This window comes from Hemicordylus capensis, chromosome 2, assembly GCF_027244095.1.
Source record: "Hemicordylus capensis ecotype Gifberg chromosome 2, rHemCap1.1.pri, whole genome shotgun sequence".
NCBI lineage: Eukaryota > Metazoa > Chordata > Lepidosauria > Squamata > Cordylidae > Hemicordylus > Hemicordylus capensis.
Genome location: NC_069658.1, coordinates 51,384,426 through 51,606,307, shown reverse-complemented (window position 1 = coordinate 51,606,307; position 221,882 = coordinate 51,384,426). Strand labels below are relative to the sequence as shown.

Below are 221,882 nucleotides of genomic sequence, written 5' to 3'. Positions count from 1 at the left end.
TCACTTACATCCTTGTATTAGTGCTGATTGATTTTGCCATCAAGTCAGTGTCGACTCTTAGCGACCTCATATATCCCCTATTAATGTACACAGATTTGGATTCCAGTTTCCCTTTCTAAAATAATCACATTTGTACAATTGTACCCACACACATTTAAATAGTGGATAGTGTGCCCCCCAAAAACAATGTGTGTCAAAACAAAGGACACATTGGATCTCCCACCTCTCATTGGCTAGCAGGGATGAAAAGTAAATCAAAGAAGAGTGTTCCATTAAATTATAAATCATGCCAAGAAAGTGATTAGAGCAATCTTCTTGAATTTAGTTAGCAATACTCAGAACTGACAGAAGTGCTTCTTCGCATAATGTGTAGTATTGACTGCAACAGGTGATGGCCACAGCTTTATATTGTTGGAGGAGAGGATAGACCTATCATGGCCAGTTATGTTAACAGCTAAATATAACTTCAGTTTCAGACTGTGTACCTCTGAATGCTAGCTACTGCAGCAGACAATGGGAAGGGCTGTTACCTTTCTGTCAGTAGTGACTTTCCTGGAAAAATCTGACCATTGATGAAAACAAGAATTGATCCTTGGCCTGATCCAGAAAGATCTTAATTTCCATAACCAATATCCCTTTAATGCAACATAGTTTTCATAGTAGTAGAGTGACACACATGGCTATGCACAAGCATTTCCACAAATCCATAGATGGATAGATTAGCACTGAGGTAGCTAGGGTGTGCAGGTACTTAAACATGTGCATCAGAACCCCATTATTAACTACTCAATCTTCCGAGGCTAGCAAAGGCAGAACTTTGAATGCTATCCAAATTCTACATGTGCTATCTGGCTCATGCTAAATAAGTATATAACTAGCCGACCTGCACAGAGCATCTGTGCGCTCTTGGGGGCTGGCTTTCCCCCCTCCCCCATTCTCTCTTGCCCTCCCCCACTCTCTCCTGCCTTCCCTCCTCCCCACACTGAGTTTGACCTCTGCTGCCACAAGCCTTACCGGGAGGCGGGCAGCCGAAAAGGGCCCCGCTGCCGCTGCTCCTCCTCCCGGGCAGCAAACAGGGAAGTTTCGCCGCCCGGTTCCCTCCCGCCCCGGCCTCCCATGGGCAAGCTGGGCCCACCACTGCCTGGCCTCCGTGGGCGGGGTGGGCTCGCCGCCTGGGAGGCCCACTGCTGGGCCAAGTACTGGCTCTGCGGCCCACCGCTTGCCTCCGCAGTACACTCCCACCATCTTCTGCCCCAGTCCACGCTCTCCCCAAGCCTTCTGCCCCAGCTTGCTCCCTCCCCCGTTCCCCCCTCATTTTCTCTCTCTCATTCGTGCTCCCCCTCCCGCTTTTTAGCCTGCTTGTGTTTTCGTTGCCACCTCCTCCTTCCTCCAGTCCCTAGTGTCGGGCGGCTAAGTGTTCAGCGGCTCCTTCCTGCATGGCCCTCCCTCTAGCGAGCGTCTTCTGAAGCAGCCAGCCATTTCTGTGTCTCTGCCCAACCAGGCTCTGCACTTTCTCTCCCCACAGCTTCCCCCCTCCCTTCTGCCCCAGTCCGTTCAGTTCTCTCTGCTTGCCCGCTTTCCTTTCCTCCCTAAGCGGCCACTTCCGTACACGGCCAACTGCTGCCCAGCCAATCCGCTGGGTTGCTGGGACGCATCCCCACAGAGGCATGTCTACAAGAATTAATATAATAGATCATTTCACAGCACAATAGTGTGCCTGTTATATTCTTGTCTATTTTAAAGCTATTAAATCATCAACAGGTTATATACTCCTTTTCAATCATATTCAGCTATGTCCAATAGCCTACATCATGAATTTTGCCTGCATCATGGTCTTGCTTGATTGATCACAAGATTTGATTGCTTGCTGTACATTTAAACAAACACTGGTGGAACTAATTGTACTTTACTCTTTTTGTATTCTTAACATTCTTTGAACTTCTCAAAATAGAGTTGAGTTCACTCTGCCTCCTTCACAATTTACAAATATGATCTATAGAACTCCATTGTTTTGGATAAGCAGGGCACAGAAGAATCACTTGGCTCAATTTCAGTGTGTTTTGTTCTTCCTCACTAGTTAAACTGCAACCACAAGAGCCAGACGAGTAGTTCAACAAGGACCTTTAACTCACAATACTCAAGCTATGGCTCTATAAAAAGAGTCCTAGAACTTATTCTTTAACTGTCATTTGTAGTGTCCCCCTCTGCCCCTCAAGTTACACTATACCCTGCCCTCCTTTCGAGAACAAGAAGAAAATATAGGAGAACTCAAGTGGTATACAGGCATAATCAATCAAGCTCTAGTCAAGATAATGTAGCTTAAATTTTTCATTCATATTAGAAATTTTAATTGCAGTTTTACACAGTAACGTATAGAGAATTTTATTTTCTAGTCATTGAAGAACGATTTCAAGTACTTCAGCTGCAATTATACACGACTGCAAGGCTTAAGTTAACTAACTGTGCTGACCAAAGGACTAAGATCTCCAAACAGTGCCATACTGTCAGCAGCAGCAGCAGCAAACCTTTTAGAACTCTCGAGTACCCATTCCAAACTACACAGTATTCATGCAAGATTTTATTGTAAAAATAATTTATGCTTAACTTTACAGCTGACCTTTACAAAGTGGAAAGCAAGTACAGAGAACTGGGCTTTTAAAGCAGTTATTTGAATTTTGTTAAAATTTACCATATAGGTTTCCCAGTCTACCTGCATATTTGAGAACTGGTACAGTTATACAAGCCATTTACTGAGCAAACATTTTAACAATGAAAACTGCAGTCAAGCTAATGCTACCATTACTAAATAGACATGCAAAGGGAATTAAGAACTTAGAATCCAATTTTATGGGAACAGACTATAGTAATTCAATTAAAGCCAAGTCAGCTGCAACTGCACTATACTAACCAGACGCTCTAAATAAATGCATACTGGACAAGTGAGCAAGTAGAAGATAAACATTAAACCTTTTAATGGCTGGCTACTTTTACAAATATGTCTTTTTTTAGGCCCTATATTTTGAGTTGCACTGCAGCATTATTAGGTCCTTTGTGTAGCCACAGATTATTTTGCTCCTGTCTGAAGAGATTTCTTCTCATTAGCTGCTTTCTGCTTTTGTTGCATAATTTCAGAGTCTCTGTAAAGGAAAAGAAGGAAGTGAGTAGCCACTACGTTTTCCCGTTTCTGTATACTTAGTAGACCAGTAAAGAAATCCATTTTAAAAAATGCTAATCTTCCACCTTCAAACTACTTCTCAATAAATGGGAAAAGTCAATTTTAAATTAGTTTCCCAATTATCCAATACAGTTTATAATTAGCCACCACATTTCAGAGTTATACTTTGAGGAAAGTCATGTACAACTCAATTTAACTTGCTTTTAGACAAATACTGTATTCTAAAGTGACATATCAAAAATTAAGCCGATCTCAGTCTTACAACGATGAAACACAAAGGGAGTAGAGGGAAAGAGTTGAAGAGAGATCCAGTGGACCATGTCAGAACAAAGGTAACTTGTTAATATGAGTTTATTTGAAGATGAAGTCAGGCTCAGTGTTCTCTCCAATTTTTTCTCATTTGTGTGCGGAATGAGTTTTGTTCTGGGCAGCAGTATCAAGGCAGTGCACGCGCAAATAAATTCAGAATGGGGCATTCCCAATTCAACCTGAGTGGGATCTAAAATGAACTGAGCTGACATAAAAAAACCTTGTGAGCGTGCACACATGCACACGCCTTAGAGGGAACACTGGTCAGGCTGGCCTTTGCTTGCTTGTGTTCTTGCTTGGATAGAGGTTGTACAACTACCTAGTGACTCTTACTCCTCTAGCTAATGATAAGAGAGTAGATGATGTTGCTATGGTGTTCTTTCTAGGAGAGATGGGCATAAGTTCCCACAGCCCTTGTTTTCCTGGCCAGTGGCAGAGGTCAGGATACTCTTCACTTGTGCAGTCTGAGGGGAGCTGGCAGCTAGAGCAGAATTCTTTCTTGGGGGAAGGGAGAGAGAAAAACCTCAGTTCAACTGACCCTGTTCCAATAGCTGGGTCAGGCTCATCTGCTGGGGTAGAACTGCTTCAACTACCCATTGGCAAAGGTCACAGTGCATTCCTTTCTTATGCATGCACCAGATACCAGAGACACAAATTGCTGGCAAATTTACCTCTGTTTTCTCTGAGAAGCAGACAAAGTATCCTCTTTTCTCTTCCCCTTGCTCTGTTCTTGAGATTTCTTCATGTTTTTCTGGCGGGCAAGTTCACGCTGGTTCCCACCTAGAAGTATGAGTTTTAGGAGTAAGGTTTTAGACTCCCCCTTACCAGCAACTACTGTTACCTGTAAGCAAAACCAAGTTCTCCCATCCACATGTTGCACAACAGCAACCCCAGCTACCAGCACTTCCTTCCTCCACTTCACTTAGCTGCATCAAGACAACACGAGCATTCCTAGGGGGAAAAAGGCACTCTGCTTTGTGATACTGCTCTCTCTGGTATCCCATTTCCTTCCCTAGATGCCCAAGCATAACTGATGTGGGCTAGAGTAGCCATCAACCCACTGAAATGACCCTGAGCAACACTGGTACTGTACCATCATTTCCTAGGAGAATATATCCAGATGCTACAGCCTACATTTCTTTCAACAATGAACTTGCAACCTTTTGCTCACAGCAACTACCCTTCCTTCCGAACTTCCTTGAGTATCTTTCTATACCCTCCTGCCTGTCACAACGCATACTAAATTTTTGTTACCCAGTAAGATTTGTACTTCCAACTGAAGTTCACTTCAGAACTTCAGTCTCTATTATATAGTCACCCTATCATACTGAAACCCTTCTACAGATCTCCAAAATGATGCCATTTGAACGTATTTAGGTGTATACAGGCTATTTTACCCGTACATCTCCAACCACATACAAGCCAAGTGTGAGTGCAAACTATGCTTGAGACATACACTTGCTAGTGAGAACGGACTGTCAGCAGTTGCTCCCTGTTAAGTATGTACTTGGTGACAAGTTTAAGAACTCAATATTTTTCTTGATAAAGTACTTCTTGATGTTAAATTCTAGCTCCACATTCCCCTGTAAGGTTCAAAACCATAACAATTCAAATAAGCAGAAAGCAACAGACTCAGCTTAATTAAAGTGTTCTGTCAAGTCGATTTTGACTCCTGGCAGCCACAGAGCCCTGTGGTTTTCTTTTGGTAGAATACAGGAGAGGTTTACCATTGCCTCTTCCCACACAGTATGAGATGATGCCTGTCAGCATCTTCCCTACATTGCTGCTGCCCGATATAGGTGTTTTCCATAGTCTGGGAAACAGACCAGCAGGGATTCAAACTGGCAACCTTCTGCTTGTTAGTTAAGCATTTCCCTGCTGAGATATATTGAGAAGGCACAGATCCATTCCCTGTAGTATCTAAGGAGAGCTGAGAAAGACCCCTGTCAAGCACAACAGAACCACTGCCAGTTCATGTGGGCAATAACTTAGATGGACCAATCCATATAAAAGGCAGGTTCATATGATCCCCTTTATTTTCCTACCAGTGGAGCCCAACTCACAAATTCCTGCTCAGCCACAAAGCTTGCTGGGTGACCTTGGGCAAGCCACTATCTCTCAGCCTAACCTACTACACAAGAGTAGTTGCGATGATGGGGCAGGGGGAAGACAAGAACCTTGCACATGATCCAGTGCTCTTTCAAGGAAAGATAATTTCACCATCCTCACATGTTTCTCATTACAAAAACTTGATTCCTAGAAGAAGAAAAAACTAGGCATCAGGAGAGATTCATTCAACAAGTATTATACCCACTAATCTCAAGCCAAGATGCACATACAGGTCTGCAGAATGTCAGTCAAGTAGAGCACATATTGAGAAGTCACAGATCTGATCTCCAGGGAGGGCTGAGAAAGACCTCAAGAAAGGAGGTGCCCAGGGCAGAACTTAACATCAGCTCCCACAAAGACCAGAACTGACCTGTGTGGACTGTTGGAGCAATCCCCCCCAAAATTCCTAAGAGTACCGAAAGACCTCTGTGCCCTCAAGGGAAGGGCAAGAAGAGAGGCAACCAGGCAGAGTTCTTGTCCTCAGCTCCTGAAAAGACCAACAGCTCAAGAAAACTTTTTATTAATCTTATGTAATTTCCTTTTTTAAATATTGTAAACCACTTTGGGGGCCTTTGTCAAAGCAGAAAGGCAGTATAAAGATGCAATGAATAAAGTATTTAATGGTCAACTCCCACCCAAAGACAGATGGCTTAAGAGTTCTAAAGCTATCTGAGTTGCCAGAAGTGTCACTAAGGACACAGCTTCACATACACCCTATTCAGACCACCTCTGCAAAATAAGGAACTGGGAACCAGGAATCAAATGGCTTAATGATACCAAGAAGTAGGCCACAATAAATTTAGTAAAACTTCTAAGTAAACCTGAATGTATCCAATTCCATTAAAACAACTTGCAAATCTTGAAACTCATTAACAATGCAACCTGAAAGACTACTGAATTAATTAGCAACTGGTTTCAGCTTAAGTTGCCAACTAACAGAATTCCAAAGCCAACTCTAACTTTGCATTAGACTCAAAGAAATATTGCAGTCTAAACACTACACTCTTTTTTCACTCAAGAAACTATTTAGACACATTCAGCATTCACCGATCACGAACAGCATTTCACATTCTGGCAAACGGTTTTTGACAGTACATTTGGCAAAGTGTCACTGAGCTTCACCCGAGTCAAAAACGGAGGGCATAAGGACAACAGGGCAGCCCGCACTTCATACAACGAACGAGCTGGTTTCTTTCCTTAGTCTGTGTAACAAGCAAAAACAATGGCGGGTAAGGGACTCCGAAGTATCGACTGCTCTCTCTTGAACCAGGCTTTTTATACAGTTCTCTCTCCGAGGAACATCTGCCTAACACCTTCCAGAGGAGTGGCCGAGCGCAGCAGTTCGTGGCCGCAAGAGCAGCAGAGTCCTGTGACACCTCAGAGTCAACCACGTTTATTACAGCACAATTTACAAACGCCTACCCGCCAATACACTGTTTCGTCTTTAAGACGCCACAGGAATCTTTGTTGTTTTCCCTAACTGGAGACCAAGCCCTTCGCAAGCCAGACGAGCGGCCACACTACACGGTGCCCACTCTTGTCTTAAGAAGGACTCCTCAAAAGGCCGGCTTCTACGCCCCCAACAGGCGCCCACCGGAGGCGGCAGCGCACACAAGGAGCGGCGCCTCCTTCTGGCCTGCAGCCACCGCAAGGCCCGATTTGCTCTAGGCTGCTGCGGCGGCCGCCAGTCTCTCTAATAAGGGCTCAACACGCAAGCGGAGACCGCTACCTTACGGGCAGAGGAAGGGTGGACTACTCATGCTGAATACTTACGGGCCATGGCAAAACAATAACCCCAGCGACCACAACCTCTACACGCGCGTCACCTATAACTTTCCCACCAACCGCTCCGACTACCAGAACCTTCTGCGCGCCCCACCCGGCGCAGTGATCATTATGTAAGGGGCCCCTTTCTGACGTCACAACACACGTCTCCGTCTTTCCCTTCCTAGCCACGCCTTTCGTGGTGTGCTTGGATGTAAGTGCGCACGCTCAGCTCATCGCTGGTTCGTTTCTTTTGTTTCGATAGGATTTAAAACACCGCTACTCTGTATGCGTTTATCTGGGGGGTAAATCCCGCTGTATCTAAAAGCACTTACTCCCAGATAAGTGTATCTTTTAGGACTGCAGCCTAAGAGGCAATCCTGGATACACTTATCTTGATAAGCACACACCGGGTTGGGTTGACCAGCTGTAGTCCTATGCACGCTTTCGTGATGGAACTGACTTATTGGGACTTCCGAGTGTTCCGTCCGTGTACAGACGCATAAAATTAGGCCGCAATTCGCGTACCCTCCCCCCATTTAATGTGGTGTGATTTACGGACAATGCATAATGCACGTTTACTCAGAAGGCAACCCCATTAGACTCAATGGGGCCCCAAGCAAGTTTGCGTAGGGATGAAGTCCTGGCAAGCAACCTTGGAAGTAAAGCCCACTGTGTTCAATGGAGTTTATCTCCAGGTAAGCGTGCACAGGAATGCAGCCGTTCAGAGCGGTTAACCTGGAAGTAAAGTCCGCGGTGTTCAATGGGACTTACCTCCAGGTATGCACTGGGCTTTGTTCCCCCACCCAACTGAAATCAATAGATGTTCCGGAGTGTTGTGGTTTTAGGATTTCAAAGTGAGGGAGGTGGGGTGAAGCAGACCCTGCTTCCTGAGGGATAAGAACTGTACAAAGAAACACACGCCTGCAATGGCTAAAAATGAGGCGCTATCGAAGCGGCCCCCTCTCCTCCTCCACGATAATAGCCTACCGCGCGAGCTCAGCTGTCAGAGCGCTCGCGGTTGCGCATTCCTGAGAAGCGGGCCGAGAGACCTCCTGCGAAGGCCGAGCCTAACGCCGCGCTGTTTTGTCGCAGAGTGATGACGGAGCCTCGCGCGCCGCCCTAAGCGCAGGTGACAGGACCCGAGAAGCCGAGAGAAAGGGTGGGGGGCGCGCCGGGCCGGTGACATGAGGCGGCCTCGCTGGCCGGACGAAAAAGGGGACGGTGGGCTTTAGCGAGCGGGCTGGTGCCTTTCCACTCACAGGGCCGCCGCCATGTTCCGTCGTGCTAGATTTAGTGTGAAGCCGAACGTGAGACCGACCGCGGCGGGGAGAGGCAGCAACTCCACCACTCCCACCACTATTACTACCACTATCCCCTCCTCAGTCAGCCCGGCGGCAACCGCGACCCCAGATCTAGAAGTCCAGCATAGCTCGGATCCCTCTCCTTGCTCCTCTGTGATTGTGGGGAGCTCAAGCCCCCAGCCGGGAGCTGCCGCTGGAGACCCTCACCAGAGTCACGGTGGAGGTAACAAGAGGTGAGCTGCACCTTTGGCGCTACTTGTCTTTTTATTCTTCTTTTCCTTCCTCCCCACGAAATCTTCCGAGCCTTTAGGAGACGAGCCAGGGCTGCAAACTCAAGTAAAGTCGGTTTCGACTCCTGGCGACCACAGATCCCTGTTGTTGTCTTCGTTGAAATACAGGAGAGATTTCCCATTGCCATCTGCTGCGCAGTATGAGATGATGCCATTCTGCACCTTTACTGTCTCGCTGCTGCCTGATATAGGTTCGAACCGTCAACCTCTGGCTTGCTAATCAAGTCATTTTCCCGCTGCACCACTGGTTTAAATGCTGAGTAGACCAGCAATATATATGCATGTGTGAATCAGCCCTGTGGGATTTGCTTTTTTGCTTCTGACCCTGATAATTGTTAACAGATTATAATTATTCTCCCATTTTACTAATATGACTGAATTTTGTTGAAATTTAAACCTGACTCTATGTCTTAGTCATATTAAGAAATATTTGGCATTAAAAGGTTTGTGCAAATGGTGTGCTATCTTATTAGCTTTGTGGGTTTGGGGAGAATAATTTACAATTAAAAAAAATTGGATTGGATTAGGACTGGGTGACCTGAGTTTGAATCTCCATTCAATCATGAAACTCACTGGGTGACTCTGGGCCAGTCATGTATCTCTCAGCCTAACCTACCTTAAGGGTTCTTGTGAAGATAAAAATAAGCATGTACACTGTTGTTGTTGTTGTTATTATTAAAACATTCTGAGCTCCTCTGAGGAAGAGCGGGATATTAATAATAATAATAATAATAAAAATTCATGTGCATGATGGAATAGTGTGGTATATGGAAAGGGTTAATTGAGATTTGGGAGAGTTTGTACAGCAGCACTATGGTGGTGATGGGGAGGTGTTGTGCTGCAGAGGTCTAATGCAGTTGTAATCTGGCATCTGAAAGGTTTAATATTTCAACCAGACAATGAATAATGCCAAGATAAGTTTCCTTTACCTCATAAATTTGTGCTGTGTTGTTTTGTCCTATGATCTTATAAGCATTTACATCACTGTTACATCAGCTGTGCACTGAGATCAGCTGGAGAGCCATGCATTGTGAAGAATTTATAGAATATTTTTAATAGTCAGATGCATCTTAGGATATGTTCAAAGAATCACAAATGGAACACTTGCCAATGCATATTCACTAAATTAATCATCTTTGCTGTTTGAAAATATCTGACATTTGTGAGTTTGTATTCTCGTTATATATTGACAGACTAGAAAATGCCTGTACCTGCAACTTAAAACCTCCACAACTGGGAATTGTTCCACTACTTACCATATATTTGAGAATCAATAGTACTGCATGTGTAAGATGCATTTGTATCTAGTCCCGTGTTGCTCCTGGATATCCAGATGGCAGTGGTGGTCGGGAGCCCTTTTTATCAGCTTTGACTGAGAAATTGGACTTGTTCTTGGTAATTCATAATCTAGTGCAGGAGTTCCCAACCATTTAAAAATAAATGTACCCATTCTGTCGTAAACCTTCAGCCCAGGTACCCCACAGAGATTTTTAGAGAAATTTTGTGTGTATGCACAAATTTAAATGTTACACTTATGAGACAGTTTACTCCCGTCACAGGTTTACAACCAGACTAAGTTTCTCATGAGTGCTCCCATTGAAATAAACTTTTTGAAATTACTTCCATTTGAAGTAAACTTATCCCATTAATTTCTGGGGGTGGATAACTAGCCCTATCCACCCCCATCACAGTACCTCCAGTGACTGTTGATGGTGTCTTTGGTGTCTATGTTTCTTTTTAGATTGTGAGCCCTTTGGGGACAGGGATCCATCTTATTTATTTGTTATTTCTCTGTGTAAACCACCCTGAGCCATTTTTGGAAGGACGGTATAGAAATTGACTACCCCCTGGGAGCCCTTCAAGTACCTCTTGTTGGGAATCCCTGATCTAATGCATCCAAGTTAACTGTAATGCTCTCCTGTGAGTCCAGAAACTTCAGTTGGTTCAAAATTCAGCCACTAGGGTCTTAACTGAGTCTTAGAGATTCTTCTTATTCCAATCCTACATTTTTGATTGGATTACCCATTCAATTCCCCCCCCCCCACAATTCAAAGTGTTAGTGTTAATGGACTAAATCTAGTTTATCTTAAGGAAAATCCTTCTCCAATATGAACTTGACCATGCCTTAAGATTGATTTCAGATGTCTGCTCTGTGTCTCATCATCATGGAAGATATGGCAAGTAGTCAAAAGAGATGGGATAGAGAGGGTTAAGATGTGGAACACCTTCTGCTATGCCATTTCTCTTTTAGTGTTCTGTGGGAACTGAAGACCCACATGTTTCATCAGGCCTTTGAGTTTTGATAGTTGCTGTGTTTCATCTTATGACTGACTTACTGAATCTTTTGAATCTGTCATTGTTTTATATATGTTTTAATTGTGGCTTCTTGTGTTGGCTGGGTGGCTGTCTATGTTTTAAGATGGGGATTTTTAAACCAGGTTGTTAACACACTGATATCCTACTTTTCAAATCAGTTAAAATAAGTAAATAAAAATGTTCGTTTTAGTGGAACCATTGAGTGTACTGAAACTTTTAAGCAGTGCTTGTCAAGTAGCAGTTGCAAAATAATATTTGTTTTTGTTAAAGAGTGGTTGACAGTATTTGAGTCGCTCCAACTGAAGAGTTGTTTTTTAAGAAGCCTGTTTGGTGCTTATTTGGTACTTAAATCAGAATTAAGAAGAAAGTATTGGACTGTGGTAGATATTTGTTGATATTTATCAAAATAAAGCCTCCTTTGTATGGAACATAAAAAGTTTTAAAAAAGCATTCAGATGCATTTTGTATTTGAGTACATAGCTGTAGCAGCCATGTGCAAATATATGAATTACATGCAAATTCAGGGAAAGTGCATCCGTATGCACTTGTTTGGAAAGTGTGCCTAGCTCCCTAGCAAATCATATTATATGTACAAAACTAGAATGGTTTTCTCTTGAATTGTATAAAGTGACTGTCCAAGATTCAGATTATTGTTTTTAGAAAGGGGAGGGGAAATATAAATAAAATATTAAGTTTGCATGAGAAACAAAGGCATTTAGAATGGGTATTTTCTTTTAGGGAGTTATAGAAGAAAACCTAATGATTGGGCTTATGAAGTCTAAAATGATGAGATCTGCAAAACTAGATTATGCATCTATAGTTGAATGGTGTTGTGCTTTTCAACCTTGAGAAAAATATCTCTAAATTCTTCCTAATGTCACTCTAACATCCCATTCTTGTGCATCTTTTCAGAAGTCCACTGAATTGGTATTTTATGTGAGTGTACATAGGAGTGCATCTGTCCTATACATGTTCAGTACATAGGGACCATTATGCTCATTGAGGCTCACTCTTAAGTAAGTGTGCTTAGGATTGTAGCCTCAGGCTACATCTCAGGCATATTTACAAGGAAGTAATCCTCATTGAACTCAGTGAGTTTTTCTTCTGGATCAGTATGCATAGGATCAGATTATAAGAATAATAACCATTAAACCATTAAACCATTTCATGCATAGGCTTATTAAATAAGTCTATTTTGCTTTGTAGAGCCTGAACTCTTTTGCAGGTTGCATCACTGGGTCATAGTGATGTTTGTTTTTGTTAATGATATTGTATTTTTTAATATGAGAGTTGATTATGATTGCCGAATGCTAAAAGTAAAAGCGGTACTTAGGCAGCAGTTGGAGATAAGCCATCATTGAATCAGGTTTAAAGCACAGACATATTGATGGGATTAATGTTTGATATTGAAACAGAATGCATATTTAAAGAAATGAAAACTCTTAATTTCATATACTTGACATTGGGGGATACTATATGTTCCATTTAAAAAAAACAATCAAATTCATCTGTCTCTTTCAATAATTTAATGACAGCTTTGTTTCTCTTTGAATTTTCCAGAGATGATAATATCCATGATGCAAGTGGTGATAAAGATGGTAGTAAGCATGCAGAGACTGTTCTGCAGAGAAGAAAACGAATATCCACTATGCCTAATCTTGCTAAACCAAGATTTGCACTTTCATCTACTCCACGTGTTGTCAGTTTGGTAACAAAAGGTTCACAAAAACAAGTGCCTCATGCCCCTACTTGTAGTGGCTCTCCGCTTCAGAAGGAGTCTTCATCACCTGAAAAAATTAATATTGAAAGTTCTCCAAAGTCGCCCATATTGCCTGAAAAGAAAACACCTGTGCCCCAAGTACCACAGTTCTCTCCATTTAAAAAATCTGTCAGTAAAGAGTCAAATGCATGCATAACTGCTCATAGAAGTGAGGAAGCCTTGCAGAAGAACACGTCCTCTCCCCTCAAAGAGAGACCTACCCAGGAAAGACTGATGCAAGATGAAACGTCACAGTCAAAATCTGCTCCAGAAAAAGAGAAAAGGATATGTTCTGATCGTGAGAAAATAATCAAAGCTCAGAAGCTAAGGAAGATGCTCAAGGAAGAATTGAAGAAAGAGAAGGTATAGTAACAGTGGCCACCATCCAGACCAAGGGCAGGCAAACTTGGCCCTACAGCTGTTGTCAAACTACAACTCCCATCATTCCCAGCCACAATTTGTCTGTTGTAGTTCAGCAACAGCTGGAGTGCCGGGTTTGCCCACCCCTGATCCAGAATAATGCTGTGCTCACAACTCCAGGGAATATTTTCAAGATGTACAGAGGGCTCAAGATGAAAAGGAAGGTTGGTGAAAATCCAGCCCCCTGCCTCTCATTGCATGTGTGCAATATTAGTCTGGATGTTGACCTGTTTTTATGATATTGTTTTGAGAAAGAGGGTAAAGAAATAAAAATAGAATATGACCAGTGTAGCCTTTCTTAATGTGACACCATATAAAATTTACTTCTCTAAAGTCTTTCATTTTTAAGGTGTCTCTTTTGGTAGCATTATAAACTATAGTTAAAATACAACTCCTGAATTTCAACGGAGCTGTGGGTTAAAAACAAATTCCCTGGGTATTCGAATTGAGGTTTGGTTGGGGAGGGATGGAGTATGTGGGCTCTGCAGGCTTTGGGTTGTGTTCACAACTGAACAAATCATGGTTTGTTTAGTCATCTGAACAAGATTATTAAAGAGGACTATGTTCGATGGGACTTACTTCCAGGAAAGTATATGGAGGAAGGCTTTCACCCTATACATACTTATTTAGCAGGTTTAATTGAACTCAGTGGGCTTGCTTCTGAATATACACAGGCTTGCAGTGTTAGGGTTTTTGTACACGCTAGCAGAAATGATAGCTACAAATGTGAAAGAGAGAATGATTCAGTGGTGGAACTGATATTTTTTTTAAAAGAGACTCCAGTCTTGTCCATGGTATGTGAGAAAGTATTGAAATTAGACATGCCAGAATAACATCTGGCCCCAATCTTAGCACATTTCAGCATAAATTTAGGAGATTTATAGCCTGCCTCTCCTTAAAAGTAATATGGTTTAAAGTAAGATGAATTTAATATAAATGTGGTTCCTGAGGAGAGGCAAAAGAAGAGAGGCCTATGTCAGGAAGCATATATCATTGGTTTCTGGAGACCAGAGGTGCACCTAGGTAGTTTTCGAGTCTGGACCTAAAGGCCTTTGGAGCCGCCCCCCCCCCCCAGCAAATTAAGCTGCAAGATAAGCATCCTTTTTTAACATGTAGGTTCTTGAGGCCACAAACCACATCAACCAGGACAAACTAAAGAGGATTTGGGGGCCTCCAGGGGGTGTGGAATCCCTGGACTTTGACCCTGAAGTCCAGGGGTAAGAGCATCTCTGCTGGAGACTGCCAGTGGCCTGAGTCAAGTCTGGGATGGGTTTTCTTGGTTGTTTGTTTTTGCAACTTTTGTTTCATATTAACCTGTAAACCAAATTTGAAACTGGGGTCAGATTGTAGTTTATTTTGCAACTTTGGGTAGAATAATCCAGAATTGGTTGGTTTGGATATCATGAACAATCCTGGCTTCTTGCTAACCACAATCAGAAGCAGATTTTTTCCAAGGCTCCTGAAGCAGGGGAGCACACTCTCAAGGCAAAGAGACTGCATGCAAAACCAAGGTCTAATCCTGTTTCCTTATGGTGTCTGAACCAGCCCATTAGGTTAATACTGGCTTTTCTATATGAAAGATAGGACCATGGGGAAAAATCATCAGATTTTTAAAGTCTGATATGGTATATTAAGTGTCTGTGCATTGTTTGTGTGTGGTTTTGGGGAATATTTGCTTGATCCAGGCACTAAGCTCTAGAACATTTCATCCTAAATTGCAGTAGGATCATCCATTGAATTCACCTGTGTAATCTTTTATATCTCTACTTTTTATGCCTTCAATATGAACTCTGAAATATGCTCTATTTTCATATACTATATTTATCATTATCAAGCAAACAGCATGTAAATTTACTTACTATCTTATTGACAAACACTATTCTTTTCAGTAACTACCAGCCCTTTTTGGAAGTTCTGAGTACTTGCTTGTAAATCAACTTGCTCAGGCCCAGGACTGGGTTGCATGTATCATTGACTTCAGTAAATAAAACTGACTGCTGCTCCCAAGCAAGTGCATATAGGATTGCAACCCTGATCTCCAAGATCTTTCTTATTGTTCTTCCAAGAGTAGGGACGGGAAGACACCAAGAGAGCCAAATATAATCCATTAATTTCAAATTACCCTGCTTGACTCTAAGGATATACAATTCTGTAGTGCAAAAGGCTATATGACATTCATTTTTATCATGCCACTAGACAGTATAAAAACTTGATTTAGTTGCAACTCAATTATTATAGCAACTAAACAGTACACACACACACACTCCCCCATTCAAAATTTTATATATATATATCAAAATTTTTGAATGGGGGAGTGTTTGTGTGTATACACTCACACTCACTCTACAGTGGGAAACTTGATTACTACCTTTAGCAATCTGATTAATAATTTTCATTATCATAATTCTTTATTAATGCTAAAGGGATAACAAACCAATTTACAGATATTTATTTTTGTGTCTAGCAACAACGGAAAAATAAATGCCCAGTAATTGAAAAACAAACTCCAGAAGATCGTTCAAAAATGATTATGAGAGACTTCATATACTATCTGCCAGAAAACAATCCTATGAAGTAAGTATATATATTCTTTTGGATTATACAGAATCCAAAACAATTCTCCCTTTTGGATTATAAAAATTGTGAGCAGCATCCAGAATAGTACTTCTGTGAACAGAAGAATATTCTACTTGTTCAAGGGAAGAGAAGTCCTCCTTCCCTGTGCAACCCCCTGCACTCTCCAAAGTATGTCCCTGAGGGTCCTTCAGCTCGAAGCTAGAATGTAGATATTTCTCATTCTGAGGTCAGGATATCATTATTACACCAGCATGGGAGTGCCTGTGTATTATTGGTGGAGAGGTAGAATAGCATTCTGTCATGTATTTTCACCTGACCCTCCCCACCTCCTCACACCCAACCTTGTGTGGCTTCTCAAAGCTTTCTGTTTACGCTGTTTATGCTAGAAGGGTCAATGTTACACTCAGAATTGTCTGCTCAACAACTGTGCCAGTTTTTAAAAATCAAATCTGAGGAGAAATGGCTGTTATGAGTAGTAAAGGTTGAATAGCAGACTTGAAAGCTTGACCATAGTTAGGTATTTTTTTTCTCCTATCTTTATAATGGGATTTTTTAGCCTTGACTAGGGAAGCACAGGCTGACTCAATTGCTTTGGGAAAGATCTCTTTAGATGCTCTGTTTTCTGTACAACATGCTGTCATGGGTTAGTTGAAATATGTTTTGAATTTCTACCAATTAAGAACAGAGGGGCCCATAATGTCAAATTTGCACATGCCTAGTAGTCTCGGAATGTTTGTGAGGGGGAAGGGAGGGAGTGGGCACAAAGGGGAGGGGGCGTAAACAGCTTCTGCCCTGGTTGCCCTGGGAACTGTTGAGAAAGGGGAGTTTAGTTGCAGCTGGTACACCCATAATCATACTGTAAATCAAAGGGTTTTTATTTTTTTGAATACCTAAGGTATTCCTGCTAGAACCCCCCCCCTCCCCCAGGGGGTAAAAAAACAATTTTGTGGTTCTTCATCTGCTTTTTAGGGATGTGCATGAAATGGATTTTGTGTTTTGTTTTGAGCTCGAAACAAAACGCAGATGGCTAAAACATTTTGTTGAAACAGCAGCTGAACTGACTGTTTTGATGGAATCAAACTCAAAAAGTTTCAAGTGTTTTGGCCGTAGGGAACAATGGGGAAACTCGAAACACCCCTTTGTCCCCCATGGGTAGCTCCTGGTGACACTAAAGTGGGCTGGGTGGTAGGGCATGATGGGTGCTACTTACCACCTAACCCACAAAAGAATTAAGCAAGTGGTCAATTTTTAACCATTTTTTAACCTTTCCCCCCAAACTCCAGTAGGATCCTATGGGGGTTTGGGGGAAAGGTTAGAAATTTTGGTGTCACTAGAAGCTACCCATGGGGAACACTGGGGTGTTTCGAGTTTCCCCATTGTTCTCTGTGGCTGGAACAAGCTTCATCAGAGTACCCACAAGTTCTGCTTTGCAATTTGCAGTGCATTTTGCAACCCTGCCTTGAAAAAACACTGCAGAAGCACACAGTAAAAGGGAATCTGTTCCTCTCAACACCACATTTCAAACAGTTCAAAAATGGCCAAAAAAGAATCACTGACCCAGAATCCACTGCCAGCCGCAGTGCCTTTGCTGCAGTAATATCATTGGCACAAGTTGTTCTATCACACACAATTATGACTCCTTACATTCCTAGCATTACAACAGCTGCCACAGCAGGACCCTTAGCAGCAAGCACTGCCACTCAAGATGGTGTCCGCACATGTGCAGATGCCATTTACGTGCTGATGCCACCCATGGGCTGCTGGGAACAGGGAACTTCCTGTTCCCAAGCAAGAAGCAGCTGGGTGGTGTGGCTTTTCGAAACAGACAGCACGGCTACTTAATAGGAACAACGCTGCTCTGGGGCAACAGAGGGGCATGTAAGACCTGCCTTCCTCCTGTTAAAGTGAACACTTTCTCCCCCTGCCCTGATGTAATGTTTCGTGCACATCCCTACCACATTTTGACTGAGTACAACTTGCAGTGCAGATTGCAGAGTAGTTAGTGAAGCACACGTTAGTCTCCAGGCTAGACATGGAGCTCCTCACAGCAACTACCAAGAAATATAATTTTTACACACATAGGCAAACAGCTGCCACTGTCCATTTCTTGCCACAACACTGGACCGGGTCTCACGATCAGTGAGACCCGGTTTAGGGCGCTGAGCGGGAAGAGCAGGCTAAGCCTACTCTCCCTGCTCATGAGCGGGCAGGGAGCCCTGGGCGGCCAGATCGGCCACCCACAGGATGGCTGGCGAGCTCGGGGGCTGCACATACTGGGGAGACCCCCGAGCCGGGAGGCTGCTTTTAAGCCTCCCAGCCGGGGGTCTACTCGTGAGTAGCCACGGTGCAGAGCTGCACCACGGCTACTCACAAACAGATAGTCTGGGTTTGCGGAGCGCTCGCTCCGCAAACCCGGGCTAAGGGGCGAGCTAGCCGCTCCAGAACCACCGGGCTCGGCTGCGAGCCCGGTGGTTCTTACGATCACAAAAATTGGGCTAGGATTTTCCTAGCCTGATTTTTGTGATCGTGAGAATAGCCCCACTATCTTGCAACAAACCAAACCACCACTCAAGGAAGGCAGGCACTCAAGTCCTGCTTTTATCGATGTGAGATCCAGCAAAACTCAGATAGTTTTAGCAGCTGTAGCTCGGCATATTATACTTGGTGCTGAGAAAAGAAAACCACAAAATCAAACCTTCCTTCCTCCTCTCCTGATGAGAGGCACACTATAAGGTCTCTCTCTGCCCCCCAGTCCCTTTGAATACATTTTGAAATGCCCTCCTTTTGGGCTCCCTTCTTCCTCCAGCAAATGGGGGCACAGTTACCCATGACATTACTTGATTTGTATAATAAGCCAACCAAGCAGCAAGGAAATCGGAAGCCAGTGCCAGAAAAAATGATCAGCAAGGGCCTCCAAGGCCTACAAAATGGCACTTTGAAACGTTATGGGTTTTTTTTTTTTTGTTCCATGCTCGAAACAGGTCCTTTATTTAAAGGGCATTTTGTTTTGAGCTCAAAACACTTGAAACGGTCCATATTTATTTATTTATTTGTTTGTTTGTTTGTTTATTTATTTATTTATTTATTTATTTGATTTATATACCACCTTTCCAAAATGGCTCAGAGCGGTTCACACCATGGTAACAATTAAAACAAATTAACAATTAAAATCAAACTATTAAAACACAATAAAACCAATAAAACAGCTAAAAGCCCTGAAAATCAGGGCAACAATTTAAAACAGTTAATCATTTAAAACCCTGGAAGGCCAGGTCAAATAGGTAGGTTTTAAGGGCTCTCCTGAAGGACAGCAATGATCTCAAATTACGATTTTCTTCTGGGAGTGCATTCCACAGCCCAGGAGCAGCTGCAGAAAAGGCCCGCCTCTGCGTTGCCACCAGATGAACCGGTGGCAACTGGAGACGGACCTCCTCAGATTATCTTAACGTGCGGTGGGGATCATGTAAAAACTATTATCTCTTAGATAACTCGGACCTAAGCCGTTCAGGGCTTTAAAGGTAATAACCAGCACTTTGTATTTTGCCCGGAGACATATTGGCAGCCAGTGTAGCTGTTTCAAATCAGGCATCATATGGTCTCTCTGGGTTGCCCCAGAGACCAACCTGGCTGCCACATTCTGAACTAACTGACGTTTCTGGACTACGTACAAAGGCAGCCCTACGTGGAGCGCATTGCAGTAGTTGAGCCAGGAGGTTACCAGCTGATGCACCACTGTTTTGAGGTCATCCTCTCCAAGGAATGGGCGCAGCTGTCGAATCAGCTGAAGCTGATAGAAAGCACTCCTGGCCATGGCCTCCACCTGAGATACCAGGGTGAGGCCTGGGTCCAGGAATACTCCCAAGCTGCACACCTGCTCCTTTTGGGGAATGTAACCCCATCCAGCACAGGGAGATCTAACTCATCCCTCAGATTCTGAGCCCCTACAATGAGCACTCCGTCTTGCTTGGATTCAGCTTCAATTTGTTTTCCCTCATCCAGACCATTACTGCCTGTAGGCCAGGCATTTAGAGAATGAGTACCATTTCCTGAAGATGAAAAGGAGAAGTAGATTTGGGTGTCATCAGCATACTGATAACACCCAGCACCAAATAATCTGATGACCTCACCCAGCGGTTTCATGTAGATATTAAAAAGTATTGGTGACAGAATGGAGCCCTGGGGGACTCCATATAGCAGCTCCTGTTTTGAGGAGCAACTGTCACCAAGCTCCACCATCTGGAATTTACCCAAGAGATAGGAGCGGAGCCACTGCAGAGCAGTTCCCCCATCCCCAACTCCCCCAGGTGATCCAGAAGGATACCATGGTCAATGGTATCGAACGCCACTGAGAGATCCAGAAGAACCAGCAGAGTTACACTCCCTCTGTTGATTCCCCAGTAAAGGTCATCCATCAGGCCGACCAAGGCTGTCTCAGCCCCATAGCCAGCCCTAAAGCCAGTTTGAAATGGATCTAGATAATCAGTTTCCTCCAAGACCGCCTGGAGATGGTCGGCCACCACCCTCTCAATCACCTTGCCCAACCAAGGAAGATTGGAGATTGGCTTGTAACTGTCCATCACTAAGGGATCCAGAGAAGGCTTCTTTAGGAGTGGTCTAATCAATGCCTCCTTCAAACAAGGGGGCGCCCTACCCTCCCTCAGTGATGTGTTTATGATATTAACTAGGTCATCTCCAACAATCTCCCTGCTAGATAGAAGCAGCCAAGTCGGGCAAGGATCCAGAGAACAGGTGGTAGGCCTCACCGCCCCAAGCAGCTTGTCCACATCCTCAGGAGTCACAGATTGAAACTGATCCAATCTAATACTGCAAGAGGGATTGCTGGACACCTCTTCCATAGATCCTGCAAAAACAGTGGAGTCCAAGTCGGCCCGTATACAGGAGATCTTGTTTGCAAAAAACCCATTAAAGGCATCACAGCAGAACGACCCCGGGGACTGATTTGAAGGAGCAGAAATCAAACTCCTCACAAGCCGGGATAGCTCCGCTGAGCATGAACCTGCAGCAGCAATGCGCGCAGACCAAAAGCTCTTTTTTCCTGCACGCATCGTGACCGCATAACGCTTCAAATGGGTCGCATGCTGTATCCTGTCAGATTTGAACTGAGTGCTTTAGTCGCCTACCCAACTGCGTCAGCCCCCACAACTCCTCCTCAGTATACCAAGGGGCCATTTTTGAAGCAGGTCAGAAGGGATGCTTAGGAGCAATCATGTCTACTGCCCTGATGAGTTCCCTGTTCCAAGTTCCCACCAGGGCATCGACAGAATCACTGGCTGCACCAACGTCAAAATCCTCCAAGGCCTTTTGAAATCCTACTGGGTCCAGCAGCCTTTTCGGATGAACCATCCTAATAGGTCCACCACCCCTGCAGGGGTGGTGGATTGCGGCTGTGAGACCAACCTTAACCAGGTAGTGGTCCGTCCATGACAATGGGGAAATGACAGGATCCACCACCCACGGAACACCCCCCTGATCCGAACAAAAGACCAAATCAAATGTGTGGCCAGCAACATGAGTTGGTTCAGAAACTAATTGGGATAGGCCCATAGTTGTCATGGCCACTATGAACTCCTGACCAGACAAGCCAGTCCCAAAGTGGATATTGAAGTCCCCCAGCACTAAAAGTCTAGGAGACTCCAAAACCAACTCTGCAACCAGCTCCTACAGCTCAGTTAGGGAGTCAGTTGAGCAGCGGGGTGGATGGTACGTCAGTACACCAACAGAATCCCCAGTCTATCCCTAGTTCCCAGCCACAGAAATATGCATTCAATATAAGACAACTGTCTCGCAGGGGCCCTGGTAAGGGAAATGGTATTCTTATGGACCACAGCCACTCCACCCCACCGCCCACCCACATCCTCTAGCCTACTCTATGAAAGAATAACCTGGTGGGAGAAGCTGAGCCCACACAGGACCACTCGCCTCCCCCAACCAGGTCTTGGTTATACATGCCAGGTCAGCTCCTTCATCCACGATCAAATCGTGGACAATTTCGGTCTTATTCTGAACTGACCTGGCATTACAGAGGAGCAAGGCCAGACTCTGTGGGTCATTGGGGCTGCTCCCCGAGGCCTGAGAGTTGATAGAGCAGTTGGAAGTAGAAACAGTTACTACATTACTAATTTCCCTTCCCCTGTAATGGCCAGCTGCTCTGATAGCACCAATTCTTCTATTCCCCACCACAACAGTAATAGCTGCCCAGAATTGCTGGGCGCACACCCAGCACCATCCCCCTCAAGGGAGCCCAAACACATATCTGCAAAAGGCCAGGCCCAATCCAACCCCCCAGCCCTCGGTCCCACTTACAAAGGCCCAGCCCCAAAGGCTGGCCCGCTTTGGTGGCCGGCTTCAGTGGCCGCCTACAGGTGGCCCGATGGCTATGCCTTTGGCGAGCCTCCCTGCTTTTAATCCAACAAGTCCTGAAAGCCACACCTCTCACATGTAGCTCCCAGAACAAGCAGCAGGTGGCTCTCCTCAACAGTCTGGGGGCTGGCAACCAGCCAGCTAGAACTTGGCAGCAGACAAGCAGGTTGCTCCCCATCTGGGCTGGAGGCTCCACAGGAGGCAAAGGGACCAGTTGGTAAGCCCCTGAAGGCAGGTGGAATAGCCTTGCAGCTCGTCGTTCCTGCAGGCAGATGGAATAGCCTTACAGTTCCTTGTCATCTTCCCTCCACCTCACCAAATTGAAGTGAAATGTTGCAAAGTCGAAACATGTTGCACATCCCTACTGCTTTTATGGTTTGGAAGTGTTTTCGTAATGTTCAGCTTCATGACTTTGGCTTAAGATAGTTAGCAGGCTTCTGTCCTGCAAATTACTACTATATCTACTGAATAGTATTGGTAAAAGTGCATTAGGGATGTGCACGGTCTGGACCGGTCCGGCACCGAGGGGGGGTCTCCCTTCAGGGGCGGGGGGGGTAGAACTTACCCCTCCCGCCGCTTTCCCCCCTCCGGCACTGAATTTTTTTTTGGACCCTATGGGTCCTGAACCAGTCCAGAGGCCATGTTGGAGGCCTCCAGACTGGTTCCGAGCCGGACTGGACCGAACCGGTCCGGCAGTCCGGCACCGAAGAGGGGTGTCCCTTTAAGGGTGTGGGGGGGTAGAACTTACCCCTCCCGCCGCTCTTCCCCCTCCGGCGCTGTCGTATTTAGTGAAGATTTTGGGGCGGCAGCGTTCTTCGCTGCCACCCCTGCCCCCGTCGTCGCCTGCAAGTCCTTCTAAGTGTTGCACGCGTGTGCGCGCCACCTACGTCACACGTAGCATGTGTGTGACGTAGGCGGCAGGCGTGCTTGCGCCACTGCGCACGCATGTGTGCAGCACTTAGAAGGACTTGCAGGCGACGACGGGGGCAGGGGTGGCAGCGAAGAACGCTGCCGCCCCAAAATCTTCACTAAATACGACAGCACCGGAGGGGGAAGAGTGGCGGGAGGGGTAAGTTCTACCCCCCCGCCCTTAAAGGGACACACACATCCCCGGTGCCGGTCCGGAACAGTCCGGACCGTGCACATGCATAAAGTGCATGCTTGTAAGTCTTCTACCCAAAATGGCTTCAGTGTTGCACAGCAGAGGATAAGTATGCTCAAGTACTTATTTTTATTTTTATTTCTAGCTGGTATAAATTTCCATTACATTACTATCATACTACAGTACTGTTTATTGTACTAGTGCAGTGTAATCTGTACTCTAGTAATATTTCCTCCAAGCTTTTACTATTTCTGCTGTTTTTGTCTTTATGACTTTTGGTGCTGCTAGAATATTTTATCCACTGCTATTTATGTATCTATTTTTGTAATTTTGTGTTCTGTTTAATTATTGAATTGGTTTTGTTATCTTTTATATGTAGTGAGCCACCTTGGACATTTTCTAAAAGGGAAATGTGGTTGATTATTATTATTGTTAATAATAATAAAAACATTTATAACCTGCTCCTTCAGTACACTGCTGCTCAGGGTGGCTCACAACGTTACTAAAATAGATACAATATAAAGTAAAAAAATTAATAAAAGTTAAACAAGTTAAAAGTTAAACAAGTTAAACAAGCTAAAATTGCATTTAAAATTACAAATTTTAAAAGTTTCAAATTAAGAGTTATTAGTAAAAAGCTATGAACTTAGAACTAAAAAGCTAAAAAACCCCAACATCCTACCAGATATAAGCAACAAATAAAACATTAAAAAGCCTCTCTAAAAAGATGTCTTTAATTGTTTTTTTTAAAAAACACTGAGGTAGTGAGCATGGTGAAGCTCTTCTGGCAAGGCATTCTAAAGTTGAGGGGCCACAACCAAAAAAGCCAAGTCTCTAGTCTGCACCAATTAGATATCTGTTAGTGGCGGGACCATGAACAGGGCCTGAGAGGCAGCGGCAGGCCCAGCCCAGCCGTGGAGGCAAGGCCCAGGAGTGGGGGGGGGGGGGAGAGAAAGTGGCGGGGGCAGAAGTGGTGGTGGGGAGGAGAGGTGGCTGGGCCTGGAAGTGGAGACTGGGGCAGAAGGTGGTGGGAGGGAGAAGTAACCACTGGCCCCAAAGAGCGCACAGATGCTCTGTGCGGGGTCAGCTAGTATAAATAGTTATACAAAAGAAAGGTTTGTACAGTACAAGCTTTGATAAATTTTCTTAGGAGCTAGGAGCCAGCCAAATATTTAGGAGCCAGACAGTGGTCACTTGATAAAATTGCCACTGTATACAATTGGACACTGTAGAGGGGGAAGTTAAATGAGCTTGTCTTTATCCCTTTTACAAGTAACATAGAACAGAAACAGGGCTGCCTGTGACAAATAAAGATATTATTTAATAACTCTGCCTCTGAATTTCATAGGTGCCATGGTTAAATGTTTAGGTGCCATGGCTGCCTGGTGCCTGGTATTTGTTAATCCCTGCTTTAGTGGCAATATATTTAGGAACACACAGACCCAGTATGGTGGCATTTTAGAGATGGGACAGTATTTCACTTTTTAAACTTGTGAAAAGTTGAGATTTCTAGTTGAATTTGTATGGTTGTCCATAATTGTTTTAGTATTCCTGGATCTCTGTAGGGATCCATGGTCCCTCACAACTAGGTCTTCTGCACCTGGCAGGAGGAGGTCCATGGAAGAATCTATAACTCCGTTTAGGCGCTCTCCAGCCATTTAAGTCGTAGTGATTTTGGAGCCTACAAAGCCGGCTGTAGAACGCCTCCCTCTTCAGTTTTGGGCGGTATAAAAATGTTTAAATAAATAAATAAATAAAAATATCCGAATCCATTATAAACCATGACCACTTATACAATTAAAATTAAAATATCTTTTAAACTCCTTCTTTATATCCTGAAGTATAAACTTCAGCTCAACAGTAATTGTTGTAAATCGTAACAAAAATGCTAAGATCGTACAAGCAGATAATCAGAAAATAAAATCAGAAAACATTACCAATATTAAAATTTATCCAGGCTTTTGCTAATGCCTTAAAAATTGTTACTCATCTCAATGTTTGTTAATCCTTGTTAAAGAAAAAACAATATTTCTTCTGGAAAACTGATCAATTAGTACAATTTTTTATAAGGTGAGCAAGGTGTTTGTGACTCATCAGCTATGAATCATTTGGTTTTAAATTGGCTCAGTTCTACTGAAGTCAGTGTGAATAAACAGTTTTTAGTATTAATATTTTCAGTTAAAGATCCCATGTTGTTAGGGTTTTAAACTGCACAAACTGCAATCTCTTTGCTACCAAACATAGATACAGGTGGACCCTGTTATACGCAGGGGTTCTGTTCCTGCAGATGTCCATGGGTAATGAAACCGTGGATAACAAGGCATTGGGGCAGTGGGAATCGGGGGGTTAGGTTCCTGCATGGGGAAAAAGTCTCAAAAACGGCAAAAACAATGGAAAGAAAGTGCCGTATCATGTTCCACGGGTCTCCATCTGTTCAACAGTGCCCCCCCAAACTGTCAGTTTGGCCATTTTTCTGTGAAAAATTGGAGGCAGGGGAGAATCCTTCCCTCCCCCCAACAGAAGAGCCGCAAAATGGCTCCTTTAAACAAAATTGTGGCCAGAAATGACCTTGGAGGTCATTTCCATCCACATAGGATACATGGGTATTACCCCTTTCTGTACCCTCATATGCTGAGGTAAAGTGCCTATTTATGAACCGCAGGTACACAGAAACGCGGATGTAGGTACCACGTTTAGCAAGTTATACCTGTAATTTTGTTATGAAGTTTTATTTTTTAATAAATGATCAATTAAAGCTATGCTTTTTAATACTTTAATAGGACTTCACTGGTGGAAGAAAAGAAAATGGAAAAGACTTCTACAGTGACTCAAGCAAAAGAGTAATTTTCCTCTCTTCTGGGAATAGAATTGGTTATGTAACACATGAGAGATTCATAGAATTATAATCCTTGTAACATTTATTTTATTTAATAAGTGATTCTTAAGGTAATGCATTGTAGTTAATTGTCTGTAAGGCAATTCTGCTAGGGCTGGTACAATGTTAGTCAGGAGTTAACCTTAGTTAAGGGGCCAGGAACAAGCTATGTAATTGAAGCTTCCTTCCCCAAGCCTCTTCCCTCTTGCACACATATTTTCCCTTTCCACTTTGCCTTCTCTGCACTAAACCACGGTATGGCATTATTTCTGTGCTAACGTGAACCGTGGTTAACCCTAACCTTTAGTTAGTTTAACTCCTAACCAGTGGTCTTTCTAATTTTTTTCATCTCTGTGCCAAATGAGTTTTGTTCTGGGTGGCAGTATCAAGGCACTGTGTGCGCACATGCATTCAAAGTGGGGCCTTCCTAATTCAACCTGAGTGGGATCTAAAATTAACTGAGTGGACATCAGAAAACTTGTGAGTGCGTGCATGTGCACATGCCTTAGAGGAAACAGTGCTCCTAACTCAACTTTTGGTTCTTGTTTGAAAATGCGAACCTAGGAAAGTACCAGGGGAAGTGTTTATCCATGACTAATCTGGCTGTACACTACCTTGGGATGGATGTGTTAAGTGGTTTATAAATGTGATGAATGAAAGAATAACTAACATCAGCGCAGACTTGCTATCATGCCATGGTTAATGGTGGTGAGAGGAATTTGCATGTAAAAGGATTGAGAGAGGGAGAACCCAATCTAATGCCTGACTCTTAGCCATATTTAACAGCTGGCTAATGTTGAACACAAATATATGAAGCTGCTTTATTGTGAATTGGACCGTTGGCCCATCTAGTTCAGTATACTGTCTATACAAACTATCTGGAGCTTTCCAGGGTTCCAACAGGGTCTCATTTCCATTCTTCTTAAGTTGCATTTATACTACCTTGCATTCCCCTTAAAAAGAACATGTGACTCATTTCATTGTACATATGGCAGTTTCGTGTGTATGTGTGTGTGTGTGTATGCACCCACAGACACACATGAACATATCTGTGCCACTTTGGAAGTAACTTAAATCAAAAGTACAATGGACATAAGGAAGAATCACAGTTTGAAAAGAGGACATGGAGTAAGCTTTCAGCTATTTATACCTCTTTATAAAGTATTATCTTCCAAAATCTCAGACCTGAAGAAAAAACAATTGCTGACCATGAAGATGAAAACGAGGATGCTGAGGAAGAAGAGGGAGAGGAGGAAGATGGCCCTCTTCTAGTTCCTAGAGTGAAAGTGGCAGAGGATGGTTCAATTATTCTGGATGAAGAAAGGTTAGATTTCAGTAATTGATATTTGCTTAAGAAAGAGGATAAACATTTACACAATTGCTAAGCCTTCTTTTTCCTCAAAATGGTGTTAATGGTGACTGGATTGTCAGCATGGAAAGATGATGCAAGGGCAGACTAGACTTGGCTGAAAATGTTTTAAATTATGCATTATAAATCTCTGCTGATAATGTAGAGCTTTCCATTGCTATAATCTTAATAAGGGAAGCAGTTGGTGCTCTTTGTCAACAGACAATTGGTGTAATTGATATATTGCTTCTTGTTGCATTTCTTTGTATTCTAAAACCTTCTGATTTCACACTTAGTTTAACTGTAGAAGTTTTAAGGACAAAAGGACAGTGTGTGGTGGAAGAAAATGATCCCATATTTGAACGTGGTTCCACAACAACTTACTCAAGTTTCAGAAAAAGCTATTATACCAAACCATGGTCTGAAAAAGGTAGGTGTCGTTTAGTACTGCGAGTACAGAGGTTCATCATGAAGGAACGAGGCCTAAACCTCTTCTTTTTTTAAATAAGATTTTATGTTGTAAATTGCCTTGTTATTCACTGTATTGAGAATGCTGTGCAGGGGCCAAAGGTTTGTGGCTCCTGCTCTACAGTTGTCCCTCCCCCCATCTCTCCTTCACTCTGCAACCTGCTATGCCTCCCAAAAACATGTTCCTGAGTGTCCCGCAGCTCTCAGGGACTCATTTTGGAGAGGCACAATGAGCTTCAGAGGGAAGGGGAGATTTGGCTAACAATAAATGCACTTCGACAGGCTTCAGCAGTGGCATTAAAACTCAGCCGATCCCATTATCATTCTCCTAGTTGTCAGAGTAGGATTAGGATAATACTTCTCTCAGCTCAGTTCTGTGATTCTGGAGTGGACTGCCTAAATGTACATGACCTAAAAGAAGCCTTTTTATCTAATTCTGAAATAAAATAGCCATCAGCCTGTGTCACTGTGTGATTCTCAATAAGATTTTCCTCTGAAAAATAGAAGTATGATTGATTGAATTGTAAAGCTGTGCAGCTCTTATTAACATACAGTACAACATAAGCAATATCAATGTGAAGTACAATACAATCTCTTTTTAAGTAGTATAAACCAGGGTAATGCTTTGGTATTCAGCTTAATGTTTACTGTATATCTGTTGATGAGGTTAAAATTAACATATTAAGAATTCTGATTGCTTTAAAAATGGTTAATTTTTTTTCCTTGCAGAAACGGACATGTTTTTCTTAGCTATAAGTATGGTAGGAACTGACTTTTCAATGATTAGTCAACTTTTCCCTCACAGAGCGAGAACAGAGATTAAGGTAAATATTTTTAAATTATAAAACCAACAGATTTTGTTTTGTCTTGTTTTATGCTGTTCTGTTAGATATTAGCACAGATAATTTGAAACAATGTACAATGTAGGGCTTGTGCTGATAAACTTCAGGCCATCAGGTGAAATTTGTAAAGAACCCTTTCTTTATAGGTTCTTACAAATCTCAATTTAATTGAGATTAACCTGCAAATTTAATTCCAGTTTGTATTAAGTCTGGCCCCCCAGTCTGACCAGGCCACATTAGATAAGGATGTCACTTCTAAATGATAGATGAGGGACTTGCTAAGATATATTTACTTCATTTTTCACCACGTAACCTTGCTTGGTCCTTGCCAGACCTGTGAAAAAATCCTGCCTCTGCTGCCCAAGAAGTTTCTACAGGGGAACCAGAACACATGGCCTTCTTTTTTCTCTTATTTCCAACAGCAGTTTCCTCTTTAAGAGTTGTGTTGTAACTCCCAACAAAAGGGCTAGGGATGTGCAAAGAACCATTCGGAGCTCTATTCAGGGAGTGCTGAACTGGTTCCGGCAACCAGCATTCAAACCAGTTTGGAGGGAGTGGGGGTATCGCTTTAAGGGGCAGGTAAGGTGCTGCCTACCTGCCAGCCCCCGACCCACCGCTCCCTCTGCTGGCACTCCTCCTAAAAGCAGGCACGCGGGGCTGCAGCGTACCTCCTTGCAGCCAGGGTCAGCGTCACCACATGAATAGCCAATGCGCGTGCGTCAGCCATTTGTGTGACGCCCTCCCAGGAGTACACGAAACCGAATGGGAGTAGTATTGAAGCAGACTTCCCCAGCCAGGCTTAGAAAAGCACACTATTTTAATCAGAAAATAGCTTGATCTATTTCAAGCCCAGTTCAGACCCTCTTATATTCCTGATGGGGTTCAGTCCCTCCCCCAGTCCCACTATGAACTTTCAAACCCCTTCCCACGTGCTTGCTGATGAAGAAGTGGTGCAATACAGGAAGGGAGTGAGGTCAGCTGTTGATGTAAAGCAGGTGGCAGGAGTGCTGTGAAATGTAGTTTTCTCACCCAGTAGCAATGGCAAAACTACACTCCTGCACTATACTTGGCACTCCTGAGTATGCTGCATCTTTGTTTTTCCTACAAGATAAAATGTCCCCCCCCCCCCATAAGCTTGGTCTAAAAAATATTTTGTTCTGGATAGAAGTTGGTAATTTGTATCAATGTCAAGTAAGAAATATGATTGTAACTAAGGCTTTATGTGGAACTGTAAAGGAAAAGTATGTTTTAATGCAATATTATTTGCTTAAAGAAGATGATTAACATGGCACAATCTTCTATTTTCAGAATAAATTTAAACGTGAAGAAAAGTCCAATGGATGGAGAATAGATAAAGCATTTAGTAAGGATTGCTACATTCTAAACATTTTCTGTTTAGAGAAGTAGTTTGTGTTATTTATTAAAAAATAGCGCCTCTTCAGAAATGTTTCTCTCAAAATATGTATACAGGTGGCCCTGTTATATGCGGTTTTGGGAAATATAGATTATACATGGGATGTGGTTTCGCATATCCGCGGTTTTTGGTGCACAGTTTTGTCCTTATATGGTCAGGCTCTTTCTGCATGTGCTCGTGGGTTGTAGGAGGAGTTTGGAGGAGGATTGAGGAGTGCTTTGGTTGGTGTTTGATGAATTTTTTGTGCTCCGAAAAGCCATTTTTGAAAGCATTTGGCTGTCTTGGGTAGCTTTTGGTATCCTTGGGGAGCCTTTAGGAGCTATTGCTGGAGAGCTTTTGGAGGCTTTTGGAGCTGTTTCTGTGGAGTCTTTGCAAGCCTGTGGGAACCTTTGGGAGCTGTGCTTCAGCCATTCTCATGGAGCTTCTTGGAGGAGCTTTTTGCAGCATTGTACAGCCCTGGTAAGATGCTGATTATCACTTTAATAATTTTAATTTTAATTTTAATGAAGTTTTATTTTTAATTTAAATATTCAAATTTAAAAAATTAGTTTTAATATTGATAATTATAGTATTGACTGTAGTTAGTTTAAATTGCAATTAAAAATTCAATTGACTTTAAGTATCACTTCAAAAATACTTTTACTTCACTTTTAAATACTGTATCTATTAAAATTTGATTTCAAGTACTACAGTGGCGCAGCGGGGATGCAACCTGCCTAGAGAGCAGGAGGCTGTTGGTTTGAATCCCTGCTGGTGTGTTTTCCAGCATATGGGAAACTCCTATATCGGGCAGCAGCAATATAGGAAGGTGCTGAAAGGCATCATCTCATACTGTGCGGGAGAAGGCAGTGGTAAACCTGTATTCCATCAAGAAAACCACAGGGCTCTGTGGTTGCCAGGAGTTGACACCGACTCAATGGCACAACCTTTCCTTTCCAAATACAGTGCTGTACAGTACTGTATCCATTAAGATTTGTTTTAAATATCTATTAAAATTGGTTTTAATTATCAATTACTGTACTGTGCTTTATTAGTTTTGTGGGGGGAGGGTTGTCTTGCAGAATTACTGTACTGTACAGCATTGTACCATTCCCCCCTTCCTCCACAGCCCAAATGAACAAGTGCACAGTGGAGAGCTCTTCTGAGCAGAGTGGCAAAAAGTCTTGCAAAGTGTTGCCCTTGAGTGAAAAGGTGAAGCTGCTGGACGTGTTGGCTCATGGGGACAGTGTGGCATCCATTGCACACCATTACGGCATCAATGAGTTGACAGTCTGCTCCATCAGGAAAGGCGAAGCCAGTATCCATGCGAGTGTGGTGTCTGGCATGTCTCAGAGTCTTAAGATGGTGTTCCATCCATATGATGCCCACATGGAATGGATGGAAAAGGCCCTCGGTTTGTGGATAGAGAACCAAGCCTGAGGAATGTACCACTGAGTGGACCAGTCATTTGTGAAAAAGCGCTGTGGCTCTATGGGCGGTTTGCGGCAGAAGGGAGTCAAGTGGCAGGAACATTTGAACATGTTGAGCATGGTTTCCATGTGAGCAAGGGCTGGTTTGAAGATTCAGGCACCACTGCAGCCTCCACAATGTCAAGCTGGCAGGGGAAATAGCATTGGTGGACCATGAGGTGGCACAAAGATTTCCATCAGAGTTCCTGCTGTTGATTGAGTCCGAAGGGTACAGGTCCGAGCAGGTCTTCAGTGCTGATGAGACAGGCCTGTTCTGGAAGCTGATGCCATCCCATTTCCTTCATGAGCAAAGAAGAAAGAACTGCTCTGGGTTTCAAGGCAGCCAAGGACCACCTCACTCTGCTGGTATGCAGCAGTGCTGCAAGGGACTGCGTGGTCAAGCCCATACTCTTGTACCAAGTACAGAAGCCTTGTGCCCTGAAAGGGAAGAATAAAAACCAGCTTCCTGTCTTTGGGAGAGCCAACAGGAGAGCATGGGTGACTACAGTGCTTTTCTCTGCTTGAGAAAAACTATTTGCATGGGGTGCAGAGAAAGAATCTGGCCTTCAGAGTCCATCTGGTGCTTGACAATGCCCCAGCCACCCTGAGACCCTACAGTTCACACACCTGAACCTGCAGATCGCCTTCTTGCTGCCCAATGCCACCTCCTTGATTCAACCAGTGGAAAATGGGAGACCACATGTGAGCACTGTAAGATACTCCCCTTAGGGGATGGAACCACTCTGGGAAGAGCAGAAGGTTCCAAGTCCCGCCCCCGCCCCCCGCCCCGGTTTCTCCAAGATAGGGCTGAGAGAGATTCCTGCCTGCAACCTTGGAGAAGCTGCTGCCAGTCTGTGTAGGCAATACTAAGCTAGATAGACCAATGGTCTGACACAGTATATGGCAGCTTCCTATGTTCCTATGACCAAGGTCTGATCGTGACTTTCAAGTCATACTAACTCGCTACACCTCCAGAAGGATACCAGATCTCATGGAAGTTGACTTCTCTCTGTCAGTGATTGTTGGAGGAGCTAAAGTATTGTGGACTACACTGAGAACATCACGACATCCCTTGCAGAGATCAAATCCCAAACATGGAACACAGTGTGGAAGAAGTTGTGGCCTGGGGCAGTTACCTCTTAATCTGTGCAGCTGTTCCCCCGTAGCGATGAAGTGGAGTGGATCACAAACCTTGTGCATACTGATGGTGGAGAAGACCTGCAAGACATTGAGCCACATGAGTTGGAGGAACTCCTCAATCCCATTAGGAGGAGTGGACAGAGGAAGAACTGGAGGACACCATCCAGGCAGCTCCTGAGAGTGAGGAAGAAGAGGAGAAAGAGGAAGAGATGCTCCCCAAGCCCTTCACCACAAAGGGGCTGGCTGAGATTCTGCAGCTAGGGACTGCCTTGACTGACACAATCTTTTAACTTGATCCCCTGATGGAACACAGCATCAAGTTCAAAAGGCAGCTGGAGGCTGCTTTGCAACTATGTAAGGACCCCTATCAGACTCTGCAAAGCAAGGGACCATCACCAGCTACTTTGAAAAGGTAGCTGCACCCACCACCACAGCTGTGGAGTCATCATCAGAAAGCGACACCTCCACTTTCCACGGCTTTGAGGAGGAATAGGATAATGACAATGACAATGCTGGCAGCAGGTCTGCCTCTGCAGGGCCTGCTTCTGGTACCTGATCTGTGCTCCAAGCAGAAGTCTGGAGATGGAGTGCTGCAAACCCCTGCTAACTTGGCAAAGAGGCACCTTTTAATGTGGTGATTCTCTTTCTTTAGCAGGTGGAGAGTAACTGGCCCTATCCACCCCCAGCATAGTACCTCCAGTGACTGTTGCTGGTGTCTATCTTATGTTTCTTTTTAGCTTGTGAGCCCTTTGGGGACAGGGTTCCATCTTATTTGTTTGTTATTTCTCTGTGTAAACTGCCCTGAGCCGTTTTGGGAAGGGTGGTATAGAAATCGAATGAATGAATGAATGAAACTCCAGCAAGGGAGTGAAGAAACTCCCCTGTGTGTGTTTACTTGAACTGGATTTAATTGTGTGCTGCCTCTTTGGCCAACCTACCAACCAGTCAAGCAAGTGGTTGATGCTGCTAAGATAAGTTGGACTTCAACTGTAGGGTGGGGAAACTTCATGATTACACATTACTGGAGGAGATGAGGGCCCCTGATGGAGCACCTGGAAAGTGGGAGAGCTGAGGTGGCCAGCTTACAGTGCTGTGCTCCGTCCTGCTTTCCCCCTGTCTTTTCATTGATTTTGGGGTCATTTTCTGGGGCTCTGGAACCTAACCCCCTAATTCCCATTGACTCAAGGCTTCATTATTTGTGGTTTCATTATCCGCAGTTGTAGGCTGGAATGGAACCCCCGTGAATAATATGGGCCACCTGTATATTGTTTCAATCCCAGCATTTCTTGAATGGACAGGTCAACTCGTAAACACTATTGGTCCTTGTTTGTCTGGCCTAAGTAACGTTTAGACAACTTCATGGAATTTTATTTATTTATTTATTTATTTATTTATTTATTTGATACTGCCTGACTCCAAAGGTCCCAGGCTGTATTTCTATTGTCTTGAATTTACTGGTAAGTAATATGCAGTTCAAGCTTATGCTTGTCTATTCAAAAGTAAATCTCACTAGGTTAAAATGTACTCCCAGGTGAGTCAGTTTAGGATTGCAGCCTTTTATATTTGTAAGACTGTAATCCTGAATACACTTGGGAGGAAGCTCTGTTGAAATTGATCAAGGTGGGTTGATTTAAATCATCAGGAGAAAAAGCTGATTTAAATAAATGATTTAAAACAAATTTCCCATCAATACTTCACATATTTCTTTAAAAATTGTGCAAATCTGATAATTAAAACATTTTAATTTACAATTCAGTAGAGCATTTACATCATCCAGGAGAGTATAACTTGTGTAATTTTTTAGATGACTTGATTTTTACTATTTTAGAAAATAGTCTGCTTAGAAACGGACTAAAATTCCAGAATTTTCTGAAAGCAAGAGCTGGTAGTTATTGGGCAGACAAGGACCATTTTCATGACATGAAACTGAAATGAATGCCCATGTTTGATTGGTAGATAACTCAGTGTGTGTGAGACAGTTGTTAATTCATTTTTAGGAGACTGTAAGTAGTGGTGTAGCAAGTTTGTGAGGAGATTTAATTTTAACCATGTTTTTAAAATGAGAATTTGAAATCTCACAAGTGTTTTAGACAAGGGCCTACTGTGTCAAAAAGAACCTACTAATGTTCATGATACAAAATATTTGGTAGTCTTTAAGATATGATTAGTCTATTTGTGTGTGACATAAATTATCTCATTATTCCTCCTTTGGACAGAAGAAAAAAGGCCATTCGACTTTGTTTTCTTCACAAAACTCCTAGAAAAGGTCCTGGAAAATGAGAGGAGGAAAAAGGAAAATGATGCCAAATGTCAACATCCGAAAGAAAAAATATCCAAAGAGAAAAAAGCACCCAAGCCTCATAAAAAACGAACAGGTATTTAATATTTAAACGTGTTATGATGCAATAAATAGAGCTCCTTTGTTATGAATTTTTTCCACCTGTGGAGATTCCCCTTTTGCATTCTTCTTGCAATTCTATTGAATACACTGCTTTTGTATGGTTTATTCTGCTACTCTGGAATGCCGTTGCAAGAAGGTGGGTCTAAGAGGGTTGGGTTGGGAAAAGGTAAGTTTTTCCAGGCATCTGACATGGTAATTATAGAATTGCTGGTTTTAGAATACCTCTTAGGGTTTTTTTAAAAAAATTTAATTGCTTTATTTTTTATCATTATTATTAATTAATTAAGATACCGCCTGACTCCAAAGTTTCTAGGTGGTTCACAAAAAAAAAGTTCATTTAAAAATAAACATTAAAAATATATATAAAATATAAAAGTTCAAATTGGATCAACATTCAAATTGTGTATAGCTAAATAAATTAAGAGGAATAACACAACAAAAACTACATATCTGGATCGTGATCCGTTGAATCAATGAGAAAGGGTTTTGCACCTGCGTGGAAGCCTCTCGGTGTGGAGTACCACAGCTCCTTTTTGGTGCTTGCACCCTACCCCACCCCACATGACCATGTGGCTATTTAAGGCGGAAGGGAGGAAGCACCAGCACTTCAGTTCCTTTGCGACAGACATAGTTCCTCTGTCTCTACAGCTCCTTTTTACTGGGTCCTTAATTCATTATGAGTTCTTAAAAGAAAAAGAAAAAATGATTCATCGCTTATTTGAACTTTGGACTGCTAATCAGCGATGATGTGTCTATTCCCTACTGCTAAGATGAAAGATCAGATGGATTTAAGGCTTGATGGTGCTCTTTCCAGGACAACGGCGATGAACCACCCCAAATGCTCAGATAAGAAAATGGAAAAAAAGAATTTCAAGCACTTTTCTAGTTGTAACTCAAAGTTACCTTCACAAGATGGGCATGACTTGTGTTTGCTGTGCCTGGGGGAGGCACATGTTATCTCCACTTGAAAAGTTTGCCAATCATTCTCAAAGCGGACCCGATGTTAACAGGGAACTTTGTCTGAGGGCTGCACTCTACGATGACGTGTTAAGTCCCTCTGGCCCATCTACGGAGGGGGCTCTGTCGTCAAAGGAAATGGATTCGAGGGCTGAGGGGTACACCAGTCTAAATCCTTGACATTGGTATTTAAGTCTCACAAAACACTGGAGCAACATGGAGACAAAATGGCGGACCCATCAGAGCTTACAAAAAAGAAGAAAAAATCCTTGACATCGAAAGCTACCCCATCCCCTACTTGGGTGCAAGAGGCAGTTTTTGTGTCGGTGTCAAGGCAACCAGTCAAATAGCTCAGAAGCAAGCATCCATGGCGCTGGCATCGATATTGAAAATTCTGACAACAAGTGCTGTGCTGTAATGACCTGCCTTGGCCCGACTGCCCAGCAGCTGCGAAAACCACTCTTAGAGAGGGGAAGAGAGAGCCGACAGACAGGGATGGAGAGTCAGACATAGCCAGAAGTCAACACCGGAGGACGGATGGATGGAGAGTCACAAACGTTGCCAGAAGTCTACATGGGAATTCCACAGGATCAGGGGTAAACACAGAATGGGGTCAAACAGTAACAAACAGGTCCAGATGTCTTGGTCAAGGTTGCTCACGGTAGGGCTGGTCACCACAGACGTTGTTTCCAGCACAGACCTAGCTTTCAGGCAGCTCTAAATAGGCAGTGTTCCGAGCTCCCTGCCCATCACTGCAGCTGGACCTTGTCAGGGAGATGCGACCGGGCCAGAGCTTGGACACCTGTTCCTTCTGGCCAGCCTCTCTGACCTATGGCATTCCTCCCTCTGAGCCTGTACTCTGGCCAAGCGTCGCTGTTGGGGATCTGGGGCAGGCACCTCGACTTCAGTGGCCTTGGAGGCTTCATCAGGAGGAGGGAGGGAAGAAGGTAGAGGGACCGGTAAGCCTGTCAGCTCTGGCTCTTTTGAGTCGGGTTAGTTTCAGCCTGCTTCCCCTGCTCTGGGTCTTCATCAGAGGAATCCTCCTCCACGACCCCCATGGGAGTCATCACACGTGCCTTCCTCCTCGTCCATATTGAAGGAGCTTATCATGTACTCGATGTTGACAACACCATCAACACCGAAGCCTCTACCTCCGTCGGTATCAAAGCTGGCTCCAGCATCAAGAATGCTTTCCTTGTCTCCGGTATCAACTCCTATAACAACAAAATATTTATATACTGCTTTTCAACAAATGTTTCCAGAGTGGTTTATGGAGAGAAATACCCCAACAACGTAGTGTTGAATGGGACGGCCTGCAACATCTATCAGGCCCATTTAACACCATCAGCCAACAACAACATCAGATTGGCAAGCCATGCCCAGGCATGGCACCACATAACATCGGATCAGTGGGTGTTGAAGATAGTCTCTTCAGGCTACACCATAGAGTTCAAGGCTCGTTCAACTTTTTGAAGGTTGCGCTTTACGAGGGCTGCTCCTGCCCTGCTGAAGGAGTTGCAAGAACTGCTGGACAAACAGGCTATCGTCCCGGTGCAGTGGGCAGAGAGGTGGGAGGGGTTCTACTCCTGCTATTTTCAAATCCCGAAAAGGAACGGAGGATTGAGGCCGATAATGGATCTCAGATATCTGAACGAATTTGTTCGTGTGAAAAAGTATTTAATGACGACATTGCAAGACATCTTGCTGCTTTTACCCCCTGCTAACTGGGCAAAGAGGCACCTTTTACCGTGGTGATTCTCTTTATTTAGCAGGGGGAGAGTAACTGGCCCTATCCAGCCCCAGCACAGTACTTTCAGTGACTGTTGCTGGTGTCTATCATGTTTCTTTTTAGAATGTGAGCCTTTTGGGGACAGGGTTCCATCTTATTTGTTTGTTATTTCTCTTGTAAACCACCCAGAGTCATTTTTGGAAGGGCGGTATAGAAATCGAATTATCATCATCATCATCATCATCATCATCATCATCATCATCATTTTACATCAGAAGTGGTGGCTTGCAACATTAGACCTATGGGATGCCTGTCAGAAGTATCTGAGATTCACAGTGGAGACTGCAATATCAGTATCAATTTCTACCGTTTGTCCTTTGCACTGCCCCCCGAGTATTCACAAAGTGCATGGTAATGGCACACCTGTGGACCAAGGGGATGGCAATTTACCCTTAACTGGACGATTGGCTTCTAGCGCCAATGGACAGAGAAGAGTTAAATTCTCAAATAGAATACTTATTGCATCTTCTCCAGACCTCGGAATAGAGTTCAACTGGAAAAAGTTGCTTTTCAGCCCACTGAAGACGATCTCATACATAGGGGCTGTCCTGGATATGCAGAAAGGCAGAGCATACTTATCTCAGGACTGATTCCAGGCCATAACATAACTTGTATGTCAGTTCCAGTCCGCTTCATTGCGGCATGTGAAACAGGTCCAATGCCTTCTAGGCCTGATGGCATCCTGCAAAACAACAGTTCAGCACGCACACACAAACGCACACCTAAAAATGCAAAAACAGCAGTTATGGTTCTTATCCAGCTTCCACCTGAACGTGGATTCCCAAGAAAACAAGTAACTGGTCCCACATCAGATCATTCAGTCCTTGACCTGGTTGGCATGAGAGGAGAACCTTTTGTGGGGAGTCCCTTTTCAACAACAATTCCCCGTGGTGTGGGTGATGACTGGCACCTCCATGTTGGGATGGGGGGGGGGGGAGGTCACTGCAATGGTAAGGTAGTCCAGGGGCTGTGGAGTCGCTGTCAGCGACAACTCCACATAAACATCCTAGAGCTCTTGGCAGTACTTCAGGCCATAAAGGCATTGCTACCTATGCTCAGAGACAAATACAAATAGATACAAATAGACAAGATATAAATAAGACAACATGATTGCCTATATAAAGAGGTAAGGGGGGACGGCGTCCAGGTCGCTGTGTGCATTGAGTGTACAGATTTGGCACTGGTGCATCATGCACAGCATCACCCCTGTAGCAATACACATAAAAGGGATAGAGAATATTCTGGTGGATGATCTCAGTCGCACATTCACAAGGGAAGATCAACACGAGTGGGAGCTGAGCGACAAGTACTGTACTTGCTTTCAGTATTCAGAGTATGGGGATACCCCAATATAGACCTTTTTGCGACAGTTTTCAATGCCAAGTGCATGAAGTTCTGTCTATGCTCAGAGGCAAATTGCAGTGACCTCCCCCCCATCCCAACATGGAGGTGCCAGTCATCACCCACACCATGGGGGATTGTTGTTGAAAAGGGACTCCCCACAAAAGGTTCTCCTCTCATGCCAACCAGGTCAAGGACTGAATGATCTGATGTGAGGGCAGGTCATGACCCACAGTCATAAGGGGATGTGTTCCAAATGGATTGGTCTCAACATCTGTTATACATTTATCCTCCTCTGCCGTTGGTACGAAGGGTGGTGGCCTGTCTACTAGCCAGCCAGGCAAGGGGCATTGTCATTACACCGTGGTGGCCTCACTAACCATAGTTTCCACACCTACTCAGACTGTCCTGTCGCAGGTACAGACGATTACCTCTATGCCAGGATCTTCTGTCCCGAGATAATGGATGAGTAGGGCACCCAGAAGTACCCACTCTAAAATTAGCAGCTTGGAGGATAGCGTTCTGAACAAGATTATGTTAAATCAAAGGAATCCTTCCACTAGAAGAAACTACTCAAGTAAGTGGAAGCACGTCAGTTGCTACGCTGCCTCTCAAGGCTTTCACTGTCTAAGGCTATGGTGCACGAGGTCTTGCTGTATCTGATCTCATTAAAAACGTCAGTGCTGTCTAATGTGTCCATTAAAGTTCACTTAGTGGCTATCTTGGCTATGCACCTGAGTTGGGATGGAAAGATGGTATTTTTTCACCCCTGCTGCAAGAGCTTTCTAAAGGATATCTCAAACCTATATCCACCGATAAAACAACCAGTAGAACCATGGAGTGTTTCTTTGGTTCTTGCTGCTTTGACAGAATCTCCCTTTAAGCGGGTGGATATAGCTGACATAAAACTTGTCTCATTAAAAACAGCCTTATTAGTAGCTCTTACAAATGCCCGCAGAGTGAGTGAGCTGACCGTGTTGAGAATGGATGTGCCTTAAACATGCTTTTATCTGGATAAGGACTTACTACGCCTTGTCCTTTTCTTCCTTCTTAAAGTTGTGACAGAATTTCACATAAATCAGGATATAATTCTACCAACCTTCTTCAGCTCTCTCAGTATAGCACTCGAGATGGCCTTGAGTTCCTTGATTGTCAAAAGGGCTCTTCTGTTCTTCCTGTCGAGGACAAAATCAGTTAGAAAAAAGAAGTTGTTTGTTTCCTATAAAGGCAGTACTCAAGGCCAAGCACTGTCTAGACAGAGATTGTACCACTGACTAGTGGAACTCATCCTCCTGACTTACAAACTTCAAAAGGTTCGGTTGCCAAAATCCATCAAGGCACACTCTACCAGGGCATATAGTGCCTCGGTGGCCCAATTGTTGCGCATTTCGTTCAAGGACATCTGTAGAGCTGCAACATGGTCCTCGGAACTGCCCTTCGTAAAGCATTACACCATTGACTTGCACTCTGCAGTGGAGGCGAATTCTGGGAGAGGTGTCCTTAAAAGGGTGTTACAGTAATTGCTGCTACTGCGCCCTCCTCCTAAAGGAGCTAACTAAACACCCATTCTAATGGATTCAGTGGATCACGATCCAAATAACCAGGTTGCTCACATGTAACTGATGATCTGGTAGTGATCTGTTGATATCTGTTAGATCCTCCTGAACCTCCCCTCTGCAGTAGTGTGCAAGTATTCAACTGGAACCCACCTGCTCTGATCGCCTGTCTTGGCGGTCTTCAAGGACCTGAAGTGCTGGTGCTTCCTCCCACCTTAAATAGCCATGTGGTAATGTGGGGTGGGGTGCAAGCGCCAAAAAAGGAGCTGTGGTACTCAACACTGAGAGGTTTCTGCTCAGGCACAGAACCCATTCTAATGGATATCAATGGATCACTACCAGATCATCAGTTACAGGTGAGCAACCTGTCTTTTCTTGTTTTAATAGCTTTAGGTCTTGTGGTGTTATGCTTCTTTTTATTGATGTTTTTAATAGTACTTTTCAAAATTTATTTACAACTTTGAGGATTTTGTGATTGAAAAGTGTTATATAAATTTATTACATTTCACATAATAATCCAGATTGGGGTAGAATAAGTGGTACACAACCAATGTCTGGGATATTTTATGGGGGGCAAGAGTAGGCCAGGTAGCATACTCTGACATGTTTTATATGGTGCAAGTAGAATCCTATCATGTTTGGGGGTGATGGTGAAGGTTAGCTTTTTGGTTCTTTAGCTTGTTTATTGAGAACTGTCTAGTAGTAGGTATATTTACACTGTATACTTTGATAGCTAAAACTGTGAATGGACAACCAAATCGTGGTCAGGATGATCACCAGAATGTCAGAATTTCTGATGAAGAAATGGAAGTGGATTCTGGGACAGCTGAAAAGGAGAATGAAGAGTCTCTTAGCATCTTGGAACAGTCAGAGGGGCAAACAGTTACTGAGTCAGTCATGACGAAAAAGAGAAGGAAAAGGAAAAAACGGGATTCTGAACTAGAGGCAGAGAATTCTTCTGAAGAGAGAAATATTCCTGCAGACATGTCTGAGGGGCAAAGAACAAGAAAGGAAAGTAAGAACTGAAATTGTTGCTGCTATTTCATTGAAAACATGTGCTGATTTTGCTAATTTATCTCCAGGAGCTGAATACTGCAAAAACAGTAATGCATACAACTCAAGAAGCTGGTGATAGCTACTCCACTGTAGGTTACTTAATTCATCTCAATGACAAGTGTATAGAATAAATAGGTTTGGTCTTGTATGCTGGACTAGAAATTTATATAAGAACGTATATATCAAGTGGCTTGATTAGTAATTAGATATAACACATGCTGCCATTCCAGAGAATCAGAGTACCTTGCAATTAGACAACATTGTCTTGGTTTGAAGGTTGCTTATAAAACATATGGGTTATACTGAATTGCTGTACACACGAAGTTATTCTATTTACTTATTTTGTAACTTAATTTTAATTCCATTAACTCCATTTTTTTTTTGCAATGGTTGTCATAATTATGGCAGTTTAATTAAAACAGGTTCACCATAAGAAAAAGAAGATGTAGCTTTCCATGATCTGTTTTAAATACCCAAATATTGGCATTAATGTGACTTGGAGGGGGAAACTTCCACAGTTTTTCATATTAATTTAACTTTAACTTGCAGCACTCTAAAGCAAAACAAAATAAATGCTGAGGAGGGGCCAACGTCCAGATTTACATTGCTTGTGCTGAATACATGTTTTTCTTATGCTGTGGGGAAGGGGTGATTTTCATCAACCCTTCCCTCTGCAACTGTGTGCCTCCTGAAAATGCTCAACAGTACTTTCAGGAAGCAAAGAGAGCTGCAGAGGGGTGTGGGTGGGTGATAAATGAAAACTGCTTATCATTGTGTGTGCAAAAAACATTATTTGTTCCTTACAATGTTAGTCTGGATATCGCCACTGTCTCTTAAGCTTTTTTTTTTTTTTTTTAAACCCAGTTCTTAAAGCTGTGTGTCATTCAGAAATACTGAGCATTTTGGAAAATTAGGCTATGTCTTTTAGCAGTGTAAGTGTGACTTGATGAGTTAATGACTTAGAGGGATTTAAAATGCTTAATAATCTGTTGTTAGGGGAAAATACATCATCCGGCGTGGAGATCAGTGGTGTTGATGAAGAGGATTTGGCAGTTCTTGATGGAGAATCACCTGATGAAACTCTTCCTCCAATTGAGGAAGAGCCACAGTGCTTCATACAATTGAATGAAGGTGCCAAGGGAGATGCTAGTCAAACTTCATCAAGGTAACGCTATAAATGGTCTTAAATTAATATGTGTTAGGAATGTGACTGAACCTCGGTTCATGCAGTGGTTTGAAAATGAACTGATTTTATGGTTTGGCAAACCGGTCCATTCCGGTTCGGCCCAAGCACAAACTGGTTCAGAGGTTCAAGAGCAGAACCGGGATGTATGTATGTGTGTGTGTGTGTGTGTGTGTGTGTGAAGCAGCACCTTTAAACTTGAATACAGCAGGTCCTTACCTATGTGACCACCGCTCCATGTAGCTTCCTGCTGCTGTGGCACTCCCCTCAGCAATGCTCAGTGGCATTTCAGCTCCGGTGTATAATGGCCTCTGTGCATGATCAGCATGCACCACCAAGCTGACCATGTAAATGGCTTCCATGCATGCACGGAGGCCATGTGCCTGCTGGTTCTGTGCCGCAGCAACTCACGGACTGTTGGGGAAAGCGCCGCCACAGCAGGACGTTGCATGGAGCAGTAGTCATGCAGGTAAGGACCTGCTGTACTCGCTTTTAAACTGCTGCTCACTGCCCCCGCTCTGGTGCTGCTCTTGAATAGCTGAACCAGTTTGAGGTTGGCCGAACCACGAACCAATTTGTTTCTGAACTGCTGCACAAACCGAAGTTCGTGCACATCCCTAATAATTATTCATATAATCCTACAAAACAAACCTCACAATTTTCTTTGCATGATTCTTCTGCAAGCCCCTCATGTTGCCGTATGCCTTTGAAGACCCACAAGGTGGTTACATCTCCCCATATCATTACTGGCTTCCAGGGTGAGACTTGCCTCAGGGTTACCCAATCAACACCAGTTTCCATCTATAAAATGGAAATCGTGACCTAGTCTTCCACAATCATTGTGAGGACACACATGACAAGATTATAAAGCACTGTACTTCAACAATGCTGTGCAAATGCCGAGTGACGGTGTCTGACATCCTGACTAAAGAAGTGCTTACACTTCTAGTGGAGGTGTGGAGGAGTGATCGAAGCTCTCGTGCAACTCGCCCTGATCCCTTGCGTGATCAAAAAGACAAGAGTCAAAAAGACAAGACTCTTTCAAGGACTCTCAGAAGGGCTCTGCAGGAGAAGAATCATGTTGCAGAACCCTTTCAGAGCACAGGGAGCTCTCTGGAATTGAAAGGCTCTTGTACAACTGCTCTCATGCAGGGGTACAGGGCTCCTGTCACACCCCTGCAACCCCTAGAAGTGCAAGTGCTTCATAAGTCAGGATGTCAGCCAGTGTTCTGAGTTTGAGTATGAGATGCCTAGGTCCAAATTCTCATACTCACAAGCTCATTGGACAGCTTTAGGCAAGTCTCTGCCCTGATTTAAAGGGCTGTGTGAAGGAGGGTGTGAGATCCTGTAATCTTCCATGAACTGGTCAAGTAGGGTAGAAAAATAATCCAATAATGTTTTCTTTACATTCTACTATTTTCAGTATGCAAGAGAGTGCATTCATAGAAGCGGAGTCTGGTGAATTAGATGATTCAGAAACTGGTTCTGAGCATTATCTTGAGCAGCCTTTTCCAAGCACAGCTATAGCAGGATTTGACGAGAGTAGCACCAAAAAGGTAAACATATTCATCCACATGTGTAGCCCCCATGCAAACTTGGGTGGTCCTGTGTCTATCAGTGTGGAAGCAAAACTGGGCCACCCAAACATTGTTTGGGTTTCTGTATCTCCAGAATACTGTATTCCCTAGGTACCTAAGTATATTCCTTTTCAAAACTAAAAGGGGAAAAAAATAACCCTTTCCCCCATTTGCTGACAAGGGATCTGTGGTTGGTGCTTTCCAGGACTGACATAAAGCTATAGGCAGCCGAGCCATAGAACAGTATTCACCTTTTAACCAATGTTTCTTGGTGTATACGTGTTTAGCTGTCTTTTTATTGCTTGTTGTGTTTGTGTTTATGCGTTTATGTACTTTGTTTTTGGAGGCACTCTGAGTTTTAATAAAGAGCAGGATTAAATAGATACAATATTGACTACTTTGGTTTCCTTGCAGAACGAAGTAGCTGAATTGGATAAAAATAGCAGTATACCAGCAATAAGTAATGATGATGAAACAAGGTGAGTGGAATGGTTCTACTTATTTATTTATCTATCATATTTTTATACCTCCTGATATGTAAATCTCTAGGCGGTATATAAAATTTAAATATTAAAAAATCAGATTAAAATACATGAAAAAATAAAAACAATAGTATAAAACAAATTAAAATTGTTAAAATTAATTCTAATTAAAGGCTTGTGAGAACAGGAGAGTCTTAAGGGTCTTCCTGAAAACAAACAGAGAAGGAGGTGCTCTTATTTCAGCAGGGAGCATATTCCAAAGCCCTGGGGCAGCCACAGAGAAAGCCCGGACTACATACAAAGGCAGCCCCATGTAGAGCACATTACAGTTGTCAAGCCTGGAGGTTACCAGCATATGTACCACTGTTTTAAGGTCATTCACCTTTAGAAATGGATGTAGCGGATGAATCAGCTGAAGCTGATAAAAAGCGCTCCTGGCCACCGCCTCAACCTGAGAAACCAGGGAGAGCTTTGGGTCCAGGAGCACTCCCAGGCTACCTACCTGATCTTTCAGGGGGAATGTAACCCCATCCGGAACAAGCAGATCTAAACCATCTACCGGGTCCCGACCCCCCACAGTCAGTACCTCTGTCTTATTTGGATTCAACTTCAGTTTGTTATCCCTCATCCAGCCCATTACAAGCAGGCATTTAAAGAAGATATGCCATTTTTTGATGAGGTTGACATGGAGAAGTAGATCTGGGTGTCATCAGCATATTGATAACACCCTGCACAAAACCACCTGATGATCTCTCCCAGTGGATGATTCATGTAGATGTTAAAAAGCATTGGAGACAGTATGGAGCCTTGTGGAATTCCATACTTCAGTTCTCGCTTTGCAGAGCAACAGTCTCCAAGCAACACCATCTGGAATCTACCAGAAAGGTAGGAGCGGAACCACTGTAAAACAGTGCCACCCAATTCCACCTCCCACAGGAGGTCCAGAAGGATACCATGGTTGATGGTATCGAAAGCCGCAGAGAGATCCAAAAAGATCAGCAGAGTCACACTCCCTCTGTCGATAGCCAGTTGGAGATCATCCATCAGGCCTTCCAAGGCAGTCTCAACCCCAAGGCAGTCTTAACTGGCCCACGTGAAAGCCATTTTGAAATGGGTCTAGATAATCTGCATCATTCAAAACTGCTTGGATCTGAGAGGCCACCATCTGCTCAATCACCTTGCCCAACCATGGAAGGTTAGAAACAGGTCTGTAATTAGCTAGCTAACTACGAGGGATCAAGTGCAGCTTTCTTCAGAAGTGGTCTAATCATTAGTACCAAATGAAATATTTTGGCCTAGGGATGTGCACGAATAGATTTGACGGGGAGCGGTACCTTTAAGCATGAGTAAATCAGGGCCTTACCTGCTTCTTTGCCACGCTGCTGCTTTTCTGGGTGTGTTGCTGTGCTTCACAGAAGTCTGCGTGGGGCTGCCCCCAGCAGCCAGCAAGCAGCTGCTGCATTGCAGCGGCCATGAGCATGGTCAGCAACACCATGTGGCAGAGGAGCAGGTAAGGACCTGCTTTTATTCATGCTTGAAGGTACTACCAAAACATTCGTGCACATCCCTATTTAGGCCAGGACCTCAAAAAGCTAGAACTAATTATGTAGTTCAAGAGGGCCTTCAGACTCGGTTTGTTCAAGTTTCCCTACTAATGTGCTGCATGGTAAATTCTGGAGAGCTTCAAAAGCAATTCATGATATGGAATGGGGTCAGCAATTCAAAGAAAAACTGTCAAAACACTGCTGTGCTAGTGCAAGTCTCTTGTTTTGAACCTCTTGCATGAGAGCTTACATGAGAGTTCATTCAGTGCTTTTATGGGCTTTGTAGCCATTCTCATGCTTCTGCTTGTGCAGGAGGTTGTGCAAAGCCATATAACATACGGAACTGAGTGAGATCTCTGATTACTTCTAGCGTAGTATTGTGCACTCTGATTGGCAAAGACTCCTGGAAGTCCAGGCAGAGGTCTTTTCCCTGTCCTGCAACTTAATTTGTTTAACTGGAGATGCTGGTGACTGAACCTAGGAGCATCTGCCTGCATAGCATGTTCTCTGCCACTGAACTATGGTTTCAGCTGTAGTCTTGCACAAGCAAAATAATGTCTTTGGATTAAGTTCACTTTTCTGGCACAACCCTTTAGAGCAGGGCTGCACAAATTCAACTCTCTTGCAGATGTTGTTGTAATTATTATTATTTATTCGATTTCTGTACTGCCTTTCCAAAAATGACTCAGGGCAGTTTAGACAGAGAAATAATAAATAAAATGGATCCCTCTCCCCAAAGGGCTCACAATCTGAAAAGAAACACAAGCTAGACACCAGCAACAGTCACTGGAGGTACTGTGCTGGGGGTGGATAGGGCCAGTTACTCTCCCCCTGCTAAATAAAGATGTTGGACTACAACTCCCATCATCCCTGACTTTTGGCCACTGTGTTTAGGAAGGATGGGAGTTTTACTCTAAAAACAGCAGAAGGTCCAAATTTGTGCGGCCCTGCTTTAGAGGTATTCTAATCCTGCACAAGTGGCCCTTGCATGAGTACAAGATGCTTTTCCACATGTGAAAGTGCACTTTCGGATCAAGCTTATTGTTCAGAGGAACCTTTGTAGAATTTATGAAAGTTTATGTAGGTTGTATCTTAATGCTTACCACAGATGTTCTGTGCATTAGAATAGGCACTGAAATAGGTAGGAAAAAAAGTTTAGACTGAGGTTTATTATATGAGATGGTTTATTTTTGAAGTATTTGTTGATTATGAAGACTAGATAATTTTATTCTTACTTTATTTTAGTTCAACAAGAGCATCAAAAAAAAGTGAGCCTCCAGTTAATGACACATCAGGAGTCAGGATAATCCCTTCAGAGTCTCTGGAAGGTACACCCAAGGTATGGGGCTAAACATTTAAAAGTAAATAAAATGTCTCTTGCATTCTCAGAATGTCTCTGTTCCCTTCTACCTGTGGTACTGTGATGAAATGGGGGTTATTCTAGGCTTTCGTGGGATCTACTCTTAGGTCACAGGTACTTACACTGATTACATAGATCAACTTTGTCATTCATTTCAAGAAATTTTTCGCACTGTTACAATTTTTGTTTCATTCAATTAGAATACTGTGGAAGATAAAGTAGCTAAAACAACTGGCCCTACCATAGAAGATATGGCAGAAAGAACAAACAATGATGTGGGGAAGGAATCCCAGTAAGTATATAGAAAACAGTGTGGCACTTCACCACTCATTATGTTCATCACATAAGGAGATCTCCAAATTAGATACTGTAGGAATTACTTAGTAACAAAACATCTTACACTGGTTTGTTTTTACATGGATAGTAAGAGATGGAAGAAGTGGTGATTGTGATTTCTTTAGATGAAAGTCTTACATTGAATCAAACTCATCCTTTTTGTGCAGAATATATAGTCGTAAACTTCAACCATGCAAGGGATTCAGGGGTAAGGAACTATTCCAGGGAATGAAGATGGAAGCTATATATTTTTTTAAAGATATTTTGCCATTGCCATTTAGATTCACATAATTCAAATCATATAGAAAGTTACAGAATTCCCTGTTTTTAAAAAAGTTTATTGTATTAGCCAATCTCTTACTATTTTAAGTCAATTACTAATAGAAATTGTATTGTATTGTGGTTGAGAGGTATTTTTTGCCTAAATAAGGCTGCAGCTTTAAAAATATGAGAGTAATTTTTTTCTTTCTTTCGTGCAGAGAAACTCAAAATGTTCTTGTAGAAAAAACAGAAATGAGAGGCCGCTGGCAGAAATTGAAACCTAATATAGTGAAAGTGTTCAGCAGAAAAGAAGAACCTGGCCGAGGCAAATTGGAGTGCAGAACTGTTTGCCCAGAGCCTGATGGAACAGTGGGAAAGGTATTCAATATGCTGTACTTAAATATTTTTTTATCTGGAGATTAGGAAAATCTCACTCTCCACATTCCTTTTGTTTGATTGAGCTCCATATAGATTTCATTAATTGTTCACAGTGTGCTGTGAGTGCATCTGTCTATGCTCAGAATAAGTTAAACAGAAATTAAGCAAATTCACATATGGTGTGCATAATTCTTCCACCAAGATGTAAGTATTCAAAGAGTTTTCAAACTTTTAGCATGGTTCAGTAAAGATTCTAGACAAAGGTTAATGGTGGAAGAAAATGGGACACAGGCTTCCTCATTTAGGAATATGTGGTAATAGGCATAGCTGGATTAAGAGGTGGGCCCAGGGGCCCATGCACCCAGGCCCCTATTTCAGAGGGCCCTCGCCTCCTACCCAACCCCGATACTGTCTCCCAGCTTTGCTCAATCTGCTTCACTCACTGGTGCTGCTTTCAGATTCCCTGAGATCCCTGGAGGAGGCTGGGTATTTGCACGCAGATCAGAGCTAGTGATGTGCACGATCCTGTTTGGAGGCCCTTTTATGGGCCTCTGAACAGGTTCAAAATACTGGCAGTTAGACCGGTTCAAAGTCGTGGGGTGGGGGGGATACCTTTAAGGACTGGAGAGGGTGTACTCACACACACACCCCCGCTACTCCCCCACCACTGGTGCTGCAGTTTAAAAGAGTCCGGCGGGGTGGTATCATTCCTCCCTGTTGTCTCTTTGGACCGGAAGTACCTGATGTGAGTGCAATGTATGCCCATGCCCTGGTGTACTTCTGGTCTGAGGGGGCAACAGGGAGGCAGGGAGATACATTGCTGCCCCACTGGCCTCTTTTAAACTGCAGCATCAGCGGGGCAAACACAGCGGGGGTGTTTGAGTGCATCCTCCCCAGTCCTTAAAAGTATCCCCCCCCCGCCTCCGAACTGCCCCTAGCCGGTGCACATCCTGTGCACATTGGAGCTTGAGTTCTGCTTCCTCACGTGCTCTGCTCCCAGTACTACTCCAACATCAACATGCAATTCTCTGTCCTGTTATATCAACTAACCTGCAAGCCGCTTTCCTGTCTGTTCTTTCCTCCTGCCTGTCCCCTCCCTCAAGCCTTGGCTCCTTCATAGGCTGTTTTATGAACTTTCTTTCTGCTGCTGCCCCAGGATTGAGGACATTTCCCCTTGTTGACTAACCATGGCTGGCCCCCACAGGCACGTCCAGGCGCTTCCGGTCCAAGGAGGCACCGGGGCAGCAAGGAGGTATGCTGCCTCCCCGCCGGACCATTTTAAAAGACAGCACTGGTGGGAGAAATGAGCACCCTCCTCTGTCCTTAAAAATATCCCCACCACCACCTTCAAACCAGCAGGCGCCGGTTCTGTGCACACCACTACAGCCCAGCTTTTTCACTGAAGGTTTTTCCTTTTTCACTGGATCATGAGCATCCTCTTCATGTCTACTTGGAAGAAAGCCCCACTGTATTAAATGGGACTTACTCCAAGGTAAGTGCATACAGGATTCTAGTCTCAATTAACAAGATGCTGAAATGAACAAAATTAAACTCAGAGATCCTGGACCTCCAGAAATGCTACAGCTAAAATAGGGGTCTGAATTTCTTTTTTCTTCGGCAGTCTGTACAACATGCAGTTGTTTTCAGTCTGAAGAATAACAGATACCCAGCCTTTTTCATATTTACCACTTATGAATACATACTACAAAAGACATACACACACACGATCTTACTTGCTGGCTATGTGGATATGAGCCCTCCCTATCTTCCCTGGCCCCCCCCCTCAGACCTTGATCTGGCCCTGGCAGTAGGAGCTATTGCTAGTAGCTGTGCATGAGAGATAGGAAGAAAGAGTGCACTGCAGTGTTTCTTCCTCTATCCCCATCTTTGGCTTCCAGCTTTCACCAGCCACTGTATATACACTTCCAAACTGTATAGTACTGTTGTCAGAGTAATAGAAGCTGATATTTGAAGAATACTAGTTAAATTCCTTAACAGATTGTGGACTTGTATGGTGAACCTGTACACATGTAGAAATGCACCTGTATTTTGCTTTGACTGAAATGCACCTTTATTTTCTTCATTATGTTTTATGATTAATGTATTATGTTTAATCAATATAAGTTTTTCATTGGTTAAAGCTTTGCATTCAGTCTTGTGTCCTGTGACTGCAAGTTTTAGTGGCTGAGAGAGATTTTGCTGGAAAGGCGCAGCCATTCACTTTACTTTTGTGCTTAATTTTCAGAATAATGAACTGGATGACACACACATGGTCACCACAGCAGAGACTGTAGAGAAAGATTTCCTGCATTTACATACTAAAACTCTGTAAGTATGATGGAATTATGGAGGTGGCTCGCTGAAAATAGAAAAAGCTATTCAGCTAGAGATTTGTATTTGGCTTTATCTGGTTCGAGATCCGTCGATGCCCATAAGAATGGGGTTCTGCGCCTGCGCAGAAGCTGAGCAGTAGCCATGCCTGAGCTAGTCGAAGCGCCCAAGCCACGCCCCCACACTGCAGCGTGCTATTTAAGGCGTGGCTGAGGCGCGAAGTCCCTCAGTTCTTTTCCGACCGCCTTTGCGTTTGGACCTCCAGTCTGCTGCCTTTGTAGTCGGAAAGTTCCTCTTCTTGTTAGTTCATCCGTATATTTTACTGTTTTACTGGAATTTAACTCGGACTGGTTGACGTGTTTTCGCTGGGTTTTTGATTCGGAATGACTGACAATATTTTTCTGGCCCTTGACTTGGACTGGCTTCGACGACTTCTGGCGTTTTGATCAAGGATTGGACTTGGGATATGTTATGGCTGCCGAGAAAAAGTCTTTCAAATGGTGTGAGGGCTGTCGAGCAAAGTTGCCTTCAAAAGACCTTCACAGCCTGTGTTTGTTGTGCCTCAGAGAGGAGCATAATGTCTCCACGTGTAAAATACGTCTGTCTTTTTCAAAGCAGACTCGAAAGAATCGGGCACTCCGCCTCCGTGCGGCAATCTATGATGAAGTGCTTAGTCCTTTGACGCCAGGCACTCCTCGTTCTTTGACTTCGGCTACTCCTTCAAAGGTGACACCGAAATCGGCATTGATACCTCCTTCACACTCGAGCAAGCTTAAGTCTTCACATCATGATTCGGCGAAGTCGGGCTCGACATCTGCAAAGCGTCCCGCTAAGGAACGGTCTTCATCTTTGACATTGACTATACCTTCGATGTCGAAGCCTTCTGGATCGACATTGGAATCGAGGTTGGCGTCTTCTTCCGCCTCTTCCCCTACCATTTCATGCCATTATGGTGAATTTGGAAAATCGACCAAGCGTCGAGGCTCTGACCGCATCCCGTTGCCTGTCGAGAAGCGTCGAAGGCTCCAGGACCGTCCTTGGGATTGTACCCCTTTGCCTTCCTCAACGCAGCCTTCGTTACCTAATCTTCTGACTGAACCACCAACGTCTACACCTTCGACATCGACCGGTCCTTCAGTGCTGACGGCTGCGGCGGTCATCCTACAGCAGTCGACTCTGACGGTGGTCGATACTGAGCCAACTCTGATAGATGTTCATTCTACACCGGTGCCGACCTCGATGTCGACATCGATGCCATTGGCTAGCTTGCTTTCTCCAGCCCCGACTCCACTGGGATCTTCAGCTTCTCCTTCGATGCCACAGGCTGTGGCTAGATTACCTTCGGCCCTACACACGCCGGTCCTCTCCGCGTTGACACAGGTGATTCCTCGGTACCGAGCCCCGATACCGAGCTTCGAGATCATCGACGTTGATGCTGAGGAAAACCTTCCAGCGGCTACACGTTCTCTTCTTTCCTTGTTGGACTCTTCATCTAGTGCACACTCGGCATCGACTTTCAAGGGCTTCCTTCCTGGTGATATCGACCCTGCTCCACGTGTCTTATCTCCTACAGCTACAACAACTGCAACTGCTCCTTTGTCGGCTGACCATCTGCAGTCTTCCACTTCATGGCATACTTGTGGATTCAGCCATACCACACTGGGTACGTCCTCCCCGGGTGCTCCTTATGCTTGCGAGAGCAACAGGCTCTGGAGGCCCGTGTCTCCCACACAGGATGTGCAGACCACCAAGTTTTCTGTTGCTGTGGCCACCCAAACCTCCCAATTGGTCGTCCTCCAATGAGCTTCACAGACAACTGCAGTGTCTTTTTGTTCAGTGTCGACACAGACTGTCCCTGTACCGTCTCCACTGGTTACTACTGGAATGCAAATGACCGCTGTCCTGTCAGAAGAGGACAGGCCACCGCTGGACTCGCCATCAGAGCACTATGGCTCGTCTGATTTAGAATCTGACCCAGATGATGAAAGCACAATTGTGGAACCACCCACAGACATTGCACTGATTACCTATGTTTCTCCTAATGACGAGCTAAAGGCTTACCACAGACAAATAAGATCAATGGCTGAGGCTTTGGGTCTGGATCTTCGCTCCCAACTCGCCACTATCAACGACCCAGTGTATAACTTCATGCTGAAATCACAATCTACTGCCCCAGTGGCTCTGCCAATGTTGCCCGTCATCACCAGGGCTGCCAATTGTGCCTGGGAGGTCCTGCACACTTCCACCCCAACTTCAAAGAAACCAGAGAGCCTTTATAGGGTTCAGGATAAAGATAATGAATATCTTCTGAAGCATCCAGCTCCTAATTCCTTGGTCATTGACTGTGCCACATCGTCAAAGTCGGGCAAGCGGTACAGTGTTTCTCCCGACAAGGAGGGCAGGAAATTGGACCTACTTGGACGAAAGGTCTACTCAACTTCGTGTCTTTCCATAAAGGTGGCTAATTATGTGGCCTGCACTGCTAAGTATGGTCATGGCCTGTGGGAACTTCTTGAGAAAGACCTGGACTCTTTAGCCTTTGAGGACTTTAAGACCAAGTTTCGCCAAACCCTTGACAATTCAGATGACCTGACGCGCAGATAACTCAGTATTGCGAAACACCTGGCGGAAAGTGAATCCCACGCAATGACAGCTGCGGTTACTTTGAGGAGGCATGCCTGGTTAAGGTCTACAGGCTTGCAGCAAGACATGCGGGATAAGATAGAAGGGCTCCCCTTTGACAGCACCGGCCTCTTTAGCGAAACAACTGACACGACCATGGAACAACTGAAAAAGTCGAAATTTACAGCTAAGACTTTTACTGCACACCCGTCTACTTCAACTACTGCCCCGAGATTCCACTCTAACTACAATAAGTTCCGCCCGTCTTACCGGAATCAAGATCGACGGGACTTCTGGAGAGACTATTCTACTTATCAGCGCTGGCCTTACCACCAGAAGGCGAAGGCCAATCAATCCCAGCGTCCTAAGTCACAAGACGCGCAGAAGCGTCTTTGAGAATCCAAACTGCCGATCGACACCTCTCAACTCCCCTTTCCCGCCTGTGGGGGTTTCAGCATGTGCCTCAGCGGTTCGTTCCATCCAAACGTTCCATCTGACCATCAGGCTGGCAAGCCATGCCCCCACATGGCACCGTATAACAGCAGATCGCTGGGTCCTGAAGATTATAACTGCTGGCTATGCGATCGAATTCAGCTCTATGCCGTGGTTCTTGGGGGTGAGACTCACTCCTCCTTCGGACGCATTGCAACAAGAGGTGGGGGAACTATTGGAGAAGGGGGCTATTGCCCTGGTGTCATGGGCAGACAGGCGGGATGGGTTCTACTCCCGTTACTTTCAAATTCCCAAACGGGACGGGGGCATTCACCCGTTACGGATCTCCGCTGCCTGAACAAGTTCATCAGCGTCAAGAAATTCCGTATGATGGCATTGCAACAGATTCTTCCACTGCTCCAGGGAGAGAAGTGGCTTGCAACACTGGACCTCAGGGACGCCTATTTTCATATCAATATAAGGCCTTGTCATCGCAAGTATTTACGTTTCACCGTCGGACACCAAGTGTTTCAATATACTGCATTGCCCTTCGGACTGTCCACCGCCCCGAGGGTTTTTACAAAATGTATGGTGGTGGTGATTGCTCATCTACGGACCAAGGGGGTTTCAGTCTATCCTTATTTAGACACCTGGCTCCTGGCCACACAAGACAAAAGCGAGTTACATCCGCACATCCGCTATGTAGTGGACCTGCTAAGGGACCTGGGTGTCGAAAAAATTGGAAAAAATCACATCTGAACTCAGTGCCCATAACCTCATATATGGGGGCGACTCTGGATACCGTACAACAGAGAGAGTTCCTACCAGAGGACAGGTTTTCCTGCATCAGGGACCTTGTGCTTCTCTTCCAACAGCAACCCCAACAACAAGCTTGCAAGATGCAATGCCTTCTGAGCCTGATGGCATCTTGCAACACGGTGATTCACTTTGCGCGTCTAAAAATGCGAAAGCTCCAGCTCTGGTTCCTGTTGGTGTTTCATCCCATTCGGGACAGCCAGTTGAAGCCTTTACGGCTTCCACCTCAGGTGCTTCAGTCGCTCATCTGGTGGACACAGCGCAGGAACCTACTCAGTGGAGTTCCCTTCCAGGCCCCATCACCAGTAGTCTGGATGGCTACAGATGCCTCCCTACAAGGCTGGGGAGCTTATTGCAACAACCACAAAGTCCAGGGGAGATGGTCGCTCCGTCGAGCACAATTGCACATCAGTTTCCTCGAGCTCCTAGCTGTCTTCCAGGCACTGCAAGCCTTCCTACCTATCCTTCAGGGCAAGGTTGTCCAGATCCATCTCGATAAGATGATGGCGCAGGCTTATATCAATCACCAAGGAGGGAGTCTCCCGCAGTCTGTGCGCCCTCAGTGTGCAGTTGTGGCACTGGTGCATTCAGCATCGGATTTATCCAATAGCTGTTCATATCAAGGGCTTAGACAACACCTTGGTGGACGACCTCAGCCGGGTCTTCCTGCAAGACCGCCAACACGAGTGGGAACTCCAGACGGAGGCTTTGACTCCCTTCTTCGACCTATGGATGAGACCCACAGTGGACCTCTTCGCTTGCTCCAAGAATGCGAAATGCAGCCGCTTCTGCTCGAGGGCGGGTCACGACCCCCAATCCCTTGGGGATGCTTTTCAACTAGATTGGTCCCTGGAGACTCCTTACATGTTTCCTCCTCTTCCGTTAATATCCAGAGTTGTAGCTCGCCTACTGGCCAATCCAACCAACTGCATCCTAGTGACTCCTTGGTGGCTAAGGCAGTCTTGGTTTCCACGGCTACGCAGACTGGCAAAGAACTGCTACAAACACCTTCCTCATTGGCGAGATCTACTCACTCAGGACGAGGGTCACATTCTACACCCAGACGTCCAAACCCTCCGCCTGACCGTGTGGCGGATCGTCTGTTAAATCATATTCTGCTCAATCAACGGAAGGAATCTACACGCCTGAATTATCAAAGCAAATGGTATCGATTTAAGGCCTACGCCCGCACTAAAGGGTTCCTTCCTAAACATGCTTCAATCTGTGAAGTTCTGCAGTACCTTACCACTCTGAAGACAAAAGGTCTGGCTAATGTGTTCTTAAAAGTCCATCTGGCCGCCTTGTCCTCTTACCATCCAGATTGGGATGGGAGTACGTTGTTTTCACACCCTTTGAGCAAAGCCTTCCTGAAAGGCCTTTCACGAGTTTACCCTTCAATCAAATCTCCAGTGCATCCATGGAGCTTATCATTAGTCTTGTCATCATTAACCCAGGCTCCCTTTGAGCCCATGGCCACCGCTTAACTGAAGCTGGTGTCTTGGAAAATGGCCTTCTTAATAGCCATTACTACTGCCAGACGTATGAGTGAACTCACAGCCCTCAGGGTTGACTCCCATTATACGATCTTTTACCCAGACAACCGAAAGTTGTCTCCAATTTCCACCTAAATCAGGAAATCATCTTACCAACTTTCTTCAGGAATCCTACTTCTGCACTTGAGCAGTCGTTACATGCCATGGATGTATGCCGTGCCCTCCTATACTACATGGACCGCACAAAGGCGTTCAGACTGTCTATCCGACTTTTCATATCCTATAAGGGGCCAACTAAAGGATCCCCGCTCTCAAGGCAAAGAATGTCAAAATGGTTGGTGGAACTCATTCTGCTTGCTTATCATCTGCAAGGTAAACCACCTCCAGAAGCTATTAAGGCCCACTCCACCAGGGCTCATGCTTCTTCTTCTGCACGCCTTTCTGGGGTCTCCTTTGAGGACATCTGTAAAGCTGCTACCTGGTCCTCAGAATCCCCCTTTGTAAAGCACTACGCCATAGACGTATGCTCAGCTGCGGAGGCTACTTTTGGGAGAAGTGTTTTGAAACAGGTGTTGCATTAGCCACTACTGCTCCCTCCTCCTAGTGGAGCTTGCTAAACACCCATTCTTATGGGCATCGACGGATCTCGAACCAGATAAACAGGTTGCTCACCTGTAACTGATGATCTGGTAGAGATCCGTCAATATCCATAAGACCCTCCCGTCCTCCCCTTTCCAGTAGTGCTGCTTCTATGTGCGTTCAGGTGTGCAGCCTCCTTCTGTTCACTTGGGCTCTCGTTTACTTCATGGATGAATTTACCTGACAGATGATCGTCCTCCACGGCGGTCGTCCAAGAACTGAAGGACTTCGTGCCTCAGCCACGCCTTAAATAGCACGCTGCAGAGTGGGGGCGTGGCTTGGGTGCTTCGACTAGCTCAGGCATGGCTACCGCTCGGCTCCTGAGCAGGCGCAGAACCCCATTCTGATGGATATCGACGGATCTCTACCAGATCATCAGTTACAGGTGAGCAACCTGTTTTTTCAGGTCAGGAAAGTTGATTTCCCTATTGTTACAAAACACTTTCCAAATTGACAATAACCATTTGGGTTTAAATGCAGAATCTTTGGAGTATTGATCTCCCACCCCCCCACCCCCCAATTGCCTTGAGAGTACATATAATGTTTTCTTGTATGATTTTTCTTTCAGGGCTTGTGAGAAATCTACTTTACAAGAAAATAGCAAGCAGACCATCCTAAAACCTGCATTGTTAGCAAGGGGGCGAATGCAGAGGATAAAGCCAAATTTAGGAAAGGTAGTTAGAAGGCAAGGGGAATCACCAAGAAATACTGAGGCAGAAGGAGAAAAAGCAACTGAAGTAACCAGTGTGCCAGAGAAGACTGTGATGCAACATGAATGCAGTAGCAGTAAACTCCTTATTAAGGAAACCGCTGTGAGTATAATACATTTTAATACCTTCTTGTTGCCTTTAACACATTGGATGAATTAAGTAAGCTCCAGCCCATGAAGGTTGGACTTGAGTCTAGTCTCTCAGGTGCTAGAACACTCATTTTCTTATTATGGATATAAAGTTAACATCTGAATATTCAATGCTTTTGCAATTGCTTGTTAGTGTTCAGATAATAAATGGCAATGAAGGCTCATGGATCTGGAGGACAGGTAGACCATTTTTTACAGTGATAGTCAAAGGGATTTCAATCTCCTTTATTCATTTGTGTCCTTCTACTATGGGAGTGAAATATTGCCAGATTTGGGGCAACACACATACAAACATTTGTTTTTGTATGTAGCCTAGATTTCAAAGCATTCAAGACTACAACGTTTATTGCATAAAGTTTAAGTAGTTGAGCTAAAAATTATCACCACCTTTTTACTGTATATCTGTATCCCTATGTTTATGTTCACAGTCTTCTACTTAAGAAACAACATATGTATATGTTTGGCCTGATAACTTAAAATTGGTTGCTTATTTCTAGACAGGATACCAAATAATCCAAACTGCACCTTTTGTTTACCAACAGTCATGGTAAAATATGGCTGAAAACTTTTGAATTACAATGAATTCATGTTTGGAAGAAGTCTGTGTAACCTGCAAGTTTGTGGGCTTATTCTACCTGTTTCAATAAGCCATTTTGGATTCTCTGTATCTAGTAATGAAGAAGGCCAGAGTTAGTTTGTAGGTATTGTTTCAAAGTATCTTTGGATCTGGATCGTGATCCATTGCATTAATAATGAATGGGTTCTGCACCTGCGCAGGAACCTTGCGGGTAGATTGACTAGCTCCTCGTGATGTCCACTCTGCCCTGCACGTGCTTTGTGCTTCTGTTGAAATCAGCAGTTGGGGGAGCCATTTTCCTAGTTTCTATTTGACCTCCAAAGCGTCAACACCTCATTTCTGGCTTCTTGGTTCATCTAGATTCAAGAGAGAGAAAGATAAGCAATTCATATTATCTATCTATCTATCTATCTAACATATTTTTATAGCGCACCAAACTTACGTCTCTGGGTGGTTTACAACAAAATTAAAACATTAGTTAAAAACAAAAACGAGAAATTTAAAATATGACAATTTAAATTTTTTTTAAACAATATTCTAAAACATTATTAAAAACAATCAAAACAGTATCAGTTAAAAGCCTGGGTGAACAAGTGCGCCTTTAAAGACTTTTTAAAAATTGTCAGAGATGGGGAGGCTCTTATTTCACTAGGGAGCGCATTCCAAAACCCTGGGGCAGCAACGGAGAAGGCCCGTCCCTGAGTAGTCAACAGACGGACCGGTGAAAAATGCAGACGGACCTCTCCTGATGATCTCAGTGGGCGGTGGGGTTCATAACGAAGAAGACGTTCTCTTAAAAACCCAGGGCCCAAGCTGCTTAGGGCTTTATAGGTTAGAATTAACACCTTGTATTTTACCCGGAAACATATCGGCAGCCAGTGTAACTCCTTCAATACAGGAGTAATATGGTCTCTCCTAGATGTCCCAGAGACCAGCCTGGCTGTTGCATTTTGAACCAACTGTAGTTTCCGGACTACATACAAGGGCAGTCCTACATAGAGCGCATTACAGTAATCCAGTCTGGAGGTTACCAGCAGATGTACCACTGTTTTGAGGTCATCTATCTCAAGAAACAGGCACAGCTGGCGTATCAGCCGAAGCTGATAGAAGGCACCTCTGGCCACCGCCTCAGCCCGGGACACCAGGGAGAGACTTGGATCCAGAAGTACCCCCAGACTGCGTACCTGTTCCTTCTGGGGAAGTGTGACCCCATCTAGAACAGGCAGATCAAAATCGTCTCCCAAGTTTCGACCCTGCACAAGAGTACCTCCGTCTTATCTGGATTCAGTCTCAGTTTTTTATCCCTCATCCAGCTCATTACCGCCTCCAGACAGGCATTTAGGGAGGTTATGCCCCCTCCTGATGATGCTGACAAGGAGAAATAGATTTGAGTGTCATCAGCATACTGATAACACACTGCACCAAATCTCCTGATGATCTCTCCCAACGGTTTCATGTAGATGTTAAACAACATTGGAGACAATGCGGAGCCCTGAGGGACACCATACAAAAGTTCAGATTTTGAAGAACAGCAGTCTCCAAGGGACACCATCTGGAACCTGCCCGAGAGGTAGGAGCGGAACCACCGCAGACCAGTGCCTCCCACTCCCAGCCCCCTCAGACGCTCCGGAAGGATACTATGGTCGACAGTATTGAAAGCCGCCGAGAGGTCCAAAAGGAGCAACAGAGTCACACTTCTTCTGTCAATTCCCAGTTGGAGATCATCCATCAGGCTGACCAAGGCAGTTTCCACACCATATCCAGCCCAGAAGTCGGTTTGAAATGGGTCTAGATAATCAGTTTCTTCCAAGACTGTCTGGAGCTTGGAGGCGACCACCCTCTCAATTACCTTGCCCAGCCACGGAAGGTTGGAGACAGGCCTGTAGTTACTCAGCTCTGTGGGATCCAAAGTAGGCTTCTTCAGAAGCGGTCTAATAATTGCCTCACTAAGACTAGGAGGCATCCTACCTTCCCTCAGAGACGCATTTTTAATCTCTACCATGCCTTCTACAACAACCCCCCTGCCAGATAATATAAGCCATGTCAGACAAGGGTCAAGAGAACAGGTGGTAGGCCGCACCGTTCCAATCAGCTTGTCCACATCCTCGGGAGTCACAAACTGGAACTGATCCAAACTAACCACATAAGAGGAGTCGCTGGACATCTCCACATCAGACACTGAAGTAATTGTGGAGACAGAATCTAAGTCGGCCAGAATATGAGAGATTTCCCCCACAAAGAATTCATTAAATACCATATTTTTCGGACGCACCGGACCATAAGACGCACCGGACCATAAGACGCACCGGACCATAAGACGCACCGGACCATAAGACGCACCCAGTCTTATGGTCCGAATGCTGTCCCCCCTGCCTGATTAGGGGCCAAATCGGCCCAAGCTAACTGCCGCCGCGGCCACTGCCTGCCCGCCCGGATTAGGGGCCAAATCGGCCCAAGCTACGGTAACTGCCGCCACGGCTGCCCCCGCCGCCGACCGCCCTCCCAGCTGCCCAGTCCTAACCTTCTAAGCCCAATCAGGGACCTATACCGGTAGCTGGAGAAGGAGAGAGGAGCTCGCAAACAGAGCTCCTCTCTCTCCAAAGCCTCGGCCCAAACTGGCGCTTTGGCCGCAAAGGACGCCTGGGAATTTCCAGGCGTCCTTTGCGGCCAAAGCGCCAGTTCGGGCCGAGGCTTTGGAGAGAGAGGAGCTCTTCTTGCGAGCTCCTCTCTCCTTCTCCAGTTACCGGTATGGGTCTCTGATCGGGCTTAGAAGGTTAGGACTGGGCAGCTGGGAGGGAGGGCGGGCGGGCGGTTGGCGGCGGGGGCGGCCACGGTGGCAGTTACCGTAGCTTGGGCCGATTCGGCCCCTAATCCGGGCGGGCGGTGACGGGGGCGGCCGCGGCGGCAGTTAGCTTGGGCCGATTTGGCCCCTAATCGGGGGGGGCGGCGGCAGGGGACAGCATTCGGACCATAAGACGCACCCTCATTTCCCCCCCACTTTTTTGGGGGGGGAGTGCGTCTTATGGTCCGAAAAATACGGTACATCACAGTGAGTAAGCAATGGTTCCAGGTTCCGATTCAAGAGAGGAGGGGCACATACTAATCCTCTCACAACCCTGAACAACAACGCCAGACGTGAACTTGCGGATGCAATACGGGCAGAAAAGTAGCTTCTTTGCTGCACTTATTGCCAGAGCATAGATCTTCAAATGAACTCTATGTTGCAATCTGTCGGATTCAAGACGAGGCTTTCTCCACCTGCACTCCAGTCGTCTACCTTGCCGCTTCAGCCCCCTTAGTTCTTCTGTATACCAAAGGGCCAATTTTGAAGCTGGCCAGAGAGGACGCTTAGGAGTGATCATGTCTACTGCCCCAGTGAGTTTGCTGTTCCAGTTCTCCACCAGGGCATCAACAGGATTGCTGGCTGAGCCAACACTAAATCCCTCCATGGCTTCTTGAAATCCTATTGGATCCAATAACCTTCTCGGGTGGACCATCCTAATAGGTCCCTCACCCCTGCGAAGGTGGGGTGTGACTGTGAGTCTAACCTTAACCAGATGGTGGCTCATCCATGACAATGGGGAAATCACAGGAGTCCCCACCCACAGAACACCACCCTGATCAGAGTGAAAGACCAAATCAAGCGTGTGACCTGCAATGTGTGTCAGTCCCAAGACCCCTTGAGATAGGCCCATAGTCGTCATGGCTGCTATGAACTCCTGAGCCACCCCGGACAAATTGGTCCCAAAATGAACATTGAAGTCCCCCAGCACCACAAGCCTAGGGGACTCCAACACCAAACCCGAGACCAAGTCCGTCAGCTCAGTTAGGGACTCTGTTGAGCAGCATGGTGATCGGTCCACCAACAGAAGTTCAATATTAAACTTGGATTGTTTTTTGACAATTCTAATGTTTAATGGATTACATGGATTTGGATTTTATGTGTCCTGGAGTCGCAGGGCTGTAGCCTCAGGGCACACCTTTAAGGTGATGGAGACTAAGAAAACATTCAAGCATTATGTGAACTGTCGGGCTAAGTTACCATCAACAGACTACGATGATTCATGCCTCCTGTGCTTAAGACAGCAGCACAATCTGACAGCATGCAAAATATGCCGTTCTTTCTCCAAGCAAACTTTGAGAATCGGGCACTGCATCTGCGTCCAGCGTTGTATGACAAGGCACTTCATCCACCGACTCTGAGGCCAAATTACACTTCAACATTGGGGAGTGGATTGATGCTGGGCTCAGCATCGAACATGCAGGGTTCTGCTGATTTGCAGTCTAAAACCGCTGCAAAACACACAGAGCCGTTATTCAAAAGACCAAAAGAGGTCTCGATACTGTCTCATCAACATAAAGACAAAAAAGGAAACACTCCTCGAATGAAAAGGATTCTCTGCCACGGAAGAAGCATCGGAGCAAGTTGAAATCGAAGGACAAGCATGCCTTCTCCAACTACACTACAGAGCTATAGCCCGCCTTCAACATCAGCAGCTGTTCTGGCAACATCAACAGGACAGCCGTCGACATCGGAAATTCTGCCTCCAGCATCGACCATGATATTGGCTACGGCGTTCATGGAGCAGGGCACCCTTTTCACAGGCTCAATGTTGACATCGATGTTGACATCAGCTGTGCCTTCATGTCGTAAATCTGTTGGCTCAGCTCACCTGACAGGATTTACAACCCCTTCAGCTCTACTTCTGTGAGTTAAAAAGAAAGTCTGGAAATAAGAGTAGCAGCGAAGCTGCACGAATGAAATCGAAAAATACTCACAAAGAAAAATAGTAGCAAACAAAATAAAGACCCCTTGAACTAAACTAGGTACGCCCCCCTCTACGATAAATGAGTAATAACTAAGAAAACAGAGCAGGGAATGAACAGAACAAGGATGGCTGGAACACGAAAGGTTTGAAGAATGCTAAGTATGAACACGGTCTACGGTAAGCGAAAGTTGGTAACAGCAATCGGTGCCAATAACCGTCTGCTTAATATAGGGCTCAAGATAACCAGCAGCCAATCAGGCTTTCCTGACTCAGCACTTCTATTTCTTCTCCTGTGATATCTTGCACCTGCATGTCTCCCACTGAGCCTTTCTCTCAAGACTCCTTAACACTGGTGAAATTCCAGCTTCCTCCTGATCAGCCTCTACAGCACTCATGTCTGCCAGCTGTTGAAATTCCTCTGTATGCTGCCGTTCCAGCCCAGGTCCAGAGTCTGTTTCCCCAGCCAAATCCCGCTGCTTTTCCTCTGAGCCTGTACTCCCAACCGAGTCCTCCCGTTCCCCCTCTGACTCTTCTGACTCAGAAGTCTGAGCCATGACACTTCAGTACCAACCACGATGCCAGCAGGTTTACTGCACTCAGCATTTGCCACAGTGCAACCCAGAAGAGTGCTTCGACTGTCTCCAGCACAAACACAGGTGCAATCCCCTTCAACACCGACACAACAACAGCATCATGTGTGGAGAGGAGACTCCATAGACTTTACTTTGGACCATGATCATGATGCTGCATCTCTGGATCCAAATACAGCAAATATGTTACTGGCTTCAACAAACAGTACCCCTTCAGGGTCAACTTTTCAGGGCTTTTTGAGCAGTGGTCTCGATATCATACAAGATGTTGAAGAGGTACAAAGGCCTACCATGCCTTAAGAGAGATAGCAGAGGCTTTGGAATGGGCATGAAGCTACCAGAGACGGATCTAAACTATCCTGTTTATAATATGATGGCACTGGCTAAGACCTCTCATCTGGTCGCCCTTCCTATGCCGTCGATGATCGTTAAGGCATCTCAGTCAGCTTGGGAGGTGCTACAGACCTCAACACTGATATCCAAGCATTTGGAGGGATTATATAGGATCCAAGAGGAAGAAAATGCAATACTTACTTTGTCATCCTGTCCCGAATTCGATGTTGATTGACTGTGCTTCTTCATCAAAGGCTGGACACTGCCATACAACGCCTTTGATAAAGAAGGGAGGAAGCTGGATGTTTTGGAAAGAAAGATTTATACAACTTCAAGTTTGGCTGTCCGAATTACCAATTATGCAGCCTGCATGGCTCGATATAATCATTTTCTATGGGACACTTTACTTCAGGATTTTACTTTGCAAATGCCAGAGAAGTTTCAAGATAGATTTCCAGAAATTTATGAGAAAACAACTGTTGTCACTAGGCAACAGATTCATGCGTTCAAGCACCTAGCAGAAACAAAGTTGCGAGCCATGGTGACTGCAGTGACTTTACGTCGCTGTGCATGGCTGAGGACTACATCCGTAGAACAGGATATGCGTGAAAGTGTAGAGAACCTGGTGTTTGATGGGAAAGGCTTCTTTAGTGAGAGCACAGATTCCACAATGGAATTGTTAAAGAAGTCGACGTTGACTGCCAAAACATTTATGGCGTCCACATCAACTACAGCGACATCTTCCCGCTACCATCCTTATGGCTAGCGTGGTGTAGTGGTTAGAGTGCTGGACTAGGACTGGGCAAACCCGAGTTCAAATCCCCATTCAGCCATGATACTTGCTGGGTGATTCTGGGCCAGTCACTTCTCTCTCAGCCTAATCGACTTCACAGGGTTGTTGTGAGGAGAAACTTAAGTATGTAGTACACCGCTCTGGGCTCCTTGGAGGAGGAGCAGGATATAAAATGTAAAATAATAATAATAATGGTTGCCAGCAACCCACGTACAGACAGCAGGATAGATGGGATTTCCACCTTTAGTACTGACCATACAAAAAAAATAAAAGATTTGGACAACGAAACAAAGGCCAAAACAACAGGCTTCCCAAGGACAATAATAAACAGCCTCTTTGATCTGCTTGACTGTCCACCACATGAACAGATAACTGCCAAAGCACAGAATGCCTGCTTTGTGTTTGCCAACAATTCCATCAAGTTGGTAAGCCATGCCCAAGCATGGCACCACATAACACTGGATCAATGGCTACTTCGAATTATTGGGACTGGTTACACTATAGAGTTCAAAGCTTTGCCTCCATTCTCAGGACTAAAGTACACCAGAGCAACTCCTACGTTGTTGGAAGACATGCAGGTGCTTCTGGAGAAGCAGGCAATCACCCCGGTAACAGAGAGACTGACCAGATTTTACTCCCTTTACTTTCAAATACCAAAGAGGGGTAGGGGAATTCGAGCAATCATTCGAGCAAGAATTCGAGGGGTAAGTAAACCCTCCCGCCGCTCTTAAAGGTACCCCCCACCCCCGGACCGAACCACCCAGCTCCGGACCGGTCCGGACTGGTCCAGAGGCTTTTTTAATGGCCTCCGGACCAGTCTGGGCCCATCCCTAACCGCAAATACCTAAGATTTACAGTGGGAAATGCAGTGTTCCAATATACTGTCCTTCCCTTTTGGATTATCAACAGCCCAGCGTATGTTCACAAAAGTCATGGCTGCAGTAGTTGCATACTTACGGATGGAAGCCATTGTGGTTTACCTGTGATTTACCTAAAAGAAAGCTTACCCTCACAGTTCCACTATATGTTGCAGCTGTTGCAAGATCTCAGCATCAATGTCAATTGGAAGAAGTCAAATCTGGAACCACAGAAACACATAAGTTATATTGGAGCGATTCTGGATGTGCAATTAAAAAGGGCATTCTTACCAATAGAATGCTGTCAGCAGATCAGGGACCTGATACATTGTTTCACCCAGGACAGGACAGTCTGTGGAAAGCATTCAGTGGTTAATGGGGCTGATGGCATCTTGCAATACCATGGTGCATTACACGCGTCTGCATATAAGGCCTCTGCAGAAGTGGTACCTCAGGAACTTCCGCCCCAATGTCAACAGGCAGAAAATGTTGCTGACACTCCCACAGATGATACTACACTCTCTACGCTGGTAGACAGTGGAGACCAATCTGTTGGAAGGAGTTCCATTCAAGCCTTTAACCCGCCCCCCCACACACACACAGTGAGTAATGACAGATGCTTCCCTGCTGGCATGAGGGCCCTATTGTTCCGAGCATCAGATGCAAGGTCGGTGGACAATACAACAGACTCAGCATCACATAAACTGCTTGGAACTGATGGCTGTGTTTATGGCACTGAAAGCGTTCAAGCCACTGCTCAGGAACAGAGTGGTGCAGTTCCAGTTGGACAACATGGAAGCCATTGTGTATCTAAACTGACAGGGTGGAACAGCGTCCCATTCCCTCTGTGCCTTGAGTATACAGATTTGGGAATGGTGCATCTGCCATGGAGTGTATCCTCTAGCCATACACATAAGAGGTGTGGACAATATATTGGTGGATGACCTCAATCGCTCGAAACAACTCAACCAACACCACAAATGGGAGATCAACAGCATCTGTCTGCTGTGGGTTTTCGACCTGTGGGGACAACCAGTTGTGGACTTGTTTGCGACTGCTGCCAACAAATAGTGTCAGAAATACTGCTCACGTGCAGGGATTGGTAGAAAATCCCTAGGAGATGCACTTCAACATCCATGGGAAAAAGGCCTCCTGTATCTGTTTCCGCCACAGCCATTAATCAATCGTGTGTTAGCACAGATCATGAGGGACAACTCTACCTGCATACTGGTGATGCCGTGGTGGCCATGGCAGCCATGGTTTGCACCACTTTTCAAACTCTCGAGGAAGAATTTCCGCAGATTTCCTCTTTGGCCAGGCCTTCTACTATGGGACGGCAGAAAGGTGCAGCACCCAGATGTAAAGACTCTGTGGATGACAACGTGGAGAATCGGATTCTAAGGAAATCTTTACTAAATAATCGAAGGCTGTCAATGAGAAAGAATTATAGATGTAAATGGAAGAGATTTGTAATCTACGCATGTAAGCATGGTTATCGTCCTAGGAAGGCCATTCTGATGGCCACCCCTGCTAACTTGGCAAAGAGGCACCTTTTAATGTGGTGATTTTCTTTATTTAGCAGGGGGAGAGTAACTGGCCCTATCAACCCCCAGCATAGTACTTCCAGTGACTGTTGCTGGTGTCTGTCATATGTATCTTTTTAGATTATGTGCCCTTTGGGGACAGGGATCCATCTTATTTATTTATTATTTCTCTGTGTAAACCGCCCTGAGCCATTTTTGGAAGGGCGGTATAGGAATCGAATGAATGAATGATGCAGGTATTACTGTATATGACCTAAAGCTTAGTGGTTTGGCAAATGTGTCTTTAAAAGTGCATCTAACTGCAATATCATCAAAGCATAAAGGGTGGGATGGATCAACAGTATTCTCCCATCCAGACTGCAAGAGATTTTTGAAGAGAGTGAACAATTTATATCCTCCAATAAGGAAACCAATGGAACAATGGAATTTGTCCTTGGTTTTGTCATCCTTAACTGAAGCCCCTTTTGAGCCAATGAGGGAGGCATCTCTCAAATTGGTCAGTTTAAAAACAGTATTCCTTATTGCCATTATTACTGCCAGGCAAGTGAGTGAGTTGATAGCATTGCGTATAGACATCCCATATACTCAGTTCTATCCACATAAGGTGGTTATAAGACTGGATCCAAGCCTCTGTCCTAAGATAGTGACAGTTTCATTTAAATCAAGAAATTACTCTACCTACCTTCCTTCAAAAACCAGAAACATCATTAGAAAGGATGCTGCACTCTTTGGATGTTCGTCGTTCTCTGTGAAACTGCTTGGAAAAAACAAGCGTGAATAGGAAAACAAAGGAACTTTTTGTAGCTTACAACAGAAGAGGCAAGGACCAGCCAATATCTAACCAGAGACAGGTTGCTGGAGTTGATTGTGCAAACATACAAGCAGCAGGGTGTGGAAACCGCCCCCACCCTATGTACTATAAGAGCACATGCAATGAGAGCATATGCTGCCTCAGCAGCACATCTGTCAGGGATTAAGTTGGCAGATATTTGTGCGGCTGCGACATGGTCTTCGCAGCAGCCATTTGTAGAACATTATGCCATTGATCTGCGAATGGCAGAGCATGCTGGTTTGGGGAGGAGTGTACTTAAAAGGGTGTTGCCATAGACTTCTGGGTCTACTGTGCCCTCCACCTTGTTTAGAAGCTGGCTAATCAGCCATTCCTTATGAATGCAATGGATCACGATTCAGAAAAGCAGGTTGCTCACCTGTAACTGATGGCCTGGTAGTGATCCACTGTATTCCCTCCCAAACCTCCCCGCTACAGTAATATAATAAAAACTAAAAAACTTACCAGGAAGATCGTCAGGAAATGGCGGTCTGCAAGATGCTGGGGAAATGGCGCTCCCAACTGCCGATTTCAACGGAAGCACAGAGCACGTGCAGGGCAGAGTGGGCATCACGAGGAGCTAGTCAATCTACCTGCGAGGTCCCTGCACAGGTGCAGAACCCATGCCTTATGAATACAATATATCACTACCAGATCATCAGTTACAGGTGAGCAACCTGTTTATTTTATTTGTATGAACCTTAATCTTAATGTGTATTAAAAACATTAAAGAATTTTGTGCCCTGTCCTGGGTAACACTAGCCTAATGTGTTCAAATTGTATCCTTTAGAAACTCTAACACCTTGGAGTTTTCAGAGAAATTTAATCTTGTTTCCTAGGAGGCAACCAGTTATGAAGCTGATATGTCACACCCTGAGGTATTAGAAAACAAAGCTGTTGCTTGTGCTGTGGAAGTCGATTCAGTGCACACAAGCCAACCTCCTGTAATGAAGCCATTAGAATGTGAGAGTTGTGAACTTAAAAATACATCTCTGTCAAGTGACTGTGTGGAAGGTGTGACGGATCTTGCAGTTGGGTAAGGTTCCCCCCCCCCCGCCCCCCCATAAAGAAAAAGAAGTGCCAAACCCACTACTTAACAGGGAAACTATGCATTATGATATATGTATTATCAATGTAGTCTATAATGTGTGAGCACTTCATCCATCATGGCTATTTGTTTATCATGTCTAATAACCTGAGCATCAAAAATGGGTTTTCTCTTGCTACATCTGGACCTGACTGTTTTTGTGGATTGTTATTATTTTGTGGATTATTATGGAAGAGGAAAGATTCAAGTTCTGAAGATGCATTCTAAACATAACACCCTTTCCCTGCAACAAGGGAAACATATAAAGCTGTCTTTTACTGACTCAGAGCATTGACCCAACTGGCTTAATACTCTCTATTCTGACTGGCAGCAGTTCTCCAAGGTTTCAGGCACAAATCTTTTCCCATTGTGCTACCTGAGAGGGGTAGGGGATGCGAGATCGAGAGAAAGGAACTGAAGAATGACTCTGTGCTCCATCACTATGTTATGGTCATTCCCTAAATTATTTATTATCACACAACAAGCCCCTGTTTGGTGTATGAAACCTGTATCATCTCTTTGACAATGCTTTGGTAATTTTCTTCTGTTCTAACCCAATGAAAAGAATGGTTAGAGTTCATGGAATTGTTAGGGGAAAGGGAAATCTCGGTTGGTTGTCTGCACAATAATAACTGGAATTCTGACTGTCTTTAGTCAGTTTTAGTTTTCTATATACAAATGTATATAGAAGCTAGATTAACCTTTTTGTATGGCTGCTTCAATATCTCTTTGTTACCTCTTTGTCTTTTCTTGTTCATGCTTCACATATACTACTTTCTACTGGCTGTAATTTTAGTTTTGAAAAATTAGCATTTATTCACTTGGGCTGTTATACTGGGCAGTAGTATTTTTCAGAAATAAGAATATGTTAAAATCTCAAGAAAACCTTGCATTCCTTCTGGCTATATAGTAATCATTTAAATTTTGTTGATTTTTCTTGGTTTGTTTAAAGGGTCTCTGGTCTTCAGCAAAAACAAAAAGAAATCACTCTGGAAACAGAACATGCTTGTAAGAGTTACCTTCTGAGTCTAGAGGAGAATGTAGGAAAAGCAGCTGAAAGAAAGGAACCACTAGGAGCAGAAACAAAGATGCTTGAAGACAAACATGAAACTGAGAACATGGAAAAGAGTTCTGTAACTAGTGAACACAGCAAATGTTCTGATCCAAATGTATGACTTAATTTTAAAACTTGTTCCTTGTTGGTAAATGATGTTAGTAGTAATGGTTTGCTTGTGAAGGTAAATGCATCCATAGAATGTGCATATGAGATTACTCTCGTATGTAAATTTTGTAATACACTTAATACTCGGATGTGAAGAAGGTCCTCTTAAGTGCTACACTGGCAGTCAATTCCCCCCCCCACACCCCATGCAATTAATTCAATGAACTCAGTGGTGTATCTTGTTCATTGGTTTGTTTGAAACAACTGCTTCTGGTATTGTACAGCAAATTGTTTTTGAAACTCTGATATCAAGGTTTCTGTGTGTAGGAAGTCACGCTAGGCATTGTCAAATCCTTGAACATGCCTAAGGAAGCTCTGTACTGTGTTTGCAAAGATATACACCACTTTTTAAAAAACCACTAGCATGTTGTTGGGAAAAGCTTGCAGTATATTTCAGTAACTGTTCACAGAACTAAAGCGTCAGATTCTTGAAAGTACCGGGAGCAGTAGCTCAGTGGATTGAATGCCATCTTCTTCCCCGTACATGTTACATTAGTTCAGTGTTTCAGAGTGGGAAAATATTCACTAATGTGGTAAAAGAGAATGAGATACTAGTAGCTCTTGTTTATTTTTTATTTTAAAAGGCTTGGCCCACATACACAGCTACTCTAGCTTAAGAGAGTTAATTCAAGCAACTCTGTGTCGCTACAATCCCTTAAGCCTGCTGAAAAGGTGTTGCAGGGGAGTCGAAAGATCTTTGGCAATGATGTGGGCTCTGTCATGGGTAGTCTGCAGGGGGATGGGAAGTGCCTGGAACCAGACAGAAGACGTCTTCCACTAGTGGAGCTCTGCCCTGTTTCTGAGCTCTTCCTCCTCCTCCTGCAGCTACCTATGATGCAGTCTGTGTCATTGCCGAGGATCCCTCAACCTTTACCAGTGCCCTTTAGCAGGGTTTGCAGGGCTGCAGCAAGCCCTAAGAGTTGCTTGCACCAACTACCTATTTCTAGCATCACTGTGAATGTGAGCCAGTGTCTTCTGTTTGGTTTATCTGCACTCTTCCCCACCACCGCCCCTGTGTAATTTAACTGCATGCATTTTGCACTAGGTATTAAACATTCTAATATATTCTAGGAAACAGCAACATGTGGAATCTTGCCATCCTCACATTTGTTAGAGCAATGCCCTGAAGATGTTCAAGATGTTGTTGCAACAGGAAAAAATCCGGCAACCCTTACGGGCTTAGCAAGTGGTGAAACAAATGAAGTTTCACTGCCCTCAGATATTCAAGAAAAGACTTCTCTTGGGTAAGGATTTGTTGGCTGTTAAGAACTGTATTGAACAGAAAGGCAATGTTTTCCTTTACAGGTCCAATATGGCAAGTAGTTGAAAACTACATTTTCACACAAGTATTTGAAAAAATTTATTAGTTTGAAATCAGTTAATGCCCGTTGGAGTAAACAGAGTTTGTTTGTTTTTTAAAATGGGATCCAAATAAATACTAACATCCAAAATTAACCAATGCCAATATTAGTTGATTTCCCCCCTCCCCCAGCTAACAGCCTCCCCGCCATTGCTGTATCAATTGCTCTTCCTGAGGGTCCGCTTACCAATAGGAGCAGCTCTTCATGGGGAGCAAGGGGCAGCATTTGCAGGGAGTTGCCAAAAGGCCATTGTGACTGGGGTGTGATGGGAGCTGTAGTCCACCAACATCTGGGGACTCAAGTTGAGAATCCCTGCTGTATGTAGTTCTTTGGAACCAAGCCATAGTTCAGTGGGAAATCAATTCATTCCTAAGTACTGAAAATGGAAGAAAGATAATACTACATAATCTAGTTTAGGAACGAAAGAAAAGAAATTTAAAATATAATTTTCTGTTAATAGATACCAATATATTTTTAACAAATTAGCTTCTACTTTTCTAAATAGAAACCCCTGCTAACTTGGCAAAGAGGCACCTTTTAACGTGGTGATTCTCTTTATTTAGCAGGGGGAGAGTAACTGGCCCTATTCGCCCCCTGCATAGTACCTCCAGTGTCTATCTTATGTTTCTTTTTAGATTGTGAGCCCTGTGGGGACAGGGATCCATCTTATTTATTTGTTATTTCTCTGTGTAAACCACCCTGAACCATTTTTGGAAGGGCAGTATAGAAAAAGATAAAAATCGAATGAATGAATGAATGAATAAATAAACAAATAAATATTTTTCTTTTCTTTTTGTTTTAAGGATAATTAATAAATGTATAGATTTACTTTGTCATTGCAGCCCACATATATCCAAAATATAGAAATCATTTAATTGTTGCATATGCTGTTTTTGGCTTCTCTAGTAGACAGAGCTCACAAGAAGAAAGCAACCAGAGTGGTATTCAACCAACACTACTGCTTAGAGGAAGATTCCAGAGACCCAAACCTAATATAGGTCGGGCAATTGGAAAGAAAGAAATACAACCCGTGGAAACAAATAAATCAACAGCAGCAATAGTTGGAACTGAGAAGTCAGAACTTCAGAAATCTACCAGAATTTATTCTACAAAAGTAAGTTTAAGAAAATACCTATATATATTTATATTTTTAGTAGGTAAGGAACAAAGCTGTCTTGAATTCAGAACATATGGGTGGGGTGGGAATAATATCTGAACATCCTGTGTCCTTATATAGGCATTTTATGCATATAGTATACAGCAGTTTCTAGTTATAATAGCATTAATCTCCTGCTCCAGGGCAATCTCTTAATCTAGAGAATTCTCCATAGTTGAGTAGCTCCTTCTGCTGATAGCTAGAAATAAGGATAAAATGCACTTTAATACATACTGTTTGATTTTGTTTAACTTGATTGCTTATTGATGGATGCCAGAAGTCTCTCTTTTCTAAGACCTCCATTTGTTTTTGAGAAAAAGCAAGAGATTCTAAGATGGTGGTTATACATCTTTCAGAGCTATGCAAGAAAAACTTTGTAGCTTATTTTGCTTATATAAATGAAATAGATCCAAAGGTGCCCTTCCATCCATCTTTCACCTTGTGTTAGTGAATTGCATGAAAAAGTGCAACTATGCCCAAAGATGATGATCTGTTTGTGCAACCTCTTACTCAAGCAAAGCATGATAACTATTGTAGAATTTACCTATTATAGGCACTGCACGAACTCTTGCACAGGTATTTGTGGAACAGTGTTAGTGGCTATGCTTCTGGAGAGGCACCCATCAAACCTATATGTGTACACATTGGTAACTTCACATTCTCTGCTGATGAGACCCCATTGTGGGTTTTCTCCTCCCATATGCCCCAGAGGCAGGATTTATTCAAATCAGGAGAGCCTTTAAGAACTGGTGGAAGAGGAACTCCCACTCAGTTCTTTTGTCCTGCCTTTGCTCCTTAGAGCCACTTTGCTATAGTTTTAGCTGTCTTCTTTGGCCTACTCACTTTTTAAAAATCCCTTCACTCTGCTATTCCTCTTCCTTTTGCAGATATCTTTCTTCTTTCCTGGGACTCTTTCTGATCCCCTTTCACTTTCTCTCCTTTGTTCTGCTAAAGAAAAAAAAAGACTGTACTGCTTTTTGATCTTTATTTTCTCCATATCCTTTCGCCCTGCCTTTCTTACACCCTCACAAAAAGGCTTCAGGGCAGATGAAGAACATTTTAGTCCTTCAGCACTAGCAGAAACAAAAAGCTTTCCTCCCAAGCTTTCAGCTTCAAAGGTCTCAAGGATATCTTCGACCACTAGAGGGAGCTCATCGAACTCATCAAGCACTCTAATGCTGATCCTGAAGAAGGATCTTCTGGTTCTGTGGATTGCAGCCATGTGGGTCACCAACACAGATGCCGTCAAGCCAAGGAGAAAAGTGCGAACACGGATTGGGGGCTAAAAAGGCAGAAAAGAACCTGCAGCAGTGCCAGGCTGCCCCCCTCAGTTCTGGCTCAGGGCCATCCCTGTGGAATGCATCAGAGGCTCCTATTCATCCCCTGCCACCACAGGGCCCCATTCAACTGCATCCTCTGTGGCTGCCAGTCCCAGCACAGCCTCTGCTTTCATCTCCACTCAGTGGACCTGTGGCCACCGATCAACTGCTTCAGGGCTGTTTTCTCTCCCACTGCAGCTGGTGAGATCTGAGCCTTGATAGATTTTCTGGCCAATCTTCCTGTCACCCCATTTGCCCCCTTCTAGCAGAAGAGCCAGTACTTTTAAACTGGCAAAACTGGTTGCAGGGGGCCCTTCAACAAGCCATCAGGGAGGGTCAGAAAACATAAAAATAGGGAGCATCAACACAGCCACTCTTCCTCTACTTCTCCTCAATTCCCCAAACAACTGAGGGACATGGATAAAAGAAAGCATAAGACTAAAAACCCTTCTCCTCCTCCTCCAGAAACTCTTCAACGAGCCCCACATTCCTGGGAAAAGTCTGGAAGGGAATCTCCTGACCCTGATTGCCATCCTTATCCTCAGGATTCCCTGGGTTCTCCCAGTCACCAAGATGGGGAGGATGTGCAACCATCATCTTCCTTACCATCTCTCACAGGCTACTCCATTCCTGAAGATTTCCTCCAACTCCTGGTCAAGGCTATATCTACCTTTGGGCTTAGGGCACCTTCCCCTGCTGGGTCTGAGCCTGCTCCAAAGGGTTCCTCTGTGCTACACAGCTGTAAGCCTACTCAGACCAAGGTTCCCTTTCCTGCATTAAATGTGTTCAAGCAAGAATGGCAAGCTTCATCTGCCAGCAAATGTACTATTAATCTGGCAAATAAACTTTACAACTTCCCTTCTGATGTTGTGGAACTGCTTAAGGTACCAGTTACAGATGCTGCAATTGCCGCTCTCCTAAGTTGAGCCATATTACCTAAGGATGGGGACACTACTTTAAAAGAACCTAAGGATAAAAGGGCTGAAGCTTCTCTACTCAAGGGCTCATGAAACATCTACTCTGGCTTTTAGGGCAGACTCGGCAGCATCCATCATTTCCAGAGCCTCTGTCCTTTTGGACTGATAAATAATTCTCCATCCAAATCCTTCTCCTGCCATTTGAACTTTTATGTACTGCCCTTCTTTGACGCATCTCCTTCAAGCTTGCCTTCTTGAACACCATCACTTCAGCTAGAAAGATTTCTGAGTTCCAAGTATTATCTGTCAAGGACTCTGTACACCTCATCCCAGACTCTACTTTCATACTTAAGGTTAACTTCACTTTCCATAGACCTAGGATATTTTTCTGCCTTCCTTCTGTCTGCATCCATCTTGCCCTAAAGAAAAACAATGGCACAGACTCGATTTAAGCAGGACCCTGCACATTAAGCAGGACCCTGGGCTCCTTGGAGGAAAAGCGGGATATAAATTCATCATCATCATCATCATCATCTCTCCCATCAACAGTATGGTGAGACATAACTTTAATAAATCTATACCAGATCGGTCGTCGCCTGGGTCAACAAGGACCGCAACAGGTGCTGGAGTCCCTGGACATCTAGTGGCAAGTGGGCTACAGGACTCAGGATCTTCAGCTGAGCAACCAGGGCTGGAGACTGCAAAGTTACTGGAAGAAATGTCGCTTAACTGGAAAAAATATACGAAAAATGCCAAGAAGGAAATAATATCTGCTATTACAAGTCTAGTCCAACTAGAAGAGGTTATTTAAAAAGAATGCACCAAATTTGGAAAGAGAAGCATCCAGATACAGAAATAACAGAACAAAGGCTAGCAGACCAGAGAAGATTCATAATAAGAAATCAAGTATTCACAGGAGTTGAGCTGGAAGAACTGCAAAGAGCAACACAGGCTCAAGATATGGAAGAAGAATTACCACCAACTGAAGAAGTTGCTCAGGTGCAGGTGGAGGAGGTGTTGGAAATTGAGGATGCCACTGTTGCTGAACTGTTTCAAAATCAAAATCAGGCAACCTCCCCTTTGCCTTCACCTCAAAAACCCGAATGCCGTTTAACAGAAAAGCACCAAGAACTAAAGGAAAAAATAACTGAGCACATGAACCAAACAACTACCAGGGTTCGACTTCCAGCTCTAAAAACAGTTGCCAAAAAACAACTTGCTCAGGCATTAAAAGATGTCAATGCTACACTTGCAGAAATAACAACCAATAATTTGCAAGAAACAAACCAACTAATGTACAGTGCAGCAACAATAACAACACAAGAGCTCAGATATAAGATCAGTGGACCTGTAAAAAGAAAGCAGTACATCACCTAAATGGAAGATTAGATTAGAAAATAAAATCGCCAAGTTTAGATCAGGTGCTAGTAAATTGAAAGGTATGAAAGACAAGAAGCTGAAGAATGAAAACACCAAACAGTATCTGATCCAAAAATACCACCTTGATTCAAGGAAAATTAGAGAAGTCCTGGAAATAATAAAGCAGCAAATAACAGCAGTGTCAAAGAAGATTAGCAGATACGAAGCCAGAATTACACAACACAGGCAGAATCTCCAATTCCAGTTGAATCAGAGACGTTTCTACCAAAGCATAGAAGGAGAAACTGCAAGAAACCTAGAAACACCAAATAAAGAAGAAACAGTGCAATTCTGGGGGAAATTATGGGACAATCCAATAGATTATAATAAAAAAGCAGGCTGGGTGAAAGAGGTCGAAAAATGTAACCAACAAATGCAAGATCTAATAATAACACCAGAATTAATAAGTGAAAGAGCAAAGGAAATTAAAAATTGGACGGCACCAGGCGGCGATGAACTGCATGGCTTTTGGCTTAAACACCTAACAAGCCTTCATAAACAACTATCAAAACAGTTCAATCACATTTTGCAAGGAGGGGATATTGAACAATGGCTAACAACTGGGAAAACTCATCTCATAATGAAAGACCCAGCAAAAGGTGCGGTTGCAAGTAATTATAGACCGATAACCTGCCTGCCAACCATGTTCAAATTATTAACTGGAATAATAGCAGATGAAGTAAAACACAACTTATTAATTAATAAGCAGCTTCCAGTTGAAAAGAAAGGAAATTGCCCGAACACCAGAGGCACAAAAGACCAGCTGCTGATTGACAAAATGATTTTAGAAAACTGCAAGAGAAGAAAAACCAATCTAAGTGTTGCATGGATTGACTACAAGAAAGCCTTCGACTCATTGCCTCACACATGGATACTAAAATGTTTAGAAACAACTAGTGTCAGCAGAAACATTCAGATATTTATTTAAAAAGCAATGAGCATGTGGAGTACACAGTTAACAATCAATGGCGAGACACTTGGACAGGTTAGCATTAGAAGAGGCATTTTCCAAGGGGACTCACTATCCCCTCTGTTGTTTGTAATCAGCATGTCTCCACTTTCACAAATACTAAACCAAACAGGCCTCAGATACCAAACATCTAAAACATCAAGTCAAATCAACCATCTGCTGTACATGGACGATCTGAAGTTGTATGGAAAGTCCCAGTCAGAAATCGAATCACTGCTAAACACTGTCTGTCTATTCAGTAGCGATATAGCAATGGAGTTTGGACTAGACAAGTGTGCTGCATTAATAATGAACAGAGGGAAAATAACAAGAACAGAAGGAATAGAACTGCCCAATGGAAGCAACATCAAGAACCTGGAAGAGAAAGAACATTACAAATACTTGGGCATTCTCCAGGCTGATAACATCGCACACACTGAAGTTAAAAGAAAAATTGGAAGTGAATACATCAGGAGAGTTAGAAAAATCCTCAAGTCCAAACTCAATGGCGGGAACACCATACAAGCCACAAACACCTGGGCTATACCTGTTATCAGATACACTGCAGGAATAATAGACTGGACCCAGGCAGAGCTAGAGACGCTAGATCGTAAGACCAGGAAAATAATGACCATCAATCATGCTCTGCACCCCTGCAGTGATGTTGATAGGCTGTACCTCCCTCGCAGCTCAGGTGGAAGAGGAATGCTGCAAGTCCATCAAACAGTAGAGGAGGAGAAAAGAGGCCTTGAAGAATATATCAAGGACAGTGAAGAAGATGCACTTCAAATGGTCAATAACGCGAAACTATTCAACACCAATGAAAGAAAGCAGGCCTACAAGAAAGAACAAGTCAAGAATCGAGCAGAAAAATGGAAAAAGAAGCCACTGCATGGTCAATATTTGCACAATATAAGTGGAAAATCAAATATCACCAAGACCTGGCAATGGCTTAAGAATGGCAACTTGAAGAAAGAAACAGAGGGTTTAATACTGGCTGCACAAGAACAGGCACTAAGAATAAATGCAATAAGAGCAAAAGTAGAAAAATCAACAACAAACATCAAGCGCCGCCTTTGTAAAGAAGCAGATGAAACAGTGGACCACCTAATCAGCACTTGTAAAAAGATCACACAGACTGACTACAAACAAAGGCATGACAAGGTAGCAGGGATGATACACTGGAACATCTGCAAAAAATACAAGCTACCTGTAGCCAAAAATTGGTGGGACCATACATTTGAAAAAGTTGTAGAAAATGAAGATGCAAAAATATCATGGGACTTCCGACTACAAACAAACATCTGCCACACAATACACCAGATATAACTGTAGTCGAAAAGAAAGAAAAACAAGTCAAAATAATCAACATAGCAATACCAGGATATAGCAGAATAGAAGAAAAGGAAATAGAAAAAATCCCAAAATACAAAGATCTACAAATTGAAATTGAAAGGCTGTGGCAGAAAAAGACCAAAATAATCCCAGTAGTAATTGGTGCCCTAGGTGCAAATCCAAAAGACCTTGAAGAGCACCTCAACACCATAGGGGCCACAGAAATCACCATCAGCCAATTACAAAAAGCAACTTTACCAGGAACAGCCTATATTCTGCCATGTTATCTATAATAATAACAGCAACAACATTGATAATAAAATTCAGCCATCCCAGGTCCTTGGGAAGGACTTGATGTTTGGATAAAACAAAACAGTCAATAACACCTGTCTGACTGTGTAAACAAGAAATAATAATTATTATTTTTAATCTATATCCAAGCAATGGTACCCTGCAGACTCTTTGTCTCTTTCCTGTCTGCCGTGATGGGCCACAAAGCCTTCGCTTCTACCGTTGCTAGTTATCTTTCTAGCTTATAAGCTTCAACATCTAGGTCCTCCAGCATGTTACCACCCATTCCACCAGGGCAGCATCCATCTTAGCAGCTTTTTCCACCAATGCATCACTGCAAGAAATCTATAGAGCAACCATGTGGAACACCCCTCCACATTTACGAGGTACTACAAGTTGGACACTTAAGCCTTGGCCCAAGCTGCATTTGGCCATCAAGTCCTTTAGCAGGTACTTATCCCTGCATTAGATACATCCTTTCCTGTCTGCCATATATCCCACAATGGGTGCTCTCCTACACCAGCAGAGAATGCATCATTGGTACTTACCGTGAAGGCGGCTGCTTGTTGTAATGAAGGGCACCAATGCATGCCAAATTGGCAGCTGGATTTTATGGGCACACGGACCTGCTCTATGACTTTAACACTACTTGATTGGTTTTTTCCTGCTTCTCTAACTAACTTATCCTTCTTTTCATATTGTGAATGACTTCTTCTGCTATTGACTTGTCAAAAGAATTGAGTGGGGGTTCCTTCTCCACCAGCTCTTAAGGGCTCTCTTAATTTGAATAAATCTTGCCTCTGGAGCATGTAGGAGGAGAAAACCTACAATGGGTATCCTCCATTACCCCAGCACGAAGAAACCTTCATGGTAGGTACCAGTGTTCTAGTCTAGTGTATTTGTTTACAGGCTGATTCTTCTTTGACTACTTCATATAAATTAAGCCATGTGATGCATGGCTATTGGGTCTAAAACCTCCCTAAGAAAAGTGCAAAATAAGTACCATACATATAATGGAATTTCATCTAAAAATTTGTTTCTTCTTTACATCCCTGCCCTATAAAGATCCCCCCCTGTGTTTTTACACATAATCTGTATTAAAATTAATGTTATTGTTAAACTTGTGCAACGCCCAGAGCCTTTGGAGGGGGCAGTCTAGAAATGTAATAAATAAATATATAAACCCTTAGATTTACATTTGATATTGCTTAATATCCCCAGCCTCAATTAAACTGTGATGGTAAAATCTTATCTGCTGAAGCTCAGGAGAGCAGACTGGTAGACTGTGAGAAGTTGATCCAGGAAGACTCTCAAGTGCCCAGTACTTCTCAGACTATTTCAGATCAGTGTGTCAGGTATGTTCTCAAACATCTTCTTCTTAGTTTAGCAACTTTAAAAAAAAAACTTTGGTGTGCAAAACTAAATAAATCGTACAGGTGGCCTTCATTTTTCGCGGGGGCTCGATTCTCCCCTATAGGCATGAATATGGAAACCACAAATAACGATAACTTACCCTATGGGAATCCAGGGGTTAGATTCCTACACAAAAAAGGGATTAAAAAACAGCGGAGGGGTGTGGGGAGGCAGAAATAATAAGAAAAAGTACTGTAGTTTGCTCTCCAGCAATGCCTACCCCCTGCCAATTCCTCTGATTTTCTGTGAAAAACCACAGGAATTTTTTTAAAAAGAGCCACAAAAATGGCTCTGCATTGTAAAATGATGGCTAGAAATAACATTGGAAGTCATTTCCGGCCATTCAAAACTGCAATGCTAAAATAGGCAAATTTTAGCTTACTTTTATACTGTGGGTAAAAAGGGCCACCTGTATGTTCAAATAAATATTGATTTTAAGTTATACATAATAAGATGATGGTTTTAGAAATTCACCATATTAAGTATATAGTATTTCTACCGTAGAATTAGGTACATGCAAAAGTTGGTTGTGTATTGTTTTGTCTGTCTTTCTCATGCTTTGTCTTTCATGAAGAACTTCAGGGAGCAATAAAGAAAAGTAGGAAGTGATGAGGAAGAGGACCGATCTTCCCATCATCAGTACTAATTAATATGGGCCTGAGAGTTTGTGTAAACATCTAAACCCCCTTATGGAGATTGCCAAAAAGTGCTTCTATATGGTGGTGTACCATGTGGCAGGCATAATATTTGAAAGCCCCTTACCCTTTGGTCTACCCAGTCATTCAGCAGTGCTACACATGAATGGTGGTAATTTGACTGCTGTGTTTGTCAAGGGGCTTTCAAATGTCTGCTGTACTGGAAGGCTGCTATGCGGAAGCATTTGTTGTCGTGGCTTCCACAGGAGACTCTAATGTTCAAATTGGTCGAACTTTGATAAATCGAAGCTGAGCCTGGCTTTGAAATAAACAGGAAAGGAATGTTCTGCAATCCCACATGATGGTAAGAATATGATATTGCCAGGAAAAAGAGGAAGAGGGACTGCTCATTAACCCACAAAAAGTTCAGGTTTTGTTGAGATTTGAAATCTTTCTGAAGCAGCAGCAGAGGGTAGTTTTCCCTAGTTACTTCCACTGCTGGAGCAAAGGAACATGGGAAGCTGCCCTATACCAAGTCAGACCATTGGCCCATCTAGCTCAGTATTGTCTACACAGACTGGCAGCAGCTTCTGCAAGGTTACAGGCAGGAATCTCTCTCAGTCCTATCTTGAGATTCAGGGAATGAACTTGAGACCTTCTGCATGCAAAGCAGATGCTCTGCCTAAGGGGAATATCTCATAGCAGACAGTGCTCGCATGTAGTCATCCATCCAAATGTAAACCAGGGTTGACCCGGCTAAGCAAAGGGGACAATTCATGCTCACTACTGAAGACTAGCTCTCTTCCCTCCACCTCTAGCCAGTAGGAAAAGGCTTGCTAATAAGACTGATTTGCCTTGTTTTGTCTATCTGTAGTTAATTTTCAAATGCCAACTGCCAGGAAGATCTGTTTTGCTATAGGCAGATGTACAACTGTAGATAACCCATTAACTAGAGTCCTTTTAAAGGGGAAATGGGCATCTCTTCAGTAACTCTTTTTGTTCTTTTGCTATAGAGAAAAGTCTGCTTTCCAAGAGGATAAACCAAATACTATCAAGCCAGCTCAGCTTGTGAGAGGGAGATTTCAGAGAGCCAAACCCAACCTTGGAAGGATAAATGGCAAAAAGAAAGTGCCTGTGGCAGAAAATGTTGGGGTTCCAGTTGAGAGAGAGAGAGGAAAGTCAGTGACAGAGGGGATCAGGATAAGTGATCTGAACCTGCCTTCACAGGTTAGCCACCTATTCAGTTTTTCTTTTGTGCTTATTCATGCTGTATTGATAAAAAAACGTGTTTTCTGAACTGGGCCAGGAGCTGCGTTGGAGATGCCTGTTTTTGGTTCAGTGGTGTATGGGCTACATTGGGAAGGGGATCCACAGAAGTCCTGGTGCATGTGTGAAAGCTTCACTTGCATCCCATTGGATCCCACTCTAAAATAGACACACACTTAAGATGTATGGAGCTTGTTTTGTGTCATGTGCTTCATAAATCTTCTGACTTCCAAGGTGCTTGACTTTAAAATGCCGTGCGGGGGGGGGGGTGGTCCTTTGGACAAGCCTAGTGACAGAATTTTCCTGTGGCTTAGTTTTTCTTGACCATTAAAAAAAATGCACAGTATAGTTTCCAGAAATAAACAAGAAACTGTCCCACATCCTGTTAAAAAGAAATTCCTTTTATAATTTTCTACCTTCTGAATTTTTGCTAAGACTTGAGACTTTTTCCTGCATAAGTTGAATCTTTTGTATATTAAAAACAAATAATTGTGTTATGAAGCAACAACAAACTGTCTTATAGAACCTTCGAGTCTAATATTTATTAATTAAAGTATTCACTTATGTAGGCCAGAAACTTTGTGTCATAGAAAAAACATTTTTCCTTTATACTTCGAATCTAAGGCCAAACTTCCATTATCATTGTAGTCAGATTTTAATGTATATATGCACAGGAGTCAAATTTTTAAAAATCTTAAATGTTGTGTCAAACATTTCAAGACTTTACAGGAAAGTTCTTCTTCATGTTAACTTTTGGATCATAATCAGGTTAAAAACTTTACAGCTATGTTCTATTAAATAAATGGACACATATGTATGTTCTTAATATCAAGGATGAAGTCAATGTCCAAACATCCCTGTGTAATCTGGAGGAAAAAAACAAATCAGAATCCAGTGAAGCCATATTGCCAGAAAGTTGTATTGAACAGAATAAACAGTCTTCCCCTGAGAAGTTGCAGAGATGTGAACTTCTGAAAGACCAAGAGGAAACTTGTGTTTCTAAGGATGTTGAAGGAAAGCATCTGGATATTCCTGAAAGGTAAAACCATTTCCAACTAATGAAGTGCTATGTTGAGATGCTAGTGTCCTCTTTATTGTCTGTACATGAAGGATAAATATAATTCTTATTGGCTTATCATCATTTGCTGAAAATAACTATGCCTGAAAAAGATAGACTTTCTGCTTCTCTTTCTCAGATTTCCTATGTTTAGTGGGTAAGCACTAAAATAGTTCGGATTGGTTCTTACTTTTTATGGCAGAGATATTGATATAAAGCAGGCAACCAAAGGACAATTTGCAGACAGTCTTTTTAGGAGAATGTGAAAACAGATAGGATCTCAGTATTTTATTGTCTTTTTTTTCTGGGTTAGTGATATTGCTGCCCCTCAAGAAATAAGTCAAACAAGGCATACAAAGACCTCTCAGCTTGTATGGGGTCATCTTCAGAAGCCAAAACCAGACCTAACCAAAGCAGCTAAAAAGAAAGAATCCTCTTCAGAGGGAGAAGTCAGTATGGAAGACAAGATTGAAGGAGATGCAGAAGGTGATTTATCCCTTCGTAGCAGCACATCTGGAAAAATATCCATAGTAAGTATTTTTTGATTATTCTAAATCTGTTGATTAATGGTTTTGTCATGTTCGATTTGCAGAAACATGCTTGCAATATTGAATTACTCTCTCTCAAACCATCTGCAGCATGCATGTGAGCCACATAAAAGTTGTACTGAAATAATTCATAAAGATAATGGCTTCCAGTGGAATCCTAGCATTAGCAGAAGTCACACAAGGAGTGTGTGTGATTGATTCTGCCAACTTCCTACTGCCACTGTGGTTTCCCATGCTATATTGAATACCATTTCGAGGTTCCCCTGTGCAGTGACAAGGAGGGGCTATGAAAGCCTATTCTTGAGTGCTACACCATTTTGGTCCTCAGAGATTTGGTCCTTAACTGAAGGCTTTATTGAGCATAAGAAGATATGCTTGTCATTTGACAGCAAATTTCCACCACTACTTCTTTGTTGTTCTCCTTAGGAGAAGTTTTTTGTTTTATCAAAGCATTAAATTCATTGGCTGAGATCCTGATGAACGAACTACCAGTGCTATGGGAGAAGAATTCCAAACTAATGCTGCATTGGTGCTTGTAGGGGCAGTGGGGGGCAACGGGCAAATTTTGAGAACCTCCCTTTCCGCTGGAAGCACCCAGTGTCACCCAAAAATTGTCCCTGAGAGCTGCACAACTCTCAGGGACATATTTTTGAGTGGTGCAGAGCAAAGAGAAGGTTGTCAACATTCACCTCCTCTGCTGCTGCATGAGCTGTGGAAGTGATTTAGTTGAGCTCTTCAGAAGTACTGGGTCTTTGTTAGTTTGGATGTCAGCCACTTGTGTCTTTGTGGACCTTGTGATATTCAGAGTACAGTTCTTCTGACATAATATACAGAACTGCATGACAATCTCCTTTATTCCCTACTGAAGCTCTCTAAACCCATTAAAAAAGCCATAAATGAGAATCGGAGGGCCTTGTGCAGTTGCATGTGTTGTGGTGTGGCAGCTCTGGATATTCTGCCTCCTCCAGCACCACATCCCACAATACTGCTGAAGGTCCTCTGATTCTCAGCAATGTCTCTTGGGCAGTTTAGGGACCTTCAGTAGGTAGAAGCGGGTGAGGAAGATGTCTTGTTCTAGTACTGTACTCTGAATGCTAGCCTGTATGTGTCTTGATTTTTTCAAGCATCTCTTATTACTATAGTTGGGCATAAGCATCAACTAGCATAACCTGACTCTATTTCTATAGTAGTTATAAACGGAAAATAAAACAATGTATTGCATTCAATTTGTTTGGCCTGAATTGTTAAAGAAGCTGGTCTTCTGGGTTTTTTTTGTTCCCGTTTTTAAAAGCTGGGTAGGAGAGCTTAAATTGTAAGCTTAAAAGGACACTGGAAAATTAAACATAAATTTAACTTGACAAACATTGTACTATGTCTTCAGCATGATTCTGGAAAATTGGTGGAAGCTGCATCATCTTCCAAATGTTCAGCAGAAAGAAAATGTGCAGACATCATTGAAGTAGTGCCTGCAAAAAGAAACAAGCACACTGGAAAATGTGAATCTTCAGAACAGTCTTCAAGGGGTGAAAGTCAAAGCAAGAAAGAAATCATGAAACCTATTTCTATTCGGGCGAGGGCATCAGAAATACTGAAAAGGTAAAATTACAACACTTTTATTGGTAACTTTTTTAAATGCAGGCCCAAAACTTGTTTTGTAGTTTGGGGGGAATTGTCCCTTGTCTGGTATCTCTTCTCTGCTGCTGACATCCAAAGGCGTCTCATTGAGTGGGTTATGCTTCTCCATGTGACTCTCTAAGTCAGGACTATGCAAATTAGTTAGTCTCTAAGAGGTGGAGGAGCATGGCCCCACCCAATTCTTTTAGTCCTTCATGGCTCCAAGGCAATTCTTCTCTAGCTCTTATTTCTCTGACCAAACTTCCTTTCTCTTTCAGGTTCCTTCCTTTTGTTCTGGATTCCTCCTTCCTCACTTTACTGGGTCTTTTCTATCTATCTATCTATCTATCTATCTATCTATCTATCTATCTATCTATATCTATATATATATGTATATATTCATACAAAATATCATTCTGGACTTTCAGTTTGTTCCCCCACCAATTGCTGGGCTCCTTTGCCCCCCTTTTTCTTTCCCCTCCATTGCATGGAACACACCAGGTGCGTGCTCCCCATCAGATCAGAAAGGGGAAGTTCCAACAGGGCCTGCTGAAGGCCCTTCAGGCAGGCAGCAAGCCGCTCTGAGGACACAAAGCCTAGCCTGCTGATCGGCATGGAGCACACCCTGCTGAACAGCTGATGGGCGGTGCTCCAGAGATTCCGCCCGCTCAGTCGGGTGTTTTTACTGCCGCCGAAGGGGATTGCTTGGAGAGGAGCGTGCGGCCCACTGAACAGCTGCTGGGCAGTGCTTCAGAGCTTCCACCTGCTCAATCGGGCGTTTTTGTCGGGGCGGGGGGGAACCAGGCCCTGAACCCATTCAGCCAGACTGCCAGCTCCCTGGGCCAAGTGCCCTTGTTTAATCCAGTGCCGCTGCTCTCGTCCGCTCCCCGGAGCCTTGCAAAGTACGTGGCTGCTGAACCTGGACCCCATGAATGCAGATGACCTCCACTCAGGCTTGCTGGGTGCAGCCCCTGAGAAATTCAAGGCCACTTCCCACTAATTGGTGGCAACTGGGAGTGTAGGATCGGGCCGGGGGCAGCGAAGACTTCTTCCACCAGGACTGTGGTGACCAGGAGCATTGCAGCTGGAGCAGACACACAATTGGTGACCTTGGGCCATGTTGGGTCTTCTGATTCTTCTGCCCCGCCATACCCCAGGGCCCTTAGGGGATCTAGCTTGTCCTAGCCCGTTCCACTGCTGCAATCCCTCAACCAAATGCCCTCTGATATGTCACCTACCTGGTGCTCATGGTTCGAGGATCTGTTGGCACATTCTTTTGAGCACTATGATCAATTAAGATATAAAAAGCAAAAAAGGTCTAGAAAGGAACAATCACCTTCCTCAAGCGCTTCATCTTTTGTCTCTGAGACTCCAGTCCCTAAGAAGGCAAATAAAAAGCACAAGCACATTAAAAAGGCAAAAATGGAGAGGTCTAAGCAGAGGGGAAAGAGTACCCATTCCTCTGAAATCTCAGACCATGATTCACCAGACCCCAGGGGGCCCACAGCCAGAGCTCCTGTGGGACCTCCAGGCAGGAATCCTCAACATCCCCCAAACAAAACCCCACCAGCACCTGTCCCAGTTATTCCTTTGGATGAAGAACCAGTTCAAAGGGGAGACACTCCAGAGGACCCTGGACCAACCAGACAAAGCACAGGGGAAATGGTCAGATGGACAGGAGCCAGAAACTCTGAAGCCCCCCTGAGACTTTTTCAGTCATTAGACTTTGCTCCGCTGATGTCCAAGACTATTCATACATTGACCCAACCTCTAACGCTCAGGAATCCCAGCCTCTGAGTAAAAATGCTATGGTTTTTCCTGGGCCTAAATCAAACAGTATGATGTTCCCAATCCCTAAGCACTTCATAGAATCTGCTAAAGGGGAAATTGATCTTTTCTACATCTAATAGAAAGGCAGTAGCAATAGCCAATAGACCCTGAAGACAGGCGCATGGAAGGGGCCATGAAAAGGTCACATGACTCTGCCACCTTAGCAATGATAGCCTCAGCAGCCACCTCCATGACAGCCAGAGTGTCTCTCATATGGCTGGATGATCTCATCCAGGACCCCGTCTCAGACCCGGCACGATTGAAGCAAACCTTGTTAAAATTACACAAGGCACAGCCTTTATCTCTGACTCCACCCTCGACACCATGAGATTTGCATCAAGAACAGGAGCTGCTTCAGTACTGGGCTGCCGGAACCTGTGGTTGAAATATTGGCACATGGACGCTACCTCTAAGACCAATCTGGCCACAGTACCTTTTGATGGGGGAAAACTTTTTGGGGATGCAGCCTTAAAGGACATCCTAGTGGAGTCAAAAGATAAGAAGATGCCCTCCTCATTGCATAAACATGACTGCCTGCAGGGGAGGCATTTTTTCCAACCCTTTCGCCCTTTTGGTCCTCCTTTACTGGCAGGGAGAGGGGCTTCAGGTCCCAATATCCCTTCTGGGGCAGATCCAGACCTTCCAGGCAGGGGTTTGGGAACAGGGTGAGCTTCGCTGCCCAGGTCAAGCAGGCAAAACAGCAATCCTGACTTGGGAAGGTCCTGCACCATCTGGACTTCCTATCCTCCATAAACCTGAAGGAGGCTTATTTGCATGTACCTATGCACCAAAACATTCACACTCTGCTGCACTTTCTGTATGCAAAAATGCACTATCCATACAGGACACTATTTTTTGACCTCTCCTCAGCTCCTTGTGTATTCACAAAAGTCTTGACACCAGTCATAGCACATCTCTGACTCCTAGGGGGTCAGGATTTTTACTTTTCTGAATGATTTGTTGGTTCAATCTCCATCTCTACAGTCTGCCCAGGGGGACCTCAACACCACGCTACAGGTCCTCCAGGCCCACGGGTTCCTGGTCAATAGGGACAAAAGCCGGTTATACCCCTCGCACCAACTGCTACACCTGGGTGTCATGATAGACATGGTAAGGAATAAGCTCCTCTTCCCACCTGAGTGCAGAGCCACCCTGGAGACAGAAGTCCATCAGGCCCTAGTACAGAAGTCCATGATGTTGCTCTCCCACTCCAGGATTCTGGAACTGATGGTGGCAAACCTGGAATCGGTTCTGTGGCCCTTGGAGTGGTTCCTGCTACCCTATCACCTGGAGATTGCCATAAAATCCACCAAACGGGTGAGCCTTCCACCCCAAGTGCTACAATCTCTAAGATGGTGGACTACACCTCCACACCTCTACATGAGAAAGGAGTTCCTGGACCCTCCATGTGTCATCATCACCATGGATGCAAGCAAGCACGGGTGGGGCGCCCACTGCCTTCATGAATCTGCTCAAGGAAAGTGGTTGGCTACTGAAAAACAGCACAGCATCAACTGGCTGGAGCTCCAAGTGATCCTGTTAGCACTTCTGCATTCTAACACATAGTACAATACCAAGACATGCTGATCCGTACGAACAATGCCACGGTGAAAGCACATGTAAACCGCCAGGGGGGAACCAGGTTGAAATCTCTGCAGGTGGAAGCGGTTCTCATGTTCCAGTGGGCCGAACAACATGGCTTCCATAACAGCCCACCACGTGCAAGGCAATCTGAACACGATGGTGGAATGGCTCAGCAGGAAGGAAATTCTCCTTGGAGAATGGAGACTGAACCCGGAGACTTTTAGGTTGCTATTGAACCACTTTGGCCAGCTGTCCGTGGATCTGCTTGTGACTCTAGCCAACACTCAGGTACCATGATTCTTCACCATATTTCCCTGCCCGCAAGCGGAAGTGGTGGATGCTCTGTTGGCTCCATGGCCAGCGGATCTGCTGAACGCCTTCCCACCAACTCGGCCCTTCACCTGGTTTCTGTGACTGGTGAAATGCCTCAGGGCCCAGGTCATACTATTAGCACCATTCTGGCCTTGAGGACCCTGGTTTTCAGAACTCTGGAACCTGGCAGCAGCAGAACACGTGATACTTCCGGTCACGGCGGACCTACATCGGCAGGGTCCAGTGCACCATCCAGATCCAGGCTGGTAACAGCTAGCCACTTGGAGACTGAACAGCACATCCTGAAACAGCATGGCTACTCCCCAAAAGTTCTTGACATGATGCTGTTTCCAGATGCCCCTCCACAAACAGGATCTATCAGTACACTTGGAGGGTGTTCCTCTGATGGTCTGCAAGACATGGAGTTCCTAAGGAGGCAGCTACCATGAAGAATCTACTATAATTTCTTAAAGATTGTCTGGACCAGGGTGTCTCTGCAAACACATTGAAATGACAGGCCACCGCCCTGATGGAACTCATTTCAGGGGGATCAAAATGTTCTAAGCTGAGATACCTGCACTTGAGGCGCTTCCTCAGGGGAGGCAACCCTGATATCCCTCCCCACAGTGGTGCACCGTTTCCCTACATCAGACTTGCATATGGTGCTGAAGGCTCTCCAGAGTCCCTCCTTTGAGCTCATCCAATCTATCCCCTTACGTTTACTGACCTCAAAGCTGGCTTTTTTAATAGCCATCACATCAGCGTGTAGGGTGTCTGAACTCCGGTAGTGATGTGCATGGACCGGTCCGGAGGCCATTCTACAGGCCTCTGGACTGGTCCAGACATGGGCGGTTTGGGGTTCGGGCAGACTGGGGAGGGGGTTCCTTTAAGGGCAGGGGGAGGGTATACTTACCCCTCCCCCCACTTTCCTCCCTCCTGCGCACATATTTTAGTCAACAATTGGGGTAGCAGGCAACTCCCTGCCACCCCTTCCCCCGCTCGGCTGCAAACGGCTTCAGTAAGCCTTTTGCGCATGCGCGTCATGTCTCCACAATGTGCGCGTGGACACACGCACGCACGCACAAAAGGCTTCCTGAAGCCTTTTGCAGCCAAGTGGGGGAAGGGGCAGCAGGGAGGTATCCTGCCGCCCCAATTATTAACTAAAATACATGTGCAGGATGGGGGAAAGTGGCGAGAGGGGTAAGTACACCCTCCCCCCGCCCTTAAAGGAACTCCCACCCCAGTGCCGGACTGCAGCTCCACGATTCCGTGCACACTTCTAAGCTCCAGACCCTTTCATTTCACAAGAACCTTTTGTATTTTTTCTGAAAATTGCATGAGGCTCATCCCTGACCCCTTTTTTTTTCATCCCAAGGTGGCCTCACCATTTCATATGTCCCAACACGTAGTCTTGCCATCTTTTTATCCAAAGCTGGTGCATCCAGTGAAAAAGGCTTGGTACAAGCTGGATGTCCATAGGTGCTTAAAGACATATATAAAACACACAAAGCACATCTGCACTGAGTCATTCTTCATTTCGTTGTTACCTCGAAACATTGGTCAGGCCATTACGTCCTCCATTATAGCTCGGTGGCTATAATAGCCCTGGCATATGGAACGCAGAACCTTATGACCCCCACTAAAGTGTTTGCCCATTGTACCAAGGTGGCTGCCATCTTGGCTGCATTTTCTACGAACGCTCTGGTCCCAGACATTTGCAGGATGGCTACCTGGAACGTCCCCTCGACCTTCACCAGGCACTACAAATTGGATACCTTCGCCTCTGCTCAAGCAGCATTTGGGTGGTGGGTACTCCAACAGGTCCTTTCTTCGGAGTAGGTGGGGGTGCTCCCTCCCTAGTTGAGCTGAGGGCTGTGGTATATCCCCACTCAATGAGACGCCCTGGGAAGTCAGCAGCAGAGAATGGAGCATTGGTTCACTTAATGTGAAAGCTTCTTCTCTGCTGCTGCATCCAAGGGCGTCTTGACCCGCCCTTCAGCACCCATGCTTACTCCGCATGGATCCTCAGGGAGTATTTCTAAATTGTCTGCCTAGATATCAAAGATCCTGCGGTTGTCCCCCCCACACCTTTTTTAACTGAACCCCATCAGATATATTACTGTTTTCCAGAATCCTGTTAGTTTACTATTTGGGGGGGATTTTTTTGCAACCATTGAGTGTTTTTTCTTATCTTTAATAATTGTTTTTTCTCCTTCAAAGTACTCTTGGCTTTCTTGGCCTAAAAGAACTGAGTGGGGCCATGCACCTCCACCTCTTAAAGACTCTAACTAATTTGCATAGTTCTGCCTTAGAGAGCCATGTGGAGAAGCATAACCCACTCAATGAGACACCCTTGGATGCAGCAGCAAGAAGAAGCCTTCACAGTAAGTGAACCAATGTTCTGTTCTCTAATGCAGAAAATATACTCCCTAACTACTAGTTCCTTACTTTTTTTCCTTTATAAAATAATATGATTTTTTCAAGATATTTTCTTTTATACTTAGAAAACTACCAGAAAGAACCCTGAAACAGAAAAAAACCATCTGTGAGTCGAGGACAGATTTTTCCGCTTCTGGGTGTGGAACTGATCATGGTGAAAAAGGGAGACGCCTCCGAAAAGCTAAACCAAATGTCAGCAGAGGCAGAAGCTTGAAACCAGCACTTGCCAAGAAACCCAGAAAAGAATATGGAAGTTCAAAAGTTAACCTGGTGACTCTTAGGGCCTCTTCTCAGGAAGAAGAAGAAGAAGATGATGATGCTGATGACTTTCTGCTGGATGATGAAGTTGAATGCTTTTCACCAGAGGAAGTAAACAAAGCTCCAGTATTTGTTCCTAAAGGGCTTCGTTCTCCAAATCCAGTTCCTGTTCAGATTGAGGAGACTATGGAAGAGGTATGCCAAAAATACCAATGAAAAGATTGTGATAGATATAGGCATATGATATCGGATATAGGCATATGACATTTGTGCATGCATTTTGATTGGCCATAGTTATAGTTAAAAGCTGTTCAGCGTTTACAAGCTGGGCAATTTAATTTCAAGTATGAAATTAAAGTATGGAAAGTGCAATTTACAAATTATTCCTTCATGAGAGAGTCAGTCCAGGTTGTTTGCCATGAATCAAATTCAATTTAAAGTTCACCATAACCTGGAGTGGATTCTTCCCCCATGTACTATGTTGTTGGCAACTTGATGACTTGGTCATGAGGTTTCTTCTCTGACAATCCACTTGATGTTACCTGACCACTCCCATTCAATTAGGCATTGCTAATTTGAACTGCATTTGTGAAGCCCAAATATTCATACTGAAGGTAAAGGGCATATTTCAGATTAGATTTTGCAAGCCTTTGTGTCTTGGAAGGAAGCCTTGCTGAACTTTTTCACAAATGTGTTTAGGACTGAGTTGTGTGTTGAAAATGGTAAAAATTTGGTCCTTTTGAATTCATTGGAAAATATATGTGGCATCCCTTTATTTTAAGTGTGCAGAAACTAGATCTGGACCGTGATCCGGTAACATCCATAAAAATGGGTTCTGCGCCTGTGTGGAACAGATTGGTTAGAATTTGTTAGCTCCTCACAGCACTGACCAACTGCCCTCTGCACGTACTTCGCATGTACTCATATCGCCGGTTCGGCGGCTCATAGTTCAGTTTCTTTCTTACCGCCAATGCATTCGGTTCTTCTTGGCTCCTCAGAAAGTGTTTTTTGCTAAATTTATTGGTTTTGACTTGGATTGTGACTGGAATTGTTTTTGGACTGCCTTTTTTGAAACCTTAGTATTACTTCTTGTGTATGACTCTGACTGGATAAGATTATTCTTCGTTAAACAACGGTATCTCGGCGGTGTGATAGGAAGTGTATGACTATGGATTGGTAAAGCTAGCGATTCTTGGAATATCCTTTGTGAGCCCAATGCCTACAGAAAAGACCACTAAGAGGTGCACACACTGTAGGGGGAAGATCCCCTCAATTGACAGCCACAACTATGTTTGAGGGGGAAACGCATGCTCTGTCTGCAGCTTGTTCTTGAAACAAACTTTGAAAAATAGGGCTCCACATTTACGGGTGGCTTTGTTAGAAGAGGCACTGACACTGAAAGGTGCTTCCAGATCTCCTGAGGCGCTGGCTGCAATTGTGAAATCAACATCTGGGACTATAATGCAAACGCAGTCTAAATCCCTGATGCCAGCACCTTGTACATCAAAGGGCTCTCCCTTTAAGGAGCCGTGAGTCCCAGAAGAGTGTTAGTCTTGCCATTGGAAGGATAGGAAATGGAGGCGAGGGGACAGATCGAACTCTCCTCCCCCTAAAAAGCATAAAGAAAAGAGTGAGCAAAGGGAGAGGCATTTATCGGCACCCAGCAATGCAACCCCTTCTCTGTCTGGTTTACAATGCCTAGCGCATCCATCATTATCAAAGTCAATGCTGGAAAGGGGAAGGACAGTATCAACATCTGCACCTTGGTGTCAAACAGCTTCTTTGTCACCGGCACCTACCCCACGCCAATTCCCGTCCACACCAAGAACCCCAGTGTCTAAGCCTATGTTGGGATGGAGAGACCATTTGCCTGTGGTGTTTGATGCCAACGAGAACATTCCTTTGGCATTGACGTTTTGAGGCCTCTTGATCCAAGGTCTTGACGTTGAGGAGGAGCTGAAGATGCCTTCTGTGACCCCTTTTCAATCCAGGGTTTCATTGACACTTATTGCCTTTGGGAGGATGGTGTGACATGTCTACAAACTTTACCCCTGTACTCCCCAATGACTACGCAGAGTTTTTAAAATGGAAGGCATATAAGATGCGTATGGAACTAGTCCAGAGTGCTACACAAATGATTCCTCCAAGGGTTGTGGAGCAGCATACGAAACAAACTGCTACTCAAATAACATCCCTGAGGGTATTGAATCAGGATGCTGAAGTTCAGGTTACTGCTCCTGTTATGACACAAATTATAAGACCAATCCATGGGAATCAGGATTCTGGTGTACAAGCAACCTTGCCACTGTTGGTACCCAAACTGGTGAAGCAAGTGACTATGTCTACACAGATGTGTTTATGAAAGGAAGGAAGGAAGGAATGTAAGGTAGAAGGTGTGTACGGGGAGAACTCGGGTGTCAGTTCAAACATCAGCGCAAATCACTACAGGCTCAGGAACTGGTAAGGGTGCTGGTTCTGGCTCCCGTTCATTTTCTTCAAATAAGCCTGGTGCACGTTCTGCTGAACTGGCATCCTCAGAAGATGACTATGAATCTGACTCTTCAGAATCAGAATCGACTGGCCACAATTCGGACCCAAGGGAAGATGTCCAAACGGAGCTGTCAATTTCTCCTACAGAGGAAATGAAGTCTTATCTCCAAATTGTGGAGATGGTGGATGTGCTTGGTTTGGCTTGGAAATGGAATGTTAGTGATCTAGATGATCCTGTATATAATTTTATGAAGTAAGCAAATGTGGCTCAACTTGTATACTTACCTATGCTCCCAGTCATAACAAAGGCTGCTAAGACGGCTTAGCAGGTGCTACACACATCAACACCAACTTCCAAGAGATTGGGGACCCTGTGCAGAATACAGGAAGAGGAGAATGGTTACTTGCTTAAACATTCTAACCCAAACTCCTGAGTGATTGATTGCACATCCACCTCTAAGGAGTTGTGGCATCATACCACTAGGGCAGATAAAGAAGGGAGAGAGCTAGATGTGTTGGGGCATAAGGCATATACAACTGCACGCCTAGGTATTAAGATCGCCAACTATATGGCATATTTATCCAAGTACACACATTCTTTATGGGATTATCTCCTCCAAGAGAAAGATAGTGTTACATCAGAGGAGTTCCAAAAGAAGTTTACTGGCATATTTGCAAAAACGACTTCAGCAATGAGACAGCAGCTAAGTAATGCTAAGCACTTAGCAAAAACAGAGTCTCTCTCACTAGTGAAGGCAATTCTGCTGAGGAGACATGCGTGGCTACACTCTACCAACCTACAACAAGACATGAAAGACAAGATAGATGCCCTGCCTTTTGATGGCAAGGGTCTGCTCTGTGACGACACTGATACTACTATGGATAAATGGAAAAAATCTAAATACATGGTGAGGACCTTCATGTCCTCAACATCATCTTTTGTGATTTCCAGATACCAACCGTATAGTTGGAGACAAAGTAACTACTGCCACAACAACAGGAAGGAATTCCGCAAAACTTTCCAGAAGTATAATTAAAAAGCCATACTACCAAAAGAATAAGAACAACCAGGGAGCTCGTGGTAAGACTCCCCAGCAGCCAAAACAACATCTTTGATTGTTTAGTGAGCTCATGTATGCAACAGCCAATGGGAGAGACAACACCCTCTTCCCTTACAGCAGTGATGACACCAACACCTGTTTTGTCTCCAATAATAATATCAAACATCAGTGCCCAGCAGTGTCTCCACCTCCTCCATCAACGTTGTCGTTGCTGGAGTGTACATCACACCCACATAGGCTGGCAGTGTTTTGAACTCTATGGCATAACCGTTCAGGACTATCTGGAGTACTCACCGGTCTGATGTTATGACCTGCATTGATGTTGGATATTTGTATGGCTGCGGCATGGGCATTGGAAGAGACATTTGTGAAGCATGTTGTGGTGGACCTCCGCTCAGCAGCAACAGCTAATTTGGGGAGGGGTGTACTCAAGCGAGTTTTGCAGTAGCTGCCTGCTCTCACCTCCAAGAGTAGTGAAGCTCGTGAGTCACCCATTTTTATGGATGTTACTGGATCACGACTCATATAAACAGGTTGTTTACCTGTAAGAGGTGATCTGGTAGAGATCCGCTAACATGTATAAAACCCTTCCATCCGTCTCCGCCAGGGATGTGCATGGAACCGGCTGGCCCAGTTAGGTTCGAGTCTGGACCGGACTCAAACTCGACCAGGCCAGTTCGGTCCGGCACACAGCCCCCCCCACCCCACCCCGGTTTGGTTCAGTCTGGGGGAGGGTTCGCGGATCATTTTAGTTAAAAGTAATAATTTTTTTAACCTTATTCCCCCACAGGCGAGTTCTTGGAGGCGGCGGCGGGGGCGCTCTGCAGAGGTTCCCCCTTCCCCTGCTGGCTCTCTCCATTGCTCCCTTTGGCTGGTTCGGCAGGTTCTTCAACCATTTGGGCGCTCTTTGGCCGGTTTTCAGCCTTCACCCGGCGACACGGAAGCCATTTTGGAGGCCAAGTGCACAGTGCACATCTGCATGGCCCGGGGGAGGGGGAACCGGGGGAGGAGGAACCTTCGCGGACCCCCACGTCACCTCCAGGAACTCCCCCAAGAAGGAATAAGGTTATTTTAAAAAAAAAAAAAAAACACCAAACAAAACCTAAAATGGTCCGCAAACCCCCCAACATTCGGGGGTGTTCGGTTCGGGGTCAGACCGAACATGGGGTGGTTCGGTTTGACCCCGGACTGTCGAACCTGTTTGCACACCCCTAGTCCCCGCAGCAGATACTGTAAGCAAAATGATCCATGTCCACACATTTAAAGGAAAGGCTGCATTGGAACAGTCATCAGGAAACTGAACTATGAGATGCCAAACTGCCAGTATGAGCAGGTGCAACACTCGTGCAGTGGGCAGTTGGTCAGTGCCACAAGGAGCTAATGAATTCTACCCGAAGTGTTCTGCACAGGTGCAAAACCCATTTTTATGAATGTTACCGAATCAATACCAGATCACAGGTAAGCAAACTGTTTTTTAAACTCACATGAGGAATCTCTTTTGATTCGCATAGGCATGTTTGGGTGTGCTTTTCTTGGAACTTCTAAACTGAAATAATTGTGGTGTTCTTTCCTCTCAACAGCTTGAGATATATGAGAATGTTGCAGATGAGCCATGTGTTGCTCCTGCTGAATATCTGTGCCATGAACTGAATATCGCTGCAGAGCCGGTAATACAGGGAGATAAAGAATTGTACCCTCCACAAGTAGTAAGATTGTTTGTTTCTTTGTACTGTGGAAGTTTATTTTCCCTAGCAATGGTTGTGAGGGGCTTGGGACAGTTAGAATGAAGTGCTGAACATTAGAAGTGCTGAAGAGTGAAAACTTTGTAGCAATTTTACCTCAGCATTGCCTGCCACCCAATTTCTCTTAGCTGCATCACCTCCCTTCCCATCCAATTTTGCAGCTGCTGCTGTCACTTAACTTACCACTGGTGATCAGTGGATTAATAAATTCAAGGCGACTCCAACATCATTTTTGCTCTCTGTGCATTCACATCTATGGGATCTGTGCTTGTGCATAACTTGTGTAGAACCTGGGTGTGGTGGGGGCTGCATCACAATGCATAATTAATCTATGGAATTCTCTGCAACGGGCTGTGGTGATGGCCTGTCGGCGGCTACCAGTCTGACTGTAGGCCATCTCCAGCCTCAGAGGCAAGTTTCGTCTAAATACCAATTGCAGGGGAGCAACTGCAAGAGAGAGGGCATGCCCTCACCTCTTGCCTGTGGGCTTCTCAGAGGCATCTGGTGGGCCACTGTGTGAAACAGGACACTGGGCTGTAGGCCTTTGGCCTGATCTACCAGGGCTGTTCTTATGTACTTATCGCACTTAGCCCTTCCCAGGCTCGCCTGATATCTTTGTGTTGGGTGTTGCACTGCACTGGTATAGGGACCTACTTGTGTAGGCCCAATCTATGCAACTATTGATCCTGAATTTTTTCAAGTATCCGATTAGAATATTTAATCTTGCTGATTGACATACTATGCAAGAGTATGTCAGCCTAGTAACATTGGGTTTGCACAGTTTGTGGAAGTTGGACAAATGTAGAATTTGCATAGATTGCATTACACAAGAGTAAGCCCAGTTTGCACAAATCTTGTATTAGTGCCAGTTGTGCAAACATAATCTTTCTGGGCTGACATACTCTTGTGCAGTATATCAGCCACTATGTTTTAGAAGTCACCATAGGCATTCCTAAAATAATGGAAAGGCAGGATGTAAGTGTTCATAATAAATACATACGTTACCATTTCTGGAGTTGCTGTAAACTTCAGTGATAACATGCACTTTAAATTTTAATTTGTGCTTTCCAGGATTTTATCTGAAAAATGTCTTTTTCTTTGCATGCTTTGTTAGAACTAGAATTTAGCACATGCATGTGTGTATGTACTCACGTGCGCGCGCACACACACACACACACACACACACACGCACACACACATTTATATCCCGCTTCAACAACTTTCAGTAAAGAGCCTTGAACGCAAACTTGTTTACAATTCTGAGAAGAATTATTTCATTGAATTTATGGTATGAATAGATTCCTTTTCCATTGATATATATTTGTCTCTAGTAAATGACACAAAACGGATCTTTGGAGTTAATAGAATTTCTGATTCTGAGCGAGACAGATTTCTTCTGTTTCATCTCTGTACAAACTCCCCTGTTTGCTTAAATACCTTAGGCTACCATCTTACTTCTTGCCATTTATGAAGACATGTTAATTGTCACTAGCAGTGTTAAATGAAAAACCTACTCTGTAAAATTTAATTTAATTGAAAATTAAATTAAGGAATGCATAGTTATAGCAGATTACGGCCTTTGTCTCAGAGCAAGCTCATTTGAGGGAAAGAAATGCTGAATCATCCCTGTGGAGCTGCCTGGCTAGGCTTCTCCTAAAATTCTTCTGTATTGTCAAAATGCTGCCGCCGCCACCCCTCTTATCAACAGAGCTTGAACCTCTCTGGGCTTGGGGTGGAATCCCAGGGAATACTCTCTTTATTTTGTTATTGGATAAGTACAACTATCTTCCATGTGCAAGCCTACATGGGAGAAAACTGATAGTGGCTGAACATTTGAGGACATGTATGCACCAGAGAACTCTCCACTTCATCCTCTTCCTTTTTCCTGTGTTAAAAACCAACTTCAAGAGGCTTATAAAAATAAAAGATTTTTAAAAACCAGTTCTATTTAATTACTACAGACTGTGTCCGTCTGAGGAGTTCTCAGCTTTTATATACAGTTAGAAATACTTAGTAAGCTACAAAAATAGGTTGTCTTTAATGTTTATAGAGTCTTTTGCAACGCCCTAGGTAGGATGGGTGTAGGCTAGTGTTTCTTATTTTAATTACGTTACAGGTAAATAAAAACAGAACAGTATCAGGAATATGCAAACGCACACACACCAAAAAAATATAAATTCTAACGCAAACTCTTACTAAACAATTTTCTCCTTCCCTAAACTTCCAAAGCCACTAGTCTTGGCTTCCTTCTTCCTTGAACTCATGAAACTCCAGTTGAGAATCAAGCCCCTGCAGTTCTATCTTCCAAAAACTGCAGTCCTCCTCCTGCAGCCAACCTCCATGGCCACATGTCCTCCTATGCCTTGGTTCTTCCAACAAAGACCCTTTTCTTCCTAGCAACAGCTCTCTAGGTCCCACCCACCTTGTGTGCTGATTGGCTGAGCCCTGGAGTTCACCAGCTTGTCAGTCAAGACAGGGTTCACTTCCCATTAACAATCTAGAGGGAGGGGAGTCTGATCACTACAATAGTAGCTGAATTTTATTTCTCTTTTTCCCTGCAAGGTTATTATAAAAGAAAAGCCAGATGAGAAAACAGGTAAATGTTTAAATCTACTGAGGTGAAGCTGAATAATTCAATATATTGGTGTGGTCTGCCAAGTTAAATTTGTGGATTGCATAAATTGCCTTTGTCTTTGTTTTCTAAAAAAATCTAGTTTCTAAGAGGAGACCCTTGACTCTCTCAGTCACTAAAAGAAAGAATCACAATTTTTATTCACCACTTAGAAAGCACACTGGCTTCCATCCACAGCCTCACTGGTAAACGTCAGAGTTAGCACACACAATTTCTTCTTCCTAGCCTCCTGCCTGAAGCTGCTGTTGAGGGATCCTCAGCAATGGTATGAGCTGAGGCATAGGTGGCTGCATGTGAGAGGAACATAGGAAGCTGCATTATAGAGTCAGGATTGTCTATGCTGACTGGCAGTGGCTTTCCAAGGTTTCAGGCAAGAGTCTTTCCCAGCCCTACTGGTAGATTTCGGGGATTGAACCTGGGACTTTGTGCATGCAAAGCAGATGCTCAACCACTGAGCTACAGACCCCTGGAAACTGTGTGGAGACTTCTTTTGCTAGCAGAAGCTCCAGTGGTAGCAGGTATTTTCATGTGTTTACTGTTTCCCCCTGCAGCCATCCATGCTGTCTCTGAGGATCCTTCAACCCTTGGCAGTGGCTTTTTGGGTGGTTCTGGGGGCTGCAGGTAGGAGGTTGAGAGGAAGAAAATTGCATGCACTAACCCTGACTTCCACTAGTGCTGCTGCAGATTCTAGCCTTCAAAATTAGTGAATGAGATTCTGAATTGTGGAAATGTTAAAAATGGCTTCTAGTATTAAGGATGTCCCATAAACAAATGATTTCTCTCCCCACCCCCCCATCAAAATTAGAAAAGCAATTTTGTCACATGTATTAGCTCTCATTGGGGAAATAAAATGTGGTGGGTTTTGTAAGCCTATATATGTAATTGTTTTTTCAGAGATTAATGATGGAAGTACTGAAGCAGCCATGACATTACTTGCTATGAGAGATCCAGTGCTCCAGTTAAGCATCATCACCCAAGGTATGATCAATATTATACCTTGTAAACTGCCTAAAGATTTTGATATTAGGCATTATATAAATTCAATCGATCAATCAATAAACCCATAGGGCCTCATAACTCAGTTTTACTGATAACAAATATTTCAAAACATCAAAATGAGCGTTGTATCTTAAGTTGACTGTAGTGTAAGCAGAAGTAGTTCTGCTTGTGCAACGGGAAGGGGCAGTTTTCACCCATCTCCCCTTTCCTCTAAAAATGTTAACGTCAGAGCAGAATGGTATGGAGTAGGCTGGGGGCCACAGCAAGAACAAAGTTTTGGAGGAAACTTTATCTGGCTTTTGGATGGGCTATTAAGGAAGTTTTGGTCGGCCTGCTGAATGATCTTTATCAAAGAATCGATAAGAGGGAACATAGGAAGCTGCCTTATACTGAGTCAGACCATTGGTCCATCTAGCTCAGTATTGTCTGCACAGACTGGCAGCGGTTTCTCCAGGGTTGCAGGCAGGAGTCTCTCTCATCCCTAATTTGGAAATGGCAGGGACTATCCCTAACTTGAAACCTCCTGCATGCGGGTCTCTACCCAGGAGTGTGACCCTGTTGGTTCTTTTGGTTCTCTGTGTGGCTTTCACTATTATTGACCATGGTATTGTTTTAGATCATTTAGGGGATTTGGGGCAAAACTGATTTGCAGGGGTTCCATTTCTTTCTCTCAGGGAGATTTCAGATGAGTTCGCATGGAGGCAGTTGCTTTGTGGAATGGGAACTATTTTCTGATGTCTCTCAGAGCTCCAATCTGTCTTGAATACTTTAACATTTGCATGAAAAAACTGGGTGAGATAATCAACAAATTTGGAGCAGGGTGTTATCAATGTGTTTCTTCAATGCAACAACAACAACAGGAAATGTTATAGCCCCCCCCCATGCCTGTCTACAGGTGATAATGGGCTGGATGAGAGATAATAATTTGAAGCTGAATCCAAACAAGATGGAGGTGCTCATTGTAAGGGATTATTATTCAAAGGACATGATAGAACTTCCTGTTCTGGATGGGGTTGCATTCCCTCAGAAGGAACAGGTACATGGCTTGGGAGTGCTTCTGGACCCAGGACTCACTCTGCTTGAGGCTATGGCCAGGAGTGCTTTTTATCAACTTTGGTTGATACGAGAGCTGCATCTGTTCCTTGAAGAGAATGATCTCAAAACTGTAGTGTGCTTGCTGGTAACCTCTAGGCTTGACTACTGCAATGCGCTCCCCATAGGGCTGCCTTTGTTTGTAGTTCAGAAACTGCAAGTTAGTTCAAACTGAGGCAGCCAGACTGGGCTCAGGGGTTTGCTCGAGAAACTATATTATAACAGTTGCCATTTGTACTGGCAACTGTTGCATTGGTTGCTGATCTGTTTCCAGGCAAAATACAAACCGTTGGTGATTACTTTGAAAGTCCTAAATGTCTTAGGACTGGGTTACCTGGGAGAGCTCCTCCTTCAGCACGATCCCTATTGCATATTAAGGTCATTTAGAGAGATGTTTCTCTGGCTGCCACCAGTTCATCTGCTGCCAATTCGGGGTTGGGCCATCTCTTCAGCCACTCCTGGGCTGTGGAATATGCTCCCTATAGATATCCGAGGCCTTTTAAGTTGTTTTAACTCTTTGTTTTAATTGGTTATTTATTTTGTGTTTGCTTGTTTTTATTGACATGAACCGCCTAGAGCCATTTGGGTTGGGTAGTATAGAAATCAAATAAATAAGAGAGGGGAAGTGCCCCTTCCCCTTCTGCAAGCAGAACAACTTCTGCTCACACTAGGATAAACCCATTGCACTATGCAAATCTAACATGCTGCCCTTCTCCATATCATGTCCCCTCCTCTTTTGCCTACTATGTTAGTTTTGGCAACCAAACTGACTGAGAAGAAAGTAGGTATGTTTAAAACTGAAAAGAAAAATATCTCTAAGGCTAGAGCAGAGACTAATCAGCAAGCCTTGATTAGTTTCAAAACCTTCAATAAAGGAAGGACCATATCAGACCATAACTGTCAAGTGTATCTTGTTTCCTGTACACCATTTTTTATTTCACTGATTTCAGCTAACTGTGACAATCACTCATGAACTGATGATGTACTTTGAAATTTCCGTGCAATTGGTATTAGTCACTTGGCAACTAGAGCAACTTCTGCAAAGAATCCAGATTTCTGTAGGGATGTGCATGAACCAAGGTTTGTGCATAGGTTTGAGGCCGCTGGCGGGGGGGTGGGGGATGGGGAATGGGAACGGCAAGCAGGATCTTTTAAAAAAAGGAGAGCAGGACCGTACCTGCCTTCCTCCGCCCCATGTAACTTCCTGCTGTGTGCGCAGCGCCAGCACACACATGGTGTCCGCGCATGTGCAGACACCATGTGTGTGCCGGTGCCACATGCGGATTCTTTGGGGAAGCGCCGTCACAGCAGGAAGCTGCATGGGGCGGTGGAGAGCAGGTAAGGACAACCTCTTCCTTTTCCAAGATCCTGTTTGCCGCTCACCACCCCTGAAGAGATGTGCACCTCTGTTCGTGCATATCCCCAGTAAGCAGGATAAAACGGACAGATTTGCTCAAACTGCAACATTTGGGCTTCTTATCTCAGGAGTATTTTTCATGCAGATCATGTAATTAGTGAAATCTAGACATGCAAAGATGTATTTCTCTAGAATTTCAAACTGCATCCTTCAGAATATTGGTTTAGTTGAAATTGCACTATTTTTAATGACCTTATTTTAAATAGCCATATAAATGCAAGTTATGTTTTTTCCAACTTTTTCAGAAAATGAAAAAACTCAGAAATTTCCCACTCAAGATGTGCAGAATATTGCTGGTTTCTCAAATGAGCATAATGAAAAGCAAAGTGTAGTCCATAGCAATGTGCCACTTTCTGCCCCTTCTAAAAATCAATTCATTTCTTCAAGCAATATGAGCAAAGGTGCTACAGAAGATCATGGTATTGAGCGATTCAGTTTGGAGGATTGCTTGCAGGAAATGACTAACTTGTCACTTCCTGAGCCTTCAAAAAATGAACTGGTTTCTTCACACACTATGAATAAAGCTGCTCCAGAGGATCAGAGTACATCGTGTTTGGAAGAATGCTCACAGGAAGCAACTAGAGTCAACAGGTTTGTAATGCTATAAAAAATAAAAACCTTGCTTTGTTAATGTTGGTAAGATATACCACTGTTATTCCTTAAGCTACAAGCATTTTCACCTTGATACAATTGTTTATAACTAGCTTTCCCCAGCCCCAACTTCATCCTCATTTCCCCCTTTCCCCCCCCTTCAGTCTTCCTACCTGAGGAAGTTCTCAGATTTATAACACAATTGCTGCCTGAAAACTGTCTTAAGTAAAAAACTGATTGACCTGGAACCTGTTTTCACTTAGGCAGGGTTGCACATAAGTGGTACTCAGGTCACGAGTACCAAAAATTTGTAAAAGACTACCCTGGATGTTTGAAAAAGGCTCAAACAAGTACCATCTGGGGCCTCACTAGCCTGCCCCCTCCTCCTGCCAGCCATCCTCCTTGGCTGCGGCTTCTGCTGCTTGCCAGCAGCTCTCAGGGCCTCTCAGTAGTGGAAAAGGCCCTGTTGTTGTCTGCAGACAGGAATGGGGCCCTTCCCCTTCTGAGCAGCTGGAGAGCCATTGGGAATGGACAGCTGCTCCGCTTCTGAGAAGCCCAGATTGCTGCTGGCAAGCAACAGTAAGAGAAGCAGGAGTATTGAAGGCACTAGGAGCCGTGGCGAGGGTGCCAGGAGCTGCCCATGGTGAGTTAAGGGCCACACCAACAAAGTGTCAGTGGAGGAGGAGCTAGCAAGACATCTGTTATCTGAATGCCAAACCATTTCTGCTGGTATTCACTTAAAAACTATGTGAAATCCTGCCTATAGGAAATGTTATAAATGGGGGTTTGCTTCCTGAACCAAGGCTGGATACCCTGTTTTTTTTCTGCTGCTGACAAAGTTGGTGGTGTCAGTCACAGACATGCCAACACATTGCAGAGACGCTGATGGTGGAGAATCGGCCACCCAGTCCCTTCCTCTCTCTCTTGCTCTTCCGTGGAAGGGAGGGAGGCAATTTGGTAGTTTCCTCCTCCTGGGCAGCAGTTACTGTACTCCCCTGTAACATGTGCAGAGTTCAGAATGGCCTGAACATCCAAACTCTGCCTAGCACGTGGTAATCCTGTGTGTTAACTGTACGTGATAAAGATAAACCTACTATAAAATGCTCTTATTGATAGTTTGAATCCCTATCAAAGGAATTCCTATGCCATTTCCAGTTGTTTGCATGCCATATTGGGGGCCAAGGTTTTTACTGTTTGCCTGGTAAATGTTGAAATCAAGGGTTGAAGACATTAAGGGTACTTAATAGTGTTTGTTTGTTTTTGTCTGTAGTTACTCTACTTCATCCAAAGGAAATAATACATCCAGTCTAAGAAAATACCAATTTCCTAAGCCAAAACCAAATCTTAGCAGAGGTCTGGGGCTAAATTGCAGTGTTCCTCAAAAATCACTTAGTCCAGGTTCAGATGTGGAGCAAATGAATGAAATCCAGAATGGTAAGTTCTAGTCCTAAATGGCTGTGTTTCAGAGAAAGTGTGCAACTAAATCCGTATGTGCCATTAGTCTATTATGTCTCCATCCTCTTTTCTCTCTTTTTATCTCTTACAAAACCCCATGGAAAAAATGAAACTTGGTGGGGAAGAAATATGTAGTCACTTTTTGCCGAATCTTTGACAATCAAAAGTCGTCTTAAATGGAGATTCCTGTAATTAGGAATCTCCTAATTTGGTGACCTAAGCAGCTTCATCTTTCCTATTACCCTGTTCAATACACCCTGTTTTCCTTTTCATCCTCAATACCAGGTTGTGCCAGGATACTATAATATCTTAAAATCCAAGTGCTAAAATACAACTTCTCAAGTTAAATGTAAATGTTTGTGATTTGCATGGTCCCAGTTCACAGTCTGGGTTTTTGTATGCTTTTATTTAAGTTCATATTAAGTACATATTGCCTGGTTGAGACATAACACAGAGCCAGGATTGAAACCTGACTTGGTGTAATGTCTTTTAGCTTGGGTATGTATGCTCCCTGATCCCCTTCATGGATGAAAGGGAGGAAGGATTCTTCTTCCAATCCTGGCTTAGAAGAAGGGGTACAGTTTCATGCCGGTTTATTTCAAAATGCGATCTAGAGTAAGCCAGGATCATCTGCCTCGAATGTAATGAGGGGTCTCAGCTTGATCTAAGTCAGAATCAGAAGTAGAATCCTTCCTCCCTTCATATGCCCAAGGCTCAGGGATAGTGTGAAGCCAGGATTCAATTTAGGTCTGTGTTGCACCTGAACTGGACTAGTTGTACCAGCCATTGGCCAGACATAATGGCATCCCATGCTTTCCCACTAGAAGAAAGAGATTTGGACAAGGGATGTGCACAAGCCGTTTATGCAAGCGCTGGTGGGATGGAGAGTGATTCCTTTAAGAAGAGGTAAGCTGATCCTTACCTGCTTCGCTGCTGCCCTGCCGCTTTTCTGGGTACAGTGCTCACCCTAGCAATGGCTGTATGGGGCTGCGGCACCGTTCCCTGCAGTCTGTGCATGCAGCATCGACTCTGCACACACATGGCATTCGTGCATGTGGATGTGCGGACACCATGTGCGTGCTGACCCCACACACGCAGGCTGCAGGGAACAGTGCCACAGTCCCGCACAACCTTTGAGGTGAGCACTGCGCCCGGAAAAGTGGCAGGGCAGCAGCGGAGCAGGTAAGGACCAGCTTACCTGCTCCTTAGGGGAACCACTCTCCGTCCCACTGAACTGGTTTGGCTGTTGCTGCCTGAGCCGGTTCAGCACTTCCCAAAGGAGGCACTGAAGCAGCTTTTGCACCTTCCTAACTTGGACTGCTAATGGCGTGTGTGCTGCTTACCCTTCCTCTTTTGTACATGAGAAGAAGAAATTGATGGCTTTTGGTTTGAACTAAACCACAGTTCTGTGTTATATATGAACTTGGGAGTATGGTTTAGTTCAGATCATAGTAAGATAAAAACCAGAATGTGAAACTGAAGATTGATTCTGGTTTGTTTTACCTAATCATAGTTTCAACAACAAAAAAGCCCCACAGTTACCTGGGTTTGTGTGTATTGGGTGCCACATGTAATATGTACCACTTTAATCTGTTATTATATTGATTTCGGTGGTAAACCACTTCAGGGCTTTTTTTTTAAAGGAAAAAGCAGCCAAAATAATAATAGCTGTGGTTTAATTTAAACAGATAACAAAAGCTTTTATTCTCCACCTCTCACATGCAGAAGTAGAGAGACTGGAGAAACATATGAGCCTGTGGCTCTCTCTGGCTCATTCTAATAGCAAGGAACCATGTTTTCACATGCACTAAATCCATTCATTTCTGAATCCTTGCAGTCTCCCAAGGATTGCAATGTGTCCCTCCACTGAGCAGTAGCAGACAGGCAACTGTCCTTCCAAAGCTGAGTCTCACAATATTTCATGAAGAAGAGAATAATTATGAGCACTTGTAGCTAATAAACTCCACAACCTTCCAAGTAAAGTAATGATTGAACAAGATCAGTTGGGGATTCCGTGAAATATCCTGTCAGTGTGTTAATTTCACACAAATAGTAAACATATTTTACAAGTTATACTGAGTGGCATTTAACTTCTAAAATAGCAGAAGAGAAAGCATCAAAAAATGTTACAGAAGGGCAGAAAGTACCACTGGAGCAGAATCTCCGATTGGACAAGCTAGCTGAGAGCAGCTCTGCTGACAACCATGATTTACAGCCTGGAAGCGCCAGCCAGGCCATGCAGAAAAACAACCCTGAAAGGTATAAACGCTACTTCTGTTTTACATGTTAATACATTACTATCTTTGTTAGGTGCTTTGAGCGGATGTGTTTGAAATATGTGTTTTGTAAAGCAGGGGCATATGCATGATGTATGGAGCTCTGCGTTTACTTGGCTTGGGACATAACTTTGGTTCCACAATTCTAGATAGTGATTAAAACATAGCATCCTACTTTTATATGCATTCATATTTACTTTTTAATCCTCTTCATTTTTCCAAGGGACTTTAATCACTTTGACAGAGTATGATCGTAAACCTAGAACTGGTTCATGCTGTGTAGTATAAAGACATTTTACAATGTTTACCTGATTGATGAAGTTAACCTGTGTTACTTTTTCATAAGAGAGAACCTGGTAACAGAGACTTGGAAATCCAAATTGGAATTAACAGCTCAAAAACCTTCTCCAGAAGTGGAAACCTATCCTCCTGAACTGCAAGGTGACACCACCACACACATTAATGTCCAGCTTCCTGAAAACATTTCTGTTGAACATGATTTGCGTACAATTGAAGTAATGCAGGTAAGAAATCTTGTTTGCCATTTATGTGCCTGAAATATCTTCTTCATCGGAGAAAATAAAAGTGGGGATCTTCTTTGCGGGGGCAGGGGGAAGTGTGTGGACTATTTAGGTTTTTGGTTTTTTAAAAGTCCATATAGTGGACTTTAAAAATTTAAAAATTGCTCATTAAATTGTGTGTGGCTGCACAAACATGGACATTGGACGTAGGAGACAAGGGAGCAGTCCTGCCCCCGCTGAATTAGGAACACAGGAAACTGCCATATACTGAGTCAGACCATTGGTCTATCTAGCTCAGTATTGTCTTCACAGACTGGCAGCGGCTTCTCCAAGGTTGCAGGCAGGAATCTCTCTCAGCCCTATCTTGGAGAAGCCAGGGAGGGAACTTGAAACCTTCTGCTCATCCCAGAGCAGCTTCATCCCCTGAGGGGAATATCTTGCAGTGCTCACACATCAAGTCTCCCATTCATATGCAACCAGGGCAGACCCTGCTTAGCTATGGGGACAAGTCATGCTTGCTACCACAAGACCAGCTCTCTTCTCCTTCAGCCAGTCATTATTTAATTGAATGCAGCTTACTACCCAGGTAATGGGTATAGGATTGAAGCCTTTGCCCCCATCCTTGGAAAAAGTCCTGCAGACACCCATGTGCACAAACTGGACATCCACGCTTGTATGCATCATGCAAGATGATATCTCCTTCACCCTGTTCTTCCCATTCTTTTTTCAACAAAGGAGTCTGCATATTCATTTGTGCTGTCTGCACTTCTAATTTGCCTGTAATGTTACTATGAACTTGGGGGACTTCTTTTAGCTGTGTTTTTAGTTTAGAAGATTGTTTAAAGGCATGTCAGACTGTACTTCTAATAAGCTAATGGCCAGCAGAAAAGTTACTGTAATGGTGGTGGGGTGGAGGGACCCATAGGAAAAATGTCATGTGTGAGCTGTCTTAAGCTCTGTGGTTTTGCATAAATAGAACAATAATGGAACTGAAGGATTGAATGTTCTTTGAATTGTTGAGCAATCTGTTCTGTGAGTCATCCTTGGCAAAGATTGTGCTATAGGCCAAAGTTATTTGTTTTTTAGACTATGTAAAGTAAATTATAGACAAAGCTAATGGCTAATGTTACATCAGGGTTATAAAGTTTTATAACTCTGGGTTATAAAACTTTTGGTAGTATTCTGTTCCATTTTTGCTTTCACTTTTAGCAGTATTTCTGGGGCAAAACTAGGGAGAACAGGGATTTTATATGCACTTAGAGTATGGGTAAAAGTGGGCAGTTTGTTAAAAGTAATTATCAAGATTTTTTTCAGTGTTCTGTAATCTCATTTATATTTTTGGACTGTTAGTGCCATTTGTCATGTTTGATATTTTCATTGAAATATTTTTATTACTAGACGGAAGAAAGCAAGCATTCCAGTATTTCAGCAACCACAGAAATAACTGCAGGTACATTTTATGCCATTTTATGATTAAAAGTTTGCTGCTGTAGGTTACCAGCTTTTGCAGAAACACATCTTAATTCTTTATCTGTAAGCTGTGTAAAACACAAATGCAATATGGAGCCATTCAAAACCCCTCTCCTTAAATCAACCCCCAGTCATTAAAGTGTCAGGCTGTGTGGGCTATTGGTCAATGTTTAAATGTCAGTTTTAAAATTCTGTGGTGAGGATTGACGAGTTTTAACATTCAAAGTCGTTTTAGGGCTACTTAACCAGTAGATGCATTGTAGGAGAGTAGGATCACAGTACTCACTGTGAGCACCTGTCTTGTTATGCTGGATTGCTGTACTTGGGCATCTTGTTTGCCTAGTGTCTGCTAGGGGTGTGCAATTTGATTCATCCTCGAATTGATTCAGGTTGAATTGGGGGTGATTCTCAAATTCAACCCTGATTTGAATCTTCCTCAAAATAGAGGGCCCAATTTGGGGTCAAGCAGAATCGCCCCCAATTCTGCCCAAATAGATTTGGTGATTTTAATGCCATTTTGAGGCCCATTTTGCTGGACCATTTAGAGGCCCCTTTTTGGTTTGTTAGACCAGTCCTTCGAGGCAGGCTGATGCGCCAAGTCCAGAGTGAAGGGCTGCTTTACCTGCTGATCCCAGTTGGTAGACCAGCTCTCCTGGGGGAAAGCACCATTTTGATGCCTGTTTTTTTTCTGGAAAAAGGGGCCTTAAAATAGCAGTTAAATCTCTTGAATCTGTTCAAGTGATTTGAGGTTGATATATCAAGGCAGCCGGCCATTTGACTCTTGAAGAATCAATTTGAGGTTTTTGTGATTTGATTTGAACTTGAATCAAATAGCAAAAATTGATTCATGCACACCCCTAGTGTATGCATCTTAAAATTCCAGCCAATTTAAGCCCACATTGGATGGTTATTTCCATATTTATGGGATATGATTTCTTTGGGTGTATATGTGCTTGGTTTTTCACACCCACCCTAACCCTAACCCATGTTTGTGTCCCTAGGAGCTACCCATGTGGAACAATGGAGTGTTTCCAGTTTCCCCATGGTTCCCTTTGGCCAAAACATTTGAAATGTTTCACGTTTGTTTTGTTGAGACAACCAGGGTTGACCATTGTTTCAACAAAATATTTCAGCCGTTTGCATTTTTTGTTTTGAGCTTGAAACAAAATGCAAAATCTGTTTCGTGCACAACCCTACTTAACTGTTCTTGCAAAGTATGAAAATATTACAGATAACATCACTTACAGTTAGCACCACCAGCTTTCCTAATTCAAAACACTGAACCTGAAATGCAAGAGCAGCAAAATTCTAGCTGACAAGTGCAATAAAAATATTTGGTTAAGATTTTTATTTCTCTCTCTCCATCTAAATCCAAGGCAGATAATTGCATTCCCAATATAGGTGTCACTTCTTCAAAACAAAGAACTATCAGTAATGGGAAACTTCTAATCCTTATAGCTAAATAAAGCCATGATACAAAAGCTTAGAGAATGTATTCCTAGGGCTCCCTCCACCTTAAAATATCAAACACTCCAATATTTTGTTGTAAATCCCACTTTTATCCCAACCCCTAAAAGGAATACTACTCCTCTCTATGCCCACAATGTTTTATAAATTCTGGGAGGCTCGTGCAGTTCTTAAAGCTCCCAAAGCTGCTGTTTTGGATTTTTTTAAGTTTTCGTTTTCATTTAATCTACAAACGTATGCATATTTAGGGAATATTCCAAGTATGTGGAAACCTCATATTTTTGGGTGGGAGATGTTCCATTGCCAAATGGATAGGCACAACCTAAATTTGTTGTTCTATATAGGTGAATGATAGGATGATGCTAAAGACAGGATTGTGTTCATTTTTTTAGCTGTGCAAGGAACAACCCTACGTTATCCCTTGATAAAGTGAATCCCTTGATTCACTTGAATCCCTTTCTGCTTATGAAAACAAGATACAATGTTGTGTAGTTGGCTTTGGAATAATGGTCTACAAAATTATCTAAACTTTCATATTAATATTTTATTGTCTTTCCCACCCCACTTTGTGTATCTTAGTAGTGAGTGGTGGTATCAAAGAATATTTAAAGGCAGAGGAGCCAACATTCATTTTAACGTTGGTGGAAATCCCAGCTGATGCAGGGGATTGCAGTGCTGTATCCACTTCGCTACAAAGTACTTCTCAGGAATTGCTCCCAGCATCACTGTTTTTAATGCCAGATAATACAGAATCAGTGGAACTGACAAGAGAGGATAGGTAAATATTCTCTTTCAACATGTTGATTTTTATCCTTAAGATCTTTGAGTCAGACTTCTTTAGACTGGAGTTAGATGGATTGCATTTCTCGCCCTCTATCCTAAAATTTCTATCTGGGATGGGAGTGGGTTGGTTTGCAAGCTCTCTTCTGTGCTCCTTTTGTACATGGAAGTTAACAAAATAGTTAACTTGTTCGAACATGAGATGCTCCTGACCCTAAGAGAAAAACATGGAATCTGCTCTGTTCATATTGTTCCGTTGGTGTTGGGAAGCAGGGGAGTGCACCCAGTATAGTCCTGGGAACCAATTGAAGGGAGAAGAGGAACTGCCTGCCTTGGTGAAGAACAAAATAAGCTCCCTATGAACTCAATATATAATTGTTTACCACTTAGTAAATATGAGTCATCTTTTCAAGATTCTCAGTCATATATTGCTACTAGGACATTCCTGTTGATTTCAGTGGCGTTTTTTCTAAGTACAGATAGTAAGCACTAAAACATTTAAACCTGCTTAAAGTGTTGCTGTTAATGTGATTTTTAATTTTGTATCAGTAATATCTTTGTGGTGATCTGGCATCCTTCACAACGTGAGGTTTTTACCTGCACAATAGACCCCGCTGAAGGATTTCAGGCTCATCAAAGCACTCCGAAGCTTTGCCTTTCATGTGCATAGTGTGCTTGGTATCTTGGGCGGCAGAGTGCTTTTTTGCTCAGTTCCTTCTTGACTGCCGTTGAGTGCACTTCCCTTGGGATTTGCTCCTCGGTCATGCTTGGTTCCTGAAAGACAAACGTTAAGCAGTTTGCTCTATTGGTTTTTCTGACTTTGGATTGGTTTCTTTGCCTCACAAATTGGACTAGTTTGCTTCTTTTCATTCTAATGGACACTAAAAAAAACTTCTAAGAAGTGTTCCTCCTGCCGGAGAACCCTTTCCTCCTCTGACAAACATGACTTCTGTCTGCTTTGTCTTGTGGAGGATCATATTGTATGCACCTGCAAAATGTGCCTATCCTTTTCTAAACAAACTAAAAGGAGCAGGGAATTGCATTTAAGGGCTGTCTTATATGAACAGGCACTACACTCTCCAACCCCCAAATCTCCACTACCGTTGATGTCATCAACATTGGCATTCTTGAAGCTGGACTCGATTCCAAAATCATCCCCAATGGATACTGCTTAGAGTGCTTTTTGGGATGTCTGAAGGATAGCCATTGTAGGCACCACAAAAAGCGCAAGCATTGAGAGGACAATTCCTCGTCCCATTCTAAACAATGAAAGACTTCGTCTACATTGATTTGGGCACCGCCAGCCTCGACCTCAGAAACCTCTCATAGGTCAACCCCCTGGCAGCAAATATCCATCAACCATCTGCCTCGACATCGATTCGTCCATCATTTTGATATTGACTCATCCACCATCCTTGATGTCTTCTCAGCCACTGTCCTCGACTTCAACACCAATAATCCCAAACAGAGTTCGGACACCTTCCCCATCCATGGTTTAGGTTGTCCGCTCTCACTCATCCTCTTCCTCACCAGAGATGATCCCCCTTTGATGATCCTCCTTTATCATACCGACCTCCACGCTGGTGTTCTAGATATCGGTCCCCATGCCGTCCCTACCACCTACTTCTTCCATGGTCCATGCCTCATCGATCTCTATTCTGATACTGGTTCCAACTGAGCCTGCATCGCCTAAAAACCCACTAGAACTTTCATCTATCTCCATATTGCCTTTCTTCGGCTCCCATTTTCCATTGATGCTGTCGGAAGAAGACTTCCCTCTTCTTCAAGACATTGATTCTATCCTTGGCACCTTGATAATGACACCTCCTGGATTTAAAGGTTTTTCCTTACATGGTCTCGATGTCGATGACATGGATGTGTCCAGCATTCTACATATTCCCAAGACACACTCAGCCTCACCAGTCTAAACTACACTTGCATGCTCTCCATCTTATTTCCCTCCTTGGAAAGAAACACACAATTTCTCACTCCCTTTATACTCCCCTTACAGGAGGAAGATGGATTATTGGTGCTCACCAGGTGCTCTTGATCCAGGGTACATCAGGATGATGTGAAGGTTTAAAGATCCATTCTACCTGCCACTCCCTTATGACTATGAGGAATTTAGAATGTGGAAGTTTAAAAGAATGAAATCCACCATTAAATTCTCAAAATCAAATGTCTCCAGCAAACAAGGACTCTTTTAAACGTCCTTCGGGGCCCCCAACTGTGATGCAGCCCTCTGTGGAACAGCCCACTGAAGGCCGAAGACAGCCTTTGGTTCCCTCTCCTTCTCTGACTCTCTCAAGGACTACATTGTCATCTCCAGTGTCCCAACCTTCTGTCCCAGAATGGGGGCAAATTCCTTCACCACAGCCTTCAGACCTTGAACATGACTGCTTGGAAGCTGAACCTTTAGATGACATTCTGCTGCATGAGAGGAAGGCTTCCACTTTTATTCATTCATTCATTCATTCATTCATTCAATTTCTATACCGCCCTTCCAAAACTGGCTCAGGGCAGTTTACACAGAGAAATAATAAATAAGATGGATCCCTGTCCCCAAAGGGCTCACAATCTCACTAGACGTAACTACTGTTATAAATGGAAAAGATTTGCAAATTATGCTAAATCCAAAGGATTCAAACCTAGGAATGCCTCTGTACATCAGATCCTTCTGTATCCTACCTCCCTGAAACAGCCAGGCCTTTCTCATTCATCTATTAAGCTCCATATGACAGCTCTTGATGCAGTACATACAAACTGGGACTCAAAAACTCTGTTCTCCCACCCTAAAAGATTTCTTAAGGGAGTGAGTATTCTCTTCCTGCCAATCAGGAAGCTGGTTGAATCTTGGAGTCTCTCCCTGGTGCTCTCAACCCTAACAGAAGACCCATTTGAACTGCTGTCCTCAGCATCTGTTAAACAGCTCATTCTGAAGATAGCCTTTTTGATTGCTATTACTACCAATAGGATAGTCAGCGAACTTACTGCCTCAAGAATAGATGTCCCCTTCACTATCTTCTTTCCCAATAAGCTGGTTATGAGAACGAACCCTGCTTTCTTAATTAAAGTAGTATCTGACTTCCACATTAACCAAGCTATTATCCTTCCAGCCTTCTTTGTGAATCCAGTTTCACCCCTAGAATGCACTCTCCATTCCTTGGATACCTGCATAGCACTCCTCTTCTACAAGGACTTTAGAAAGTCTCTTTGTTACTGTCAAAGGTGATAACAGGGGCCAACCTATATCTAAACAAAAATTTTCTGACTGGGTGGTCCAACTTATTTTTACTTGTTATGAGAATCAGGGGATTAAATCTCCTACTACGATTAAAGCTCATTTTACCAGAGCTAAGGCCACCTCGGCAGTTCACCTGTCCGGTATTAATTTCTCTGACCTTCAAAAAGCCACTATTTGGTCTGCTGACTTACCCTTTGTACAACAATACACCTTAGACATCCGTTCTGCAGCTGAGGCTAGTTTTTGGCAGGCTGTACTAAAGAATGTTCTCTAACTGAACATCCTCTGGCCCATCTCCTTATAGAAGGAGCTCGCTAATCACCCATGTCATGAAGGATACTGGATCAACACAAAGATAAACAGGTTGCTTATAAGAACATAAAAACAGCCCTGCTGGATCAGGCCCAAGGCCTATCTAGTCCAACATCCTGTTTCGCACAGAGGCCCACCAGATGCCTCTGGAAGCCACAGGCAGGAGTTGAGGGCATGCCCTCTCTCCTGCTGTTACTCCCCTGCAACTGGTACTCAGAGGCATCCTGACTCTGAGGCTGGAGGTGGCCTTTAGCCCTCCAACTAGTAGCCATTGATAGACCTCTCCTCCATGAAGTTATCCAAACCCCTCTTAAAGCCATCCAGGTTGTTGGCTGTCACCACATCTCATTGCAGAGAATGTAGTGGCACTTATATGTAGTGTATGATCTTTTGGTGATCCAGTATCATTCACAACACCCACCCAACCTCCTTATCTAATGGATGTACCTACTTACTGCACTTGCCTGCTTCCTATTTGATGGACTCCAGTCAAGAAAGTGCTCTGCTGACAAAGATACTGAGCGTGCTCTACTGCCAAAGATATGCATGCAAAGCAGGGAGCTTCAGAGCACTTTGAGGAGCTTGAAATCCTTCCACAGGGACTATTGCGCAGGCACAAAGCTCACATTGTGAATGATACCAGATCAAAAGATCATAAGTTACAGGTAAGCAAACTGTTTTTCACAATTTAACATAACTAACATTATATAACCCTAGATCCACAACAGCTATTGTGGAAGAAAATGCTGCTTCTATGAATACTGCTTCACAAACAGGAGGATTGCAGGCAACCCCACCGGAACATTTGGCAGATCCAGGTTCAGTCTCTTGGAAGAACAAGAAAAGGAAGGATTTTGAAGGAAGTAGCAATCCTCTCAAAAAGAGAAAAGCACATTCTGCAGAGCAAAGCCTGAAAAGCTCAAATAAGGTCAGAGATTATTGCAACAAATCACAAAATTGAGAAAATTGAGAGCTTTGGGGAACATTTGTCTGCAGTGGAGTAAAGATAAACTGAAGAAAAAAATTATAGGCAGCAACTGACATATTCCACATGACACATAGGTGAATTCAGAATGAACCTGTATACAGTAAGTAGCTGCTACTGAAATGGCATGCTTTCAGGGAAGTTCTGTTTTAACAGTTCCTTAATGCAGGGGTTCCCAATCTTTGGTCCTCAGATGATATTGTTGGACTACACAAAGGCCTTTGGACTTAGTGAAGATGATGTGAGTTATACACCAACAACATCTGGGGAACCAAGGGTGGAAATCCCTTCCATAATGTTTACTGTGTGGCACTGCAGACCACATAAATGTATATTTATTAGGGCTGTGTAACTGTGATATGCCCTTGGTTGGGAATTATTGGAATGAGTTCAGACACAGCAGCAGGGAGACCTGACAGGCATTGCCTCTGACAGAGTTCCCTACTGCTGTGTCTGAAATCATTCGAGTTCTGATATTAACCTGGGTCCAACAGCAAATGACCAGCAGGCCACCTCTCAGCTGAGAGGCAGCTCACTGCCATTAACTGGAGTCTGACAGGAATGTTGAGAAATGCAAGATTTCTGATCTATTACAACCTGGCAATTTTGGAATGCCATGTCAGCTCCCCTGACAATTTCTCTGTTGGATCAGATCCGACTAATTTTAGGCTGCACAGGCCTAGTATATACTATACATATATATAGTAAGGAACTGATACCAAAGAGCAAAAAAATAAAATTAAGTAGTACTATGCTCATTTGGGAATTCTGAAAACAGCCTGTATAAAATCTCATTATGAAGATGAGATTTTACTTCTGTTTCTATCTGTCTGTCTGTCTGTCTATCAATCATATGTTAGGTAGATATAAGTAAATCTTTACTTGTTCTGGCCATAAATCATTAAAAATTAGATACTTAGATACTTCAAAACAAAAACAAAACACCATACAGGGCAAATTCGTTCCTTTGGCTGCATTTTCACAATCACAAGGATCCTGGTTAAAAATGTAATCTGAATCAGTGAGCCCCATGGAGCTGATTGTGAGAATGCAGAATTTCAAGACTATCCTGGTCAATCCCCTCCAGTCAACCAGCATTTAACCAGGATAGATAACTACGATTGACAGCTCTTGTTAAATATAGACACCCTTCAGTCTGTTTGCAGCTTTTGCTTTAGCTGACTTATAGGAGATACTAATAAATAAAAATCCAAATCTGTATATACGCAATCTTCTGATCAATGGTGCAGGGGAAGCGGCAAGAGGTATCTTTAAAAGCAATTATTGGTGATACTGCCTGCACCTGGAAGATGTGTGGAGCAGCGGAGCCATACCCAGCATCCCACATAGTGGAGGCCCCACCCATGGCACTCACCTCACTTGGCCTCTGTGCATGTGCAATAGCCAGGTGAGTTATGTAGGTGGGGCCACATGGGATGCTGGGTGGAGGCACTGCTGCTCCCCACATATTCCAGGTATCGCTGGAAGATGGCGGTATCGCTGGTAATAGATACCTCCCCGCCACACACACCAGCTGCCACTGCTTCTGATACCATGTATTAGGATAAGAAACGCTGAATTGAATTTGTTTTGCAAGCAATGTTTAAAATATTATTTTAATTAAATTTTTATATTTTTAATTAAATATTATTAGGTCCTATCTTGGCCCCTAAATAAGATGTGTATCTCTCATTCAGCATTCTGCTTTCTACTTGATAAGGTGGTAGGGCTTGGACTGTTTCAGCATCCTCATCCTTTGTGTGTGTGTTTTTAACTCATAATTGTATTGGGGTATCTGGACACAAGTAGTACAAGTTACTAATTCAGACTTACATCCAGGAATGGAACCCTGTAATGGAATTTTGTCACAAATTCTAGGGTAAAGTTGACGGATCATTAGAAAGTTTAAGCCTCTTCCTTCTCTTTCATATGCTGAAGCTTAAGATAAATAATTGAATGTATGAAGCTGCCTTATATCGAGTTAAACTATGGATCCATCTGGTTAAGTATTGTCTATACCAACTGGCAGAAGCTCTCCAGGATTTCAGACAGGCGCCTTGTCCAGCCTCACCTGGGGATGCCAGAGGTTGACCTTGAGACCTTTTGCATGCAGAGCACGATATATTTCAAAAAAGGAGTATGTATAATGGTTTTCATCTTTTCTTTAATGTAGGAGACCTCTCTTAAATTAAGATGTATACCAAGGAAAACTGCTGGTAAGTGAACCTTATATTTGTTTTCTGTGTACAAAAATATAGCACATGTGAAATTTAATACTATCATGGGTCCAAACAGTGGCTGGGGTTTATTAAAGGAGTTTGTAGTAATCCTGTGGAATAATGTTTGACTTTCCCCTCCCCCCTTTGAACAGCAGCCCTCCACAGCCCCTACACCACAAATTTCTTTTGAAACTTCCCTCAGCTTCAAAATCATTTTGCCATGTATCATTTGTGGTGGGATGAGAGGAAGGGCTGCTGTTTGAGAAACAAAAAGCCAGAGCCTCTTTAAACTAATAGCTCTTGGATCCTGAGCGTGGATTGTTGCCAATGTGTGTCTGTGATAAGATGTTTCTGTGGGAAAGAGAGTCAAATGACTTGTTTTGTGTAGAATAAATTGAATTCAGTTGCAGAAGTACCACATCTTTCACTTCTGCTTATTAATTATGCTTTCTTTTCTTTTCTTTTCTTTTCAAGAAAAAAGGTCAGATAAATTGAACACTTTAGAGAAGAAAAACTCATCTGCCTCTAGCTCAGTACATGAAACTACAGAGCTACAAGTGGAGGAAAGAGAACTGCCTCAATCTTCACTGAATTTAGGTTCTGTGCTGCTTGATGAAGCAGCCAGTACAGATGAGCACATGTCAAGAACACTCCATGTAAGGAAAGCAGAAACCAGCAAAGGACAAAGAAGCTTTGTTAAGACTTGTACATTGGTACAGTCTGAACAAGTTGGGAGCAGAATTCCTCCAAAAATGCCATTATCCAGGTACCTAGCTCTCCCTTTCCTTCCCATTCTTTTATTTATCACTGAAGTGATCAGAGTCTCTGATATATGGCAGCTATTCTAAGAATGTAAGGAGGACCCTACTGGATCATTCCAAAAGGTCCATCTAGTCCAACATCTAGGCACATCCCTACTCTTTATCAAAGTGTTTCCTATGGAAAACCAGTTCAGTGACACTGTAGACATTGCTTTCATTACACTGTAGATGTATTTAGCTCATAGTACTTAAGTGCCAGTTACTGGAATATTTTGGAAGATTGCATGTGTTCTTTGTGAAGAGTACCTGTACATACTTACTTTTTCAGGATATATCTCTGTAGATATTCTGAAATATCTTCCAAATATCTTCCAAACCCTATAGCACATGTGCATGAATGTGCTAATTTTTGTGTGGATCCCCCACATGACTTTAGTATTCTGTCATAAATGTGGTTAACCTGTTAGCAGGAGCATCTGTGTATTCAGCAATAGGCCTCATTTCTGTGCTTCTAGGTTAGAGGTACTGTGCTAAGCTGGTGGGATAGAAAGCTGCTGTGCCAAACCTCTGAAAAGAGTAGCACTTCAGCTCTTCTGTCTTGCTTCTTTGGGATTTGGTTTTGAATTGAAGAGTAGGGCTGGGTAATAATTTGCTGAGCCATTTGTGTTTACAGAATATACGTATATTGACTGATTTTTGGAGGTATGCAGGACTAGATAAAAGAGCATTTGCTCATTCATCTTACTTCATTAACCTCTTGCCCTACCCTCACTTCTTTTTCTTTTTTTGCTGGAATGTACTTCAAGAGAGAAAGTGTTGTGCTCTCATGATAGTAAATCCAGTGCAAACAACAGAAGAAGCTTAACAGTATTCACTTGAACATAGTATCAGATAATTATACAAACGTAGGGGCTTTAGATGGCCTGGGCCCCTATTCTGTAGCATACATGGCAAAATAGTTGTTCCAGCCCAGTGGAAAATCATTGTGAAGTTTTTAATCACACAAAAATTACAGTCAGTTTCAAAAGGTCCTGATGTTGCTGTGAGGATTATTTTAAACTTAATACAATTTCTTGAAACCTGTGTGTATTTTAATTGTCTTGAACAGACCCACTCAGAGATCTCTCAGATTTTCACCCTTAATTTGCAAAACAAATAGTACTGATGAAGAAGGAACTAATAAAGCAAATAAACAGATTCTTCAGAAACCCCACCCAACAGTCTCCAAAAGCACTGCTGAATGCCCAACTTTGTCTCCACGAGATAGGGAAGAGACTCAAGGAAACGGTTCCTATCTGTCAACCATCTCATTACCTTCCAATTCAAGCTCATCTACTGCGGTATGTATTATCTCTAAAAGGTACATGGCTATCTTTAAAAGACACAAAGTGCTGAACTTGCAGTACTGAGGCTTTGTTGAGTGCTTCATAAATGAATGCATTCTCCTCCTATTTTGTATTGCATATGAAAAGATGCTTTAGTAAATATTAAGCTGTATTTTTGTGGGCTCTCACTTGCTAGAGGTCTTAAAGCAGAGGCTGGACAGCCATCTGGGAATGCTGTAGCTGTGGATTCCCTGCACTGATTAGGAGATTCAGCTAGATGGCCTACAAGCCTCTCCTCCAACAAATGATTCTTTATCTATAGTTAGATATGAAGTGTTTTACTCCATGATTAATAGAACATAAGATTGCAAGATCTTCTCCACACAGACCCTTATACTGAATCTCTGACCAAATTTTGTTTAACTTATTTATCAAAAGTTGACAGTGATTGGCTCGCCACAGTCCTCTTGGATGTCTTTTTTTCTTGGCTCTACCAGAGTTACTAACTGACTAAATTTTAGCTGTGGTATTCAAGATTAAAGTGTATCATTGGATATCTAAGGATGGGGGGAATCAAACCTCATCATCCTCAATATGAAACATTGCCCTACAACAGTGCCCAAAACTTACCCAAAGAGAGAAAATTGATTGTTTTTATTGATTAAAACATGCTACTAAGTTGTCTAAGAAATTCTGATCTGGATCGTGATCCATTGCACTCATAAGAATAAGAGTACAGTACCATTTGGGCAGAATTGACTAGCTCCTTGAAGTGCATAGCCCTGCCCCCTGCACATGGTGCACTAGGGCTAGCATTTTCTCCTCCGTTCCATTGTGTCGGTACCTCGAACAGTGAGCTCCTCGGACCGGAACAGTTTTCTGTGAAAAAGTACAGAATTAGATTAGTTTTTAATGTGTTATGACTTGGAGTGGAGCAGACTATTCTTATTCTTAGTACTTTGAATTAAGTCTAAACAAACGGACAGTTTATTCAGTTATGACCTCGGATTGGACTTGTAACAGACTTTACTTCACACTATTTGAGTATTTCCCCTTATTTCTTTATCGCGCCATGGATTTAAAAAAACACCTTTAAGCGCTGTGTCTGCTGTAACACTAAACTCCTTCAGCAGATGACCACAATTTGTGTCTACTTTGGGGGAGGAATGCAACACCTCCACCTGTAAAATTTGCTTAACCTTTTCTCATCAAACAAGAAAGAGTAGAGCCCTATAGCTGAGAGCTGCCCTTTACAATGACGCACTCTGCCTGGTCTCCAGTTGACGTTCCGGTGCCCTTGACATCGGGTATGGTGTTGAAGTTGACATCGGGCATGGCATCAAAGCTGAAGTCGAGAGCGCTCTCTCTCACCAGCTACGATGCCGCAGCAATCGCCATCTCTGGCTGCTCATCCAGCGCCACAGGCTTTGCGTCCTTCACCAGTGACCTTCACCATCAATGTCGATGATAATGACATGGAAGCCAGTTAGGGCCTGGTAATGCCAAGTGCCTTTTAAACTTGCTGGACTCTAATGAAAGTACATTGTCAAGCTTGACGTTTTACGTCTTTCTGGGCCATGGTCTCGACACTGGGGAGGAAGGAATGTCCTTCTCTATACTGAAGATTCCAGGAGTTTCTACTCCCTCAGCCTTTCAGCCCTTCCATTCTGTGGCAGGCCGACTTTTGACACCACAGCCCTAGTCCACATCCTTGGAGGGCCGCAAATAATTATGTTGCCACATAGGGTTTGATGTGTGAAGGTGGCCGGGGAGATGCATCTCAGGCACACCTACACTCCCCTGGGCTTCCATTGGACTATCAAGACTACAAGCTTTGGAAGGCTCTGCCTCAACTGTTGACGTTGATGATTCCCATAGCTACCCAAGTCACTCCCCCTCTGGACTTGCCTGCTCTGGCTGTGACGTTAGTCTCAACATCAACTCAGGTCACTCCGATGCTGCCGTTGGCCCCTTCTGTGGCTTCAGTATCAACGCATGTTACTCCTCCAATATTAGAGAACTTCACAGTACTGAAGTGTCTTGTCTTACTTTCCTGCTTCTCCACTTAAACCATGGAGGTGCTTCGACCTCAAAAGAGCCAACCAACTCAAACTGTAGTCCTTGACACAACGTCTCCCACCTCTCAAACGGCACCTAAGAAGAAGGTCCCTGCTCCCTCTGGAACACGGACTGTGGTGCTCACGGAGGATTATGACTCCGATTCGTCTACTACATCTACCTCAGATTCAGCTGAACATCCTGATGAACCCCCTCTAAAAGTTGTGTCCTCTGACAATACTTCTCCGGATGAAGAAATACATTCTTATCATTGCCAGATCTCCGAAATGGCTTCAATGCTTGGCTTGGAACTGAAGAAGCAAACCCAAGATGTAGAGGATGCTGTCTACAAGTTCTTCAGTTCCACCACCTTCACCCAGCCAGTTCACCTTCCTATGCTGCCAGTCATATTTAAGGCAACTAAGTCTGTGTGGCAAACGCTACAAACTTCTGCTCTTACCTCCAAGCGTTTGGAGAACTTATACAGAATCCAAGAACAGGAAGACGATTTCCTGTTGAAGCATCCCCTCCCCACATTCAGTTGTGGTGGATTGCGCATCCTCCTCCAAATCTGGGAGGTGACACACTACCCCAGGGGATAAAGAGCGGCACAGATTGGACGTCTTGGGACGTTTACTCCACTTTGTGCTTGGCAGTGAAGACTGCTAAATATACTCATTCCCTCTGGGATGAACTCTTCCAGGAACAGGCTGAGCTCTTGCCAGAACAATTTCTGGCCAGATTTAAGGAGGTACATGCCAAAGTGACTCTCCTCATTTGACAACAATTGTCCAGTGCCAAACACCTGGCAAAGACTGAGTCTCGGTCTTTGGCGAGTGCCATTGCTTTGCGAAGACACTCCTGGCTGCACTCCACTGTGCTACAACCTGACATGAGAGACAGATTCCACAGGGAGGAATGGTTCGCAACACTGGATCTCTGAGATGCGTACTTCTACGTCAGGATCTAGCACAACCACAGACAGTTTCTCAGGTTCACGGTAGGTTGCCATGTCTACCAGTACAATAACCTGCCCTTTGGGCTGGCGCCGGCACCCTGCATATTTACAAAATGCATGGCCGTGATCCTAGCACATCTCCGATCGCAGGGACTGACAGGTTTCCTCTCTTTAGATGACTGGCTTCTGACAGGAAGGATAAAAGGTCAGTTAGTTTGCAGGTCTCAGTGGTCCTGAGCTTACTCGAGGAATTGGGTGTCCAGGTCAACAGGTCAAAGTCCAAGCTCCAGCCAAGTCCAAAGTCCAAGCTTCAGTGCATAGACTGCATAGGGGATGTCCTCGATGCGGAGACACAGTGGGCTTTTCTGCCCAAGGAGCACTTCTTACACATAAGATCCTTATAACTATTTTAATAGCGCAACCAAGACAGAAGGCTCATGAGATACAAAAATTGCTGGGCATCATGCAGCTCTACCATGCACTATGCCAAACTTCAACTCAGATGGCTTCTGCTCTGGGTTCTGTCAGTATTCCGACCAAACATGGACAGCTCGCAGATGCTGTCGACAATTCCTCATCCGATCCTGGTTTCACTCCAATGGTGGGTGAAGGAAATCAACCTGCTGTCAGGAGTCTCCTTCCAAGTGCCTCAGCTATCTGCCTGGGTCAAAACGGATGCTTCCCTGCGAGGCTGTGAAACCCACTGTGGGGATCTTAGGGCACAGGGTCTGTGGTCTCCGAACCAGTGCCAAATGCATATCAACATTTTAGAACTGCTGGCAGTTTTCCAGGCACTCAAGTCCTTCCAATCATTTCCTTTCAATTGGCAAGGTGGGCCAAGTCAGCTTGGACAAGTGATCACTTGTCCACAGTGATCACTTATCTAAACCGCCAGAGAGGGACAGTCTCCCGCTCCCTTTGTATGCTAAGCCCACAGATTTGGAATTGGGCCATAGCACAGTTTATAACCTTGACCACGATCCACATCAAAAGAGTGGAGAACACCTTGGCGGATCATCTCAGCAGGTCACAGCTTTTTCTGCAGCAACATGAATGGGAGATCAATCTGAGATACCTCCAGCCATTATTCAGGAACTGGGGGATCCCAGAAGTCAACTTGTTCACGACGTCAATGAACAAGAAGTGCCCCCAGTACTGCTCGAGGGAGGGCATTGGCCATATCTCCAGAGGGGATGCCTTCCAATTCAACTGGGGTCGAAAGTTGCTATAGATCTTTTCTCCTTACCCTCTGTTGAACAGAGTTCTGGTGAAAATCCTGCAGGAGTCTGTAGATCGTATATTGATTGATCCATGGTGGCCCCAGCAGCCATGGTTTCAACAGGCACTCTGTCGAAGGGTCACCACAGACGTCTGCCTCAACGCAAAGATCTTCTAACACAGGAGGGCAGAAGGCTCTGCCATCCCAACCTGAAAACTCTCAACTTGGCTGCCTGGAGAACAGACTTTTGAATGACATCCTCCTCAACGACCGGAAGAAATCTACTCTGGAACGTTCCCTGCATTTTTTGGATGTTAGGTGTGCGCTCCTGTTCTACTTGCAATTGACCAAGTTCTATAGGAACACAAAATGCCTTTTTTGGGGTTACAAGGGCAAAGTGAAAGATTGCCAGATTTCTAGACAAAGGCTATCCCACTGGATTGTGGAACTCATTTTCCTGGCCTACAAACATCAAGCCCCATAAGACCCTTCAGTCTCACTCCACCAGAGTTTATTTTATTTTATTTTATACATTTATATCCCGCTCTTCCTCCAAGGAGCCCAGAGCAGTGTACGACATACTTGAGTTTTCTCCTCACAACAACCCTGTGATGTAGGTTAGGCTGAGAGAGAAGTGACTGGCCCAGAGTCACCCAGCTAGTATCATAGCTGAATGGGGATTTGAACTCAGGTCTTCCCGGTCCTAGTCCAGCACTCTAACCACTACACCACGCTGGCTCCTTCTGCTGCCCATATGGCAGGCATTAAGCTCAGAGACATCTGCACTGCAGCACTTGGTCAGCATACCTTTGTGAAGCACTATGCACTGGACCTTGGCTCTTCAGCCCATGCCAGTTTTGGGAGGGGTGTGCTGAAAAGGGTCTTACCTTAGCACACTACACCTGCCTCCAGACAAAGTTCATTAGTCATCCACTCCTTTGAGTGCAATGGATCACGATCCAGATAAACAGGTTGCTCACCTGTAACTATTGATCTGAAAGTGGTCCATTGCAGTCATAAGACTCTCCTGCCGGTGCCACTGCAGTATGCGAAGTGACAAATCGTATGTTTATAGAACATGGAGTGCTTACTTACCTTGTTGAACTGTGGACTGATCCCATATGATGGTTGAATCCAAATGTCGGTCCTTCAGGAACTGAGGAGAAAACGCTAGCCCACCCAAACTGAGGAAGTGCATAACATGCAGGAGGCAGGGCTAAGCGCTTCGAGGAGCTAGTCAATTCTGCCCGAATGGTCCTGCGCAGGCACAGAACCCCTCTTGTGACTCCAACGGATCACTTCCAGATCAATAGTTACAGGTGAGCAACCTGTTTTTACCATGGACTGGTTCAGATGAAACCACGGATTCCCACTACGTAAGCACAGCTTTTAACCGTTCTGAGCCTGTGTACTCCTCTCTTCCCTCACCTTCTGGACTCTTTGCAGAGCTGTGATGTGAACATGCTGGTTTATTTAAGCCACATCTCATGCAAAGCTGAGAACTGTGGTTTAACTCTGTCTTCCAAACCAAGGTGTGAAGCCAACCACAATTCCTGGCTTTACACAACCTATGGAGCCATGGTTTAAATATATGTTAACAGCCAAGGCAATAAAGGGAGGTGGAAAGGGAGAACATGGGCTCAGAAGAGGTCAAAGCCATGTTCTTATAGCAGGAAATTATGGTTTCCTATTATGTTTGAACCAGCTCCATGTATAATACAGGAGCATAGACTCAGCTATGTATGTCTTGTAATTCTAGCTTAAGAGAAAGTGATGCTTGAATGACTCATCAGCAAATCAATAGAGGGATGCAGACCACACTTCTTGGGTCAATAGCAAGTTTTTATTTATTTATTTATTTATTTATTTATTTATTTAACTTGCTGGCTTACTTACTTGTTGATCATATCCACAAAATACTTAGGATGACTGCTATAGTATGATTTGTATAAAAAACCATATTATGAAACAGATATATTCCAATGAACAAAATCACGGGTCTACTCCAGTGACTGCAAGTTTTCTGAAATACACCATATGTTAGTTTATTGAGCATATAAAGACATAATAGATTTCAAATCTGTAGATGTAATCTGTTTTCTTCTAGTTTTTTTCAGAATTATCTGAGAATGAAGGCTCTACTAAGGAGCAGGAACATGAGGAAGAGCCAACTAAGATCTCAGAATATTTCTTTAGTGATATTTTTATGGAGGTGGATGATTCAGAATAACAGAAAAATGTGTCAGATGTCTGTCAGCCATGAATGCCCTGTAACAGCAATGTAATATCTTTGATCTGTCACGATTTCTCAATTAGTCCTTGCATTTAAATGGACTATAGTACACCTTGTTGGCATATTAAATTATTTTTCTCCAAATAATTGTTCACTTTTGAAACACTTAAAAAAACACAACAACCCACACACATCACAACAGCAATTGATCTATGTTTGATTTTGATATAAGTAGTTCCTAGATGCATGGCTGTGCTTTAGAAATGCAATGGAAGTCATATCTGTATGACCATATATCTTCTTAATATAATGCTGATATTTGTGGGGCTGGTTGTACATTATTTTTACTTCTTTTTGTGAAGTAAACCTTATGAGGAGTGGGTCATATTTATCTCTGTAAATAAACAAATTCTGAACATTTCTGTGTAAAAAGCTGACGAAATATTTTATGTACTTATTTTTATGTATTTTTATAACGAATGCATTTGTGAACTGGTTCAAAAGTAATGTTTAATTCTAAATGTACAGAGATAAATGTGAAAAACTATTTATGTAATCTGAATGTTTCAAAAGATAACTAAACCAAGTTATTTCTGTCTGTCCTTAGATAAGGAAGAATCCTTAATTACTCCAGTTCTAAGCACTGAGTGCTAAATCAAAAACTTAAAGAACAATGAGCCTGCAGTTTGTGTAAACTTTCAAAAATTACCCATATCATACCACTGACAAAGAGAAATTAGAATTTAAAATCAGGAGTAAAAGAGTAAGATCATAAAAAGATAATACCATGATGATTATTGGTTATTAAACCAACTAAGCTTGGTTCCCCTCTTTGTTATCTGTTCAAATTTTTGTTTCCTGTCCTACTGTATCACAACCCAGTCAGTTAGTTCATGATTTACTCAGAAGGCACATCCGCTGTTGATTATTGTTGGGGGGAAATGTCTGAACCAGTCACATGGTTGTCTGAAAAAGGTGTCCTGTAAAAGAACTATTTTTCTCTGCACTTTTCTAATGTTTTGATACTAAATTCTGATTGTTTCCTCCACTACAATTAGCAATTGGGGGACCACACACCCCCAGAAATATTTAATACATGCACTGTCTGTGAAGTAGCTGTTTCTACTTTTAACTGTTGCTCAGTAGTACATATGGTTTCTGCACAAGGAATTACTTCTGTTTCCTAGACTACTTATTCTGTCCCTATATCATCCAAAATTATTGATATTTTCTAAATCCTGATTCTCAAATAATTTGTTTAAGGCTCTTGTCACTTCTTACAAAGACAATGTACCATATAGCTTTCAATAAAAAATCATTGCCTTAATTATCAGACTAACACATTTATGATTATTTGAGTTTCCTTTTTAATTTGTAGTATCTGAAGAGAGCACCAGATAGAGCAAAAATAGCCCAATTGTGGATAATTTACCAAATGTATATTCAGATCAATTGACTCAGAGAAGCATTAACATTTTTCAGCTGTAAAAAAATGAAAGGCTCTAGCCTTTCATCAGCTCTAGCATGGAAATATGTTTCTTATGTTAAAACACAGAGGAAGTATCAAATAATGTACTCAGGTGTTACTGAAATGATGCAAAAATTGCTCATGTAATTGGAGTGATTGAAGCTACAACGCAAAACACAATTGTTTTACAAATCATATAAAAGCTGAACTTTAAGGTGCCCTATCTTTCTATGCTTAAATGGAAAGGACAAGAGATCAATCCTGTTAATTTTTACTGTAAACCATGTACTCTTTGAAATATATTTAATTTCAGTAAACGGGATACTATGTGTTGGTTTCTGGCATGAATATTATGTAGTATACCTTACTAATAGAAGAAAACTGAGCAACATCCTGGGTTAAGAAACAAAACATTTCTATTATAAAGTGATAGGGGATTGCTTTCATGGAGAGTTTCACACATTTTTTGAACTGTGTATTATGTTCATGTGTAAGCTTTCTGTTTCAAAGAAAGCAATAATGTTATATATGTAAATTATGTGAATAAAATTTTTATACTGCGTATTAAGCGTGTCTTTAATAGTGATGTAGGATGCAGTTAGTGGTGTGGGAACACACTTAGCATGTGTGGGAACACATGCTAAGTAAGTGCAGACCCATCTGTTGGAAGAGAGACCACTAAGAATTTGCTAGGATTTGTGTGTTATGCCATCCTTTTGCAGAAATTTATTTCCCATTGTTATGACTTTCCTTTACAGTGGGCAGCATCCAGACTGGTTTCATGTAAGTGTGTTTTACTCATTCACGGGGGAGGGGTTATTGACTGATTCCCCTTCCCTCTGTTGCCCCCTGAAAATATCTTCCTGAGGACCAGGGGATCATCTGGGACATATTGTAGGGAGACATTGAACAGCAAAAAGAATCATCATCAGTAGTAGTAGTAGTAGTGGTATGATGTTTCTGTGTAAACTGCTTTGAAAATTTATGATGAAAAGTGGTATATAAACATTTGTATTAGATCTGGGAGTTGATGAAAATCTCGCTTTTGTTGCATGAGTAAAATGTTATTATGCAGGGGCAGTATTCATCTGAATTCTGCCCTTTCCTTTCAGTTATATCCACTTTTAGATAGTGCCAGTTCAAGATAAATTTGAACCTACAGGGCCTGCCTTTCAAAAGTCAGTATATTTTAAAGTACTTCATAGTAAGATACACACGTGGACAAATGTGTTGGTACCCCTCCATGAAAAAAGAACCCACAATTGTCTCTGAAATAACTTAAAACTGACAAATGTAATTGGCACCCATCATTGTTTGTTCCGCATTTAACAAAAATCAGACTTTGCTTTAGAGTTTTGATGTAAAAGAATATTTCAAATAATAAAACAAATGAAAATGGCATGGACAAAAATGATAGGACCCTTAACCTAATATTTTGTTGCACAACCTTTAGAGGCAATCACTGCAAACAAGCGATTCCTATAGCTCTCAGTGAGACTTCTGATCAAGGCAGTCTCCACCCCATAGCCAGCCCGGAAGCCAGTCTGAAATGGGTCAAGATAATCAGTTTCCTCCAAGACTATCTGGAGCTGCGAGGCCACCACCCTTTCAGTTACCTTGCCCAGCCACGGAAGGTTGGAGACAAGCCTGTAGTTATTCAGCTGTGAGGGATTCAAGGTAGGCTTCTTCAGAAGCGGTCTAATAATCGCCTCCTTAAGACACAGAGGTATCCTACCTTCCCTCAGAGATGCATTTATAATCTCTACCAGGCCTTCTGCAACAACCCCCCTGCCAGATAGTATAAGCCATGTTGAGCAAGGGTCAAGAGAACAGGTGGTAGGCCGCACCATTCCAATCAGCTTGTCCACATCCTCAGGAGTTACAAACTGGAACTGATGCAACCTAACCACATGAGTTGCTGGACACATCCACATCAGACACTGAAGTAATTGTGGAGATGGAATCTTAAGTCGGCCTGAATAAGAGATATTTTCCCCACAAAGAATTCATTAAACATATCACAGCAGGTAATCAATGGTTCCAGATTCTGATTCAAGGGAGGAGGGGCACATACTAGCCCTCTCACAACCATGAACAACTCTGCTGGATGTGAACTTGCAGAAGCAATACAGGCAGAAAAGAATTGCTTCTTTGCCGCACGTATCTCCTGAGCATAGGTCTTCAAATGAGCTCTATGTTGCAATCTGTCAGATTCAAGCCAAGTCTTTCTCCACTTGCGCGCCAGTCTACCTTGCCGCTTCAGCCCCTGTAGTTGTTCCATATACCAAGGGGCCAATTTTGAAGCTGGTCAGAGAAGACGCTTAGGAGCAATCATGTCTACTGCACCAGTGAGTCTGCTGTTCCAATTTTCCACCAGGGCATCAACAGGATCACCAGCAGAGCCAACACTAAATTCCTCCAAGGCTTCTTGAAATCCTATTGGATCCAATAACCTTCTCGGGCAGACCATCTTAATAGGTCTCTCACCCCTGTTAAGGTGGGGTGTGACTGTGAGTCCAACCTTAACCAGATGGTGGTCCATCCATGACAATGGGGAAATCACAGGATTCCTCACCCACGGAACACCACCCTGATCAGAGTGAAAGACCAAATCAAGCGTGTGACCAGCAATGTGCATCGGTCCCAAGACCACCTGAGATAGGCCCATAGTCTTCATGGCTGCTATGCACTCCTGAGCCGCCCCAGACAAATTGGTCCCAAAATGTATGTTGAAGTACCAAGCCAGGGGGACTCCAACACCAAACCCGAGACAAAGTCCATCAGCTCTTTTAGGGACTCTGTTGAGCAGCGGGGTGATCAGTACACCACCAACAGAAGTCCCAGTCTATCTCTAGTCCCCAAACTTAAGTACACACATTTGATATGGTCCTACACCTAAACAGGGATCCTGGTAAGGGAGATATTGTTCTTATAGACAATTTTCATCCAGAATCAAATCATGGATGGTTTCTGATTCGTTCTGGACTGACCTGGCATTACAGAGGAGTAAGGTGAGGTTCCGAGGGTGGTCGATACTGCTTCCCAAGGTCAAAGAGCTGGCAGGACAGCCAGAAGGGGAAACAGCTATTAGATTTCTAAGTTCCCTTCTCCTGTAAGGCCCACTGACCTGCCAACATTACTTCTTCTGTTCCCCACCACCACCAGAATTGCCACCCCACAGCCAGTGGACACGCCCCGTTTGCCCATCTCCAGGTAAGCCCAGACATATTCTAAAAGATTATCACCCAGGACTAATTAAAACAGAAGCCCCACTATTAAATACCCACCCACATACAAATACCTGAGCCAAGAGGCCTGGCCCTCACCCTTGCTGCCCTGTGAAGTGGCTCCCCCAAAGGGGCAGCCCCGGTGGCGACCTTGCTGATGGTGGGTCCACCACCACAGGCAGTGTCCCTTTACAGGGCCAGAGATAGCTGCTCTGGTCAGATTGTAAGGCAGGGACTTCTGACTCACTCCTGGGCCCCCATCCTACGAAGCAACCACTGCCAAAGGCCACAGTTCTACAGGTCAGGCAGGGGGCTGGCAGGTGAACATAAGAACAGCCCTGCCGGATCAGGCCCATCTAGTCCAGAATCCTGTTTTGCACAGTGGCCCACCACAAGCTGCTGGAAGCCACAGGCAGGAGTTGAGGGCATGCCCTCTCTCCTACTGTCACTCCCCTGCAACTGGTACTCAGAGGCATCCTGCCTTTGAGGCTGGAGGTGGCCCACAGTCCTCCAACTAGTAGCCCTCCAACTAGTAGGTGGACTCGCCTTCTCCCTCTCCCACAGGCAGATGTTCAACAACAGCAGCAACAGCAACAGACAGCCCATACCAGTCTCTCACCCTGGGGGCTGTCTGGGAAGCAGGTGGCCTCTCCCTCTGCTGCAGGGCTTCTTATATGACCAAGTTCCTCATCAAAGACTCCTGAAGAAACTTAGTGGTCATGGGATAAGGGGACAAGTACATGTGTGGATTGCTAACTGGTTGAAAGACAGGAAACAGAGTGTAGGTATAAATGGAGAGTTTTCACAATGGAGGGAAGTAAGAAGTGGGGTCCCCTAGGGATCTGTTCTGGGACCAGTGCTTTTTAATTTATTCATAAATGATCTAGAAGTAGGGATAAGCAGCGAGGTGGCCAGATTTGCAAGTGATACCAAACTCTTTTGGGTAGTGAAATCCAAAACAGATTGTGTGGAGCTCCAAAAGGATCTCTCCAAACTGAGTGAATGGGTGACAAAGTGGCAAATGTGGTTCAGTGATGGCAAGTGTAAGGTAATGGAGATTGGGACGAAAACCCCCAACTTCAAGTAAAGAATAAAGCCCTAAACGGCTTAGGCCCCCCTGGGTATCTAAGAGAGCATCTTTTTCACTACAAGCCCCACCGCCCATTGAGGTCATCTGAGGAGGTCCGTCTCCAGTTACCGCCAACTCGTTTGGTAGCTACACAGAGACGGGCCTTCTCGGTCGCTGCCCCGAGATTGTGGAATGCGCTCCCTGCTGAGATATGATCCTCCCCATCTCTGGCAATTTTCAAAAAACACCGTAAAACCCATCTTTTTGCCCATGCTTTCTCAGCTTCCTACAAAATTTTGGGGTTTTAATTTCTGGTTTATTTTTTAAATTGTTAAATTGTTTTAAAGTTTTTTGTATATGTTTTTAACTGGTTTTATGCTATTGTTAACCACCTAGAGACGGAAGTTTGGGGCAGTGTACAAATTTGATAAATAAAATAAATAAATAAGTATATGCTGAGGGGATCTGAGCTGCCAGTGACTGACCAGGAGAAGGATCTTGGGGTTGTGGTGGACAGCTCATTTAAAGTGTTGACTCAATGTGCGGCAGCTGTGAAAAAGGCCAATTTCATGCTAGGGATCATTAGGAAAGGGACTGAAAATAAAACGGCTAATATTATAATACCCTTATACAAAACTATGGTGCAACCACACTTGGAGTACTGCGTACAATTATGGTCACCACATCTAAAAAAGGACATTGTAGAACTGGAAAAGGTGCAGAAGAAGGCAACCAAGATTATCAGGGGCCTAGAGCACCATTCTTATGATGCAAGGCTACAACACCTGGGGCTTTTTAGTTTAGAAAAAAGACGACTGCAGGGAGACATGATAGAGGTCTATAAAATCATGCATGGTATGGAGAAAGTGGATAGAGAGAAATTCTTCTTCCTCTCACATAACACTAAAACCAGAGGTCATCCCATGAAATTGATTGCCAGGAAATCTAGGACAGAAGTACTTTTTCACACAATGCATAATCAACTTGTGGAATTCTCTGCCACAAGATGTGGTGACAGCCAACAACCTGGATGGCTTTAAGAGGGGTTTGGATAACTTCATGGAGGAGAGGTCTATTGACGGCTACTAGTCAGAGGGCTGTGGGCCACCTCCAGCCTCAGGGGCGAGATGCCTCTGGGTGCCAGTTGCAGGGGGGTGGCGGCAGGGGGCGGGGGGCAAGGCATGCCCTCGGCTCCTCCCTGTGCCTTCCAGTGGCATCTGGTGGGCCATTGTGCAAAATGGGATGCTGGACTAGATGGGCCTTGGGCCTGATCCAGCAGGGCTGTTTTAATGTTCTTATGATCTTATATACTATATTATATTAGTCTTCAGTACTTATTACTTACTTTATTATATTACTTGTGCTTGCTTATGTGAGCATGGAGAATGATATTAAGATATGACTTATATGGGGATTCCATATGCAGATAGGGAGAAGGAGCCTGTGAAAGCAAAAGCACCATGGTGATTGGACAGTGGGGATTCCATATGCAGATAGGGAGGAGGAGCCTGTGGCACCATGGTGATTGGGCAGTGGGGATTCCTTATGCAGATAAGGAGGAGGAGCCTGTGATGGTTAAGGTCAGTTGGAATGCAACTGTTACTAGTCGGAAGATGTTCTTGATTGCAGAGGAGAGGAATCTATCTATCTAAAAAAGGATAGTGGGCAGGGGTCTGTGAAGAGACGGGTGGTGAGGGAGGAAAGAGCCCCTTCAGAAGGAGGCTGCCATTGTGTGAATTAGATGAAGAAACAAGATGAACAAGATCTGTTAACTCAGAGAGGGAGGGAAAACATGAAGGGAGGGAGAAGGAAAAGTGAGGAAAAGCAAGTGTAGGAGAGAGAAAGAGAGAAAAAGAAGAGAGACAGAAGGAAGGGCCTGAGCCTGTCAGCAGCCTGAGGGGAATGAGCGGCCATGGTGGCACTGGCAGCCAGGAAGAGTCCAGTCAACCACTGCTGCTGTTTGTGGCTACCAAGGCCATTGTCAGAGGGAAGCAGGCAGGCAAGGGATGGGCCTGGGCTTGTCAGTGGCCAGAGGGGAACAAGCGGCCATGGTGGTGGTGGCACCGAGGAAGGGCCCAGTCAACTGCTGCTGCTGCTCCTCCTGTGGGGAGGAGCAGGAGTGGGGTTCGGGTGGGGAGGTCTCTGGAGATAGGGGGTTACAGCTTGGCCAATAGGCACCAGCAACGCTGCAGCCACGACCAAGAGGGGTGAGGGGGATGGAGTAGGGAGATGGATGAGTGACTGAGAGGGGTGAGGGAGATGCAAGCAATGGGATGGAGGAGCAGGAGTGCAGCTCAGGTGAAGGGGGCTGTGGCAGGGGTAAGTGGAGCAATCAAGTACTAGCATGCAGATGCGCTGCGCAGGTTAAGCTAGTATATTTTAGTAATTTGTTAAGAGCTGTCTTGGAGACCAATATTGGCGGAAGGAAGGGATACAAATGCTTCAAATTAAATACTCCCCCCCCCATTTAGTACTCTTAAAAAACCTTTAGGCATAGTTTAGACTACTCAACAATTTTTCTTTAATCCATTTCTTTAGCCTTATATTTCAATGGCTGCATATGCAAAAGAACAGGAATTGTGTAAGACCTTACACACATATGAAAACGTAAAACAATGTACATACCTAATCTATATATACTTATACTTTACAACACAAAGAAGCTAAATAAGAGTTTAAGAAAGTCAAGTTTCTTGTATAAAATTATTTAACATTTATTGCCATTCACTTGTTGGTCAATATACTAAATGTCTACAAAGGCTAAAATTAAATCTCATCAGCAGATGTATGAATGGTTACCATAGACCACCTGTCAGTTTTATTTGGATTATTTTAGTTTGTTGTGAGTTCTTTTTTTAGTTTGTTTTTTTAAACTTCCCTGAAATCCTTTGTGGGTGAAACACATATGAAAATACATAAGCATGAGACAAATGTCCTTTTAACATTTTTGCAAAATACATAGTGAGAAAGCATCACAGACAAAACCACTGAACAGGGTCTTCCTAATGCTAAACACAGAAAGAGAAAGATTCTACCTGACAAAGTAAAATAAATGGTGTGTGTGTGGGGGGGTCTTAGCTAATGAAATCCAAGAAGAAGAATTGTGTTCTTAGGATGAAAATGTCGTATCTTCAAAAAAAAATTTTAAATGTTGGTAACGGAAGGCCTCTAGTCATTATGGCTACATAATACAAGATTGTAACTAGAAATGTGATAAGAAGAAAAAAACGCAATTAGAATCTGTAACAAAATGTAGCAGGGCATTCCAAGCCCCTAGGGGTCCAGCTACTCTGGAGCCTTGCAGTGTTACTCAGACTTAGTGGAGGTGCAGAATTTCAGGAGAAAGGAAAGAGGGAAATGATACTTCATGTCCCCTTTCCTGCTCCCTTGAGGGCCTTCCCTTGCTTGCTGTTAGGACTGAACTGGAGGGTAACAGTGCCCTTTTCCCTTTATTTAAAAAAATCCCTGTACAGTGCTGAGAGGGGGGAGCTTGTTTTCTTCACAGCAACACATTCCCTTTCCCATCCGCTTCAGATATTTAATTTTACTATACATTAAAGGTAAATGCCCTCCATTTTGGCTTTTTCTTTCAATTGATGATGACTTAAACATTTTAAGTCAACTGCTCTCAGCCACAGATCCTTGCAACCTGCCAAGCTTGTTTCCTTAAGACTGCAATCCTATATACATTTACCTGGCACTAAGTTTAACTGAACTCAGTAGGACTTACTTTTGAGCAGACATGCTGCATAGGATTAGACTGTTAGACCTCTTTCTTTGTTTCCTTGTCTAGGGCAGAAGTTGGAAAACAAGGAAATCAGGGTTGCTGTATTTTAAGTTTCATTTTCATCACTACAATTTTCTGATAAAGGGTATTAATTTACTAATGATTAGTACTAATCATTACTAATGATACTCGCTGGGTGACTCTGGGCCAGTCACTTCTCTCTCAACCTAACCTACTTCACAGGTTTGTTGTGAGGAGAAACCTAAGTATGTAGTACGCCGCTTTGGGCTCCTTGGAAGAAGAGCACAGTATAAAATGTAATAATAAATAATAAATAAATAATTTGAAACAGTGATGATGGGTATTAATTTGCCCCTAATTGAGTGGTAGCTCTTGGATTGCACTGTTATGTTTGGGGAGGTGGAACTGGTAACCTTGTACATTTGTAACAACCTTTGAAATGCTGAACATGTTATATTTTGCCCAATCACATGTAAGCAGTGGTTCTCTTTGCTAACATAAAACAAGTGCACCAATTTTCATTTTCCTATAGGCAGTCAACTGAGAAGGTGTTGCCATGGATAAACGGCATAAGTTGCTGCTGTTTACCTTTTAATATATATGCCCTTTTGAAATGTCTGCACGGCTGGCCACATTACTGTTTCCCCTAGGGTTGCCAACATTTCACTGCCAGAATGAGGGACACAAGTTCCAGAATGAGGGACACAAATTTGTGGGGGCTAGCTAGGGGGACTGGGAGGTGTATCCAGTGGTAATCGGGAGCCTGGGTATCATTGATGTATATGTAACTGAATTATATGCTGTTGAATATGCTATTGAAAAAATGAGGAACAAATACTGTCCCTATAGGGACCAACATTTCATCCCTGAAATGTGGGGCATCCTGCATAATGAGGGACAGTTGGCAACCCTAGTTTCTCCCCTCTCCCCTCACCCTGTGACAAGGCCTTCTGTGCCTTTACCTGTGTATAACAGATAGACATTCAGTAGGTGAAGTTTGTCTCACATCACCAAATCTTCACACTGAAAATCTTTCCTTTTACAAAACAGACCATGAACTCCTGGAATTCACGGCCACAAGATGCAGTGATGGCCACCAGCTGAAGTGGTTTTAAAAACGGGATTCATCGGACAAATTCATGGAGGATAGTCCTATATATACGCCACTTTTTACCTGCAAAGCAGCATAAACATATACAATGTCATAAAAAGCATAATTTATATATACACACACATAAGTCCCTTTTACTCCCTAGGCCTTAAGGCTGCATACAAGGGCGTAACTAGGGGAGAGGGGGCGTGTCCACCCTCCTCACCCCCGTCCTTGGAGTGAGGGAGATAATGAAGAAAATATGGAGGAGAGGAGGGGGAGCTGGGGGCCCTGGGTTCCTTGAACCCATCTGCTCAGTTACAGCTACACCCCTGCCTATATAGCTGTATGGAACCTCTACGTTCGAGGCACTCTTCCTCGGGATACCAGATGCACAAGCAACAAAGGAGAAGAAGCCATCATTTTCATTCTCTGCTTGCAAGTTGCAACGCCTGGTCCCTGTTTGAAACGGAACTACTGTGGAGTATGTCCGGGGCACATTTTGTGTGTAAACTTTTGCTAGGGTTGCCAACTCGGACGGAAGCTATTCCTGGAGTTGTTGTTGTTAATGTTCTACATTGCACCCCCCCCCCTTTTCACAATAAACCATTAAAATCTCCAGGGGTAGGTAGTTTCAATAGTCGCCTGGAGCAGATTCCTGGAGGGTTGGCAGCTCTAATTTCTAATTCTGTCCCCTTTAAGCTCTGTTAACAAAAAGCACAGGAGCTCTGCCCAGCAGCAGCAGCGGGGGGCAATGCCATGGGTAAATTGAGGCAAGAGCCCCCCCCCACAAGCAGGCGTCTGTGGGTGGAGAAGGAGGGCTGTTTTCCAGGATGTACTCCCGTTCCGTTTCCTACTAGGCTTGAAGGAGGAGGAAGCAGCCACTCGCGCCTCCCGAAAGAAGGAAGCCTCGCTCCGTCTCTCCATTGGCTGTGGCGGGGGGAGTGGCCGCGCGGTTGGTTCCAGGCCCGGGAGGTGGTCCTGGGCTGCCCCCTCCCGCTGCTCCCCGCAACGATGTTGCCGGGCCTGCCATGCCGCCTCTGCGTGCTGCTCCGCTGCCCGGGGGCGGCCGCAGCTGCCCTCCGCCGTGCTTATCACGGGGACAAGGTGGCCACGGTGGGCTCGCAGCCCGACGCCGCCTCCCCGCTTTACCAGGTAGGCCGAGGGTGGTTTGTGAGTGGGGTGCTGCTGGTTGCGAGGACCGAGGCTTTTGGGCCGAGCAGGAGGAAGTCCTCCGCCCGTGAATGTTCCTGGGACGCTTCTTTGAAGCAGCAGCCGCCGCCGCCCACCTAGTTGCCTCTTCTGCGCGGGCCCTGCTGTGGCTCTCTGCTGCGCCCAGGAGGAGGCTCTCTGGCCCTGGGATGAGCCCTTCTTGCCTCCCGACTGCTGCTTCTATGATGTGCTGCCGCTGGAGGAGCTTTTCGACCCAACGGATACAGTTGAAGCTCCTTCCTGTACCTTTTTAGCACCTGTATGCTAGGCGGAAGTCCAACAGGTAGAGCATAGAGAGACATGAGAAGCTGCTGGGGAAGGCTTCGCTTGGTGGAGTGTCTGCTGAGCAAGCAGCTTTGAAAGCTGTAGCCAGCGAGTATCCGTTGGGACTCCTCGTCCACAGCCCCCGTTTTCTTATTAGAGGGCTTGCATTACAAGAATCTGCCTTGGTGGAGCCTAGCTGGCTCATTTTCCACGGCTTGTTCCTTCTCACCTAAGGCAGCAGTGATCTTCCTGTCTAGTCCTGACCAAGCTTAAATCGCACCTTTCCTGCTTTCTTGCAAGCAGTATTAGCTTTTCCTGCTCCTTGCCATAGCATTGCCACAGGGAAGCAGCTGAGCTCACAACGCATGCCAGGGGTTCTCAGCTTTTGGTCACCAGATGTTGGACTACAGCTTTTAAAGGCAGCTGGGGATGATGGGAGTTGTAGTCCAACCACATCTGGGGACCCAAGGTGGAGAACCCCTGACTTAAATATACAGAGATATTTGTATTTGCCCCGGAAAGGAAATGAACAAAGAGAAGTGTGAAAGGCTTGGTGACTGTGCGGAACTTGCTAGAAGACAAGTGTGGAGCCAGCATGCTGGACTAGGACTGGGGAGACCCGAGTTCAAATCCCCATTCAGCCATGATACTTGCTGGGTGACTCTGGGCCAGTCACTTCTCTCTCAGCCTAACCTACTTCACAGGGTTGTTGTGAGGAGAAACACAAGTATGTAGTTACAGCGCTCTGGGCTCCTTGGAGAAAGAGCGGGATATAAAATGTAAATAAATAAATAATTAAATAGACTATTTGCCTGTTATGTTAAACACATGAAAAGATCCATACACGTGCAGTTATTCACTTGTTAAGGCATGCATAGTAGTGCACTTTCTATCTACCCTGAGTCTGAGGAAACTAGGGATATGCGCGAACCAGTTCAGCAGTCCTTTAATGGACCACCGAACCGGTCTGGCGGTTCGGATGGTTCAGTGGTAGTGGGGGTCATCTTTAAGGAGCAAGGAGGTGCTCTTACCCTTGCCACATTTCCCCCACCAGCGCTGTGTCCAAAATCGCTGTGTGGAGCAGCAGCGTACCCTTTTGCTGCCCCGGTCAGTGTCAGACCAGAAGTGGCCGGTGCACATCCTCCCTTCTCCTTAAAGGTAACCCCCCCCCCCACCGCTGCCAAACCATCCTCCCACTGGACCTTGCACATCCCTAGAGGGAACCTGTACTTGGGTTCACTTTTAAAATGAACACATGTACAGTCATTCACACAAAAAGATGTACATGTGTACATACACTTGTACATGCATCCAGCCTAATGTCTGAATAGGCCTGGAGTCTTGATTAGTTTTGGGGGACACCTTAAATTTTTTTTTTTGGCGGGGGGGGGGGGAGAAGATTCAAATGAGAGACCAAGGTTGGCAATATGTATCCAGCTGTATTGAAGAAGCAACTTTACATGGGTACATCTGGTAAAGCCAATCTCTTTTGTTATCTGTTGTACAGATGTACTGCCTCTCCCAGCCAGTTTTGTCTCATCCTGTGAGATCTTCTCAGGTTGCCCTTTTCCTCCCTGGTCTCAGAGAGGTCCATAGTACTAGGGCCCATGGAAGGGCTTTCTCTGTTGCCGCCCCTTCACTTTGAAATTCTCCCCCCACCCCAAGATTCAGTCTGCCTCTTCCCTTTCAGCATTTAAGATTTTACTGAAGATGTTTCTTTTCCACCAGGTGTTTGCCCTTTAAATCTCTCTCTCTCTCTCTTAAAAAAATAACCCAAACAAATCAAAAACATCTTGGATGCTGTTCTTGCCTTGTATACTGCCCTGAGTCTGTGGATTGGGCGGTATATTAAATCTTTTAATAAATAAATAAATGCAGCCATTATTTATGAAGGACACAGGGTGTATACAGGTGAAACTCGGAAAATTAGAATATCGTGCAAAAGTCCATTAATTTCAGTAATGCAAATTAAAAGGTGAAACTGATATATGAGACAGACGCATTACATGCAAAGCGAGATAAGTCAAGCCTTAATTTGTTATAATTGTGATGATCATGGCGTACAGCTCATGAAAACCCCAAATCCACAATCTCAGAAAATTAGAATATTACATGGAACCAAGAAGACAAGGATTGAAGAATAGAACAATATCGGACCTCTGAAAAGTATAAGCATGCATATGTATTCAGTACTTGGTTTGGGCCCCTTTTGCAGCAATTACTGCCTCAATGCGGCGTGGCATGGATGCTATCAGCCTGTGGCACTGATGAGGTATTATGGAAGACCAGGGTGCTTCATTAGCGGCCTTCAGCAATTCTGCATTGTTTGGTCTCATGTCTCTCATCCTTCTCTTGGCAATGCCCCATAGATACTCTATGGGGTCAGGTCAGGCGAGTTTGCTGGCCAATCAAGCACAGTACACTGTATACTTTTCAGAGGTCCGAAGTTTCACCTCAGTTTCAGCGAGAATTGGTCAGTTCAGACATCAAAAGCTGTTTTTTTTCTAACTACAATTGGAAGTAGAATTCTTCTGAAGCTTGCGTGGATAGGATGCGGGGGGGAGTATGTGGTCCTAAGGCTTGGGGTCGTATAATCTTGGCTCCACATGATATCTAAACCAGCTCGATGTTTTACCAGCAGGAACATGTGAGGTCCTTTGCACTGGGTGCTATATTCTGATGAAATCTAATATGAGACACTGTGCAAACTCCGAAAAGGTGCAGGGTGTGTTATGACTGTAAGCTTATTATGACCTCTATTTGCCCTTGACTGCAGATTTAACAAGATACGGTTAAAATGAGTTTCCAAGGTAGGATTGACAGAAATCCAGTTTGGTCAAACAGAAATGTATGTTTATTTTCTGGAATCTGAAGACTTAGCTGAGACTACAAACACAGAACTAGCAGCATATGTCTTTAATTCAGCAGTTCAGTTTCTGCTTCTCTGGTTTCTATCTTTGTGTCAAACTAAAACACAAACTTAACAGATTCTGGTAACTTTTTTTTTTTAATGGCCACATAAAGTCATAGTTGTCTTAAGATTCCAGTGCTCTACCTGTTTCATAAAGGGTCAGCTGCGGTCCGACCCTCCCGCTGCTTTTCCCGTGCCGGCGTTCTGTTAATGTCCAAAATCCAAGGGGCAGCAGCGTACCTCCCTGCCACCCCTTCCCCCGTTGTTGGCCGGAAATAAGTAAGTACCGTGTGCGCATGCACCTGCTGTCATGTGCATGCTGCGCACATCGCACATCATGCACACACGTCTCAAACAGCAAACAAATGGTGACCAGCAGAGCAAAGAGGTACCTTTTAAAGTGGTGACTCTCCTTCCTTTAGCAGGGCAGGGAGAGAGCAACTGGCCTTGTCAGACTCCAGCACAGCATCCCTTCAGTGGCTGTGGCTGGTGTCTGCTTTATATTTCTTTTTAGATTGTGAGCCTGTATGAGACAGGAAACCATTTTATTTATTTTATTTATTTTTCTTTGTAAACCACTTTGGAAACTTACATTGAAAGCAGTATAGAAGTAGTAGTAGTACTCTAATCTCTTGAAGTTGAAGTAATGGAACATAGAAATAAAGAAAGGTTAATGTGCATGTCCTGCTCCTCATCTAAGATACTGTAGGATGCTAGAAAGACTTTGTTTAAATGTTAAGATTGATTTCTTTAAATCTCCCCCCCCCCCCGCCACCCTGCAAATTCACACTCTCTTCTCTCCACTGCCCTTCCTGTGACTAAACCAGTGATTTGGGAGATTGTGCTGAGCTCATGAAGCGTTGTTATTATTTCTATCAAGGGGCAAGTTAACCTAGGTTAGTTTAATAGAAAATGCAGAACAACAAAACTTTCTGTTGTCAAAGTAGATTTCACTGATTAGTTGAAAGATATCTTGAACAGTAATCTGAAGAGTTCATCTGGGCACATAGAAGGGCACATGTACAAGCACCTAGGTTCCCCACTTTTTCCTCATAACAATTTCTGGGCAGTACAAAAGAAGCTGCTTGTGTAACTCCCCTATGTTTCAAAAGTCACTTGTCAAATGACATGCACAACTACTGTTAGGGGAAGAAAGCTAGAAGCTGGTGCAGATGAGAGCTTACTGCATGGTTCTCTAAATTGTTGATATGTCTTGTGTGTACGTTAACTTCTGAAACTCTGAGAGTAAAAACACTAAAGGAAATTAGATAGGAAATGCAATTGCAATAACAGATCAATGGAATTGAAATAATGGATCAGTTTAGTTCAAAGTATTTAATAACCCAGCTTTGAGTAACATGTTTTGGAAAAGTGGTTTGTAAATACTGTTTTTAACTTCCCTCTATTATTTATGTCTTTAGTTACTTTAGATGTTTTCCCTAAAGAATTAGCTTGCATCACCTCTAAAGCTGAAATGTTTTTCTCCTTGCTTTTATTCTCCAACCAGGAAAATTATGAACGAATGAAAACATTAGTAACAGAACTGCGACAGCAAGCTGAAAAAATCAGATTAGGTATGTCTCCCCCCCCCACCCCCGATCTTATTAGAGCATCTTATATAGAGCTTAGTTGGAGTTGGCCTTCAATGTCGCAGTAAAATAACAGTGCTTGAGAACATAAAAGAAACAAGTAGGAATGCCATCTAACATTTGTCTAGTATTAGTTTGTGCACTAAGGACTGTATAGAACGTAAAAATGATGTTTTAGCCCCTGCCTAGAAGGTTTATGGACTTTTAAAAGCTGATGTGGACAGGAATTGAGGAGATCAGGGACTGAGCAGGGACTGACCCCTGCTAACTGGGCAAAGAGGCACTTTTCTAATGTGGTGATTCTCTTTATTTAGAGAGAGGAGAATAACTGGCCCTATCTAGCCCCAGCACAGGACCTCCAGTGACTGTTGCTGGTGTCCATCTTATATTTCTTTTTAGATTGTGAGCCCTTTGGGGACAGGGATCCACCTTATTTATTTATTTATTTATTTATTTATTTATTTATTTATTATTTCTCTATGTAAACCACTTTGGAATTTTTTTTAAAAAAGCGTTATATAAATATTTGTTGTTGTTGATAGTCGGGATGAGCTTGAAGTGGCTCTAGTAATAGTGTTTGTAGGTGAGATGGTCCAGGAAGGGCTTTGCTGTTAAAATGTCTCATGTGGCCTATGCTGTGCATGGTACAATCAAAATCACTCTGATTTAAAAAAAAATAAAAATCCTGGGTTGAACACCAGACCTACTTTCAAATAAGAAAACTGGCCAAAATATAGTATCCCCCCCCCGCCCGTTTCTGAACCAAAGTTACTGAATTTTATTTTATTTTTTGGTTACTAGATTTAAAAAAAAACCACCTATTATGCTTCTCGTAGGTGGATGGGTTTTTGTCATTTATATTAAGATTGTATTTATTGATGATTGATTAAAGTAAGAACAACTTGAAATAAACTGTGCAATTGTTCATTCGGCATTTCCACAAAAAGAAGGTCTCCCTCAGCTTTCTTCCTCTCTGTCTCCAGACTCTGAAGTCTAGTCCTTGAGTGATCTGTTTTTGATCCTCTGACTATCCTTCTCTGGACAGAGTCCTTAGATGACCTCATTAAGTCCTATACATTTCGGACCATTTTTTTTTTTTGCAGAAGAAACCCAGGTTTACCCCAGACACTGAATTCCTGTCTGCTTCCAGACATGGCATGAAATTCTTGTCCTTCCCTTCAAAGCCCCCTGGGCCTTGTTTATCTTTTTACTTGCTTATCCCCAGATATCCCTGTCTGTGATCTTTGATACCTAACTTCGTCAGTTGTTGGAAGATTATCTACTCCCTTGAACAATTCTGCATTATGTCCCTTGTTGCCCCTTTTGCCTGGAATTCTCTCCTAGAACACTGTAGAATGATTATACTTGCCCCCTCTTCCTTCAAATCCCTTCTCAAATTGTATCTTTTCTGTGAAGCCTTTGACGCATCTCCTGCTGAAAAGAAGACCAAATACATAGAGAAACTAAGCCAATGAACATCTTCTGTTGTTTATCCTCTCCGCCTTCCACTGCCTCCTCTGTGTTGTGTTTTAGCTGTAAACCCCTGGATAGGGACCTGCCCCCTCATTATTCTGTAGCAGTGCATAAAATAATAACACTACACATAGAATTAACCAAAGTTTTTCAAAATAAATGATCCACAATCATTTATTTATCTTTTACTTTCTGAAAAAGTATTGGTTATACGTGGGGGTTGTTTATTCAGTTGCTTTCAGAAGGAGAGTAATCAAATATTTCTCATGACAGGTGGTGGAGAGAAGGCCCGGAACCTTCACACGTCAAGAGGAAAATTGTTACCTAGAGAAAGAATTGACAGGCTTATAGATCCTGGGTGGGTATTTTCTATTTTAACACACAAAAAAGTAAGTTAAGAGAATTATTTGTTTTTAAAGACCCTCATTAAAATAGACCTATTTTTGTAGAACCACAGTATTAAACCATGAACTTTAAAAAATTGAAACCTGAGACTGTTCATGTAGATAACTTTTCTGAAATGTGTTTATCTTTTTTCAGGTCTCCATTCCTGGAATTCTCTCAGTTTGCTGGTCACCAGCTATATGGCAATGAAGAGGTACCAGCAGGAGGCATCATCACAGGCATTGGACGAGTCTCTGGGTGAGAACTGCTCGCTGTACCATATGTGTTGGTTTAAGTTATTGCTTTTGGAATCCTTTCAAATGTTGAAAAACAATCTCAAGTGACACTGATTCACTGATATGTTCCATCAAAATTTGCTAATTGGAAGCTCTGCTGGGGAATCTTGTTGCTCTCGGCCAACTGATATTTGCCTGCTGTTTCATGCAGTGAACCTCAGGCAGCTCAAAGGAACCATTCAGAAGCACTAATGAAAGCATTTTTGTCTTGCTCTTTCTGGTTGTACATTTTATAGCATCCAGGAATTGAACAGTAAAGATTTTTTCTGCCATTGAAATGAATGTGTATGGAATGATGGTTTTATGCCTCTAATCATGGATGACACACTTTGTAGTCTGAAGACATTAAGGATAGTCATCATCAATGGGATAGTTGTCATCAATGGGACTTAGCATTTATGGTAATTCAGATTTGAAACCTTAAGGTACTACATGGCTGTGCTTGGAACTGCAGGTTACAGTGTTGGCCGGGATGTACATCCCACCAGTTCCATAGTGTAGAAAGCTATGGCTCTTTTGGATTGCGATCTGACAAGCATCATCCATGTGTCTATCTGAGGCTCCTGTAATTTGATATAAAACAGAACTGTTCTTGAAGATTTCTTGGAAGTGCAGTACATCTAGAATGCAGGGTTTTTTGGTTTAGATTATATTGTGGGTAATAGACCCCGTGTTGCAACTATTTGTAGAATGCAGTTTTGCCAGGATTGGTTTAAAAAGGAATAAATGTTTGTGTGTCCAGTTCTGCTATGGCATATTGATGACTAGAACTGCAAAAACACACATTTTTGAATGAAAATCTTACTGTTCTCAACATTCCAAGAATCAAATCCTTAGTGATCCTCTTGCTTAACTGGGAAATACTTATTTCTCGTAAAATGTTTGTATTTCAGAGTGGAGTGTTTGATTATTGCCAATGACGCAACTGTCAAAGGTGGGACATATTATCCAATAACTGTAAAAAAACACCTACGTGCTCAAGAAATTGCAATGCAAAATAATCTTCCTTGTCTATATTTAGGTAAGTTCCATTGCAAATGCTATTACTAGTGAATGAACAAAGGTATGGCTGTGTTTCTAAGGCAAGCTATCATGACAAATAAGTGTTTAAACTTATTTAGCGCTCTGGTTGTGGAGTCGCAGTGCATTTTAAACTGTAGCTTAATTCAGATGTCCTGCCACAGCATGGTTAAGGAAATAGAAAATGTATAAAATAAATAAATATGGTTTGGTATAATGTCTGCATTGACAACTATAGTCATGTCTATGTTCCACCTCCAGAGCCTACTGTTCTGTTTGGCTGGGAATTAATGTATGAAAAAGTGTGTTAAAAAAGAACAAAAGCAGAAAAGTAACTCTAAACAATGGTTGTCTGTTGTGTGTTTAGGAGTTTAAAACATATGTTGGGTTCTAAACTTATGGTTAGCACAAACCATGGTTTGGCATGATGGAATTGAGTCTGCATGTGTGTTTGCTTCCTAATAATCAAAACAAAACTATAAAATTGAGTTAGAGATAAAGAGTGCAAGACATTTGGATGTATAATAATGTAAAACAATACAGTGGGTAAGAGTATTGAGCAAATACATCAAATAGTAATTCAGGCTATATGTTGATAATGGTATTTTTGTTTCATTACTTATAAAATAAGTGTCTGTCAGATTTGGTGGGCAGAGTAAGGGATTGGTCCTCAGCTATCTGTGACGAAAGGCTGGTTGGCTTCTCCTTTTCAGGTCCTGGTGTCTGCCCTGCTCATTGCTTCTTTTTTGTGTTTGGGATCGCACTGATTTGGACTTGAAAAGTAAAGGAAACCCTTCTCCCAAGCCACTGCTGTGTGAAGGCTGCAGTTGGCATTGTAGCAAGGATAGCAATATGTTAAGGACCTTGGCAAGGAAAAAAAGCAAACCCTTCTGTTTCTCCATCATCACCCTCTTTGGTCTCCTTGAAGAGTATAATGCTTTCTAGTAATGTTTAGATTTCTTTACACATGTTTAATCTGTATTTTGACTTAGTTGACTCAGGAGGTGCAAACTTACCTCGCCAAGCAGAAGTGTTTCCTGATCGTGATCATTTTGGTAGAATTTTCTATAACCAAGCCATTATGTCCTCTCAAAGAATTCCACAGGTAAGTTTGCTTAGAAATAAAAATGGCTGATTATACCCGTTCTTTCACCTGGGCTACTGGCTAGAGAAATATGTGTAGGTAGTGATATTGTTGGGCTGAATAATTAATACTTTGCAAATAGTCATCTTTTAGTTCATGTCTGAGATGTGGTGGCTTTTGATTCATCCTAAGTTAATAGCTAAGTAGGAGTTCCTGATGTCTGAGTTCTTCAACTTTTTTCCTTAAACTGGTAAGGACTTCTTGTGGGTGGTTACTCTTCCCCATTCATTGTTGAGTTTTGTGCCTGCATTCCTAGACTAGAGAATAAGTGGTTAAAAGGCACATCTAGACTACACATTTAATTGATATATGGGTCCTCTTGCCCTCCTCTGTGCCATTTCTCCAAGTCCTCAAAACAGAATTTTCAACTTGTTTAATAACTTAAACTGCAGAGTATTCCTTCGAGAAAGCTAAGAGAAATGAATTGGAAAGCCAGTTCCAATACTGTAGCATAGATGTGCTTAAACTGTTGAGGTAGTGCCTTAGTAGTGCAAATGTTGAAAAGAAAATAGCCATGGGAGAACTGTAAAGCCCTGGCAAACAGTTTTCAAACAAACAAACTCTCAGAGTTTGTTTCTGTTTAAGAAAGTTTAATAGCAAACACTTTGTTTATTTTTAAGCCAATTTTGAAATGCCTCTGCAATTAGAGTGGCAATCTTAAAAGTGTTAACCTGTTAAAGCAGTTGGTGATTTATTGATGAGGCTGAGATTGGAGGGCACCTTTGGCTCTGTTACTGTAGTGGGAGTGAATGAAACTATAAAGCATGGCTTTCTTTCAAACAATGAGTGATAGCTTTTGTTTATGAAATGGTAAATTCTCTTATTTTATCCTTTAAAGCCCTCCTATAATTCTGATATTTTTGTAAGAGGAGAGTTTACTTAAATCTAGGTTTACTTTAATGTATTAAAGTACATGAATGAATTAAAATGCAGATGATTAATGAACTACAAAAATAATTGGATGACATCCAGACTAGTGTGGTGCTAGCCCAATGAGATAAGTTGCACACACTTAAGTTTGCAGAGCTGTGCAGAGTTGTGGTGCTCTGTGATGTTGCACAACAGCTAGTAGAAGAGCTTCTTCAGGCTATATATAAGGTTGTGCTACAAGGTTGTGCAATGCATTGTGCAGCCTTTTTTGTGACTTCCCAACCTTTACTAGTACAAGGACTAGTAAAGGAATGTCTGAAGCAGGTATTCCTTTCTTTGTGCACCATCCTTGTGCTAAAGCAACAGTTTTTTGTGCTAAAGCAACAGTATTACTACCTACCTATATACTGTAAGAGAAGGGACATAGATTAGCAAAATTGATCAATACATATTTGGAGTTGAAAAGGAAACCGTCTCAAGCTTGCTCCATTAAGCCCTCTTTGCTTTTCCTTGTTTTATTCCGAGGGAATATAATTTTTCTTTTATTCATGCTCCATGAACAACACATAGCAGTGAGTAGGATTATTTCATACAACTTTTTAGAAGAAACTATTTTGACCATAGCTGTTGCTACACTAGGGAGAACCTGCATGACAGTGGGAAGTTACCTAATGACACTTAACCTACATACTTCATCCCTTTCTGTCAGCACTTAGCTAGAACAATTCTGAGTGCTTACTGATGTACTTGAAATCAGGAATCGGTTTGATCCCCCCCCACCTTATTTTGCCTTTGCACTGCAATCAACAGGTGTACTTGCCTCTGATTCCTACTGTAGTAGTTGTTGGTTTTGTCCCTCCCCACTATGCTTCAGGCAGGCAGTCCACCTTTTACAAAAATGGCATACAGTACCACTTGTATGTTTGAGATTAAAAACATTCATTTAGCACCTTAAAAAAAAAAAAGTAAATGTTTCATAAGTTATAGAACTCCTCCAAGGAGAGAGATGGTTCTGGATTTATGATGTCACTAGCCATTCAGTACTCTGTGCAGCTGATTTCTGCTGAACTTGAACCTGGAAAGAAATAAGGGCTGACCGCAATGTAATGAGCACACTTGCAGATCACAGTGACCCCTGTTTTCCAGTACATTCGTATGTATCCTCCCTCCTCACCTCCACCCACCACAAAGCATGGTACATAGTAATTTGGGAAGGTACCTTATTCCCTCCTTTCTCCACATCCTCTAGGTTGGATTGGCTGTTGTCTTCAACTCTTTCAGTGCAGGAATCTAATAAAGGATTTTAATAATTTTAAAAATGAGTTTATATTTAAGTCTGAGTAAATGAATGTCAACTGTAGAGAACATTATTTAAGAATGTCGCATTTTAGGTTTTGTTTTCCCCCTCTGCATAAGACATCTTAATGGCTGTGAACATTTGTTTGTGATGCTTTGCACTGTGACATCAGTAGTCATAATGGACATAATGCAGGCCTGTTCTGTTAATGATCAAACCTATTTTACAAAGCACACTTGTTCTTAATAAATACCAGTTGAGACTGGAGAGGTGGAAGGTTAGCTCATTTCCCTTCTCTTCATTGATTTCTCAAGCTCTTTCCATATTTAGAAAGCTTGAGTGCTTCAGTTTGGACAATGTTCCTTTCATTGTGCATGGTTTTATACTAATATGGAAAGTAATGTCATATTTTACAATAATATGGTCTTTTCTTTGTCACACAAATAAGTAAAATATAAAAAAAAATGCCTGTTACAAAAAATCAATGAAAATGATGTTGTGAGATTATTATTATTTTTTAATTATGCTAGCAGATACTATCAGGGCATAGAGAATTGAAAGGAAGTGGCTTCAAATGGGTATCAGAACAAGAAATTGAAGTGCTAATGGAAAGAGCAATAACAGAGAGAATGTAAACAGAATTCTGCTCCAAATCAGTACAGTGATAAAAGGGCATAAGAAAAAAGATAGCCAACTTATCACAAGTAAAGGGAAAATAACATTTAGTAGAAAAAACTCCATTGAGCTTCATTTTGTCCATCTTGCTGATTTTGTCCATCTATGTAGAAATTGCTATAAGATAGTGAGTAACTATCCCTGCTGTTGCAGGGGAGCAACAGCAGGACAGAGGGCATGCACATACCTCTTGCCTGTGGGCTCCCCAGAGGATCTGGTGGGTCACTGTGTGAAACAGGATGCTGGACTAGATGGGCCTTGTGCCTGATCCAGCAGGGCTGTTCTTATGTTATGTTTTAACTTACAGACTACCGACAAATGCAAAGAGAGAAGTACACAGACAAATATTGAGATGATGAGAAACAATTTTTTTGTTTTTTAAAGAAGGGATGCATTTTTAAAAGTATAAATTTTGTTAAAAACACAAAACACAGGGCCAAGAATTATGGGGAACACCCACATATAATGGAAAGGAGGAAAACAGAGCATCTTCTACATGAACCCTGAACTAAAGAAGGAGACCAGTGGAGAAGAGAGTCTTGAAATTCAAGACAAAACTGGAGAAAAAGTCAAGACTGGAAAGGAAAAGAGGGTGTTCAGTAACAGCAGATCTGAAAGAATGAGAACAGATCAGCAGATTGAGTTTTTAGCTAAAAGGTTATTAGAAAGTTTTATGATAACAACATGAAAAGAATGAAAAATTGAATGGAAAGGCTAAAAGAACAAAATGGAAGACACTAAGATGCCAAGAGTAAGCAGTATAGTTCAAGGTGCTTCCTTAGGGGAGAATGGATTAAGTGTCATTCTCTGTCTGAAAAGATATGGTATGTCAAAATAAGGTAGTTTGTTTTATTATCTGTGTACCTTGATTCTGAGCTGAGATAGGCTGCCAAAGCAGTTCTTGCAACAAGAAGTTAGGAATGCATCGGAGGGTGGAATTATATGACAGGGGAAGGGTGAATTCTTGTTTCTGTTTTTCTTTCTAGATTTTGTTTTGCTCTTCCCATAGCCTGCTTGGTTGGTTTATTCCTTCCATGCATTTTCAATTAAAGCCAACTGCTGAACCATCTTAACATTCACAATCAGTGTTTACTACAGAGAGAAGTATAGTCTTGTTTTTCCTACACTGTGAAAGAAGTTTCACCAAATATTTTACAACAGCTGTTGTGGCCTGTTGGAACACTGAGAAGTTGGAGCTGTCAGTTTCTGGAGAGGATGGTGGAGAGAACATTTTAGATGTTAATCCACCACTCTTGCTCAGTTTCCTACACTGAGCCTACACTGTTTGTGGTTGCCAGTTGCCAGGCTCTGTGGTGTCCTTGCCTGATAAGGTCTTCCCTTTGGGAAGTGCACCCCCCAAAACTGGAAGAACAGATTATCTTCCTCTGAAAATATCTTGTAGCTCATTTAGACAGATGGCCTCTGAGATTTAGCAAAAGTGGAATAAGTAAAACCTTTTTCCTGCTGTTTTGTTTAAGCTGGAAGCTTTTGCCTCGGAGTTTTTCTCAGTGCTCCTGACTGTAGAGAGAAAAGGCAATAGCCTGTTTGAAATAAGCAAAAGAAGCAATAGAAAGGCAATGTTTGTATGAGGTGGCAGAATCAAGGACGAGGAGCATGGAGGAATAAGGCCAAATAGACAAGCTGAATTTATTAGAAGATGCAGAGAGGTGAGCAGTCTGAAAAAGAGGCATAGGAAAAGAAAAATGGAGTTAATTGAAGAAGAGGATAAAGGCCAGGAGAGGATGTTGGAAGAATATTCCTATGAATATACCTGACCTTATTTCTGTGAATATACGGGAGCTTCCACAATCCAGCCAATGCTGCCCTTCACTTTAAAAGTTTGGAGGCAGCAAGGTATTGTCCTTGCCCTGCTGATACGCCGCTGTTTTCTTTTGGGACAAATGGATCATGTTGTGTGCCATGTAGTGCTTCACACTTTCTTGCTGACTTCCAGATTTAAAATGACAGGCAGCATCTCATAATTTATAGAGCTAAAATAAGATAAATATTGTGAATGGTTTTCAATCATCAATTTAGGGATGAGAGATTGTAAAAGTAGTTGTTACGCATTTGATTTGCAAAGCTGAAAGTAAGTGAAGCTGCATATAAGTGAGTGGGCACACTAGTTTTCACTGAAACGTATTGTTCTTTTAATTCATATTTCTATTTACTTTCTCAGATAGCAGTAGTTATGGGCTCATGTACAGCAGGAGGTGCCTACGTACCTGCAATGGCTGATGAAAGCATAATAGTTGGCAAGCAGGGAACAATTTTCTTGGGAGGACCTCCACTGGTGAGTGGATTTTTTTCTTATTATGAAAGCCAGCGTTTTATTATAACTAGAAGTAACATACAGTAACTGTGCTACACACTTTGTATATGAGTTAATAAATCAGACGTGTGTGTGCGTGCGTGCGTGCGTGTATCCAATGAAGAGTCAAAACATCTAACCCCAGCCCAGCATCCTCCCAGTGGCTTGCTTTATGTTTCTTTTTAGATTGTGAGCCCTATGGGGACAGGGGCCCATTTTATTTATGTATTATTTTTCTGTGCAAACCACTTTGAGAAATTTGGTTGAAGAGTGGTGTATAAATATTTGTAGTAGTAGTAGAGTCAAAACATCTGTTTTATCCACCACAATTCTTACGTATTCTCCCAGCATATGAGAAGCCATGTAGTGCTGGTAGACACTTATGTCAGCTATTGCTGGTGCAGTTCTTCTGCAGCTCCTCTAGGGGCCAAAAAGACATTGGTATAGGGCTCGACTGTGGCTCCTATCTCTTCCAGAGTGGTCCAGTAAACTGAAGCAGAACATGTATCTCCAGTCTGGAATTTAAGAGATCAAGAGATGTATGCTCCTTCCTCTCTTTAATCTAGGTTTGTTCAGAAATACATGCAAGGGCGTAGCAAGGTTGGAGTGGGCCCAGAGACAAGATTTTAAAATGGGCCCACCCCTCACTGAAGCTCAGCTCATGAAGTAAATAAATCTTAAATGAGGCTGAATAATGGTAACAAAAAGCATTCTCTCTCTCTCCCCGCTATGTGCCACAATAGAACACCATCCTAAATTGTTTTTTAAAAGGTTTTGTAAATTGTGGATGATGCAAGTCATTTAATGGTACTAGAGAAATGGTACATGCTGTTCTGGTAGCTCCAGGTCTTAACACTCACATTAATTTCGGAGGATGAATGCAACTGAAGGAAGCCCGGGCGGGTGCTTGGCTGGGGGAGTCAATCATGTGACTTGCCTCTGCCCCCCACAAGGCAGAGGGCCTCCAGACAACTGTCTCCCCTTGCCCTATTATAGTTACACCCCTGGATACACGCCGTTCAAATAGTCTTGCAGTCAATGCTGAAGCTTTATTAGGCATGTGAGGGATATACCAACCTTATAACGATTAACTGTGATATTCATTGATTATATTTGAGCCATATATTCCAGAATATGAAACAAAACTATAAATGCAGTAATAGTCCTAAGGTTATAATAGTAATCCTTATTCCCGTTCCTAGTTACAAAGGTGCCTTATAAACCCCCTTTTACTCACCAAATCCTGTTTTAGGGAAGGTGTGGCCAGCTTACTAAATTCCCTCCCCATTCTTATACCCAACCTTTTTCTCCTCAAACCCAGAACAATCACCACTGGGAGGATTGAGGAGTATGATATTTTTAAAAGGCCTTTTACCTGTTTTCTGCAGAATTTGAGCTGGTCACTTTTCTCTAGAACTCCAGCATGGTCACTCTTACAACACTTGTTGTTTTTTTTTTTACTTCTTTTTCTCCTTAGAACTGATGGTCATTTCTCCTGTTTTCTCTTTCTACCTTTTCTGGATATGCTGTCTCTTTTTGTAGTATTCTGTTGTTAATTCCCTTTCCTACTTAGCACTGCTCCTAGATTCTGTGCGTGTTCTTCCCTTTCTTGGAAAATATTACAAATTACTTGTTAGAATGGAGATCATTAATTTTCTTCTTGTCTAGATAGTTCATAAGGTCACTTGTCTATGTATATTACTTTATACCTTGTCTTATAATAGACTAAATTTTGCCTGTTGTTTTTCTTAGAGTCATTCTCAACAGGGGCCATGTTCAGGGGAATTTGCTGGGCTAAATTGGAGAGCTTTTATTGTAGTGCAGTAATTCCTGAAACCAAGCATTAATCAATGCGCCTCTTAAAAAGCATTCCTGTTTTTCATGATTCATATTTTCATTTTCAGCATAATAATAATAATAATGAGAAATAAACACAAGTGTCATAGTAAGTCTTGCTGAATTTTGCAAAAAACAAACACAATATTTTAAATTATATATAAACTATATAAAAAGGGAAAGCTTTGTATATTTTATTGCATTATAGCATGGCTAAGCTGATATATGGCCGAAAGTCTAGCTCACTTACAGAGTTTAGAAGTTATGTTCTGAGACAAAATGCTTTGTTGGGTAACTTTAATGGTAGTTGACATGAAATAATTTAAATGCAAGGCTATAAAGAAAGCAAGGGTATACATTATCTCTTTGGACACTGTAATGAATTTCCTTCTGTTTTTAAGCTTACCTATTGAGTAAACTTAATATCTTATTTTTTCTTTTAAATTGTTCATTAAGCTGCCGTGGGCTCTCTCAATTCCTAGACTATGAAATATAGCATTATACTGCGCCATCAGATGCCAGAATACTTTTGAAATGACCATTTTTAGCCTACTTTCCAGTAGGCTTATGAGATCACCCGGCATTCTGTGTGTGTCCATGTGTCTCCGCCCGCCCCGCCCCCACATTGATTTCACAATGCCTGGGTACAAATTGGGTACAGTTGTACCCAAATCGAACCAAATTGGGTACAGTTGTAGAGACACCTCAAGTTTGAGGTGTAAGTGGGCTAACTTGTGAATTGGCTAACCGATTTGAATCAAATTTGCTACAGCTGTAGGGGCACATGGGGAAATCTCAATGGCATAGTTTGTGATGATGTTATCAACCCCAAACCCAAGATGACAGACGCGTGAATGTTTGAGCTGCAAGAAATCTACCTTGTGGACCTCAATGTGAACCCAATTTAGTCTAATTGTAGGGACAGAGAAAGGAAAGTGGGCTGATTAGTTCTTACTAGAACAACTTGTTCTTCTTCACATCAACTCATATTTATTTCATTAAGTCTTATACACACTTACCAGGAAGTAAGTCTCAATGAACATAGTGGGACTTACTTCTGAGAAAAATGCATAGGATTGTAATGTAAATCCTTTCTTTCTTCAAAGCATGGTTTTTCATATTCATTCTAGTACACCAGTTGCACAACTAATTAAAAGTGGTGGAATGGAAATCCTATCTTTTGGCAAGCAACTGGGAAGAGAGCTAGTTTTGTGGTAGTAAACATGACCTTTCTCTGCTGCTGCCTGCAAGTACATCTCCTGTATGGCTTATGCTCTCCCATGTGGCTTGAAGGCAGGACTATGTTAATTAGATTGAAGTCTTTAAGAGCTGGATGAGCATGGCCCCAGCCAGTTCTTTTAGTCCTGAACTCATCAGCCTTCCACCTCATCAAGGCACATTTCGGCCCTCCATCAGTTGATCTCTTTGCCACACCAGTGAACATGAAGATACGCCACTTCTTCACCAGATTACCCTATCCACAGGCAGAAGCAGTGGATGTGCTATCAGCCCTCTGGCCTGTCTCTTGTATGCTTTTCCACTGGCCACTCTTGGCCTGAGTCCTTCGAAGAATAAAGGTCCTCCAAGCACAAGTCATCCTAGTGGTGCCATTCTGGCCACGGAGACCCTGGTTTTTGGAGCTCACCAACCTGGCCACAGCAGATCACCTGATGCTTCCAGTCACAAACGATCTTCTTCAGCAGGGTCCAGTGTGTCATCCAGATATTGGCTGGTTAAAACTAGGTGCCTGGAGACTGAGTGGCACATCTTGAAGCAATATGGTTATTCTTCCAAAGTGCTCAATACTATGTTGGCCTCCAGATATCACTCAACAAACATGATTTACCAATAAACCTGGCAGGCTTTCCTTAGATGGTCTGCGAAGCATTCCATTCCAAAGGGATCGGCCACCATGGAGCACCTTCTCCAATTCCTCCAGGACAGACTAGACAAAGGGTTGTCAGCTAACACCTTTAAATGACAGGCTGCAGCCCTGATGGGACTCGTTTCAGGAGTATACAAGAGCTCCATGAGAAGGCACCCCCACTTGCAGCATTTCCTCAAGGGTGCAACTCTACTATCTCTCCCAGTGATGTATCACTTCCCCACCTAGACCCTACACACGATTCTGAAGGCTCTTCAAGGGCTGCCCTTTGAACCAGTGAAATAAATTCTGTTATGTCTCTTGTCACTAAAACTAGCCTTCCTGATAGTTGTCACCCCAGCCTGTAGGGTGTCAGAGCTACAGGCGTTATCTATGCATAAGAACTTGTACATTTTTTCCGAGGACTCTGTGAAACTCATCTCGGACCCCTTTTTTTGCCCAAAAGTGGCCTCCCCCTTTCATATGTCACAAGACCTTGTGTTGCTGTCCTTCTGTCCAAAACTGCATCCGTTAGAGAAGGCATGGCACAAATTGGATGTCTGGCAGTGTCTGAAGAAATATATAAAGAGGAGTTGCTGGACACCTCGGCATCAGACTCGGTAACAATTGTGGAGTTTGAATGTAAGTTGGCCCGAATAAGAGATGCTTTGTCCACAAAAAACTCATTTAAAATGTCACAGTGAGTAATTGTTGGTTTCAAGTACTGATTCAAGGGAGGAAAATTATTGGTGACATATATGCGTTAATGGTTGGCATGAAGCATGGGGAAAGCACTCAATATGTTATAGAAATACCTATCTTCCACCCGGAAGGTCTTTGTGACATGAGATAAGTTCTGAGTCCGCCTATTCAAAGTTTCTACATACAGGTTGTCTAAACTTTTTCACTTCATTGTGCTCTAGGGCACGCCCACCTAGGACTGAACAGAACAAAATATATTCTTTTGTCCACCATTGATGCCATCCTTCTCAGCAAAGAAGTGTGGTCAGCATTTGGCCCCAGGGCAGGATTCTGCCTATTTGTACCTCAAACCCCATCAAACTGTCTATGTCTTCACCAGATTTACCCGCTGCATGTATGTACATCTAAGCACCAGCTATTCCACTGGTTGTGCCTTAGCTCTCATGCCCATCCCACTTTCAGCCTCCAGTTTGGCCCTGTTTCCAGGCTCAATCTGCACAGCATGCTTGGCTGCATCAGAGAACTGGTCTCCTAGGATTGGACCACCTTTAGACTTTTCATGGCTTCCAGACTCACGAGTGGCATGTGTGTCCCCATTCTTGCATCCTGTCTTGTCCCGAGAGAGAGGTCCCTCAGTACCCACTGAGCAACAAGTGTCCAACACACCATCGGAAGGATACAGACAAACTAACCACCCCCTGCTCCAAACTCTCTTGCTCCCCTCTCTCCTTGCTCTCTTTTAAGTCTAATGCTGTTTTCTAAAGGCCTGTTTCTCTGGCCTTTCAATTTTGATCTCAAGCTTAAATGCCTCTTTGTGAGCCTCAGTTTAGTTTTATTATTAGTTAATACTGTGTTGCTTATTAATCAGTTTTCCTTCTGTACTCCTTTTGCCCTAAATAAACCTGATTGTATTTTGACTTTAACTCTTTGTCATCAATGTCTGAGACCAAAGCTTTGCACAAATTTATTCTGTAATGAGCTGCTCACTCTCAATTCGCTGATTCCCCACACAAGCCTAAAATGTTAGGTGTGTTTTGTCAACATCCCAGAACAGTTTCATTAACAATATGTAGTTGAAATGTAATGGAATTAATTTGGTAAAAACCAGAATTTTTCTGTGTACCAAGATGATATGTTGGTAGCAGAATTAAAATATGTACATTGTATTGCTTAGCTTGCAGGAATAATGACTTTAGTGTGGGAAGTATTTTCCTGTGTCGGGGCTGGCTTTCTGGGAAAAGTAATCAGGAGAAAATCAATAGCAAGCTTTGGATGACAAAACTCTGCCATTTAGCACTAATTAATTTGTTAGTTAATTTCCTGTTTGAATTTTAGGCACTAATTATGTCACTTTAGAAAAATGGAAGAGAGTAAGAATGTATTGATTAGATTTACGTGTAAGATCTCTTTCAAGATCAAAGGTTTTTGCATAGAGGGACTTTGATGCTGCTAACTAGAATGGTAATGGTTGCCTAACAGCAGGCAACTGTTGTATAATACCAGTCAGTATTATGTTCTGGGGAAATTATTCCATTTATCTTCTTCAGGAATTCAGTCAGCTTCATTGTATGTTAATTGGGCAGCTCCCCAGTTTGATCTCAAGTCAGGTGTCCACCCTGTTTATCAGGCACAAAGCCTAGGTTTTCTCTTTAATTCTTCCATCTCATTTGTATTCAGTCCATTCAGTTTGTATTCAGTCCACTGCCACATTGTATAACACTGGAAAAACACAGCCCTTCATCTCCACCCTCATGCTCTAGTCATTTTTCTCACAGACTATTGCAATGTCCTCCTCTCAGTTCTTCCATTGTTGCATCTCTGACCTCTCACCTCAGTCTGTATAACTTCCCCCCAAATAACTGACTTCTCCTGTTGTGCAGCAATGTGACATTCCTTCTTAAATCCCTTTACTGGTTTCTTGTCAATTCCTGAATCTCCCATGTTTTTCCTTCAAAGCTTGCCATGACTTTGCCCTATCACCCTCACTAATTTCTCCATCCTGACACATCTATGGCCACTACTTCTCCAGCTACATCATCCAGAGCCATCTAAAACACTTCTGCTCCCTTAAACATGTGTTATTTCTTTCTTGATATTCCTTATTCTTCATGTTCTGCACAGATGTTCTGCTCAAATACTTCTCTTTTCCCTCAGATCCCTCCTCAAAACCCAGCTTTTCTGTGTAGCCTTTGGAATATCCCCTTAATGAGCATCCCTTACTGAAATTAAACCTATACATGTAACTGAACTGATTGCATAGTCTTCCCCTGTTCTGCATTTGCCTCTGTCTTCCTCTCCTGTCAGATTCTAGATTTGAAGCTCCTTGGGGCCATAATCAGTGGCTGACATCCAGACTAGCATACTCTGTGTGTGTGTGTGTGTGTGTGTGTGTGTGTGTGTGTGTGTGTGTGAGAGAGAGAGAGAGAGAGAGAGAGAGAGAGAGAGAGAGAGAGAGAGAGAGAATGTCAGTAACCTTCCCTGCATATCTCCCAGAAACATGTCCCTGAGGGTTGTGTGATCTTCATGGACATATTTTTTGGTGGCACAGAGCATTTCCAGGGGAAAAGGAGGTAGTTAAAATTTGTGACCCCGTGTCACATACTTTAATGATGCACTATAAATAAGGTAGTAGTAAGTCATATGATATCTGCATATCATTTCCCCTATAGTAAATGGCCAAGCCATAGAATCCCAATGCAGACATAACATTTTCCAGGCTCTTAATCATATCTACAAGTTTAGGAGCATCCAGCAAGTTTTAAATGTTCCATCTTCATGTTTCCCAATTCAATTCCCTCCCTCCCCCGCTTCCCTTTTCAGTGTTAATCATAGCATGTCTTCTCCACTGAGGCTGACATTAACCTCAGTTCACTGTAAAAGAGTTTGCTACCAGCTTCAAACTCTGATTTGAAGCTAACCAATTGTGGAATAAGAGGTTTACACTCAGCTAGAGTTGTGGGCCTGAGATCCAGTCAATCGCTAAATCAATTTGATCAAGAATCGCTAAATAATTTGCATAAAACTATGTGATTGTAAGTAATTTGAAAAAGAACAAAATGATTGTGACAGGTGATTAAGAGTGCAATCCTGCGAGTACATATCTTGAAACTCTACTTTTATGTTTTAGGTTAAAGCAGCAACTGGGGAGGAGGTATCAGCAGAAGATCTTGGAGGTGCTGATCTTCATTGCAGGTAAAGTAGAACCCTCCCAACACATTTTACTACGACAGATATTTTTTATATACTGCTCTTCAGCCAAAGTTCACAGAGTGGTTTACACAGAAAAATAAATAATACATAAATAAGATGGTCCCTTGTCCCCAAAGGGCGCACAATCTAAAAAGAAACACAAGGCAGCTGCCAGCAACAGCCACTGGAAGGATGCTGTTAATGGCACTTTAATGTCACTGACTGATATAAATTGAGGTGTCCTTGTTGCTATGTTTTGCCTGTTGAAATGATGCTAGGTTCCTTCTGCTATGTTAGCAAATATACTTCTGAAATGCATGTCCCTCCAGATAATTATAATATCTCTAGAGTATCTTTTGTGTGTTTGCTAGGAGCCTTGTTTGCTTCAGATTCTCTAAACAGATGACATGTTTTTCCAGTGTTTTTTCACCACTGAATAGTAAATAAAAATGTGTTGCCTGTGTTTTAAATTTGTACAGAGAATCTGGTGTAACTGATCATTATGCTTCCGATGATAATCATGCACTTCATTTAGCTAGAAAGATGGTGAGAAATTTGAATTACCTGAAGAAAGTAGACGTAAGTATATTTTATTTCTGTAAAAGTGAAGTACTAAATTGTGAAGTCTTTTGTCTACTGCTGCTAGAATACTGTTGGATAGTACTATAAGCAGCAATGCTATGGAGAACTTCTGGTCATATCTGGAAGACGAGGGCAAAAGGGCGGCAGGAAGATATGTTGCCGCCCGATGGGCATTAATAAACACAGATGCCAGTGGGGGGGGGAAGCAGCAGGAAGGGTAAGTGCACCCTCCCCCACTCTTAAAGTGCGCCGGCACAGGCGCACATGCGTGCATGACGTGCACATGCCTGTGCATGTTGGTGACTTCTGGTCATATCTGGAAGTCGAGGGTAACGGGGCAGCAAGGAGGTATGCTGCCGCCCCAATATGAATTAATAAACATGGATGCCAGTTAGGGAAAAGCGGTGGGAGGGGTAAGTGCACCCTTCCCCACTCTTAAAGGGAGACCCCCGCCACCTTTGAACTGCCTTGCTGCAGTTCTGTGCACATCGCTACCCCACCACTGAACTTGAGTTTGGAAGTCAAGATAGCACATTCCATCCTTCATCTCTCTCTCCTCTCACATTCCACACTTCTCTGTTGTCCTCTTTGCAGTTCCAGTGTTGCATGTGATTATTGTGAAACCAGGTACTCTCCTGAACTCTCCAGGTTGAGTACCTTGATAGTAAGCTTTCAAAGTGTGTTTAGGAGTGTATGTAGTTTTTACTTTTGCCTGATTTGAGGACGCTGTATTTAATGCTGAAATTCGAGGGAAAGAAACATAGAGGGAGCACATAGATTATTCTATAGCCTATTTCCAGCCCCTTTATCTGGGTTAATTAGTAAGTCTGAACTGAGGCAGAGAGATGTTTTGCCACTGTAGAGATTGATATCTGAATGTAGCAAAAGCTGTGTTGGATGGAAGAGAACAGAAAGATTAATGTTCTCAACATCCAGAGCAGGTTTGAGTGTTCTCCTGAATGAGCTGACTCAACTACAAATGTTTGAGGCTAACGTGTCATGGAGGGACACTGGAAGCTAGTGACTATTTGGGTTGTATTTTGGGTAATATTTTGGGTTGTTCTGATGTAATTGTTTTTGCTGTCTTTTAAAAATTTTTTGCAGGTGACAATAGAACCTTCAGAAGAGCCGTTGTTCCCTCCAGAGGAACTTTATGGGATAGTTGGAGAACAACTTAAAAGAAATTTTGATGTCAGAGAGGTATAAATCCAAGCTATAGTTTTAAAAAGCATGTGTCCACACAAGTGTGCAGGAACACACATGTAGATGCAGAAAATGTATATTCCGGGTTACTTAAGGTCACCAGTCTGACAGACTTCTTTTCTTTAGTTCATATGAATTTTTGAAGGTCCTGGCTAAATTACTCCTGAATATTCCCATTGAAATTAAGATTCCTTTAGACTACTCCTTGAGTAGTACTATTCAGTACATTAGTCGAGTGTCAAAAATGAGGGAGGAGAGCAGGTCCATACCTACTTCTCCTCCAATCACTATACTCCCGGCAGTCTCCCCAGGATTAACTGTACGCTGGTGGGGCATCTCCCAGCTGCCACTGCACCCGATGCCAGCACATACATAGTCTCTGAGCATCTGTGCTGGCCATTTGCATGGTCAGCATGGTTGCTGACCACACAAATGGCTGGCATGCATATGCAGAGACCATGTGTGTGCTGGTGTCAGGCGCAGGGGCAGCTGGGAGAAGTAGGTATGGACCTGCTCTCCTCTGCTTTGAAGGGGTTGGGGAAGCCCTCATTTTTAAAGGGAGATGCCCCACGATTTGGCACATCCCTACTCAGTATTGGTATCCAGGAATAAAAGTTAGCAGTTAAGGGAATAGCAGCCCTCCAAAATACACCCCATCCTATCAGGGAGAGGCTTTTATTGGTTCTATTTTTCAGGAAGCCAAGTTCACAACTACTTCATACCACCCTTACTTGCATGCTCCTACTGCTGCTTGTCTTGATGATGTTATTGTTGCAGTGGTGGGTAATAGCCCATCCCAAGAGGCCTGTGATAGATAAAAATTTCAGCTTCAGTCTTTCAAAAACTAAAGTCAACACTGACTGCTTATTACAGAGCAAACTTGACATATTGGCTCAAACTGTTTTTCAACAGCAGTTTTAGTGCTTAACAATGTATTTTTAATGCTTGACATAGGCTTTCTGGGTAGCATCCAAAGAAAGTTAGTAATGACAAAACATCATTGAAATCAGTGGAACTTCACAATCCTTACTTCATTAGGATACAATTGTATTCGTGTATTCAGGGGTCTGACAGGCTCAAATTATTACTGTTGTTTCTGCCTCCAAGGACTAATGTTCTCAACAGTAACTTTTGATTACCTGAGACTCCTATTTAAATATAAACTATCTGGGCTGGGCGCAGAGCATCTGGGCCTCCAGTGGTCCACCTCTACCCCCCCTCCCGCGGTTTCTGGCTGGCAGGCAGGTCGGCTAGAAAGCCAACCCGCTGGCTGCCTGCTCCCTCCCCACCCCTCGTAGTTTCCGGCTGGTGGGCTGGGCGGAAAGTTGGCCTGTGCCCTCCCACCTGCCAATTCCCAGTGGCCGGGCCGCACGGAAAGCTGACCTGCCACCTCCTCCTCCCTCCCGCCCACCCGCCAATTCCCAGCAGGTGGGTCGCCCGTAAAGCTGGCCCACCATCTCCTCCCTCTTGCCCACCTGCCAATTCCCGGTGGCCGGGCCGGCCAGAAAGCCAGCCCGCCACTTCCTCCTACCCGTCCACCAACTCCTGGCAGCCGGGCCAGCCCGCTGCCACCTGCTCCTGCTGACCGGCCACCCGCTGGTGGGAGCAACCCACTTCTTCCCCCTTGCCCGCCCATGGTTTCTGGCTGGTGGGCCAGCTGGAAAGCCGGCCCACCACCTCCTTCTGCCTGCCAATCCCCGGCAGCTGGGCCGGCCCGCTGCCACCTGCTGCTCCCGCCAGCCGGCTTGCCGCCGCCTGCTCCTACTGGCCAGCCGGCCACAGGGGGCCGGCATCCCTATTTTCTCCCCATCCCATCGCTAATGAGCAGCTGCTCACGAACTCTTGCGAGAGTTGCCATGCATGGGATTAGCCATGGGTACACTTAGGAGAAATAAATATATAGATATTTATGCACTGAGCATGAAAGAAATTGGTAGGCAGATAGAGATAATATTTTGCATTCACAACATACTTGTTGAACTCATTTTGTCACATCTTCCACTTGTATCAATCTAATATAAAGGGGAAAGGACTGAGAAAGCATCTTAAATTGTAGTGAAGGGTGAACTACTAATGACAAGTCATTCTTTTGTGTCCCTACCTCAGGTCATTGCTAGAATTGTAGATGGAAGTAAATTTGATGAATTTAAAGCCTTATACGGGGATACATTAATTACAGGTATTACTTCAAAGCAGTTATAAACCTTTTGTCGAGCTTTATATCTTGGATCACTTAGTTTGTTCAATTTTTATGTGTTAAAGATATGAAACATTTTATAAAAACTCGGGAAATAATTTTACTGGTTTTAAAAAGTCTAATGCTAGCAGCCCTCAAACTACTTACTCTCGTACTATTGACTTAATTTAGATGCTGTTGGAAAATTGGACTTTTTGTGCAATTTGCTCTCGATCATTTTGTTTCCTTTAGGGTTTGCTAGGATATTTGGTTACCCTGTAGGAATAATTGGAAACAATGGTGTTCTATTCTCCGAATCTGCAAAGAAGGCAAGTATAATGCAAGAAGTTATTGAAGCTCTGCTGTTCTTCATTGCTCAGAACCATTAATTTCATGTACATTAATGGACTAGAAATTTTTTAAATGTTTATTGCATTTTTATCTCGCATTTCCTGCAAGGGGCTCAGGGTGGCATAATCCCCCCACCCCCCCACACCTTTTATCTTTTCAGTAACTCTCTTAATTGAAGGTTGAAGTGAAAGTATATGACTGGCCCAAGGTAATCCAGTAAGCTTTGTGGTCGAGTGGAGAATTGAACCAGAGACTCCCTGATCCAAGTCCAACACTTTTAACTAGCTTGGGAGTTCTCCTGGATCCTGCGCTGCTTCTAGAAAATCAGGTGGCAGTGATGGCTAGGAGGGCTGTTGTTGTTCAGCTGCAGCCCTTCCCTGAGAAGGCCAATCTGGCTTCTTTCAGCCATGCCGTAAGCCTCATTCAGATGTTATAAAACAGAGGTTGAACTTGAGTACAGCCTCCGAAAAATAGGTGGAAGTCTCTCCTGGCACATGAATCACTCTCCCCTGCCTGGTGGATTGTCACGCTTACAGCTTTCTTCTGAAGAGATGAAGACTAAGTGTGATGGGAGGTGCTTCCATGTGTGGGAGGTCTTGTAATGGGCTCTATGTGGAGTTGCCCTTGAAAATTATTTGGAGACTACAGATGGTTCAGAATGTGGCGCCTGTCATGAAAGCCAGCGTGGTATAGTGGTTTGTTCATTCATTTATAGTGACTTTTCTGGGACTGTATGCACACCGACTTGACAGCACTCAGTCAATCAGTCAATGCAGTACACATATTACACTTATCTTGAAGGCACTGCAGTGGCTGCTAGTCTGTGCCCAGGTACAATTCAAAGTGCTGGTTATTACCTTCAAAGTCCTAATGAACTTGGGCCCAGGGTACTTTAGGGACTGCTGGCTCTCAACTGAGACTACCCACCTGACTAGGTTGGCTTGAGTTTTTGTCTCAAGTTGAGATTGCTTTTATTGAACATTTAAAAAATTGTTCTTTCTTTTTGTTAACTGCCCTGGGGATGGCTGGCTTAAATATAAGTAATAAATAATTAATTAAGTAATAATTAAGTAATAAATAATTAATAAAAGTAATAAATAAACTACTACAGCATGTTGGCTTTCATGGCTGGAGGTGACATAACCATAACATATAATCTAAAAGGAAAATAACTTAATTTTAATCAAATGTAGCTCTGCTCATTCAAGGTACACTCACCTAATTTCCTCTTTCTACTATGGCCCCCTGTGCCACACCTCATTCCATACAGGACGGTCATCTGATCTTCTGAAGTGGCTTTTCAGGAGGTTATCATCAGGAGAACAGGGCAGGAAATCCCTGCTGTGCAAATGAACACTATTCTGGATCCAGGCTGATATCTCTAAGACCAACTTATGGTTTAAAGGTGTTATCAGGTTACATAATCTAGAACTGCTTCATCAGAGTAAATTTGAGAGTCTTTAGTACAAAAGTATGAAGCTACCTAATGGCACTGTGGGGAAATAACTTGCCTAGGGAGCAAGAGATTGCTGGTTCGAATCCCCACTGGTATGTTTCCCAGTCTAAGGGAGACACCTATGTTGGGTAGCAGCATTATAGGAAAATGCTGAGAGGCATCATCTCATACTGTGTGGGAGATGGCAATGGTAAACCCCTCCTGTATTCTACCAAAGACAACTACGGCTCTGTGGTTGCTAGGAGTCGACACTGACTCGACAGCGCAACTTTACTTTAGTACAGAAGCATGGAAACAGTACAAAATGCTTCAAAAGCAAGTTAAATGGAATTTAATGGCTCTTAAATGGACATTTTAAGTAAGTGCATATTTCCTGCTAAAAACTACTATTTTCACCAGGATACTCTTCTTAAAATTAGTTTGTCAGTTTCAGAGCCCTCTCCTGGTGACAGTCATATAAAATACATGACTGAAAAGATTGCTCTGACACAAGTTCTTCTTAATGGCTGGGCCTGTATAACAGAAGAATACAAATACTTCTTGAAATCCTGCTGTGCTGTAGCAATTAATCATCCTAACCTGCTTCCTTGTAACTCCTAATAGTAATGACCTTAACATACTATTTCTGGCATTCAGTACAGCAGCAAACTGTTACCTCAGTTACTATAGCCTGCCATTTATCACATCTGCATGTGTTAAAAGTTGCTTTAAATCTAATGCAGCAGTTAACAGGGAATGAGTAATTGCTTCATGGATTAGCTTTTCCATCAGATAAGGAACACTAATCAGGAAAGGATTGGTTTTTTGTCTTAAGTGTTAAATCACTGCTATTGAGAAGTCATTTCAAATATTACTACAGTTAGGAAAAATAATAATAAACATAATAATACTCAGGAGTTGGGTCAATGCCAATGAAGTGAATTGAGAAAGTGCAATTTTGTGATGGAACATCTTGTTTTTTAATTAGGAAAGTGTTATGGCATTACACTTGAAAGGTAACAATTCTGGGATGCTGTACAGTCTTTTTTTTTTTTCCCCCAGTAGGATTGTAGATGAGCTGTCATTAGATCTTTTTTTTTTCTTTATAGGGAACACATTTTATTCAGCTTTGTTGCCAGAGAAATATCCCCCTTGTGTTTCTACAAAATATCACAGGTAAGTTAAATAAACCATTGTTATTAATTGTACATAATTTACACAGGGAGAATGCATTCTTTGAAACTACAGATTTGTTGCTTAGCCCACTTTCGAAAAATGCATAGTAGTAATGCAAGTTACTATTTTAATGCAAGTAAAGTAGTTCTGATCCATTATTTATAACGATTTTATTTGTTTTGAGGGAGTACTGCAGAGCTGACATTAAATGACCTAATAAGAATATTTATTACTTATAAAGTGCCTTAGAAACAATGAATGAGTTAAAATGAACATACCCGGTCCACAAGCCTGCAATATAAAAATAAAAGATCATGATCTTAATGTAATGGTCGGGTGATACTTTTGATTAGGTCTAACTAAAACAATTCAAAGGAGAGAAAAAGCTGCTTTGTGTTGTCCCAGTAAAATAGTTATTTCCCTACTCATTACTGTTTCCTAATAGACTGATATAGCTACTACCTGCAATATTTGTTAACATTGATCTTGTTGTTTCTTCAATTCATAAGGTTTTATGGTTGGTAAAGATTATGAAGCTGGTGGAATAGCAAAAGATGGAGCCAAGATGGTAACTGCAGTAGCATGTGCCAGTGTGCCTAAAATAACAGTAATTATTGGAGGTTCCTACGGTGCTGGAAATTACGGGATGTGTGGAAGAGCTTATAGGTAAGAATGTATCCGCTGTTATTTTCTAGAGTTAAACACACCCCAGCATAAGTCTGTGACTTAGGCAGCAATTATGCCACCTTCAAAACCACCTAGCTCAGGTGGATTGTTCAAGAACATCTAGCACAGGCAGATTTGTCAGTGCAGAGTGTCCATAAGGACATGCAGTTTGCTGTATTTGTTGTATGAACCGAGTGATCATGTATCCTAGTGGATTAGAGCTTTGGCATTCCAGCCCTGTGAGAGGGATGCTAATTCTTATGTCTGAAACCACCACAGGACAGAAACTAGTATGTCCCTTTTCTATAGCTAAAGGTATTTGATAATATCATTTATACTCTAAGTATCCCTGGCTGATTGGGGGAAACAGTAGCTCTGGAAAGCCATTCTGTTGCACGCAGGTGGTGTTATGAACCAAAGTGGTTCTTGTGCACTCTCGCTGGGATCTAGGCCTATGGATATGTGAGAAGACTGAAGGAACCGGACCAAGGATGTCTTTTATAACTTTTACTTAAGAAATAGATTCAAGCAGTTACAGCAGTGACTGGGTCCTGGCAAGCAGAAGCTAACATTTCTATCTTAAATACAAATGTTTCTTTCTAATAAAAAGAAGGGAAGAGGTGAAAAGTTTGTTACCTAGGAGCAGGGAAACCAATGAATGGCCAGTTCAGTTTCTCCTGTTGGAGTTTAAGAGGGGAGCATGGAATGCTGCAGTGTTGGAGAGAGGTGAAGGCATGCTTTCCAGGATCTGCCCTCTGGCCTTCTGGACCAAACTTCCATTTCTTATAGCTTTCTGGGCCTTCGATGGGTTCGGTGGTCTTTCCCTTCGCATCTGTCATTGGGGTGCAATTATGCCATTTCTACGCCAAGTGGTTTCAGAAGATGTTATCCTCCTCATCAGGGTTGGCTCCACATTATGGTCTTTATCTCTCTTGTACCCATGACTTGATACACAAAGTTTCTGATGAGTTCTAGCAATTCTCCCCCTTGTTCCCATCTTTGGCCTTGATTGATAAGCATGCTCTATCGAGCATTATTGCTTTCCTTCCTGGCCCTTTGGCATTTCAGGGAAGGGGAGAGGGGAATGGGGTAGGGTCACTGCTAGTTTACTTTCCCATACAGCATAGAAAATGTCAGGCACCCAGATTAATATAAATACAGAGCTTATCCTATTTCTGTCCTAGACTATGGTTCTAATACACAGATGTAGCTAACCAAGGCCTCGGAGTTCTGTTGACCTGGCTTTCTACAACACAGGCAACAATAACAATTAGCAAGGTCGCGGAGGCTCTCTCAACAAAGCCATAATTCATAACGTGCTTGGCCAACATGATTTTTCCCCCTTGGCAGCTGAAGGAACAAGCCTGTGTCTAAAGCAAGAGAAAAAATTAATACATAGAGAAAAGAAGAGAGAACTGGGGTATCTAACCGTGGTGCAAGAATGTTTTTTCTTGGGCATATGATGAGTAGAACTGTCTCCCTTCCCCCCTGCTTGTAGCTGGAGGAAGTAAATAATTTTATTCATTAATTTATATCCCACCTCCCTTCAACAGAACTCAAGGTGTGTACATAGCATTCCTTTACTATCTTCCCCCAGGCACTGACGAGACCCACTTAATTCTTGCAAGGTTGTTGCATCAGGTGCCTTCATACCATAGCCTGGCATAATGGCACAGGAGCTTTGGGTTTTATGTTAGCTTAATGTTATGTTTTTCAGTCCAAGATTTCTTTTCATGTGGCCAAATGCTCGGATCTCAGTGATGGGAGGAGAGCAGGCTGCCATGGTTTTGGCTACAATAGCCAAGGACCAAAAAGCAAGGGAAGGGAAGCAGGTAAGTGTACTTGTTTCCTTTGATAAGAAGTGAATGCTCATTAGGGATGTGCAGGCTCAACATTGAACCTGTTCAGTTCGACAGTTCGGGGTCAAACCAAACCACCTTCTGTTCAGTCAGACCCCAAACTGGAACACCCCCCCCCACCCACCAGCCATTCGGGAGGTTTGCAAATGTTTTTTTTAAAATAGTACTTACCCCCTCAAGGGGGCTTCTCTGAGGCTATGGGGTGTGTGTCCGTGGAGCCCCCCCCCCACTGATCTTCCTCTTGCCAAAAATGCCCAGTGTTCTTTGGCCCTTTCCAGGTCATGAACAGGCCCATTGTGGTCTTTTCCCCTGTTATGGTGGCTACTTTGAAGGCTGCCATGACCCAGACCATGCAGAGGCCCATTGTGCATGCCTCCAAAATAGCTGCCATGAGGAGGAAAGGGCTGAAGAATGCCTGAACCAGCCGATTTTTGGCATGAGGAAGGCCGGTGAGGGGGAACCTCCACAGGATCACCCCTGCGTGGTCTTGGAGAAGCCCCCGCCGGAGAGGGTAAGTACTAAAAACAACAACACCTGAACCGGGTGGGGTTTGATGGCGGGGCAAAAACAAACTGGCCCAATCCAGTTTGTGTCTGGTTCGGACTTGAACTGAACCAGGCCAGGCGAGTTTGTGCACATCCCTAATGCTCATAGTTCTACACTTGATATCATCACTCCCCTATAATTTCTTGGTAAAACTGAAGTCATTTTGGTCCTCTGTACTCAACTATAGTCATTCATTTTAATCACTGCTGAAGCTGCACTGAAATGTAGGTAGTACTTCAAGGTAGTTCATAGATTGTAATTATAGATACATGGTAAATTAGGCTAATGTTAAGAATGTATTAATGCACCCAAGTCCCTCTAAGAAATTAGGGCTCTAATTTAGAGCAACAATTATACTTACACAAGTGCTTTGCAAACTTAGCAAATTCTGGATGTCTAAAACTAGCATTAATTTTAAGGGTAATAAGTGTATCTGCAAAAATGAATCTTCTAGTTCTCATTTTCTCATTCTCAGTTCTTGATGCCAGGGACATCTCTGGGTTATCCTTCCCCACTAGCTCCAAGCAGGACAGATACTGTGAATAAACAAAACAGATAGTGCCCGCCCACTTGGGGCTGCAGAGGATAACCCCGCCCCAGTTCTTTCTGTCCTCGCTTCAGCTCCAGCAGCAGATTTTCTTCTCTCCTGGTCTTTTTCTCCTTTATTGTCCTTTTCACCTTCCTAACTGTCTGTTTTCTGTCAGTTTTTTCTTCTTTTCCTTGTTTTGTGTTCCCTAAAACAAAAACAAACAAAAAAAGAAAAGAAAAGAAACATTAGTTAGTCTTTCCCTTACCTCTTCCCACCTCCCCCCCTTCAGCTCCTTCCATTTCATGGGCAGCCCGCTTAGGGCAAGAATTGTTTTGGTGCCCAGAGGCAAAATTCAGGACCGTTTGGGTCCGGGACTTTCAAGGGCTTTCGGCACCCCAGCTCCGACGCGACCGAGCTTGCCGCTCTGCTCTCCGGAACCGGGGCATTCTTGCAGGCGGGAGAATTCTGCACTCCCCAGCTGCACAGCAACGAACGCCACAATCAGGTCAGAGGAGCGAAGGGAAGGCACCAAGCACTCAGGGAAGCTCCGTTTAATCAGTTTGGCTGCGACGACGGTGACGGCTGCCTTGGAGCCGCCCGCACCGATCGTTCCCGGGTTCGCGGCGAGTCTCCTGCCCTCGGGCCGCGAGACTCGTGCTTCAGCGGCCCGGAGGGCAGCGGAGGGTGCCGTTTGCACTTCGGAACCTCGTGGCCCCTCGGAAGGTGCATCAGTTTAGCGGGCAGTTCGCGTCAGTAACAGCGGGGAGATACTTAAAATGGCGACTGAGCTCGAAAAAACGGCGCGAAAAAAGCCGGCGGCCATTAAAATTGAATGCACTGGAGCATTCCCTTCCAAGGCCCTCCTTGCAACAACAGGAACATGTTGAGGTACCGGGCGAATCGGTAGGGGGCGGGGGGGAAGCGGGCCCCAGCCATGGCGTGACCTCAGAAGAGATTAGGCGGATTGGCGAGCTGGCTAGCAACCTGACCGGCAGGGCAGCAAGGCCATCACAGGCATCTTCTGTTCCTAAGATGGCGACGGTTGTGAAGAATCCCTCCATTTTACCTGAAGGAGCCGGTAATGTAAAAGGGAGACAGTCTCTAAAAGGGCGGGAAAAGCCTAAGACTGTGACTATGGTGTTTGGCCAGCAGGGGGAGTCTGCTGCAGAGACCGGGCCTAAAGAATCCTCCAGTTCTAACTCTGCTGTTTTACCTAAGTCTGTGCCGCCACCTGAGTGGCAAGCATGGTTTCGCAATGCAGTCATTGGCACCATCTGCCAGGTTAGGCCCCCTAAGAGGAGTAGGAGATCCACAAAGGGGAGAAGGCATAGATCACCCAGTGTGAGCTCCTCACCTAGCGAGTTTGTCAGTCCTTCTCCCAAGAAGGCCAAAAGCAAACTTATGCATAGTGAGCTGGGTAAGTTGGCTGGCAAGGTGGCACGGGACCATTCCTCTGATGCTTCTGATCAGACTCTGGGGGCCCTAGGGGTTTACTTGCACCTCCCCCCCCCAAAAAAGGGCATTGCAAACTCAGAGAGGCCTAATCTGCCTTCTGACCCTGAAGACCCAATTAATGCAGGAGGAGGTTTTGATCCAGACCCAATGGTCTGGAGGGGAGGACACTGGTGATGCCTCAGTGTCACAGCGCCTCTTTGTGGCAGAGGACTTCAGCCCACTGATGCCCAGAATTATTAAAACAATGGGACTGAGGCTGGGCAGAGTTTTGACTCTTGTGCCAAAGGGGACTTGGTCTTTTCTAGAGCACACCCCAAGGACAGGCTGATGCCCATGCCAGAGTTGTTTGTGGATGTAGTCAAACAGGAATGGTTGACACCAGCTTCCAGCTGCAAGGCTGTGTGCATGGCTAACAAACTTTATTCCTTTCAGCAAACCACTACAGATATGTTGAGGACACCAAATGCGGATGCCCCGATTTCGCAATTGGTGTCGGATTCCTTGGCATCTCGAGAGGGTAAGTTTTCTCTAAAAGACATAGCTGACCAGAAGGTCTAGCTGTCATTTAATCGTGTCATGAGAACGTGTCCCTGGTGGTCCGTGCAACAGCGGCAGCATCCAGGGCAGCCCGTGACTCCTTATTATTGGTGGTCAATCTTCTGAGTGATCCTCCAGGGGACCCAGTTAAGATGTGACAGCAACTATTCAAGATCCAGAAGGCGAAGGCCTTTATAGCCGATGCCACTCTTGATACGATTAGATTCTCAGCGCAAGAGGCAGTTTCATCATTTGTTGGCAGACGCCACTTGTGGCTCGCTACCGTCTCTTACGACAGTAAGAAGCTTTTTGGTGAGTCTGCCCTACAAGACATTCTTGTAGAATCGTCTGATAAGTGAAAGACGATGCCTTCAACCAATAAAAAGACTGATAAACAGCCTTTTAAAAGGCCCTTCCAATACAATCGGTCCTTTCATAGCTTCCGGCCCTTCAGGGGCCAGGACAGAGATACAAAATTCCAGAGGGGATCTTGGAATCCTCAGAGAGCACCCTTTAGAGGGTTTGGTACCTACAAACGGCAAGCTGCTCAGTCAAAGCAGCAAAAACCCACTACAATGACTTGAAGCATTTCAGGCTTGGAGGGCATTTGTCTCACCTCGCCCCAGCCTGGGAAGATTCAACCTCAGACAACTGGGTTCTGCAGCTGATCCATCACAGCTACAGGATAGAGTTTCACTCCTCTCCCCCTGCTGCTTTATCCCCACTCCAAGGTCAAAAGCATTCTCAAAGCATTTGCTGATAGTCTAGGCGATCCAACTCCTCCTGGACATCAGGGCAGTGGAGCCAGTGCCTCTGGCACAGAAGGGAGAGGGAGTTAAAACAAAACAAACAAACCAAAACATGTGCCCATTCACCCCGACAGCAGGCACCTCCTACGCTTCAAATACGCAGGCAATCATTTCCAATACGCGGCCTTACCGTTCGGCCTATCAGCAGCCCCCAGGATCTTTATGAAGGTTCTGGCACCGTTGGTCGCCCTGCTGCGCATGAGGGGTATCAGACTGTTTGCGTACCTGGATGATTTGCTTCTGAAAGCCCCCACCCTCCAGGAGGCTCAGCGGGACTTGCAGGTCACTCTCCAGGAATTGGAGGCTCACGGATTCCTTATCAACCACCACAAAAGCCATCTGGAACCAACACACCACCTGCAACATCTCGGGGTAGTGATGAACACAGAGGAGGACCGCCTGTACCTACCTTGGGACCGGTTCGAGATCATCACAAGGGAGGTCAAGTCGGCCCTGATGTCATCAAGAAGTCGACTGATGTCCCTCTTCAGGCTATTGGGTCTCATGGTCGCAACCTTGGACGTCGTACCGTGGGCAAGACTCCATCTTCGACCGCTGCAATGGTTCCTCCTACCTCACCAGCACTCCATCGCAAAGAGGAAGCTCCTGTACCTACAGATTCCGAAACAAGTTCGCCAAGCTCTAAGGTGGTGGTTGAGCCCGCTCAGCTTGTTTGCAGGAAAGGAATTCCTCGATCCACCAGGAGTTTTGGTCACGACGGATGCGAGCAACAGGGGATGGGGGGCTCATTGTCTCCACCTTCCGGCCCAGGGTCGATGGGATCCCGCGGAAAAGGCACACAGTATCAATTGGAGAGAACTGAGAGCCATCCGGTTAGCCCTCATCGCCTTCCAAACGACAATTCGGGATCGCCACGTCCTAGTAAAAACGGACGACACAACAGCAAAGGCACATGTCAATCGTCAGGGGGGCACTCGATCACACTCCCTTCACCTGGAGGCAATGCTTCTACTAAACTGGGCGGTGGCCAACGTTCATTCCCTAATAGCTCATCACCTCAAAGGGGAGCTAAACACAAAGGCCGATTGGCTAAGCAGGGAGGACATTCATCCAGGGGAATGGAGTCTTCACCCAGAGGTCTTCCACCTTCTAACCCTACGCATGGGCGTACCCTGCATGGTCTTGTTTGCGTCCCCGATAAACACCAAAGTGTGCCAGTTCATGTCCAGGTTCCCCGCTCAGGGAGCGACGTCAGTGGACGCCCTGGCCAGCCCGTGGCCCGAGGGGCTGCTGTTCGCCTACCCCCCGACTCCTCTACTGACCAGGGTCATCAGGAGGATTCGCCTCTTGAGGGCCCGAGTCATATTAGTCGCCCCCTTCTGGCCCAGGAGGCCATGGTTTTCGGAGCTCGTTCTCATGGCAGAGGAGGATCCATGGCAACTACCTGTGAGAGAAGACCTGCTCTCCCAGGGACCGGTTTACCACCCCGACCCAGCGTGGTTAAGGCTGACCGCCTGGAAACTGAACAGAGCTTGTTAAAGGAGTTCGGCTATTCCATGGCGGTCATGAACACGATCTTGGCATCTAGAAGGCCTTCCACGAATCAGATATACCAGACAACCTGGCAGGCGTTCCTCAAATGGTCCTCTCTGCACTCCATCCCTCGGGGGTTGGCTTCCATCAAACACCTCCTGCAATTCCTTCAAGATGGGTTAGACAAGGGCCTCAAGCCCAACACCCTAAAACGCCAGGCTGCATCGTTGCTGGGCCTTATCTCAGGCAGACCCCAAGAGTCTCTGTCCTCATATCCGCACCTGCGACGTTTCCTGAGAGGAACCACCCTCCTATCGCCTCCAGTAATACACAGGTTCCCATCATGGGACCTCCATCTGGTACTCTCCGCTTTACAGCACCCTCCATTTGAACCAATATCCTCCATCCCACTGGAAACAAAGAAATTGGCCTTCCTGGTGGCTATCACGTCGGCACGCCGTATTTCAGAGTTGAGGTCTCTTTTGGTCGATAAAGCATTCTGTGTGTTCCAAAAGGAGGTGGTACGGCTGATACTGGATCCTTTCGTACGCACGAAGGTGCCTTCCGTCTTTCACCAATCTCAGGACGTTTTTCTGCCTTCATTCTGTCCTCGTCTGGCGCATGAACGAGAAAAGCTCTGGCACAAGCTGGACGTGCGTAGATGCTTAAAAACTTACATCAAACGCACAGCTTCCCTACGCAACACCAACTCCACGTTCGTGGAAGTTCGCGTAAAGGGAAAGGGGTCCACCGTTTCCGCAAAAACCATCGCTCGCTGGATTAAAGATTGCATAGTACTGGCTTATCAGTCTATGCGCAAGAGCACGCCTCCCGGAATCACGGCACATTCCACTAGATCAGCAGCGGCCTCAGCGGCCTTTTCAGCACACGCTCCGGTTCAGGATATTTGCAGAGCAGCAACATGGTCTACGCCCTCAACCTTCACAAAGCACTATAAGATTGAGACACACGCCACTATCCAGGCGGCCGTCGGCAGAAGGATCCTTCAGCAGGTCCTCCCACGGGACTAGGCAGAAGTGGTTTCCCTCCCTGTGGACCAAGCTGGGGTATGTCCCCAGAGATGTCCCTGGCATCAAGAACTGAGAACGGAGCATTGGTGTCCACTTACCGTGAAGGCTCCTTCTAGTTCTTGATGCCAGGGACATCTCGACCCACCCAGTGGTATGCTCTGCCTGGTCCCGTTGGATGGAAGGCATGTCTCTACCTGTTAGACAGGTGAAACCTTTCGTATCCATGTTTTTCCTTAATAAAAGGTACCTGTCCGTTACAGTTCTACCTAATGTTGTTTGTGTTAACGGGTTACATGTCCAGTTTATTTGTTGCTACTGCCTCGCTCAAACAGAGAACTGGGGCGGGGTTATCCTCTGCAGCCCCAAGTGGGCGGGCACTATCTGTTTTGTTTATTCACAGTATCTGTCCTGCTTGGAGCTAGTGGGGAAGGATAACCCAGAGATGTCCCTGGCATCAAGAACTAGAAGGAGCCTTCACGGTAAGTGGACACCAATGCTCCGTTCTTCCCTTTTGGATACAAGCATGACAATGGATCTCTCCTTCATATCATTTATTTTCTCAATTTTTGTAAATTATACAAATATTTTTCTGCATAAAATGTAGAGTTGTGGCCTTCTATAATTTTAAAAGGAGAACATTTTTGTATTGAGGTTTCCATATGCTACAAATTTTGGTTGAGAGTGTTGCTGCTATATTAGTCATACAGAAGAAACAAAACGTAAGTTTTAGAGGACTGGTAAGCTAGGAAAATGTTGGAAACATGCTGTAGTTAGTATCCAGACCCTCCAACCAATTAGGGCTCCAGTTTACACCAGCTTTGCAAACTTCATAAGGACTTTGAAAAACTAGAACCATCATGAGTTAGCACAGTTTGGACTCATAAAACCATTGATGAATTTAAAGGTAGGGTGTGTGTGTGTGTGTGTGTGTGTGTGTGTGTGTGTGTGTGTGTATAAACACTGCTGAATTCATGTCATTCCCTTGACATGAATTTTCTGTTTCTCCTCTTCTCTTTTTCCCCCTTGGATACAAGCATGTGCATGCATCATTTATCAAATTAGCACCTCTAGCCAACTTTCTGAATCATTGTGGAATGAGGGGGAACAGCAATGGATCTCTCCTTCAGTTGTGACTCAGACAGAGACAAGGCAGCTGCTTTTTGACTTATTCAGAATAACCTCTTTACAGTCTTAATGGGATGCTCTTCAGATCTTTGCTTTCTTTTGTGCATAACATCTTACTGGTTGAATATTGCATGGGAAAATATGTTAATTAAAATCAGATTGTATGTAGATGAAAATCATTATTTTTATTTATTTATTTATTTATTTATTTATTTATTATCTGTTACGTTTATATCCCGCTCTTCCTCTGAGGAGCTCAGAGAGGTATACATGTTTATTTTCATCCTCACAACAACCCTGTGAGGTAGGTTAGGCTGAGAGATGCATAACTGGCCCAAAGTCACCCAGTGAGTTTCATGCTTGAATGGGGATTTGAACTTGGGTCTTCCCTGCCCTAGTCCAACACTCTAACAACTACACTATGTTGGCTGTAACAGAAAAGGTTACATCCCTGAGAGTATACATGAGTACACACAGAAGCTTATCCAGCGTAAACAAAACTCCTCTATATGCAAGATACAAATGGTAATTGTATATATTTATATAAATGTGTATGTATATAATTATAGAATAGGAAATGTTAACATAGGACTCAGTCTTACCATCAGTAAAATTATGTCTAACAGTTAAACAAAGTACAGAGGGGAGAGCCGAAATGAGCAACAACAAAAAGGAACAAGGCAGGAACATATACATGAGTATTAAGGTTAAATCAGGCAGAGCAAAAACTTCCACTACAGGGGTCCCGTCCAGTACCTACAAACTCAAAGATACTAATAAACATATTATTGATTAATATTATGTCAATAAAAGCTTATGATTAGTCAGGAGAGAAAATAGAAAGAAAACTTAAAGCCCTGCAAAAAGTAGAACCTTTATGAATGTAACTCACTGAAATCCATGACTTCAGTAAAAATGGTTTCCCTACATAAATATTATTTTTCTTTTAATCCAAAAAACCCTGTACAAAAATCGTCCAGAAGCTTTCTCAGAATAAAGATCTAAATGCACAGGTCTCTTTCTGGTCTTTCCCATCCCGGTTCTTCTGATTAACACGTAATTCCAAACAAGAGGGGAAAAACAGCTAGATGATACCAGTTATATCCCTACTAGATGGATACAATCTAACAACCATGAAAAAACCAGGAAGATTATTTTTTAAAATCCTTTCCAGATCCATGCCTACTGATACAAGAACAGTGGACAGCTTCTCCTTAAAAAACCTGTAAATTCAATAGGCCTATGATGTCAAATTAAAAATTATGCGGGGGGGGGATTCCTAAATCGGACTTCAGTATTATGTTAGATAAACAAAAAATGAAGAGACCATTAATTATTACCTGACTTGTAAAAGCTATTAGTGCTATACAAATATCTAAAAGCCACGAGTTCTAGAAAGGAACTCCAAAGTAATAGTATAAAAATAATAAATAATATTATTTTTATAATATGAAAAAATATTTTTAATATCTCCATCAAAGGGTCCCTCAAAGCAGAGCAAGAATCTGCCAAAATATAACGCTCAACACCGAATCATGCAACAAATCTTCACGTATATCACTTTGTATTTGGCTCTCCTCTCTAGGTGACACTACTCCACAAAAAGGTCTATGACAACATAATAATGCAAAGAAAACATTTCAGCTCTCAACTGTAAAGATCTCATTAAAACCAAAAGGTCAAAATAAGTCTAGAGTCCAGTGTATAAAAGGATATCTATCTATCTAGTACAGTATATAAAGGGGTTGAAAAAATAATTTTGAACCTCTCGTCTAACTCCCTGAAGTATCTAAATATTAGAATAGTAAAGAAAAGATTGCTCATAGAGAGAGAAGATGCCGACTTCACAGAAACTTAGTATTTGGATGTAAATTTTTCTTTCCAATAGAGCTATGATGGAGCACAGAGCTATGGAGCACAGAGCTATGATGGAGTTCCCAGCACTTACAGGCCAATTATATAACAATTTAACATATATTCATGACTGGTATCCAGAGCCGGGTATGCAAAAACAAATCACAGATAGTGAAAGATAGTTAATAGAAAGGGGCAGGATAACTAATAAAATAAAGTAACTAGCTGGGGACTCGCTCATCATTTTAAAGACCAATTAAGATTTTCAAGCAGTTACATAACAGGGAATATAAAAACAATTCTTCAATGAGCAGAGACTAATTCCAAATTCAAAACAACGTTGCAACAGCAGTCATGATATATATGAGTGTTTGCATGTAAAAATGTTTAAACTAGTTTCCCTAACCTCTATTATATTTTTGGAGAAAATACCACAGGGAATACAATAAGAAAGAATTTTTTAAAAAATCCTTATGGTTTCAACCTGGTTACTTCAATATTATTATTATTTAGCACATTGCTAATACTTTTTTTTTTTTAATACATTTTTATCTTAAAGCAAATCTAAGGAAATCAGGGATCTCACTATATATATTTTGAAAAGAAAAGGTGGGGGGGGGAAAAGCATATTATTTGTTTCAAAGATATTTCTTATGCTGCACTGAAAACAAAACAATAGAGAGAGACCCAAAAGTCAATAAGGGGTTAACTTGAAAAAAATTGAGAGCATTCTTGGTCTGGAGATAAGGTATTCTGCCAAAGACATAATATGCCGGAACTTGCTCCATGCAAAAGCTTACGCATGGGAAAATGTGAAAAGTCTTGAGTCTCCGTTTTCATTCCGATTTATTCTGTCCACTTTCTGATGTTGAATTTCAAAAACATGCATTGTTGAATCATGATTCTTATAGTCCGAAATAGAATAAAGAGTATCCCCTCCTTGTAAAAAAAAAAAAAAGGATCTCAAAGGAATTCCGAAGAGTGAAACACAAAACAGTAAGCTTAATTACCAGCCATACAGTATCATCAATGCAGAGATACCATTGGGGGAGGGGGGAGTCCGAGTTAAAGTAGAAATTAGTCTTCTAGCTGGAAGCTGAGCTGGTAAAGATGTAATCTGTGGGCTCTGCGATGGAAAAGAAGAAGAGAGACATCCAAGCGGAAAACATTCTCCTCCACCAGCCTTCTTCTTGACGCTGTAAATTTGTCAACATTGAGATACTAGTATGGTAGAAAAAGTCCAAGTACAAGGTAGAAGTTACAGTCTTCTAGCTGAAGGCCGGGCTGATAAAAATATAAACTGTAGGCTCTGCGACGAAGAGGAAAAAGAAAAAACATCCAAACAGCAGTCTGAGCGGACACCATTCTCCTCCACCAGCCCTCCTCTTAACACTGTAAATCATTCCGTAATTGCTTCTAGGAAAGTCAGTAAAAGGTCTGGAAAGCATAGTTAAAATACCAAAGGTCTTGCATACTTCCAACTGTAGTTCTCTCAGAGATTAATTAGGAAAGATTAAAGTAGATAGGTGGCGAGGTCATCTCTACCTCAGCTTTGATGATTCGCCTCTCCCAATCATCCAGTTGCCTGAGCAGAAAGGTTTATTCCGGGGGTTCGTCCAAGGAAGATCTCCCCCAAACTACCCCCCTGAGAAAAAAAAACCAAGCCCTGCATTGCAATCCAATCTCCATCATGTTGATGGGAGATAATTAGGCTGAATCAGAGCCAAGACACCAGGAGAGCTAGTCCGGTGCCTCTCCTTGAGACGCCAGAAGCGATAGAAGGATTTTAAATGCCAAAGCCAGAGAAGTCTCTCCAATGGAAATTGGTCTAACATAGTGAACCATCTTAACATAATCTGTGAAAGTCTTTGACGTAATACATAAATATCAGTGCTGCTTCAACAGTGATTAAAATGAATGAATTCAATGGGTACAGAGGATGGTTGTAGGTTATGGTGGTACTGTACTATCATGCTACTGCTAAAAGTTTCTAACTTTTTCTGCCTTTATTGTTGCCATAGCTGTTTTCTCCTCTGAACTGGACCTACTTATATTGCAGAACTGCTTTGGTTCAGCTTTTACACTGCTGCATCCACTCAGAGCTCAGATTAGCTGGCTGTGTGGCCAGAATTCATGGCATATACCCTTAATTCTATTGAATTAATATATTCTACTGACTATTTTGATATGTTGATGTCATGCACCTCTCTGAAGCAAAAAGCACATTTCCTTTGTTTTTAAATGATACACATGTGTGTCATAGCAAGCATTCTCTTAGAGCAGGAGGAGCTGCAGTGCAGTGGAAGTAAACATGCAGAAGGTCCCAGGTTCAATCCCTGGCATCTTCAGGTGGGGCTCTTTGGGGAGCCTATGCCAGTATAGACAATACTGTGCTAGATCGACCAAGAATCTGCCACGATAGAAGGCAACCTCGGCTCCCTCCTGGCTACAAGGAAGCATCCTATCAATGCTGACTGAAATCTAGATGCATGTACTGATAGAACTCATTGTTATGGGAAATATCTTTGCCAGTTACAACTGATTTGATAAATGGTTAATTTTGAAATTTTACCATTTCAGTATATTTAATAGTATTCATACAAGATTTAGTGGCCAACATTCTGCACAGTTCCAGTGTTGTTAACCCTCCAAGTCTGCTGCGCAACAAGAAAGGCAGCCCCAGTTGTGTTACAGAGGCAGGGAATTGCACAATGACCTAAAATAGCATGTGGGAATTTGTATCCAATTGGAATTGTATCCCAATTCCATTGGAAACCATTGTTTCCAAAGGAAGTAGCACTTTGGAAGTGCCCATCTGCTGTTTTAGGTTATTGTACAACTTCCCACCTCCATACACCACCAGGGCTGCCTTTCACGTTGTGTAGCAGCCCCAGCAGGTTCCTAATGCTGGCTTTCCACTGCCCAGAATATCAGCCACTGTTGTCATGGAATGTCGCTGCATGCAATGTCAGCCTCTCCGTTTACTGTAGTTCCTTCTTTTTTAAACCCTAACGGTACACAGGTAATTATTTTAACAGTACTGGTTGTCATTTTAGTGGATGCACTAGATGCAAGCTTGGTATGAGGTCAAAGATGCATAACAATGTGTGATCTTTTTGTTAATGCTTGAAATGGAGACCTGAAGCTAAAACTCTGCCTCTTTTCTAAATCCATTCGCTTTATCTAGTTATCGGAAGAAGAGGAAAACGCTCTGAAGGAACCAATCATCCAGAGATTTGAAGAGGAAGGAAACCCTTACTATTCAAGTGCACGGTAACATAGTGATAATCTGTATTTTAATTCATTAAGGATTTTTTTTTTGAGGCGGGGGGGGGGCCCTCTAACAGGGATTCCCAGAAGTTGTTGACTACAACTCCCAGATTCCCCAGCTGAAATGGCTTTTGCTTGGGATTGTGGGAGTTGTAGTCTACAACATCTGGGAATCCCTGTTAGAGGGAGCACTGGTTATGTGCTCTCTTTATTGGGAAACAGTAGTAAACATAAATGTTTAACAGCTCGTTTGAGGTGATCACTGGAGAAACACATTTGGATATAGAGTGAGAATAATGCTAGCAACTTTCTTTTTGGTAATTCTACCCATATAACCTACCTCACATGATGGCTGTGGGGGTACACATAACTATGTAGACCACACTGGGCTCCTTGGAGGAAAAATGGGATATCAATGTAAAAATAAATAAAATAAAATAGTCTTAAGAACTATTTTACCATGGCTAGTAACTTTAACTTAAATTTTAAGTGCCAAGTTGTAAATGTGATGATCAGTGTTACTTGTTAGAAGGTGTTAATAAGTGTGAGCTTAACTGCAGAAGTCTGTTGTTTACCATCCCTGTCCGTATGCTAACACCAAACAATTACAATGACCTAAAGCAATCTCCCTCTTTCTCAAGCATTGGCATAGGGTATACAGATTAATCAGTTGCTCCTGATTTTTATATGGTGGTATTAGTCTGCCTTGCTCTCCTTTCAGTCAGTCAAAAACAGGTGGTCCTGACTATAAATGGCCATACAACCAGAATAAATCAGGGTGCTGCTTTGCAGTTGGAAAAATGATGTGCAGTTGAGGATCTTGTCATATGTCCCTGTCAAAAAACAATGTGTTTCCCCTTCAGGCAGAAGACACAAATAAATATATGTATATCCATCTCTCATTATTGGATTATACTCAAATCAGGAAAAAATTTCACAGTACTAACTATATGAAAGAAAAAATCATCAAGCTCTCTGCATTTAGACCAAATCCATATTTTGGAAGGCAACACCCCCACCCCCACCCCTTTTGTGTGCTCTTCTCGGATATAATTACTGGAGGCCCAGTATTTCTTTCTTTCTTGTTAAAGAACTGAAAAGGAATTGGATTTTTAGGCATGCAGTACGTGCACCGTTGTGATACAAGAAACAGCATCTATTTTTCAACAGCTAACTGGATATATTTGGAGCAGTAGGTTACTTTGGCCCAAACAGAGGTTATTTCATTCGCTGTCATTTAAGTCAGCTAATACCAGGGAGATAGTGGATGTCTTGAACCAGTGTTCTGCAGGCTGTTCAGGATTGGATGGGGGCAAACCGACTGAAACTTAATCCATAAAAGACGGAAGTGCTCAGGTGGGTGCATGCAGATGCACAGAATATTAGCTGACATCTTAACAAAGCCGCATGTGTGAGAAGGGTCTTTGGGGACATTCAGGGGGCCCTTGTGCAATTACCCCAGTTCTCATGAATTCAATAGGACTTCCAGGTAAGTGTGTATAAGATTGTAAGCTCCATACCCCCACCCCCGAATGTCCTGTGGATGCCCGTGCCAGTCCTCCTGTGCTCTCACTGTTGCACAAGAAGGCTAATACTTCTGAATGAATGTTGCTTGTGCTCCAGAAATGCTTTGCAAGAGAGGGAACATGTCACTCAGCACTCCGAAGCACTCATTCGGTCACATGCTCCTGCTCCATATGATTGCTTCTGGAGTGTAAGTAATGCTTGGAAGTTTTGGCCCTCTTTCACAACAGCTTGAGTGCAGAGAGACTGGGGGAGTTGCATGAGGACTTCTTGTGCATCCCCACAGACCCTCCAAATGCGCACACTTCATTAGTCAGGATGTCGGCCATTGTGCACAAAAATGCCAAAAAGATCCCTTATAAAATAACCTGTAGATAGGCCATTGTGCACATCATGATTTGTATAGAATACTGCTGTATACAGTTGTGTTAGAATCGAATGTATGCCTTTGAACTATAAAATGTTTGAGGGAGTGGCCTTGATGGAAATACATTGCTGAAATACAAAGCTGAAATACATTTCTTTCTTTGTTTTCCATACACGTATCTCATTCTGTGTACAGAATGTCAGTACTCTGCTCCTTAGCGGTGTTTCCTAATCAAATATGTGTTACTAGAACCTTTTGCACACAGCAGTCTTAATTATCAAGAGTCATTAGCCAGACATCTTTTTAATGAGCTAGATTAATCTGCTTACAGGTCTCTAAAAGGAGTTTAATCAGTTTACCTTGTAACAAAGGACATGAACAGTTTTGTTCCCAAGCTGTTCATTCCTTTTCCTCACAGAGGCCTTGTTATGAATTTTTTACAAGTAGAGAGATGATTCATGTTCTTGCCATAGGGTTTGATAGGTTGTTTAATTATTAATGCTTTGTCCCACTACAGAAGGCAGTTTTCACTAAACAAAGAAAGCCATAGTAACTTGGAGAAAGTCATATGTAACTTGGAGAGAGTCATTTTCAGTGAAAAATCTTTCAGGTTGTCAATAAAATCTCTGTTTGCCATGACAAAATATACATCTTAAATGTTTAAAGGATGAAAAGGTCTTTATTACAGTACAAGACCTTCATAAGGCTGTATTTCAAAAGATAATTGTGTGGGGCCATTATACTATATAAATATACAGTTCTGGTTAGTATTTTCATTTAATTTTTTTGATTGATTGATTAAGTGCTATCAATTCGATGTTGACTCTTAGCGACCACATAGATAGATTCTCTCCAGGATGATGGCCTTTAAGGTATCTCAGTGGTGCATTCATTGCTGTCATAATCGAGTACATCCACCTTGCTGCTGGTCATCCTCTCCTCTTTCCTTCCACTTTCCCCAGCATTATGGACTTCTCAAGGGAGCTGGGTTTTCACATAATGTGTCCGAAGTATGATAGTTTGAGTCTGGTCATTTGTGCCTCGAATGAAAATTCTGGATTGATTTGTTCTATGATCCATTTGTTTGTTTTCCTGGCTGTCCATGGTATCTTCAAAAGTCTTCTCCAGCACCAAAGTTCAAAAGCATCAATACTCTTCCTCTTGTTTCTTCAAAATCCAGCTTTCACATCCATAGAGTGTCATGGAAAAACCATTGTCTAAATGATTCTAATCTTTGTGGGTATAAAAACATCATGGCATTTAAATATCCTTTCCAAGGCCTTTCTTGCAACCCTACCAAGTGCTAGTCTGGCATATTTTTGGACTGCTGGATCCTTTACTGTTGATGGTCAGTCCTAAAAGACAGAAGCTATCCATTGCTTCCGTGTCTTCATTATCAATTCAGAGGCTGGTTGGTGTACGCATTGTCATTCATTTAGTCTTCTTTACATTTAGTCATAGTCCCATTTATTCACTATGCTCCTTGACTTTCATTACTAGAGCTTGCAGATCATCATCATTCTCAGCTATAAGAGTGGTGTCATCAGCATAGCGCAAGTTATTGATGTTTCTTCCTCCAACTTTAAAGCCACGCTAATCTTCTTCCAGTCCAGCTTCTCTCAGTTCAGCATATAAATTGAATAAATATGGAGAAAGTATACAGCCTTGTCTTACTCCTTTGCCAGTTTGGAACCATGTTCTGTCTGGACTGTGGCTTCCTGTCCTGTGTATAGGTTTCTCATGAGAACAATGAGATATTCTGGGACCCCTATTTTCCTAAGGATGTTCCACAACTTGTCATGGTTGACTCAATCAAAGACTTTTCTGTAGTCAATAAAGCACATATTGACTTCTTTTTGGTATTCTTTGGCTTTCTCAATTATCCATTGTGCATTAGCAATGATGTCGCTTGTTCCTCGGCCTTTTCTGAAAGCAGCTTGAACATCCAGCATTTCCCTTTCCACATAGGGCTCTAATCTGTGTTGGATGATCCTGAGCATTCTTTTGCTAGCATGTGAAATAAGGATATTGTGTGATGGTTTGTGCAGTCTGTTAAGTCTCCTTTCTTTGGTATGGGTATGTAGACTGACCTCTTCCAATCTGTTGGCCACTGTGTTGTTCTCCAAATATGCTGGCATAGTTTGGTTAGAGCCTTGACTGATTCTTCTTCTGTTGCTTGCCATATTTCTGTAGCTATTCCATCAATTCCTGTAGCCTTCCAACTTGGTAATGACTGGAGTGCTGATCTAACTTCATCTTCCTGTACTAGAGGTTCTTGCAAGTAGGGAAGTTAATTTTTATTCCATGTCTAAAATGTTAAAATGTAAAAATATCCTGATTAGAAATACAGTAAAAGATTAAAGCTAGCCATTCATTCTTTACTCTTTCAATCTTAAAAAATATCAAGACTTGATTAAGGAAGTTTAGTAATGGGACAAAGTTAAGTTGTTCAGAATTGAATCTATTCCTTTCAAGTGATATGTTTCTGGGCAAAATACAAAGTGCTGGTTATTACCTTTAAGCCCTGAATGGCTTAGGTCCAGGTTACCTTAGAGAGCGCTTTCTTCTGTATGATCCCCACTGCACGTTAAGGTCATCTGAGGAGGTCCGTATCCAGTTACCACCAGTACGTTTGGTGGCGACTCAGAAGCGGGCCTTCTCTGTAGCTGCTCCAAGGCTGTGAAATGCACTCCCTGCAGAAATCCACAATTTGAACTCTTTATTGGCTTTTAGGAGAGCCCTTAAGACCTATCTGTTTGGCCTGACCGTCCAAGGTTTTTAAATAGTTGTAAAGGGTTTTAATGTACCTGTTTTTTCAGGGTTTTAAAACAGTTTTTATTGTTTAACTGTTGTCTTATGGTATTTTAAAATCTTTGTTTTAATTGTTGATTGATTTTAACTGTTTTGTTTTATCTGTAAACCGCCCTGAGCCATTTTGGAAGGGCAGTATACAAATTCAATAAATAAAAGGGTAAAACAGTATTATTTCTGCTAGTAATGAACTCATAGGGAATACCTCTCTAATTATTCTTTAAATGTTATACATATGTTAAAATTAGACAATTTAGATAGGGCACTGGCATGTTGTGATTAATATTATACATCCCATTTTACGGTCATGGACATGGCAGTAATCAAACGACTAATGGTAGCCATGGTGTTCTGTTCTACAGTAATTTCACTTTGAAGTCCTTTTCAAGTAAGAGTTGGTCCTTGAAAATCTTTGCTCATACATGAAAGCTGAAAAATTGTAATGCATATTACTTTATTTCTCCTTTTTGGCATCATATTTCTGCCATGGCACCATGAGGGTAGAAATGTGTGCAGTACTGTCTTTCTGTATTTCTGGCTGGGATATAATGGGAAGTGTAGATTACACTAAACACCATTTAGTTTGATTTACCTTATTTATTTGTACAACTTAGTACCTTACCAAGCCCCAGTAAGCACTGCTGTTTTAGTGTGAATTTAAAAAAACCCTTTTTATTAAGTAGATGCCACTTTGCTCAGATCTGAAAAGGAAGGGGTTGAAGAGATGAGACTGGTGGGGAGACGCTCTAGCTCACCACTCTCCTCTCTTCTGTTTCTTCTTCCACTCCATCCCCCTCCTCTTCAAATTCAAGCAAGGTGATAGACAGGTGGAATGGGCATATTCATGCCACTGAGCCATGGGGCGGGGTGGTAAGTACCTGAATATCTTGGGCCACCTCTGCCAGCTGAAGTTTCTGAACACTGTTCAATGGCAGCCCTAACTAGACTGTACTGAAGTAATCCAAGCTGGATGAGACTAAGATATGCGACAACCACCAGATTGTTAAAACTACCCCTAGCCATAACCACCACCTTGGCATCCAAAGGATGAGCGCAGAACTCCCATGATGTGGTTCTTCAAGTGGAGCATAATCCCATCCAAAACAGGCTGCTCTGAAGTTGTCAAATATGTTTACAATGTGATTTGTTTGGCAAGTCAGGGCTATTTCATGTGCTGTAGAAAGGTCCAGAAAGGTCCTGCATTTCTAGTGCAAGTCAGCTGCATATTTAATATTTGTAAGGCATCTGTTTGTCTGAAAACGCAGTGATGCTTGCAAAAGAATTCTCTGCAGTTGTGGGGCATATCAGTATTATGCCACCACTAGCAGAAGGTTTTCAGGGACAGGTGGGAGCTTGTGAAAGCGGTAGTGCAATAATAGTACATCATAATAGTACATCTTCTGCTAGGATAAAAATTAGCGTGGAACAGAAGTTCCTTTCTCTATCCAATGACCTTCACTATATCCGTGCACTAGTGCAAGACTAGTCTGGCTGTCATCCACAATAAGCCTTCCAGGAGCCACAGTAACATACCAAGCCGCTCTTTGGCATGGTGGTATATTTCTGCATGTGTCGCTACAAGGTCAGTATATGGAGATAAATACAGAAAGGCTTGGCTGTGCAACACAGAACACATCTTTGAAAATAGCTTTATTTGCGCTTTTTGATTTGATAAATTCTGTATAGCTTTTTAATGTGCTTGAAAATGGTAACCCTACAAAATGGAAGTTGCTGCCAGACCTCCTGACTAAAGCTGCACCCCTGCAAGTGGAGAAAGTAGACATGCAGCAGGAGCATCCCCGCTTCAGCCTCCCAGGTGGTTGTGCAGGCAGCGAGGAGGATTTTTGCCAGTCTCCCCTTCCCCCCTGAAAGAGCTTGGTGCCACATGAAATTGTCCCTGAGGGGTCTCAGGGACATAACCTTAGGGGGCAGAGAGTGCTTCTGGGAGACAGGGAGATCCCTCTCATCTGCTAAATCCTGGGCTGCTGAAGAGGGAATGCTCCTGCTGTGTGCCTGCTTCCTTTGCTTGCACAGATGCAACTTTAGTCAGGATGTTGGCCACTAACACTTTCCAGCAATTATTTAAAAATTGCAGACCTTGTGTTCTATATGTTCATGTACAGGGGGAAGTTTGGTTTATCCAGCACTTTTGGAATACTAACACTCTGAAAAGTGGGCTGCGTATGTTCTGTGTAATTAGATTTAAAATATAATCTTCAGTCAGTCGACAAAACTTGAATCTTTAGCCAGAGGAAAATATGTTGTTCAGAATATTCAGTTCTGGCTGCTGCTTCTTGGAACAATATTCTAAAGCACTCACTTTGTTCTTCAGATGGCTTGTACTTTCTACCCCTTTTTAAAAATAATAATGAAGAAAACCTACTTAGGGAATATATATGATTTTTATTTTATTTTTACTTTCCAATTGACTAGTAGTCACTGGCATCCACAGACTAGTCACATCTGAAGTTTAAAAAGGGGATGTGCACAAGATTGGAATAATGTGTTTATTACCTTTTGCATTGTGGTGGGGAGTGGTTAGAATTCATTGCTTTAAGGCCATTTGTTGTTATGGGGATTAATTTTCATCTCTTCAAGAATATTCTTCAATAAAGAAGATTAATCAAATCATTGTTGGCAGGGCATGATAAAAATTAGCCCTTAGAATTTTGTATATCTTTGTGAGTTTAAACTAAAACCATATTTAGTTGTCATTTAAGCTAAGCCCCGGTTAGTCATAATTTACATTTCTTCTTTAGAATATGGATATTGTGCAAAAGTAAATAACTATGGGCATATGCTTAACTCTCATGACGTCAGTGAGACTTGAAAGTGTTTCTGACTCTGGATTCGGAACATAATTCTTTGTTTTATAATTCAATTCTAAAGCTTTCTGTGCCTGTACACAAGTATTTGAGAAATAATGTAGGGTGTCTCAGAATGACATACTAAGGTGACAATCAAAGGAGATGTAAATGTTTATATTTAGTGTAGTTGGTTGGCATCCAGAGCAGCATAACGTGGGCAGTGCCAATCTACCCATACTGCAAGATCAAAAATCCTTCAATTTGCTTGCATGCTTGCATTCCGGAAGTGCTAGTTAGATTAGAAACAAGTCTTTGACAGGCAACATGTTTCCAGTATAACTAGCGCTTCTGATTCTGAAGTTTAGGTGTGCTAATTGCGCAAAAGTGCAAGACCACCAACACACCATGTGAGCCCGCAGTGGGACAGGTATGGATTGGCACCGCCCATGTTGTTCATCACTGGATATAGGCCACTGTGAATTAACTAGATGAAATGAATATGTGGCTTTCACATAGAGATTTTGAACTGTTGGGAAAATGTATTTCACTAAGATGCAAATATAGAAAAGCTTCATTCTCTGCTAACGTATATTTCTTTTTTCCCTTTTTAATACAAATATTTGTTTAGTATTGTGTGACTAAATGCTACATATTTAATATTGTGTTACTGATAATCCGTGAATGGAGCCCTAACTGCACCAATTCCATTCAGATGCTGGGGACCTTCAAACATTACCGAAGCCTTGTGGGAATCACATTTCCTAGGGCATACTAGCACATGATGCAGCCATCTTGCTTAAGCTAAGTAGGTCTATGTCTGGTCAGTGCCTGTATGGATGATCACCTGAGAACCCTATATGTAAGGTGACTTGAGTTTAACTATAAAAGAAAAGAAAGATATTTTTAAAAACATCTGCATGAGCAGTTCCTGCATGGCTGGGGTAACATTTTAAATAGCCCAACTATGTGAATGGGAGCCAATCACATGGGCTGTTTCCATAAAACTGGTCCCTTCTCCTTCCAGGTGGGGCCCCTTAAAATTGGTCCCTTCTCCTGTTACTTTCTACAGTTGGCTCTTGACCACTTGGTTGGGGCATTTAAATAAGATCATAGTTCAGCTGCTGAAGAACTGCTCAAGGACAAGCTGCTCCCATGTGATTAGGGTAATACTTAGAGGACCTCATTCATTTGATTTTCATGGAATTTGTATTTAAAATTTAATCCTTTTTATTTTTGTTTTTCCTGCTCCAGGCTATGGGATGATGGGATTATTGACCCAGCTGACACAAGGCTGGTTTTGGGTCTCAGCCTGAGTGCTGCACTCAATGCACCCACCAAGAAGACAGAGTTTGGAGTATTTAGAATGTGATTTGAAAGGCTTGAAATCTCAAGATTATTAAAATGATTTTTAATTAAGATGTTAAATCAAGTGGTCTTAAAAAGCAATATATAAAATAAAGATTTGCATATATTATAATTGCTTTTAAATGGAATTTTGGATCATTATGTGGTCTTGATCTAATGCGATCTCTTCTACATGGATAATTGTTGATTTCAGTCTTAAGTTGTTCCTATTTGTCCAAAAATTCCTGGAACAATCTATTGCATTATTGAAATTGGATCTATAAGCGTCACTATGTCTACCACCTTTCAGCTTCTTTCCATAAAACCCAGATTTTAATCTAAAGCATATAAATTATTCACAAGCTAGACAGCTCACACATCTTCATTAATTTAATTAAACTACCCAGCCAGTGCACATATATCTCCATATATTTAATTTAATTTAATTTAATTTAAAAAGACTCAATTTAACAACTAATAGATTAGACAGGATGAAACTATATATTTTATTTTGCTATTAAAACATCATTTTTACTCACAGATGTTACTCTCAAGATGTTACTTTACCCACCCCCAAACACAGAGCAATTAATAGCAGAGCAGACTGACTCTAGCAAAGATTGATTGCATTTGCAGGAGGAATTGGAGATAATAATCCAAAGCCAATGAGAGCTGTTGGATGCCTGGCATTTCTCAAGATCATGGCAATTGCTTGGGATCCAAGGCCCTGCTCCTGTAGTGTAAGCCATGTGGGTGCTCTGCATAGCAAGTCAGTCTTTGTTGCAAGACCTAGCAGTTAAATACCAATTTCAGGCATATTATATATATATATATATATATATATATATATATATATATATATATATATAAATCTTATTTTGGAATTACAACAATTCAAAATGATTTATAACATCTCATTGGCTAACACCCTGAGATTATTCCATTTTACAGATGGGAAGCAAAGAAATAGTGAAATTATTTAAGGCAATTAAGGCAAAACTCCCAAAGTGCTTTTACTTTACAAAAAAAAATAGCAAAGCAGCTGGAAGTTTGGGAGCTGGCTATTGTGTTTGTCTCTTATTCTACGTTTGCTTTTCTTTAGTGAATTAATTTCTGAATTTTGAAACATGGGCTCATGGGTATAAATCAATCAATCAAACAAATAAAATGTCCAGCTCTACATCCATTGGTTATGATAGCATACTGTTTATCAGACTGCATGAGGAATAAGCTGTTTGTTTAGAGAAGTGATGAATAAAAGCAGATCAACAATGGCTGTGGAACTGTTGACATACTATCATCACTCTCATGAACTGAATTTTTTTTTTTTTGAAGACTTTGAAATATTCTGTATAAAAACTTGCTCATGAAACTATGATCAACACTGCCCCAAAATGCTATTTAGATATACAGGTTGAGTATCCCTTATCTGGACTGCTTGGAACCAGAAGTGTTCCGGATTTCAGAATATTTGCATAATGAGATATCTTGGGCATGGGACAGAGCAGGCGTCAAACTGAGCAGGGAGTGGAGGAGGGGGTACCTTTTGAGCTGCTAGCTCTCTAGTGATTTCTGACTTGTGAGCCTTAGGGCTTTTACCCTTTTACATTCGTTTATGCTTCTCTGGCCATCCTTATTCTTATCCTTCCTTTCTGCTGTGTGCGAGCGGGGGAAGGGAGTCAACGTTTTTCTTTCTTTTTCCTTTCCCTTTCCTCATTCATTTAGGTTTGGTTGGCTTTTGGTTAGTTTTCTCAGTTTTCATTGCCTTTTGGTGATTTGTGCCTTTAAAATACATGGAGATTTCTCAATTGGGAGACGCCCTGAGAGGTTCCCTGTCGGGAGGGGCTCTCTTGGAGATCGCGACGGTTCCCTTGCTCCCTGGGACCGCAGCCGTGACTCTCCCTAAGGTGTCCAAAGCAGCAGTAACTTTGGCTCCCATGGCGGCCCTCGTCACGGCTGCTCTGCCGCCCAAAAAGCGGTGAAGACAATAAAGCATTTAAAGGACCAAGCAGATCCAGAGAAAAAGGGAAAGCATATGTGCACTTCAGGCAGGGCTCAGCTCAATGAGAGGTTAAAGCTGCAAGTGGTTTTGTTTTTTGTTTTTGTTACGGCATGGTGTCTGGATTTTGGAGCATTCTGGATTTTGGATGTCCGGATAAGGGATATTCAGCCTGTATTTATTAATTGTAACATCATAGGGCTGTGCGTAAAAATTCCCATGTTAAGGAAACGATAACATCTCTGCAACCAAAGTAGTCAATGTAAATAAAGCCTAGACTCTAAGTATTAAAGTACAGCCACAATTTATTTTGTCATGTTAAATTTGATCTTTACTATGGTAAGCACACTGTCCTGAACTGATAGACAATGTCTCATTTAGCCACTTCTACGATTGTTTTTGAATTGGAGGAATGGGCAGGCCCATTCCTTCTAACACTAGGTTTCTGCTGTAGAATTACATTCTTAGCCTGCAGAGAGTGGTAATTAAATCTCTTCTTGAGCTGGGAATAAGTAATCAATAATCTTGAGGTGTAGATAATGAAAAAGGATGCATTCATACAGATTTCATACCTCCTGAGAATGTTACCTCCTGGTTGCTTATTAGAGTATGAAGAAAGTTATTTTCACTATGGTGCCATCACAAGTGTAACATCAAGTTGAAGTATATCTCTAAATAAATGTAAATGGTACCATTCTACAGTTCTAGTTTTAGCAACTCATTGCTTGTAAAAAATGGTAGCTTGGGAACTTAGTGCAATTTTACTGACAGTTTAGTGAGCTGGTAGAGTTTATCAGTGAGAAGGCAGGACAAGCAAAACCTTCCATCTTGGAAGCTACTGAGAGTCTGTCCTTCCTTCCTTCCTTCCTTTCTTTCTCGCTCCATGGAAAAACTCCATGATGTGGACATCTGTATCTTCCACATTCAGCCTATTACAATCCAGGCTGGTTGACTGGAACATATATATAGAATATTTTGGTGCTGGAGAAGAAAGGAGAGATAATTCTCCCCTATATGAGGAATGCCTGTGCACCTGATCTGGAATGCAACACTGTTGCACTAGTGCTTTGTTAGAATGTCAGCAACTATTTTTCAATCAAAACTTCAATAAAATCTCAATTGAAATGCTGAGAGAGAGAGGATATGGCTACTCTCGGCTGAGCATCTGACTGTGAGTAGAAGGCAATTCTGAGTTTGAAGCCCTCAGCAGCAGAAACATGTCCCACTGGATAACTGCAGTTATAAATAAATCTCATTTGTCCATATGATGCATAACTTAGTCCTATCAGACCTTTTATCATGAGCCCTTTTTGGACAGGGATCTATCTTTATTATTTTTATTAATTTATTTCTACACTCACACACACACTTCCATCTCTGGGCTGTTTACAGCAAAATAAAATAAAACAAGTGAAAACCTTAAAACATTTTAAAACCACAAGTCTAGTTAAAAAACTTGGTTGAATAAATGTTTCTTTGGAGACTTTTAAAAAGTTGTTTTAGCAGGGAGTGCATTCCAGAGTCTCAGGGTGGCAACAGAGAAGGCCCTCCTCCACCATCCATTGAGATTATCTGCAGAGGTTAAGCTGCAGTTGCCACCAATTTGTCTGGTGGCTACACAGGAACGAGCCTTTTCTGTTGCTACCCAGAGACTCTGGAATGCACTCCTTGCTAAAACTGTTGGAAGTGAAGGACTCTGTGCTGTCTCATATCTCAATGACAGAGGGGGACAGACTAGTGAGTCAGAGGGTTAGAGGGGTCAAGACATCGGTCATCCCTTCTCTACTGCTCTGGCACTATCCCTTTGATGTGTAGACTGCTACTCTCAGGGACTTCCTTCCTGCTGCTTCCTCTTCCCCCTTCTTCTCCCTTGCAACACACATGCTCCTCTCTCCCTGCACCATGTGTGCAGAGATGCAGAAACTATCCCTCTGCATCCAGCTAGCTAGCTAGATTAGAGAGCCTATCTCTCCACTTTCCTATCTAGAATGGAGTTCTCCAATAAAGACTCCTTATATTGATTTGAAACTATGAACTGGCTCCAGGTTTGTTTTTTTTTAACTCTCAGCATACATGCATGCCTAGGCAGACTCCGCTGTGTTGTGCCTCAGTGCACTCTGCTGTAATAGAAGGGTATCTCTTACCAGAGAGACTTCCCAACAAAAACTCCTCATAAAATGTCAACGACACTTTAATTCACCCGAGCTTTATTTCCTTCGACCTAAGCTGTTTAGGACTTTATAGGCTATAACCAGCACCTTGTATTGTGCCCAGAAACTTATTGGTAGCAGTATAGCTCTTTTAGTATAGGAGTAATGTCGTTTCTCTGAGATGACCTAGAGACCAACCTGGCTGCCTCATCCTCTACCAACTGTATTTTTTGGACTATGTACAAAGGCAGCTCCACATAGAGCCATTGCAGTAGTAACATCTGGAGGTTACCAGCATATGTACTACTGCTCTGAAATGGTTTATCTCAAGAAATGGATGCAGCTGGCATATTAGCTGAAGCAGATAGAAAGCACCTCTGGCTACATCACTATACTGATAACACCCTGCCCCAAATCTCCTCATGATCTCTTCCAGTGATTTCATGTAGATATTAAAAAGCATTGAAGACAATATGGAGCCCTAGGGGACACCATATAAAAGTTCACATTGTGAAGAACAAAAGTCTCCAAGGGACACCATCTGGAATCTGCCCAAGAGGTAGGAGCAGAACCACTACAAAGCAATGCCTACCACCACCAGTCCCCTCAGGTGTTCCAGAAGGATATTATGGTCAATAAGAGACCCAAAAGCACCAACATAGTTACACTCCCTCTGTCAATTCCCTGTTGGAAATCATCCATCAAGCCAACCAAAGCAGTCCCCACCCCATATCCTGCCTGAAAACTAGTTTGAAATGGGTCTAGATAATCATTTTCCTCCAAGACTGTCTGGAGCTAGGAAGCCTGAATTTCCTCTCCCAGCCATGGAAGGTTGGAGACAGGCCTATAGTTGCTTAACTGTGAGGAATCCGATGTAGGCTTCACAAGAGGTCTAATAATTGCCTTCCTAAGAGAGGAAGACATCCTGCCCTCCCTCAGAGAAGTATTTATATTATCTAACAGGTCCTCTACAACAACTCCCTTGCCAGATAGTATAAGGATTAAGAGAACAGGTGGTAAGCCGCACCACTCCGAGCAGCTTATCGATTTCATCAGGAGTCACATACTAAAACTCATCCAGCATAACCACATAAAGAGGAATTGCTGGACACCTCCACATTTAAACTCTACAATAATTGTGGGGTCTGAGTTTGTTGGTCTGAATGCTAGAGATTTTATCCACAAATAACTCATTTAAAACACCACAGTGGGTAATTGAAGGTCCCAAATTCTAATTCAAAGGAGATGGGGCATGTACTAGCCCTCCCACAACTCTAAACAGCTCCGTTGAGCATTAGCTTGCAAATGCAATATGAGCAGAAAAGAATCACTTCTTTGCCACACATATTGCTTGAGCATAGGTCTTCATTTGTGCTCTATGTTGTAATCTGTTGGATCCAAGTAGAGTATTTCTCTTACTTGTGCTCCATTTGTCTACCTTAGTGCTTCAGCTCCTGTAGTTCTTCCGTATAGCAAGGGGCCAATTTTCAAGTGGGTTGGAGCAGATGCTTGGGAGCGATCATGTCTACTGCCCTGATGAATTTGCTGTTCCAGTTCCTCACCAAGACATCAACAGAATCACCAACAGAGCCAACACACACTAAATCAGAAGTATCCTATTGGATCCAATAACTTTCTCAAGCAGACTATCCTAATAGGCCCCTCACCCTGCGGAGGTGGAATGTGATTTATGAGTCCCACCTTAACCAGATGGTGTTCTGTCCATGACAATGGGGAAATCACAGGAGTCCCTACACATGGATCACCACCCTGATCAGAGTAAAAGACCAGATCAAGCATGTAACCAGCAACATGCATCAGTCCTGAGACTGCTTGAGATAGGCCCATAGTTGTCATGGCCTCTATGCACCCCTGAGCTGCCCCAGACAAATTGGTCTCAAAATGAACATGGAAGTCCCCCACCACCATAAGCCTGGCAGACTCCCAACTGTTACCAGACAATCTGTTTTTTGGGGGGATAGCTCAGAAAGCATCCCTCTATGTTCATGGGCTGGTGGGATCACAGTCTCTATTTTGCATGTTTCAGTTCATGGGCATGAACCTTTCATCTGCCTGGGTTTAGCAAGACCGCTCAGCATGAGCAAGCATGGGGCAATGCCCCCCTAGGTCAGAATAAAAACTGAATGGGCTATCCCTCGCCCCTCTCTCACAAAAGAGAAGGCACTAACTGGTGAGCAGACTAGACGTGAAAAGGTGAACCAATTAAGGAAGGAAGTGCAAGCCCTAATCCTTCTTTGAATTAGCCATCATCTGACTCAGGGAAATGAGCGCATCATAACTGTAGAGGTATAATCTTTACCACTAAAGGCAACCTGCTCTTCAGATATGCAATTTGGCACAGCTTCATTCAACCCAAGTAACACGTTTTGCATAACTCCCTCTTGCCATTGTTGACTATAGCAATAGCAATAGCACTTACATTTATATACCGCTCTATAGCCGAAGCTCTCTAAACGGTTTACAATGATTTAGCATATTGCCTCCCAACATTCTGGGTACTCATTTTACCGACCTCGGAAGGATGGAAGGCTGAGTCAACCTTGAGCCCCTGGTCAGGATCGAACTTGTAACCTTCTGGTTACAGGGTGGCAGTTTTACCACTGCGCCACCAGGGGCTCTTTAAGATTCACTTGGCCAGATTACGCTCAAGTAGCAATACACTCCTTTGTCATTTATGGAATCTGCCACCTTCAGGGCATGGAGAATGGAGAATGGCTTGGAAATTGCCCCAGGGCACGTTTCAAGGTATAAGTACCTCTGGTCAAAGCACATGGCCTCAGAATCTTTTTCTCTCAGAACGTTTCCATCTTGGAACCCCTTTGGACTCTCAAAGCTAGTAGCAGCTTTTGCCCCTTGCCTCCCTCTTACTTCCTTATTTGGCTGCCCTTCCTGTGAGGGAAGCTACAAGTGCAACAAACGCACCACCAGACTAAGGATAGGTAAACTAACCCGCTGCCTCTCTGAAGAGGCAAAAAGAGAGTTTGAGGAACATCTGGCTAAAAGCATCAAGGGGAATAACAAAAACTTATTTAAATACATCAGATGCAGGAAACTTGCCAGGGAGGCGGCTGGATCATTAGACAATGAGGGAGTGAAAGGGATTATCAAGTAGGATATGGAAGTTGCAGAGAAGCTAAATGAGTTCTTTGTGTCCATTTTCATGGCAGAGGATAGTGAACATATACCTGTTCCTGAACCAGGCTTTTCGGGGATGGAGGCTAAAGAACTGAGTCAGATAGAAGAGACAAAAGAAGATTTTCTAAACTGTCTGGAAAAACTGAAAACTAGCAAATTGCCAGGTCCAGATGGCATCCATCCAAGAGTCCTCAAAGAACTCAAATGTGAAATTGCCAACCTCCTTGTGAAAATATATACTTACTAGCAGACTCTCACAGAGCATCTGTGCGCTTTCGGTACGGCTGTTTCCCCCTCCTGCCCAGGTCTCTCCTCTCTCCCCCTCCCTCCAGCCCCACGCTCTCTTGTGCTCCCCGCTTCCATTCCTGCCCCCCACGGAGCCACACCAGGCGGCGGGCAGCCAAAAAGAGCCCCGCCGCTGCTGTTATCGCATGTTGCCCACTCAACCCTGCCAGCAGCGCCTCCCACCTCCTCCCAGCCCGGGGTGCGGCGGTCGCAACCGCAGCCAGCCACCACTGCCTCCTCACAGTGGCTGGGCTGCCCCTGGCCACTCCAAGTGGCGGGCGGCCAAAAAAGGCCCCACCACCGTTACTGTCTGTTCCCCTCACCCCTGGCAGCCTGCCAGGGCCAGTCTGTTCTACTGCCTCCCACCTACTCCCAGCCCAGGCCGCGGGCGTGACGGTTGCAACTGCGGCTGGGCTAGGCTGGCAGCCGCCGCTGCCTCTTCACAGCGACTGAGCACAGCGGGAGCTAACGTGTGGCTGGAGGCGCCGCCGCCGCCATTTCCCCCCGCGGCTGCATCTCAGCTCGCATTGCGAGCCGCCTCCGCCCAGCCAATCCGGCGCTTCATCTGGGTTGCTGCCGGGACGCATCCCCACAGGCACGTCTACGAGAATTAAATATATGGGTCCCTGCGATCAGGCTCTGTACCAGAGGACTGGAAAGTAGCAAATGTAACACCATTTTCAAAAAGGGATCCAGGGGTGATCTGGGAAATTACAAGCCGGATAGCCTAACCTCCATTCCAGGCAAATTGATGGAAAGCATCCTCAAGGATAAAATTGTAAGACACATAGAACAGGCCCTGCTTCTGCAAAGGTAAATCTTGCCTCACAAGCCTTTTGGAGTTCTTTGAGAGTGTCAACAAGTGTATGGACAAAGGTGATCCAGTTGACATTGTATACCTGGACTTCCAAAAAGCTTTTGACAAAGTTCCTCATCAAAGACTTCTGAGAAAACTTAGCAGTCATGGGATAAGGGGACAAGTACATGTGTGGATTGCTAATTGGTTGAAAGACAGGAAACGGAGGGTAGGCATGAATGGAGAAATTTTATACATTTCCATAAATGGAAATGTATAAAATTTCACAATGGAGGGAAGTAACGAGTGGGGTACCCCAGGGATCTGTACTGGGACCAGTGCTTTTTAATTTATTCATAAATGATCTAGAAGTAGGGATAAGCAGCAAGGTGGCCAGATTTGCAGATGAGACCAAACTCTTTCGGGTAGTGAAATCCAAAACGGAATGTGAGGAGCTCCAAAAGGATTTTTCCAAACTGGGTGAGTGGGAGACAAAATGGCAAATGCGGTTCATTGTTAGCAAGTGTAAAGTGATGTGCATTGGGATGAAAAACCCCAGCTTCAAGTATACGTTGATGGAATCTGAGCTGTCAGTGACTGATCAAGAGAGGGATCTTGGAGTCGTGGTGGACAGCTTGTTGAAAGTGTCGACTCACTGTGTGGCACCTGTGAAAAAGGCCAATTCTATGGTAGGGATCATTAGGAAGGGTGTTGTTTTTTAAATGGCTACTATTATAATGTCCCTATACTAAACTATGGTGCAGCCACACCTGGAGTACTGCGTACAATTCTGGTCACCACATCTAAAAAAGGACATTGTAGAACTGGAAAAGGTGCAGAAGAGGGCAACCAAGATGATCAGGGGCCTAGAGCATCTTTCTTATGAGGCAAGGCTACAACACCTGGGGCTATTTAGTTTAGAAAAAAGACAACTGCGGGAAGACATGATAGAGGTCTATAAAATCATGCATGGTGTGGAGACAGTGGATAGAGAGAAACTCTTCTCCCTCTCATGTAACACTAGAACCAGGGATCATCCCATGAAATTGATTGCCAAGAAATTTAGGACCATCAAACAGAAGTACTTTTTCACACAACACATAATCAACTTGTGGAATTCTCTGCCACAAGATGCATTGATAGCCAATAACCTGGATGGCTTTAAGAGGGGTTTGGATAACTTCATGGAGGAGAGGTTTATCAACAGCTACTAGTTGGAGGGCTCTAGGCCACCTTCAGCCTCAAAGGCAGGATGCCTCTGAGTACCAGTTGCAGGAGAGTAAGCAGGAGAGAGGGCATGCCCTCAACTCCTGCCTGTAGGCTTCCAGCAGCATCTGGTGGGCCACTGTGTGAAACAGGATGCTCCTGATCCAGCAGGGCTGTTCTTATGTTCTTATGTTCTTATGTTCTCCTTCCCCCTTCTATTTCCTGCCTTCCCTGTCTTTAAGCACTTTCCATGTCAAATCTTAAGGCCAGCCTCTGGTCTAAGCACTTTAGCCAAGCCGGTCTGCTTGCAATTTGGACTTTAAGCAAAATTACTTTCAGCAAGATTTTCACTTGGAATGTTAACTCAGATTTTATTGCCTTGCCTAAATAGTTTTTGCCTTTCTGTACCCCTATTTTACCTCCTATAAATCTGTTGTATTACATTTCTGCCTCCTCATCTTTTAGAATGACCAAACTTGCACAAATTTGATACTGGAGCTAAACGGCTCCCTCTAGCTGAGCTTATTCCCACGTTAAGCCAAAAGCACAATTGGAGGGTCTAACCAGCACTCTGGAGCAGTTCTGGTAGCACAATGCCAAGCCCAAAACCAAGTCCATCAGCTCAGTTAGGGACTCTATTGGCCAGCAGGATGATCGGTACACCAGTCTATCCCTGGTCCCAAAACTTAAGTACAGACATTCGATATGGTCAGATACCAACAGAGATCCTGGTAAGGGAGATGTTGTTCTTATAGACCGCAGCCACTCTGCCTCCCCACCTATGTCCTCTCACCTGCTCCTCAACAGAGTATCATGGAGGGAGAAGCTGGGACCAGACTGGGCCACCAGCCTTCCCTAACCAAGACTCTGTGATACATATCAGGTCGTCTTTAATCAGATCATGCTATGACTGCACCCAAGACTCAACAATATAAGCTTTCATCTCAACATCAGCTTTTACAACCATGAGATAACATATTCTACCCCAACCCTTAGTCCCACACCGAAGGCCCAGCAGCACCTTTTGGCAGCTGCTTGCAGATAAGCCATGCCACCGGCTCACCCTCCTTCCTTAAGCCCTAGAAACACAGAGTTTGTCCTCTCACAAGCGACTCCGAGACAAGGCTGTGCCCACAGGCGTAGATTATCAGGCAATCAGGAAGGGAAGGCAGCAGAGGAAAAGCAGAGCAGAGCCAATCTTCTGGCTGTCCAGGTCAAGCAAGAGGGGTGGGAAGCCAGGGAGAGGATCTGGCACAGTCCAAGACTCTTACCTTACCCCCTCCAGTCTTCTCTTTATTAATGTAAACCACTTTTTAAAAAATGTAAACCACTTCGAGAACTTCATTGAAAAGTGGTATACAAATAGCTGTAGCAGTAAGCAGTATTTGGTTATGATGTACTTAACATGTACAGAAAACAATTTTAAAACGCCAGCTAGATCAAGGATAGGCAACCTTGGCTCTCTAGCTGTTGTTGAACTGCAACACCCTTCATCCCCAGCCACAATCTATGGTGTGGCCACATCTGGCGTACTGCGTACAGTTTTGGTCATCACATCTTAAGAAGGAAATTGTAGAACTGGAAAAGGTGCAGAAGAGGGCAACCAAACTGATCAGGGGCCTGGAGCACCTTCCTTATGAGGCTAGGCTAAAGCATCTGGGGCTCTTTATCTTGGAAAAGAGGCAACTAAGGGGTGACATGACAGAGGTGTATAAAATTATGCATGGAGTAGAGACAGTGGACAAAGAAAATTTTCTCCCTCTCTCACAACAATAGAACCAGGGGTCATCCCATGACACTGAAGGTTGGGAAATTTAGGACCAACAAAAGGAAATACTTTTTCACACAGCACGTAATTAATATATGGAATTATCTGCCACGGGATGTGGTGATGGCCACTAACTTGGATGGCTTTAAAAGGGGCTTAAACAAATTATATCAATGGCTTCTAGTCTGGTGGCTGTGTGTGGGAGACCTCCAGCTTCAGAGGCGTGATGACTCTCAATACCAGTAGCAGGGGAGCAACAGCAGGACAGAAGGCATGCACATACCTCTTGCCTGTGGGCTCCTTAGAGGCATTTGGTGGGCCACTGTGTGAAACAGGATGATGGACTAGATGGGCCTTGGGCATGATCCAGCAGGGCTGCTTTTATATTCTTATGATGGAAGTTGGAGTTCAACCACATTTTGAGAGCCAAAGTTTCCTACCCCAGAGCTAGATATAAGAAATCCCACTGCAAGGGCAAAGCTGGATGTTTTTCGTCAGTAACTTTCTTCATTGCCCTGTCTTGCCAAATGGTGCAACCAGTGATTGAGTAAATTTATTTGGCGTACTTGCCTGTACCTTTCACGAAAATCTTACTCTAGAAACATTTCCTTTCCTTGCACCATAACAAGTCTAGCTCCTTTATATTATTACGGCATATTCATTGCCAAACGTTGACAAGGTCTCCTTGATAGAACTGTGTGTGTGTTAGTTCCAACTTCAAGTATGAGTCATGTAAGTGAGGTGTATGTGTTTGGCATTACACAGTTGATGGGATAAATGAGAACTAAACTATAATAGTAAAACCTACATCATCTTGCAATGTAGTGGTTGATCGAATTTGCATTTCCTGGCAAAAGGCATTTGAAATAATCCAGTTTAGGAAGGGGGCATAACTCAGAGGACATGCTTAGCATGCAGAGGTTCCAGGTTCATTTCCCCACATTTCTGCTCAAGGTTCTCAGGTAACGGGGCTGAAACAAGCTCTGCCTGAATGAATCAAGGTCTGCTGTCTGTCAAAGGAGACAATACCAGGCTGCTCCATGTTTTCATTCTATATATGCTATTCCTAACTGCCATCTTCACAACCAAGCACTGAAAGCATTTAGACCATTTCATTAAATGTACTGAAGCCTCCCTTAATGATCCCCACAAGTCTATTCCATGCAGACATTCTCACCTATCCACGACTATAGAAAAGCTTCTTTAATGAAAACAGATTTACTTTAGTAAAATAATTAAACCATTAACCCACACACTTGAGTGGAAAAGAATCACATTAATGATTATGTTATGATCTTAAATGCCATTTGATTGACTGAACACGTTGAAGTGTTACATCTATAGTAAGATTTAACAATGATCACTTAGTGAAGCCAGTCCAGTCTGCATTGACCTCTCTCATGTGTAGCTAGGCGGCCACTATTGTCTCTAAAATGGATGAATCCCTCCTCACACCTGGCTATTTGCTTTCTACAGCATGCAGTGAATAAAGATTCATAGACCCACTTGGTTTTTCTTCTCTTGAAGCATACTGTGGGTTCAGATCACAGTCCTACCTGAAACCTGTCTCCTATTGCACATCCCTGGGTGGGGCAGGGGGATCTTTTCAAAATTTCTGCTTTTAAAAAAATCCTGAAGTACATCCCTTAACCAGTCAACCCTTCCTTCTGCATACCTCTCCAGTTCCTAGCTTGATTGGTGTTGTAAGGGTTCAGTAACTGCATCAACACTGACTCACTGGGAAATATCAAGGAGAATGCTATAGAGTGTGAATTGAATCAAATGCCGTGCTGGTCTCACTGTTCCTACAATTTGATGCCATTTTAACAGGTAAATATCTATGGCATATTATAGAATGGATGTATTTGAGGATTATGTCTACTACATAGTTTATAGGGGGAAATATGTGTATTTAAAATATCCTCTGCGTCAAGTTTGGTGCCAGTATCTCCTTTCATTTTTGCATGTAATAGGAGAAATGTTAGACTAGGGCCTATGGTAATCATGCCTGCTGTTCTCTCTGGCAGCTGCAGAATGTGGAATATAAATATATGACCAATATGGTCTCATTTACTTATTTGTTGCTCTGAAAATGTTTTCAGAGCAATAGAAACTTATCCTCACCAATCTTCTGGCCTCACTTCTTCTTTGCTAACTGGGAAAAGAAGCACCTTTTTAACATGGTGATTCTCTATATTTAGCAGGGAGAGAGTAACTGGCCCTGTCCACCCCCAGCACAGTATCCTTCCAGTGACTGTTGCTGGTATCTATCTTATGTTTCTTTTTTAGATTGTGAGCCCTTTGGGGACATGGATCTACTTATCTATTATATTAATTCTCGTAGACGTGCCTCTGTGGGGATGTGTCCTGGCAACACAGCGGATTGGCTGGGCAGCGGAGATGCCGGATTGGCTGGTTGGCTGCGTAGGGAAGTGGCCATTTGGGGAGGAAAAGAAAGGAAGGAAAGCGGGCAAGTGGAGAGGAGAACTGAATGGACTGGGGCAGAAGGGAGGGGAGAGAAAGCGGGGGAGCCTGGCTGGGCAGAGACAAACAGTTGGCCGCTTTGGAAGATGCTCTCTAGAGGGAGGGCTGCAGGAAGGAGCTGGCTGAACGCTTGGCGGCCCGACACCAGGGACTGGAGGAAGGAGGATGCGGCAACGGCCAGCAGGGAAAACACAAGCAGGATAAAAAGCGGAGGCGGGGGGGGGAGCACGAATGAGAGAGAGAAAAAGAGAGGTGGAAATGGAGGAGGGAGCAAGCTGGGGCAGAAGGATTGGGGGGGAGGGGACTGAGGCAGAAGGCTTGGGGGGAGGGGAGTAGGAGAATTGGCCAGCCCACGCTGGCAGGCCTGGCCTGGCGACTGGTGGTGGCCGCAGACTCTAGCGATTAAGAGAGGCAGGTGGCGGGGGAGACAGAGTGAGCGAGAGAGGCGCGCGGAGGGGGAGAGACAGCGTGAGCGAGAGAGGCGTGCGGGGGGGAGAGACAGCGTGAGCGAGAGAGGCGCACGGGGGGAGAGACAGTGCGAGCGAGAGAGGCGCGCGGGAGAGCGACAGCGCGAGCGAGAGAGGCGCATGGGGGAGGCGCGCGGGGGAGCGACAGCGCGAGTGAGAGAGGTGCGCGGGGGAGCGACAGCACAAGCGAGAGAGGCGCGCGGGGGAGAGACAGCGCGCGGGGGAGAGGCGCGCGGGGGAGAGACAGCGCGAGCAAGAGAGGTACGGGGGAGAGACAGAGTGAGCGAGAGAGGCGCGGGGGGAGACAGAGTGAGCGAGAGAGGCAGTGTGGGGGGGCAGAGCGAGCAAGAGAGCTGTTGTGGGGGGGACAGAGCGAGTGAGAGAGCTGTGGGAGGACCAGCCAAACAAATTCTCCCAACTAACCCCAAAAAGGAAGTGAACTACCGCACAGATGCTCTGTGCGGGTTCAGCTAGTAATTAATTAATTCTCTATGTAAACTGCTTTGAACATTTTGGTTGAAAAGCAGTATATAAATATTTATTGATGTTGTTTGGTTCCTTCGGGTGGAATAAGTTCAAATGTTAGCTTTGATATCTGTTTTGTGTGTCCCCCCCGCATAGTTGATGCCCACAGTGTGCTAGTTAATTTTTCAAGTTCTGCATTGAGAAGGGGCCACAGCTCAGTGGTAGAAGAGCACATGCTCTGTATGCAGAAGATCCTAGGTTCAATCCTTGGTATCTCCAGATGAGTCTGTCTGAGACAGCCATTGCCTGTTAGTGTGACAATACCAGCCTTGGTGGACCAATGGCCAAGTTCAGTATAAGACAGCTTCATATGTCCATATGCGCTATATGTGTTGCAAAGAATTGTTACTTTCACCACCAGTGTCAGCAACTAAGATGGAGGGGAAAGGTGGCACATGATTTGGATGAACCACATACTATTTATTTATTTATTTATTTATTTATTTATTTATTTAAACTTTTATACCGCCCTTCCAAAAGGCTCAGGGCAGTTTACATTAAAACACCATTAAAATCAATTAATAATTAGAACAAAAATTATAAAGCATAAAAATAATTAACAATTAAAAACATTGTAAAACAACAATTAAATAATCAGAAGAATTTAAAAACAAGTTTTTAAAAGCTGAGAAAGCCTGGTTGAAGAGATGTGTTTTCAGGTGTTTTTTGAAAAATGCCAGAGATGGGGAGGATCATATCCCAGCAGGGAGTGCATTCCACAATCTCAGGGCAGCAGCCGAGAAGGCCTGTCTCTGTGTAGCCACCAAAGGAGTTGGTAACACGGTAAAGTCTATCATGTGAAATGCAAGACAACTGACATCCTGGAGTTGCTGGAGATGCCTGATAAAACTCAAAAGCACTCTGCTCTTCCTTCTGGAGGAATTAAGACTGTATTAAACAAGTCTTTGTGTTTACTTGATACTTTTGTGGTATTTAGTCATGTGTTGAAACAGAAATATGCTTGTGGTTCATTGTACAACATGTTTATATGTTTGTGATACTTTATACATGTACATCAGTATAGTTTTATAATAAACAGATGCTATAGCCATTCTTTATACTGTATATTGGGTCTCTTTATTGCTGGTTCGTTCTGTTCATTAGCCAGCTTCCCCAGATTTCTGAGGGGGAAGTTGCTGCAGGGGTTGGGTGAGGGTGCTGGGTATAACTATGCAGGCACCAGCTCCAGCCAAGCACTTTCTTATATTATTCCTTATGGGTACTATTTGGTAATCTTTTAAGTGACTATCAGGTGGCTTCCAACTATGCACAAAGAAAGATGGTTCAAACTCATGTTGAGGAGTGCATTCCATTATGACTGCATGGCAAGTCAAAACATATTACCAGTTCTCCATTTCACTTCGTCTTTCGCACTGCATCTTCTGCTTGTTCCTGTCTGCCCTGAAATAAATTGAGATAATTGCCCAACTCATCTGAGGTTCCGTGGCAGTCACCGCGCACTCACCCACCCCACGCCCCGACTGACGTATGGCAGAAGCTGTGTCAATAGGTGACTTCAGTCAGCTGTATAAAGGCGGCTCTGAGAGCCAGAACTGCGCTTCAGCACCATGGAGAGCTCCCGACTGCTCGCTTTTCTGGGAGCCGTTTTAGTGCTTCTGTTGGGAGTCAACGGGCAGGAAGAGACTCAGCTCCAGCCGCGAGCCTTGGACCTCTACTCCACCATGGAGGACACGTCCCACGAAAAGGAGCTGGTAGGTCCTAGGGCGGGAAATGGGAAACTGTGCCTGGGGCAGTGTGGATTGAGATCCTGCTGGGATATCTCTCCGTCCGTCCGTTGGTCATTTGTAAAGTGCCTGGCTAGACGATCTTTCCCCTTTGCATTGTAAGGACAGCGGTCTCAGGAAAACTTCGTGTAGGAAGAGGAACTGGGTATGAGGGAAAGTTAGAGCAGAAGCTCAAAAGGTTGGCGAGAGCTAAGCGAGGACATCAGGGCTACTTTCTCGTACCTAGCCTTCCTGGTTAGCCATGGAAGCGCCTTGTTTTCGGTTCCCCACTCCCCCCGCTTCCGCCCGCCTATGCCTTTGCATAGACAGCTCGGGATATTGCTGAGGGAAGGTTTGTGTGTTTGCAGATCGAAGCGCTGCAGGAGGTCCTGGAGAAACTGAAAAGCAAAAGGCTCCCGCTTTACGAGAAGAAGTATGGCCAAGTCCCCATGGTGAGTGACTTCGGATCTCATCCTGAAAAAGACAAAAGGACAGTTAGTAGAGCGTTTCTTGGAGCGGAACTAGGCTGGAGCTGAGGAGAAAGTCTAGATGGTCTGAAAGCGGAGCAATTCCCCAGACAGCACAACAGCCAACTGAATGGCCCCGACTATGATGCAAATATGGAGGAAACCCAGAGAATAATTTTTACAGTGAAATAATCGATTTGCCCCTCCTTCCCTCTCTTCATAGCTAGCCACGCTTTATTTTCTTCTACGGAAAGAATAATTCCATCTGTCCCGTTATCTGTTCCTTCCATCCTGATGAATCTATTATTTAGTGTTCTTTGTATTCAAATTCAGTGTGCTTTGTATTCCCATCAATGAGAACCTGATTTCAACAGCAGACTAGAATCTCCCACCCCACTCTTCTTAGTTTTTGTTTGTTTGTTTGTTTGACCTTTTCCCCAGGCAGATGGATTTCTTGTTAACTTTGGAATCTATACTCCCCCACCAGCTGAAACAGTTTAGGTGATGGAGAAGAATTTTAGTAAGGTTTAAATGTCATCAAGATTTAAAATTTAAATTTTTGATATTTGAGTAAATGTCCATATGGTTGGAACTTGAGGTTTTTCATCTGTTTGTATTTAAAGTTTGGCAGCAAGATCTCTTGCTTAAGAAGACAGCTTATTAAATACAAATATTCCAGGTGTCCGTTCATGAACAATAACTGTTTCTAGAATGTATACCTGTGAGCTTGGAATAATGACATATTTATTTAAATCTTCAGACATTTAAATTTAAAAGTGAAAATACCTAATTTTTCAGGGAGGGAAATAACGAATTGTATTGTTGCAAAATTTTGTTTGTGCTCAAGCTCTGATCCTGCACGGTTTCCTTTGTCTAACTGCTGTTTACTCTCAATAGTGTGATGCTGGAGAACAATGTGCTGTGAGAAAGGGAGCTCGGATTGGAAAACTCTGTGACTGTCCCAGAGGAACATCTTGTAATACTTTTCTGCTGAAGTGTTTGTAAAGAAATACTCCTTCCCCCAACCATGGAGAGCAGAGGAGGATCCAGATGCCTTGCTTGAAAAGTAATACCTGTAATACCTAGGGAGGGTGGGGTAAAGAATGATATCCAACAGTCTGTCACAAAAGGGGAAAAAACAAAACAGTTATAAGGTCTAACTCTTGCCAGTGTACCACCTTTTAGGATGTCTGCCATTTGCTGTACTACTACTATTTCTTTTTCATCTTGCAATTTAATTTTGTTTCTCTCCTCCCATCCTCTCTTTTTCAATGCAAATGTATCTCTGTGTAAAGATACTGAACTGGATTTTTGAAAATTGTATTTTTGTATGTGGAAGGTCCTAATGAATTAGAACTAGAGAGCATTTATTAATCCATCTACCTTATTTGCAGAAAATGAGCTTGGAGAAAGCAAGGACAAGCAGAAAGGTACAGCAAAGAAACAATACAGTAGATGAAGTTCTTAATATGTTTTTCCCCCATTAAAGTACATTGACTGTTTCAGCTTGTATATCAATTGTAAGTAAAACAGTGGCACCATTCCAAAACATTCAGTTGGCCAACTCTTCTGGCTGAGTTTGGTCGAACCCTCACCCCAGTGCCTGCATGTTCCTCTTTGGACAACCAATTTCTTGAATAAATAGTGATGGGAGCCACTTACATACTCCATAATAGGAGTCTTGGAAACTAAGATGCAAATAGAAACTGGAGGCACCCTTTTCTTTCAAAATTTGCAGTGGATTGGCCCATGGTGGTGCCACTTAAAAGAACAATTTTATGTAATATATAGTCAGTAATCATACATGTTTCAAGATGATGGCGAGATTGTAAAAAAACAGGATGTATCATTGGTATTAATCACTCACATCCACCATTCACATGTGATTGGCACTTTCCTTCATGTTTGATGCTTGGTTAATAAGTGCATGTAATGTTAAAAGAATCCTTCATTGGCCCTGGATTGCGTTGATATGGAACAAGTTTCTGAAATTGGAGATAATGGTAAGATGTGTATTTAAAAGGGATTTGCCTAATTAGGTTTCTGATGAGCCATACAGTTTTATCAGAAGGCAAGAGAGAGAAATTTTGTTAGCCTCTGCATAAACTTCAGTTGTTGCACCTTCTTTTAGGTGGTGAAAAAGACACAAGTATTCAAGTATTACACAAACCTTCTTCAAATCAGCAAAAACATTAATACTTTCACTAATTGTTTTCTTAGTCAAAAGTATTGCTATGGATGTATCTTTGGGCATGTCTACATGGGGTTGATTGTGCAATCCAACACATTCATTCAACATAGCTAATTACAGGAAAACACATAGCAATTACATTAATTGGTGCATCTTACTAAGACTTGGTAAGAGATTCACCAAAATCCGACCAGGAAAGTCAGAAAATGTAAGATGCTTGTATGACAGATGGAGAAGTTGTGAAATCAATGTGAGCACCACAACCCACCCCAAAATATTGCACAAAATCCTGTGTAATATAGAAACCACCTCCGTTTTTAGGTATTACTTCATAAACATTTATTATAGCATTTAGGAACTGAGCCTGCAGCATGTGGCATACGTTCTATCCTAGCAAAAGTTACACTCTACACCAGTTTATACAGACAATGATAAATAGTGGATATGTGATCATGCTATGGAGAGCAAAGTCAAACTGATTCAGCATATACAACAGTTCGGATATCAATATGAATGTTTTGTAAAGATAACTGAAAATATTTTGTGTGGAGGGTTGGTGGTAGCTATTGCCGAAGCGTTCAGGTTCAAGAACTGGGAGAATGGGTCCATAATGGAAGACTCTAATGATTTAAAAGCACATGCAACAGATTTTTTGTTTTTCTGTAACAAACAATGTACAGCTCATACATGTAGATGTTTTTCAATAACGTCCCGTGGTGTTTTAATTTTTTATGTCATTGTTAATAAAATTATTGTTACAAGGCCCATGTTTAGTGTAGTTATGTTTCTTGTTCGAAGAACACAAAATATTTGAGGAGGATTCTAACCTATTCAGATGTGATGTTGCCTGTGCATTCTGGTATCTGCACACAATCACATGCTTTTGCGTGAATGACTGTACATGCACACATTTTAAAAGTGAGCTTGCAGAGTTCAGATACGAAGTGTGCAGCTGTATGTGTGTTGAACATAATGCATGAATAACTTACATGTGTACTGATCTGTACCTTCATGCATTGTACAGATTGTATGTGCATTGAGTATAACATGTGAATATGGCTTGTGTTTCAGGTATTTTGGGTCAGATATTTTCAGATTTCCTTCATCAGTGTAAATATTTGAATGCATGAGTTTGTAAAGAGCAACGGTGAAACTTTAGGAAAGAATAAGGTTGTTCACATGACCTTTATGTGGAGTGGGGAGGGGGTGGCAGGATCAAATCTACTTTCCCCCCAGACAATGTTCCTTCTTCTGTGGGATGGGTGGATCGTGCACCCACATGAGTTGTGCTGCTCTCAGCAGTGCAGAGTTTGGGAGGCTGGGTGAACGCAGCCCAGCCTCCAGATATCTCTCAATGCACTGCACGAGGAGCATGGTGCACTGGGGGATTCTCCTGCAAGCTGGGCACTCTAGGCACTTGGCTCTGTGTCTGCACAGGCTGCCGCATGCACACTCAAACTCTTTTACCTGGGTAAAACCTTGGGGAGGGGGGAACCCAGGCTACCTAGCAGGGCAGCACCAGGATTGTCCTTGACCCCGGTGCTTCACATGAGCAGCCCTACCCAGGTAGGGCTGCACAAGAATGGGTAGGGCTGCTTGTATGGCCTTAATGTATCAGCAGGGCAGTTACAGTATGAGAGCAGTCTTCAAATACCTGAAGGACTGTCAGAGAGAAGAAAGAGCAGATTTGTTCTCCATTGCTCCTGAGGGCTGGGCTAGAACCAATGGAATGAAATCACAAGGCAGCAGACATTAGGCTAAACATTAGGAAGCATCTCCTAACTGTAAAAGGGCTATTTGACAGTGGAATAGCCTGTCTTCTGCAGTGATAGGTTCTCCTTCATGGGAGGTTTTCCGAGGCTGGACAGTCATCTGTCAGGGATGCTATAGGAGATCCCTGCATTGAGCAGGGGGTTGCTCTAGAACAGGGATTCTCAATTTTGGGTCCCCAGATGTTATTGGACTTCAACTCCCATAATCCCCAGCCGCAGTGGCCTTTGGTTGGGGATTATGGGAGTCCAATAACATCTGGGGACCCAACATTGAGAATCCCTGCTCTAGAAGACCTTCATGGTCCTGACATTCTATCATTTTATGCATTTGACCAGGTTGGTTAGGAATTTGAAGGACTGTTGGTGCTGTTGCTTGAATGCAGATTGTTAGCAAATCCAACCTGATGCTTTATCACCTACAGTCACCACATTTTAGAAGCTAAGGGACATGTGGGACTAGCCCAAATGCATAGATAGTGAAGCAGATACTTGGGATATATGGAAGTCTTATTAGGGACACCAAGGAAGCAGTGTATGATATCATATCATACCATATCAGAGTGTATGATGCAGGAACAGGCATGCCTTCAGAGCCCATGCAATATCACAAATGACAAGGTGGCACAACTCTGGTGTTGTGCACCATTGCAAATGATCCAGAGTTGCACTCCCACATCCTTTGTGATCATTACAAGAACTTAAGGGCACACTTCTCAGATGTCTTGAGCTGCCCCTGGGGACACTGTGGTACTATGGTATGTGTCACATACATTAGCTGCCATTCTGGCATCCAAGACCACAAGCAACCCTGCTATACTGGCAGCTCAGAGGGTTCACTTGCCTTCATCCTCCTGACCCTGTAGCTCATAAATGGTAAGTGAGCTCTTCTAATACCACACACACAAGATCATATTCTTGAACTCTGCTTTAATTAATTCATTAATGCTGGCGCAGGATACTATTCCCAGTAAAGAGAATAAGAATATATTTGCCTCTGAAGAAGAGTGAAATGTGTGAGATTGGCCACCCCCCCAAAAAAGGATTACACATAAATAAACAGCATAGCTTCTAGTCTAACATTTTAACTGACTTACTGTTATATACATAAATTTTTCTTACACATATCTGTACTTGGCTGTTTGTGTGTGAGCTAGTAAATGTGTGTCTGGCCATTTACAAAATGGGGGACAGGAAAGAACTTAGACCATCCTTAAGAAATGCTCTCATGTTTTTTCAGAACTTACACCAGTCTAACTGCCATGACTTCTCACCAAACAATCCTGTAAACTATACTTTTGGTGGGGTGTGCTGAGAATTCCTAGTCAGTTGATTAGTTTTTTAGATATACATCCCAGTCCAGTAGTGTAGCCAGTCTTGGATGAGGGAGACAAATGTCCCTGAGCCTGTGGTGTCCAGAGGCCACCAGCATGCTCCCTCAAGGCATGACTTCACTCCCCGCCCCCGGGGCTGGCAAACAAAGCACTTGCTGACTGAGAGAGATGGATGTGTAGCCCCTCGCCCTTTCCCAGCTAGTCAGCCAGCCAGCCAGTGCTTTGTTCACCAGCCGGATGCTTTCTTTCTCTCGCTCACTCCAAGCGAGGGACTGAAAAGAAGCACCCAGGCAGGCATGGAGCCTCCCTGCCTTTGCAAGCAGTGCTGGTGGAATTTAAAGGGAAGCACTGAATGCACCTGTTGCTTAGACAGGCAGCTTACTGCATAGTGTGTGACCCATATGTGAGCCATTAAATGCTGGCACCTTGTCATGCTGGATGTAGGGGTGGTCTGCAGTGCTCCATTTAACAAGGATTCCCAGATGTTGTTGACTACAACTTCCATAATCCCCAAGCAAAAGCCATTACAGCTGAGGATTCTGGGAGTTGTAGTCAACATCTGGGAATCCCTGCTAGAGGGAAGACTGGTTGTCTGACAGACTGCCACCATTTCAGAGGCTTTTGTGAACCACACAGATATAGGTGTCTCTTCTTAGGGCATAGGGAAACTAGTACTAGGCTGACTTGGAAGTTCTTTGCTTCCGGCTACCATACCGCACAAGTGTCTGTTAGCCCAGCAACACTGCATGGATGCAAACTGTGCAAACACAAACATTGTGCAAATGATGCTACACAAGTGTAAGCCCATTTCCAATGGGCTCACTCTTGCATAACATCGTTTGCACTATTTGCATGTATGCAATGGTACAAGGCTGACGTTTCCTTGCGTGTTGATGATGAGTTGGTGGCAACTGCGTGTTGATGATGAGCTGGTGGCAACTGCAGATGAACCTCTCCTGATGATCTCAATGGGTGGTCCGATTCATAACATGGGATATGCTTCTCCTCCACCCTCAATACAGTACTGCGTACACAATGTGGGTTGGCCACCATTGTCCTACCCAGTTTGTGGATAGCACACGATCACTTCACCCTCCTCCTACCTCAATTGTTGCTGACACATGACTGTTTCTCAGGAGCACATGCAGGGCTTGAGACCTGACCGGATGCTCCTTCTATCCAGTTGCTGTTCATGAGATCAAGAGTACTGCATGACAAAAAGACAGGGTTTTTTGAGAGACAATTTTTTTGAAAAGACAGGTTTGTGTTCGTGGGTGGTGGCTGTTACCACATTGGCTTTAAAAGAGCTACAGAAGCACAACAGCACAGCCTAGAATGAACTAGTTTTGCTAGAGAACAATTTTATGAATGCTTATTAGGGGAAAATATGAACAAGCCACAGGTCTTTTTAAAAGACAGATGCTTGCTTGATGGTTGTGAGTATTGCTCTAATAATTCCAGTTATTCAAATACAGGGTTCAGGTTTCACAGCAGTTCACTCAAGTTGGTGTGGTACAGAATATTATAATTTATTGACCTCAAAAGAGCATGAGGGATGACTTTATCACAGTACCCAGCATATTTTAATAAAAGGCATGTCAGAAAGACTTAGGAAATAATAAAAACAAATCAAAGCCTTAACATATGAGTGCACACACTTAGTTAAGGGAGGAAACAGCAGGAAAAGTGGCAGTTTTTATCAAGAATACTGAAGTAGGACCCCTATTAAACAGTTTGCAACTCTGGTCTGAAATACTTTGGCCCAAAGTGTGTATGGGCAGTTTGTATAAGCGGCCTGAAAAGCCATGCAGCCCAACTGGCCTTTCATCCCATTAAGTCAACTGATATTTCCAACCCTGCCAGTAGTATTTGTGTATAGGTACAATACTATTTATTTTGATGGGTTAATTAATTAACTGGTTCAACGTACACACTTTATTAACCCCAACATTAATCAGCTGAAATACTGGGAAGCTATATTTACTAAACTAAAGCAATACAATGGAAAATAACACCAGTATTAAAAATATAAATCTGAAATAATTATATGCCACATATAACGTGTGCCTGGAATAAAGTCTTCCCCAGCCACACAGTTTCTTGACAGTGACAAGGTGTGTACTGAACTCCCTCCCCTGCAGTTTCTGCTGTATCTTTTTCTGTAAGGAGGCCATGCTGTCATCCAACACAATGACACAGGCTGTGGTGAGACATCATCGGATGATTTAAGCCTTTAATAGTTCATTCAATCTAGCCTTTGCAGACGCCTTGCGTCAATAAGCTAATGGGTACCAACATGCCCCAGAATAATAAGCAAGTGTGACAATAGCATCTTGAAGTGGGAGGGGAAGTGGACTGCCCAGCGTCCTTTGGAATAACGATTCCATGAAGACATTGCAAATTGCACATGTTCCGCTATCATAGTGCAGGATATCTGTGAGAACTCTTTGGGCAGCTTCAGATACACGTTTACCACACTAAAACCAACAGTTCTTTGTATGTGTGTGCTACTCTGCAGCAGGCATTAAAAAAACAACAATCGATGTAAGTAGAAATACCAGAAGCCTTGCAGGGAAGAAGACACCTTAACATCTGCTTCCCGGAGATGGCTGCTGCCCAGTGATGAAAGCCTGTTTTGCTGTCATCTGCTGCTGCCAGCTTGTGTGCCCCCTAACTCATGGGGCTGTGGCTGCTGCCCTGTGGGTAAGTCTGTGCTAGATCGGGGTCAGGGGGAGTGAGTCAGTGGTTCCTGAGGGCTATCTGCACAGATTAGCCATCTTTCTGGGCTTATAAAGTGATGCTGTCACCGGAGGGGTGACACCAAAGGGGGTTACCCCTTTGGGTGAGCCACTTTGGGGGACGGTGAGGGCCAGGTGGTATTATTTTGGCTTCTGTTGTTTTTAGGTGCTGGGTTTTTCAGATGTGTCTTGGTTAGTCTGGGGATGGGGAGACAGGGGGCATGTCCACTGACTATGGGGTGGCTATTCCAGTGGTGGTGAGGAATAGAAGAAGTAAAGTTGACAGGTCAGTGAGTCATTACAGGGGAAGGGAAGTCAGAAATTTATTAGCTGTTTCCCCTTTCAGCTCTTTGACCTTGGGGAGCAATGCCAACCTCCCACAAACCCTCACCTTGCTTCTCTGTAATGCCAGGTCTGTAAAGAATAAGTCTGAAACCATCCATGATTTGATTCTGGATAAAGGGGCAGGCCTGGTATGTATTACAGAGACTTGATTGGGGAAGGCTGGTGGACCAGTCTGGTCCCACCTTCTTCATCCAGGGTACTCTGTTGAAGAGCAGGTGCAGGGACGTGGGTGGGGAGGTGGAATGATTGCAGTCTTTAAGAATAACCTCTCCCTGACCAGGATCCCCGTTGAAGTGTCTGACCATATTGAATGTGTGTACCTAAGTTTGGAGACCAGGGATAAACTGGGACTTCTGTTGGTGTACCGATTGCCCTGCTGCCCAATGGAGTCCCTAACTGAGCTGATGGACTGGGTCTCAGGTTTGGTATTGGAGTCCCCCAGGCTCGTGGTGTTAGGGTACTTCAGTGTCCACTTTGGGACCAATTTGTCCAGGGCAGCTCAGGAGTTCATAGCAGCCATGACAACTAGGGGCCTATCCCAAGGGGTCTCAGGACCGACACATGTTACTGATCAGACTCTTGATCTAGTCTTTTTCTCTGATCAGGGTGATGTTCCATGGGTAGGGAGTCCTGTGATTTCCCCATTGTCATGGATGGACATCATCTGGTCAAGGTTGGACTTACAGTCACACCCCACCTTTGCAGGGGTGAGGGGCCCATTAGGATGGTTCGCCTGAGAAGGTTATTGGATCCAGTAGGGTTCCAAGAAGCCTTGGAGTGTTTTAGTGCTGGCTCTGCAGGTGATCCTGTTGATGCACTGGTGGAGAATTGGAATAGCAAACTCACCAGAGCAGCAGAAATGATCACTTCTAAGTGTCCTCTCCAGCCCGCTTCAAAATTGGCCCCTTGGTATACAGAAGAACTAAGGGGGCTGAAGTAGTGAGGTAGACGACTGGAACACAAGTAGAGGAAGACTCAACTCAAATCCAACAGATTACAACATAGAGTACATTTGAAGATCTATGCTCTGGCAATATGGGCAGCAAAGAACATATTCTTTTCAGCCTGTATTGTGTCTGCAAGTTCACATCCAGTGGAGTTGTTCAAAGAGGGCTAGGAAGTGCCCCTCCTCCATTGAATCAGAACTTGGAACCATTTATTACCTGCTGTGATGTGTTTAATGAGTGTTTTGTAGATAAAATCTCTCATATTCAGTACGACTTAGATTTAGACCCCACAATTACTGAAGTGTCTGAATTGGAGGTGTCCAGCAACTTCTCTTTTGTGGTCAGGCTGGATCAGTTCCAGTTTGTGACTCGTGAGGATGTAGACAAGCTGATTGCAACAGTGCGGCCTACCACCTCGTGACCCTTGCCCGACATGGCTTATACTATCTAGCAGGAAAGTTGTTGTAGAAGGCCTAGTAGAGATCATAAATGCTTCTCTGAGGGAGCGCGGGATGTCTCCTTGCCTTAAGGAGGCAATTATTAGACCTCTTTTGAAGAAGTCTGTGTTGCATCTCTCGGAGTTAAGCAACTATAGGCCTGTCTCCAACCTTCCATGGTTGGGCAAGGTAATTGAGAAGGTGGTGGCCTCCCAACACCAGATGGTCTTGGATGGAACTGATTATCTAGCTCACTGAGGGAGTAGATGACAAGATTGCTCCAAAGCGTCTTCTCCAACCTGCTTCAAAATTGGCCTCTTGGTATACGGAAGAACTACAGGGTCTGAAGCGGCAAGGTAGAAGACTGGAGCGCAAGTGGAGAAAGACTCAGCTTGAATCCAACAGGTTGCAACATAGAGCTCATTTGAAGACCTATGTTCAGGCAATACGTGCAGCAAAGAAGCTATTCTTTTCTACCTATATTGCTTCTGCAAGTTCATGTCTGGAGGAGTTGTTCAGGGTTGTGAGAGGGCTTGTATTTGTCCCTCCTCCCTTGAATCAGAATCTGGAACCATTGATTATCCTCCGTGATGTGTTTAATGAATTATTTGTGGGGGGAAACTCTCGTATTCGGGCCGACTTAGATTCTATCTCCACAATTACTTTAGTGTCTGATGTGGAGGTGTCCAGCAACTCCTCTCATGTGGTTAGGTTGGATCAGTTCCAGTTTGTGACTCCTGAGGATGTGGACTAGCTGATTGGAATGGTGCGGCCTATCACCTGTTCTCTTGACCCTTGCCCGACATGGCTTATACTATCTGGCAGGGGGGTTTATTTATTTATTATTTATTATTAGTTATTAAAACATTTTTATACCACCCAAAACGTACGTCTCTGGGTGGTTTACAACAACAACAACAACAACAAATAAAAATAAAACATCCGTTAAGACAAAAATGGTGGGGGGACACACACACACACACACATTACAACAATTTAAAAATTTAAAATAATACTTTAAAGCAGCATTAAAACCAATTAAAACAACATTAATTAAAAGCCTGGGTGAAGAGATGAGTTGTTGTAGAAGGCCAGGTAGAGATTATAAATGTGTCTCTGAGGGAAGATAGGGTGCCTCCTTGTCTTAAGGAGGCGATTATTAGACCACTTCTGAAGAAGTCTGCCTGGGATCCCTTACAGCTGAGTAACTACAGGCCTGTCTCCAACTTTACGTGGCTGGGCAAGGTAACTGAGAGGGTGGTGGCCTCCCAGCTCCAGACAGTCTTGGAAGAAACTGATTATCTTGACCCATTTCAAACTGGCTTTCGAGCTGGCTATGGTGTGGAGATTGCCTTGGTCGGCCTGATGGATTATCTCCAACTGGGAATTGACAGAGGAAGTGTGACTCTGTTGGTCCTTTTGGACCTCTCGGTGGCTTTTGATACTATCGACCATAGTATTCTTCTGTAGCAACTGAGGGGGTTGTGGGGTGGGAGGCACTGCTTTGCAGTGGTTCCACTCCTACCTCACGGACATATTCCAGATGGTGTCCCTCAAGGACTGTTGTTCTTCAAAATCTGAATTTCGGTATGGTGTCCCTCAGGGCTCCGTATTGTCTCTGATGTTGTTTAATATCTACATGAAACCACTGGGAGAGATCATAAGGAGTTTTGGTGCAGGGTGTTATCAGTATGCTGATGACACCCAAAATCTTTTTCTCCATGTCAACGTCATTAGGAGAAGGCATAACCTCCCTAAATGCCTGCATGGAGGTGGCACATCTTGTGTCAGGGAATTCCACAAGTTGATTCTGAGCTGTGTGAAAAAGTACTTCCGTATGTTGGACCTAAATTTCTTGGCAATCAATTTCATGGGATGAACCCTGGTTCTACTGTTATGTGTGATAGAGAGAAATTTCTCTCTATCCCCTTTCTCTACACCATGCATGATTTTATAGAACTCTATCATGTCTCCCCACAGTAATCTTTTTTCTAAACTAAAAAGCCGCAGGTGTTGTAGCCTTGCTGCATAAGGTGCTCTAGGCGTGAAACAGGTTATAACCTATAAAGCCCTAAATAGCTTGGGCCCTCGGTATTTAAGAGAACCACACCACCCATTGAGATCATCAGGAGAGGTTAATCTGCAGTTGCCACCAGCTTGTCTGGCTACTTCTCCATTGCTGCCCTGAGGCTTTGGAACACGCTTCCTACTGAAACAAGAGCCTCCCCATCTCTTACAACTTTTAAAAAGGCCGTCAAGACACATTTGTTCACCCAGGCTTTTGATTAGATACTGTTTTAATAGTTTGATGGTTTTTAATAATTTAAAAACTATTAACTATTAAAACTATTAATGATTAACACTATTTTAACGTTGTTTTAAATTTGAAATTGTTGTACTGTTTTAACCTTTTTATTTGTTGTTGTTTTTTATTGCATT

General features: G+C 43.4%; 5 protein-coding genes across 9 annotated transcripts; 4 read left to right on the top strand and 1 right to left on the bottom strand.

The window, feature by feature from the left end:
* Window positions 1-2,565: 2,565 nt before the first annotated feature.
* Window positions 2,566-7,523, bottom strand: LOC128344548 (small EDRK-rich factor 1). The gene is made up of 3 exons (XM_053294886.1): window positions 7,367-7,523; window positions 4,156-4,264; window positions 2,566-3,137 (listed from the first exon to the last, which is right to left on the bottom strand). The coding sequence occupies exons 1-3, from the start codon at window positions 7,371-7,373 to the stop codon at window positions 3,065-3,067; spliced, it is 189 nt and encodes a 62-aa protein (XP_053150861.1). The 5' UTR covers window positions 7,374-7,523; the 3' UTR covers window positions 2,566-3,064.
* An 884-nt stretch (window positions 7,524-8,407) lies between these two features.
* BDP1 (B double prime 1, subunit of RNA polymerase III transcription initiation factor IIIB) lies at window positions 8,408-130,097 on the top strand. 3 transcript variants are annotated; one of them, XM_053294878.1, is made up of 42 exons: window positions 8,408-8,894; window positions 12,828-13,389; window positions 15,911-16,020; window positions 26,287-26,346; window positions 27,565-27,705; window positions 28,026-28,159; window positions 28,927-29,021; window positions 30,348-30,402; window positions 35,258-35,416; window positions 41,819-42,100; window positions 43,138-43,306; window positions 44,748-44,880; window positions 45,316-45,380; window positions 48,173-48,266; window positions 48,488-48,579; window positions 49,103-49,262; window positions 51,508-51,590; window positions 58,164-58,407; window positions 69,586-69,782; window positions 70,786-71,002; window positions 72,127-72,299; window positions 73,323-73,530; window positions 81,024-81,157; window positions 82,864-83,077; window positions 83,950-84,155; window positions 84,487-84,703; window positions 86,103-86,317; window positions 92,566-92,953; window positions 97,890-98,015; window positions 100,614-100,647; window positions 101,578-101,661; window positions 104,437-104,782; window positions 106,053-106,216; window positions 108,343-108,496; window positions 108,860-109,037; window positions 110,433-110,484; window positions 112,551-112,749; window positions 117,025-117,235; window positions 119,466-119,508; window positions 119,986-120,277; window positions 121,381-121,612; window positions 127,940-130,097. In XM_053294878.1, the coding sequence occupies exons 1-42, from the start codon at window positions 8,632-8,634 to the stop codon at window positions 128,060-128,062; spliced, it is 7,308 nt and encodes a 2,435-aa protein (XP_053150853.1). In that variant the 5' UTR covers window positions 8,408-8,631; the 3' UTR covers window positions 128,063-130,097. The 3 variants fall into 3 exon arrangements, with proteins under 3 accessions (XP_053150853.1, XP_053150854.1, XP_053150852.1); XM_053294879.1 differs by having other exon boundaries at window positions 8,409-8,894; window positions 97,890-97,976; window positions 108,340-108,496; XM_053294877.1 differs by having other exon boundaries at window positions 8,409-8,894; window positions 108,340-108,496.
* A 9,374-nt stretch (window positions 130,098-139,471) lies between these two features.
* Window positions 139,472-192,799, top strand: MCCC2 (methylcrotonyl-CoA carboxylase subunit 2). 2 transcript variants are annotated; one of them, XM_053294883.1, is made up of 17 exons: window positions 139,472-139,822; window positions 144,562-144,628; window positions 146,390-146,474; window positions 146,657-146,758; window positions 147,690-147,817; window positions 148,809-148,921; window positions 153,982-154,095; window positions 161,643-161,707; window positions 162,184-162,283; window positions 163,391-163,486; window positions 165,596-165,668; window positions 165,918-165,994; window positions 168,561-168,627; window positions 169,137-169,293; window positions 171,011-171,125; window positions 183,720-183,805; window positions 192,024-192,554. In XM_053294883.1, the coding sequence occupies exons 1-17, from the start codon at window positions 139,682-139,684 to the stop codon at window positions 192,091-192,093; spliced, it is 1,656 nt and encodes a 551-aa protein (XP_053150858.1). In that variant the 5' UTR covers window positions 139,472-139,681; the 3' UTR covers window positions 192,094-192,554. The 2 variants fall into 2 exon arrangements, with proteins under 2 accessions (XP_053150858.1, XP_053150856.1); XM_053294881.1 differs by lacking the exon at window positions 192,024-192,554 and adding an exon at window positions 192,563-192,799 and having other exon boundaries at window positions 139,477-139,822.
* LOC128344544 (uncharacterized) lies at window positions 172,294-177,639 on the top strand. The gene is made up of 2 exons (XM_053294880.1): window positions 172,294-172,732; window positions 174,115-177,639. Exon 2 carries the CDS (start codon window positions 175,589-175,591, stop codon window positions 177,551-177,553), a length of 1,965 nt encoding a protein of 654 aa, XP_053150855.1. The 5' UTR covers window positions 172,294-172,732; window positions 174,115-175,588; the 3' UTR covers window positions 177,554-177,639.
* A 16,196-nt stretch (window positions 192,800-208,995) lies between the features above and the next one.
* CARTPT (CART prepropeptide) lies at window positions 208,996-212,638 on the top strand. Of its 2 annotated transcripts, XR_008315908.1 has the most exons (4): window positions 209,060-209,203; window positions 209,584-209,667; window positions 210,580-210,748; window positions 211,077-212,638. XR_008315908.1 is itself a non-coding variant. In XM_053294885.1 (3 exons), the coding sequence occupies exons 1-3, from the start codon at window positions 209,060-209,062 to the stop codon at window positions 210,685-210,687; spliced, it is 336 nt and encodes a 111-aa protein (XP_053150860.1). In that variant the 5' UTR covers window positions 208,996-209,059; the 3' UTR covers window positions 210,688-212,638. The 2 variants fall into 2 exon arrangements, 1 of the variants encoding a protein (XP_053150860.1); XM_053294885.1 differs by having other exon boundaries at window positions 208,996-209,203; window positions 210,580-212,638.
* Window positions 212,639-221,882: the final 9,244 nt, after the last annotated feature.

Coding starts and splice junctions, on each gene's coding strand:
- MCCC2 (XM_053294881.1), top strand. CDS start 139,682: ATGTTGCCGGGCCTGCCATGCCGCCTCTGCGTGCTGCTCCGCTGCCCG. Junction 147,818..148,808: donor TCTTCCTTGTCTATATTTAG/GTAAGTTCCATT, acceptor ATTTTGACTTAG/TTGACTCAGGAGGTGCAAAC. Junction 154,096..161,642: donor TCTTGGGAGGACCTCCACTG/GTGAGTGGATTT, acceptor TTTATGTTTTAG/GTTAAAGCAGCAACTGGGGA.
- BDP1 (XM_053294877.1), top strand. CDS start 8,632: ATGTTCCGTCGTGCTAGATTTAGTGTGAAGCCGAACGTGAGACCGACC. Junction 30,403..35,257: donor GAGAATAGATAAAGCATTTA/GTAAGGATTGCT, acceptor TCCTTTGGACAG/AAGAAAAAAGGCCATTCGAC. Junction 58,408..69,585: donor TCCTTATTAAGGAAACCGCT/GTGAGTATAATA, acceptor CTTGTTTCCTAG/GAGGCAACCAGTTATGAAGC.
- LOC128344548 (XM_053294886.1), bottom strand. Junction 3,138..4,155: donor GCTTCTCAGAGAAAACAGAG/GTAAATTTGCCA, acceptor TTTCCTTTACAG/AGACTCTGAAATTATGCAAC.
- CARTPT (XM_053294885.1), top strand. CDS start 209,060: ATGGAGAGCTCCCGACTGCTCGCTTTTCTGGGAGCCGTTTTAGTGCTT. Junction 209,204..209,583: donor CGTCCCACGAAAAGGAGCTG/GTAGGTCCTAGG, acceptor GTGTGTTTGCAG/ATCGAAGCGCTGCAGGAGGT. Junction 209,668..210,579: donor AGTATGGCCAAGTCCCCATG/GTGAGTGACTTC, acceptor TACTCTCAATAG/TGTGATGCTGGAGAACAATG.
- LOC128344544 (XM_053294880.1), top strand. CDS start 175,589: ATGGTTCCTCCTACCTCACCAGCACTCCATCGCAAAGAGGAAGCTCCT.